Source organism: Artibeus jamaicensis, unplaced genomic scaffold, assembly GCF_021234435.1.
Source record: "Artibeus jamaicensis isolate MK-2021 breed Jamaican fruit bat unplaced genomic scaffold, CSHL_Jam_final contig_490, whole genome shotgun sequence".
In the NCBI taxonomy this organism is placed as follows: Eukaryota; Metazoa; Chordata; class Mammalia; order Chiroptera; family Phyllostomidae; genus Artibeus; species Artibeus jamaicensis.
In genome coordinates this window covers 1,246,208-1,497,441 of record NW_026521861.1, presented here as the reverse complement: position 1 = coordinate 1,497,441, position 251,234 = coordinate 1,246,208, and the positions used below count along the sequence as shown (strand labels likewise).

Below are 251,234 nucleotides of genomic sequence, written 5' to 3'. Positions count from 1 at the left end.
GCCCTGGCCCCCCACACTGGTGGCCAGCACAGGCCAGAAAAGACCTAGAGGGAACACTCCTGAAAAAGGCGGGAAGATGAGGCGAGGACCCGGGGGTTAGGGACTGCGGGGAGGCCTCTGAAAGTGCCACGGGAGGACAGTACAGCTGGCCCTCTACATCCGCCCACTTTGCATCTGCAGATTTAACCAACTGCAGATGGAAAAAAAAATTAAGTTACATTGTTGCCCTGGCTTGTGTGGCTCAGTGGACTGAGCGCCAGCCTTGACACTGAAAGGTCGCCTGTTTGATTCCCATTTAGGGCACGTGCCTGGGTTGTGGGCCAGGTCACTAGGTGGCAACTGTATCTCTCGCACATTGATGTTTCTCTGCCTTTCTCCCTCCCTTCCCCTCTCTCTAAAAGTAAATAAATAAAATCTTTAAAAAAAAAAGAAAATTGAAAAAGTTCCATCGTAGCCAGTGTGTACTGGGGCATCAGGCCTGTAATGGTTGGGTCTGTACTGAACAAGTACAGACTTTTCCTGGTCATTATTCCCTAAACAACACAGACTAGCAAGTATTCACAAAATATTCCACTGTGCTGGGTACTCAGTATAAGCAATGTAGAGGTGGTTTGAAGTGCCCCATTGGATATGTGCGGGTCATGTGCAAACGCCACACCATTTCACAGGGACTTGAGCATCTGCAGCTTTTGATGTCCACTGCGGGAGTCCTAGAACCATCCCCCATGGACGCTGCGGGACCACCCGGGCACCGGGTGAGGGACCACTGCTCACTGCCTGAGTGGCAGAGGAACCTCTGCCCGGCCGTTTGCTCCCCTGGACAACGCGGGCCTGGCCCTGATGGAGCGGGCCCAAGGCCCAGACGTGTGTTCCTCCCATGGCAACCCACTGTCTTAACGCAAATGGGCTCCGGTCCCCTCAGCTGGGCTGTCACTGTGCTTGAGTCTGTCCATTTGCTTGCGTGCTAATGTGCTTTCCCAGGCCCTGTGTGTGCTGCATGCTCAGGACTTTGTGTCTGCCTATGTGTGTGGGCGACTGGCCATGTGTTAGTATGTCTGTCTAAAGCTCTGCGTGTGTGCCCTGTGTCGTTGAGGGCTGGAGAAGCCTGGGCACTGAAAGAGGCCCCCTGGGGTGCCAGGCAGGGACTGGGGAAGGTGGCGGAGCCCCGGCTGGGCTCTGGGCTCTGGGTCCTCATGTCCATGGAGGCGGCCGCAGGGCGGGCCGCCTGCGTCAGCCTTGAGCGGCCATCAATAGCATGCGGTTAATTAATTTGATGGGAACAGCAGGGACCGCCGTTTGCATTTAGTGAAGTTCCAGGAACTTCCAACCTCATCTTCATAATTGGCCTCATAAATTGTAAGAAAGAGAGAGATCAGCAAAGCGGGAGGGAGGAGGGGCTGCCCGTCCGTCCTTATTTAATTTTATTGCTGAAATTCATCTTTTTAGCCTCCTCCGGAATCGGCTCTCCCTGCCGGATTTGCCTAATCATGATAAATTAATATTCATTTCCCCACCTCTTACCCAGCTTCTGCGCTCCAATGGAGCTGGGGAGGGTCTCCTTTCAGACCCTCTGCCAGGCCTTGGTGAGAGCTCAGGCGGCAGGACCCTGAGAGGGAGCTTACAAGCAGGACAGGAAGTGGAGCCCGAGGAGGGCAGAGGGGAGCCTGGGAGAAGGGGTGTCATCCTGGGGGGTGAAAGTGAGGGTGATGGACTCGGGCTCCCAGATGACAGGCTTCTGAGGCCCTTGTCTCTTCTCGGACACGGTCAGCCCAGCAGGTCCAGGGTGCTGCCCAGCTAGGGCTGGGGGAAGGGTCAGGAAGAGCCTGAGAGGGCTCTTCTGGAGACCCAGAGGCTGAGACTGGGGGGAGGGGACCCATCCTCATCCGTGGGGCCTCATTGGCATCCATGGTCTTGGACCAACAGAAGGGGCCTCTCTGCTTCCCCACAGCCCAGTCCACCTGGGAGATGGGGCCCCTCAAGCCCGGAACCTGCGCTGTGCTCTGCCATCTGCTTGTCCTCAGTGAGGCTCCTCCGGAGGCCTGCCCCGAGGGTAACGAGCCCTCCCCTCCCCTGGGCAGTGTGCCCACGAAGCCCCAAAGATCAAAATTCTCTGTTTTCTGGCATCATGATTAGTGTGTGAGACCTGGAAGGAATTTTAGCTTTCATCCAGCTTCCTGTCCCATTTTACAGATGAGGAAACTGAGGACCAGGGATGGGAGGTGACTGGCCCAAGTCTCACAGAAGTCAGGGGTGCTGAGGCTAGGAGTGAGGGTTGCTTCCACCCCACCTTGGAGGCTGGGGAGGATTCTAAGATCCCAAGTGACCCTTGCTCTTGTAGAACCACCCCTCCTTTCCTTTTGAGTGTGAGTAAGAGCCTTTCAACTATGTTGAGGCGCTACTCCCGTGGTTATGTCACCTGGTTTATGTCACCGTATATGGCAAAAGGGAGGTTATCTGAGTAGGCCTACTCTAATCACAGAAGCCCTTTAAAAGCAGAGCTTTCGCTGGCCGGCCAGTAGCAGAAGGAGCAATCAGGGAGATTCAAAGCATGAGGAGGACTCGCCCTGCCTTTGCTGGCTTTGTGGATGGAGGGCTGTGTGCCAGGACCAGGGAGAGTCCTCAAGGAACTGAGAGCATCACCCAGCTGACAGCCAGCAAGGGGAACGGGGGCCTTAGTTCTACCACCACACTGAACTGTATTCTGCCACCATGGAGAACGAGCTTGGAAGCTGGTCTTCCCAGGAGCTTCCAGATAGGAGCTCAGCCCAGCCAACAGCTCGGCTTCAGCCTCCGGAGACCCTCAGTAGAGAATTCAGCTGAGCCCACTGGGACTCCTGGCCTACAGAACCGTGAGGTAGTAAATGGGTCTTGTTCTAAGGGGCTAACTTTATGATAATTTGTTATGCAACAATAGAAAACTGACACATAAGGGAAGGATGTCTTAGGATGCTCCTGAAAAGGGGAGGAGGTGGAGCAGGGAGAGATCTGGGGTTTTATCCCAATACCACGTTCCGGCCTGCGTATTCCTACCTGGCGCAATTGATGGGAGCTGCTCCCCAGATGCCGAAGTCCTTGCTACTCCCTATTGTTTTTCCTGGGACCAAACCCTTGCAAACCATTTCTATTTCTGACTCCTGCCAGGCAGAGTCTGAACCCCTGGGTTACAAGGAGCAGTGAGTTCACCTCTCACAGGAAACGGTCCTTGACAGGAGGAGTTTCCATGAAATTAGGTTGGGCAGAGCCTTCTAGGGTGTGGGCGCTATGGGCCAGCTGATGATTTGGTGCCCTTTCAAAGCAGAGTTCAGAACAGTTATTCATGAGGGTACTGGTAGAAGATGTTTTGATTACCACTGGAGAGCACCGACTTCTTTGGAGGATGGAGAACCCCAACTGACATTTTGCAAGTTATGGGAAGAGTCTCCTGTGAGAAGACCTGGGTTGGCTGCACCAGATTTCTGGTTTATTTCAGGGAGGTTTTAGCCACATTCTTTGATCGACTCCTGGGCCTGGCTGGTCACCCTTAACCCAGGCCTGAGCTATAGCTTGTCACCTTCCCAAAAGCCCTATGGGCAGTCGTGATATCCCCATTTTGCAAATGAGGAAAGCGAGGCCCAGGGAGGTTCATTCGCTTGTGCTAAATCACACAGTGCATGAGGAAGAGCTGGGTTTCACCTTAGATCGCTGTGACCCGGGAAGCCCCGCTGTTTTCCTTGGCTCACCTCCGGGGGAGTGTCTCTAGCACAGATCTAACCAGGTTTTCTCTCCTAACCTCACTCCCTCCTCTCACGCATCCAAAGCAAGGGTCCCTGAGCTTTTCAGTCTGTGGTGGGTTCCTTATGTGGACATTGAAGGACACAGTCCCTGGCCCTGAAACCTGAGGATTTAAGTCAGCAAATACCCACTTGCCCCAACCTCCCGCCTCTATTAGGGAACTAGTGGTGTGTGTGGGGGGGACACAGATTCCTAAGCTCCAGCCCTAACGGAGGCAGAGGTCCTGGTTCTATAGCTTACATACGTCCCCCTACATGCCTCGCTGTGACTCCCACGGCCCCCACAAGTGTCCCTGTGTGTGCTTGGCCCCTCCCTCCCTTGTTGCCACATGGACCCCACACAGAGTCCGAGTGGTCCTGACCTGGCCTAGGGCATCCCCTCCCCCAGGCTCCCCCCCCCGCCCCCCCCAGCAATCATCTCTGATCTCCATGGACCGGCGCTGTATGGGAGCAGTCGGGGACCAGTTTGACAAGGGCCAGTCAGGCAACCCTACCTGCCTGTCAGACCAGATGCCTTTTGGGAAAGGAATCATTCCCTGCCAGCTCCCCTTTCTCTCAAGCTTCCGAATGCGGAAAACACCCAGGCTCCTCAGGGTCTGGCCCCAGGAGTGAGGACCCAGAGGCCATGCCTTTCCCCTCCCTGCCAGAGAACAGTCCTGGAGCTCTGGGCAGCCCCAACCTCCCCACTCAGGGGCCAAGGACGGCAGTCCCCACCTCAGAGCTTCTGAGAACCAACGTCCCTCACCTTCAGGGCCTCCTTGAGCCTCTCCCAACCTAGTCCCTGTGGAAGCCATAGGCCCACGTGGTGGAGGAGGGCCCCAGGAAGATGGCTTAGGGAAACCCACCTGCCGCCCTGAGAAGTCAATTCTCGGACCGCAGATTCCCCTCCGGAACCGGCTTCATGGCAAGAAAAACGCTCCCTCCACTCCACGCTTCAAGTTCTGTGTTTCTGAACATCCCTCCCTCCACCCCACAGGGAAGAACAAATGGGCCTCTCTGGTACCTGGAGTGGGGGTGGCTGCTCTCTAGCAGGGTGATGGCAAGTCAGGGCAGAACTCCAGGGTGTGACCTCGGGTGCAGGGGCGTGGCCGCTAAAGGGTATGGGGAGGGCGGGTGGAGACTCGGGGTGGGCAGTGGCCGCCCCGTGTGTCGCACAGGCGGTGGGGAGGGTGTTGAGCCCGACAAGCGCACTTTCCGGGAGTCGCCAGCAGAGGGCGCGCGAGGACCGGCGAAGAGGAGCCGGGCCGGGATGGGGGTGTGGCAGGTAAGGCGGAGGAACCTTTCCCGGGAGCGTCCGCTCAGAGCTCTGTGTTTGTGGGGAGGGCGCCTGGAAGAGACCGGACTACTCTGCCGCCCGGCGGCCTCTCGCCCTGGAGGAGGCGGCGGCGGATGGGGATGCAGCCCAGCGCGCCCCGCCAAGGGTGGGTTGACTCTCCCATCACCCGGCAGGGAACAGGGTCTGGCGATGCGGATGCTGAGTTGCGTGGGACCCCTTTTCCTGACTCGCCTCTGGTCGGGACTCTGTGCTTCGGTTTCCCCCTGAGTGACTTCTGTTCTTGCTCCTGGAAGCTCTAAACTGAGAGACCAGGTGGGGTGAAACGCCCAATGAGAGAAAACCAGCACCTCCGCGGCGCCCCTCCCCCCTCCCCGTCCACCTCGTACGCGAGCTCGGCGGTGGGGAGTAGAGAGAGAATGGGCGGGGAGGAAAAAGTGAGCGATGGAGCGAGAGGGGGCCTGGAGGAGCAAATGGAAGGGGAGCGAGGAGGGGCAGGGAGGGGAGCAGGTGGGGCGAGCGGGCGAAAAGAGGGGCCCAGCCCCTTCAGGGACGCCCTCCTGAGGCTGGGGCCACCACAGCCCCCTCCAGGCTGTGCTGGGGGCCAGCTTTCCGCTGCATCCTGGGAAGTACCGCTTTGCCCAGAGCCCCCTCCAGCGCCGTGATTTATGGCTGGGCCAGGCCTGGCGACCTTGGACGGATAACTAATGACGGGTCAATAACGCTACAGAAAAAGTGAACTGGTGAGGGAGGAGGGACGAGGCCCATTAGCTGGCTGTCCCTTTCCTCCCGGCGTCTTCTTTGCAGTCTGGCTGCCTCTCGTTGCAGTCCCCTTGCTGGCCCGGGGTGGGGGTGGGGGTGGACGGGCGGTTCCCTAGGGCTCGTAGCAGGTTTGGGAGGTGATAGTCAACACAGCTACAATAGTACGGGGAGGAGGCAGGGACCAGAACATACTGGAGGGACCCAAAGTGGGTCACATGGGGGTGAGGGAGACAGGTGGAGGGGTCCTGGGCCTTCTCCCTCCCCTTCTCCCTCCCTTTCACAGGGGCAGGAGAAGGTCACGTGTTGGGGAGTCAAAGTTAGCAGGTGGAGTCCGTCTCAGGCAGAAGGAGAGAAATAGGGGGGACCATGGTGTCCTCTACCCGCCTCCCTGCCCCTTCAACCGGGCTTCCTCCCCTAGTCCACATCTCTGGAGGTTCCTCTGTCTATCCCTGCCTCAGACTATGCAGCCAGAGTGTTTACTTCAGTCGTGGGCACTTTCATATTTGTCCTGTATCCCTCCTGGCAGGTGGGTTGTGGGTGGTGAGGGGCCTGAGTCTCAACTCGTAGAACATCTGGCCCTCCTGAGAGCAGACCACAGCCTCCTCGTCCCAGGTCCACCAATTCCTCTTCCTCTGTTTGAGTTCGCCTGGGCAGTCCCCAAGGTCCCCGGTCTATTTTCAAGGCCCCAGGAACCCAGAGTTGAGAGCAAGGAAGCAGCTGTCTCAATACCTGCTTTGATGAATATCTCTCAGATGAGTATCTCTGCCTGTTGTGTGGGTGAAGTTGAAGTTCAATGAACAGTCAGCAGAAGGATGAGCAGAGACTTGAACTCAGATCCTCTGGCTCCAAACTACAGGCTGTCTGGCCCCATCACACTGGGCTGGTGGGCTGCTTCCTCTGCAGACTCCTTAACTCACGCCCAGCTTGGTCTGCAAAGGAGACACCTGATGAGGGAGCCACCCAGGCAAGGGCCTTCTGACCTCAACGTGGACACTGGGTGGCAGGGCGACCCCGGAGGCAGGATCGGGCGTGGGTGTGGGCTAGAGCAGCGACGTTCAACCTTTTTCATCCTGTTACACATAAACTAATTGGTGAAATTCGGCAGCACACCAAAGAATATATTTTTTCCCAACCTGACAAAAACTAGGTATAATTTTGATCTATTCACACCAGACAGCTATTGTTGTGTTGGCTGATGTCATTTTTTATTTGACAATCTAAAGAAAAAGAGGTGAGTGTGTCTGACTAAATAGTCAGGGATTGCATGTTTTAAAATTTCTAGCAGCACACCAGGTGAAAATTGTTGGGCCAGAGGAGCATAGTCGGGCCTTCACGTACCCACCGTGGTGGGGGACTGGATGCCTGGTGTGCACAGGTGTCAACACATGCTCGTTCATTCAGGAGTCACTCATCCCTTCAGCAAACCCGTATTGAGTGGCAAGCGTGTGCCATGCCCTGAGGACAAAGGGGCAGCACTGGGGAGCTTCTGTTCTAGTGAGGGGAGTGCATCCAGTAGGTGTGTTTTAGAAGGCACCCCTGTGCCCTGTGGCTGGGTGCAGACTCACCGCAAAGTAGAAACAAGCACGGCAGAGGTAGGTACGAGGCCCAGCTCGCCCTCTGGGGATGGGGACGCTGAATCCTCATCCATCTTCTCAACCCCTCACTCCACATCCGGACTCTCTCACACACCCCTGACCCCACCAAACTCACTATCTCCCCTCCACCCGCTCCTTCTGCTGTCTTATGCAATCGACCTGGACATCTGAGGGATTCCTGGCTCCAGGACTGGCTACATAATTTTCAGGGCTCAATGCCAAATGAAAATACAGCCTCCTTACAAACTTATTAAAAAATTCCAAGACAGCTTTACACCCAGCACTGGGCCCTTTTAAATGTGGGGCCTGTGGGACTGCACAGGTCATGCGCCTGGGAAGCTGGCTGTGCCTGGCACCTCCCACACATTTGTGTTCACATTCGTTCACCACGAGTGGACCACAGAGCTCCAGCCCCACCCTGGCACCAAGGTCCTGGGCTGAGAGGGGGGTGCCAGGGCCCACTTCACCCCCAACACGATCAGGACCTGACCTTCCAGTGTCCCCCGACACTGCTCAGCCAGGGCAGACAGCCTGGACCCTCTTGGTCCCCCTGACTCTCCAAGTCCAAGGCCACTCTCGGGCCTGTGGGATTGTGCCCACCCTGCCCCAGGCCTGGGCCAAGCCGGGATAACTGGGCAGGTGGGCAGGGGAGCGCCGCACGGGCAGGATTTACAGCCTGGCCGGCCAGGCTCCTGGTGCTCCCGCGGGCGTCTTGTCGAGACAAGGAGTGAGTACACATTTGTTGTCCTCATGGTCCTCTCCTTTTCTGTGTCAGTGCCAACTCCTGCCTCGTTCGTCCCTCTCGGGGACCTGCCCCCTTGCTGGCCCCCAGCCCCCAGCCTTTTCCCTGCTCCAGCCTCCAGGCCCCAGTCTGAGTCGGGTTCCCACACACTCACCCCACACCCTTCTCCTGGACGCCTGGCTTCTTAGACTCGCCCCAACACCCCCTGCACTTTGCCATTTTCATACCCACCCCCCCAATTCAATTCCTTTAGAAAATGTACTCTTCCTTTAACCACCAACTATTTTCTTTTCTTTTTTATAATTTTTACTTTTTGATTTTAGGAATCACAGAACTTTTATTAAATAGTCTTACCTACACTTTAATTTTTTTTTTTATTTATTGACTTTAGAGGGAGAGGAAAGAGGGGAAGAGAGAGACGCGGTATGCTGTTCCATGTAGCTGTGCACGCATTGGTGGGTTCTGGTGTGTGTCCTGACTGGGGATCGAACCCGCAGCCTTGATGTATTAGGACGATGCTCTAACCAGCTGGTTCGCCCCCAGCTTTTCTGATTTTCCCATTGGACATCTCACACCACAAACTGTGTTCTCAGGTCAAAGCACAAACCATCCTCTGCCTTCACTCATGGCCCTTTGTCTGGTCCCTCTAGTAAACTTGAAATTCCAGACTCGGAGGTGGTGTCGTATTCATCACCGTGACTCCGCAGCACCTAGTTGACATGTGCGTCGCAGGGGCTCAGTTAATATTTGTCGAGGCAGCTGTTGGTGTCTTTTGTGTGGGAAGGCCCTGAATTGTGGGCACAGCTGTGTGTAAGAGGCTGTGTCCACACACACACATTTCTGCTTACGTTTGTACTTACTACCCACACATGTGCAGGCATGTTGGGAGCACACATGTGCCCAGACGTACGTGGTTTGTAGGCATGTGCATGAATCGCGGGTGTAGAGGTACGTATGGCTCTATGCGCCGATTTCTGTCGGTGGGTGTGTACCCGGATCCGGTGGCAGGTGTTTGCCCATGCGTGGCACAAAAGCGCGCGTCCGTGGTCCTGGGAGGTGGGGGCTGTGCCTGGACAGGAGCTGCAGGTGCGCGGTGCAAGGACACAGGCGGCTGGCGCGTGTGCAGGCCATGTGTGTGCACAGCTGCGTGTCCTGGCCTTGGGCGAGCCGGACGCCCGGTGCGCCCCCTGCTCCCGCTGAGTTCGCGGCGGCTTTGTTCCTCCGCCGCAGGCAGCCGCGTGGGTTCCCGGCTCAGGGCCTGGCCCACCATGATTGGCGGCCGGGAGGCCGCTTGGCTCCCTCCCGGGAGGGTGGAGCCCGATGATGGGCTCCCGTTACCGGCGCAGAGGGGTAGGGGTGGGCGGGGGGTGGGGGGGGCGCCAGGCCATCCATCTTCTGTTATTACAGCGTAATGGGGCTGCTCCGGCGCCCGCCCATTTGTCATCGGCCTCGTTCGCTGATAACGGGCATTTGTCATCACTTTCCTCTGCGCCAATGTCATCAGCTCCGCTGACAGACGGAGGTGGGGGGTGGGGGATGTCGCGTGCATGAGCACAGGCGCGCACACATGCACATGGGCCTGCTGGACAGACGCTCATGCACGGGCACACAGAACCAGAGGGGGCACACATGTCCCTGTGTGTGGATCAAGGCTCCCTGGAGACAGACGCACGTGCAGACACACACTTGGAAGAGCCTCATCTGTCAAGCAGATATTCCCAGCTGGAGATCCTCTCCCCAGTGGAGGAGATGTGTTCTGGGGGGAAGGGCTGGTCTTCATGGTTAATGGCAGTTTGAGCGTAGGTGGCCCTTTGCCAGCTCCCTGTGTGCACACGTGTGACATCAGCCACCGACGTTTATTGAGCCCTCCACAGGCTCTACAGGCTCGTGTGCGCCCGTATGTTCCAATGGCCGCGTGTGGCAGCACAGGGCCGGCTGAACGGCCACACTCAGGCCTCTCTGACCTCTCACACAAGGACTTTCAGCAAGACGGCAGGTGGGGAGCGGGGTCGGCGGTGGTGGATGGGTGGTGGTCCCCACAATGCCTTCCTCCCAACCCTCCAGAGGCAGTTTAGCCGGGAGTGACCCTTCTACTCCTGGCCCCAAGCAGGGCTGAGCCTAGGCTGATTTGCAGCATGAGGGACTCGGGGAAAAACTTCAGAAAGAACTTCCTGCCTGGAAAGGGTGCAAGGCAGTTTGGGGTAGAGATGCTGCTACAGTAGCCAAGAGGAGAGCTTGGAGGGCACAGGTCTCCTGTCCACGTCCTGTGCCCTCCAGGTGGGGTCAGGAACCCACCCACCTGGGGCATGGATGGCGTGTCTTGCTGATGCTGCAGCCTAACACGCTCTCTCAGGGTGGCAGAGGGGGCTCCTTTAGCCCTTACTAGGGCAGGAGTGTCCCCATCTCCCTGGTTCCTGGCTGTCTGGCGTGTATCAGGTTCTCAGTAGATAACTGTTGAATGGCTAAGTGATTGAAGATGGGGTGTGGGAAGGAGGAGGGGAGGTATCTTTATACCCCTCCCTGAGTGGCCGTCAGCCACTGGTGACACAGATGTCACCTCCCACCCTCTCCCCAACTCCCTTCCTCACTCCTTTGTAGCTCTCCCAAATTCCCCTTCTCCCCCAGCCTCTCCCTCCTGGGCTGAGGGGGAGGGGTGGGGGGAAGGTCCCCTGGCAAAGCAGGGCTTGCTTGTTCCTTGTAAATGAAGACCATAATTAACATTAAATTAAGGTAATACAAATGAAGGCAACATAGAGGCTGACAAGATGAGCGTTTGGGGAGGCAGTGGGGAGAAGTGATTCATATTTTTAATTTACTGTACGGATGGGCCGTGTGGCTGGGGAGCGGGCGGCTCGCGTGGAGGGGGTGTCGCCCCGCGATGTTTGCTGGGCTCTGAGCAAGCACACAATGACTATTAAACCCAACTGTCCATATAATGGGACAGATTCGACAAGACGCTCACTGGAGCACCAGGAGCCTGGCCGGCCAGGCTGTAAATCCTGCCCGTGCGGCGCTCCCCTGCCCACCTGCCCAGTTATCCCGGCTTGGCCCAGGCCTGGGGCAGGGTGGGCACAATCCCACAGGCCCGAGAGTGGCCTTGGACTTGGAGAGTCAGGGGGACCAAGAGGGTCCAGGCTGTCTGCCCTGGCTGAGCAGTGTTGGGGGACACTGGAAGGTCAGGTCCTGATCGTGTTGGGGGTGAGGTGGGCCCTGGCACCCCCTCTCAGCCCAGGACCTTGGTGCCAGGGTGGGGCTGGAGCTCTGTGGTCCACTCGTGGTCTGTCCCGGGAGTCGCAAAGAAGACGGTGGTGCCCCATCCCAGGGAGGGGCGCTAACACCACCTGTGTCTTCGCCATCAGGACTCTCACTTAGCAACCCTCACGGGGCGCCAAGCCCCACTTCTCACCCACGGGGTTCTCACGGCCGTCCTGGGGGAAGGTGTTTATCCAAGTTTTACACTCGGGGAAATGGAAACTGGGAGGACACAACTTGGTCACGGAGCTTGTAAATGCCCACTGCCCCATTCCACACATCCAAACCCCAGAGCCCGGGGCGACCTTGATCCTGAAAGTGTCGTACATGAAATGAGAGCCAGTATCCCAGGCTCCCCTCACCCACTGGGCTCTGAGGCCTCAGACTCTGGGGACTCCGGTGGGAATGGGACGCAGGCCTGCGTGTGCATCCTCCCGCCCCTGCCCCCCAAGTCAGAAGAAAGGTGTCAACAAGTTCCGTGCAGGCAAGGAGGGACCACTGCTTACTCACTCTGCAAACAGAGCTGCCGAAAGATGCTCATCCCTGGGATGAGAGACGCAAGTGTAATTTAGGTTTTGATATTATGAAAGTCTCGCTGCTCTAAAACAGCGGGGCACTCGGTGCCTCATTAATAAAGGATAAACTCGGAGTCTATTTACAAGGCGCTTTTTGGGGTTATTTACTCTCCAATATACATATGTAATGTTGCGCATACTTACCGCTAGGTACAGCTCATCCTTCCAGCCTTGGCCTTGGAGTCGCCCTGGGACGTGGAGGCCCCAGGGTGAAGAGGGTCACTGGGGAAGAGGGAAGGCAGAGGGGGCCCCCTCTGAGAGAGGGGAGGCTTTGTGGGAGACGACAGGTCCCCACGGAGAGAGGGGAGCCAGAATTTTAGAGCCGGACAGTAGAAAGGTCAGAGGATGCACCCTTTCTGTCTCCCCTACCCCTTCCATCCTCCCTGAAGCCCAGACCCCTTAAAGAGAGGCAGGGTACAGGCTAAGCTCCCAGCCCCTGGCTCTGGATCAGGCCTGGGTGCAGTGGCTCCCTTACAGGGTCCTGCTCTGACCAGATCCCGATCACACTGGGGAAGAGCCCCCCCCCCAGCTCTGAAAGGTCAGCCAGTCCCTATCAGCAAGCTTGTCTCTGGAGCTACTACGCACCAGCAGCTTCATCACAGCCTCACTGCCCCACCAGAGTACCCAGTGGTGCCCAGAGCGAGTGGTTTCTCGCTCAAACCAGGATGGAGGCTGCCTCCCAGCTCCTGGCGCCAGCGGCCAGCCATGGTGAGATGGTTCCCCACAGCTGCTCACCTGCCACTCTTCCTGCAGCTGTCACTGCCTTAGCGTGGCCTCCTCCCATTCCCCGTTGTGTCCCAGTGACTCTGCATTCATCTGTGAGGTAGGGAGGGCACTGTCTTCATCTCCATTTTATAAATGAGGGAGCTGAGTCTTGGGCTAGGGAACTCACCCAAGGCCATACAGCCAGCAGGTGCCAGGCTGGGATTTTAATCTGGATTAAGGTTCTTACCCCCAAAAGGCCTCCCTCGAGGGTCCTGGGCCTTGGCTGCCCACTGCGGCCCCTCTGTGAAGCATGGCCTCTAACCAGCCCATAGCCTCCATCCTCCTGCAGCGAACTGCCCTTCAAGGACTGACCTCAGTTGGTTCGGTCACTGAACACCCAGCACATACAAACTTAGACTTGGACCCTGGCTGGGTGGGCCTCAGTGTATGGAAGTGGACCCTGGTTAACACGCCCGGGAGTTTGGACATAGAGCCACCCACCCATGCACCCCACAGCTTAGAGCTGTAGGCTGTCTGAGCGTGTCAGCTCCTCATCGAGGAGTGCACAGTCCAGGGCCCAGCCTGGGGGCTGTGAATGGGGCAACATCAATGCTAACCCCGCCCCCCGAACCTGGTCAGTTTGTAGCAAGGAGATATCCAGTGGCTGCTGGGAGACCTGCAGCCTTATTGCAGAGAGCCCTGGGAGGTGGTATCAGGTTCCCGCCAGTCCCTCGGGAACACCCAGGGGTCTGAAAGAACAGAGTCACCATTGGGATGCAGCTCACGGCTGCTCCAGGCCTCAGGGGGAAGAGACCACGTTCTCTGTATTCTTCCCGACCTGAGAGCCCAGGGTTGGGGGAGAGCCGACCTGGACGGTGCTGGGCAGAGGGAGGACGGCAAGCAGGAGGACCTGATCCATCATTGTTGGAGAACAATGAGCCGTCACCAGCCTAATTAAAGATGTAATTACAGCAAATGCATTCTGGGCTGAGAATGAATGATGGATGGTAGGAAGGCACCTTGTAGCCAGCAACCGGGGGATGCTGCTGCCTAAGCCCCTCACTCCTGGTTGGGGAACCTTCCCCCTAGCTGGTTACAGGGTGTCCCAATGCCCCCCAACAGGGTGGTGACAGACAGGTGGGAACTAAAGCAGGAGCTGAGGGACCAGGCAAGGGCCAGGGCTGGTGTGACCACTTGCCAGGCAGTGGGGCAGGGCCAGGGAGGAGTGGGTGTCTCTATGAGAGCATCACTACAGCACAAGGGAACTTTTCAAAGCACCCCTGCTTGGGGGGGCAGGTGGGTAAAAGGGCCCCTGCAAAAGCCAGAGGGGCGGATGGCCATTGAGCTGTGGCCCCAAAGAGTGAACACAGGGGCCAGGCCGAGGGAACTCAGCCTACAGGGGTAACCATAGCAGGGATCTGGTGGGCTACATTGGCTTTTAGGTCTGGCCCAGGTTTCAGGAACTAGGTAGTGAGGGACTCTCCTAAGGTCCCATTTGTGTGGAGGGGGAGTGTTGGGGGGGGTCAGGATACAGGGCAGGGGATTGGCCATATGAAAAGAAGAGAGGTGGGCTCCTCCCACTGCCCTAGCTGCTGCTGCCCCCTCTTTCAGCAGGACAGGCCCCCGGCCACCTCCCACCCCTCTCTAGGACACAAAGTTGTGGGCACTGGTTGCGCCAGGGCTGCCTGGGTTTGGGACATCGTCCTCTACCTGGGATCTCGCACCTGGACCCCAAGGCCTGTTTGCCCTGGGCCCCCACCCCCACCCCCACCGAACACTCAGGGAGTCGGAAACCCTGCTGGAAGGGTTGGGTCACTCTGAGGCCAGCCTGAGCTGGGACCACCCCAGGGCCAAGGCGTGCAGGCCTGCTCGGACGGGGAGCTTGGTGGCCTCAGCTCCCATCTGCCATAGTGGCCCCTGGCCAGGGTCCTTCAGGGTGTGTGGGCTGATCCCGAGGGAGGAAGGCCTGGGAGAGGGTGGGGGGGAGCCCAGGCAGCAGGCAGAGGGGAGGGAGGGAAGGCCACTGACAGCAGAACAAATGCTTGTAATTTTATAACCAATCTCAGTGTGTCCATGGGGGGCCGTTTGTGCCTCCACTCAGGACCAATCAGCCTGACAGAGCTATGAGTCTGCCTGAGTGAATGTGAGCAGCTTCCCCCCCCAATGCCACTTACTGCAATCTCATTACCCGCCCAGCCCGAGCCCGACCAGAGCTGAGGGGCTGCAGGGAAGGGCACCCAGCCCACCCTGGAGCAGAGCCAGGTCAGGGCCGGGACTGGGCCTGGTGCCAGGAGGGCAGGCCTTGGAGACGCAGGCGCAGAGGGAGGGGGGAGGGAGGGAGGAAGGCTTGGGACACTTACTTTGCACCCATTGGTTGCTGAGCCTGTAGGACTGGCGAGGGCACAAGCCCCTGCCCTCAGGGGGCTTGCCGTTGGGAGGGGCAGACAGGAGGGTTACAGAGGGATGGGCCCCAGGGAAGGTAGAGATGGAGACGTGACAAGAGGAGAAAGGGAGGCAAGGACGGCAGAGCCCCAGGGGCAGGGCTGGCCTTGGGCCAGGGTGGAAAAGAGAGGGTAAGAAATCAAGGGAGAGGGAACCAGAGAAAACCTAGGTGGCGAGGTGCAAGGCAGGCCCCGGGAGAGAAATGCCTGCCGAGGTGAGGGCGGCCAGCCAGTGGTGGATATTAAAGGACGGCCTTGCTGGATATCTGGCTCTGGGGATGGCCGTGTGCCCATTAGTCTCTCTAATTGTCAAAAATCTAATTTAGTGTCTGGAGCCCGGGCCGGCCTCAGGTTAAATGGAGAACGGCAGGCCTGGCCATAAATCTGCCCTCCCAGCCTGGGCTGGTGCTAACTCTGCAGTTAAGTGAGGGGGTGAGGAGGACAGCAAGATGGGACCGGGAGGGTTCTGGAGAGGGGCTCTCTCTGACCCTGACGCCTGTCCCCGTCTTGCCAAGTCATGGCCAGGCCCCTCTCTTACTTGAGGCTCATTTGGGCCCTTCAGGGAAAGGGCCTCCAGTGTGTGATGAGCTCAGAGGAGGCGTCTCGGGGTGTCTGAGACTGGGACTGTAACCCCGTAAGTCCCTCCTCCTCCTGGGCCCGCTCGAGTCGAGGGGTCAGCAAGGGCACAGTTCCTGCACAGGGGTCAACAGGAAGGCCACATTTCCTAACATTCTGAACCTTTGGTGAGGAAGGGGATCATACCATGCGACCAAATGACTGGTCATCTGGTTCACTAGGTGACTGCTGGTGATGGCCCAGGAGACCCAGGGGCCACTCATGGTGGAAACAAACATGACCCTTGGGCAGTTCAGACTCCATATGATGAGTGTGGGGACAGGATGGCCCCCTCCCCCCAGGGCCTGTGTGGCCTGAGGCAGGGGAGGACTTTCCACCTGGGCTTGGTAATGACCTCACTCCCCTCAGAGCTGCTAATTGAAAGCAAGGGGTGTGGTGGGCGCAGCAGGAAGGGCTGGGGGACTGAGAGGGCTCCTGAGAGGCGCTGCTTCCATGGGGGGAAGAAAACGACTTATCCCGGCTTCAGCTCCATCTCACCAGGCACCCACACGGCCTCTCCCGCTGCTACCGAAGTGCCTTTAATTAGCAGCCTAATAAAATGCTCTTAATTGGCAAGAGCCAATCAGGAAGGAGAGGTCTCCTCCCCTTCGTCATTGCCGGTGGTGGCACAGCTATAGGTTTCAAGAGGGGGATCCAGCCCAGCCTGGCTTTGGGGAAGTGCTTCGGGGTGTGTCGGGGGCGTGTCCTAGACCCCTGCCTTCTGAGGGAAGCTTACTCTGGGTTTGAAGGTGAGACCCTAACCCCCAGGCCTAGCTTCTGCTCAGTATGGGGCTCAGGAGCCCGGCTGGTGACAACTGACTAGATGCCAAGGCCTGAGCTGTCATCGCTGCCTCTTCCCTCCCCACCCTTAACTGATAGGAGAGCTGGTGTGGTCTCGGGCAGTGTGGGGAGCTCCTCTTCCTGTGCAGGTTCCCCATCTGCAAAGTGCTCGGTCCACCCAATGCTCCGCTATTACATCTCCAGCTCGGGCACGGACCACTATGCACCGGGGCCCTGCCTCTCAAAGTCTGAGAATGCTCCCGTGACCAGTCGGTCCGGTATGACAGGCACTGAGGCCACACAGCTGACAGCACTGACGGGGGTGTGTGGCCAGGAAAGGACACTCCCACTAGAAGTCCACAGATGTAAGACAGGGATGGGTTTGTTCTGACAGGGTCCTGCTGGTGATTCCAGGAGGGGTGGGGCGGAGGGCGCTGGCGTGCCCTTGCTTCTGCCCAGGTCTGGTCTGTGGAGGGAAGTGGGTGTGTCCCCCCCCACAGTGATCAATGCCTCCTTCATTTTCACGGTTTGCTGGAGTCTCCAGAAAGTGCTCCTGAATGTGCGTTCACCCGTCAGCAGTCTTCTGACCCTCTCAGGAGGAAGTTAGGGCTCAGCCATGGTCATGGAGGGCCACGGCTGCGGGGCCCAGTTCCCCAGTCAGACACCACGCCGGCTTCAGTTTAACAGGGGACATCCATGGTACGCCGGGCCCACATTTATTCACAGCATTTGGCCCTGACTTCTCTCATCGTTTTCTCATGTCGGATTATCATAAAATGTACTTGTGCACTCTCTCAACTTGTATATTGAAAAACTCACTGTCCTACTGGTATTGGGGCAAAGAGACAAGACACTTGGAAAATTCACTTTAATCTTATATTTGTAATTTAAGTTACTTTTTTCTGAACAGTTAAAAAAACCAAACACACTACATTACCATGATTCTAGGTTGTGGACGCATCGGCACATCGACTACACATCACCGAGACACGGTCGCACGAGGCAAAGCAGTCGGCGCTCGTCAAGAGTCAAGAGAACAAAGGGCTGAACCCACGGAAAGCTCTCAGGGAAGCTCACATTTGTGGCTGGGCCTGCTCCATGGCTGGAGTCCTGTCAAAATCTCTCAGAACAGCCTGGGTTGCGCTTGAGTGACCACTGACTTGGGAAGGTATTCGTTTCCTTGGTACTCAGAGGTCTGACCCTCCTTTTCCTTCAGTGTCCAAGAAGGAAAGAGACAAAGGGGAGGTGATGCTTATAATGCCATTTATCCTTAACCACACTTATCCTTAAATGCACACAGAGCCAATCAGGAGCTGAGAAAGCCAGACGGGCGGGCTGTGGAGTTCGAAGTTTTAGAGGTCATCTGCCTCCCGCAAATTTCAGTGTCTAATCACAGGCACACAACTTCCAATAGAAGAGGTTTTAGGATATCAATGTACTAAGTGTCACATGAAACCAGGTTGCCATGATCATGCTTTTGGTTTCTCTCCTTAGGTCCAAGAATATCAAAGTCACAAATGAACGAACTATGGGTAAAAGCAACAAGAAGCAAAACCCAGCCCTATTCACCTCGGAGATGGGGAGACAGACTCAGCCTACTGGCTCTGGGTGCCCAGGTCAGACAAGAGATCCCTCCAGGAGGGGGGAGAGGAAGGTGAGGAGGAGCAAGGGTGCCTTTTCATGTTCTCCGCCTCCTGGAACATCTGTTGAAGGTGTTGCCAAATGGGGAAGGAGATCGAGATGAGGGTTAAAGTCAAACAGTAAACCTGATCATCAAGGAATGTGAGCGTCACAGGTGGGGGATATCTTCGCGCCCCCTTTTCTACCTAGATGTGCGGTGGATTCCTCCATAACTAAGCTTTTGCAGCCTAGACCCTTGGGCTGGTACTTCAGGCAGGAAGGTGTCACCATCTAAGGTAAACGGAGGACACCACGCCAGCAGTTCCAGAAAAGAAAACACTCTCCTCATTATTTCCAACAGCCCCCACCCCTGCCACCTGAGCCCTTTGCTTCCACACACAACCAAGTACTGGGTAAGGAGGCCAGCCCCAGTGCTCAGACCAATGAGTACCAAGAGACGGCCAAAGAGTGCACATTTTCTTCTCTTTAGCTTCTGATTTTACAAAAGAAAAATAAAAAAGGATTTTTCTTACTGAAGCAGAACAAGAATGGATGATTTAGGAGTCCCAGTGTCTTTTCCAGTTCAGAAACAAATTATGAGGGCCAGACTTTACAATCTGTCAGCAGAGTTCCAGAGAGTACCTGTCTCTAAAGTTTCTGGTGAAGAGTCACCAGGAAGAATTTGCCAAGGGACAAATGTGAAAGGCTTCCCATTTGCAACACACGTCTGCTTTCAAACTGCATGTAAGAAAGAAGGAAACACACGCGTGTGGCAAGGCATGCCGGTGCCGTCCCGGCAGCCCCAGGGGGACGGAGTGCCCACGTGGGCGCACAGGGCCCCAGGCGCAGGTGCGCCCGCACTCCCCGGGCCCACCTCTGAAGGGGCTCCCTCCTACTTCTAAGGAACACTCCTTGGGCCCACATGCGCGTTTCAGTGAGAACAGAGTGATCTACAAGGCAGACATTTCATGTCAGAACCCAGAGACGCCCTCAGCTCTTCTACCACTCCTTTGAATGGGCTGAGACTGTCTTTATTTCTCTTTTTTAAAAGGTCAAACTTTACATTTGTTCTAGCCCAGTTGGGGATCAGTGATAATCAATTCCCACTGAAATCATGCAGAGATGGTAAGTGGGGTTTACCTTCTCTGGAAATGAACTTCTACTCACCTGATTATTTCTTCTACAATGAACTGGTAAATGACCCCCAGAGCTGAGAAATGCGACTGACTCGAGTTTTTCAGACCACTTCACTCCACTCCCATTTCCATGAGCAGCAGAGGACAGCGTGGGGAATATCCTCCACGGAGCCAAGGGCTGCGGACTGCAGGGCCCACCCCCATCTCACTTAAGATGTACTGGACAAGCTTCAGAAGAGCCTTAGAAACAATCCACCTTCAAACCTAGATGGGAGGGCAAGCCCCCGGGCACCAATGAATATTCAACAGCTCTCACTTTAGAACAGCAGCATGTAACAGAAGGGCTAGTAAGTTATGGCTATTGGACAATATTTTAAAACTCACGCCTCTCTAATGTCTGACCTGTGTGTTCTTCAGGGCTGATGGTCCTCTGCCTCATCTGTAGCAACATCCTCAACCAATCAAAAAGGCATTAATAGTCAACACAATGAACAAGGAACCACAGTAAGTGACTAAATAGAAAACATTTCTTTGTGGCATTTGGGTAGTTGGGAAGGGAATTATACTCAGAAAATATTTCCTAGGCAATGACATATTACACTGGGAAGTACTTTCTGAATATAACCTGGGAATAAAAGCTTGAAAGCACTCACAAAGCAGAAAAGGAAAACTGTGTATGCATGCCTGCCTCCTAACACGTAGTAACAACACTCGTCCTGGGCACACCTTGGGAAGAGAACGCCTTTTTGCAAATCGGAGGGAAGAGGAAAGATGGCCGTGCTCGCCTTCGCCATCGCTGCAGTAAAGGTGGCCCGGCTGTGAGGTTACTTGCAGCTGGCTCCCACTTGGAAGTTTTCCAGCAGTTGGTTAAAAAGGGGCTTTCTTTTACTCAACTGCTTTGATCAGGGATGGAAATGAAGGGCCTGAGAGCTCAGCTTCCCAGGGAAACCTGAGACTGTGCTGTGGCCTTGGGGCTTTTGATGGGCACGCCCATGCCGCCTGAGGTGGCCGGTGCAGGTCCCATTCCTGACCCGAGAAACAGGCTGGGCACACACTGATGGCACTCTCTGTGCTCCCGGGACGGTGGCACCTGTGCCCCACACCTGAAGCCCATACAGCTGCCTTTCAAGTGGCCGGGTCAGCCCGCCCCTGGCTGAAGTCCATTTGTTTATGTTATTTACCAACTCCCAGAGAAATCTTCCTGGTCGGGGGAGAGTGGAGAGTAAAGAAGACTGGAGGGAGGGAGGAAAGGAGAAGAGAAGGCAGTCTCTGCCTCCGTACGAAACCCTGTGTGCCAAGCTTCACTCCGATCTGCTCTCTCTGGCAGCTTTGCCCTTTGTAAATACTGGATTTGGGAAAAGCAGAAGGAAGGTTCTGCAGTGCAAAGTTGAGATGATTTAGCTTGATTTTTGAGAAATGCTATTTACTGGCCTAAATGAAAAAGAAACAAACTTTTACTCCTGACCACCTCTAAAGCTACTCCGACCATGGCCTTGGCAAAGACACAGGCTCCTTGGTGCTCACAGGCCCTGGCGAAGAAACCAGAGATCTGAACCACTGTGCAGAACCTGGCAAGCGCCTGGCTCTGGCCATTCAAGCCTTTCTGTAGGCTGAGCCTTACCAGGGATTTAAGATGAAGTACAATGCTTTTTATTACACATCTAATTGTTAATGAGAGGAAATGCAATCAGCAACTCCTTTGCACACTCTACATGGAATCAAGGAGACCGCTGAGTCTAGAAAAGATGTGACCATTGATGGAGCCCAGGGAATTTTGGCTCCACCCCTCCCTCTTTGGGGAAGGGTGTCAGAAGGAGAACAGAGTTGCAAATACGATGGAAACACCGTGTCTGAGAACTCATCATTGTCATAGAAGGTCACCTGCAGCAAAAGCCTGTTTGAAATTTTGACTGAATAGCATTTAACTTTTCCAAAAAGTGTTGCATTTTCTAGCTGATTTGTCTCATGCTAGCTGAAGATACTCTGTTCATACTTCACAGGTGGAGCAGAGAAGCAGGTTGGAGGGGAGTGAGGGAGGGGAAGAGGTGCAGAAACAGAGAAAAGAGATGGAAGAAAGAGGCCCCGATCTCCTGGTGTGCTTATTCTCGTCTCTCTCGCCCCAGAGACCGTGCGGACAGCTGTCTCCTAAGTACAGTGGGGCTGTGCTGAGCTTGCTAGGCGCTGGGCCTTCTTGCGGTTCACAGGGAGACGCTGGGTGCTGTCCGGCTCCAAGCTGTACCCCGCTGTCCCCTGGAAGTGGGTCTCTCCCAGCAGGCTCTACAGGGAAACTAGTTCTTCTGCTTAACAGCAAAGCAAGAGAGATTCTGGCAAAACACTAAATATATTTATAAGTCATCTTTGTCTGGAACCAAACGAGGAAAAAAAGGTGCAGAGGGGAAAGGAGGAGGGGAAGTGAGGTGAGCTTTAAAAGTTCCAATCAGTCACGAAAGAAAAGATCTTCTGATAGCAGCAGGGAAGCAGTCAGCTGTGCTGAGCAGCCCCTCCGGAGCGACTGCAGACCAACTGGGTCCCAACAGGAGTCTCAAAGCCCCACTCCTCGGCTAGTCCGGGGGAAGTGGGTAGTATTTTGATTGTTACTGTTGTTGCTCATCCTGGTATTGGCAGATACGTTAAATACCGCAACTTTAATGAGTCCTGTGTGAAAACAGAGCACATAGTCATTAGTCCCTTTCCCTGTATTTCTCACTTGCTCTAAGAGAAAAAGAATATTAACTTAGCTGTCAATTGGGAGAAAGGCTCAGAAATCCTTCCCAATGCCTGCTCTTGGCCCCTGCCAAGTAGGAGCTTCTTTTAGAGGCTGCACGGCCTGTTGGGGGACTGGCAGGGGCTCACTGACATGTTCAGAGTCATGCAGGATGATCTGATGTCTTGAGATTAAGAGGGACCGTGTGGGTGCAGCAGCATCAAGCTTTCATCCGCTCCCTGCACAGGTGCAGCGGGTGAGGGCAGCTCTAAGGCTCTGGCCCCACGTGGCCTCCCAAGACTGGTGTGCAGGTGGTGGCTGGGTACGTGGTCTGGAGATTAAGGCAGAAGCCTTGGGAAAAGACACAGCAGCCAAAGAAAGGGGGCTTCGATAAGGACACAAAGCCTGAGACACTCTCAGGGGATGTGTATGCTGTAGGGGTGAGAGGGGAAGGGGACGTAAGCCATAAGGACACCAGGAAAAATACTACATGTGGCAGAATGCCACAGAAATCTCACGAGCAGCAAATTTTGGCAAAAGGAGGGGATAGGTAACATGATTACAATATTAATACCAATAAACCACTTTTTACTAAGGGCTTGTTAGGTGCTAGGCATTATGCCAAGCAATGAAAATTTTATATACAACGTTTCAGCTTCGATCCTCACAACAGCTCTGTGTAGTAGGTGTACCTGCAACCTTCACTGCACTAATCAGGAGACCGAGGCCCTGGGAGGTCACCTGCCCACGGGCACACAGCCAGGACTCGCGCCCAGGCCTGCCGGCTGGACTTGGCCGAGGAGGCCGAGGGACGAGGAAGCAGCATGTCCTCTGTGAGAAGTGGGCCCCGAAATGAGCCCAGCAGGGCACGAACCACCCCACTTAGAAAAGCCACTGTAAAGAGATGTGCAGAAAAGTGTGCTCAACGTGTTCTTCTGCCACAAGCACTGAGGCGAGTGTGGGAAATGATCCCCAGGGATAGTGTAGTTTTCCTAAACCAGCAGGAACTTAACGTATGTCAACTGGGTAGGACACCAGGTATGACTGGAATACACCACAACATAGTTAAAGATGAGTTTTAGGATTTCTTCCTGACTCAGAGGCCGGATGAGGACTTGAATGGTGAATACATGGAGTCCTCGGCAACTCCAGAGCTACTTCCAAGGTCAAAAGATGGTGCTTTTCACTTTTAGAGGGAGTGGGGAGTGGACATAAGGATAAAAAAGCTACCTCTTACATCCAATGACACTGACCAGGCAGAGCTGTGAGAAGTCGGCATTTTCACCATGAGATGTTCCCATTCATACATTAGATTAACTACCTGATTTAAAGGGTTTTTTTTTTTTTTTTTTTTTTTTTAAATCACAGGTACTGGTTTAATTTGGGAACTACAAAGCCACAGGCTTTTGGGTCAATTACTCTTGGTTTTGAAACAGATTCAAATTTCTTACTTTCTCAAGAATGCTATTAAATAATCGGGACAGGAATTATTAGTTCTACTGCACACAGGTCAGCTAGATCTAGTTTGAGAATCACCCAAAACTAAGGCTGGCTACCTCGATGAAGGCAGCATCCAACAGACAGCCCCGGCTCTGTCATGATGTCGGCTTCCCTTGCTTTTCACAACTTGGAAAGACAAAGGGCAAGAGAAGACTCCGTGAGCTGGCAACACCGACAGCTAATATTCCATCTCCTACTCACAGTGCTATGTACACAATTCTTTTTCATACCTGGGCAAGTATATGAGGTCAGTGTATGATTATTTATCTGGAGATATACGTGTACGTTCGAGAAGGTGAGCGGGGGGGCTCGGCTTGGGCGGCTGGGTCGTTGAGGAAGTCCCAGATGAGGATGGTGTCATCGTGTGAGCTACTGACAATCTGGAACTCATCGAACTGGAGTCGGAAAACTCTTCCCGAATGCTCCTAAAGAATCAGAAATGGGAGCTTTTGAACTACTCAAAGTCAAAAGGACAAATATTCAGCAACATGTCAAAAGGAGTCGATGATGGTAAGGCTATATAGTGCTGATCATATTCTCTACCACTTAGCTGTTTTAATGGAGAAAAAAACCTAATTTTGGATTAAAGGCAAGATGGAAAAGTCCAATACTGGGCAGTTGATTTCACGCACAACCAAAGTAATATTCACTAGAGCTGAGACGTGTCACAGAGCATGCTGGTTTCTCACTGCTAACTCTCCTAGCCCTGGGCTAAACAAGACCATTACTCATGGCCTCATCCTCTCTCTGCAGCCCCAGGATTCTTCTACAACCAGCAGCCAAGGATTGATGCGCAGTACCAAGCGGTGTGCTGGTAAATGTTTATCAATGGATTCTCCCAACTTGTAAAAGCATCTGCACATTTTCATGGTGTAAAAGTTCCTGCCCTGGCCAATTTCGAGCTATCTGTATGAGCTCAACAAGCTTGCAAAATTCTGGACAATTTACTACCTGACTCTCCTAAGCAGTTGTAGGGCATACACAGCACACCACTGCAGCACCTCAGAAGGCTTCTTGTGCCCGTTGCTAGTCAATACTACCTTCACCCCAATGGTATCAATTCACTTTTCCTGTTTTTCGATTTCATATAAATATGCTCAAAACAGTGTTCTTTTTCCTGGTTCCTTTCACTTAGCATGATAAGATTCCTCTCTGTTACTGCACGAAACGGCAGTTCATTTTTTTTTTTATTACTAGTCTACTCCATTGCCTGAACACACTACAGTGTACTGTGTCCTGTAATGGACCAACAGGCTGATTCCAGTCTTGTACTGTAAGTAAAGTCTCTATGCACATGTATGTTGATGGGCACGTGCTCCCATCTCCCCAAGGAGGGGCACCGCTGGCCCACGGAGTAGGTGTGCACTCAGTGTTAGTGGGTGTGACTAAAGTTTTTTAAAGTTCTGCCAATTTATACTCCTCTTGGCCCTGTATCAGAATTCCAGTTGCTTCACATCTTCAACAAACTGATACTGCCAAGCTTTTAAATTTTGGCTATTTTAATAGATTTGTAGTGGTATTATATTGGAGTTTTAGTTTACATTTTTCTTTATGAAGTTGAAATAGTTCCCTTTTATTCCTAGTTTGCTGAGAGTTTATCGTGAATGGATGTTACAGTTTGCCACATGCCTTTTCTGCATCTATTTATACAATCATGTGATTTTTCTTCTTATCCTTCTGATGTGATGGATTATATGAACTAATTTTTTAGTATTATACTTGCTTTTGCATAAGTAGAATAAGTCCCGCTTAGTCATGGTGTGTAACCCTTTTTATACATTGTTGGATTCAGTTTGCTAATATTTTGTGGAATTTTATCTTAATATAAGTTACATCATTTTATTAGCATATTATCACCTTTTAAATAATTTCAGAAATTTTCCTTATTGTGAAATCACTAAACCTAAGGAGAGTAACATCACACTTAAAGCTGAATCAAATGGTTTAAAATATTACCAAAAAGGCCCCGGCTGGTGTAGCTTAGTGGATTGGGCACAGGCCTGTGGACCAAAGGGTCACGGTTCGATTCCCAGTTAGGGCACATGCCTGGGTTGCAGGCCAGTTCCCAGCAGGGGACACATGAGAAGCAACCATACATTGATACTTCTCTCCCTCTCTCCTTCCCTTCCGCTCTAAAGATAAATAAAATCTTTAGAAAAAAAAAATATTACCAACAAACCCTACCTAATAAACCCATATTAGTTATGAAATTGCACATTCACCTATTATATTAGTATTTTTTGAATATTTTATTTTGAATTATGGAAATAATCATGTAACACCTGCCATCTCGGACCCTTCCGGTCACGGTAAGCAGAGCTGAGTGCACACGCTCTGCTGCGCAGTGGGTCTGCAGAGCCCTTTCACACGGCAAAACGAAAACTCCCCAGGCACCGCTCTTCTGCTTTCTGTTTGTATATGTTCAGCCACTTTAGACACCTCGTCGTGTTTGTCTTTTTGTGACTGACTTGTTTCACTTAGAATAGTATCCTCATGTTTTATCCATGGTGTAGCATTCTTTTCAAGGCTGAATAATATTTGTGTGTGCGTGTATCACATTTTGTTTATCCATTCATCTGTCGATGGACACTTGTGCTGCCTCTGCCTCTTGGCTACTGTAATACTGCTATGAACATGAATGTGCAAGTATCTTTTTGAGATCCTGGTTTTGATCTTTTGGATATAACGTATACCCAGAGTGAGAGTGCTGGATCATAATTCTATCTCTGATATTTTGAGGAACTGCCATACTGGTTTCCATAGAGGATGTACCACTTTACATTCTTTACACGGTACAAATACACTCATAGACAAGCATCTGTGTGCATGGGATGTATTGGTCTGTGGTTTTCTTTTCTTGTAATATTTTTGTCTGCTTTTGCTCTCAGGGTAATTCTGCTTCATAGAATAATTCAGGAAGTATTCACTTTGGTGATATATTCTGGAAGAGATTGTTGAGAAATGGTATAATGCCTTCCTCAAACATTTGGAAGAATTCACCAGTGAACCCATCTGGGTCTGGTGCTTTCTGTCTTAGGAGGTTTTTAATTATTGCTTCAATTTCTTTAATAGGTACAGGCCTATTCAGATTGTCTATTTCTTTTGATGTGAAAGAATAGGATATCAAGTTTGGGGCATAGAGTTGTGTTCACAGTATGTCCTTATTATTATCCTTTTAATGACCACAAAATCTGTAGTGATGCAAAGTTGTATTTAACATTCAAAAATCAATGTAATACTCCAATGAACAGAATAAAGGTGAGAATATAAGATCATTTCAATAGGTATAGATAAGTGCATTTAATGAAATCCAACATCTACTTCTAATAAAAACTCTCAGCTATCAAGGGACAGAAAGGAACCTCCCAATCCCCTGATAATGTTTACCCATGAAAACCTATAGCTACCACACATCTGTGTATATGCAAGGTACCTTTTCCCCATGATAAGAACATTCACTGTTACTAATTCTTTTGATCATTGTACTGAAGGTCTTAGTACAATAAAACAAGAAAGAGAAATAAAAGGTATACAGGTTGAAAAAAAAGTAAAAGTGTATTTCTATGTATCTGCAATGAACAATCCAGAAACTAAAATTTAAAAATACCATTTACAATAGCATTAAAAGTATGAAATACTTAGGGATAAATATGATAAAAGATGTATAAGATCTTTGCACTGAAAGGTATAAGAACATTGCTGAGAAAGTTTAAAGAGACCTAAACAGAGATACACTGTGCTCATGGATCAGAAGACTCAATACTGTTAAGAAGTCAATTCTTTCCAATACAAATTGATCTAGATTTAACATGATCCCAATGAAAATCTCAGCACATTTATTTTGGGGGGGGGTGGGACTTAATGCTATTAGATTTCATGAGTTATTAAAAAGCTGCAGTAACCAAGATAATATGACACTGACATCAAGACAAAGACAGACGGCCCTGGCTGGTGTAGCACAGTGGACTGAGTGCAGGCCTGCGAACCAAACACCTGGGGTTCGGTTCCCAGTCAGGGCACATGCCTGGGTTGCAGGCTAGGTCCCAGTCAGGGGACGCATGAGAGGCAACCATACATTGGTATTTCTCTCCCTTTTTCCTTCTCTTCCCCTCTAAAGATAAATAAATAAAATCTAAAAAAAAAAAAAAAAAAAAAAAGACAAAGACAGACAAATAAACAAAAAGATCAATGGAACTGAGTAAGTTTGAAAGTAGACCCAGATATACATGGTCAACTGGTTTTTGGAAAGGTGGCAAAGGCAAGTCAGAGGACAAATGACAGTTCTGAATAAATGGTGCTGTAATAACTGGATATCTATGCGAACTCCGAACCACCTTGTACCATCTACAAAAGTTAATTAAAAATGAATCATCATGGACCAAAATGTAAAAACTAATAAAACTATACAACTTCTAAAGAAAACACAAGGGAAATCCTTGGGACTTTGGATTAGGCAGTTTTTTTAGAGATATAATATCAAATAGGAAACCATAACAGACAAAGTTGATATATAGGGCTTAATCAAAATTAAGAATTTCTACCCTGGTTGGTGTAGCTCAATGGATTGAGTGCAGGCCTGTGAACCAAAGGGTCACCAGTTCGATACCTAGTTAGAGCACATGCCTGGGTTGCAGGCCAAGTCCCCAATAGGGGGTGCTCAAGAGCCAACCATACATTGATGTTCCCCTCTCTCCTTCCCTCCCCCCTCTCTAAAAATAAATAAATAAAACCCTTAAAATAATTAAGAATTTTTGTTTTAAAAGATTCTTTTAAGGGAATGAAAAAGCAAAATGGGTATCCCAAATATGTAAAGAAATCACAAAACTCAATAATAAGAAAACCACTTAATAAAAAAAATGGGCAAAAGATTCAAACAGATACTTCACCAAAATAGATATATGGATGGCAAATAAACACATGGAACAACGTTCAACATTATTAACATTAAGAATATGCAAATCACGAGGTACTATGAAACACTTACTAGAATAACTCAAATTAAAAAAAGACTGTACACTGAGTATTGGCAAGGATGTGGAACTCTCATGCGCTGTTGTACTGTAGTGTTAAATGGTACAACTACTTTGGAAAACAGTTTGGCTGTTTCTAAAAATATTAAACATATATTTATCATATAATTTAGCGATTCTGCTCCTAGGATTTACCCAGGAGAAATGAAGGCATACGATCACATAAAGACTTGCACATATGTTTATAGAAACTTTATTTGTAATAGTCATAAACTGGAAACAGTACAAATTTTTATCAACTGGCGGATGGATAAACTGTTGTATAAATCAGACAATGGAACACCACTCAGCAGTGAACTACTGATACATCAACAACATGGGCAAACATCAAAATAATTAGGCTTAAAGAAAAGAAGCAAAAAAGAGTACACACTCTTTTTTGATTCTATTAATTAAACCCTAGAAAATGCAAACTAATCATAATTGACAGAAAGCAGATCAGTGGTTGCCCGGTAACTGCAGCAGGGGGAAGTGGGTGGAATGGGAAGGAGGGATTACACAGGGGGCATGAGGATAAGGTCATTATCTTGGTTGAAGTGATAGTTTCATTCGTATGTACATATGTTAAAATTAATTATTAAGTTGTATACTTTAAATATGTCCACTTCATTGTATGTCAATTATATTTCAATAAATCTGTTTTCAAAAACTTAAGACAACTCAATAAATGAGGACAAGATTTGAACAGATACTTTACAAAAAAGGAACACGAAAAGATGTTCTACACCATTAATTATCACAAAATGCAAATTAAAACTATAAGCACTACAATTTACTGAAATGGCTATAACTAAAAAAAAAAACCCTGACAATAACAAGTGCTATCAAAGATGTGGAAAAATGAGCCTCTCATACATTCAGTGGAAATCTAAAATGGCATGCATTTGTAAACTCCCAAAATGTCACTTTGAAAATAGCTAAGTAGTTCTTTTAAATTTAAACATACACTTATCATAGGAGCCATAAATTGTAGTTCTAGGTGTTTACCCAAGAGAAATGAAAATAATATGTACATACAAAAACCTGTATGGGAATGTTTTCAGTATCACCAAAAACTGGAAACATTCCAAATGTCCTTAAACTGGTGAATGAATAAACAAACTGGTTTATCCACACAATGGAATACTACAAAAAGAACAAAGTTCTAACACAGGCAACATTATGGATGAATCTTAAATAAAGTGAAACAAGCCAAAGGCAAAACACTAATACTGTATGATTTAATTTATATGACATTCATAAAATAGCAAAAGTACAGAAACAGAAATCAGATGAATGGTTGCTAGGGGTGATTCTAAGGGATATAATTTTAGGGAGACATTGGAAATTTTGTATAAATTAATTATGGTATATGCACATCTGAACAATTCACAGAAGTGCAATAAGGACTTCATGTCAAGGTGGTGGCAAAGGCAGACATGGCCCGCCTCTTCGCACAACCACAAAAAAAACTGCAACTAAAATATAGAACAATCATCACTCAGAACCGACAGAAATCGAGTTGAATGGAAGTCGACAACTACCTGGCTAACACTGTTTGGCCTGCCTTAGAGATCCCCAGAGACTCTGCCCCACCCAAATTATGGGCGCACCTAGCTGGTCTTGGCTCCTGCTTAGTAACTTCCTAAAATCCCCTCAAATAAGCAATAGCTGGCCTCACTGAGCTCCAGATCTGGAACTAGCAGCCTAGATTCACAGTTGACTCAGCCTGAGAATCTCCAAGCCCAGTACAAATAGCAGCTATCTCAGACTGCTTTATAAGTCAGGCAGGGTGGTCCCAGGGAAAACACAGGTGGGAGTTGACTTTGGCCTGCACCATCCGGTAAACCCACAGGGCCAGCACACCCAGTGGACAGCTACAGACACGCTGGAGCACCACCACCCTGCTCCTGCACCACTGATCCTCCACAGAGGGTGGAGGTTGGTGGTCAGTGGTCACAGCCAATCACTGCAGCTGATTAATCTGGGTAAATACCTCCCAATGATCTGCCAACAGCAACCAAGGCTCAACTACAACAGGAGAGCATACTCAGCCCACACAAGGGGTGCACCTTGAGTTCACACTTAAGTGATGGAGGAGGTTGTGCTACTGGACCCTACAAGACACCTACTATATTAGGCTATACTACCAAGACACCAAGTCAAAGCAGCTCTACCTGATACATAGAAACAAACACAGGGAGGTTGCCAAAACAAGGAAGCAAAGAAACATGGCACAAATGAACAAACAGATCAAAACTCCAGAAAAAAAGCTAAACGAAATGGAGATAAGCAATCTATCAGATGCAGAGTTCAAAACACTGCTTATAAGAACGCTCAAGGAATTTAGTGAGGATATTAACAGAATAAAAAAGATCCAGTCAGAAATGAAGGACACACTAATTGAAATAGAGAACAATTTACAGGGAAACAACAGTAGAGTGGATGAAGCTGAGAATCAAATCAATGGTTTGGAATGTAAGGAACCAAAAAAACAACCAATCAGAACAACAAGAAAAAAAATCCAAAAAAACCCAAGGGTAGTGTAAACAGCCTATGGGACAACTTTAAGCATTCCAATATTCGCAAAGGGGTACCAGAAGGAGAAGAGAAAGAACAAGAAATTGAAAATCTATTTGAAAAAATAATGAAGGAAAACCTCCCTAATTTGGTGAAGGAAATATACAAGTCCAAGAAGCACAGAGAGTTCCAAATGAGATGGGTGCAAAGAGGCCCACCCCAAGACACATCATAAGTAAAATGCCAAAGGTTAAAGACAAAGAGATGGGAGGGTGTTGTGGGAGAATGGGTGAGAGGTGAGGGGAGTAAGTACAAATAGGTAGTTGCAGAACAGCCGTGGGGATGTAAAGCACAGTATAGGAAAGGGAGTAGCTGAAGAACTTAACATGCGTGACCTGTGGACATGAACAAGAACAGGGGATTGCCTGAGGTAGTGGGGCGTGCTGGTGGAGGGGAGCAAAGGGGAAAAAATCAGTACAACTGTAATAGCATAATCAATAAGTTTTTTTTAAAGTATACTAAAATGGACAAATTTTGCTATATGTAAATCATACTTTATTTTTTAAACCTATTTTTCCTCATTTAGTTTTTTTTCAGAGGAACATTCATTCATTCATTCACTCATTTATTTGAGAGAGGGAAGGGAGGGAGAAAGAGAGGGACAGAAACATCGATGTGCAAGAGAAATGTGAACAGGTTGCCTCTTGCATGCCCCTAACCAGGGACAGGCAACTGGGAATGGAACCAGTGATCTTTTGGTTTGCAGACCAGTGCTCAACCCACTGAGCCACAATAGCCAGAGCTGTAAATTATACTTTAAAAACCAGACTGAGGTTAACTGTAAATGAGTAACAGTACACATTTAAAAAAAAATGTGGAAATACGAAGGTAAAGCATGCCTGGTACTAAAAGAACAAGCTTTAATTCCAACATGGAAGAAAAAGACATGTATCTCTTTTCCAGAGCAGAGACTGCTTAAATGTTGAGCCAGGACCCAGAATACTGGGGCTTCAAATGCTTTCTCTCACCTCTTCACTGTGCAAAAGACTGTCTTACCTAGTGCCCCACCTAATCTTTTTCTAATGGAAGCAGCATTTAACTTTAGGACATTTTCTAATCCAGGCCTTTGGCAAACACCATGATAAAGAATTTAGTGCTTTTGAAAGTGACCTTAGTCCTTTTGAGGCACTTCTCCCCAAAATGTCAAGACGTGTAGGCAAGGGGGCATACAAGGAGTAAAGAAGGTGGGATTCGAGTTGCTGGCAGCGAGTGCCTTGAGTAGGATGCAGATATAAGGGCCTGACCAGGGCCCAGGCAGACTCCCGTGGCACTTCTGTAGGCACAGGTGTGCGGGTCCTCAGATTCTGGACAGGCTCCAGTTTGAGTAATCACGCTCCTTCTCCCCGAGTGCCCCTACTGCTTCTGGTGGATACAGACTTCTTACTCACTTCCTGTGCTGAACTGGTGTGTAGAGTTGCTGTGCAGCTGTTAAACAGCTGTCACATTTCTCTCCATATATGACCTCTAAAGTGCTTTTATAAGAAAGATACTATATAAACATATTTTATTATCATGTACTGGTCTCCTTTCCACTTAACAGTAGGTTTTGTGAGGTCCTAACGATCGAATCCAGATCTGTATTCCACAGCACATCAATGTTTAACTCCTTCCTACTCCCCAGCTCCCTTTACACAGCAAGACTTACCACGAGGGTCCGCAGACAGAGAGTCCCTGCAGGAGCACGGGGGTCTAAAGCAGCTACAAGATCCCACACTTTAATTTTTCTGAAGATAAAAAAGGGGAAAAAAGCCTTTGTTAAAAGCAAAATTAAGGCAGCACAGGAAGAATGGCAAAAAGTCATGGTGATAAATACGTATGGTGAATATAGTTTATACAATAAACGCAGCTCACAGGAATATATAGAAACTTTTTTGTTTTGAAGACTTGGTTCTGATATTCATTCTTGAACAGAGGTTATTGGTCTTAACAGGGGGAAATGGATGTGATTAACCTAAAAATGAGAAACGGGTCAGCCTTACCAAAACTGATGAAGATGGGGAATGGTCAAGTTACACCATGCTTAGGGGCTATAAGCAGATCTTACACATTAGACTTTTTAATAATATAAAAGATCACTTAGTCATAGAAACCTATAATTCTGAGGCATCTTCTTTTTGGCCAATTCTAAGAATGGTACAGGTCACACATACCAGAGGACTGGGTCCATTTAAAGAATTTTGGACTTTATATAAACAAATCCTCATATTTCAATTTAAATAAGAGAAGTTTAACCCTTCTAAAAGTTAATTAACGTCCCTAATTTGGTGGGGAAATGGTCATGTCTCCTTGTAATAAATAAGAGACCAAACCCAAGAAAGGTGGGTACAGATGAAAACCACGAGAATGAGGAGACATAAACTTGGCCCTGGCTGGACACCTGTAGAACACCCTGAGCGTGGGCCGAGGGCACGGGCATGATGACTGACTCAAAGCAGAGGAGGCAGGCCTGCTACACGTCCCCCTGCTTGAACTGCCATAATGTGGTGGCAGTATAATCAGTTCATATGCTAAGATAAAGCTGTTAAGTTAGTTTCTGATGTTCGAAAAGCTGCCAGTATGTGACTGTAGCTTTCTATCCCCCCCAAAATTGGGTACCTTGACAAGATGACAGAGGCCTTCATAAGCAAATATACTTTTGTAGGAATTTACTATGTGCTTGGCATTGCTAGACATGGGATCCATTCATAACATGAATGGATTCTATACTCACTGAAAATTAGACAGAATAAAATAAAGATATCAAAATTTAAGGTCCTACCACACTAAGCCCTATAGATATCGCCCTCCTATGTTTTAATTTATTAGTAAGTCACCATTTTATATGCATATTCTGTTATACTAGATTTGCCCAGTTCTTTGTAATATAGGGAAAACCAGACAAATATATAACCTAAACCCCAAATATCAATAAAAATCCTGAGCAAACAAGTGCAATTAAATAACTGGGAAGAATATTTTAGAAAAGAGTGAACAAAGGAGAGGTGAATACGGAGATCTGACACCAGAGCCATTGTGGTGGGCCCATCTACAATCTTTCAGAGACAAGGAGCAGCTATGTTTAACATCCTGAGACAGGAGGGGTGCAGATGCAGATGCAAACTCACCCATCATAGGCTCCACTAACTATCCTCTTGTTATCAAATCGAATACAGCGCACCAATTCCTCATGGCCTTCTAACACTCGTAAACATGCACCACATTCGATGTCCCATAATCTGGAAAAGAAAATTGAGTCAAGTGAATTTTCATTATTCTTTCCAAAGCTTGGAAGGTTAAAATAACGTTCTTCAATGTTTTTTAAAGAAACCCACAAAAATAAAATAAATCAGACCCCCCACAAAAATGTATTGCTTCCAATGTAATTTATTTCCTTTCTGTCATATAAGTCAGGTAGAAATACGTATGATTTAAGTTCAAACACAGTATATATTTTCAAAGCACAATGTTTTATGTAGTTCTGTAACCAGGGTCTCCAAAACATAAAAAAGATGAATCCAATGCACATAGCTTCCTGTGAAGAAAACAACCAGCTAAGGAAAGTAACGCTTGCTGAAATCACCATAAGAACGAGGTGAAGAATGTCAGTACAGCCTGCTCTCACAAAGCACATCCGTCTCTTTCACTGAGGACACTCTCTGCTTTCACTTGCTGACCAGGAAAGTCTTTCTCACACAGTGGTAGTTCAAAGTAAGTTCTCAGTGGCTTTTATAAACTAATATACAAAAACTATATGCTTTCAGACCGATCCAAATGATTTCTAGGAATGATAATCTCCTTAGATACAATAATAGCTCTATCTGTTTTTTTTTTTTAAATGGGCTTTTCATCCTCTTAATACTTCTTTGAAGGAACAGAGAGGATTGATAAATCACCCAAATACAATTCATATCTGTGTCATCCATCTTTGTGAAGAGAAGAAAACACCAAAAATACTTCAATTTGTAGATTCTTTATAATTTCAAAGACTGGTAACTCCCTGGCCAATTATGCGATGCTAAGAAAACAAAATGCACAATTTCTAGTAGGGAAACAAATCCTGTTCCTCTAAAGAAAAGAAAAAAACAAAACAAAACAAAAAAACAGCGTCAGAGAGAAATGGCCTTTAGCTATTTGTTAGCATCTTCCAATGGTAGACAGGTGAAATGTAAAGAGAAGGGCTTTCAACCTCAATCTACTTAACTCTCTTGCTCACTTCCTCATTCAAGCAGTACCTTTTAAATAGGTCTATCATGTGATAAAACTATTGCAGGGAGTTATTACATCAACAAAAATCTTTGCTGTGCTGCCTGCATGCTTAGGGCAAACTTTTGACCTGCAAGAAGCTACACAAAAGAAAAACATTTTATTATAAACATAACACAGTTGAAGATTCATTTGAATTGTGCACACACAATGAATGACAGGATGATATTGGTCCTCTTGTGCAAGGGCACCTGCTGCTCACCTGATAGTGTTGTCGGATGAGCCACTAACGACCAGCCTGTCTCTGTACTGCAAACAGGCGATGCCGCGTTTGTGTCCATTTAAGGTCCTTACAAATTCACAAGTACTTGTGTTCCACACCTGAGACAGAAAATGGCATTTGGCAATTGATTTGATGCTTTCACTAGTTAAGCATATGGCTAGTGGAGTCTTGGAGAAGCAAAAAATAGGACCAAATAAAGTCAACTTCTCAAATCAAAGCAAACAAATGACAAGTTCAATTCATGGAAATATTGGGCTAATTTGGAACTCGCTGCTATCACATGAGGATTCCTCAAACTGATTACTCTCACCGTTTTTTCTGGTCTTACAGACACATTGTTTTGAACCTAAATTTACCCCTACCCTTTTCACACTCACCATTCACCAGGTGTCAGCTTTTCTCATCTCACGGCACACAAACTAATTACTAAAATTCTGCAGCACACCCCAAAAAATATTTTTGATGATCTGACAAAAAATAGGTGTAATTTTGATTCATTCATACCAGATGGCTATTGTTGTGCTGGCTGTGGTTATTTTTTAATTTGATAATCTAAGGGAAAAGAGGTTAGTGCCCCTGATTAGCCAGGTATGGCATGTTTTAAAAATTCTTGTGGCACACGGGTTGAAAATTGAAAATTTATAGTAATAAAATACATAACCAAAATTGTCACACAACTTGCCCTGACTGGTGTAGCTCAAGCATTATCCTGCAAACCAAACGGTTGCTGGTTCAATTCCTGGTCAGGGCACATGCCTGCACTGCGTGCCAGGTCCCCAGTTGGGGGCACGTGACAGGCAACTGATCAATGTTTCTCTTGTACACTGATGTTTCTCTCTCTCTTTCTACCTCCCTTCCCTTCTCACTAAAAATAAATAAATAAAATATTTAGAAAAACTGTCATACAACTTGTCTCATTAATTGCCTTTTTACACATAGACTAGTATATGAACTAAATATTAACTAGCCCTCGATCGGGTTTTCACGATTCCCCTATTCTTAAGTTGGGGGCTTATTGCAAATGTCTTTTACCTTTATAGTCCTATCTCCAGATGCAGAAACGATGTACTTGTCATCAAAGTCTACAACGTTGACCGCCGCTCGGTGTCCGACCAGCACCCTCCGGAGGGTGATGTCAGTTGGGGAGGCCATATCCCATACAGCAATGGAACGGTCTTTGGAGCAGGTCACCATCATGCCATTATTGAAACGCAAGTGTAGAACTGCTTCACAATGATGAATCAATGTGTTTAGCATTTCACCTGTATTTACATCCCACACCCTGGAACAAACAATAAATAAGAAGGTTATCTGAGATTTTGATGGTACTGATGCTACAATCTATGACCAGGATTTGACCATCGCCACTTCCCATACCTTCTGTTCCATGTTCATAGTACTACACCCTACCCTTCTTCTGCAGCTTGTAAGTTGAACTGAGGTACAGAGTATGGGTGGGCCATGAGGTGGTGGTAGGTAGAGGGATAGACTGGGAAAGTGGGGAAAGGAAGGAGATGGGCTGCTGCTGATGTGGAATGCTTAAGACACACTACTTGAAATGTGGGCATGTGTGGGGGTAGGAATGAGGTAGCAGCCACCTTCACCTACTAATTGGACACAGATCTCAAGATTATTATAAAGCTTCTGATGTTCAATCTGATGCCATTAATAATACACATTTCAGACTGGGAATCTGATTAATAATAGGAGCATTAGCCCTCAGGAACTAGTACTGATATAGGCCAAGAAGCTTCTGTAACAGACTGATTTAGTTAGTACTATGAATTTCAGTTTGATGATCTTGGATCTTAGATTTCACCACAGAGGTCCAGGTCCAAGATTACTTAGACCCTACTTCTGTGCTTCGAATGGGGGTTGGGATCAAGAATAGCTATCCACTGTAAATATGGGCATCGCAGCAGAGTGTGGGACCCTTGGACAGCTTGAAAATTTTGTGTGATAAAATACAGTATTTGACTTTGATTACTCTATTTTTGTATATTTACTTTGGTTTCTATAACACGTTTTTATTTCCTTTTCCAGTTTAACCCCCCCTTTTTCAGAAAATCATTTTTTCCTTTATCCTATATATATGATAGCCTTTACACTGTTTCGGCTTCCTTGAGGCACTCCACATGTACCAATAAATGTTAAATGTCGATAACTATAAGAACTGAGTTTGCAATGCCTTTAAGTCAAGACGAGAAACAAGAACAGCTTTTTCTATTCACAGAGGATAACGGGGAATGGTAAACATTTAACTTCAGAGAATCTAACAATGCAGTTAACTGCTTTTTCCTCCCTATTTAAAAAAAAGTTACTTTTGATGCATTATGTTTGCTAAATCCTTTAGCTTAAGGCAAAATTCCTAACAGAGGTTTCCAGCGGTGATTCTGGTACCCAGAACTCGAGCTGCACTGGACTCCAGCAGCATAATGGCTGTGTCATCAAATCACTAATGCCTCTGGAAATTGAAGGCCCCTCCCTGAGTGAAGCTCACAATTAAAAACTGCAGGGACAGCAGGGGAGGGGTTGGCGAAGAGAGAGCACTGCTCACCTATACGCATTTTAAAAGAGATAATGCATGCCTGCACTGCAGTTATAACTACCTGAAAGGAAGGCTTCATTCCTGTCATGTCATTCCCTTGTGAAGTGGTTTTTGTAAGGAATGCAGGGTTTACCAAGTTTTTATAATGCATGATTCCTGCAAATTAAAATAGGCTGTGTCGTTTCTTAAATGTACAAAAATGTAAACTTACCTTAAGCATTCCTAATTCAAGTTTTCTAGTTCTAGACTGACATGATGGGGGGAACTGATGGCTTATTCTTCTTTAGTTATGAAGTTTCAGAACAGTGTTCATGCAGCTATACACAGAGTTACTATCTATGACAAAGAACAGAGTGGATCTGGCATTTCAGAGTTCAAAAAACCATTTGAAATTTTCTACCTGACCGTGGAATCCGATGATCCAGTTATGATCACCCTCTCGTCATACTGGAGACACAGGACAGAACCCGTGTGGCCTGTGAGAATTCGCTTGCATTCCAATGTGCTTTTATCCCAGATCTAGGAGGGCAAACAAGATCCTTTTGATCACCATGATAATGGGGTGCTGCAGAGACTTGCTAGCTCTATTATGTGTTTGATTCCCCAAAAGAATCAAAGCCCAGAGTAGTGTGGAATGCATTCTTTTCTCTCAGTATAGCTAAGCACTATATATATGTGGCTTCAGTACTAATGCAGACTTTATCCTTTTCATTAAGGAACGGGGGTAGCCTATAATTATGTGAGGGCCAAGAGTAATAGCCCATTCAGTGGAATTCAAGAAGAGAATTTAGCAATCTATTTGGATGCTCTCCTTGGGGGGAAGCAGGTATCTGTTCTTTAGGGAAATGATTTTGGCTTTGGGACTAGAAACAATCTAAACTACTAACTTACTTCCTGGAAATCACACTTAGAATTTATGCTTTGGATAGTTTTATGAATGTGATCGCCCTCGTTTCTTCAGCTACCTTCCCACAACTGAAGAAAACTCACCTTGATAGTGTTGTCTCGAAGGCCGCTGACTATCTTCTGATCGTCATACTGTAAACAGTAAACTCCTTTGCTTGTCTCACTTCGGCAGTGGATTCTCTGTAAACTGTGCCTTCCACATCTCCAATTAGATTCTATTGTCTGAAAAGAAGGAATGGGAAAGAGGTAGTAACTAGGAAAGGGCCAGAACTAAACTCGTATCTGTCGAGCAACCAATGATAAGCGTTCAAGGCTTCACTCTACTGGCTACGTAGAACTTAAGGCAAACTAAGAAATTGTTATAAAAAAGCCACTATTGAAAATCAGAAAACATTTTTTCCATTTGTAATTAAACATTTATTTCCTAGAACTCTCCTGCATATAATTAATACAATTAAATAATAAACCTGGTAGAAAGAGACTGCTCACCAATGGAGGGCAAGCTATGAACCACCTGAGGTTATGTGCTCAGGGCTCTTGCTACCTGCGTGGCAGCCATTGCTACCAGTGAACTTCCATGGAGGAAGGTATTCTCAATTCAGAAGGTATCTGAGTACCAGGTTAAGAGTGCAACTTTAGCAGTCTTACTGCTGTTATGTGAAGACATCATAGTCTTTCTCTCTCACCTATTTATTAGGTAAACAACTTTTAAACACAAATTTTTGCCTAGTAATTTACTGTATCTTACTTACTCTATTCTCTTATCAAGAAACTGTTTGTTGACCCACATCCATAAACCTTAAACCAAGTTTGCTGTAACAATGCCGTTACTGAAGATTGTTGTTGATTCTCTAGTATTTGGTAAATACACAAATATACATAGATTCTTACCTCGATGTCTTGTATAATTTTAGGATAAAGTGCTCTGTAAAAAGAGTTGGGAGGAGCGTTCCCGTCAGGAGGTTTGTTTTTGAACAAATACTGTCCCCTAAAAAACAACAAATATTTCCCAATAAAAATCGTAATATTATGCATTCACGATGAGTTTCGTATTTCTTCAAAGTATTTTCACAGTTACCATTCCATATGTCTCCTTAACTAGCATAAAGAGATGTGACGTTAAGTCCGATTTCAGGAGTCCCACGTCAAGGAGTAACTTTCTGGGTTCTAAGGAACTGGGCCCACCTCAATTTGTTTTTGTGTGAAACATGGTGATTTCCAGTGTAGAAGATGTGCAGATCAGGTCTTCAGATGTCAGCAGATAAATGAAATACGTATACTCAGAATTCACCTGCTGGTCTATCAGACCTCTGGACTAACATACTCACTGGCCTTATCTTCTGAGAATTTTGTTTGTGATGGTGACCCCCTCCCTTTGGACTAGGTGCCTGCCCCCCAGTCTTACTTCACTGAGAAAAGTGGTGCTAGTCAGTGGAGCCCAGCATCACGGGCAGCTGGAATGCCTCTGTCACGGAGAATACTTTTTTTGTTTTCATTTATGTGGGTTAAGGTGTGTTGGCAACTCAGGCACCCAGGCTGCTGGCTGGTAACCAGTGTAGCTATGATTTAAAAAGAGCAATTCAGTTCATTTGCACAGAAAACAAAGGGATCACAGGAGTGTTCAGAAGCAGGTATGGAAGAAGATGAAAAGAAATGCCTAAAAGCACTGTGCCGTCAAGTCTAAGGCACGAAATTGACTTTCACAGGTGTGTTCCTGGCTATGCACATACATACATGCATTTTACTGCCTTTCCTTGATTCCAGTGAGCAACATTTGTTAGCATCTCCTTCCTTATGACAGCACATCTCTGGAATACTCATATCCCAAGCTAGATCTTTGCTACAAAAAAAATCAGTAAATGGCAATCACTTCCTGCTGGGTAAAAAATTTAATTCCTTATCCTGAAGTTAAGAACCCACCAAACACGGTGTGGAAGCTAGTAAACCCCACTATGGGTGTACTAACTGCTGTTCTCACTGGCACTGTGCCTTGCAAAGTGGAGATAGGCGGAAATGCCTCTGAGTGTAATCCTGGCACCGGAGAAACCATGTTTTCTCTGGGCCAGTCATCCACTCCTCCCTCTATAGCTCCATTACAATATAATTAATTGTTTCGTATCTCCAGGAGCGTTTCTCCCCTGCCCTCTTCTATTATACACCTTGAAAATTAGCTGAGGAAATTTCCTATCAGGAAGGTAGCTGCTGGCTCTGACTTGTGTGTTAATACAGAGAGGGAAATCTGCAATGGAGCCCTGGCTGGTGTGGCTCAGTGGATTGCATGCCAGCCTACTAACCAAAAGGTCGCTGGTTCAATTCCCAGTCAGGGCACATGCCCGAGATGCCAGCCAGGTCCCTTCCCCTCTCTCTAAACAAATAAACAAAATCTCTTAAAAAAATCTGCAAAGGAGCTAAAATAATAGTTTTTAAAAAGGAATAAAGGATCAAGCTACAGGATACACCAACAAAAAGAAAAGGGCTAAACAAGATACACTGAAATAATTCTGGATTAAAGGTACTCTTTTCTAAATAATCTTATTCTAGAAACACACTGCAGACAAACAATAGATTTTGAATGAAGAGATTCTAAATCTGGTTAATAATGATAATAATTCAACTCCAACATCATATAATGAGGTAGGAGTCACTGTATTAATTGTACAGATAAAGAAATCAAATGTCAGGGGTTTGAGTGACCTGCCAAGGCCACACAGCCAGTGGGCAGAGCCGAGGTCTGAATCAAAGTCTGACTTCGGGTCCCACGCCTTAACCACTCTGTGGTCTCCCAGTGCCCACTATTCCTCAGCGATTCCTGTCCTCCTCTTAATCTCTGGTTACACACACTCTCTAGGTTTTCTTCATAAACAATGAAACTCTACACCTAAGGAAAGAGAAATCACGTCAACCTTGACTGAGCTTGATGAGATCATTTCCTACTGCACTGTAGTTACCCTGACTTGCTAAAATATCTGAATTTCTTCAAATCAAAGGGATTACAAAAAGGGGTGGCTAGGTATTCAAAACTGGCTCCTCAGTCTATCTATGTTGTAAGTCAAAACCTTTCACAATGGAAGCTCTTTGACCACAGGGACCGCTGCTATATGAAATGCCTAGAGTCTCTGAGAGTGTGAGTGCCTGATAAACGCTAAATATTAAGCTCAGAATGTTATCACCAATGTGATCTGCTTATTTAAAAAATGGACTTTTCCCAGGTTGTCTTTTGTTATATTTTTAAGAGTTACCAGTACTGAGCAGAGAGAGCATATTCAGTATTACTCAAGAGAGAAACTGACAGAATTCATGGCATACAGTCAGACTGTCAAATTCACCTAGATATAAATTACAACAGCAAAGTAGAAGTTAAATCAAAAGCTTTATTAGAAAACTGTATTTACTTATTTTTTGGTTGGAAGAAATGGACGGAACTATCAAAGACAGCATTTGGGAAAAGGTGTAACAGACTTTACTGATGTAGTAGGCTCAGTAAGATAACTTGAGGAATAAAATGAAAGACTGATCATAGACTAAATTTTTTTAAAAAGTGGGAGGAGGATACCAACACAGGAAGAAAGGCAACATGTAAAAAATAGAAACAGCCACAGAAAGTCAAGGGCATACTGGAAGGGGTCTTCATGGGGAACCAAAGACAAATATTTGTAATTTCATGGGGCTGTATCACGCTAACTTGATAAATATGGCCAAAAACAAAGGAATGTAGTCAGAACCCTGATGGACACTCAAAAAGCAGGAGTCAGTTCCTATGGCTGAAGAGATTGGGAAAGAGTGAAAAGGCTGGGTCCTGGATTATTTCTCTGCTATACCTTTATATACCCCTTTCAAAAGGCCAAAAGGCCACCTCTCCAATAATCTCCCCTCTGCCCGCCCCCTACAGCTTACAGAACAGACCTTGCTGTTCAGTGTCAACTGTAAGCAAAATTGTGAAGCCTGTGTTTATCTCCAGCATTTTCACATCCATCTGCCAAAATCTGTCTGTGTATTTCTGGTTCTCCCTATCTTCAAAAAAGACTTTGTAAACTCTCAGTGTCTGATAAAGGCTCACTGTCCTTTACAGTCCAAATGGGAACTAGATGTAGTTTAACAGGGAACAAAACCTTCATAGCTATGGGAATGAATCTCTACAACAGAAATTTCAGGTCAAGAGTTATTTGGAGGAGAGTTTCTTTTCTTTTCTCCCCCCCCCCACCCCCGCCCCAGGGGTAGAGGACATTCCGAGCTGCCCTAACATTTTCCCATGCAAGTGACTGCCTGCTCTACCTGCAAGGCTGGTCTTGGTGAGCTTAACGAAATGATGGACTCTGAATACCATATAACTATATACTATTTTGCTTTTTCCTACTATAAGAGTTTATTTCCAAAATATGAAATAAGCTATGAAAGATAAGGTTTCTATTTTCCTATATAGTGAAATAAGTGATAAAAAACACATTTGGGAAGGAGACATAACAAAATACTTTCACTGATGCAATTTTTAAATAGCCAAAGAACTGCCTGACATTTGCTTCAATTAGATTTGAGAGAAATTTTAAAGTCTTCCTAATAGCCAGAATGACAGAAATCTCTTGCAGCATTTAGTATAATATTTACAGGCTATTTTGTTTATTACATATTAATTAATTTCTAAGATGAAAGAAAAGGAAGGGAGCCAAATATATTTTTATGAAAATCGCTCAGAAGAGCTGGCCCTCCACTCTGGGCTGTTTTGTCATCTGTGTGGTCCGAGGAAAACAGCTGACGGGACTATGGGCTTGGGTGACACTGAGCATGCCCCTCCTGCTGGTGTGGCTCAGTCGGCCACAGCACGAATGCCACCTTTATTTTACGGAAATATTTACACCTGACTTTCTTAGAGTGACATTCTAGGGGCATCCTCTGAGTGAAAATTATATATAGAAGGCATCTTCTGGAAGTTCGAATAAAACGATACCACTCTGGTAAGAAAACAACAAAATGCTGAAGTCTCAGGCTGCTGACTACATAATGCCTTAAGGAATTTAGGATTAAGCAGTAAAATCTTGAGAAAATATAAGAGTCTTATGAAGAAACAATTATTTATGCCAAAGTCCATCTTTCACTCTTCTGATGGCTATAGTTCTTATTCTAGTTGGGCATAAAAATAATTTTGATTGCAAAGGTGATAAAACAGCACAGGCAGGGGCTAAAGGCAAGGAATCTTCTGAAGGAGAAAATTATTTGTTCTGGACAGGCTTAGGGGAAAGCTGAATCTGGTGGCTTCTTTGTGATTCAAAGGCATCTACCTGCCTTATAAATTGCCCCTCAGCCCTTTTTCAGGGTACTGTTTTTACCCAGAGAACAGAATATGCTTTAAATAGGAGGGCTGATCAGTTTTTCATTATTTTTTGCAAAGCAGTATGAACACATTATTATGTCATTTATGTGTGATTGGTCAGAAGAAAAACTGCCAAGTACATGAACAACTCTGACATTTTTTTGCTATAAACCAGCAAAATCACTGTAGTAAATCAGAAGTGGTCTCACTGGTTTTCAGCGATATTCCAATGACTGTGTAGCCAGGTCCTGAAGCTCTGTAACAGTAAGAAAGTTAAAAGGCTCACCACCCTCTCCGTTCTGCCAGGCCTCTCCACAGAGAATCTGTCCTGACCATTCTCTCAATGAGCTTTTTCCATAACATGCCGTCAGATGTCACTCGGTACCACTCCTTGCACACCAGTTCAGCAGCACATAGAGATTTGGCATCCAGGTATGACAGAATATTCTCAGCAATGTGGTCCAAACCCCGAGCTTTTGGTGGCAAGAGGAGGCAAAGGAGAAGAACAGAGGTAGTGAATGATTTTTTAAGAATGGTTCTTTAAAACAGGACAGCTTTTATTCTATGAAGGCACATTACTGTTTTTAGTGCAGTCCAGTTTCTTTTTCAAACAGAGACTTAGGTCAAATGAGTGTCAATAATTTTTCCATAAGGTTACAGAAATGAACAGTATTTTCTATCTTCCTCTAGATAAGGAAGTTAAAGCTAACATCCAGCAAACCCCCCAAGACATTAAAAATAAAAAGGATTTCAGAAAACAATTCACATCTATCTATGGATTTCGGCACTAGGGGATGTTCTATGGATGGCATCTCCAACTCTGTGATTCAGACCCCCCCAAATCTCTATATTAGGTCCATTTCTCATTCTGTTTCTATTACTGCTGCAGTTCCAAAGCTGTTCAGTAAAAGAAATATCCTTTAAATGTACTGGGGGAGAGGCACTAAGTCAGAATGTGCTGGGTTATAGAATTTTGGGCATGCAGAAAGGAGAGAAGGAAATACAGATTGGTATAGGAACATCCCGAGAGGGAACACAGAGAGGTATGTTTAAGTTCAAGGATGAGTTTAATTTCAGATGTTAAAAAAAAAAGACTATATTTGAGAATAGTTGCCGCTATAAAACCTAAATGACAGTTGACCAAAAATGGGAAAAAAAAAAAATCCCAGACCCACAGATAACTTGGTTAGAATTTCAGTCTATTTTGTCCAGTGTACAGAAAAAAACAAAACGGTGGACAAGTAGATCTTGGGCTGTGTAAACAAGATGGGCTTCCCAATTAAAATTCTCTACCAGTCAAATCTGCACCGAAGCCTCAAAGGAATAGACCCTATAAAATAGGATGATCACGCTAATAAACCTTTTGGCTGCTGTTCTAATTCACAAGTGAGACAAAAACATCCGGGGTTATTTCTCTTTATGGGTTACATATTGAAGGTTTGCTAAAGACTTAAATAGTGCAGGAGGACTCCTTCAAACTCTGACTCCCTCAGGCACAAACTTAATAAACAGAAAAGAAGGCCACACTTCATTTTTGCCTTTCCCCTGAATTGTACAGACACACTTGGACGCCATTAACAACAATCCAAATGTGTTTAAACATTATTCTAATTATAAAGATTGTATGGATATCAGTCACATTTTTCAGCAGATTTAGAAAAGGAAGCATTAAACGAATTTTGTTTGGCTGGCATCACATGTTCATATTTAAGCATAAGCAGATGGAGGCATCTATCACCTCAATCTTATTAAAGGAACATTATTATAAGCCAATTAAAGATATAATAATCAGTTCTTCATGCAAAATACAGTGATGATACAATTTCTACATCTTTATACTGAAACTTTCTACACCATGAGAAGTTTCCAAAATCTATTCCTGTGCTTTTAATGGCTGCCATTGAACTGCTCCTGATCTTTCACAATGTCCCTACTATAAGTCTTTGGAAGTAATTTCACCTAACACTCCCAACAAACCCATTACATTAATGGATTACAGGCATTTTTTGAAACAGTTTGGCTTACTAAATGTAGCCAGATGATGTAGGTTTTTAAGTTAAAATGGACATAAAGAATTAGACTGATGAGTTAATCTTGTAAAGTGGTCAGCAGATACACACCAGGGATCAGTATTAGGCAAAGGGCTACACTGGCCTAATCAACTCCTGTTCAGTTCTTAGTGGCACATGCTTGGGAGAGCAACGGGTCTCAGTGAGTGGGCAGAGCACAGCAGTGAGGCACGCACAGGTTGTTTGGACAAAGAAAACTGATGGCCTGAGGCTGGAACAAAGTCCAACGAGTGAAGAGGGGGCAGAATCCTATTCTATTCAACAAAAGATGCAGGTACAAAATCGGTTTTAAAATGGTTATTACTAAGTTATACCCAGGCATTTCTTTTGTTTTAAAGAGCAATGTAAATTACAATTTGGAAAAACAAATGTAAAAAAAAAAGCTATAATTGGCAAAGATTAAGCAAAGTTGTAATAAACAGTTTTGGGGAAGGTGTCGGTTGGTATATTTTTCTTAGACGATAGTTTGGCACATGTTATAAAAGCCTTAAAATTCTCATCGTTTTTTAATATAGGAATCCCACTTCTGGTATTTTTCCCTAGGATGTCCAAAAGATTACTGAAAATAAGAATGTCCACCACGAATTGTTTATAATAGGGAAAAATTTTAAACTACTTTAATGTTCAATAAAGAGATTAACCATGTGTTTTAACCATCATAAAGAATTAATCCGGACTTCTGCCAAGATGGAGATGTAGGTGGAACCACCTTGCCTCTGTGCACAACCAAATCTAAGAACAACTATTTTTAACAATAATAAACACAACCAAGCCACACAGAAAATCGACAATACAAAGTCCAAAGACAACTAAATGCTCAGCTAAACCGGTAAGAGGAGCCAGCAGCGGAGCAGGTTGGCAAGAAAAAATCCCCGAACGGGTGGTGCGCGAGCAGCCGAAGGCGCTGATCGCGGGCTGGCTACGGGAGCGCACAGGGAAGAGGCTCGGCGGGCTGTCTGCGGTCGGTCGAGCATCTGCATGTAGGTAAACCAGTGAGGAGGGGAGCCTGCTGGGGGCAGCAGGCTCGCACAATTCTGATCGGATAAACAGGCCGGGGTGAGTGGTGTGACTGGACGGACTGGGCTAGCGGAGAGGACCGCCATTGCTCCCTCTCTGACCACGCCCCCACACACAGCGTCACAAACCAGCAACCTGGGTCGCCCTGTCCTGGTAAACAATTAAGGCTTTGCTCCACTTACTTAATGGGGCGAATTGACCAAAAATGGCTCTAGAACAACTCAGAGCCCCAGAACCAATCGATCTAAGCGATGAGGAAATAGCCAATCTTTCAGATGCACAGTTCAAAACACTGGTTATCAGGATCCTTACAGAACTGGTTGATTTTAGTCACAAATTAGAGAAACATATGGAAGCTAAACTAATTGAAATGAAGGGAAATGCACAGGAAACCAATAGTAATGGAAAGGAGATTGGGACTCAAATCAATGGAGTGGACCAGAAGGAAGAAAAAAATGATCAAACAGAAAAGAATGAAGAAACAAGAATTCAAAAAAAATGAGGAGAAGCTTAGGAACCTCCAGGACATCTTTAAATGTTCCAACATCCGAATTATAGGAGTACCAGAAGGGGAAGAGCCACGAGTGGAAACCTTATTTGAACAAATAATAAAAGAGAACTTCCCCATTCTGGCAGAGGAAATAGACTTCCAGGAAATCCAGGAAGCTCAGAGAGTCCCAAAGAAGTCGGATCCAAGAAGAAACACACCAAGGCACATCATCATTACATTAGCCAAGATTAAAATGAAGGAGAGAATCCTAGAAGCAGCAAGAGCTAAGGGGACAGTCACCTACAAAGGAGTTCCCATCAGACTGTCAGCTGATTTCTCAAAAGACACCTTACAGGCAAGAAGGGGCTGGAAAGAGGTATTCCAAGTCATGAAAACCAAAGACCTACAACCAAGATTGCTCTACCCAGCAAAGTTTTCATTTAAAATGGAAGGACAGATAAAGTGCTTCTCAGATAAGACCAAATTCAAGGAGTTCATCATCACCAAGCCCTTATTATATGAAATGTTAAAGGGACTTACCTAAGAAAAAGAAGATAAAAAAGATGAACAGTGAAAGGACAGCAAACTCACAGTTATTAACAACCACACCTAAAACAAAAGCAAACTAAGAGGACAGCTAGATCAGGAGCGGAATCATAGAAATGAAGATCACATGGAGGGTTAGCAACAGGGGAGTGGGAGGAGGAGAAGGGGGGGAGAAGGTACAGAAAATAAGTAGCATAGACAGTAGATAGAAAATAGATAGGGGGGAGGGTAAGAATAGTAGGGGAAATACAGAATCTAAAGAATTTGAGACACGTGTTCATGAACTAAAGGGGGAAATGGTGGGGGAGGGGTATGCAGGGTGGAGGGGAATGGAGGGGGGGAATAGAACAAATGTAATGGCATAATCAATAAAAAAGTTAAAAAAATATAATATCCTTAAAAAAAAAGAATTAATTCTATAGGGGAAAGGGGAGGAGACAGTGGGGAGAAGGGTTTTCAGGAACTACTATAAAGGACACATGGACAAAACCAAGGGGGAGGGTGGGGGGAGGGAGGTAGTTTGGAGGGGGTGGGGTGGGGAGAAAATACAGAAAACTGTAATTGAACAACAATAAAATAATTTAAATTAAAAAGTTTAAAATAAAATAAAAACAGAAATTAAGCCTATAAAAATGTTTTAAAAGAATACTTAGAAAATACATTGAGAGAAATATTAAGAAAAAATGTTACAAACACGTTAAGAGCTCAGCTTTAGAAGGAAACACACATACACACACACCCCTAGAAATAACAAGAAGGCTACGTGCCAAAATATTAATAGCACATCAGTAGTTCTCTTTGAATGGTGGGGCTCTGGAAAATTTTATTTTTATATTTTAAACTTCGCTTATGGCATGTCCTAGATCACCATCATTCAGTAACACAACCATAAAACCTTCCATAACAAAGTATTTTTTAAGTTTGTGTATGTGTGCATATATGGATACTTCAGTGTGTTTGTACACAAATACACACACACACAGTTTACAACAGCTATCTGGTTACTGTGCACAGTGAGATTGCAAAGCCTGGAATTTATATCCTGAGATACTCTTTCTAAATATTCAAAAATGTTTGTTATTCATTCCTATGGTTTAAATATTCTGTTGATAAACTCCCTTAGAAATCCAAAGCCAAGTATAGCAAATTAACATATCTTGAAACCAACACACTTCTCAAACCAGAAAAGATGTTACTTGACTGGTGTGTGGGTAAAAAGGGAGAAAATAGAGAAAAGAAGAGTTTCTGTTTCCAGAGTTTTTTTTTTTTTTTAATTTATACTCCAAGAAGGTACAATTAAAGGACTCAGTTTGTAAAAATCAAGCCAGTAAAGACTTTTAAAAACAGAGATGTATAGCTGAACATCCAGTACCATTACCATTGTCATATCTTCCAAGCAAATTAATGGCTCACAAACACCCGTAGACGTACCTGGCAAAGCAGTTATGAAATCTCTCTGCAGCATAGGTTTAAGATACGAGTTTATGTGCCCATGTTGGTAATGGCACATTTGGGATATAAGATGTTCCACAAATTCCACTTGATCGGACTCTGACCACTGCTCAAAATATTTGACACACAGTTCCTTTTCCTTCTCATAGCTTGCCGAGAGCTTCCGCTGCTTGGGCACAATCATACTGGAAGTGCCATTGGCAAGTTTTGTCTGTAGAAGGGGTGGATTAAACAAACATAATCATAAGTGCTGAAAATGAGGGAAATGCATAATTTGCTGGTCTTGCATGCTATGTTATGTCTATATGACAGAGCTCATTCTGTTACTCTATTAGTAATTAAATGTTTGTGAATAGCAATCACAAGGCAAACTATAATACCACAGTAAGTTGGTAAGTTGGAATACTGTTGAATGACTAGGCACTCATTTCCAAAAGTTCACAGGAAGACATTATTTGGAGATATATAGATGAAAATCCAAAGTTGAAAGCATATTAAGTTGTTACTCACAAGCAAAAAAAGCTAATTTGCTTTTTCTTGTATACACCAGTTATTAGACATTTATACAATTACCGACAACTTATTTTTTAATAGTGAAATAAATTCTCCATACAAAGAAAGGCCAATGAATAATTTGAGATGCTAAATTTGGAACTAAAGCTTAAATAACAGTTACATGTTTCATCTACACTTACCTTCCAAAAAATCCCATCTCCACTCTCATCAAAATTATATGCTATAGCCTTGGCCAGTGTGGCTTGGTTGGTTGGAGCATTGTTCTGTGCACCAAAAGGTTACAGATTTGATTCCTGGTCAGCACACATACCTCGGCTGAGGGTTTGGTCACCAGTCAGGGCATGTCTAGTAGGCAACCAATCAATGTTTCTCTCTCACATCTATGTTTGTTTCTCTCAACCCTGACCCCTCTCTCTCAAATCAATAAATGTATCCTTGGGCAAGGATTAAAAAGATTATATGCTATAAAGTAATTTTATTAATTGGTTTAGTTAATAAATATTAATTGAGCATTTACAATGTGTCAAACACTATCCTGGGTGCTGGGAATATAACACTGGACAAAAACAGCTGATATTCTAGTGTGTACAGCAAGTTAAAAACATAACCAAATAAACAGGAAATACAATGTCTATAATGCTAGGAAGAAAAATAAAGCAGGATAAGGGGGCACACAAAATTATAAGATGGTCCCAAGACTCTTGGCTCCTGGTGTATACACATCTTCTCTCAGTTTTTCAAACAAACATGTAGGTACTGCTGTGATTTAATTAAGGTCTCAAATTAGTTGACCTTAAGGTTAGGAGATTACTCTGGTGGATCTGACCTAATCAAATAAGCACTTTGAAAGCAGAGTTTTTGCCAGTTGGTTGCAGAAGAGGAAGAAGTCTATGTGGCAAGGAATGCAGTCAGCCCCTAGGAGCTGATAGCCAGTAAGTAAAAGGGGAGGGACTTCAATTCTACAAAGGAGAGGAACTGAATTCTGCTCACAACAATGGGCTGAGAAGAAAAATTTCCCCGAGTCTCCAGAAGAGAAGTCAGCCTGGCCAACCCTTGATTTCAGCCTTGTGAGATACACTGAGCCAAGGACCCAAACATGCTGTCCCAGACTTCTGACCTGGAGAACTGTGAGCTAATGGATGGGTGTTGTTTTAACTTCCTAAGTTTGTGGTAACTTGTTATGCAGCAAGAAAAAAAAAACCAACAACAAAACTGATATAGTTATTTAAGTCTAAGGAGTCAGGAAAAGCTTTCTTAAAGTGATGATATTTGAACTGAAACATGTAGGAAATAAGGGAACTAGACATTTTATTACACAGGGGAAGAATGGTCTAGGAAATGGAAATTTTGAGAGCAAAGGTCTTGGGTGATCATCTGTCTGGCATGTTAAAAAACAAGAGGGCCCAGGGAGCAAGGAGAACTGAAGCTGGATGAGTAGCCCAAGCCAGATGACGCAGGCCGTTTCGGTGGTGGTAGCTAATCTCCACAGAGGGCCACAAACAATTCCATTCCTCCCTGAACACAAATGCTGTTTCTTCCATCAAGAGGCTGAGTTTGTCCTAACCTTTGAATCTGGGCTCTAACAAAATGTATAGAGAAAGTGACATTCTGGGACTTCAGAGCCCAAACAGCGTCTGCTCACTCCTTCTTAAAGCTTTGAGCCACCATGTAAGAAATTCAGGCTCCCTGCTGGAGAGGAAAAACTAGAAGATGAGAAACTAAGAAGAGGTCACATGAAGAAGCACCTGGAGTGAAAGCCTAAGAGTGACATGATCTGACATCTTTGAAAAGGATCACCGCTGTGTGGAGAATGGACTGTAGAGAACATGAATGGAAATAAGGAAACTAATTAAGAAACCACTTTACAACAGTCCACAGAAGAGACAACAATCTTTACACCAGAGTGGTAGCTGTAGAGGTGGTGAGAGATAATTGAGATTCAACGTATATTTTGAAGGCAAAGCCAACTGACTTTGCCAATAAACTGGATGTGGAGTATGAGAGGAAAAAAAGGAGAGGAGAATCCAAGATGGCAGCAGACTGGTGGACCAACTGGACATACAACTAAATTATAGATCGTCCTGAACAACCAACCGAAGACTAGCTAGTCATTTTTTAATATACTGCCTTTTTCAGAGTGAAACACTGATTCGTTGTTCTACTTATTTATGCATTCATTGGTTGATTCTTGTATATGCCCTGACCGAGGATCGAATGCACCACCTTCCCATATCTGGATGATGCTCTAACCAACTGAGCTATCTAGCCAGGACCAAGACTAGCTGAAGAGAAGGCATATAACCAAGGATTTACAGAAGAAGCCAAACTGAGACTGGAGAAGAGGGCAGAGATGTGAAAAATGCTGGCTCTGCTCCCATGGCACTGAGGTTCCAGAGGGATATCTTAAGCTGTGGATTATGAGATGTGTGGGGTCTCAACCCCACTCTGGACTCTCCAGCTCAGAGCACTAGAGCTTGGCAGAGGCACCCACATAACACCTAGCTGTGAAAATCAGTGACCGTTCTGTCTGCTAGAAACACAGGCACCCTCTTAAAGGGCCAACCTACAAGATTTCATCCACAGCCATTCACCCTGGGCTCCAGCACAGGGAGGGAGGACTGGACTAGAGTTGTGTGAGGAGAGTCATTCTCACATAACACAGATGGCATCTTTCTTGGGTAGAGCACTCCCCTCCATGTGGCATCAGGCTGGGCAAAGCAACAGCTCCACCCTCGGGGATCCCTCTTGCCCACAGTACAGAGCTTACATCTATTGGAGGAGTTAGCTGCCTTGGCCGGGGTGTAGAACTCTAGGCAGACTCAGGGGCTGTCTGTGACTGAGTTATGTGACTTTGGGGTTGGGGCCATTCCTCTCACTTCCCCGTGAACATCACTGGCATTTCCTCCCTGGGGGAGATCCACTGGCTCTATTCTCCTGGCTTCTGGTAGACCCACTTACCAGACTCCTAGTGGCTTTGCCCTGTAGAGGTTGTGGCAAAATCTGGGATCAACTGAATTGTGTGGGTCTAGGGCAGGGGCTACACCTCTCACCTTCCCCGGGACCTGAGCAGCACCTCCCCTTCCTTCATGGGAGATCCACTGGCCCCATCCTCACAACTCCATTCCTTCTGAGCTCCATCTCCTCCAGGCAGAATCTGGGATAGACTGAGTTGTGTGGCTCCAGGACAGGGGCCATTTTGCCTTTGCATGCCCGACCACAGCAGAGCTGTCCCTTCATAGAGCCAAATCTTAGTCTAATTTGGGCCTGATGAGCTCTGCTGGCCTCACCCTGACGACTCCCTGAGAATATGTAAAGCAAATCTTGATGGACATAAAAGAGACAGACAATAATAGAGTCATAGTTGGGGATTTCAACACCTGTTGACATCAATAGATAGATCTTCCAGACAACAAATCAACAAGGAAACAGCAGCCTTAAATGACACACTAGATCAGAAAGACTTACTTGATATCTTCAGAGCATTTTACCCTAAAGCAGTAGACTATACATTCTTTACAAGTACACATGGAACTTTGCTAGGAAGACCACATGTTAGGACACAAAACAAATCTCAATAATTTTAAAAGAATGAAATCATATTGAGCATCTTCTCTAACCATAATAGTATGAAACTAGGAATCAATCACAGGAAAAAACCTAAAAAAGACACAAAGACGTGCAGGCTAAATTAATAAGTTACTAAACAATGAGTAGGTTAACAATGAGACCAAGGAAGAAATCAAAAGGTACCTTGAAACAAATGAAAATGAGAACACAACCCAAAATCTATAGGACACAGCAAAAGTAGTTCAAATAGGGAAATTCATAGCATTATAGGCCTACCTCAACATACAAGAAAAATCTCTAAACAATCTAACTTTACACTTAAAAAAAACTATGTATAAGAAATAACAAACAAAGCCCAAAGTGAGGAGAAAAAAAGAAAATAATGAAGATCAGAGCAGAAATAAGTGAAATCCAGTCAAAAAAACAAAATAAAAACAAACAAACAAAAAAAACCCCACAGAAGATCAACGAAACCAAGGTCTGGTTCTCTGAAAGGAGAAACAAGACTGATAAACCTTTAACTAGACCCATCGAGAAAAAAAGAGAGAGGAACAAATAAATACAATCAGAAATTAAGGAGGAGAAGTAACAACTGACACCAAAGAAAAACAAAGGATTGTAAGAAAATATTACAAATAACTATATGCCAACAAATTAGATAATTTGGAAAAATAGATAAATTCCTAGAAACATACAATTTTACAAAATTTAATCAGGAAGAATCAGAGAATCTAGACAAAGAGATTACAACCAGTAAAATTGAATCAGTAATCAAAAAACTCCCAACAAACAAAAGTACCAGATTTTTAAAATACACCTGTAATAGTTTTAGGTAAAATAGTTTTTGGTAATATACAGGTGTATTTTACCAAACATGTGAAAAACAACTAACGCTCATTCTTCTTAAACTATTCCAAAAAATTCATGAGGAGGCAAGATTCCCAAGCTCATTTTATGAGGCCAGTATTATCCTAGTTCCAAACCACATAAAGACACTACAAAGAAAGAAAATTATAGGCCAATATCCCCGATGAACGTAGATGCTAAGATCCTCAATAAAATATTAGCAAACTGGATCCAGTGATACATTAAAAAGATTACACACCATAATCAAGTGGGTTTTATTTTTTTGAGTCTGTTTCCATCTTCTGTAAAATAAGAATAATTATACAAACTACTCCATTGGGTTTTTGTGAAGATCAAACAAAACAATCTAAAAAAAATGTGCTTAACTTACCTGTGTCACAAATAATATGATTAATATTATTAACACTTATAATACTGTTGGAGTTGGATTTTCCTGCTTTAAAAAAATATCTTTCTTTCTATGTAATACACATTTTTTCTATTTTAATTTTCACAGAAGTATAATATACATAGAAATGCATAATTTTAAGTGTACAGCTTGATGAATTTTCACAAGGTGAACATACTACGCATGTAGGCAGCACCCAGATCGAGAAAAGAATTAATCACAAGCTTAACAATCTCTGCCTTGTGCTCCTTTCTCAGGTCACTGACCGGCCCCTGCCCCGCTCTACTGCCCAAGGATAACCACTACATAGACCATAGTTTTCGGACTATAAGACGTACCTCAACTCCCAAATTTGGGAGAAATAGTAATTGTTAATGCTGCTGTTAAGTTCTGTTTACATTTATATTGGTGAAATATTATGTTTTTTATGTTATTAAATATTTTACCACATTTTTTGCTTCAAAAAATTTTCCTCCTCTAAGACCTTGGGGCATCTTATCATCCAAAAAATATGGTGTGTGTGTATATAATTTTCCCCCCTTTTATTGAATTTATTGGGGTGCCACTGGTTAACAAAATTATACAGGTTTCACAATTTCACAACACAATCACCTGTACACTGTATTATGTGTTCATCACCCCAAGTCAAGTCTCCCCATCACCATTTATCCCCCCCAGACCCACCCCCACTCCCCCCACCCCCAGCAATCACCACACTGTTGTCTGTGTAAACACTATGTTTTTTTAAAACTGTCTGCCTGCACAATTGACAGTAGCATTAAAAAACCCATATGATACTTGGAATGAATTTAACAGCATATGTGGAATACCTGTAAACTGAAACTGTAACTATAGCTAAAGGAATTTTAAAGAGACTTAAATAAATGTAGAGCTAAATTATATTCACGAATTGGACTCAATATTATTAAGATGTTCACTTTCTAACTGATCTATAGAATCAACCCACTATCAACCAAAATCCCAGCAGGTATGGAAATGCAAAGGACCTAAACTTTAGACAAAACAATCTTAAAAAATAAAAATAAAGATGAAGGACAAATACTTCTAAATTTCAAGACTTACAGTAAAGCCAATAGTAAAATCAAGACAGTGCATGGACAAACATGTAGATCAACAGGGCGGAATAGTGAGCCCACAAATAGACTCGCATATGGTCAGTAGATTTTTGAGAACGATAGCAAGATGATTCAATAGGGAAAGAATAGCCTTCTCAACAAATGATGCTGAAACAACTGGATATCCATTTAGAAAAAACGAACTTGCTCTTTACTTTAGACCATATACAAAAATTAGGTAGATTCTAGCTTTATGTATAGAATTCTGGAAGAACATACAGGAGAAAATCTTGCTGCTATTGAGACACACAAACATTTCATGGGTGAGTTCGTATGTGGCAAAATTTTAACCTGGTTTCCAAAAGAAACCGGTAAGAAAATAAAAACCACAACCAGAGAGAAAATATGTGCAATATATGTATTTGACAAAGGACTGGTATCAAGAATATATAAGGAACACTTAGAACTCAGTAAGAAAACAAATAATGTTTTTTGTTTAAATAGGCAAAATATTTGAAGAGACATTTCACACAAAAAAAGACCCATGGATAGCCAATAAAAACATGAACATCATTAGTGACTAGGAAAATACATATTAAAATCATGAGACACCACTACATACTTACTACAGCGGCTACACCTACAGAGACTGACCATACCAAGTACTGTCAAGAATGAGGAATAACTGGGTCTCTCATTCACTGCTGGAAGTAATGTTTAATGGTGCAACCACTTTAGAAAGCCGGCGACAGTTTCTTATGAAGTGAGACACATACTTACCACATGACCCAGCAACTCCACTCCTAGGTATTTACCAACCCCCAAGGAAACATATTTCCATGCAAAAACTTGTACATGAATAGTCATAGCTGCTGCTTTACTCATAATAGTGCCAAACTGAAAAAATCCCAATGTCCATCACGAGTTGAACTGATAAACAAATTGTGATATAGCTGTACAATGGAAGAGTACTCATTAGTAAAAAGAATGAGCCACAGAGGCACAAAATGATAAGGAAAAATCTCAAAAACATACGAACAAAAAAAGCCAGGTACAAAAAGAGTACATACTTTATGACTCTATTTATATGAAACTCTAGGAACAACAAATCTAATTTGCAATGATAAAAACAGATCAGTGGTAGCCTGGGGCTGAGTGTGGGGGTGGGGCTGACTGAATAAGGGAAGGAGGGCAGTTTTTGGGGCAATGAAAATATTCTATAGTTTGACTGTTACATAGGTGCACACATTTGCCAAAATTCATCAAATTGCACACTTAAAATGGGTGCATTTTATTATATGTAAGTTACCTTAATAAAATGGATTTTTAAGACTTCTAAGGATAGGTATTCCTAAGGAGAAATTCCAGTGTAATAGTAATTTCATTTGCAACTAAGATCCTACATTTACAGAGAACTCTGGAGAAAAAGGCTTTTTGTTGTCAACCCTTTTCCCTCTATTATTCTCCCATACAGATTTTTCTACTCATTTCTATAGTAAATGTAACAAAATTTCAATTTGAGAACCTTTAAAAATCCACAAGAGTACAGTGAAAAAGTTAAATTATTAAAAAACCAAAGGTTGTATATTACAGTGGGAGAGAGGGAATGGTTACTGGTGGCAATGGAATTGATTTGGCTTTCCCAACAAAAGCCCAATGACTCAACCACTACTGTTCACATGTCTGGGAAAGCTGACAAACAGCCTCCGTTTAATGGTAACACTAACTTTCTGCCGCCCCTGCACATCTCCCTTTCTGCTTTTCTGTTTACAATGAACAGTTACCTCCAAAAGAAAGAAGAGAGACGCTGTCAGGTGACAAGCACACAAAATGAAAGAACTTAAGTATTTATACGACTGTCCACAGCTTAGTAATAAAAGGCTAAGGGCTAACACCCCCCCCCCACAGCCCTGAAAATGTTACATGCATCACTTTCAAAACTACCATGAATTTCTCTGAAGCTGCCGCCAGGGCCAGGAGAGAAAAATACACATGTGCAGACACCAACTAGTGTAACCAACACACCACTGTAATATGAAGTGTGCTGACTTTGTTAACTGTATAGGTTGGAAGATACACCATGGACTGGCTGGACCGGATGGTGAAATGACAGATGTTTCTAGTCTGCATGCAAACCTTGCTTTATTTAACCACTAAGAAAGGGTGTGGTAGGTAGAGAAAGAAAATGTTTCAGACATAGGACACCACTTGGAATTAGGGGACCAAGGCCTAGGTGAACAATAGTATTTATGACGAGAGAGATGCAAATGATATTTAAGGATTGTTTGGTTTTAAGGAGGACTTTGAAGGAAGACAGGCATTGAAACCCATGGTAGGGAAAAAAGGATATAATGATTGAGATGATGAATAAATGTAAGAATAAAATGGGCAAGGACTATGCTGGGGATAATAAGGCTAAAGCCTAGGAGGCATACGACACGGATTTTGATTAAGGCTGGATCTTTAGAGTTATCAAGCAACCAACAACCATTTAGTGAGTAGCTATTCTGTGCTGGGAACTTTTCTAGGTGCTAGGGAAACTGTGGCAAACAGGTACACAAAGTTTCTTTACCTTTTCTGGGGAAGAGTAGAGGGAGAGTGTATAATAAATACATCAATTCCAGAAACCAATAAGTATTGTGAGGAAAACTAAGGTAACATAAAATAAGAGTGAGTAGTGGTAACAAAAAGACGCTGAAGGAAGTAACTAATGATTTGAGATCTAAATGATGAGAGTCAGTCTTCTGAAGATTTGGGGGAAGGCCTTCCACACAGAGGAAAGAGCAAGTCAAAAGTGTTCGAATGAAGGAAAGAAAGAAGGCTCGTATAGCTGGGGCACAGTGAATGAGGTGGACAGTGGTGGGTAGTGAGGTAGCCTGGGGTCAGGTCACATAAGGCCTTCTGGGCTTCACTAAGGGGCATGGATTTCATCCTAAGTGTAAAGAAGAGCACATTTGGCATAGTCAAATGTGATGTAATTTAATTTATGCTTTAGAAATATTTACACTAGCTGCGGCACAGAGAATGGTGGTGGTGGTGGGTATGCTGGGGAAGTGGGAAGAGGATAACAAGAGCAAAGTTGTGAGAGTAGAGGAAGGAAGACCAACTAGAACGCTAATAAAATAATCCAACAAGTGGTGAGCGTGGCTAAAACTGGAAAGGTAGATAAGGAAATGCTTAGAAGAAAGGTATTTTACCTTCACAAAAGAGGAAGACAGAGAGGGCCTGTTGAGAATTATAAGTCTGGGTTATAATACACATTTATTTCAGTATAACGATTTACTTCTTACTGCAGCTGATTATTCAAATATCAATCCGGTATATTAACCTGAATAGGGATGGAAGCAGGGTTCTTGCTCCTGTGGCCAGGAGAAACGAGGCAAACCATTCGAGAGTTTCGAGGGGGAAGGGAGGATTTTTTAAAAGGCCTGTACTATACTTTCTATTGGCTGTTGCCAGGCTTCAGTTTAATAAGAATATAAAAACACTGATCTTAAAGCTCTTTTCTATTTTTCCTTGATTTCTTTGTAATAACATCTCTTTAAAGAAGTCAACACCATCTTAGTTGAATTAATAGGAAATGGTATTGTCTACATTTTCATTAGGACTGAAAGAAAGAAGCATGTGAAGCACCCATCACAAGCACACTAGTGATGCAGGTGGTGATAGCAGACAAGTCCAGGACAGCTCTTAAATTTCCAAAAAGCCAGGGGAGAAAAGAAAAGGAACCCAGAAGGGATAGAGCCCACTGGCACTTGGGGATCTTTTAACAAGAAGATTTCAAGAGAAACAAAAGACTGTGGCCATAAATCGAACACGCACAATACAATGTAATGAACACTCAGAAGTGGGACATAACCTGCAAGGTTCCAGTTTGCAGTTCCTAAAAACCTTCAGCGACCAAGGAAGTGACCAACTTGAAAACTTTCAGCAACCAAGGAAGTCCATTATCTTTTGGGGGGAGAGTGCATATGAAAAAAAAATGATGGCTGTATATACAGAATGGGACACACATTTCAACGGGAGTAAACATCACATTTCACAGTGGGATTTATTGCATTAATATTTTAACAGCTTCTACTACATATGATTACATATTAGGTGAACTCATAAATATGTCAGATCTGATTAGTGAACAAGGAAGACAGGAAGGGGCAGATTTGTCAGCAGAAGGAAAGTTCACATTATGAATTTGACTGGTTTCTAATAACCAACAAGAAAAGTGAAGCTTGCAATCACTTCAATTCTTTTAAATAAAATTCACTAAGAAATGAACTCACAAATGTACCAGTATAAATGCTTATTTGAAGACTGAATATTTGCTAATCTTTTTTTCTATTTACTAATTATAGGAAAAGCCATATAAAAAATTCACCAAAATCCAAGCCAAGCCATTTTGATTATCTCTGGATTTTTAAGGTAGTTAAAGGGATAGGATTGTCACAACATTTTTAGGTTTCAAACTAGGACTCTTGTTTCTGTAGCGGGTTGCCTCATGCAACTTGATAGCTTCCAGGGTGATAAGTTCTTTTGTTCTAAACCAAGAAATTCACAGCAGTTTAATTTACTGCTGCATTATTGTAGCTACTAACTACATACACCTTCAAGGCTGGTAAACCCACTGAGGTAGACAGTGCCACCTTAAAAGGATTTTTGGATGGGTCTTAGTAATGGGGGGTGGGGGAGGACATAATGTTTAATTATAAGAAATGATTGAAATAGGCACAGACATACCCCGGGTGCCTCTGCACTGCAGCAAGCCCTAAACTTGTTATCGTTAATGGTTTAAATTTCACTGTGCTAATCATTTCAGGACACAAGCCTTTCTTGATAATCTAATGAATTATTCCAACATCCTTCAGCAAAAAAAAAATCCTCCATGACAGCACTAATTACAAGACGTTTTCCCAGTGCTTATGTAAAATATGACAGAGCAGCAGCTTAGGGAATTGCAGAAAACTGCTTCTAATTTCCACTGAGAAACTGACAAACACCTCTCTTTCATCTCTCCCAGCTCTCAAGTAAGATTTAACTTTCTCATTTAGTTAATTACCGAGTGAGGATCATCATTTCCCCGGATCGGAGCGGCACAGAGCCTTTATCGTGTTAACTTGTGAACTTGATCGATGGCTGCTGCTAAAACTTAATAACTTCACCCCCTGGCAAATTGTAAGATAAATATAATAGGAGAAACTCTGACAGTAAAAACCTGCCAGAAATGAGCACTGTGTTTATGTTTCTTTGCAGGCAGCAAAAAAACAACCAACAGCTTATTACTGGTTGCGTGTTACTTATATTTAAAAGACTCCAGGCAGTTAACTTTCTATGTACTGTTAAAACTTTGCTCACAAGATGGGGAAAAACGGGAAAATGCTCAATGATGCAGATTGGGGAAGTGAGGAAAGGAGGAAAAAAAAAACACCGGGAGAAAAGTAAGGGAACAAATATATTATGATGTGAAATCTTTTAAGTTGTCATGTTTATCATATAAAATGTCCAAGCAGCATAAATAGGCATAAAATCTTTGAAAAAGAATCTGGACTTCTGGGATACTATATGAACTATATCTAGTAGCAAAGCAAGAAAAATTCACTCACTTAAATTTTTCAATGACCATAATAAGTTCATGCCTGAAGAATTCAATTAACTGCAGAATTCCTAGATCTCTTTTCAGAAACCCCTGCAGCTAGAAAGCCATTCACTAACTACATCATTTAACCCCTTCTGAACTAAGTAGCCTACAGCTAGGAAACCCGTAACTTTCTCTAGAACATGTCATCTTCCACACCTAAGCTACCCAAATGAGAAGAGAAGAGCCCAGAAGTTCTTCTTTTGGTCAAACTTCAACCTGAACTTGGAATTTTAACATTTAACTGTGGAAGAGTTTGTACCATGGGATGGGGTAGCATGAATTGAATGCCCTTTTATGACTAACAGTATCAAGGACGACAAAGTACAACAATGAGGTACAGCAGTAATAGAATGGCTGCTCACCAAGGCCAGTCCCTCTACTCCCCGAAGCTGACTAACAGGGCTGAAAACAAATCTATATATAAATTGCCAAGTCTGTCACACTGACCACCCTCAGACTATAGAAAGATTACAAAAAACAAAACATGAACTAAATTTTGGTGAGGATAGAGAAAGGCAGAAAAAGTCTTGTAGGTTGTAGAGTTTAAGCCTGACATGTGAGACCATTTAACATCCATCATGCGCCGTGGGAGCACCAAGAGCTGAAGTCCAAGGGGCTGCCATTTTGAAAGCTGAAAGAATTTGGAAAACTGAATATCAAAATGGCAAACTGAATTCATATTCACTGGAGGGTCAAATCTTATTCCTCATTTTGTTCTGTTTTTACTTTCATTAAATAAGGATCCATTGGGGTCAGGCTCAGAAGATCAAATGATTTTTTAAAAACAGCATTTTATAAGAGACACGCTTTAGAAAATATGAAAAACAGAGAATCACAAAGAACATAAAAATTGCCCATAATTTCCACCATCAACAAACAAACAATGTTCACATGTTGCTAGGTATATATCTTTCTGGTCTTTAAAAAAAGCAGTGAAGAATTTGATGTATGGTGGGAAGGGTGTTTCTGTGTCATCTACAGGCTTCTTTGTCTATAGCATCAAAATAATCACAGCAGGGAAAAGTCATCTTCTTTACTGAACACCTTAGAAAAGTCAGGATCTGATCCTGGAGGATAATAGGGTTACAGGTGATTGTGACTATGGAAAGGAGGAGACAGGAGGGGACAGAAGAGGAAGAAGAGGAGAAAGAAGAGAGGAGAAATGGGAGAAGGGGAGGCTGAAAAGAAAGAGGGGGAAGAAAGGGAAGGAAAGCGGAGAGAAGAAGGAGAAGAGGAGAGTAGAGAAGGGAAAGAAATGAGGAAAGTGGCTGGGGGGGGGGTGAAGGAGAGAGTGGGGACCGGGATGGGGGTGGGTAGGAGAGAGATGGGAAAGAGATGGGAATGGTAAGTGGGAGTAAGGTGAGATGGCAAAGGGGAGAGAGATGAGGGGCTAGGCAAAAGATGGGGGTAGTAGGGGTGAGGTGAAAAGAGATGAGAGGGAAAAGAATAAATATAACAAATGCAAAACAGACCTAGCATTACCAAGCTCACCTGCTCAGAGAAAAACAATATGCTTGTTGAATAAACAGGTCCTCTCCTACACAATAAACGATAAACATCAAAAAGGAGAGGAGATGAAGAACTATTTTCCTAAACTACTACTTAATGTTTCAGGCAAAGTAATAAAGTTTAATTGTCTGGAATCTGGTTGCTCTTTCTGTAAGCTTCCTCAGATAGAGGTTGCTCATACAAATATTAATTAATGTTAATATTACAAAAAAAATTTTCTGTGACAGAGAAAATTTAAACTAAGTCTTCTCCCTGACTTTCCCCTCACGGCCTCCCTTTATTCTAGCATCAGAAAGTTCTCCCATAAATAACATGAAATGATGGAGGCATTAGCTGCCAGAGGAAAACACACGAGACACTCTTAAAGCACAATTAAGAAGTACATGGGGGAAATATCGTCAGTTTTAAATAGAGAGGAAAGACTACCCTCCTCCTCTTTACGCTCTAATCCTTACATTTTTGTGTCCAATAAAAAAGGTCTCAGTAACTTGGTAAAACTTGTTCCTGAAGAAAGCCTTTGAGGAGCTATATCTAAAACCTGGATTAGGAAAATACAAGGTTTTGGTGACAGAATCTCAAGAAGCCAACTCAGCTTCCTAGAAGAAATTCAACTCTTTCCAAGTGCTTGTTAATGCATGTTAAATGCAGCAAGAAATAATCCTATGAGGCAGCAGCACAGGCCTCTCTTAGCTGCAGTGAGTGAAGTAAATGACTTGTAACTTTTGGAAGTCTTGGTTATCTGCAGGTAAAACTTTAATAACCCTTGGAGCATCAAGGGACTAAAGACATTTCTCTCTGGAATAGCTGGGTAATTGTTTTCTTAATTTATCCAGGAAAAAGCTTCGTTTGGATGCAATGTCTGTTTTTTCAGCAGAGGTGATCAAAATAACTTGCTAAAATTCATGTCAGTTAGTTGTGTTCAGACAAAATTTTAAAATGCAGTTGTTACATAAAATATACATTTTTTCTAAAATAAAATTCTGGCCCTTCTTTTCAATGACAATAAAGAGCCATGTCAATGACTTAAGACTGACTGAATGCAGAAGACCTATGGGAGTGCTTTGTGCAGATGAATAAACACATCTTTTATAGTCAAAAGAGGTTTACATGAGCACCAAGACCACAATCGCCAAACTGAAGACAGTTCAAATGCCCTTCTGAAGGCATTATGTTTGTGTAATAAAATAACACCGTAATTTGGAAGTGACTCTATCCCAGCTCTATCATTTACTTGATGTATAATCTTGGCTGAGTTACCCTCTCTGTGCCTCAATTGCCTTATCTGTAAAATGGTGATTTTTATAATACTTACCTAGAAGGGTAAATGTTAGGATAAAAATAAGATAATAAATGTTAGGGCATTACGCAGAGTACCTGGCACACAGTAAGGGCATTAGCTGTCGTCATGCTTTTAACTAGAAAGAACTGTAATATATATAGCTGCTGATCTTAATTAGCTTAACCCTTTACTAAATACAATCTCCTTTGCTTTTACAATAATTTTATACCCAGAACATTTTACTTTTAAACTCTGAAGGCAGAGATTACGACACAAGCCTTTTGTGTGTAGGTAATAGCTTAAAAATTGGTAAAGCGAATTTTTATTCCAAACTAACATCAGGAGTGGATATTGCCTTTTGGAAGTGCGGTGGTAAACTGCCTCATAGTGCAAACATAACTGGAGTGGTTTTCTCTCATCAGAGGTATCATCAGTACATTGACGTTTTGTCTAAGTACTTTGATTTGGTAACCTTTAATTCACTGTTTGCAGTAGTATGTATGCAGTAGTAAAACATGTAAATATTACCATGCAAAATTTAAGAATCAAAGTAAAATTGACTATATATTTTTAAACTGTACGGTTTTGTGAACCAATATCACCCCAATAAATTCAATTAAAAAATCAAATTAAAACTGAGTTTCCAAAAGGAATGATGATTGACATTTAACAACTGGAAAAGGCAGAAAAGAGCAAAAGAAAGACCACAAAATACTCTACAATATGGAATAAAAAAAACATTTGTCAATTTTTTTCAATTTCACTTTTTTTCCTAATTTTTTTCTATCAGAGCAATTGCCAAAACATATTCCCTTAAAATGTAAGTTTATTGAGGGAAGGACAGTAAGGAAATTAATTAGAATGGCAATAGGACTCTTAATGAATTACTGGTTTCTACCAAAGAGCTAACATCCTGTAAGACACAGAGTACGTTTTGCTTCCTTCAGACTCTAGTTGGTTTCAGTAATTAGCAAAGACAGAGCTAGGGCTGAAACTGGACTAAGCTCCAGCTGTCATAAGCATCTGCCCTCCTTTCCCTCAAAAACTAGCAGAAAAACTATTAACTTGTGATTTTGTTTGAAGGCTATTTACATTTCCCTCACATAGGCACTATTTCATGGGGTTCCCTGGGCCAGAGACTACAGATTTTTGGTGTTTTCTGAGAAAAGACTGAATCTTGAGGGCCACAAAATAATTTTCTTTTTCAGAATTGGACCAAATCTCACCAGGGATTTACGTGTGTGTATTTATTGGAAATGAATGTGGGATAAAAAAAATCAGGCCCTGGCTGGGTAGCTCAGTTGGTTGGAGCACTGGCCCGTACACCAAAAAGGTTGTGGGTTCAAAACCCAGTCAGGGCACATACCTAGGTTGTGGGTTTGATTCCGAGTCTGAGCATGTACGGGAGGCAAACAGTTGATGTTCCTCTCTCACACTGATATTTCTTTCTCGCTTTCTTTCTCCCCTTTCCTCTTTCTCTAGACTTAATTAAAAAAAAAAAAAAAAGACAAAAAATCAGGGAGACACTTACTTCGATAAAGCACTTGATTTAGAACTAGAAATTCTATTCTTTCTTTGCAGAACCAGGCTTTCTTAAAGCATGAAGTGGTTTCTAGAAAGACATTTTCTGGTTTATTAACTAACCTTTTTACTTTATCTGGGTGTGGATTAACCTCACATGAAGCACTGTAAATATGAAACTCAAGGGTAGCAATTGTTCCCCCATGAAATTTTTCTGTCAAATGTTTCTAAAGTTACTCTGTCTCTATTTTCTGCTTAAGGAACACATACTGAAATTTGATGCTTTGGAAACAAACCACTATACAAAGTTTTCTTATAACTGACACACTTGCATTGGGTTGGCAAAAAACTTCATTTAGATTTTTCTGTAAAATAAAAGACACATTTTTCATTTTCACCAATAACATGATTGACCTGGATATTTTGAGTATGTTGGCTATTTCTTGTGAGGTATAATATTGATTATTCTCAATTAATGTCTCCATTTGATCGCTATCAACTTCGACTGGTCTACCTGACCATGGAGCATCATTCAGTGACAAATCTCTAGCATGAAACTTCACCAACTACTTTTGACATGTTCAGTCAAAGCATCTTCCCCATATATACTGCACAGTTTGGGGGTTTTTTTGCATTTCAGTTGCATTTTTACCCTTCTTGAAATAATGAAACATAATATGCCAAAAATATTGCTTATTTTCGTCTATCTTCAATAGTAAAATGGCTACACAAAAATTCACCAATTTTGATGTTTTTTTTAAAATGCACACTGATATGACAGCTACCACAATATAATCTAACAAAATTGTTTCAAATGAAGTTAAAGACAGCTAAGTGCTACTGGAGCCATCTTACAGAAAAAAGCAAACAAACTTTTTGGCTCAATAAATAGCCCCACAACAAAAATGAGGGAGCGTGATAGCCTAGTCCTATCACTTATCAGCTATGTGATCCTGGGCGAGTCTCTACTGCCACAAGATGTCATCTGTAAAATGACTGGTTGGTGGGATAATCTGTGGCTCGGTCTGGCTTTATATTTTGAGTGTATGATTCAGATCCATGTTATATTAAAAGAGCTGAGCAAAATATTAAAAAACAGACTCATTCTTTGTATTTTCTTACTAAAAAGCTACATTAGAGCTTAAGGATACAGATCAAGTGAAGAGAGAAATATTTTTCATAATATTACTTGGGCAAACAATACACTATAAAATTCCAAGAATAAGTCAGGCTTTTCTGTAACAATTGAGGTTTTTATGCAAAAAAAAATACTATCACTTTGAGTGACAGCTACACAGGTAACATTACTATTTCTGACTTTTCTACATGCTAAAATATTCCATAATTAATAACTTAAAACTTTGTAAGTGTTAACCTTTCTCAGGGCTCACACTAGGATCTGAGGACCTGTTAATGTCATCTTGAAGTTTTGTGTCTCAATTTGCCTCATTTCTTTCATATTTGCTCTTATTTTCCCAACTATCTCTCTTCATAGTTCCCAGTATTTAAGAGATTTTCTAGACAACTGTCAATAAATGAATGTACCCCTTTATTAAAAAATCCCTTTACTTCACACAATGGCAAGAAATTATATAAATTTAATATACCAACTTGTCTTATTTAGGGCTAAATCAAAGCAGTGGGGCTACATAAGAGTTTGCAAACAGATATGAAAAGCCTACTGGGATCCTCTTAATGCTTTATCAGGGTTATAGTGGTCAAGATCAGATGGCTGCTGTTCTCTGCCAGTTTAATTTCAGTATTAGAGCCCATAGCTTGCTCTATCTTAGAGACCTTCTTCTTTCAGATTCCAAAGGCCAAAAGTGTCCCCAAGGTTAAGGTGACACACTAGCTACTGTAATAGATAAATGAATATGGAAAGAACTGGAGTTCAATTTTCATTTGGAAAATTATGTTACAAAGAGAATTTGTGGCATCAACTTCCATGGTGATAGTGTTTTCCAAAAATGAGCGATCTAATGGGCCTATATTATAAGTAAGTAAAGCCAGAAGAGTGGGCTGATGATATCGGAATGGACTTGGACTAACAGTAGCAGTGACAATGTGGGGTGGAGTTCGGTGGAAAACAGAACCAAGACATTTGGAGGACACAGTCTTAGGGATAACAGCCAGGAGGCGGGACACTACTTTTAAAGTCAGCACACTGCATAGCGTCAGACAAGCCTAGGTTGAAGCCCTGTGTCTGCAATGTACAAACTACGTAGGCTTGAGTAAGCTAGTTCTCTGTAAGCCGCAGTATTTTCTTCATGTGCGAGGGGGTAAGACCACGTATTTTCCAGGGTTTTAAATGAAATAACAGGAGATTATGTATAAAATGCTAAACACATGAAGTCTGACACATAAATGTAGATAAATGTTACTGTTTGCTATAAGTAGAAACCACTGCAGCAATTCAGGCTGTATCAGGACCTGCCCGCCAAACTCTGAAGCTTAAGTTTTAACTGAAACTCCATACTAAATGATGCAGGAAGGGGAATTACAAATTGGAATCTTGTAAAATACATTAACTTGTTTGGGCACCATGAGCAGATGTGACTGGGCATAGAATGGTGAAGAAAGAAAAAATAATTTAAGATATGATTAGATTGTAAGAACAGCCCAGTAAGCCAGGCTCAAAGGCTCTGGGTATTTCAGAGGAAACTATATTTCAGGAATGTTTGTATGTACTGATTTATTCTTGACTCTAACATTTATACGGAAATGCAAATGGCCAAGAATAACCAAGGTTAACATTAGAGAATAACAAAAAACAGGAGGTTAAGATTTGATGGAAAAAACATATATATATGGTCATGTAATTTATGACAAAGAAAACAATCCAGTACAGAGGGAAATACATATTTTAGTAAGTGGAGCTGGGCCAACTGAGCATCACACTAAAAAAACACCAAACTTCTTACCTATACCCAGTACCACGTACAAAAACCAAATGGATTATAGATCTAAATGTGAAATGTAAAAATAAAAATTTAAGAAGAAAACATAAGAGATATCTTCAGGACACTGGGGTGGACACAAGTTTCTTAAGTAGAATGTCAAAAGACTAATTATATAATATAAAGATTGATATATTGGAGTATATTAAAATTAAGAACCTCTATTCATCAACAGATATCATCTAAAAAGTGCAAAGGTAAAAGCACAGAGCAGGACAAAATATGTGCAACACACATGAGACAAAGGACTTCTACCCGAATACATTTAAGAACTACAAGTCATTAAGAAAAATACATAAACCCAGTAGAAAAATGGACAAAACACTTGAACAGACACTTTACATTTAAATGGTCAACCGACTTATAAGACTATGCTCAATTTTAAATGTTACTGGAAATTTAAATGAAAAGGCAAGTGATAACAATATGAATATATATTAATACAACCGAATTGTACCACTTAAACATGGTTAAATTTTGTTATATGTTTAAAAAAAAAACCCATAGTGATACTGCTGTTACACAACACCAGAATACTACAGTGGAAAAGCCACACGAAGTGCTGGTTAGAAAAGAAAAGGAACAATGGAACTCTCACTCACTACTGACGAGAGTACAGATTGGGATCACCAGTTTGAAAATCCCAATTCCCTTCCTAGTCACATACCTAATAGAATACAGGTATTCATTCTACATATTCACCAAAAGATATTTACATTTTTTGTAGTTATCAAAATCTGAAAGCAATCCAATTGTCCATCTATAATAAAACATATAATTAAACTTGGTATATTCATATAATGAAATACTGCATGCCAATGAAAATTAAATGAAAAATCACAACTATCTACAATGATATGACTCTCAAAAACATTACGCTGAGTGAAGTCAAAGAGTAAATAATGTGCTGTATGATTCTACTTGTATGAGGCTAAAAACAGACTAAACTAATGTATGATGTTAGAAGTAAGGATAATGGTTACCACCTTTGGGAGGGGAGTGACAAAGGCAGAAGTAGGCTTCTGGAATGTTCTTTTACTTTCCTTCCTTCTTTCTTTTAAAAAGAATCTTTGTGATGGTTACACAGGTGTGTGCACTTCATGAAAATTTGCTGATTCAAATTCAGGGTCTCCTGAATACTGTATTAAAGGAGATGATTATATTCACAGAAAGAGAGAGAAGGGTGAATAAAGTCCTGTTTGGTAACAGACAGACAGTTCTAACCCCCTTTTTCTGATATAAAAGAAACAGGAAGTTGTAATAAAAAAGATTTAAATTTCTGCCACCGAACAGCGTTAGCCTCTGTCTTCAGTTGTGACCCTACGGCCACATACAGACAATTGTTCCCATATGCCACTACTCTGAACAAGGTTAGAGCTCCCTCTAGCACTTTTAACTCAGGAAACACCACAGGCCCTTACAGAGCTGACACATTTTGGTGCTGCCCACGGTTAAACGCAATATGGAGATTTTTATTTTTAATTTGCTTTAATTGTTGCTATGATATGAATAATTAATAGGCTGCCTAAGCCAGTTTTGTAAAGTTCACAATACAGAAAGCCAGGAGAGAAATATCTACTTAGAAAAGAGGCTTAAAAATGGTTGTAACTGTTAGGATGTTACAGAATCTGAAACATTTATTCATGATTTGTGGCAACATTATGTCTCACCAACAAAGAAACTTGCTATCAGGCACTTCCTACAAAAAAATTCTTCTGGTTTTCATCTATTTCTCTCTTCACAGCTGCATAACCATTGTACTTACAGTACTGGATAAGTACAAAGTAGGTCACTGTTAGGAGAACCTTGTTCTTTGGTGGAGAAGAGAAGGGTTTGTCTGTAAACACTTAACCCAGTTCCATCCATTCTAAACAAGTATTTATTAGCATTAAATAACCCCCTGGACAATTGAGACCCATTCAAATGGAAGCCTGTATTCTTCCCTCATGCTTGTAAACTTCCTTCTCCACTGACACCTTAACCATTTGAAATTATGATATCAATGCTTCCACTCAGCAATGTCTGTTTCATGTATGGATATAGCCATAAAGTATAATTTAGATATGATGTTGTAATCACGTGCACTCCAGGCAGAATGTGAGCAGACGCTAAAAGTTCAATGATGGTAATACAACCATCTGGGAATGCAGCCAGAAATAAAAGGAGTTTCATTTCTCATTCTCCCCCATCCTGGAAAAAAACACTGCTTTTTGACACTTGTTAAAATTAATACAAATATAAAAGTAGCTATAATTAATAAGTTCCTTGAATCAAGAAGAGGGAATGAGAGAATGAAAAAGAGACTAGAGTCACCTTAAAAGTATATTCATTTTAGCAAAGACTATATTATATATTATTCACTATTCTGCATTCTAAAATTAAGAACTATTTTTCAAAGATTTTATTTATTTATTTTTAAAGAGAGGGGAAGGAAAGAAGACAGAGAGGGAGAGAAACATCAATGCGTGGTTGTCTCTCACATGCCCCCTACTGGGGGCCTGGCCTGCAACCCAGGTATGTGCCCTGACTGGAAATCGAACCTGCGATCCTTTGGTTCACAGGTCAGCACCCAATCCACTGAGTCAGGACAATTTAAGAAAGAATTTTTGAGTTATAATATGAAACAAATATTTCCTATTGACCAGTTTTTAGCATATAGCTCCCTCAAAAAGTGTGTCCATAATTAAAGGAAACTTTAAAAAAATATTTATTTTTACAGAGAGGGAAAGCGAAGGAGAAAGAGAAATATCAATGTGTGGTTGCCTCTCACATGCACCCCACTGGGGAACTGGTCTGCAACGCAGGCATGTGCCCTGACTGGGAATCGAACTGGCGACCCTTTGGTTAGCAGCCTGTGCTCAATCCACTGAGCTACACCAGCCAGGGCTAAAAGAAACTTTAGCAGTTTCCAAGGGAAATTTTTACTTTTTTTTTAAAGCATTCTAAATGAAGTTAATATTGAGTTGGCCAAAAAGTTTGTTGACTTTTTCCCATAAAAGACCACTTTTCATTTTCATCAATAACTTCATTGATGTTGGCTACCTCCCCACCATGTAACATTGGTTGTTCTCAATTAATGTCTTCATTTGATCGCTATCAACTTTAACCCAACTATGGAGCATAGTCTCTAGCACAGCAGAGCAGAGCACTTCTCTCACATTAGCAAGAAATCTCTAGCACAAAACTTCACAAGCACTTTTGATATATTTGATCAGTCACAGCACCTTCTCCACACACTGCACAAATATTTTTTGTTTTAGTGGTGTTTTTACCATTTTGAAAAAATAAAGCATAATATGCCAAAAATTTTGTTTTTCTTCCATGTTCAATATTAAAATGGCTACACAAAAATTCACCAATTTTGATATGTTTTTTTAAAGATTTTATTTATTTACTTTTAGAGAGAGGGGAAGGAAGGAGAAAGAGAGAGAAATATCAATGTGCGGTTGCCTTTTGCACGCCCCTCACTGGGGACCTGGCCTGCAACCCAGGCATGTGCCCTGACTGAGAATTGAACTGGTGACCCTTTGGTTCTCAGGCCTACACTCAATCCACTCAGCCACACCAGCCAGGGTTGATAAGTTGTTGTTTTGTAATGCATGCTGATATAATAGCTGTCACAATATAGTCTAACAAAATTATTTTGAATGAAGTTAAAGACAACTAAAAGCTACTAGAGTCATCTTATGGAAAAAACAAACTTTTTTGGCCAACTGAAGGCAAACCCGTACAACTTCCTCACTCATGCTCTGCTTACATGCAAACACCCCTCTGCCAAAGACAGAAGTACACCGGGAACGTCAGTCCTGGACCTGTCCTGCACATACAACAAAGCCATGATGCCAACTCACCATGTAGTTTGCGTTTGCATCATGTCTACTGGTCACGTTAACACGGCCACATTCATTCCAAGGGCAGCTCAAACTAGGAGTGAAATATTGCCTCAAAACAGTTATTTATTAACCTACTGAGAGCCTCAATCATGAGTTGCTTTTCCTAAGATGGGATTCACTACTGAATCCTTTTTCAATTCACCTAAGTATCTGTTGGGAGCCATATATCATGAACTAGAACAAGAAGGACAGATCTAAATTAACATGACAGAGAAGCTATCTGATGTTGCCTCTTGGTTTCTCCACTTCACTCTCTTTTGTGGCATCCAAAGGCTTTAGAAACCTGGCATTAATTAAGCAACAGTTTTATTACACACAATCAAAGCCTGAAAAGAAAAGCCTAACAGACAGCAGAGGAGATTACAAGGTTCAATTAACTATTTTACTTTTCTGTGGTTGCTAATTGAGGTATTTTTAATTTTTATCACCTCACATGGAATACTGAAAAGGAAAACACTTTAAGTGCAAGAGAACACAAACCTAAAATGTATTACTGTATCATTTTATATAACCAATTTGCATACTTCTGTATTTTCAAAACCCTGGCCACGTGTTAACAAATTGTTAACATATAATAGGCACCATAGTGAACTTTTTAGATAATCCTCCCATTTGCTACAACGACACTAATCTCTATGTACTAAAATTTACAAACCATAATGCTTTTTGAAAGCACAGGCCATGGGGACAGACAGTCTGGGTTCAAATTCCAGTTCTGTAACATATCCTGGGCAAGTTGCTTGATCTGAGTTCTAGTTTATTTGTGTGTAAAATGGGGTTGTAGCTTAATGAGATTGTGAGACTTTAAGTGCGAGTGTACCCCTTAGCCCAGTGTCTAGTGCACTGTAAATGTATAGTAATAGTGCAAAAAGGCTGTAAAATTTGATGACATATTCTCTGAATTTTAATACTTTAAACATATATCTCACATTTTTTGGTTTATAAGTCAATCAGGATCAATATATATAATGAGCATCTACCTTTTAATTTACTTTTGCATACAATTTGTCTTTTATAATAATACAATTTTTAAAAAGTTATGTTTAGTCACAGGGAGGATGCCAAAATGAGGAGACAAAGACACATGGTCCAAATGAAAGAATAGACCAAAACTCCAGAAAAAGAGCTAAATGAAATGGAGATAAGCAATCTATGAGATGCAGAGTTTAAAACACTGCTTATAAGGATGTTCAAGGAAATTAGTGAGGACCTCAAAAGCATAAAAAAGATCCAGTCAGAAATGAAGGATCTGACTGAAATTTCACTAATTAAAATAAAGAAATTTTACAGGGAAACAACAGTAGAGTGGATGAACCTGAGAATCAAATCAATGATTTGGAACATAAGGAAGCAAAAAACAACCAATCAGATCAACAAGAAGAAAAAAGAATCCAAAAAATGAGGGCATTATAAGTAGCCTCTGGGACAACTTCAATAGGTCCAATATTCACATCATAAGGGTCCCAGAAGGAGAAGAAAAATTTCCAATTTCCAAGAAATTGGAAACTTGTCTGAAAAAATAATGAAAGAAAACTTCTCTAATTTGACAAAGGAAATAGACATGCAAGTCCAGGAAGACAAGAGAGTCCCAATCAAATTGGACCCAAAGAGAACCACACAAAGACACAACATAATTAAAATGTCAGGGGTTAAAAATAAAGAGAGAATCTCAAGAGAAGGAAGAGAAAAGCACTTAGTTACTTATATGAAAGCCCCCATAAGACTGTCAGCTTATTTCTCCAAAGTAACTTTGCAGGCAAGAAGGGGCTGGAGAGAAGTATTCAAAGTGATGAAAAGCAAAGACCTACAACCAAGATGACTCTACCCAGCAAAGCTATCATTTAGAATGGAAGGGCAGATAAAGTGTTTCCCAGACAAGGTCAAGTGAAGAGTTCACTGTCACCAAGTCATTATTACATGAAATGTTAGAGGGACTTATTTAAGAAAAGATAAAAACTATGAACATTAAAATGACAACAGACTCACAACTATCAGTAACCAAATCTAAAAAATTAAAAAAACAAAACGAAACAAAAACAAACTAAGCGAACAACTAGAACAGGAACAGAATCATAGGTATGGGGATCATTTGGAGGGTTATCAGCTGGGAGGGGGAAATGGAAGAAAAGGGGGAATTGGTAGAGGGGTCAAAAAGCATAATTGGTAGGAACAAAATGGGGGGAAGTTAAGAATAGTATAGGAAATGGGGAAGTCAAAGAACTTACACGCACAACCCATGGACATGAACTATGGAGGAGGGGCTGCAGTAAGGGAGGAGGGTATTGGGCAGGGGGTGCAAAGGAAAAAAATTGGGACAACTGTAACAACATAATCAATAAAATATAAAAAAAGAAGAACAACAAAAAAGTATGTCTATTGCTTTTAGAAAGAGAGAAAAGGAACGGGAAACAATGATGTGATTGAGAAACATCTGTTGGTTGCCTCCCATAAGCATCCCGACCAGGGACTGAACCCACAACCTAGATAATGTTCCCTGACCAGTAACCAAAACCCCAGTCTTTTGGTGTAAGGGATGATGCTCCAACCATCTGAGCCACCGTGGCCAGGGCTTTTATAAGTAACCTTTATCATACATTTTCAATTGAGGGAAAACAGAGAGTAAGTAATAATCTAAATTTTTAACTTTTGAAGTTCCGAGAGCACTCAACAGTTGTATTAACTGACAACCAACAGCAGGCTAAACAGCTGACTAAAAATAATAGTTAGATAAAGCTCTCACTTACTGAATGTTCCTGTGGTATAATGTTGAGATAGTGACTCCAATAGTGTCCCAGGCCAGATATATTCAAATTTACATTAGTCAATAACCAAAACTTTGAAAAGCATCCCAGATCCAAAAACTATGTCATTGCAAATAGAACCTACTGTAATCTGGATACCTGTAATATATATATATACTCCTTATCATTTATAAAAAAATATTTAAAAAGTTGTATTTCTTGGATTTTGTTCCAGAACCCTTAAGTATTTATTATTCAGAGAAGAAAATAAAGCAAACTTTTAACTTAATCAGTTTTAAAGTCTAAAATGATACTGTATTAATTCTATAAAATTTTTCTATATATACGTGTGTGTGTGTGTGTGTGTGTGTGTATTAAGGTTCAAGAAAACTCATTTTTTAAAAAAGTTCCCCGATGAAACTGTCAGGTTTGTAAGTACTCCGATCACAAGAAGAAGAGAAAACACACAAACTGAAAACGAACCTCACACAGATGTAAATAAAGCCACTCTTTAGGTTGCCCATTAATCCACAAGTGGCATATTCATCTTATTTACAGTATTATACCCCCTGCCATGATACTCCATTACAGAGTCACGCTACACACTCCATAGTTAACACTGTAGGAACCATCTCTTTTTAAACAGGGTTTTCTCTCTGTATTTCCCTTTTGGCTTGCTCCCAGGTTTCAAAACAACAACTTTATAATTAAATTTCTAATGCTATTAGATACTCTACGAAAATGCAGATAAGGTTAAAGAAGTGCTGTCTGAAGTATAAAACATAACTGAATTTATGTTCATTCTTCTAGAAATATTTCAATATTCTTGTTTGTCATGGTCTTGGAGCTCTGTGTGAGCAAGTGCTCCTTACATATTTTTACAAGCCTGGGCATAAAATTTATGTTAACCTTAACTCTCAAAAACTTAATTCTTTCCATTACAGAATATCCAAGAGAGGTTCTTATACACACATACACACACAGACACTGATATTCATGTTTGTTTTCTTTTTGTTTTAATTTGCTTCTGGTGAACCTATCTCTTCTTAACCACGCACTCCTCTCCTGGGCCTCCTTGCCCCTGTCTAAAACAGAGGGTTTCAAGGTCCAACTGCTAACTCTCATCATGTCTTCACAATCACTGAACTATCTAGAAGCATGCATAAAACTATAAAAATATTCACCAAAGTTCAACCAGAGCCTGGGTTTTGAAGCCTTAAGGGACATTTCTTAAACTGACAAAATTTATTACTAAACTTAACCAGGAAAAATAAATTTATGGAATAAAAGGACCACCAATGTACGTCCACATTGTAAATTATAACACGCAGTAGGATGAGATCTGTAGTCCATAACTACCTCAAGAACAATTTCTAACGTATAAATCACCACCTTGAACAGTATTGGACTCACGATGTTCCACTCATTTTATACGTAGAACAATGGAACATGAAGCCATGAAATCACCTTGGATCCTTTAAGGCCTATGTTTATAAGGTGGGTGATTATTACTGAGCTAAGCATTTATTTATTTTTAATTTATTTATCTTTAGAAGGGAAGGGAAGGAGAGAGGGAGGGAAATATCAATGTATGGTTACTTCTTGTGCATCCCCTGCTGGGAACTGGCCTGCAACCCAGGCATGTGCCCTGACTGGGAATCGAACCTCGATCTTTTGGTTCACAGGCCCATGCTCAATCCACTGAGCTACACCAGCCAGGGCCTGAGCTAAGCATTTAAGGTTACACAGCAGAACTACTGAGTAGGTGGCCCAGAACGGAGATAGTTTAGCTTTCTGAATATAGCACTTGGCTCAATTAAGTCAGAAAAAGATATTTTATAAGCAGTAGAGGGGGTGAAGGAAAGGGCTGGAGATAACATTTGCTAGATGTAAAAAAAAATGCTATAGAAATCAAATGGGAAAAAGCTATAGGAGCTTCTTAGAGTGAGACCAAGTATAATGGTCAGAGAGATACACAGGGCCTCCAAATGCTACTGGAAAGGCAATAAGGTATAATAGAGTAAGGACTCTGAAGTCAGAGAGGTCTGAATCAAAAAAAACCTCTAACTTGGAGATGTGAAAACTTGGGGAAAGGTTTAACTTCTCTATGCTTCAGGTGCCTTATCTATAAATAAGGGCAATATGCATCTCATCAGGTTCATGTAAGGACTGAAATATACAGTAATTTTCAGACTATAAGATGCGTCCCTGCCCCCCACATCTGGGAGGAGATGGGGGTTCATTTTATAATCTGAAAGTAGCTTACCTGGCTCGCTGTGGCAGGTGGGGGCAGCCTATATAATTTATGTTATTAAATATTTTACATTTTTTGCTTCAAAAATTTTTTTTCTATTTTCCTCCTCTAAAACCTAGGTGCATCTTATGGTCTGGTGTGTCTTACAGTCCAAAAAATTTGGTATAACATAGCCAGCACTATAGTGCCTAAAGACAGGTGCAATAAATATTAATGTATTTTCTCTACACCTCAAACTTCGAGTAGTACAGAACTGGGGGAGGAGGGGAAAGGTAAACGTCTTCTATCCGGAAGATTCACAAAAAAGAAAATGGACATTTTTTAATTCCTTATACAGGAACATATCCCCAAACTAAAAAGTGTGAGGGTGTGAGGACTTACAAAGGGTTATAACAGCCTCAGAGATTCAACTGGTTCCATACATTAAGAACTTTACTTAAAAAAAATTAATTCTAGAAAGAGGGGAAGGGAAGGAGAAGGAGAGAAGCACTGATGTGAGAGAGAAACATCTATCAGCTGCCTCTCACATGAGCTCTGACCAGGGACCTAATCCACAACCCAGGCATGTGCCTTGACTGGGGATCAAACCCATGACCTATTGGTTTGTGGACAACATCCAACCAAGCCACACTGGCCATGGCTACACTAAGAACTTTAAATAAGGGTGTATGAGTGAAGTATAAAGGACTAAACTAATAAAAAATTTTCTAAAGTGAACCCTATTGGTAAGATTCAGATCAGTAGAATTTGAGGTGACTTGGTAACTCTAGCTCAGTTAGGAAATCAAAAAAGGAGTTTCTTGGTCATTCGGCCAGTTAGACACGTAATTACTAGCAAAACATGAAAAGAGGTAAAAAAAAGTGACATCTGTTTTAACACTGATCTTACAAAGCAAATCTTACTGGAAAAGAACTCTAACAACAAAAACAAATATTGCCAAGATCACTAAGTAAAACAGAATCCCAGAATCATAGGAAAAAGAGAAAAATACAATTTTATCATTTTTTGTAGAAACTTGGTAGAAAGAATAGTCTTTTGAATTCATAGCTCATTTGCCTTATAAGCTGAAGTCATGACACAATAATAAAATTTAACATGTATAGATCCTGAGCTCATGGGTACTAAAAGGTTCAAAAGGAGAGCTCGAGTTTCACAAGCTTTGTAAGTGATCTATTTATACCATATAACTAAGAACATATTTATTCATGGAGAGCTTATGAGTCCAAGCTTCTGAAACCGTCAAACTAGAGGAGAGGAGAATGAAAAGCCACAAAAATCCATAAAAGCCTTAAGAATAAAAAAAATCTCTCTTCCAGATTCAGGAGTGTAGAAAAGTATCATGCAAAATTCTAACAAGTGGCCTTTAAAATATTAATATGCACAGTAGCACCATTCTCTTAAATAATGGAGGGGGGAAGTCCTACAGACTATTTAGTATTAAGTCACTGATCCTAAAATACTGATACATCTCAGTCTAAATATGAATTTTCAATAAAAGCTCACTCTCAGTCCAAAAAAATCACATTTCTGACAAAATTCCAAAAGCTATACTAAAGATATTGTGAGGAAGAGGGGAAGGGGGGTAGTGAGATGGGCTAGGGAGAAGTAAAGTGCCTTTGTTCTATGGGTTTTGCATAGAGGTATAATATCAGGGACTTAACATTCTGTAAATACGATATCTTAAGGCTGCAAGGCTAAAATCGCCATTAGTTGTGTATATTATGAAAAGGTCTTATTAACTATGATGAGAAAAGGTCATCTTATATTTAACCTGAATATTTTGTACTATACTTTAGGCTCTTTCCTGCTAATTCTGTACTCCAGATGGGTACCAATAACTAATTTTTATGTATTAATAATTTAAGTAAATGCTTGAGTCAATTAGCTTATAATATCAAGAAAATAAATTTATATGTCTTTGGAAGATATCTTTGGATTCCTTTACATAGCCTAAAATATATCATTTGCTTTTATAGTAAGCCATTAAGATTAAGGTATAAAGACTAAAATAACATAAATTAGTATAGCCTCATATACTTTCCCAAAGTTACAGCTTAAAGAAAGGCCCAGAAAACTGATTTGGTAGAAAAAATGTGGCTCATTAATGTCTTCCATAGCCTGATACCATATTTTCCAAGATTACAAGGATGATTAACAGGGCAACAATTTTAGTATAACTGAATGTCAAATAGATAAACCAGCCTTTAGTCACAGTTACTGCATAGATTCCACCCTTCCTCCTACAAACACTATTTATTGATATTCCATTCTCAATTATATAAATTGAAATGAACATACAGCCCCCAATACTGAAAAGTCAATGGCATAGGGGAAAAAGAAAACAGCAGATTTCCTAATAAACAGAATCAGGAAAACAAATACACTGCCCTGGCTAGTGTGGCTCAGTGGATTGAGTGGAACTCAATCCTGCAAACCAAAAGGTCACCCGTTTGATTCCCAGTCAGGGAACATGCCTGGGTTGTGGGCCAGGTCCCCGGTAGGGGGCACACAAGAGGCAACCATACACTGATATTTCTCTCCCTTTTTTTCTCCCTCCCTTACCCTTTCTCTAAAAAGAAATAAATAAGATCTTTTAAAAAAAATACACCATAACTTACTTGCCTGGATTTTGCTTCTATTTTAAGTAACTCAAAAGGTGACAGAAGTGCTCCAAACTAGAAAACTCTCATGCTACTTGCAACTAAGTTGGAGAGATGAGGCTGACAAGACAGACCTCTTTAAAATTTAATTTCTCTGGTTACCTGATTTTTTAAAATCCAAAGGTCAAAACCCAGAGTACGACGCCAGAGAAAGTGTGCTGGTAACCAAAATCCTTAATGACCCACGACAGAATTACAGTCTATAGGTCATTAACACATCAACCATATTTGTGACACCACCTTGGAAGTAGGCAGTATTTCTTAGTCTGTGAACCAACTCTAGAGCGGAAACACAATACTTGTATACTGCAAGAAAAGTGTGGTGTTACAACCTACAGATTTCCCCCCTTCTCAGGAATTGTGCCTGGCATTATTCAGCTGTGGAGCTGCCTTCATCACTCCCTCCATTTCCAGTCTTGCTAATTAAAAGGTTGATCACAGAACAATGCTCTTCTCATTAATTTCAGTGTTCCGATTGGGCAGGATCCCTGCTTACCCCACCTGATCTTTTCACACTGCTGAAGTTAATGTGACAGGAGCCCGAAGATGGATTACCTGCTGCCATATTGCCCATCGCCTCCAATCAGGAGCTATCTGTGTAAACTGATTGTTCTAATTTGCTCTCATTATTTTTACAATATCAGGAGAAAATAACGCACACAGCTCACTGTCAAAGCCATGAAAATCAGCCATTAGTTAAACGCAGACACTGAGTGGCTTTATTGGAGGTGCTGCAGTTTATTGATGCAGTTCCAGTCAAACAAGGCAGCATTTGCTTCAGAAAGAAATGTTTATACTGAAAGTAAATATTTATTGTAATAATACCCACAGCAATATGTTATTTTGAAGAATCTTGTTCTTAGTTCAAAAGCTTGGCTTTGACATAAATAAACAACAATGAAGAGTTAGGTTGGCTAAGAAAGGTAACATTTAATACACATTCAGTTGTATGCAAACCTGTTTATTAGCCAAAATCTATGAGTACTCTCCATATCCTATACCTCGTATAAATGAGAAACTCTATTTTGTGACTACAAGTGCTAATCAGTCAATAAATAATGGAGGTTTTATTTTCTCCACACGACAAACATTTCTCCAAAACAAAAATTTTATGACTTAGGGATCAAAATTATTTTTGTAATAATCATACAGGTATGGTTTTAAATTTTAATAGACTATATTCTTATACAATAAGTATTCATAAGAAAGATTACTAATCCTAGTATCATATATATTCACAATATATTTCAGAATTGGAAAATAAGCAGTGTAGTAAAGCCAGACAAGCAAACAACAAGCTCAGTGTTAAAACCCTTCATTAAGAGTTGGTTTCTTAAAGCAGAAGACAGAAGTCTCCAGAAAGATTTGATATTCAATGAAATAATATCCTTAAAAGATGTGTCTTGGGCACAAAGAAACTGTATTTTTCTGTTATAAAGAAAAATCTAAACTCTAGAAGAAAATAGATTTTAACTTCATATTTCTAGGCTCACTTGGCTATGAACATTTTGTAAAAATGTTAGCTAAATGCTGCCTGAACAGCATTTTTTTGGGGGGGGGCTAAAGAAGGAGGGTATAAATAATAGAAACCAGTGCATTTTAAATATAGAAATTTAATCCACACACGCTCCCCCCTTGCTCCTCGTTCAGTGTTGGAAGGAAACATGGCTTCCTCCTGTTTTCCTTCTACACTAAGATTTGTAGGTAATGTGAAGGCAGGAGTATGCCCTTCTTGCTGCTCCCCTTTTAATGGCCACTTTTCTTTTTTCTAAGAAACGTGTGCCATGCTTTTCTCCTTAAAATTCCTGCACTAAAAGACTGCACCATACTGCACTCTGCAAAACGTGCTGATGGCGCCAATTACAAGCCCCCAGCCGAATGCTCCAGCCCCCACCATTCGGGCAGATTTATGCGGACTCTTGCCGACGTTATTACAAGTCAGAGTTTATTGGGAAATTGTTACATTATGCGGAGTGTCTAACAAATTGCTTATGCTGCTATAATTGGATTACAACAGCCGCTTGCTCCCACCGGTAAGATTAGGCAAGTAGGACTCCTGCCGATCTCTGAGCGTTAGCAGTAATTTTATTTGCCTTGCCTCTCTCTTTCCTAACAACATGCCTCTCTCCCTGCCAGCTGTCTGCTGAAAAGGCACAGGCTTGTTCCTTGGCCCTAACAATGCAATTACAGCCCCGCAGATCGCACTGTTTGTGCATTAAGTACAGAGCCAAAACGAGGCGAATTGATCGTTTGACTTTTGGAGAAGCCATGTGATCTCTCCGTGCGGGTGATCCGACATGCATCAGCAGGCAATACTGCAGTCGGTTCTTGATAAAGAACTTTCTTCCGTCACCCCTCTCTCTCCCAACCTTCCCTTTTTCACTGAGGAAGACACTGACTGGGCTCATCTCATGCTAATCTAGATCAATCCACAAAGACAAACTCAATCTTATTAGCTTCCTAGCTAGAAAGAAATGTGAATAGATTTTTAGCATCTTGAAGCATCTCAGTCAGATGTATCAGTGGTTCCTAACAGTTGAACCACACTGCTATCTAAAAAAAGGTTCATAAAGAGTTCACAGAGGAAAAAAGTTTGCAGAAACACTATGGTTGTAGTTCAAAAGAACTACAGAAAGTTTTAGGTTTTGACAAATAAAACTGCCTTGGAAAAGCTTTGTTATAAGCTCTTATATTCAAGGGGCCATCAGGAAATCAGCACTGAAAACCGTGTCCTGACTTTCTCCGTAGATCTGCTCCGCTGGAAGATACTGGCAGCCAACGTGCAGAATCAAAGCAGCTGACCTCAGGCTTAAAAACAGCCAATCTGACCTCCTCCACTCAGCGCAAAGCTTTAAACATATTTTGTCAACAGCTTTCAGTTTCTTGTTTCTTTTTCTTGTATGTTTAATAATGAATGCAGGTAGCAAGGAGGCTGTGCAAGCAGTTACTCTGACTCTCAGGATGATTCATGAAGATTCACACTGGGGTCTGAACTTTTAAAAAAAATTTCAACTCTCTTGAAGTGGTTGAAACTTCACCAATTTTAATACAGACCCCAGGATTCCTGTTTACGTTTTTCTCTCCAATGGCACATGCTACTTAGGGTCCCTAAAGCTGATTACACAACAAATGCACAGTCAATCTGCTGATTCATTTGGTGTCCTTTGTTTTCCTAAATATCACGCACATCTAGAAGGTTATGTATTCTGGTCATGTGTTCTTATACCTTAATCTGATAAACACATAAATTCTTGTCTATAACAACAGTCCTTGATTCTATTATTACTTCAAAGTGACCTCCGAAAAGTCACTCTACTAGTATTTCTCAGAACCTGTCTGTAACACCCCACCTTTAACCCTCATTAAATTCATATGAACATTTGAGGATGAAAGAAAACTTGAAGAATCAGAAAGAAAAAATATTTCTGAACTTTAGCAATAAGCCTAATGTCTAACACATTACACTCTCAGAGTTTTCCCAACCACATAGGCCTTAGTGATATGGTTAAATCTAAGTATATTCTCCACAAAGTTAATTGTTAGACTCAAAAGAGGAGCTGTGTGCAGAATGGACCATCTGACATGCTACTTGTAGAACATATATTAAAGAAGCCTGTTAACATGTAGTTTAAAACTCAAAAGAAACTCTGAACAGCTGAAATGCCTTATAAATAGCGCAGACCCAGAGGAAGTGCAAACGTCTGCACTGTGAATTGTAGATCTTAATTACCGACAATGGCTGGTACAGCAAGTAGCACAGAAAAAAAGTGAAACAGTTGCACTGTTCATGGCTGGCAATAATTCTTCAGGAAAATATTTACTATCAATCAGTTATGAGAAAAGGGACTCTGTGCTCGTAAAACAGCACGTTGCTTCTCATACCAGGACCATTTTGCTTCAGCATAATCTGAATTTAAACAGCTTGTTTCCTGCGGATATAATTTTGGAAATAAATAAAACAAGTCTTCTATCAAAATCTGGAGTGAGTGGAAAGGAACATCACATTTTTCTGTCTCAGTCAGTTGCAAACAGATTATTAGTCTCAAGTAAAAAACAGTAACAACAAACAACTGCTACTATAATACAGAACATCTACGAAGGATTACTTAAGTTGTTTATTTCCCAAATATATAGGCAATACTTATTCCTACCTGAACAGGAATCTAAGTAGATATGTTCAAACAACTTAATTTTAACTGTGTGTGTATGAGTAAATTAGGGGAAAACCTGAAACCAAACTTTTCAGTAATACTTAAATAAAGTCAATTAAAAAATAAAGAATCAATGCCCTTCGTTTTCCATTAGTTTTCTTTACCAATAAAAAACATCATGAAGGTTGACAATTAGGTACAATGTAATTATTGATTTTAAAGATTAAGTTGGCAGTCAATAATGACTGTCCATTTAAAGCAACAATAAATACAAAGCTCATCATGTTTAAACACAAATTTCATGAAATACAGGGCTATAATTACTAAGAAGGAAGGCTTTAGGAGAAAATAAGACATTTCAGTGCCTCCAAATATTACTTGAATTAAGTTAACACTGACAAAATGATCCTTCCTCGGTTTTAACTTTTTTAAGTGCTTGTTTCTGTAAACTCTTTTTTTCCCCCAAAGATTTTATTTATTTATCTTTAGAGAAGAAGGGAAGGAGGAGAGAAATATTAATGTATGGTTGCCTCTCATGAGTCCCCTGCTGGGAACTGGCCTGCAACCCAGGCATGTGCCCTGACTGGGAATCGAACCACGAATGTGTGGGTTCACAGGCCCATGCTCAATCCACTGAGCTACACCAGCCAGGTTGTTTTAATTTTTAAATCTTGTTTTAGTCCTCACTCTTCAAGTTAGAGGCTCAGAAGATTATTATTAACCTAGGGTGACTGTAGTTTGTCTAACAATTTTGTTTTCTTGTATTTGAAATAAGAGTAATGGGGTCCCTTTGCATAGGCTTATTGTAAAGCACTTACTGTAAGATATTTCTGGCAACAAAGAGTCACATACAATGTAGCTGTAGGGGTCCAAACACAACGACATCACTATGTTTAAGGGAATAACTGGCATTAAAACTTTTCTCTAAAGCACATATAAACAGTACTTAATAGTAAGGTTTTAGACTTCATTATCGCCACCCAAACCAAAGTCACTCCAACCAGAACTGACTGCTTTGAACTAGAGCCAAAAACAGTTGATATCACTATACTATAGTTGCTCCCACATGGAGATGGCTGGACATTCAAGGCCACTGTAGAGTACAGTCTGAATCATTAATAGACACTTGTACCAAGTTAAAAACCAATGCAGCCATATCAAGTGTAGCAAGATGAAACTGTTCAGTTAAGGGCTAAAGGTGAAGAGCAGGAAACAGGGACAAGCTTGCACACCTACAAAAATAGTAGCAAGTCATTATCTTTCAAAGGTCAGGCAATAAATAAGGCCAAGAGAAACAGCACAGAATCATGAGATATACTAACACATGTAAATGAAAAAGGCAAAATTATTTTCCTAACCCCATGTTATGGGTACCCTACGGAAGGCTGTTGCAAGAAAGAAAAACTTAGCTACGTGTTTTTTATTTGCCATTGATCAACTGTTTATTTGGCTCAGCTCTGAAGAAATTAACCAGAAGACAGGCTGTAGGCCAATAAAAGGAACCAGAAAGTTAGGTGGGTTCCAACAGAAAATGATAGAAATCATTATTAAATTAGGGTATTTAAGAAATCAAGGAAAGGGTAGAGATGTCAGAATAATGTTAAAATAAGCAAGAAAGGGACGAGAGGGTCACCATCTGGGAGCAAGGGAAACAGACTGATTAGCAGCAATGAGCAAACTTCCTCACCCAAGAGCACAGAAGAAATTATGCCACAATGGAAATTATACCATTGTGCCAGATGCCAGGAGATTTCTAACGCACCACAGAAGTAGAGGGTGAGAGAGGAAAAAAAAACCCAAAACTACCACATCATACACCAGACATACACCAACATAACTATGTAGCTTAGAGATCCTGGCTTACAAAGTATTAAAAAGACAAAAGGAACAGCTGCTCACTTGGCCAGCTCTCAATGAAATTCATTAAAATCGTCATCCTGTCCTTGGGTATGTGCTCATGTTAAGATTTTACTTTGTTTAGCCAGAAGTCACCCATTTGTGATGACACTAAGAGCGGCATGGCCAAAAAGAAGACAGATTAGTTTTAAATGCCCAAATAATTGGTCCCCCATCTCAATGTACAAATGCTGGATATAAAATACGGCCAATCAGTACTTGCTGGTTGTAACTTAATAACTGAAAAATGTAATATATAATTTATAATATTCATATTTTACAGCAAATCATTAAGACATTCTAATTTAAGAGACATGTAAATGATTATCTTTTTAAACTATAATTCTTAATAAATCCTGATATTTCTTATATGGATCATTTCCATTGAGTGAATATATGAAAATATATCATACATCATGTTCCCTATGATATATTTTCAGTTGATAAAGTAGATCTAGAAACCACTGCATGTCTTAAGAAATAAAATAAAAATAATAAAAAATACCACTGTCCTTTGATTTTTGTAGCAAAGAATGAAGACTACATGATACCAGCCCTAGTTCTAATAATAACAGTAAGTAATTGAAGGCTAAGTATATAATACAATAGATTAAACTTAAACTAGTTACTAAGCAGAAAACATTGTGACAGTGACAAAATAGTTACTGAAGGTAGTCATTTTGCAGATATGCAAAGTCAAAGTCTAAAAACAGAGCCCACAGTAGAATTTTTCTTACTCTTGGAATAATCAAAATGGTTGATACCTGAATGTAGTTCAAAGCTGCTGATTACTTTGAGATACTTACAAAATTTGAGTCATAGTTGATAAAATTATTAGATTGTAAGATTCTCTAACATATAAGATTTTTTAAATCTAGGCTACAGATATGGCACACATTTATACATAAGAAAGAGGTACCTCACTTCTGCCAAGATGAAGGCATAGGTGGAAGCACTGTGCCTTCTCACACAACCAAGTTAAAAAACAACAAAGTTTTAGCAACAAAAACGCAGCCAAACCACAGAAAATTGAACTATACAGAAGTCTGACAACAATGAACCCTTCAGCCAAACCAGTAAGAGGGGCAGAGCCAGCAGCAGAGCGGGGTTGGGCAGGAAAGATCCACTGGACTGACCTGGGCATGCAACCCAGGCACGCCGGCAGCTGTGGGAGGATCCCAGGTGTGCAGTAGCGGGCAGACCCACTGAGGGTGAAAGGTGGTGGACTCACTGAGGGCTGACCATGGTCACACATTCGCGCACAGATAAACTGGTGAAGGAGTGAGCAGTGAGACAGACCGTGCAGGACCCGGTGGTGGGAAGTGGCAGAGGGGACCGCCATTGTCCCTCTCTGACCCCGCCCCCACACATAGTGTCACAAACCAGAGACCTGGGTAGCCCCGCCCAGGTGGACACTTAAGGCTCTGCTCCTCCTATGTAATAGGCACGAACAGATCAAAACATGACTCAAGAACAACTTAGAGCCCCAGAGCCGATAAATCTAAGCCAAGCTTTCAGATGCACAGTTCAAAACACTGGTGATCAGGATGCACACAAAACTGGTTGATTTTAGTCACAAATTAGAGGAACATATGAAGACTAAACTAATTGAAATGAAGGGAAACGCACAGGAAACCAATAGTAATGGAAAGGAAACTGGGACTCAAATCAAAGGAATAGACCAGAAAGAGGAAAAAAAAAGACCAAACAGAAAAGGATGAAGAAACAAGAATTCCAAAAAATGAGGAGAGGCTTAGGAACCTTGAGGACATCTTTAAACGTTCCAACATCCGAATTATAGGGGTACCAGAACGGGAAGAGGAACAGCCATGAGTGGGAAACTTATTTGAACAAATAATAAAGGAGAATTTCCCCAATCTGGCTAAGGAAATAGACTTCCAGGAAATCCAGGAAGCTCAGAGAGTCCCAAAGAAGTTGGACCCAAGAAGAAACACACCAAGGCACATCATCATTACATTAGCCAAGATTAAAATGAAGGAGAGAATCCTAGAAGCAACAAGAGATAAGGGGACAGTCACCTACAAAAGAGTTCCCATCAGACTGTCAGCGGATTTCTCAAAAGAGACCTTCCAGGCAAGAAGGGGCTGGAAAGAAGTATTCCAAGTCATGAAATTCAAAGACCTACATCCAGGATTGATCTATCCAGCAAAGCTTTCATTTAGAATGGAAGGGCAGATAAAGTGCTTCAGATAAGATCAAATTCAATGAATTCATCATCACCAAGCCCTTATTATATGAAATGTTAAAGGGACTTATCAAAGAAAAAGAAGATAAAAAAGATGAACAGTGAAAGGACAGTAAACTCACAGTTATTAAGAACCACACCTAAAACAAAAGCAAACTAAGAGGACAGCTAGATCAGGAGCAGAACCATAGAAATGAAGATAACGTGAAGGGTTAGCAACAGGGGAGTAGGAGAAGGAGAAGGGGGGAGAAGGTACAGAAAATAAGTAGCACAGGCGGTAGGCAGAAAATAGATAGGGGGAGGGCAAGAATAGTAGGGGAAATATAGAATCTAAAGAACTTGAGACACTTGGTCATACACTAAAGGGGGGAATGGTGGGGGAGGGGGTGTGCAGGGTAGAGGGGAATGAAGGGGGGAAACAGAACAACTGTAATGGCATAATCAATAAAATATATTAAAAAAAGAGGTACCTCATATACATGATTTCAATATACTTGTCCACGCAAATCAAGATCACCAAAAGGAATATTCCTATCATTAAGCCACTTAATAAATCATAATAGTGATTTAATAATTGGATTTTCTGTAGCATGTTTCATAACCTTTGCAATGGTGTACACTATACTTAATTACATTTAAAAATCATGAACTTAGAAAAATAATTGTACATTTTTTTACATAAACCTTGTTTGTAATAATCCGTAACTAGTATCAAGAAACAAATGTGATTTAGAACAAAGTGTGACCAGAATACGTAATCAGAAAATTCTGTTGTAATTGAAGAGATGGAGAGCCCAACTTGCGGTCTAATTTTTGGATAAAATGATGCCTGCTATAATCTTTTTTAAATATAAAGTCCTGAAGAGTCTGTAATAGCAATAGTGAATGAAGATGTCTATAGATAAAGCATCATTACGATGTGGTATAATATACAATGAGTAATAATACTTACTTTGGCCACACAATTTTCAGTCTTCATAGCAGTGCTTGCTAGACATACTGTTTCTTGGTTTAAGCAGATTCTGGCACAGCTGTTATAAGTCTGTAAAGACAATTTTTTGGAAACAGGTTTAATTATTAAAGTACTATCTATCATACATAGTTTTTAAATTCTGCCTTATTCCTCAAAATCAACACATAAGTAGATTCTATATGTAAATTCCAGATTTATGAGCCCTGAGGGACAAGTTAGACAGCAGAAAGCAAAGAAAGTGAAAGTCCACAAAAGCCACTGATGTGCCTATGAACAAATATATGAACAGCAGTGGTACACTGAATGAATCAAAGGTGGGGGTACTAATTATTCAAAAACAGGAAAAGGACCATACAAATGGCCAACAAGCAGATGGTCAACATCACTAATAATTAGAGCAATACAAATCAAAACTATAATAAGATACCACTTCACACCCATTAGGGTATTAGTAAAAACAATAACAACAAAAACGAGAAAACAAATGTTGGTGAGAATATGAAGAAATCGGAACCCCTGTGCACCATCAGTGGAAATGCAAAATGGTACAGCCACTCTGGAAAACAATGGTGGTAAACAATTAAAAATAGAATCACCATATGATCCAACAATTCCACTTCTGGGTATATACCCTAAAGAACTGAAAACGGTACTGAAGTTATATACTTGTATATTGTGTATGACGAAAGCTGACTGTGGAAGCAACCCAAGTGTTCATTGATGGGTTACAGGATAAGCAAAATGTGGCATGTACAAACAATGGAACAGTATTCAGGCTTAAAAAGGATGAGAAATTATGACATGTATTACACCATCAATGAGACTTGAGGACATTATGCTAAGTGGAATAAGCCCAACACAAAAGATAAATACTGTATGGTTCAACTTATATATTTAGAGTGGTTAAAATCAGAGAGACTGAAGTAGAAAAGTGGTTGCCAGGAACTGGGAGAGGAGGAGAATGGGGAGTTACTTGCTTCACAGGTCCAGGGCTCCCATTTCATAAGGTGGAAAGAGTTATGGGGATAGATTGTGGTGACGGTTACACAACAATGTGAATATATCATATTTAATACCAATGAATTATACATTTTTAGATGACTAATATGTTACATGTATTTTACCACAATTAAAAACAAAACTGGCTATACTTTATGGAAAACAAATATTATTAACTGGCCAATATATTAATAAAAGTGTTTCCCTTTAGTATTAAGTTTTTACCGATGGTACAAATCATGGTCCTCAAACTTCAGCATGCATTGAAATCACCTGGAGGGCTTGTAAAGATGAAGATTGCTGGGCCCCATCCCAGAGATGTGGAGAATGTGCACTTTTAACAAGCCGTCAGTTGATGTTGATGCTGCTAGTCTGGAAACACTCAGAATTACTGGTATAAATGTGTATGTTGAAACTGAAGAGAAAAGTCTGAAGACACAGGGGGTTTTCTAAAACTAACAATAGGAAAAAATGCATTCATAAAAAAATTCTAGACGTACAGAACAGGTGCAAAAATAGGTATGAGTTCCTGGATATCCTTCATCCAACTTTCCCTTACATGAACGAATGTCTTACACAACTACAGAATATTTATCAAAACTAAGGAATCAATGCGGCACAATATAAAGAACTTGAGTGTCCCCGCTTCCCCCCCAATGAATGCCCCTTTCCTCTTTAAGATCTAGTCCCAGATCCCATACTGCATGCAGTGATCCTGTCTCCTGGTCTCCTCTAATCTGTTAGAATTTCTCATCTTTCATGACTGCCGCATTTAAAGAGTGCTGATTAATCTTGGGTCTGTCTCAGGTTTTCTCATGATCAGATTGAGGTTATTCATTACTAGGAAGGATAACACAGTGGTGATGCTCATCTCAATGTATCAAGTCAGGACGTTTTTGAGGAATGCTTCTGGTGATGTTAACCTTGATGGCTTGCCTAAGATTGCATCTGCCCAGACTCTCAATTATAGGCTTACTATTTCTTCCTTTAGGAATTACTAAATATTGGGGGAAATACTTTGAGACTATGCAAACATTCTTTTTCTGCTTCAGCTTTGCCCACTAATTTTAGCATGTATTGCTGAATCTTGCCTATGGTAATATGTACTATGGAGTTCTGTTGGTCATTTTTAAATATATCCCTTTCCTTTTATATTTATTAACTTTAATTTTTCTGTCAGGAAGAGCTATGACTTTTTCACCAATTTACTTATTTATTCATTTACTTTTTATCAGCAATGGTTGCATATATTTTAAATAATTCATATTTGGCCAATTACCATTCTTTGGAAAGAGGTAGACAAAAATAAAATTTAAAAAACAGAAAAAGATATTATAAAATTGTTTTTTTTCATTTAAACAAGTTAAACTTTCAAAAATAAACCCACGTAACTGTTTTATTCTTACATCATTTAACTTGAAATTATTTCAAAACACATTTTTAAAATATTTATTTATTTATTTATCTGAGAGAGGGGAAGGGAAGGAGAAAGAGAGGGAGAAAAACTTCAATATGTGGTCCCCACCTGGGGACCTAGTCTGCAACCCAGGCATGTGTCCTGACTGGGAATCAAATTGGCGACCCTTTGGTTCGCAGGCCCGCATTCAATCCACTGAGCTACACCAGCCAGGGCTTATTCACGTATTTTAAAAGAGTAAGTTGGTTCATTTGACATAATGTATAGAGTTGCTGACACATTTATATTCTGGGCTCAGGGTTTAGTACTTCTTTTGCAACTACTAATACCACGTTTACTATTCATGTACAGACAACTCACAATTTTTTTAAACTAAACTTACCCTGTTTTGAAAAAAACATTATGCAATAATTGGTATATTGAACAAAATAAAACTTTAAGCCAAAGAATTCTAGTTCCAATAATGGTAGAAATGTCTGCATGAAATTAACCTCTTTGAGATAAAATTGTAAACCATAGAAAAAATATTTTTTTAAGAAAAGTTTCCTCACCTGAGGATATCTTTATTGATTTTAGAAAGAGAAAGGGGTGGGGAGGGAGAGAGAGGGAGAGAGAGGGAGAGAGAGGGAGGGAGGGAGAGGGTGGGAGAGGGCGGGAGAGGGAGGGAGGGAGAGGGAGAGAGAGGGAGGGAGAGGGAGGGAGGGAGAGGGCGGGAGAGGGCGGGAGAGGGCGGGAGAGGGAGGGAGGGAGAGGGAGGGAGAGGGAGGGAGAGGGAGGGAGAGGGAGGGAGAGGGAGGGAGAGGGCGGGAGAGGGAGGGAGGGAGAGGGCGGGAGAGGGGCGGGAGAGGGCGGGAGGGAGAGGGAGGGAGGGGGAGGGAGAGGGAGGGAGAGGGAGGGAGGGAGAGGGAGGGAGAGGGAGGGAGAGGGCGGGAGAGGGCGGGAGAGGGCGGGAGAGGGCGGGAGGGAGAGGGAGGGAGAGGGAGGGAGAGGGAGGGAGAGGGCGGGAGAGGGAGGGAGAGGGAGGGAGGGAGAGGGAGGGAGGGAGAGGGAGGGAGAGGGAGGGAGGGAGAGGGAGGGAGAGGGAGGGAGAGGGAGGGAGAGGGAGGGAGAGGGAGGGAGAGGGAGGGAGAGGGAGGGAGAGGGAGGGAGAGGGCGGGAGAGGGCGGGAGAGGGAGGGAGAGGGAGGGAGAGGGAGGGAGAGGGAGGGAGAGAAACATTTATGTAAGAGAGAAACAGCGATCAGTTGCTTCCTCCTATACATGCCCCAGCTGGGAATTGAACCTGCAACCTAGGTATGTGTCCTGACAAGGAATTGAACCCACAACCTTTTTGCATACAGGACGATGCTCCAGCCCTCAGCCAGGGCCATAGAAAAAGATTTAAACATAACTACTTAAAGGCAGGAGGTAGAAACTAGTGGGAAAAACTGACTGACTTTGAAAGGATAACCATGCTGGGTAAGGTCCATGTTTATGTGCTTGTTCCCTAAGGGTACGACTCACCAGTCCACTTGGTACAGGGTGACTAAAATTCAATTAGAAAGCCACAGTCTATTGGCCTGCGATGTCAGAGGATAGAGCTCAGGGCTACCACACTGGCTGGAAATTGAGAAGAGAAATCATAGAAAATAGAAAAAGCCATGGGGGAGGGAAAAAGCATCAAAACATGCATATAAACTCCCCTCAAATCCATGGCTAATCCCCTAAGCTACATACACGAGTGGGAGACTCCAAGGATTCCAATGGAAAGTAACAGTTGTAAGGCTGAAAGATCTGGGCAGAGATCTAACTGCTGCCTATGAGGGAAGACACAGTTTATAATTTGATTCCTACTAAATTAGAGGGGCTTAATAAGCACCTCAAACTTTCCAATGAAAACTTGAAAGACCCTGCATAAAGAATAAGTCTTAGGACTCAGTGCAAAATCAAAACATACTTGCCCTAATGGATGCAAAACCAGACTCTATGAAGTCACAATTACCAGCCAGAAAGTTAATCGGTGGAAGATAAAAAAAACCATAGTCTTTCCTATGTGTCATTTATATTGCCTGCTATATACTAATATAAAAAAAAGTCCTGGCTGCTGTGGCTCAGTGGATTGAGTGCTGGCCTGTAAACCAAAGGGTCACCAGTTTGATTCCCAGTCAATGCACATGCCTGGGTTGCAGGCCAGATCCCTGGTGGGGGGCACACAAGAGGTACCACACAGTGAAGTTTCTCCCTCCCTTCCCCTCTGCCCATAAATAAATAAATAAATAAATCTTAAAAACAACAAAAACTTGTATACCTGAGAAGTAGATAAATGGGACCCATAGTCAAGAAAAAAAAAAGGAGCAAACAGAATACAACCATGAGAGGATACGGCTGTGGGAATTAGCACATAAAGACTCTAAAGAGGCTATAGTAAGTATGTTCAACAACTTGAAAACTGAAAATGAACCAAACGAATTCTAGAATTAAAGAGTGCAGGCCCTGGCTGGTGTAGCTCAGTAGATTGAGTGCGGGCCTGCGAACCAGATGACCGCAGTTCGATTCCCAGTCAGGGCACATTCGTGGGTTGCAGGCCAGTTCCCAGCAGGGGCCAGTTCCCAGCAGGGGGTGCACCAGAAGCAACCACACATTGATATTTCTCTCCCTTCTTCCCTTCCCCTCTAAAGATAGATAGATAAATAAATAAGTAAGTAAGTAAGTAAATAAATAAATAAATAAATAAATAAATAAATAAATAAATAAATCTTTAAAAAGAAAAAAAGTGCAGTATCTGGCCCTGGCTGGCATAGCTCAGTGGATTGAGTGTGGGCCTGCGAACCACACAATTGAGGCTTGATTCCCAGTCAGGGCACACACCTGGGTTGCAGGCCAGTTCCCAGCAGGGGACTCACAAGAGGCAACCACACGCTGATGTTTCTCTCCTTCTCTCCTTCCCTTCCTCTCTAAAGATAAGTAAATTTTTTTAAAAAGTGCAGTATCTGAATTTAAAAATTACTGGATGGGCTTAAAAGCAAATTAGAGATGACAGAAGAAGAGGTCTATGAAATTGAAGACGGATCAACTGACATGACTGAAATTGAAGAACAGAGAAAGAGAAAGAAAAAACAATAGAATCTAGTTATCTGTGGGACAATTTTCAATGATCTAACACATGTTTATTTGGAGGCACAAAAAATATAGAAATAGTGACTAAATATTTCTCTAATTTGGTGAAAACCATTGGCTTACTGATCCACGATCAGCAAACTCCAGGGAAATTAAAACAAAGAAAACAAAATTTAGGTCCAACACAGTAAAAACTGCTGAAAACCAGAAAGACAAAACCTTAAAGCGGCCAGAAGAAAAAGTGATTCTGCAACAATGTAAATAGCTGCAGACTTTTTACCAAAACAAGGTGGGATAGAAGATAAGGGAACAACATTTTTAAAGCACTGAAAGAAAAAAAGTCTCAAACCAGGTTTCTTACTATTAGAAAAAAGAATCATAAATTTAAAAAGGAAGAAATCTAGAACAGACTATGGTGTTGGATTAGAATTAGGGGTATTAATGTGAACTCATGGCTTTAAAAATATAAATATAGGTATAAAGTACAAGTTAATATTTATATCTTGCATTCTGAATACCGTTCTGCACTAAAAGGAACCATAGCTCCCTGGAGAAATAGCTGATATCAGGACTGAACAACAAAAATACAAAATGAACCTGGAAATACCCAAGGAATGAGGAGATGTCAAAGGGGCACTCATTTTCCCAATATGGAATAATCTGAACATTAAAATAAAAGATGTTAATAGACTGCAATGTGTTACACATTTCTTAAAAGATACAAGTTACTCAAACAGATACAATAAGAATCAAAATCGAAATAACTCTATACCTATTAAAGAAGTTGTTATTAAAAATCATTCCAAATTAAAAAATATTTAAATTCTTTCCACCACACACAACCCCAAAAAACAAAAACAAAATAACCTCTTCTGGCCCAGATGGTTTAACTGGTGAATTACATTAAGCTTTAAAAATGAAAAAACACCAAGATCATACACCCAACACTTTTGGAAAATAGAGGAGGTGGTGAAGACTTATCTTAGGAGATCAGCATAACCCTGACACCGAAACCTGACACAAAAAACAGAAAGAAAACTACATATTCCTCATGAAGACAGACATAAAAATTCTTACTAAAGTCAATTAATGTTATTCACTATATTAACAACATAAAAGGGAAAAAGCATTTGACAAAATTAAACACCCATTCATAATTTTTTAAAAACCTCAGCAACGTAGGAATAGAAGGGAACTTTTACTCAAAAGAGAATCCAATCCCATTAAAGAAATCTAAAAAAAAAATGTCAACTCACATCATACTCAGTGATGAAAGAGTTATTAACACTGTCCCTCTAAGACAGGAAACACAGTAAAGATGTTTTCTTACCATATCTATTCAATATTCCAATAGAGCAAGAAAAAGAAAAAAAAAGGCATATAAATTGGAGAAGAAATGAAATTGTCTTTATTTACAAATGACAGGACACAAGGTAAAAATCCTTTGTATCTACAATAAACAACAAACAGAGTGAAAATATTTACAATAGCATTGCAAAACTTTTGCTAAATTGATTCTAAAATTTAAATATAAATGCAAAGTATCTAAAATAGACAAAATATTAAAAATAAAAATATGGAGGACTCGCACTACCTGATTTCAAAACATATTAAAGCTACAACAGTCAAGACTGTAATATAATCATCCTGGGCACTCTCAGGGAATTTGTTTTAAGACAACTCACCTCTCTCCCACAAGGACACCAAAATCCTTGAATGTTCAAGTTTCTTATACAGAATAGCATGGTATTTGCATATAACCTATGCATATCCCCCCACATACTTTAAATCATCTCTAGATTAGTTGTAATAACCAATACAATGTAAATGTTATATGAATAACTGTTATAACTATATTGTTTAGTGAATAAATGACAAGGTAAAAAGTCTGTACATGTTCAGTATAGATGCAACCATTGCAGGCCTCACTACATAGTAGCCATCATAAACAACGTAATTTTTCCTCCCCAAATATCTCTGATTTGCAGTTGGTTGAACAGATGGATGTGGAACCTGGGAATACGGAGGGCTGACTGTATTTGGTGTAAGGACAAATACCTCTAAAAACACAGGATCCTGAGCTCATCCTCTGTCATGTTAGGGACTTAAAGTAGGAGTGGGTCAGAGCCTCAGCCTCTGTCACCCCTTGCTCTTATTGAACAGCAGCCTTTCTTCTCTAGGAGGTTCAGAAATAGATGTATAAAGCCAACTAAACAGCTACTTGTATGGCCAACTGATTTTTGACAAAGGCGCCATGTAATTCGATGGGGAATGGAAAGTCTTTCCAACAATGGTGACAAAACAACTGAATAAAAAAGCATGGGGGTGTTTCTATCTTTGTTATTACAAGGAAAATAAAGTGCAAAAAAAAAAAGCACTGGGAAAATAATGAATCCCAAATTTACATCACAACACACATCAGAATTAGAGATGGACCATAGTCTTAAAGATAAAAGCTAAAACTTATAAAGCTTCTAGAAGAATATAATCACAGTTACAGGGTAAGAATTGATAGATGGACTTCATTAAAAAATTAGAAACTTATCAAAATGCACCATGAATAGGCAAGATAGACCGTAAGAAAATATTCAGAATACATATATCCGACAAAGGACCAGTAGCTAGAACTCAGTACAGTACCACAACTCAGTAAGAGAAACAAAGCAATCTGTTCAAATGGCAAAAACTTAGAGACATCACAAAATAGCTGAACAGCTAATAAGCACATAAAAACATACTCAACATATGCTTATGAAAAAAGCTTTATATAAGAACATCCATGGCAACTTCACTTATAAAAATGGAAATAGCTCAGGTGTCCATCAACAGAAGAATTGAAAATAAACTATAGTACACTGGGTTGGCCAAAAAGTTCATTTGTTTTTTTCCATACTGTGGCTCCAGTAGTGCTTAGTTGTCTTTAATTTCATTTGAAACAATTCCGTTAGATTGTATTACATCAGCATGCATTAAAAAAAAAAAACTTACTAAATCTGGTGAATTTTTGTGCAGCCATTTTAATATTGAAGATGGAAGAAGATACACAACTTTATCAGTGTATTATGCTGTATTATTTTAAGAAAGGTAAAAATGCAACTGAAACACAAAAAAGATTTGTGCAGTGTATGGAGAAGGTGCTGTGACTGAGCGAACACGTCAAAAGTGGTTTGTGAAGTTTCTTGGCACTACTGACATTTTGGCCAAATGATTCTTTGCTGTGGATTTAGTTGCCTTATGCATCGGAAGATGTTTAGCAGCAGCCCAGCCTCTAGCCATTAGAAGCCAATAGCGGGAGACAGCTGATATACTAAAAATATCCAAATCAATGAAGCTATTGGTAAAAATAAAAAATGTGTCCTTTATTTTACAGAAAAAATTAAAGGGACCTTTTGACCAACCCAATATTTATTCAATAAAATATACAGTAAGAGAATAAACTACTGATATTTACAGTGGCACAGATGAATTATATACATATTTGTAATCTTAGACTCCTAAAATGTATGATTTTATTACATGAAATTCTAGGAAAGGTAAAACTAATCCATAGCAGTGAGCTGATCATGTTTGATTCACTGGAGGTACGGAGGCTGTCTGGGCAGGAGACCAAGGAAACTTCCCTGGGCAATGAAAGTGTTCCGTATCTTAATTTGAGCAGAGGTTACACAGTGGACAGACTTTTCCTTTTGTCCTCATAAATAGGACAAAGTGAGTATAACACACTTAGGAGAACACTAGATAGATTCAGGAAACCTGTTCTAGGCTTATAGAAGTTTCCAAAATAAAGCTATATAGGCCTTTATTTCCTAGACATTCCATCCATAAAATGGGTATATGATCTTGTTTATCTCCCAAGGAAGTTACGTAGATTAGTAAACTAAAACTTATCACAATTCTTAAATGTAAGAAGACTAAAAAATTCAATATTTTACTATTATAAGACTCCTTCCAGGCTATAATTAAACTAGTGAGTATAACAGCCACAAGCAAGATAGGTTCTGTCCCCACGCGTCATTTGAAAAGGTAGCTTCGCTGCTGAACCAGAGGCAGAGTTTTGCGTTGAAGTACTTTAATATGTTTTTATGCTACATATAAAGCACCTGAGCGTAAACCAGTAAGATGCCTTGCTGAAAACTACCTTTGTGAAAGCAGGCTGTAATTCTGAACAAGTTTTCAATTTTCACACTGCTGCTAGGGTAAAACATTTTAAAGAGTTTAATTTTTTACAATGGATTCAATGACATAGGATTATCTAACAAAGTAATGGCTAATCAATAGAAGGTTTAGTTGTCAGGTGAAACATATAACACACTAAAAGGGATTGATTGCCAGACTTCTCCTTATTTACTAGAAGGTATATATTTAAAATGACACAAACTTGTTACCAGGCTGCATTCTTTTAACCTTGCAAAAAGCTGCTTAAGAAATCTGTTCAGCAGCCCTATAGCAAAACAAGATATAGTATAATGAAAATGGCTGGTGATTGCAGGGTGGGGAGTGGGGAAGACGGGGACCTTGAGATATATGGTAACATTAAATCAAGTCCCCAGCACGAATACGGGACAGAAAAAGCAAACTGGAAAGCGACATCTAGGAAAGCTGGAACTGGGGTTTAAAAATGTCACACAGATCTACTGAATCTCACTCAATAGATGCAAAGCTGTATTTGATTTCATTCCATGTTGCTCTTAGGGCAGATTTTTTTAAGGACCCATACAACTGGGCATAATAGGCTATTCCCCTCGCCCCATTTTCTTTTCCTTCTTCTTCTTTTTTTAATGGTACATCCAGATTTAGCACTGAGCACAAAATGAATTGGGCCCATATGGACTTCAACCAGCATATAAGCTGTTTCCTTTATAATTTATTCACAATATCTCAAGTCTCAATATGAAAATATACTTTTTATGGTCATTGCAACCCAGGAGTTCAATAGTATTTTTTCTACTAAGTTAGTGATTACACAATTTATCAAAGCATGATTACACTGAAATAAAAATAAAACAAAACACCAACCCCCTATATAGTCTTCCTTCCTCAAAGTAATTTTAAGAAAGCTGGTTATTAAATTGCTGCTTTTTGAAGAAGGGTTTTTGTAGCTAGACACAAATTGCCAAAGCATGTTAAAAAAAAAGTTATTAGACTCTGAAGGATTCAGCCAAAGTGGGAAGTTAAATAAACAAATCACTTCATCAGACTTGGAAAGATCACTTTTGTCTTACTTAAGAGACCTACATTAATTACCTTTAAGGTCTTTTACATGAACTGTTTAAAATAAATACAATTTATTTATTTATTTCAAATGAGGTACGTCTTCCAAAGTATTAAATAATGTCTACAAATTCAAAAGCATCTTTATAAATAGGTAATTAAAACAAATGAATAAAATTAAGTCAAGCTGCAAAACATTACCCAGGATGCACTGTGATTTTTTTTTTTTTTTAATAAACATCTCAGGCTATTTTTTTCCATCCAAAGCCCAAAGCGATTCAGGAAAAAAAGGGGGGGTAGGAAGTTTTGTAGGGGAAAAAAGCACACATATATAATGAAATAATGCCAAACCCCCAAACTAAAGTATTTACAAGATAGTCCCTTAAGTATAGTTTGTCACATTGCAATTACACCTTGCCTACTGCCAAGTCAAAGTGCTTACTATTGCCACTAGGGGGAGAAATGTCTTAACAAAAAGCAACGGCAGATAGAGAATGGGTTTTCTTGAGCAATTATCAGAACAAAGCTCCCTTGGCTATGTGTACCTTCTAATTACTCAATACAATTAAAATGACTAACCTAAAACAAATAGGAAAAAACCCTGCCTGCCTGATATCAGAGACTTCATTAAACCTTTTCCCCCATCAATCAAATCAAAAAGAAGGGAATGCAATCATATACAAACATTGCAGAGCTATTAAAGGAAGTAAATCAGTGAGTTTGTTTTTAAAGAAAGAAATGAAGTGGCTCTCTTGAAAAAAGAAATGTCATGGTATTTACCCATCTGGATGCTGCCTGAAAACAAATTGTCCTCCAAAGAGCAGAAATACAGTATGCTTTCTCTCAGCTCACTGGCTTATGAATGACTTTTTGTTGTTGCTATTGTTTTGTTAATATACACTATAATGTCATTTTCTGTGTCAGTGATGTACTTTTTTCCTCCCAGTCATCCAACTGTATAAGGGAGCTATGCCAATCACTTTCATGCTTATCCTGGGATGGTTTCACTTTCACTTCTTCACTGCTGTTTTTTTGTTCTTGTTTTTGTTTTGTTTTGGTTTTTGGTGGATCTCCTCCAAGGTAATGTTTAGAAAAACATAGGAATTTGGGGAGGATGGGTACAGTGGGCAAAGAAAACAGCTACTTACTCCTTTTAAAGACTTACGTAGTTCCTTTTATAAGGGCCAGTCATTAACAGAACATGACAACAGAGTCATTTTTCTTTCAGCTGACAATTGTGACGTTTTTTCCAACAGCGTGCAAGGTGTTGAAAACCTGGCAGCTGTTACCTCCTGGGATGAAGATACTTTTTTATCGTCCCCTGACAGTTTAACTCAGTGGGCCAGCACCTTTAAAAGACTGCAAAGTATCCTTGAAGAGGATGGAAGCTTGAATTACTGCTCCCTCCCTAATCAATGTAAACCCTCACTGCAGGTGAAGTCTCCATCTATAGAGGTGCATGAGGGAGGAAAATGTAATGCCCTGAGCCAGATGGTTTTTATCTTGTTTTTAAAGAATAAAGGAACAAGCTAACAAGGGAGACAGCTACTTTGTTAGCTCCTTGGCCTCTCTCATGGCTTTGCATCCCCAGGGTTCCAGCTACACAAGAGAAAGAATACAGAAAAACGTAAACACTTAAAGAAATATAACTAGAGGGCTGGCATCACGCTGCTTTCAAAGCGTTGAGAGAGTTCTACTCAATGCTTTATTTATCACTGCCCACGTTCTCAGGATGGTAAGTGGACACATACACAAAGGGAATGGGGGGTGGGGAAAGGATTAGACAGAGGTCACAATTTACTCAATTACAGAGAAAGGCAGGGCTGACAGATCCTATTAGCGCCAATATGAAGGAAAGAAGGAGTTGCATGTTGTAAGGCTACATTTTCAGAAAGCAATGAGTACTTTCACGTATCCTCCCAGGCCTTTGCCCTTGTTTGCAGATATGAATAAAGGCTGTAAAAACAATTGCTATGGTTTCCCTGACTTCACACTTTAGGAATAAAAGTAGAAAGAAAATTGTAGCCACTTTGTGCATCCTTTAAATAAAAGTTCATACTTAATGCCAAGATGTAAGATTATTCTGAAAGACTAATCTGTAAGATTATTAGAAAATTAAAAGGATACATTGCTCCCCCCACCCCAACTCTCCTGCCTTCTGATGATGGAAAAGCAGGGATACAAAATGAGTGGGTGATGTAGGAAGTAGCGTCTCCTGACTTTCTCCTTCCATATTTTCTTTTTGTGCTAATGTCTTTATCAGGTTTTGAAATTGTGGTTATGGTGGCCTCATAATACAAGTCAGGAACTGTTCTTTTCTTCTCTATTTTCTGAAAGAATTTGTGTAAGATTGGTGTTATTTATTCCTTAAATGTTTGATAGAATCACCAGTGAAGCCATATGGGCCTTTTGATAGTTAATTGAGTTTCTTTCATAGACATGGGGCTATTAAAATTTTGTTTCACCTTGTGCTGTATATTTTTCAAGGAATTTATCCATTTCATCTAAGTTGCCAAATTTTTGGTTTAAAGTGGTTTATAATACCCACTATCCTTTTAATGTCTGTAAGAATTGTAATGATACTCTCCGATAATTAAATAACTGTCCAAGTTAACACACAGTAGTCATATTGTATCAACAATGGTAAAAGCACACTTTAGAATAAAATAAACTATAAAATTAGTTTAAAACATCATTAAACTTGTCAGAATGTAACTAAGCATTTTCAAATCAATGGCAAAAGAGTTCCTGAAATCCCATTATAAATATGTACAAGAGAATCTCAAGTTAAGTATTGGCCTCCAAGTGGCAAATCCCACTTACATCAATCCAGGTTTCTAAAAGGGCAGCCTTGGCTTTTTTTTTTTACCTACAATAACTTTCTAAAGTGGGGGGCGAGGGAAGAAGACAACACAAGCAAATGGCACTTCATTATTGTCATATGCAATAGAGAAAAGAAGGATTTTAAACAGCTTATATATTATGTCCAACATTTAAAAAACCGGCAGTGGGGTAATCAAGTTCAGGGCAGTCCTGGACAGCTGCCCTGTGACCCGCTTCTATTGACCCCTGTTATTCATCACTCTTCCCTACGATTGAGAGGGCGAGCTCCTAGGGAGTGACCACCACAATAGACAGACACAAGCCAACAGTAATCTGGTTCAACCAAAAAACCAGATGGCACTGCAATAAATTTACAAATCTGCATTCATGGGGCTGTTAAAACACCCAGAAGCTAAAAGACTCCGAAGGCCCCAGGAGGATCTCCTACTTCCCTATTTCTAAAGGCCATTTCTCTTTCCAAGAACATTGAGTTCATGCTCTTCACAAAGAGAATGGAGATAAAACCCTTTACAAAGAAAGGGGGTGGGGAGAGCCTCCTGACCTAATTAATCTCCAGAGCTTGGATCTCAACACTGACAGAATCAGAAAAATCATTTTGGAGTACCAGAAGGGAAAAAAGGACAAAAATGGCTAAATTAAAGTGGAGAGGGTGAAGTGAACCTGCTAAAAAGTGATGGGGAAAAAAAAACACATTAAATTTCTTTCAAATACTGCACACAGCAGATCTTGCAAGTAGAAAATGATTCAATAATGTACGCATTTATTTTTAAAATGAATCAGATTAGTCCCATGTGTGACCTGCTGGTCCATCTGTATGTGCTGGACTTAATAGGCACGATTCTCTCTCTTGCTTCAGTTTGAAGTATGAGAGAGATAAATTTAGTTTAATTTTCAACAGATCAGCCTATCCATTTTCCAAATGGACCATCTGGATAAGCCTATTAAAATTAATTTATAACTTTGTAGAGTTAAAATTCGTTTGTTAGCTTAAATAAAGTTGCCAAAACTTTTTGTTGTGTCATTGGTTTCTGACAGTTGTCTCCATCTCCAAATCTCAATATTCAATGTTGTCCTATTTATTTACATTTACAGATCAGTTATTTATTCCCAAATAATGGTGTAACATACAGTAAATAAAAAAATGAGTGTCACAGTTTCAAGTAAACACTATATGTAAACTGGAGTCAGAAGCAGAAGCAACACGCTGGCGACACTGGGATCTGGGTTTCAGAGCCCGGCCTAGCTAAGCAAACCATCTACTCTCTCTAAGCCTCCATTTTCTTCATCAGAGAACTGGACATCGTACCTAGAACTTTACAGGGCTAATGTGAGGACTGAACGGAATACGTATAAGGTTCATGGTGGGTACTCAACAAATATTAGATTCCCTCCTTTTCTAGAATAATGCCATCAATACAATAAGAACTATTCTTTACTGCTGGTGCTTATCTTATCCAATTTTATATTAAAAATAAAAAGCTGGAATAACTGAAAAAAAATACAAAAAGTAAAACATCACTTGTCAAAAAAAATGAAGAGGTGCTATCCCTATTCTCTCAGAGCGCTGTAAGAACTTGTTTTTGGTGACAGTGGGAGAGGGCAGACGTTAGAGGCTGCTGCTACAGGTAGTAAGAGCAAATTTTCTTGACCAAATATTTTTTGAGCATTTTAATTTTTAAAAAGAAAGCACTATGGAATTGAGCTTTTAACTAAAATGTGTTATCTTTGGAGAGTTTGGAGACAGTGGTGAGTTAAAATACTTTAAGTTGTCATCAATAATGGTCTTTACTTCTAATAAAGGCAAAGAAATACAACTCAGAAGGAGCTAACTCACTATAGGCAGATACTTTCTGATTATTATTCTTTTTAATGTATGGAGAATCTTAAAAGAAATATAAGGTTTCAAGTCAACTACTCTAACACCTGTACTTTTAAGAAGCATTTCAAGTTATCTTTCCTAAACAAGAAGCTTATTCTCCGACTTAGTTTTCACTACTCATAGCAATTGACTACCCTTTGCTGGTGTACCTAGGATACTTCTGAAGACTGAGAAAACAATGTTACCTGACTGAAACTGATGGCTATAGCCATATCAATTTCAGAGTACTCATTTTTTAAATATTTTATTTATTTTTAGAGAGAGGGGAAGGGAGTGAGAAAAGGAGGGAGAGAAAAGAGCAATGTGCAGGAGAAACATAGATCAGTTGCCTCTCGCACGGCCCCAACTGGGGGCCTAGCCTGCAACTCAGGCATGTGCCCTGACAGGGAATCGAACCTGCGACCTTTCAGTTTGTGGCACATGCCCAACCCACTGGGCCACACCAGTCAGGGCCAGAGAGAGTATTATTAATTTAAGCTCCAGTGCTTAAAGAATGGCAAATTAAGGGTTTCCTGTCTTTTGTTTTGTTGTTGGTAGCCTTTTAAGTAAGACTGAATTTCATACCTGTCTAAGTGAATTCTTCTCTGGTATTATCTTCCTAGGGGGTTCGCCATTATTACAGTCTTCTCTCTCTGAGGAATTCTGTGAAAGAAAGTAAGCTTTAATTCACTTCTCATTATCTTCCGTCTTATTCTGTGGGAGTAAACTGAATTACATTTCTAATTCAGTGAGCCAGAATACCATGTATATTTATGCATTTATTCATTTGAAGATTTATATACATACACTTATATGAAGGAAAACATATGCCCATGTATATAAACAAATGTATGTAGGGATCCAGGTGGCAAGTGTTTTATCCATATTTAAGTGCTGCCCGGCAAATCACATTCATTAGAAGTCTAGTTTACTGCTTTTTGAAAATGTAGGATCTGACACTGGACATAAGAAAGCTCTAGTCTATAATTAGCTGATAAAAACTTAAACCATCATTTTTACGCTTGATCTTAGCCAAAAGGCTGAGAAGCGATTAAACCATCATTTTAAAATCGTCACCCAAGAATATGTTTTTTGCTTCTAGAGAGAGAGGAAGGGGGAGAGAGAGACACATCAGTTGGCTGACTCTCACCTACACCTCACATGGGGATCAAACCCACAACCTAGGCATGAGCCCTGGCCTGAAATCGAACCTGCAACCTTTTGGTTAGGGGAGGACACTCCAACCAACTGAGCCACAGTGACCACGACTGCTTTTTTTTTAAATCCTCACCAGGGGACATACTTACTGATTTTAGAGAGAAGAGACGGGAGGGAGAGGGACATGGATGTAAGAGTTAAAGACTGATTGGCTGCCCCTCATATGTGTCCTGACTGGGGGACCAAAACTGCAACCTAAGCATGTGCCGGGACAGGAATCGAAATGCAGCCTCTCGGAATGTCCAACCTGGGGCCGGTGGGCCACGTGAGGCCCAGGATGGCTGTGAATGCGGCCCACCACAAAATCATAAATGTACTTAGAACTTTTTTTTTTGCTCATCAGTTTTCATTAGTGTTTGTGTATTTAATGTGTGGTCCAAGACAGCTCTTCTTCTTCAGTGTGGCCCAGAGACACCCAAAGGTTGGACAGGATGATACTCCAACAGAGTTACATGGGCCAGGGCTCAGTTTTAAACTACACAGTAAATGTTTGGTTGGTACAGGTTTTCAAAATCTGGTTCCTAAAAGGTAGTTCTTTCTCTTCCTCCTCTTCTCATATTTGATTTTCTTTTCTTATTAAAAATAGCATAGCACTTAGCTCAAAACAACATTTAAACAGTAGTTTAAGATTAGAGCCCGTTCTTGCCACTATTACCTTAAACAGCAGTTAGAAAACCCTAAAATGTCAATAGGAATTTTTTTTAAGATTTTATTTATTTTTAGAGAGGAAGGGAAGGAGAGAAAGAGAGAAATATCAATGTATGGTTGCCTCTCCTGAGTCCCCCGCTGGGAACTAACCTGCAACCCAGGCATGTGCCCTGACTGGGAATTGAACTGCGATCAATCCACTGAGCTATACCAGCCAAGGCAGGATTTTTAAATACTTAAGAAGCAGGGGAGTCCACTTGAAAGCAAGTTTAGAATTCCAAATATCAACAGAGTAAAAAGTCAACCCACAGAATGACAGAAAATATTTGTACATCATATATCTGATAAAGAATATATTAATACACAATATACAGAGAAATTGTGAAACTCAACAATAAACAAACAACCCAATTAAGAAATGAGTAAAGGCCTTGAACAGACATTTCCTTAAAGAAGAAATATAAGTGGTCAAAAAGTGGATGAAAGATGTTCAACATCTCTGAACATTCTGGAAATGCAAATCAAGACTACAAAGAAATATCACCTCACACGCATTAAGAAGGCTACTATCAAAAAAAGAAAAACAGAGTGGTGAGGATGTTCAAAAATTGGGATTCTTGTGCACTTCTGGTGGGAATACGAGATGGTACTTTTCTTGTAATGTGAGTGCTATGGGAAACAGTGTGGTGGTGCCTCCAAAAATTCAAAGTAGAATTACCACATGACCTGACAATTCCACTTCTGGGTGCATACCCCAAAGAACTGAAAGCAAAGTCTCCAAGAGATGATTGTATATCTGTGTTCATATCAGCATGATTCACAATAACTAAAACATGGAAGTGATCCAACTATCCACTGATGGATGAAGGAATAAGCAAAATGTGGTCTATACGCACAACAGAATAGTATTCAGCCTTAAAAAGGAAAGGGATTCTGACACATACTACAGCACGGATGTAACTTGAGGACATTATGCTGAGTGAAATAAGTCAATCTCAAAGAGATAAACATTGTATGATTAGAATTATATGAGATACTTAGAACAGTCAAAATCAGGGACTAGGAGGAGGGGTGAAGGGGAAGTTATTTAATGAGTAGAGAACTTCAATTTTACAAGACAAAAAGAGTAATGGAGATGAATGGGGGTGAATGAGTGTATTTAACACCACTGAACTGAACACTTAAAAAATAGATGGTATATTGTATGTTATGTGTATTTTAACACTAAAAAATAATTTAAAAACCTGGTAATCAACACATGTAAATCATTTTATGCAAGGTAAAAATAGGAAATCCAAACAAATGCATGCTATTTGGGTTCTATTTTCTACAACTACATGTGTAATATTAATATTTTAAAATTTACAGTGGATATATTTGTTGTATTACACATATTCATCACATACTAAGTGGGGAGTTACTTTATTTTCAGATCAAGAAATTCTTTCCTACATATGAGTTTACCTGAAAATTTTCATACAAGTATGAAATCATTAGTACAGTATAGGATCACAACTGTATCTTAAACTTAGATATTAGGTATACTTCTTGGTTTGTATTAAATATTAGATTTTAAAAGATATTAAGGGATAAATGGCATCCATACATAATGTCACTTAAAGGCTCCTGCACCTCTGTGGCTAACGTCTGTGTGTGCTTCGTGCATTACCTTCGGTTAGCCTGACAGGCCAGCACTGTTCCTTGCACACTGTTGGAACTAAGGTGTTCCTTTTGGACAAAAATCTCTTATGAAGTTTAACTTGGTATTTTACATTGGTGATGATCTCAAAGGTAAAGGTCCCTAAAATTAAGACAAAGAAGAAAAAACATGCTATGGTACAAGCAAGGGACAGAGACTCAATGACTTAGGAGCTCTAACTGCTTTTCTCCCCATGTTTAAAAAAAGGGAATGTAGACTATCTATAAAGAAACATAGTTAACAACCATAAAACATTCCAAATAAGGAAACTAGCAATATATGCCATTAAGAGAATCAAAGGAGGGCAAGGGTCAATTTGTATAAAGGCATACCTACCTAGTCTTATTACAAACTGAAGGCAAGACCCTCCACCAGCAGAAAAGATCACAGTCACTTTCCCATGATACTCACTACTCTGGTGTTCTGGAACCAAGCATGCAATGTGTTTGAGGTGTGCCTGTGCTTGCTCTATTGTGGTGGCTTGGAACTGAACCTGCAGTATCTCCAAGGGATGCCGGTATTTAACTTTCTTGGTTTGTTTTTTTTTTTTTTTTAAGTATAGATCATTGTTTTAAATACTAAAATTAAATGTCTTATGTAATAAAAACTTAAGCCAGTATTCAATTATAACTCTATTCAACTAAGCCAGTATTTGATTATAACTGCACTCAATTAAGCCAGTATTCAATTATAAACTTTGGAAGTAACTATTCCCCAAACCATGATGTTCCACCTTTCTTTAAATAAAATACCTTTTCAGATAATCAAAACCTGTTTAATTCCATGTAAGGTCCTATATTTCAAAATTAAGTATGTTTTGTTAAAATGTCATTATAATAAACTTGAAAGCCTAATTACTTTTTGGTGGAAGTCTGTTATACTAAAGATACTATAAATCCCATTTATTCCTTACAGGTGCTTGGGATAAAACAAAATTGATGGTAAACTCTCTACACTAAGTTACAAAGTGCAAAGTGGTTATATGAACCCTAACAGGATGAACAGTAACTATCTGGCTCATATCCACAATTTTCTTCCTCCTGACCCTCTATTTTATCTGATTTCGATGGGGAACTACTGAGCGGGTATTATGAGAACATCTAAGGTACAAGAAGGTGAAGGGAGCTTAAAGGATAATTACTGTTTGAGAGCAGGACACAGAGCTGTAGAGGAGCCTTTCCTGCCAGGGCAAAAGTGTGTGTGTATATCTGTATATCTATATATCTATATATAGACATACCTCTATATATATGTATAAAACATTACATATATTGTGTTGTTAAAAAGTGTAACTCAAACAGGAAAAAGAGGAAAATAAACATTGTTACAGCTAGTTCTTTTTTGGATGGATTAACCCACTATTTTAACCCTGGACCATCCACCATGAGAAAGCAAATCAAGACAAAAAAATTCAACTCTGCTGTTATGTAAAATGAAGGTAGTGACATTAAACAGTCATGAAGTAAGGAGCAAGGAGCAAGGTGCCCTCCCAATAGTGAAGAGGAGAGTGAGAAAGCCAGCGAGTAAGAGATGAATAGCTCTACAGTCTTGAGGGTGGAGGTATACGTGAAATGGCCACGCAGACCAGAGCAGTCGTCTCTGGTCCCCAAAGCCTGTCACTCTCCAACATCGCCCCAGGAGAACTCAGCAGCATGGTTATTCCTTGTATATTTAACTATGATGCATCCTAACAAGCAATGTTCACAACTGCCCTGGGTCATCAAGCTAAATTATGCCCAATAAGTTCTATTTAAGGGTAACTAATTAATGCAAGGAAGACTCATCACACAAATTAGCATGAGAAAGACAAACACTACAGTTACATAATACCAAAATATTTCTCCATAAGATACTTAATAATTAGAAAAGGAAAAAAGTAATCTCACATTAGAGAAATTTGACAGACACCATCTTAACATTATGTACTTCTTGATATGATACACTAAGGAGAACACATTATTACTCATGAGATAACCTTGCCAGAAACATATAACCTCGATCTGATCATGAGAAAACATCAGGCTAAACAAATTGTGGGACATCTTATAAAGTCTGTACTTAACAAAAATGTCAATGTCATGAAATACAAAGGAAGATTAAGGAACTATTTCAAGTTAAAGGAAACTAAAGAGACATGGCAACTGAATTCAACTTGTGATCAGAGATTATTTAGGGGAGCTGAAACAAAGTTGATGGTACACTCCTCTGTACTGAAGTAGACAGTGAAAATAGTGATCTGACCTAACAGAATGGGTAGTAACTATATCTAGCCTATATCCACAATTTTCTTCCTCCTGACCCTCTATTTTATTTTATTTTGATGGGTATTGAGCAGGTATTGGGACACCATGGTACTATGAAGGACATCACTGGACTGCAAAATTTTAAAGATTAGATGAGCAAGTAACACTGTATCAATGTTAATTTCCTGATTGTTTCCCCACTTTAAAAATTTACATACAGAAAAATTCACTGTTTTTTCAGTGTACTGTGTTTTGACAAAAGCATAGTGTGACTAACTTTTGCCACAATGAATATGTGAAGCAGTTCTTTCACTCCTCAGATTCTCTAGCACTGTCCCTTTATAGTCAATCCTTTTCCCCAAAAATCACTAATTTTTTTTGTCTCATAATTTTTTTACAAAATGTCATAAAATGGAACCATATAGTATGTAATTTTTTGAGGCTGTCTTTTTTCACTTAGTATAACATAGTTGAGATTCATTTGTGTTGTTGCATATATCAGTAGTTCTTTTCATTGCCAACTAGTGACTGTATGAATGTACCACAGTTTACACATTCAATTTCCTAACTTTGATCATTTGCACTGTGATTATTTAAAATGTCCTTGTTTTTAGGAAACATACAATGAAACATTTAGGGGTAAAGGGATATTATGTCTGTAACTTTCAGACGGTTCAGAAAAATAGTAAGTGGATGTGAGTGTACACATGTGTATGTATAAGAGATAAAACCAATGTGGTAACATGTTAACATGTGGAGAATCCGTGGGAAAAGTATAAGGGGATTCTTTGTACTATTCTTTTAACTTTTCTGTAAATTTGAAATTATATCAAAATAAAAATTAACAAAGTAGATGAAACCTAGAAGAAAATATGTTAAGGAACAGAAAAATAGCCCTAGCTGGCATGGCTGAGTGGCTTGAGCACCAGCCTGCAAATCAAAAGGTCCCAGGTTCGAGTCCCAGTCAGGGCACATGCCTGGGTTGCAGGCCAGGTCTCCAGCTGGGGGGCGTGTGAGAGGCAACTAATCGAAGTATCTCTTGCATGTTTCTCTCCCTCTTTTTCTCACCCCTTCTTCCCTCTCTGAAAGTAAATCAATAAAATCTTTTAAAAATAAATAGAAAACTTAAAGGTCAGATAAATGAAAAATAAATTTTGGAGGGAAAATTCCATCAAATATAAGTAAAAGTTATACTCTACCACTTAACCCTGAGCCAGCTAGAAAAACCTAACTTCTCACTACTCATTTACAACATTCAGATGGAAAGTTTCATTATACTGAATTACTTGTAGAATGTATAGTCCTGGAGAAGCAATATTGTATAAACAGTAGCATTATATTAAATACTTCTAAAAAAGATACTATAGAACTTATCTTTAATATTAACTTAAATATATCTCTTAGCCCAGTATTTACTAGCTTAGATTTAAAAGGGGCAGAATAAAAGCCTCCCTGACAACTTCGAATTTAACTTCAAACTAAAAGCATTTAGGTTGTAATTCCTGCAGTCACTGTAATAGAGCTTTGGGTAGGAAAAAGTCAATAAAATGAAATATTGCTAAAGCTCATACATTAGATCTCAGGGGTGTATTTTGGATAAAACACTTCTAGAAGTAACCTGGGGGTAAATAAAAAGGAAACACATCAAAAAAGTATTTAGATGATAAACTTAAAACTGTCTCCAAATCAACATACACAATTTTAAAACACCCTTTTATCATTCTCACCTATTCTAGGCCAGCTCTTACCCTTCAAACTTTGCTTTCCATCCCACAATTAAATCCTCAGTCAACTTCGACTTCACTCCCCCCACCTTTTTTCTTTGAATGTATCTAGCTAATTCAAGTCTTCAGTTTTTCCTGTGAATCGTCTATTTTAACACTTTTGCACTACGATGCTCCTACTCTAGCCTAGACTACCAAACCCCCTTACCAAGTGCTCTTACACTTAGACAGCCTTCTGATATCCTCGCCTACACCTATATCTGATCCATTCTACACAATATTGTCCAAATCACTGTTCTGAAAAGACACTACAGCCCTGCCCAAAAAACTTTTATAGCTGTTACCTACAAGGTAAGAACAAACTTAGGATAGCATCCACAATCTGGCCAACTGAAATTTCCATGTCTCTTGCACTATTTATATAATGTTATTTATCCTTCTCCAAAATAAAACATCTGTGCTTTTGCTAATTCTATTCCCTCTTTACTAATCTCTTTATCTACTAACATCCTGATTCAAAAGTCTACAGACTCTGAGAAGCCCATGCTTATCTCCTGCCCACCCGTCCATTCTACCCAGGCCCCGGTGAAATTAATTACTCTGAATTAGCATTTTATTTCTATTTTGGCACTTATTCTTTCTATATTATATCTCTTTATGAACAAACTTCTCACCCCCTACCCTATACTGTAAGGTCCTTCAGGGCAGGATCAGCTTCTCTTTCATCTTCATTTCCCAGTATCTCAGCATAAAAAGCTTGAGAATATAATGTGAGTTTTAAAATGTTTGTTAGATTAAATACTATTACCAGATTAATCCTTCTTAAACACCACTATTGTCATGGTGGTCTTTTTTTCCTCAAAAACTTTGAGTGGTTTTCGGGCTCTACGAAATTAAATACAAGGTTCTGGGCCTGGTTTTCAAGACCTTCAGAAAGTTCTGCTACATTGCTTTATTACTTCCCACATACATTTTCTGCCCTAGTGAAGCAAGTTTCTTCATTGTCTCGGTGATGTGATATGATCTTGAAACTTTCAGGCTGGAAAAACCCTTAATTCTAGTCTAGTTCACTGTACAATTATAAATACAAGAAAGTTATTCTATTTAAGTCCTACTTCTTTTATTTTACGTTTTATTTATTTATTTTCAGAAAGGGAGAGAGACAGGGAGACAAACACCAACTGGTTGCCTCTCACAGATCCCCAAATGGGGACCTGGCCTGCAACCCAGGCCATGTGCTCCAACCCTTTGGTTCGCAGGCCAGGGCTCACCCAACTGAATCATACCAGCTAGACCTGTTCTACTCATTCTTAAGACGAATTTCAACTGTCATCTCCAAGGAACCATATGACTCCATTTTACTCTACTGGAAATTGCTTAACAATTTTGTTTTGGTCTACACTTAGATAAATATTTGTATGTTATGCTCAACTACCCAGTAAAATTGGAAGCTTACTGGGCAAAGTCTTTGTGGCTCCCTCTATCTCCCAACGCATTAGATAATATATAGATAATAAGGGCTTGATTTTAAAAAACTGAAACCCTATACCCAACACTGTCCAGTTAGCTTTAAAAATGATGTTCATAGCAGAGAAACTTCAAAGGCCCAACTGCAGTCCTCCCTTCCCACCATTTACAATGCCAGTATTGTCATTTAGCACGGATTATCAAGCTCCTGCTTTAAATACAGGTTTGGGGGTTTTTTTTGCAAATAAAGTTTTATTGAAACTTAGCTGCTCCATTCACCCATTCATTTGCCTTTTGACTATGGCTGCTTTCACATTCCAATGGCACAAGAGAGTAGCCATGACAGAGCTCCTACAGCCCACAAAGCCTCCAGTGTTTATTACCAGGTCTTTTACAGAATAAGTCTGCATAAATTAAAGAGGAAAAGTTCTTCTGTGGATAAGCAATGCATTCCTAACTTTTTCAGAGGTTTCTAGAGTCAAAAACAAGAAGTTAGAGAGACTTTGAAAGTAGTAAACAGAAGTTTCATGGCTGGGGAAATATTCTTCACGACCTAGTAAGTGGCTTATTTACTGTGTTCAGTTATCTATTTGAACACACACTCCTGATGACAGGGATAATTAAGAGTTGATTATATAATCAAATGAAAATCTAAACTAATTTACACAGTGATGAAAAGTCAAGTCACTCATAATGACTTATAATAATCTTCGAGTAAGCAGCTTGCTCAAGGTTGGATGGCGCAACAGCGCATGAGCCTCTTTGAAGGAACGAACAGAATAACCAACTCCCAAAGCAGAAGTAACGTTTTCCAGCTATGCCACATTCTTCATTGGGAGAATTCAAAGGACTCTGTAACTAGGAAAATTATATCACTTTAGCAAAGTTGGCAAAGTGCGGTGAATCATAACTCTGATTTTAAACACATTTTAAAAATGAAATAAATCATTTGTTCATTATCATGTAGAATGACGACCCACATGAAGAATAAAATTTTGAGACCAGTTTCTAACAGCTACTTGTAAACATCATATAGCAGGCTTGACTGGTAAATTAGTAATTGGATTAATATTTTCCCATTAACTTATTATATGATTTGGAGTTAATTACAGTCTCTAAATATATATAACTTACGCTTTTCAAAAGTAGAAACTATTCTTCTTCTACAAGGTTAAAAGGTAATTTAGCTACATAAAAATCATTCGAACTCTTCAATGAAAGGTGACAAACAAACACTGTGTGTATATATATATGTGTTCAAACAAATTTTAATTAATCCTTCTAGGATACAATAGGGAAAATTTAGGTTACTTAAGTTCAGAAGCTGACTGAAGAATCCTACTTAAGAATGAGTTTTAGAAAAGACCAGGAAAGATAATGTTTTGGGGCACATTTTCATAAACACTGTTCTCTGGCAGGTTTATCATTTGACGTACTCACTAAACCACAATAATTTCAGAGCTTCTCCATACTGCTAAACTTCAACAAGATCCACCAATTAAAGCTTTCAGGAAGTGATATTTTCTAGTAATACACCAACTGAAACAGATATAATAGACAGCACTCTCAGGGACAACCAAACACACAAGACTTCATTAATACTGCCTTACTCCCTATAACAGAAGTAAAAAAAAAAAAAAAAAAGCCAAGTGGGTTCCCCCCACCCCGTTCCACTATATACGCTGTCCGACACTAATTATAAAATACTACAGACGCAGCCTTTCTCAAATGCAAAGAGACTGTGTACATTTGCAAAGAACAACTATTTTTTATGCTTCCAAATTCTTAATCCTGTTTGGAGCTGTCAGTGGGGGTTAATGGAAGCCTTGGATAGGAGAATTCCAATCTGGTTGGCAGATGGATAGGTTGGTTATAGCTGCATAACTATGTCTTGCCTGCAGGCACAATTCAGAACACTGTTAAAGCAATATAAAGTCTCTGTCAAGCTGAACCATTTGGATCAGTAGCAAGGAGAAATAATAATAAAAAAGAAGTTCATTTCTGGGCCTTGTGCATTTATGCTAGTATGCAGAAACTGATTAATTGTCATAGTGTGCTGGTCTCCTATACCTCAGATTTCTACTTCTGGAGTAGGTTCTGCATGCTAATATAATCATTCTCCCTCTTGAGACATTAGCAAATAATCAAATGAAAAACAGGATCATAATTTACTGAGATTCAAGCAATTCTCTATGCAAATTTGACTTGTTATTGCTGCTGCCTCGTTAATCTGAATGCCTTTGACAAACTCCTTTGATTTATGAACTCCTGACAACTCCAATGTGTATATATTTTGCTAGATTGACATTATCATTAAGAGTGGGTGGACTGAGCTCACATGAATGGCTGGTTTTATTCGCTGGTGTCTGCTGCTCAACAGCTGAGCATCTCCTCCTCACAAAGCCCCTGAGCGTCAGGCTCTTCCCATCTTCCCATCCATTCATCATCTCGATGTTAATTGGCCCAGGCTTTAAGCAAATTTTCAACACGATTTAAAGGCACGATGACACTGATTACTGACCCTCTGCCATACGGTGCCTATTGATTAACCTGACAGAGATGATGAGCTTGAGGGAAACTAGGTGTGTGGGGACCTCAGGGGGGGAAATATATTGTCTATTCAGGCAAACACTTGTCATTACCTCACAAGCCAGAATTTGCACAGCATACATTCTTAAAACACACTACTGCTTTAACACCTACAGCTAATGCAGAAAGTGCTCTGTATTCAGAGATATTGCAGATATGTCATGTCAGAGCACATGGCACATTCAGTGTTTAGAAGAACTCCCCAGATAGATGGCTGCCTTTCAACCAATTATGTTTGTGCTGGCTGATGTATTTTAGGTTAAATTCAAAGAAAGTGCTAGGTGGCCTCGTAGTGTTGTCTCACATCAGAAAAGAATTAGAACAGAAAAACAAACTAGGTTCTTGAAAAAAAACAGAGGAAGTAGGAAGGAAGGAGTAAAATTGTCTGCTGCTATTCTGCCACTACTATAATAAACTGCCATTCTATCATTATTAAAATAAGAAGTACTCTTAAAAAGGAAGAAAAGAACAACCTGATTTTACAAATTGTATTTTATGGTCTCTAAATACTGCTACCTGATTCCAACTGTCAAACTATTCCTGGCACAGAAATTACCAATAATTGAATATTTAAAAATAAAGCTAAGTAATACTTAAGTCTAACAAACATACCCCTTAAATTCTTGCTTGCCCTTTTCAACAGCTGTACAAACTGCTATACTTATGGAAAACGTGCAGGACATTTGAAGGTAAGCTTCTTGAAAAAACTAGATGCTTTCTTATTCAAGAAAAAATATGAAAGTTCATAACTAATAGTTACTGACCATATACATTCATAACAAACAAAAATCCACTTTACAATATTGCTGTATCTGCAAATTTACACAAGCAAATTCATGCAGCACTCTCTCAAGGATCTAACAAAAACCATCTTTACATAGGCAAGGTAGTTATTTAAAACAAAGCTAACAAAATATGCTCCCTCTGGCCACACATATCACCTTGTTTACTTACGAGTCCTGGGGGGACAGCCAGTATACAATTTTAAACACGAAGATTTTGGAGCAGCACTAACAGTTATTTCAAAGCTAAAATAATAGAAAACCGAACAACAGCCCAGCTGTAGTCCCTATTACAGTGACATGGGCTGTTAATGTAAGAGATCAAATGTTTTTCAAGTCAAACAGCATTGGTGCCTGTTATACTGGAACATGTAGCTGACTCCCTAAAAGCCTGCCTCCTGCTCTTTTAAGATAAACAAGCTCAACTAAGCACTGAGATGCTCTGATAAGGATGGAAGAGAAGAGCTGCACCAGAGTGACAAGGCAAGGGCATGAAGGAATAGCATTGCTTTTGTTAACTTTCAAGTTATAGACTATATCATAATATGGCATTTAACATTTCCCCATTAAAAGCATAGCTATAGGAGGACAAATTTCTACCAATAAATATGCGGACAAAAAAGGTAAAAATGGTTATCTCTGTTTTGTGAATAGGAGAGAGATTATATAGCAGTATGAACACATTCAGCTTTGTGACTTCTTAATCAAAGGTTTGAACATCAACTTAGCAATAACTGTAAGTATACAAAAGAGTTTGTAATTATGTTAATATGCTCCATATCAAAAGTAATAGTCCATTTAAACTCTAAAGGTTTTTTTTTTACTCTAAAGGCTTAATTTAAAAATAAACAAAAATACTTCATACCCTGCCCTTTCAAGTAGTTTTTTTTTTAACATTTTATTTTATTCTGTTTAACATCCCAATGCAGTCACCACACCTATTTACAAAAAATAGCTTAATATTTTTAAAACCCCAACTGGCTAGCAAAGGGAGCTTTTATACACTACTGTAGGTCGTTTTTCTTGACAGAACTAAGATGACTATCGTTCGTTCAGAAGAAAATAAGTTTCATGTGTATGTTTTAACTGTTTAAAATACCGTGACAGCACACAAAGTAGTTAAACAAGCTCAGTAAAATGAATAAAAATTCATCAGGGGGAACTGAAATAGAAAGACATACATAATAATAAGGGTTTTTCCCCCCTTTTTTAATTTATTTTTCAACTATATTATTCTGTCTTTTACTCCCATCATAATAAGTTTTTTAAAAAGCTCACCTATCACATGAACCTTTATATATACATATTTTTCTTACTTTTAAATCTATATAAATCACAAAGATTTTTTTTCCTTTTCAAGATAAAACCTTTATGATTAGGTATTTAGGACAAATCCTTTCACACCACAATTTTCTCTGCTGCCATATTTACACAATATTTCATCCAGAGATCCTCTGCATATAGTTGTGTGTAAATCAAGAGGCAAACATTTGCTTCTACTAATAAGGACATCTGGTTATTTTTGTAACTCAAAGACATCTGCATTCTGTAGATCTTCTTGATTTTTCAAAATCAAGAACTACAGAACCCTTAGGACATAATGCCCAAATCCTTTCTCTCTGCAGAATAGTTATTTCTGTTATCCTTGTTCCTGATTATTTTTCTGCTAAAGGACTTTAATCACCTTGAACATCTTCCCTGCTCTGGTGTTCCCATTTTATTACATTCAACAATATTGTGAAAGAAACCTAAGGTTCCTGTAAACTGATAAACTATAGCATCCCCAAATGCCTACCCTTTTAAACTGTAATATCCCCACATGTCAACCCATTTTAGAATGAAAATAAAGTAATACCACATAAATAAGTAAATTTCTGAAAACTAGATTGTACTAAGTTAAGATTTATGTTTAGGTATATATTTCTATTGTAAATGGTCCCTTATTTAATCACTCCCTTCTTCTTCTTATTTATTTATGCTCTATACCTGAAACTAACGTAATATTGTATGTCAATTGTAATTGAAAAATTAAAAATATATTTTTTAAAATCATTTCAACAAAGTAAAAAAATAATCTGTGGAATTATCCTATGGATTTTCCCACTAATTATACAACATTAATTAATTTTCAGGTCTTTATAAGTACTGTCTCATAAATTTATAAATATGAGTCTCATTGACTCATATAGACTTCTGGTTCCTATTGTAAAAAACATGGTCTAACATAGGTATTAAAGGGTATGCCTTAAAGAATAACAACTTATTAGTAAAAAATCAAATGACACATTTTGTGTCATGCTCTTAAAATTCCAAGAACACTAACCATATCCCTTATTCAAGATATTTGAATTTAAGCTATAACTTTTGCTTTTACTATAAATTCTGCTTTCTCATTTTCTGTTCATTGCCACTACAAAATGTTTTTAAAAGTACAATGAAGGAAAATATGTTTTTAAACAGAAAACAGCTAACATAATTCACACAGACGGCATTATCATAGGTCTCTAAGTAGCCAAACAACAAGGTAGAACTGGCCTAAAGGATTTAAAATTTAAGTGAGAAGGCTTCTATTTCTGAAGGGTCAGAGGCTAACCACACCAATTAATGTCTTCAGTTTTTCATTTGTTAGTATTACCAAACAACAAAATGAAAATAAAACCAAAACTGATTAACTTTGATTTCTACCAGGTAGTAGTTGAACAAATTTGTTTGGAAAGATGGTTAATTTTACTGCCCCAGGAGAGACAACCTTATAGGTTTATTTTTTCTGTAACAGTGAAAATGGTTTCTATTTAAAGAATATGTTTCTGTTATTCCAACAAAATTTGTTCTCTTAACTATGGTCTTACACTATTAGAATGGTTATATACCTTAAATCTGCCATTTTGCTAAGTATACAGAATTTTGTGCATTTCTGAGAAATTCTACAGATAGTTTGATTACGTTGTGTTCACCTTCCCCCACCATAAGTGTTCTTTTTTTTTAAATCCTCACCCAAGGATATGTTTACTGATTTTATTTTTTTAGGGAGAAAGGAAGTGTGGGGGCAGGGGAAGAGAGAGAAACACTGATCCAACTGCCTCCCATATGCGCCCCAACAGAGGATCGAACCCATAACCTAGGCATGTGCCCTGACCAGGAACTGAAACTGCAGCCTTTTGGTGTGTGGGACGACAACCCAACCAACTGACCAATGCGGCCAGGTCACTCACCATAACTGCTTTTAATCTAAAGAATCAAAAGAAATCAACATTCTTTTCTCAGAATTACTTCGTAAGTCGCCACAACTACAAAAAGCAAGTTTACTCTCACTTAGTAGGAAAATAGTGTTTTATTTAGAAATAGTAATGACTTTTTTGTTAAGGAAAAAAGAAACAATCCAAATGTTCTAGAATTATTCTGTCTTGGGACCAGCATCCCAATTTTAAAATAGCCTTTTTGTTTAATTACTTACCACAGCCCTGGCTGGTGTGGCTCAGTGGACTGAGCACAGGCCTGTGAACCAAAGATGTGCTGGTTTGATTCCCAGTCAGGGCACATACATACCTGGGTTGCGGGCCAGGTCCCCAGTAGGGGGGCACTCGAGAGGCAACCACACAGTGATGTCTCTCTTCCTCTCCTTCTCCTTTCCTCCCCTACTCTCTAAAGATAAATAAGATCTTTTTTAAAAATACCATAATTACTTAATTAAATGATCAGCCAATTTAAACAATACTAATTTTAATCAATGATCTTTTAAAATCTGCTCCTAGTATCATCAATAGCACTTTGTTGTATTATGGGAAAAATCACTACCTTCAGAGTTAGGTAATGGTGATTGGTTTAACAGATATCAAACATTAGTTTTAACACCATAATACTTGTTCTTATAGCACACCACCTTTGAATATCCTAATAGCCAACTTTGGTATTAAAGTTTGTTTGCCACAAAGTCTCTCTTGTGGAAACCACTGTACTTCTTCCTCCTGCAGACAATGAAGGAACAGTTGACTTCAAAACCAGTTGCCTATCACTGACTGCTGTACAAAGGACATTCTGGGTAGTGGGTCAGAAAAGAAAGCAAAGCCAATTCTAAGTGCCAGTAGTTTCCAGCATCTCCTTTCCTTCTGGGTGGAATGAAGTCTGCAAGCACTGACTGGTGGGTCATTCGACCCACGAGAGCCTGGAAAGGTTTCAAGAATAACAGAGGTCATGTAATTGCCAAAAGAGCATTAGCCACTCAATCATAATGGATAATTAAATGACCTACATGATTCCTGAAATAGCTGCTCTATATTTGGTCTATTACTTATGTCCCTCAAGATAAGCTACTCGTCTGGTCTGCCTTGACCTGCAAAAGTCCAACCTGCGCCTGAAAACCAGCGGCATGCTTCCGTTGCTTTGTAACAGCCACCCCCCTCACACAAGTAGTCATGCCCCAGACTATGCTTTCAAGAGGATACACATAAAAAAATCAATCTTGTATCCTTCTCCCTGCTGTGCTCTCTGGAATACAAATGACTAAGGAAAAGAAAAAAATTAGTAAATTCCTGGTTTAGATCTTTGGAGGATAGAAGGAACAAACATAAGAACTACGAAGAAGGAAAGTCATGATACATTTTTGAAATTTTGCTCAATACGCCTCCAAAGAATTTTACATTTGATTATAAAGCTAGTCAGGGATCTTTTTGTGGGCAGCAAGTCATTAAAACTCCAATTGCCTGGACTGCATTTTTGATGGTGTGGGCTATTAGATCTTTCCTGGCCTAGTTTTTTAGTCCATACAGAAAGCAAACTACCTCTCAACAAAATGAAATATACATAAAACCAATCGTTTATATAGTAGCAATAGCAAACGTAACAAGAATCTATATGCTTCACATTTTCATCTAACAAGTTCAACAATCTCAATATAATATTTGATCAGAAATACCACCAAATAGAAGCCAGCTGCATGAAAGAGCAAAAATGTAATGAAGAACATGCTCCTTCAAGAGAAAAAGGTCTGCCTGTGGCCATGGAGGTGACTGTACAACAAACACACACTACCAGGAGAAGCAAGACACAAGTAACCAAAAACAACTCCACAATAATGGCCAGGGACAAGGGATATGAGGGACAAAAGAGCTCACATTCAGAATACCTTGGAGGCTAGTAGGATTTTTCCGTTTCTACAGGAGATTATGTAGCTTGAAGCTACTGACTACCCTGATCTCTTCTTACTAGTACTCGAATGGCTTATTAAACCTAGAACATATCTGTTTTAGTTAACTTCTGGGCAGGGAGGGGGTTAGAGGAAGAGAAGGGAACAAAATGTACTTAAATGCTGAATTTTTTTCTCCAGGCTGAATGCCTTTCATCCAATAAGACATTCAAAGCAGTGACCCAGCAAATGGACTGAAAAAGCAATCTTCCATCCCAGTGCCACATTATCATTCCTATTCAGTATTCTCCATGAGATATCTCAATCAGCTGTGTGTAAGTGACAACGCAGCCCATTGCTGGGTTAATTAAACATTTGACTTTAACACCCTCCCCGTCATTAAGCAAATAAAAGCAGATAATTCAAACTGCACTTCATCCTCAGGGTACACAACACACATGTCAAAATTAAGAGAGTCCAAGGCCTCTAGGGAATTCTGTTGGGGCTATAATCAGTTTAAATCTTATCTGGTTTATCAATTATTCTATTGATTAAACCAAAGCAGTTATACACAACTCCTCTGCCACATGGGATTGATGTCAGCAGAGCAAGAAAATAACTCCAGGAGGTTCCAAACTGATTTAAAAACAGATCAACAGACAGACCAATAATTGTCGATTATTACATACCAGTGATCCATATACTGAAGACTTGATTCTTAGTTTCAGGCGGGTGAAGTGAACTGTTTCCAATCACTATGTCCCCTTGCTATACCTTATAGTCGGCTTGAGTAAATTTATGTCTGGGAAGATCAACATATTTTGTACCAATTTAAACATGCTCAGCAGTTAAAATACTTCATAGATACCAACCGTAAACTGTAATAGAGAAAAATCTCAAACAAGGAAAAACAATTCTTTTCTAATCTGCTTACCTGTCTGCAAGTAACCAGGAACATGTAGAGACGAAAAGGGGACATACTTGAGAGTGGATTCTCTTAAAAATATGTAATCACTCAGCTATTCCAGTGTCCTAAAATACTATATTCTTAAATAAAGATAATCTAAAAATTAGACGTACCTTACCATTGACACAGAATCATGACTCCTTTCATTAATTCCAAGGGCAAACATCCTCAAAGCATTATGAACAGTGAAAATATAGAGCTATAAGCTATATCTTCAAATAAAATGTTTATATCCAAACCTTAATGCCTAGTTTCTACAGCAGTTTTTAAAACAATTTAGATACTCTCCTGCCCACCTCATTGTGTAATATCATTTAAATATCCAGAATCCTCAATACATCAAGACCATGCCCTGCTGTATATGAGAAAAACACTAATAAAACCTAACAAAAAAAAGTGGTGGGAGGAGGGGCAGATAACTTGTGTACTCATAGATGCTCTTCAGAAACAAATTTGTTCAATTGTTATGTTGGCAGCACATGTACAATCAACTATAATTTAACTTCCCTCCTTCAGATTTTTTTTGTTTGCAGGCAGACTAAGAACGAACCTGCATTAGCATGCTGTTTCTATGTTCACCACTAGAAACACTGAGGGTGCTATTTGTAATTGTATTCTTTTTAAGAGGTTTGTTCTCTGCAGCTGTTTTCTGCTTGCAGTGTATTTTGTGTAATCAGCACATCATCATAAATACATTGGCTGTTCCCCTGAGGGTAGCTGTCAGTGTTTAATTTACAGAACAACCTGGCCAATGTGAATTTTAACACTATAGCACTATGGCAAGAAGTTACCACACTCTGTGAAAAACAGGTTTCTATGAATTTTATATCAAGAGCTGGTCTCAGGACGATTTAGGTTCCAGAAATACTGTTTAAAGAAGTACTTTATACCCACCATGCAATGGACTCTTTCCCATTTATAGCTTTAGAAGAATTAACCACCAAACCACAAGTGGACACTACCAATTCTGGAGACAAGGGTCGAAAAATCTATGATCACCAGCAGGAGGCACTATAATAAATGTTATCTGTCTCTTTTCAAGTTACATGTAAAGCTATTTTAAAAAACAACAACAACAACAAACTACTGCTCCCTTAGAAGGTGTGTAAAGGCAAAAGGAAAAATCATTTAAGAGACGAATGAGTCTGAAATGTGTGCATCACTCTTCTTGCTGAGGTGAACTATATCTGATACGAACATAAGTATACATACTGCTTCCTTAGAGCTGTTAGTAAGCCAGAACTCCAGTTCAAAAATAGGAAAAATACATGAAATTAATGGTTATTCACAGTACTAGTCCCCCACCCTGAAGTTATACAGGGTGGGGCAAAAATAGGTTTACAGTTGTTCATGCAGAAAATAATACGATAATTAATATAATTACAAGAATAAACTGTTTTGTATGCTCACAAACATAAACCTACTTTTGCCCACCCCTGTATATGCATACTGCCTACTACATAGGCTCTGTGTACTAATTATTGGATATGTACTAATATCTAACAAATAAGTATAAGCCCCTTGAGGACCAGGTCTGAATCTTAATTTATGTCCAATAGTATGTGCAGTACCCGGAACACGAAAGTACTCTACATATGACTTAAATATGTAGTTGTGAATGGCAATGTTATTTGTAAACCTTTAGATCTACAAGGTGCCAAAATGCATTTTCTAAATCAGTAAAATGCCCTTAAAGCCTATTTAAAGAGTGCATATCATACACTGCAGCCATTTTAATTAAAGTTATTTGCACAAGAAACCTAAGTAGTTCAATCTTGCAATAAAAAACTAGCCTACAAGATACTGAAATAGTTAAATGTATTTTATTTTGATAATGATAATAAAGAGATTAAAACTTTTCTATACTTTATATTTCTTTCATATGACAAGATTGAAAGAGATCATTTTAGATGCTCAAAAAGGTAACTATTAACAATTTTCTATTATTGAAGTGGTATTACATGCACAGATAAATGTTTTATGAAGCAAGTGATTATATATAAGTATTTTTCTGTTAAGGGGTATTTTTACAAGTTAGAATGTCTAGTAAACTGCATCAAAATATAGTTTGTGCTGAGTTCTCCCCAGTGTATTTGCTTTTAAAGTTGTAAAGAATTATATTTTTATGTTTTACAAAAATCATTAAATTGTGATTAACAGACTGGTTTTGTTTGTTGGTTTGTTTTCCAGAAAAAGGAGAAAATTACATACTTTACTTCAGAGGATTTCGAATTTACCCAAATTTGTGGTAAAGTTAAATTTTAGATTAATTAGATTTGTAGAACTTGATCTGATACTTTTCCACTTAAAGAATTGTTTTCTGTAACAATTTTTTTAAAGTTTAGGTAAGCATAATTATATATAGCAAAACTTGATAATTTTGATTGACTTCAGTATTTTGACACCAGGAATAAGTTTTGCTTAAGAACACAAACCCTGTATCAGTCTCTATCATTCTTTCTTTCTGTGCCTTATATATGCTAAGGCACTTCATCAAGATAATTCTTTTTCATATTTATGCCATATGAAATGCAGAATGAGAAAAAAACATGATCTACTGACTCAGTACATTTAGATTTGTTTTCACCAATTAAATTAGAAGTTAGAAGTTTTTAATTCAGTTGAATATTTGCAACTTAATACTTCATAAAAACAGTATGCCCAATAAAAAAATATCTTCATTTTTAATGGAGAAATTAATCACAGTCTTTCTTCTTATATTTAGAATTATAAAATACATCCTGGGACCTTTTGAACTAAACTGGATGGGGTTAGACTGAGGTCACACTGGATCAGATGACTGCACTCTCTCTTCCCCGGAGACTGTCCGGTAGTTCCGCAGGCTGCCATTAGATAGCAGCACAGTACACACCATCAGTCATATCTCCCACACTAAGGTTGAGGATGGAATTGTCTCAGTTACACACACACACACACACACACACACACACACACACACTCTCTCTCTCTCTCTCTCTCTAATTCAATTAGTGCAGTCGGCAACTCCAGAAAAGAGTAATTCAATTAGTGCATTGTGGAGCTCTACAATATCTCTCAGCAGATGTTCACCATCTACAAGAACTGGAGCTAGGTTTAAAATACCTGTACCACTCAGATATGCCACTACATTATGTCATTTGTCAAGGTGCTTACATATGCTTTCCTGGCTTCAAAGAAAAGGTGAAGAAACAAGCCCATGCTAAGTTCCTAGAGATTTTTCCATCATCTATACCAAAGAAGAATATGCAATTTTAGGCTGCAGTAATTAAATTACATAATCCAAATTATGTTCAATACAAAATGTGTCTATCACTGTATTCTAAACTAGTACACACTTTTGCAGCACTGTCTCTAGTTATGCATGCCATATTCTAATGAGGACACTGTCAAGGTGGAATGCATTCAAAAGGGAGGACAACCAGAATGATAACAGCCCCCACCAAAATAGGAGATTATGAAAATGGCAGGAATGATTATTGATGTTTTCCAATGAAACACTAACCAGAACCAGGAATATTCACCCTGGGAACAGAAAATATGCTTATAAGCAACATGACAGCTGTCCTCAAACAAATATACAAAAAAAAGAAGATAATTACTTTATATTTCTACAAAAGGCAGAATTAAAATCAGTAGGTGAACAAAAAGTTTGAGTCCTCGAGGGAAAACCTAATAGAACCAACAGTGAAAAAAGAAACAAGCCTCAAGAAGTTCAGTTTGCCAACAATGGTGGGATCAAGCAGAGATTAGATGTCGTGCCCTCCCCACCCCGTCCCCCGGGGCAAAGAGCACTTTATCGAGAGCTCCTGTATGTGACTAGATGACCTTCATGTCCCTTCCAATGCTGAGATTCTATGGTTCTATGAATACACTGATTTCTGCTCACAAGGCAAGCCTGGACTGTAATAAAGCTAATCATTATTATGGAGGTATGGCTATATAAAACCATGGCTGTAAAGGCATTTTCATAGTAATTGATGTATTAATAATACACCAGGGGAAGAAGAAATTTTGTAATTTCTGTGTGTTAAGATTTAGGAGATTCCATAAATGTACATATTTCTAATCTTATTTTTTAGATAAGCACTTGCACTTTTATTCTTCCAAGACTGAAAAGAATGGTTTGTTTTTACTCATTCTCAGAAAATCAGCCAATGAGAAATCAATTTCTAGAATAATTTTTGAAAACTCCCCCACTGAGTCAAGACAGTGGGTTCTCATAGCTTAAATGCAAATCTGTATCAATATTTATGCTTTAAAAATACACAGCAATACTTAAGGCAACAGTAACTAATTCTCTATATCTCTACCTTTGGTCTTGCTTTCTGTGCACTGTATTTTGTAAATGAGGACATAATTCTGGGCACGAAGGAGCAGGATATTATTTTACAAATACTATCTCCTCTCTATCCAGCATGACCTCAAAGCAGGGAACTAAGAAATGTCAGGAATGATTACCAAGATTTTTCCAGTGCATTTCACTATATATTCATGACAGAGAATAGCTCCTGCCTTTCACATTTGCAAAGGGAGAGGGTTAAGCTAAATAGCTGTCCTTTAAAACCATCAATAAAAGTTAATTCAAGTACTTTTAACACAAACTCCTACTTTTTCATACTCCAGAAGAATTGCAAAAGGTCATCCTCACTTAAAACTTTACTTGTAAGGTCTATGCCCCAAACGGATTAAGCACATATCTAACAGTGCTGCTTTCCTAGGAAAAAAACAAATTATTTATTTTTTAAAAGATTTTATTTATTTTTTTAGAGAGGGGAAGGGAGGGAGAAAGAGAGGGAAACATCGTGTGTGGTTGCCTCTCACGTGACCCTTTGGTTCTCAGACCACGCTCAGTCCACTGAGCCACACCAGCCAGGGGCAAACAAAAAATTTTTAATATAAAATATTTGTTGTTTTAAGATGTGTGCAAGTTAAAACAAATAGCACTAGAAAGCTCATTCTATGACTAGAAAATATTTCCCAAGAAATGTATGGCTTGGCTTTTTCAACAAAGATTTTCTATTCATGTGCCATTAAGCTGTAGTAATACAACACAATGGTCCTTCCATATTACCTACTCATCCACCTTCTTACCTAAAAACACAATTTTTGCACATTTTTGAAAAGTTATTTTCTTGCCAAAATTATTAGTCTTTCATAATGAACCACTTGCCAAAGACATTTGGTACCTAGAGCAGTAAATAACATAGCTGGGTTAAGGCTGATTTGACTGGCAACGCTGCCATATAACAGGTTGTCATTTAACTACGTCTCTATGCCTCCCTAACTTCCTGCCTCCACAGAAACAGAACCAGAACCTAAGCTGATTCTTCCTTACAATATGGTGTTCCATAAACTCCAATAACAATGTACTAACCCAATTTGGCCTCCTTTCGCCCACACCTTACAGCCTGCGTTTTATGTTCCAGTGTTAAGTTTATTTGGCTCCATCAGCACCACTTCTCTTTAACATTGTCCCTTTTCATGAATTTAAGGCAACTACTTCCAACCCTATCAATGAAAGGAGACAAATGGGGGAGAAAGGAATGAACTGCAAACACCTCAAACAAGAAAGGTTGCTTAAAAAACCAAGTGTCACATTCTGACAGTTCAATATTTCATAGCCAATACAAGGAATGTGCAACGACACTGCAACTTTAAATCTTTTCCTTCTATGTCAGTCTCTCTTTCTCTCATTGTAATGCCAAAGGGAACAGCAATCAGAGTAGAGATGTTCAACGTGATAGAGGTCAGGACACCATCGGATCAACGTACCAGAAACACGACCTTGTTTATTTTTTTTCCACAGTATTATTGTTTACAGGGTGCTTTGCTCATGTACCTTGTGGTTCTTAGCTAAAAGATGAAATTACAGCCCAGGATGAAGCGCTCAGGCACACATCCAATTTGTGTTTCCATCTCAGAAAACAAAAAGCTTCTAAGGCCCTCAGGCTGCCATTCAAACTTGGAGGCTGACATTTTTAACAGCATGAACCAGAGACTGGCAGAGAGAATGATCTAATGCATTTCTGACTTGTCAATCAAAGATCTCACCTCTGCTGTCTTGTAAACAGTTGGGGGCCATCTAACTACATTCATAAACCTAGGGAGAGCTCACTGCCAGCTGGGGTGCTGGAGCCACATGCTCTGGCTTCTATTCACCAAAATCATGATTTAGTTTTATAATCTCACTGTAAATAGTCCATAGGCACATTTCCAGGACCACTGGGATAGAACTATAGTAGGGAATACAAAAGAGATTTTGGTCAAATATGGCATTATTTTCAAGCTGCTGGAATCCTGTAAACCAGTTTATCCTCATTTTACCAATTCCCCCCAAAGGACTGCACTATGCTGCAACCAGAATGCTAAAAAAATTAATGACCTGCCAATTTAAAAATCTGGGGGAAATACACTAATGGTTTACTAAAAATTTCACTTGTGTTTTATTACCAGGCACTACCCAAAATATGGCTCATGCAAAGGGTAGAAACCACAATAAACAATAGAAACTATGTTTTAGTAGAACTAATGATGCACTTTCTTTCAAATATAAAAGCTTCCATGTTCATATACAAAAGGTCTGTATTTACGAGTTTGAAATAGTGCAACATATATTTGTGTGTATAAAACATGAAAACCAGAAGAGTACCTATCCCTCTACACTTTCTGTTTACGACCTTTAAAACACACACACACACACACACACACACACAAATAGACCAAATCAGGCTATGACTTGAACTTGTTGCTAAAGGATCACACATGAAAATGAATATACTCTTCTTTTATGGCAATTTTACAGGGCACAGAACCCAATTTAATGCATACCAAGCCACGGATACTAGGACACTAGATCTGCAACAAAGGTCTCAAGGATTTGAATGATACTCCTGAGAACTTTAAAAAGTAGATGACAGATAGCCCAGCAGGGGGAAGATATACCGCAAAATCCTGTTTCATGATGATGTACTACATCCTAGGCCCAAATAAGCATTTCAAAATATACTAGACTAGGTCTCCAGGGGATGAGGCCAGAGAATATAGAAAAGCTTAAAGCTAATCAACCTCACTCTCAGGAAGAACAAAACTCATGAGTACAACCTCCCAACAGTACAGTATTATATTCTTAGAGGCCGATGCAGCTAAACAAGGGATTGGTCTTTTTTTCCCCAGTGAGGTTCTAGTAAATAACCTGGGTTCTCTCTTCATGAAAAATGGACCCCAAGAAGAGCTTCCTAAATGCTACCTGTCCACCAAGATTCCAAATCTTGACAGTCCATATAAAATACCAAGTCTCAAAACTAACACAAGGAAGGACGGCAAGACAATAAAACACTACCACATAGAGCAGAGCAGTAGCAAAAGAAGGTACAAATGGCTGTGGCAGTCCCAAAACAACCAACAGTGACTCCTAAATAGCACAGAAAGAACTCCTGTGGCACTATGGTATCCACTCAACACAACGACGGCCATAATAAGAAGCTAATCTCTGAATATGAGGAAAAGTGGTATGTACCTATCCAGAAGATACAGGCTCTCTTAAATGCCCATAGCAAGAACTTATCTGGTAAGGACAGTGCATCCACTGAGGCTCCCATCGCCCGTAGAGTTTTCATCAATTCCATTTTTCCAGTCTGTGCTGCTTATACTGGGGCAACCCCAGGTCCCTGAGGTGCCTGTACTCTCTCCCCTCTACCGTTAGGGATCATGTTGAAGTTAGGGCAAATCGAAAAATCCAGTGTTATTCAACAGGAACAAGAGCAATAAACCTTTTTGTAGCATGAAGAGTTTAATGTTTCAGATTCACCAGAAAAAATACAAAAATTTTAAGAAAATCCGACCATCTCACAATGAGATAATTTAGTTTACTCAAAACATTAGATAATGTTGCGTATTAAGCCTATAAATAAACTCTACCTGCATCACAGACATGCCAAAATACTCAGTGACAGAGGAACCTATTATTACAAAACTCAAGAAATAAACAGTATTTAAGTAATTTAGCGTCTCAAAACACAAATAAGTGCAAATGATGTCATTTCTCCAAGACAGACTACTGTATTTCCAGGTTAATGCAGCAAATTCAGGTCATCTCTACTTTTCTTGGTGAAATATATATAAAAGGCTAGAAGGCTAGCTGAAAGGCTAGAAGCTGAACAATAAATTTCAATGTTAGCTGAAACATTTTAAAACCCATAATTATATTTTCTTTTTAAGAAGCAAGCTTCAATAATGTATTTCCAACATTTTGCACATGCACATTAATTTTGTACCTAAAGGGTCATCACTTTCAGTGTGTCTAATGATTTCCATCTTTTCTCTAGATTGTTGTTTATCACTAGTATCATCATTTTAATTTTCCCAGTATCTGTTCTTTTTTAGAATAAGGGTAAAATGCAATAAAATAGTCAAATAATTGCATAAACATACACTGCTGTGAAGATAAAGATGTTGACATCATTGAAACTGAACTGCTGGCTTGCAGTGCCATTATTTAATAGCCTGAAATGTGTATCTGCTCATTAACAAGAGTCCAAATTCAGCATACAAAATCCAGTTCACAGGGCTCGTTATGGTGTGAGGTGCATGTAAGCCAAATGTATAAAATTTGAGGACTCAGCGTGTTTTCCTTTTTTCCATGTAAATGTGTGGATTATGGAATAACTGTTCCTGAACACAGAACACATGTGTGTATGGATGTACAGGTAATACCAACAATCCAATGTTTTCTCTCCTCCCACCACATATATGTTATTTAATGGTTTCCTTCAAATTATCTAAGCTCATTCATTCATTCATTTATTCAGCAAAAAATCATTAAGCATATACTCTGTAACAAGCACTGTACGTGACACTGGAAGTAAAAAATGGCCAAAATGCAGTCCTACTCTCAAGAAATGCACAGTCTGGTGAGGGAATGATCACAAGATGTATCAGTGCTATTACAAAGATATCTACAGCATGCCCTGGAGAGAGGGAAAAGATCAGTGAGAGCTTTTCTTCTACAGGTAAAACAACTTAAGCTGCACTGTGGAGATTGAAAATTAGCCAGGTAGATAAAGGTGGGAGGTAGGGTGTAGGGGAGGATAGGTGTTTTTGTAGGGCTCTCAGGAAGGGAGAACAGAATATGCAAAGACAAGATGCATGAGAGAACACAGCACCTCAAGAGAACAGTAAATTTGAAATGGCTAAGAATGACATGAGAGCGGACTGGTAGTAAGCCGCTCACTTACATGAGCAGTAAACCAAGTTTAAACTTTGTTCAGTTTACAAACACCAGCAACTAACTGGCCATGAGATACAGTGACCAAAATCAATGTCACCAGCCAACAAATAAATCTAGGCAAGGATATATATTAGTCCTCCCTTATGCAAGGGGGATTTGTTCCAAGACTCCAGTGGACATATGAAACTGCAGGTATTGGCAAACCCTATGTGTGTCCTATTCATACATAACTACGATAAAGCTGAATTTATGTTAGGCACCATAAGAGATGAGCAATAACTAATAATAAAACAATTTTAACAATATACTGTAGTAAAAGTTATGTGGTCTCTCTCTCTCTCAAAATACATGGAATTTCCCACTTAATATTTTCAGACTGCAGTTGACCATGGGCAACTGAAACCACAGAAAGCAAAACCAAAGATGAGGGGGCACTACCACAGCTGAAATTTACAAAGTATTAGTACCAAAAAATAGTAATGTCTAGAAGAGTAATTTAAAAGATTTCCTTTCTTCTATTTCTCTGTATTTTCTACAATATTAAATGTTTAATTTTATATTTTATTAAAAATGGTAAAAAATATTTAAAACAAAACTGTATCTGGTTATGTCTTGTGTGTACATGCATAAACAGGTGCATAAGTCATTTCAGATCGAAGGAAACTAACGCATTGATAATTACCTTAAAGTGAAAAGATTATGTGACATACTTTCTTGTTTATATATTTATCAAGTAATTTACATATTTTGTAATAAACAATTAGTTTTACAAGCAGGAGAAAATGTGGATTTTTCCCCCCCACAAAACAAAAACATTTTGATTTGTCACTATATTCAAATGCCTAGTGTAAGGGGTGTAGGTGGGATAAACCAAGGTCAAATGTCAGTACATTTAACAAAAAAGAACTAAATTACATGAAAATTGTGCTATAGTGTGATTATTCATATACAATAAGGGGACTCATCAGCTAGATCTTGAAATGTATTTCTGTCATTGGATAATTTCCCTTATGGTATTGTTTTGTAATAAGATTTGAATGTTAATTTGCATTCAATGTGATAAACCGTATTTTCCTAAAACCTCAAATATAAAGTGAAGTTTTATATACATACATATATTTTGAATAATGCTTAAGTGTCGTAGTATTGCTCTGTTTTAATATTTTACTTAGTAGATGGCAAGATTTAGATTTGTAAATATTCTTGAACAATAAAACACATTATGTCTCCTGACATCTACCTTCAACAACTTTAACCTTTGACAAGGGACCCTGGCTAATGTTAAAATACTGTATGCTTCATTTAACTCAAGATTTCCTAAAAGTACTAGCTGTATCTGACACATAAAATATGTTAAGGTCATATAAATCTACTTATACTCTTACTGTTAAAATTTCTCTTCCCTTTCAATGTCTAAAGAAAATAAAAAAATCTTAATTATTTAGCTATTTTAAGCACTTTTTCTCTACTAATCATTGTCATTTAATTATTATAGAAGATCACTATTTGCTAAGGATGAGCAAATGATTCCAAAAAATACATCTACTGTTAATAAAGAGAAATTCTCTTAACCACTCATACACTTTCCAGGACAAACCAATGAAATGATGCAAGTAAAAATATGCATAGATTAAAACATACCCTACTAGAATCTATTTAAACAGTATTTTCAGCATCTTCTATGTCACTAGTTTAAAATGTGTGGTTTGAAATGTCAATAACCAGTTAAAGTGTTCCGATTTGCCATTTCTATCTGAGTTACTGAGAAAATCCAACAAATTCAACAACCCCGTGGCTCTTCCTGTTCTATTGTCACAAAACTGTGACTTCATAAAATGTTTCAAACTTACTAAAGGAATGCAATCATTTCAAGGGGGGGAAATGCCATGAAGCTAGTACTAAGTCACTTCCTTAAACTATTTGGCAATATTAGTAAAAATAAGTATTCCTACTGGGCTACCTACCTTGAAGAATTCCTTAACTTTTAAAAGTTAAAAGTTAAAAATAGACTTACTCTATGATCCACAATTCCACTCTTAGGTATTTATCCAAGACAAACAAAAACATGTGTCCAAAAGACTCATACAAACTGTATAAAGTAGCTTTTTCCATAGTAGACAAAAATGGAAACAATCCAAGTATCTATCCATACATGAACATTTGAACAGAAATTTATGTTCAAATAGATGAACAGATAAATTGTGATATGTAAATACAATGGAAGATAGCAATAAAAAGGAATTACTGATAAACACTACAAAATGGATAAATCTTAAAAACATTATGTTGAGCAAAAGAATGCAGACACAAAAAAATGTGTACTATAAGTGCATTTACCCGAAGTTCAAGAACAGGCAAAACTAATCTTTGGTGACAAATCAGAACAGTGATTGCATACGAGGAACAGGCACTCAGTGGATGGGGGTACAAACTAATCTTCTCAGATTATGAAAATGTTCTGTACTGTGAAAATGAGGTTACACAAATGTGTACATTTGTCAAACTCATCCACAGTACACTCAGAATCTGTGCATTTCACTGTATGTAAATTCTATTGTACACAAACAAAACTCTACATAATAAAATAAGACCCATGCTAGAGAGATAAAAATGTACTAAGATCGTTATAATTGCAGTTGTGGGAACAGGAAAGATTAGATTTAAATCCTGTATCTGCCAATTGGTCAACCAGCAGTACTGAGAGCCTAAGCATACGGAACCTGACAGAACAAATTTTGGACCATATAGAATAAAAATAGCATATAAGCCCGTTTCTTCCATCTTTTGCTACACAGACAAATGGCTTATCTCTCTGAAGAAAAAAAATAAACATTCATACTTATAGCAATGTTGGGAAAAGCAAAATTTCTCATCAACACCTGAACCAAGAGTAGGCTTCCCTATGCTGTAAGGTATGAAAAACATTAAGACTGTATTTAATAGGATACTGTTTTATACCAAGGTGAAAAAACAGTATTTTCTGAAAGCTAGTCTTCTGTACATTTTTCTAATAATATAAAAATCCAATAACCTTCCAGGCACTGTACTATGGACTTAACATATAAATCAACTGATTTAATCCTAACAACTCTGTCAGAGATCCTATTATCATCCCATTTTACTGAAAAGAAAACTGAGGCATTGAGAAGTCAAGTACTTGCCCAAGGTCATATCTAGATAGAACCAGGCCCAAATGTCAAGCACTCTGGTGCCAAAGCCCATGCTCTTACCTACGGCACCATACATTGGCCTCTGGGCTTCTTTTCAAAGATGTTTCTTAAGCATCTCTTTTCTGCCTATACCACACAATCTCACTCCTGCAATATAATTCAAGGACCACACACTCAAATTTATTCCTGAATTTTCCAGTAAAATCTCCAAATCAATCTTTCTTCAAATATACTCTAGAAGTAGCAACTTATAAGAGGACTCAACAAATGTTTAAAGATAAACATTTGTTGATTTGTGATTAAGACAAAATAGAGACCACCCTGACAGTGATGGTGAATTTGTTCAGAATTCTTTCCTACTGACCTTATATTCAAAATTGCTATAAACCAAATGAAAATTTGAATTTTTCTTGGTATCTTGGTTCCAAGTCAGATGATTTTAACTTGTACAATTAAAAAAAAAAACCCTCACCTGAGGATATGTTTATTAATTTTAGAAATGATGGGAGAAATGTCAAATAGTTGCCCCCAGTACACACCCCGACTAGGGACTGAAAGGCAACCTAGGTATGTGCCCTTACTGGGGATCAAACTCATTACCTTTTGGTGCACAGGATGATGCTCCAACCGAGTCACCCAGCCAGGGCTAACTTGTACAATTTTTAATTGCATATGATAATCTTTACCACTTATCTGATACAGTTCAAATCATCAGCATTTATTGAGCCCCAACTATGAAAAAGCACTCTACAGATAACCGTGGAAGTCAATGGATAAGTGTAAGAATTCTGCTTTCAAGGCATTTTCTAGCATATTTCTCATTATTACACTAGCATGTATTAAGGATCTGTAAGATTTCCCACCCCAACATTCCAGGGTGGGAAGAGGCTTTGGGTGGCAGTGTAATAGTATCTCCCTGTGGTTTAATTTGCATTTCCCTGATAACTAAAAATATAGAGCATCTTTTCATATGCTTATTTGCCACTTGTATATTTTTTGGTAATGTATCCATTCAATATTTTTGCCTACTAATTTCTCATTGTTTTACTGGATAGTTTATCTTATTATTATGTTGTAAGAGTTATTTATATATTCTGAATACAAGTCTCTTATCAGAAATATATTTTACAAATGTTTTCTCCCAGTCGGTGCCTTACCTGTTCATTTTCTAAAGTGTCTTTTGAAAAGCAGAAATTTGAAACTGTGATAAATCCAACTTTTCCTTGATTTAAGGTTCATATTTTTGTGTTTTATCAAAGAAATCTTTTGCCTAACCCAAAGTCACAATGATTTTTTTCCTTCCTCATTTTCTTGTTAGTTTTAAAATTTTAGCTCATATTTACAACTCTGACCTAGTTTGAGTTAGTTTTTATACGTGATGTAGTGTTAACAGTCAAGGGTCATTATTTTGCATTGAGATGACCAACTGTTCCAGAATGATTTGTTGAGAAGACCGAGAATGCATTTTAATATAACAGAGCACAATAATAAGCTCAGTGAGATGATTTCAGATTTTATGCAGCAACTCATCTTTTAGCAATTAGAACTACCTGAAAAGGGTATTAAAATACCTCTCCCTTTTCAAACTATCTGTGTGAAGCTGGATATTCTGCATATATTTCAACCAAACCACCACATCACAACAGACTGAATGCAGAAACAGAAATGAGAATCCAGCTGTCTTTTAGTAATCCAGACATTAAAGAGATTTATAAAAATGTAATTCAATTCCAGTCTTAATTTGTTTTAAAAAAGTTATTTTTCATAAAAGTATTTCATTTGCATGACCACATAATGGGTTTATCATAGCTATTTAAAATAAACTAGTGTTTAATTTTTTCTCAATTGTAATTTTTAATATAGTAAAATATCAACAGATTTAATCAACATAAACACAAGCACTCTGAGGTCCTCAATAATTTTTTTAAATCATCACCTGAGGACATGCTCATTGATTTTTTAAGAGAGAGGGGAAACAAGGGGGAGAGAGGGAGAGAAACATTGATGTAAAAAACACCATTTGGCCGCCTCCCACATGTGCCCAGACCTGGGACCACACCCACAACCTGGGCATGTGCCCCAACTGGGAATCAACCCATGATTTCTAGTTTATAAGAGGACACTCCAACCAACTGAGCCATACCAGTCAGGGGCAGGGTCCTCAATAATTTTAAGAATGCAAATCCTGAGACCAAATAAAACTGACACCATCTCTCTCTTCAATTACTGAAATTAGCCTTATTATAGCTAGAGTAATACATCTAAATGCATATACATCAAACTTGTGTTCAAATCCTTTCTACAGCTCACTGCTCTTCTTAGCATTAAGACCAGTCCTGCATGATCAAGAATCTCCATTCTCTTCATTCTCTGATACAAGTCTTTTTTAGTAGAGTCCTTAAATGCACCAACCTCCACCTGTCCACAGGGCCTTTGCACTGACTCTTCCTGAGGTCTCATTAATTCCTATTCGAACACTGATTAACTGATCTTCCTTACCCCCACACCCTCAGGTAAGATCAGGTTCCTCTTTAATATATTCTTATGGCTCCCTGCACATTTTCTTCATAGATTTATCAGTTTGGGAGATTAGACTTTTGGGATTATGTAATTTATTAGCTCTCCCAAGTAAAACATAAGTATAATATTCCCGTATACAAAACTATTAAATAAAATTCTGCTATGTGTTACAGTATTTTTACAAGATCAACACTTTTCATCAGATCCTCAAAGGAGTCCATAACCCATGTGTACTGAAAAATTCACCTTATCCAAAATGAGTTCTGGCCTTCGCTCTTGGCTACTGGGAGGTGATATCTAGGCCTGGAAGTTCTTACCTAACAGGAGTGCCTCTGTGTGCCTGGGGCCTTTAGCCACCAGACAAGTGTGATTCAAGATGGGGGCTTTAGCAGTTCCAATCCTGAGAGGAAATGGAGACTAAAAGCGTTAGTGTGACTGACAGGAAGGGCTAGAGATAAAGGTCACTACTCGGGGACAGTTTGTAATTCAGTCCCAATAGAAACTCTAGACACCAGAGGCTTGGGTGAGTTTCCCTGGTTGGCAATACCCAACGTATTTTTTCACACACTGTGGCCCAAAAGCAGAAATGCCATCCATGACTCTATGGGGAGAGGATGACAGAAAGTTCTACACTTGGACCCTTCCGGGTTCTGCTCTGTGTGTCTCTTCCTTCGGCTAATTTTAACCTGCACCCTCTTCCTACAATAAAATATGAATATAATAGCTTTCACTGAATTCGGTGAGTCTTTTCTGGTGAATTATCAAACCTGAAAGTGGTGTGGGGGCTCTTAAACTTGCAACTGGTTTCTCAACTTATCAGTTGAGACTTACCAGTTTTAGTTAAACTCATTGCAAGCAAAAAATGAAAAGGTTAAAAACCAATAAGCTAGACTGTGAGTTCGTTGAGAGCAGAAATTTTATCAATACAATACATAGTAAAAAAATATTTTACACAAATTGATATTCTCAGGATATCAATATTCTCTAACAATAGCAATGATGCTAATGATGATGAAGATGATAAAAACACCAACCATTTACTGCATGTCCTCACTATAGTCTCCATTTACAGATGAGGAACATGAGGATTAAATGACTTGCTCAAGATAATACCACTAGCCACAGCGTGTAAGCCCTAATTTAATTAATTTTAAAGCCTACACACTTTACTATAATGTACCTCATAACGTGAGCAAAGGAAGCTTAACAGTATATTTTGCAAAGGACAACAGAAATATCAGCATTATCATGATTAAAGACTAGCAACTGTTAGCACTGATCAGGAATGTGGAATACTTAAGTTCCTTTCTTTTAACTAAGAGTCACAAGCATTCTAATGCTTGCTTACCTACTCATCTTTGAAATTCTTCTAAATGAAAAAAGTTACATAGGTTAAAAATAAGTTTAAAAAATGAACTTTTTGTGTATTACTATGAAATGCTAAACACAAATTCCAAAAACTGGAGGTGGACAGATAATACTTCTGCCAAAAAAAAAAAAATCCCCACCAGGGAGAGGCAACCACACATTGATGTTTCTCTCCTTCTTCCTTCTCCCTCCTTTCCCCTCCCCCTTGCTAAAAATAAATAAATAAAACTTTAAATTTGACCTGTGATCAGTGGGACAAATGACCTCGAGGAAAGGCTGAAAAGAAGTAAAACCTGTCGGTCCATGCAAGAGTAGCCTGACTGTCTCAAGCTGAACACTGAATTCAAAGGTCTCAAAGGCCTTTCTACCTTGAAACTAGACCTGGTTTAGTTAAGCAACATATAATTAAGCAGTTATTACTTCCCAAAAAAGATTTTATATATATAAACCAGCAGATACTCTGCCAGAGCACTTTATACTTTTAGTGATCATAAGAAAAACATAAAAAGGTATTGAAGTAACTGGCTGTGATTAATTACATTAATTGGCTTTATGTAGGTCCAGAGCAAACATTACATATTGAATGCTATTTGTTGTGATTACTTTAAAATTCACTATTGTACTTCTACTAGATATGAAAACAAACTGTCCAGTTGTGCTATCTCAATTTTGGCAAACCAATCATGAAAGAGAAATGTCTTAAGAGTGGATCAGTCTGGATCTACATTAGAAATTAATCATTAAAGGAGTACTGAGTGATGTGATATACAGACAATATGGAGGAAAAAAGGTGAACATAAGTAAAGCATGAAAAAGGAGGGAAACACTCATAAATTAGACACACACACACACACACACACTAAAGCCCGCAAATAACGCACAGAGACAGAGAAAGTACCTGGAAAGCTGTGAGTGCGCCAGTCCCTGGGTTATACAGGCATCGCAGCGAAGGCATGCTGTCCGCCAGGCTGGAGCAGCCCAGCCACAGAGACCTGGGCATAGAGCACTGCAGAGAGAGGACAACTATGAGATGGGACAGTATGAGACAGGATGGTACAGATTACAGGAATTTTCAAGGCTTGGCTGAATGCAATATTCCAGTTGTAGCTGCCCTTTATGATAGAAGTATATTCAAGAAACACACTACTCATTAGTTCTAACCCCAGAGAGAGACTCAAATGAGGCACTAATGCCCAAAAAACAAGGGGGAAAACGTTAAGTACAATGCTAAATATATTTAGTAAAAAGTTTTGTCCCTTTTCTATGTATGTATCTAAAAGAAATCCACTTCTTAATCCAATTAATCAATTTTCCCCCTCTATGCACCTCGACTCATCTCCTATAAACTCACCACAGGGTGATATAGGTGCAGACCAAACAGAAAAAGAAATAGTTCACGTTAGCATTTCAATGGTAAATTAGAAAACAAAATACCACAGGAAAGTTAAAAGTATTTTTTTAGAAGGTAGGAAGAAGGAAAAGTATTATACCCCTACAGCTTTGACAGCAACTAACTCTGCACAGTTTGCATATGTTTTATGTATCTTGTTAGTCTGCCATTCATTAACCAAAATGCATAGTTACCATAGCAGCTGCTTCTTCATCTTTCCAGATGGATTAAAGGGGAGGGGGGAGGGCAAGAAACAACCCAAACAGAAGGGAAAACAGCAACAAAGGAGAAACGGAGAAAAAAAGAGGAAAAGAGAACCCCAAATGCTGCTAGTTAAACTTTCTCAGCAAACAAGTATGTGTGAATGTGTGTGTGTGTGTGTGTGTGTGTGTATATATATATATATATATATATATACACGTTATCTATATATAGTGTATTCAGTAGCAAAATACGGTAGAATTTTTGATTTCTAGTAATATTGACTAAACAATGTTAGTGTTATTGCTCCTATAGCTTTATAAAATACTTTATCTTTTACAAGCAGTTTTATATTCTTTGAGTTTCCTTAAAAATATCCCAGGTTGAAGTTTTGTTCATCCACTTGGGTACTATTACAGCCTAATAATACTTAAAAAATTAAATACCTGATAATAGCACATATAAAAACAGGAATACATATTTTAAACTATAGCAGTCAATGCACATAACACTAAACTTTATAAGCTAGGAAATATTAAACATCATTATGGAACTTTTTTCTTTTTAAAATACTCTAGTTATAAGAATTAATATTAGGAAACAAGATATGATATTCACTGATCACACTATCTATAACTGATACAAGAATAATAAGGACACCAAAAAGTGATCTGATCTAGACCCCTGCTTTCGGATCATTATTTCCTCATTTTATAGTTAAGGTGATTGATGCCCAGGAAAAATTAAGTATTTATCTATGATCATGAATTTAGAAAGCAGAGAGGTAGGAAAGTAGAATCCTGGCCTATTACTTCTTAGTGAAGAACTCTTCCTCCTGACTCCATCCACCCCTAGGTCATAAAGAGTGGAGACATCAGACTTCAAAGAAGGGCACCTGCTAAAGATATCACTGGATAACACTCCAAACAAAACAGCTAAACCGCTCTGAACTCCCACAACAAGCTCCTAACTCTGTTCATTGTTTCCAATTATTTCTTCACCGCAAGCTATAATCCATTTTACAAACAGCAACTAAATAGAATAATTGTGTTCACTCTGTTATCATGTCACTCTCATCAATAATTCATAATGGCTCCCTCCCTGTACCTATTGTATGAAATCCAAGCACTCGATTAATCTGACCTTTCCCCACTGCCTATATTAACTCACCTCTGTGCTTCCTATTGGCCTACCACTCTAGCTAACTGACCACCTTGAAAATTTTTTCAAAAACCCACCTTACCCCCATATCTTTGACTGGGAAGCACCAAGTTCTTCGCTAAAATAAATTCTATAAGTAAATGAGATTAAATATTTCTAAGTAATGTTTTAGTCATTTATTTAACAAGTATTTATTAAGCATCTTCCTTGTGCTAGACAGTGTTCTGGGCACTGGGGATAGAACAATGAACAAAAAAGACAAAAGTCCTTTACACTCAAGTGATACTCTCGCAACCTTAAATTCTTTCATATTTAAAATATTTAATGTAAAAAAAACTCATTGTTAGTGAATTTCTCTCACTGTTCATAAGAGACAATGTGCACATTATTAAGCAATTGGTTCTGTGTGCCAGACAGAAGAAAGTCTCATTGTGAAGCAGAGAATGAATCTGAGAAAAGTGGAAGAGGAAGAAGAGTATACAAAAAGGGAGAACAAAAATACAGAAGAGTAAAACGGAAATAATGGGGAACAAAAGGAATAAGCACTGGAAGGTAGCTAGCTTGTCACTTCTCCCCACTCCCTTCTCAAAAGGATGATGGCTCAAACACTTTCAGCTACACTAAAGCCACTTGCTTGTTCTCATCTTTATTAAAATATGCATATTTACTTGTATTTATGAATGGTCCTTTAAGTTTTTAAGTCATTCCTCTTTTGAATGTTTGTTGCCTTCATTTTATATTAGATCCTGTATTATTTTTACAGTATGTATAATACTTGCTTAATTATCATCTGACTTTCCTTTTGTAACTCACTCTAATCTTCCTCCATCACACATCCTATCTTCCATCAAAACTCCTAACAACTAAGAATTTGAAAGGGCTTTACCCTATCCCCTTAAACTAAAATTTCAAATTAAAATTATAATCGTTAATGAGCCACATACACCCAGGAAAGCCACTAGATATACTGGTGTGATTTCTAAAATGGCATTAACTTGTAAATACCACACAGAGGATGCATTCACGATTATTACAAGACAATTGGTGTGGGTATGAAAACTGCACTTGAATATAGTCAGATCTGCACATTATCGTAAGATTTTACATATTATAGCTCAATTTAATAACCAATTTTCAAATTGGTTTGTATTGTTAACAATTAATCTCACCCATACTAGTAAATGCCACTTAAAAACACTGAGGAAAAAATATAATTACAAAATTAATGGAATAAGCTATAACTTCTACTTCTTTTTCCCTTCTAAATTCACATTTAGAAGCATTTTCTACAGAAGAGGAAAAATCAAAGGAAATTTGGACAATAAGTTAACAGTAGAAAGGATTGCCATTTTGGCTACTATTCTTATGTATTCCAAATACAGGGTGGGGTGAAAGTTAGGTTTACAGTTGTTCTATGGGAAAATGATATAATAATTAATAATGAAATATACGAGAATAAACTCTGTGTTTCAAGTACTACTAACTGTAAGCCTACTTTGCCCTACTCTGTATTTCAGAAATTGGCCATACTGAATGGTCAATTTCTAAAAAAAAAAAAAAATATATATATATATAAAATTTTCTGTCCTTCAAATCTTAATAAATAATCCCCTTTAAAGTACCCAAAAGCACATGCAATTTTCTACTTAAACTTCTGGGCTGCAAGTTTGTTTCTCCCTGCAAGTTATATTTAAATTTCTAAGATTTTCTTTATGAACTTAAAAAAATATTTTTCATTAAAAAAGTAGGTTCTAAACTAAGCTGCAATCCAGCAGCTACATCCTCACATTTAAATATTTAACTTTTACTAACTGTTAAAGAACTTGTGAGTTCTTTACATGTTTCTTCTATGCAACTCAAAAGCTCCCACAAAGTATGGATCATACATGTACCTCCATGCCAGCTACCCTCAGCACATACTGGCTTCTTCAGCTTACTTCCTGCTTAACTTCATCCCAATTAACTCTCCTTTGCAATATCAAAGAAAGTTGAAAACTATAATAATGTATTATATCTGAAATTTGTTATCCAATTGAATGAATTTACCAGCTTTTGAAAAAGCATACGCAGCATTTTTTTTTAATCTGGAGTTTGTTTTCCACTACTTGAAAGAATGAGAAAGAGAAATTGAAATGCTGCAACAAGGTCCTCCAGTGCTTCAAGAATATACTGTGGTCTGTCCAGAAAGTGTCCAGCCATGCAGTATGAAAAATAGAGACATTTATTGAAGAAGATACAAAATACAAAAAACACTGTGCATAGGACAATGATGCCTCAGTCCCCTTCAAAGTAGGCACCTTGGGACCTCACACAGTTCTCCCAATTGCCATCAGCTGCCCTGTCCTATTTTCCTGAATCTCATCAACTATATGAAACCTCTTCCCTTTCAAAGGAGATTTCAGTTTTGGGAAAAGCCAGAAATCACAGCGCACCAAATCTTGGCTGTAGTGGGATTGAGTCACAAGAGTGATTTGATGTTTCCTCAAAAAATTCTGCAGGAGACCTGATACCTGAGCAAGTATGTTGTGATGAAGCTGCCAATCACCTGTTGCCCACAGCTGTGGCCTTCTGAATCATCCGAATAGTGTCCATGGAGGACTGTTCAAGCCTAATACAAAATGTGATGCAAATTCATTGCTCTACTCACTGTCATTTTGAATGCAAATGCTATGGCCACACAATGCACATGCTCACTCAAGGGTATCCGCCACCGCCACTCACTGGTACAGTGAGGTCGCCATTGTTCACACATGCACATTCTGGTCCACTCTCAGTTGGCTGCCGGGTTACACCAATGTCACCCAAACTGCTTCTCATTATATTAAAAATGGTTGGACTTTTTCCAGACAGACCTCATATAGTATCTAGTGCCCATCAGGTTCAAGCACACAAACTCATTTACACAGAGAACATTAAAATCCTAGACTCCTCCCCACTCCTTGGCTGCCAGGAAAGAAGTCACAGATTCTCTTCACTGACAGAGGCCCCTACAAACAAAGGGCTGGTCTCAGCGTTTACTAGATGAAAGCTGAATGACAAAATCTCTTAAAATCAGGTCCCTGTTGGTCAACTTCTAAGAGTAACAGAAGCTGTAATAATCAATTATAAAAAGATTGCTACACTGAGAATTTATGTATTTAAGTCATAGAAAAGAAGAATTCCCCTTTCTCTACTATATCAACTAAAAAATTCAGGCCAAGAGAACTACAGTATTCCATAAGCCATGTGTTACATTCCAGCTTTACCTATACAAATTGGGACTGTATACAATGACTGCCTCTTACGAATGCCAATTTAGTTCACTCACGTCAAAAATGAAACTCCCACATGTCATATAGGATAATCATATCTGCCTAGCCTTGTTGTACAGGTTGTGGCACAATTAAAATCAGAGATCTAAAAATTTCAAATACAAAAGAAAAAATATCAAGTGTCATCATTACCAAGAGCAGGCTTTCCATGAATGCCACTTACATTTCAAAATGTTCTGGGAAGCCATTATGAATTACAGACCATTTATGGAATCAATAAACCATTCATCAATCAAATTTATTTTTTCTTTAAAAAATGTTACTGAATTAATTGGGGTGACACTGGTTAGTAACATTATATAGGTTTCAGGTGTACAATTCTATAATACATCATCTGTATATTGTATTGTGTGTTCAAGACCCAAAGTCAAGCCCCCTTCCATCACCATTTTATTGCCCCTTTACCCTCTTCTACCTCCTCCCACCACCCTTCACCAATCAAACTTACTGTTCTTTACCAGAATGGACACAGGGAGAGTACAAAGACAGAACCAAAACTGATCAGGCGAAAACTGTTTGCCATATATCATGCTAGATTCTTTCAATACATTATTTCACTTAATCATAACAACCCTGTCAAAGGGTCACCAGTATTTTCACTTTAATAGGAAAGTAAACTTAAGGTCAGAAAAGTTACAGTGACCAAAAGGCGATGGCAGAAATAAGACCCTGGCGTGATCTCTCAAAATCCATAGACTCATCATTACCAAGACCTGTTCTCAAGCAGTTTTCACTCTACTTTAGGGCAATAAATTAACTAAAACAAATAGTAACTACAAGGAAAAGCACTAAACTGTGTTAGACAATAGCTGCTACAAAAATTTAGTTAAAATTTTAAAATTTTTGAAAAGTTCAGACATTGGCTTTAATTTATTGTAGAATTTATTGCTGTATATAACTAAATATGTATTTACCTCCTCTACCAGACTGTATTCCTCAGAGATAAGAGTCATAGCTCGGCTTTTTGAAAATCTCCAGTATCTGGTCATAGTAGATGCTCAATAAATGTGTGCTTAAAAGTAAGAGATCAGCAAGAACTACATATCAAAGAGAAGAAAGAATTTCTTGATTCATGGAATAGTGAGAAACCTGGCAAAACAACATTAGTTACTTTATTGATATTACTAGATCGGAAGGTATCTGCAATAGACAAAGCTTTCATAATTCAATATCTTACTCACTTGTAAAGCAATGTAGAGTATGGTAGGTAAGATCCAAAGATGTTAAATAAATTACTAAAAGTTGATGGGTACCTAGCAAGTGGTAAAGATGAGATTCAAAAATAGATATTCTAAAGACCTTGGATAATGTGATGTAAAAGTGGCAATTAAAAAGTCAGATATTGGAGTGACCTCATTTATTAAGAAATGTGGAGCCAAGCCCTGGCTGGTGTAGCTCAGTAGATTGAGCACAGGCCTGCGAACCAGAGGATCGAGGTTTGATTCCCAGTCAGGGCATATTCCTGGATTGCAAACCGGTTCCCTGCAGGCCAGTTCCCAGCAGGGGATGCACGAAAGGCAACCATACATTGATGTTTCTCTCCCTCTCTCCTTCCCTTCCCCTCTAAAGATAAATAAATAAAAATCTTTAAAAAAAATAAATAAAAGAAATGTGGAGCCAAAGGTTGTTTAGAGACACTAGACTGACTACAGAAACTAAAGAAAAGGGCTGTTGTAATCATCAAAGTAATGAATGGCATGGAGAAGACAAGTGAACATCCAAACAAGGACCAACATAATTTAACGTGTGACTGTAAGGAAAGAAGGCGGATGAGTCAGAAAGAACTCCCAAGGTTTCAAACTTGAATGGCTAGAGGAATGGTGGAAGCACTAACTTATCTCCCTTCCTACTTGAACAGCTCAGCTCAACAACCATTAAATGAATATAGACTAAGTAGGCATCAAGCTGAATGGCAGAAGTAGCCATTCTGGTGGTGTGAGAAAAGTGTCCTTGAAAGGGAAAAGGCCTTACATACAGTTTTGAAGTCCAGGTAGGATAAAGGGGAAAAATCTGCATGTGAGGGGAAGCCTGGAATGGGGTGCTACAGCTCTAGCGGAAGACTTCCACCTAGGGGACTAGAGTGGTAGTGAGAGGGACGATGGAGGGTGTCTGTGGGATGGGGCAGAGCAGTGCAGGAAGTCAGAGTAGTGAGGGTTCCCAAAGTAGGCAGAAGACATTCGTTCAGAATGGAGGGAGACTGGCCCAGCACCGAGTTGTACACCCATTTGGGAGAGGAGGGGAGAAGGGGTAGCCCAGCACAAGTAGTCAAATCAAAAGGAAAGAAAGCATCCATGCAGAGTATGAGGTGGGAAATGAAAACTGTCAGCAACAGGAGATGAGTTATACAGGAGGATTAAATAAAGGAGTAGATCAAACATTGAGGATACTGAGAGCAAGTTTTCTCATAATCAGAGAAAGAGTTACAGATACAGAAAGGAAGAAAACTAGAATGAATACTATGCTGTTTAAAATTAAAGATATTGTGAAATCAAAGCTTACTGCATATATATGTGCATATATATGTATATATGTATGTGTATACATGTATATATATGTGTGTATGTATATATAGAGAGAGAGGGAGAGAGAGAAATCTGTAGGTAAATGACATACACACATACATTACAAACACCTCTATCAATAAGATGACCTGGTAATAGTAACACCGTGGTAGCAGTGAGTACATTTAATGATTCAAAATCACTCTCCAGGCACTGGCTAGTATGGCTCAGTTGGTTAAAGCATCGTCCCATGAACTGAAAAGGTGCCAGTTCAATTCCTGGTCAGGGCACAATGACTTGGTTGCAGGTTTGGTCCCCAGTTGGGGCATATGAGAGGCAACCAACTGATGTCCGTTACCCTCTCTCTAAAATCAGTAAGCACTTCCTTGGGTAAATATATATATTTTTTAATCATTCTTGACTAACAGAGTACCAGAGTAATGGCTGGTTCCAGGGCTCACACAGGGAAAACTTAAGATAAGCTTAGAATACCTCCTTGGGGTACTCAAAGAATAATGGAGAGCCATGGCAAGATAACACATGGGCCAATGTGACAAGCTCTCACAGGCTAAATCAAAACAAATAATGATAATAACAGACTGTAATAGTGGCAGGCAAACTCTAACATGCCCCTCCAATGAACACCATCTCCTGGTACTCATAACCTGTGTGTACTCGCGCCCCCTTGCATCTAGGTTACATTAAATCATAACTTTCACCTTGCTAATAGGCTCCATTACCTTCTTGTCTTGCATGTTTTTATAAAGCAAGCAGTCATATGGAAGGTCCATGTGGCAAGGAACTGAGGGTAGCCTCTAGCCAATACCTATCTAGGAACTTAGGTTCTCAGTCCAACAGCCCTTGAGGAAAAGGTATTCTGCCAAAAACAATGTACACTTGGAAGTGGATCTTCCCCAATCAAGCCTTCAAATGAGACCTCAGCCCTGTGAGAGATCTTAAAAAAGGGGTACCTGGGTTAGCCATGGCCAGACTCCAGACCCAAAGAAACTGTGAGATAATGAATGAGTATTGTATATTATTATAAGCCACTAAATTTGTGGTATATTGGTATGCAGCAAAAGATAATAAAATAAACCACTAAATAAAATTAAAAATCCATCACTCTGTCAATGATATAAACTGGAAGTTTGATAAGAAATATGATATTGAAGAGTCCCAAAAATATATCTCCACACTTATTACAAAGAAGAAAACAGTTAACTTTACAATGTAAAAACTTGGGTGACATCTTAATCAAGTGATCAACATCAATATTGCCAATGACAAACACATTAAAGTCATGTGACGTGACAGAATGCAGTAAGAATACAGCATCACCTCTGTGATACTTCTGCCAAAAATACATAACCTGTACCTAATCATAAGAAAACATCAGAAAACCCCACACTGAAAGCAATCTACAAAATAACTGGCCTACAATCCTAAAAAAAATGGTCAATGTCATGAAAGTTAAGGAAAGACTGAATAACTATCCCAGACTGAAGGAGACTAAAGGGAGATGTAATAACTAATAGCAACGTGTGGCTCTGGGCCAGGGCCTTTTGTTACAGAGGACATTTACTGGGACAGCTAGAAAAACTTGAATGAGGTCTATGGGTTACTTGGCAGTCATGTATCAATATTTTCTCATTCTGATGGTTGTTACTGATTTGTGTAGGAGAATGTTCTTGTTTGAAGGAATACACACCAAAGACTTCAAGAATGACGACACATCATGAAGTGCGTTACTCTCAAAAGATTTTTGGAAACAATGTTATCTGTATTTCATTTGCACCTTTTCTATAAGCTTGAGAATATTTAAAGTAATGTAAAAATTAATGAAAATATATACTGGGATTTTGCTTTTCACTATGATGTAATTGTTATCTGATTAAATTTCATGCAGATGGGAGGGAGGTGGGGAGCAGGGAGGTGGGGAGTGGGGCGGTGGGCTGGGATGGGAGTAAAAAAAGAAAACTGTACTTGAACAATAATTAAATAAATTTTTTAAAAATTTTCATGCAGAAAAAGAAAACTATAGAAAATTAGTAAAATACAGAAAACTATTTGAAAGCATCAGAGGACTCCTAATACAGCCAAAACTTTAGGGGCCAAAATTCTGGGCAGGGGCTAAATGTATTGAGGTAAATCTGAAAGTCTACACCCAATTCCCCCATGAAGGATTTGCTCGCTCTTTAATTTTGCATGCACAGAGTCAGATGTTGAACAATCAAGTGTAAAGCGTATTTCAGCAATTTCCTGCTGCTTAAGAGTCAAAAATTGGGAGTAGAGAGCCCATCAAGAACAAGGTACCATGATTTTTTTTAAAGAGTTTATTTATTTATTTCCAGAGAGATAGGAGTGAAAAAGAGAGACAAACATCAATGTGTGGTTGCCTCTTGTGTGCCTCCTACCGGGGGCCCAGCCCACAACCCAGGCATGTGCCCTAACTGGGAATTGAACCAGTGACCCTTTCATTTGCAGGTCGGCACTCGATCCATTGAGCCACACCGGCCAGGGCAGGTACCTGATTTATTAAAAAGGGGAGGCAGCTTTCAGTTGATACCATGGAAGAACACCAGAAATAGAGTAACCTCAATCAAACAAAAGGGATGTGCACATGAAAAGAATATTGTCTTCTCTGAAGGGGGTTATCTTCCAGAGTCTCTACCACTTGCATTAAAAACAGTGTAGCATACAATAAAAAATTATCAACAGTTCAAGGAAAAGGGATCAAATGCCCCTAAAACAGAAAAGAAAAACAATAAAAACAGACCACCAAATAGCCAGTAGGTAGAAATAATCCAAGAGTCTATCAATGGATAAATAAAATGTGAGAGATGTGTACGTGTACATAATGGAATATTACTCAGCCTTAAAAAGGGAAGAAACTCTGAGATATATTACAATATGTATGAACCTTGAGGACATTAGGCTAAATTAAATATCAGTAACAAAAAGACAAATACTCTATGATTCCACTTATATTAGGTACTGACAGTAATCAAATTCAGAAAGAACAGTGGTTACCAGTGGTGTGGAGGTGGGGGTAGTGGGGACAATAAGAATGGGGAGTATAATGGGTAGAAAGTTTCAGTTTTGCAAGATGAAAAGTTCTGGAGATGGGTTACACTACAACGTGAATGTAAAACTACTAAAATGTACACATAAAAATGATTAAGATGGTTGTAGTTGGTATGGCTCATTTGGTTAGAGTGTCATCATGTGCAGACTGAAGGGTTGTGGGTTCAATTACTAGTCAGGGAACATATCCAGGTTACAGTTCAATCCTCAGTCGGGCCTCATGTGAAAAGGAAGCCAACTGATTTTCTATCTCACATCGGTATTTCTCTTTCTTGCTCTCTCTTCCCCCATCCCCCTTTCCTCTCTCTGTAAAAGCAATGAAAAATTGTCCTTGGTTGAGGATAAATATGTATATATATGAGGATACATATAAAAAAGAATGGTTATACATAAAAGAATAGATATATAAACTATTGGCTGAAAGACAATAAAATACAAATACTGAGTAATGTAACATTCACAATGTGTAAATTTAAAATTACTAGATAAAAAACAATAAAATGTGACCCATAATCAGGAGGAATATCAGTTAGCAGAAACAATCAGGAAATGACAGAGATGATGAAATTAACAGACCAAAACATTAAAATAGCTATTAGGACAGGAAGATAGTATAGAGAACTGTAGGATACGAAAAATAATAAATGAAATAAAACTTCCAGAAAAAAAGAAACAGTCTGAAATAATAATTTTCTGAGGTGAGATTAATAGTTGAGTAAACACTTAAAAAAAAAAAGATCAGTGAACTTAAAGAAATAACAATACATGAAATAAATAACTAAAAGAAAAAACTGGAAATAAACTGAGCAATGCCTCAGTGACCTAATAATCAAGTGGTCCAACCTATGTATAACTGGTATGCCATTAAAAAATCAGGGGGTGAGGGTTGGGAGGAAGCATAAAATATATTTGGAAAATATGTTTTCAAATACATTTGGAAAATGATAATACAATCTATACAAAAATATGATAAGTGTCATGAATATAAATATGCAGGTAAATATTTTTAAATCATTCTCACTTTAAAATTTATTTTGAAAGAAATAAACAACTTAAGCAAAAATAACAAAGATTTATGATATTCATAATATATTTGAAAACAAAACATATCAAAATAACAACACAGAGATACAAGGAGAAAATGGAAATACATTTTATGTGAAGTAAAATATTATTTCAAGGATTACAGTAAGTTAAAGATATATATTGTTCTGCAAATCATATATCTGATAAGGATCTCATATCCAGAATATACATATATATATATATATATATATATATATATATATATATATATATATATATAAAGAACTTTACAACTCAACAACAAAATGATCCAATTAATAAATAGGAAAAGAACTTGAATAGACATGTCTCTAAAGAAGACATAGAAATGGACTGTAGGCACATTAAAAGGGTGCTCAACCTCATTAGTTATTAGGGAAATGAAAATCAAAACCACAAAGAGGTGCCCTTCACACCCATTAGGATAGCAATTAAGAAAAAACCAAAACCAAAAAAGAGTCATACAGATATTTTAGGAGAGAAACATGTCAGGAGATGTAGACAGACTACAAGGAGCTTTACCATCAAAGTCCTATCCAATCTCAAAAGCATTTGAAGCTACTAAAAAGTGTAACAAAAAGGGCTGTAGTGAGGATGTAGAGAAAATAAATTGTAGTGAGGATATGGAGGTAAGGTTCAGCAACTTCAGGTAATAACTTGATTGTCCTTCAAAAGCACAGAATTACCTACCATGTGACCACTTCTAGCAATTCCACTCCTGGAGATAGTCCCAAAAGAACTGAAAATAGGTGACCCAACAAATATATGTACATATGTTCACAACAGCCTTATTCACAATAACTAAAAAGTAGAAACAACCTAAATGTTCACCAACAAATGAATTGTGGTATATATATACTATAGAATATTTTCAGCCATAAATATTAATGAAGTACTGATACAAGCAACATGGATGAACCCCCAAAACATGCTGTGTGAAAAAAAAGACATAAAAGGTCACTTACTGTATTGTTCTATTTATATATAAAATACCAAGAATAGTGAATGAAAATTGGTGACTTTCAGGGCCTGGAAGGGGAGCGGAATGGAGAGAAATTATTTAATAAATAAGAACTTTTATTTGGAGTAATAGAAACGTTTTAGAATTAGATTAAAGGTGATGATTATACAACATTGTGACTATACTAAATCATTCACTTTATTTTTTTTAATTTTATTTATTTATTTATTTTTAGAGAGACACGAAGGAAGGGAGAATGAAAGGGAGAGAAACATCAGTGTGTGGTTGCCTCTCACACGCCCCAACTGGAAAGCTGACCCGTAACCCAGGCACGTGCCCTGACTGGGAATTGAACCAGCAACCCTTTGGTTCACAGGCCAGCACTGAATCCATGAAGCTACACCAGCCAGGGCTAAATCATTCACTTTAAAATGGTTAATTTTATGTCAAGTGAATTTCACCCAATAAATATTTTTAAAGGCATATTGTACTCTCTAGAACAACCATTTAAACAAAACAAAACAAAACAAAGGTACCTAATAAGCCAACAGAGCAGATAAAATGGAATACTAAAAAATAACCCAAAAGAGGGCAGGAAAATTTAAAACAAAAGAAGAAAAGAGAAGATGGGGCCAACAGAAACAAAATGGTAAGTTTAAACTTAACCATACTAAATATAAATTATCTAAAACTACATTTTCTAATAAAGTGATCACTAATCACATGCAGATACTGAGCATGCTAGTCCAGATTGAGATGTGCTTAACTGTGAAATCACATTGGATTCTGAAGACTCAATAAAAATAAAATAAAATATCTCAATAACTTTATATAGATTACATGTTTAAATGATACTTAAAATATACTGGATTAAATAAAAAGCACTGTAATTTTTCAGGTTTCTTTTTACTTATATAATGTGGCTATAAAATAATTTTAAATATATGTACAGTGCTTGGTTAGAATCTGTAGCTAACATTTCTGTTGGACAGCACAAGTCCAAACACTGGAAGATAGATTGTTAGGCTGAATTGAAAAGCAAGACACATCTATATATTAATGTATACAGATAAATTAAAAGTAAAAACTTGAGGACTTTTGGCCAAGATGGAAATGTAGATAGACATGCTTCACTTCCTTGCACAACAATAAGAAGGACAGCAAAGTATCTAAAAAGAAAAAACAACCAGAACTGCCTGAAAATCAATCTGTATGGAGGTCTGACAACCAAGGAGTTAAAGAAGAAATATTCATCCAGATGGGTAGGAGGAGCAGAGACAAGCAGCCTGGCAGAGAGGACCACAGTGAGGCAGCGGCTGCTGTGAAATGGACGGTCCCATGTTCACTTGTGGGAGGGACAACTGGGGAGCAAGCAATCCCAGCCCCAGGCCAGACGGTGTAGCCCAGGCTTCCTATGCCAGGAAAATAAAGCCCACAACATCTGGATGTAACAACCAGTGGGTGATGCCATGGAAGAAACCTGGTGTCTCAGGAGTCTGTTTAAAGGGTCCACAGGGTCCTAGAATGTACACAAACCCACCAACTTGTGAAATCAGCACCAGGGTAGCAGCTAATAGGGCATTAGTCACTTACAGGAAGTAGGAGAAGTAACTGAAAATGGGGCGAAAGCCAAGCAAACAGCATTGTTCCCTCTCTGACCACTCCCTCATATACAATGCCACAAACTAGTGAAGCAGGTTGCCCTGACCTGGCAAATACCTAAGGCTGAGCCCCTTACAATGTAACAGGTACACTGACAATGGAAGTCAAAGCAGCTCTACCTAACACACAGAAACGCAAAGAGGCTGCCAAATTGAGGAGACAAAAAAATATGGGCCACAAAAAACAACAGAACAAAACTCCAGAAAAAGAACTAAGCAACAAGGAGATAGCCAACCTATGAAATGCAGAGTTCAAAACTCTGGTGATAAAAATGCTCAGAGAAATTATTGAGTACAGCCACAAAATAAAGAAGTGAAAGCTATACAAAGTGAAATGAAGAAAAATACACAGGGAACCAACAATGAAGGGAAGGAAGCAGGATTTAAATCAACGATTTTGAACAAAAGGAAGAAATAAACATTTACGCAGAACAGACGGAAAAAACAAGAATTAAAAAAAATGAGGAGAGGCTTAGGAACCTCTGGGACTTTAAATGCATCAACATCTGAATCACAGGGGTGCCAGAGGAGAGGAAGAAAAGCATGAAATTGAAAACTTATTTGAAAAAATAATGAAAGAAAACTTCACCAATTTGGCAAAGGAAACAGATATACAAGTCCAGAAAGCCAGAGAGTCCTAAACAAGTTGGACCCAAAGAGGACCACACCAAGATACATCATAATTTGCCCTGGCTGGTGTAGCTCAGTGGATTGAGCACAGGCCTGCAAACCAGAGGATGATCGTGGTTCAATTCCCAGTCAGGGCACACGCCTGGGTTGCAGGCCAGTTCCCTGCAGGCAAATTCCCAGCAGGGGATACACTAAAGGCAACCATACATTGATGTTTCTCTCCCCTTCTCCTTCCCCTCTAAAGATAAATAAATAAAAATCTAAAAAAAAAAAAAAAAAGATACATCATAATTAAAATGCCAAAGGTTAAAAATAAAGAAAGAATCTTAAAAGCTATAAGAAAAAAGAAAAGAGTTACTTACAAAGGAGTTCCCATAAAACTGTCAGCTGATTTCTCAAAGGAAACCTTGCAGGCAAGAAGGAACTGGCAAGAAGTGTTCAAAGTGATGAAAAGGACCTACATCCAAGATTACTTTATCCAGCACGGCTATCATTTAGAATGGAAGGGCAGATAAAGTGCTTCCCAGATAAGGTAAAGCTAAAGCAGTTCATCATCACCAAGTCCTCTTTAAAAAAAATATATTTTTTTCTCATATATTTCTTATATATTAGAAATAGATATATATCTATATATTTCTTATATATAGATAATCAAACCAGTGACCCTTTGGTACACAGCCCTTGCTCAATCCACTGAGCTACACCAGCCAGAGCTCACCAAGCCCTTATTATATGAAATGTTAAAGGCACCTATCTAAGAAAAAGAAGATCATAATTACAAACAGTAAAGTGACAACAAACTCACAACTATCAACAACTGAAACTAAAAAAAAAAAAAAAAACCCTAAGCAAATAACTAGAATAGGAACAGAATCACAGAAATAGAGATCACATGGAGTTTTATCAGTGGGGAGGAAGAGGGAGAATAATGGAAAAGGTATAAGGAATAAGAAGCATAAATAGTAGGTACAAAATAAATAGGGTAAGGTTAAGAACAGTATAGGAAATGGAGAAGCCAAGGAACTTATATGAACGACCCATGGACATGAACTAAAGGGAGGATTGCTGGACGGAATGGGGGTACCAGATGGAAGGAGGCAAAGGGGGACAAAATGGGACAACTTAATAGCATAATCAATAAAATATACTTAATTTTTTAAAAAGTAAAAACTTGAAAAAGATACCATAAAAGGTTATCGTAAGAAAACTGAAATGGCTATATTAACATTAAAGTACACCGCTGAACAAGGAATATTAATGGGGATAAACAGGGCCTTTTCATAGTGATAAAGAGATCAATTACTCAAGAACTAACAACCTTAGAAGTATATGTATTAATAAAATTTCAAATATAACAAGCAAAATACACAGAACTAAAGGGGGAAGAAATCTGCAATCCCAGTTTGAGGTTTAACATCCCTCCCTCAGTTACTTGAAAGAATAAACCAAAAATAACTGTAGAGCACAATTAACAACTTGACTTAATGACATATCTAGAACACTGTATCCAACAACTGCGGTTGTTTTCATGCACACTTGCAACATTTACCAAAACAGAGCTTAAGATGGGCCAGGAAGGAAGTAACCTACAAATTTCAAAGGACTGAACTTGCAGAGCATGTTATTAATGAGCTGTCAATCAGTATCAAAACGTGGTAACCAGAAGGGCTTCTGGTTCCAGTTAAGAAGAAATAAGCTCTATCTCTCAATGGATACAACTACAAAAAATGGATGGAATGCGAAGTGTAGCTATTCGAGTACTGTGAAGAGTTAACAGCAGTGGGTAGACTGGGGACAAAGACCATGCTACTCTAAACCAACAATGAATTTAAATTTTTTTCAGTGTCCCACCAGCCTGGACTGCAGCATGAAACTCAAATGTAGGTATCAGTGTAAGGAAAGCGATCCAGGAGAAGCCCTCTAGTTCTGGCCCAAGGAATGTAGGAGTATCATAATACTCACAGAATGGTGAAAATCCTCCCCTTTTTTTCTTTAAAGTTCTCTTTATTCTCTCAAAGAATCCCACAATTAAAGCACAGTAGAAGTAGGGGGGGCCACAGGAGACAAAAAACTCTGAAGCAAGGAAACTCTTTGATCAGAGGAATTGTGATCCTAAAAGGCTGAGGCAAAACTTCACTGCTTTTATTCCTTCTGTTTTGTTATTCTTTTTTTTTTAAATTTATCACTGTTTTTTCCCCTTTCCATCTTCCTATCACTTAACCCCCAGATGCAGTAAGTTTTCATGTAGAGCAGTTTAAATAAAGCTCCAGCTGTCTGGCTGCAGTGATAAAAAAAAAGGGAGCACCGGGGAACGAGATAGCAGTGGGAGATTGTGGAGAGGGAGGAGCTCAGGCCCATAAAACGGTTTATGAATCACAGTCTATGCTCACCTGCAAGCTTCACATGTGTGGATATAACCCAAAAGAGCAAGCCACAGACTCTGAGAAATGAACTACAAGGTAGACCACCATCTAGATCCCAGACTGGCCACTCAGTGGCACACACATGGAACGGACTTCCATAGCACTACAAAGGCTTTAAAAATAGAGTAAGTCAGTGGCCCCAGACCTTTTCAGCAGGACAGGTTTGCAGGGAGGGGGTGGGCAGGTGCAGTTGCTCACTTGCTGCCTGTGGGTAGGTGTGGAGGAGATAAAAGGCTATCTGAACTTGTAAGTTAAACTCAACTGGGTTGAGAGCCTGACAAAACAAAAAATCAACATTTTCAATATGATTTAAACAAAATTCAGTCCTATAATACTAAAAATGCCCAAGATATAACCCAATATTAACTAGCATACAAATAAGAGTGGGGCAGATCTCAACTCACATCAATTGACACAGATGTTGGAATTACCTTTAGAGGCAAAGACTTTAAACTAGTACAAAAATGTTCCAATAACTAAGGACAAACACTCTTAAAAAAGATGGAAATTTAGAAAACCTCAGCAAAGAAACAACAGATACAAAGAAAAAAATGGAAATATAAGAACTGAAAGTTAGTGAAATTTAAAAACTCATTGGATAGACTCAAAAGCAGAATGGAAATGACAGAGCAATATTCCTTCCTTAAGAATATAAAGTTGCCTTGGCTGTTGTGGCTTAGTGGACTGAGTACTAGCCTGGGAACCAAAAGATTGCAGGTTGACTCCTGGTCAAGGCACATGCCTGGGTTGTGGGCCAGGTCCCCAGGTTGGGGGCAAGCAAGAGGCAATTGATCGATATTTCCCTCCCTCCCTTCCCCTCTCTCTAAATAATAAATATTTTTTTAAAAAAGACAAAGAATACACAGGCAAAAACCCTAAACAAAATATGAGCAAATAAAATCCAGTAAAATAAAAAGGATTACACACCATGACCAAGGAGAACTGATCCCGGAAATGGAAGGTGGATGCCTTGAGCTCTCAAGGTGTTCCAGTGCCTAGGCCCCGTTTCTGTGGAGCCTGAGTGCACATCATCCCTTTAGGCTATCTCTGAACCCTTAAAAGAGGTGCTCCCTCTTGCTTAAAGGGAGAACGAGGCAATCTATTACTTGAAATCAACAGTACTTGATGAAGACTGAGATATAATCCTAAAATGAGTATTATCCCCAGAGTAGACACCACGGAGAGCTATACTTATTCCAACAATGTCATCAATACTCTTAAAAAAAATATATATATATATATATATATATATTTTTTTTTTAAGATTTTATTTATCTATAGAGGGGAAGGAGAGAGGGAGACAAACATCAATGTACGGTTGCCTCTAGTGCATCCCCTGCGGGGAACTGGCCTGCAGAGAACCTGCCTGCAACCCAGGCATGTGCCCTGACTGGGAATCGAACCGCGATCCTCTGGTTCACAGGCCCGTGCTCAATCCACTGAGCTACGCCAGCCAGGCTAAAAAATATATTTTTAATTCAAGCCTTAAAAAAAAAAGAAACGGAATTAACTTTATGAGAACTAAATGAGCCCCTACCTTTAAGGAGATTATAATCTAGTAGAAAATTAGATTTAAAGGTTTAGCCGTCACATGTTAACATATTTATAATCATTGGAAAACACCAGATAAGTCAGAGTTAAAGTGTGAAATATCACTAGTTGGATAACATTATTGTTAAACTACATAAACACTATTCTTGCAGTCTCTGCGTGCAGAAGAATACGAGAAATCCCTGGTGAAATGAACTACTGAGTTCCAACACCACTGAGAGGAGCTGTGACGCTAACCAGGAGGTAGGCACCAGGCTCTCCTGCAGACTTGTCCTCAAACCCACTGTAAGATCTTCAGCAGTAACTATTCTGTACAACTCTGCCTCTCCACTAGTAAAATGCAGTAGATTACAATATTTCTAACAGTCCCTTGCAGCAAGAGAATTCCATAATTCTGTGATTTACATCCATCTATAATACTTATAGCATGGATTTTTCTAGAGAATTATTAGGTTCACCACAAAACATGGACTAAAGCAATGGAAATCCCTTTAAACAATAAGGTGAAGGGGGAGAGGAAGAAGCAGCTTCTGATGCTTATTTAAAACAATTAAAATTCAAATTCGGTGGCTTTCTAAAATAAATTTATTCGTTATTATTTATTAAGCATGCAATTAGTCAAATATAACACTCTGATAAACTAGAATTTTGAACAAACAAATGCTTTAAAATTCTAATAACTATGCATAAGCAGTAAATTATTCTTACTTGAATTTCTACTGCTGTGTAGCACAGGGTTACTAAGTACATAATTACATAAGAGAGCCACCCAACTTCCAAAGGAGCCATTCCAGTGAATTGTGTAAATAATATGCTTTAAAAAAACATAACCTCCTAACATATGAATTTAGATTTACCAGATATGCAGTAGCTACGTACCTGTGAGACTAGAACAGTCTTTAAAAGGCCTTCCTAATTATGAATTTACCAGAGAGACTAGAATGACCCAAAGCAAATTAATACATAGACTTTTTTCATAACTTTCTATAAAAACATTTTCACTATTCTGCTTTAGTACAGAAAACAAAAGATCTTAGAAGTCACTGGCTTAAGATAAGAACTCCTGAGTACAAGACAATGAACAATTTTTCTAAAACTGCTGTTCTGGTTTTCTAATTACCAAATATTTGTGGGGGTTTTTTCTCATTGGTGTCAATATAATAAGTTCTAAATATTTGGTCTATGGCTGATTTTACTGTAACGTTGTTGAGTTTGAAAATATAAGAACAATTTTTTTAAATATAAAATATTCAACATTAGAAGGCAGCCAGGCATAATAATAACACATAGATGCCACATGCTTTCTGTACCAAAAAAGTCATTTTTAATACCCATCTACAGGAAATGAACCAACTTAGTAAACAAATTTATGCATACAGCCAGGTGTATCTTTATTCTCCTCATAACAGAACATAAAGTAAGGATGTTCACTTACATTTTCTTTGCTCCATTATTAAAAATCACCTTATGCTAAGAAAAGAGAATTTCTGTATTTCTGAAGTTCTCATTTACTTGGTAAACAGTAAAACTGCAATTATCTTAGATTAGGTTTTACAAGTTCAATTTCCTATACCTGTAGTTAAAGACCTTTTAAATCATACCACAAAGAAATTATTTGGCAATACTGAAATTTCACTTTATTAAAACCAAGTCAAATCCCACTGCAATAAGCTCTAAGGAACTAAATTCTTTTATTGCAAAAAAATAAATAAATTATTTTATTGCCTTAGAATTTATTGTATTGAATATTATTTGAAATAACTAGGTCACCAGCTGAAGCCTGGGAATCATGGGTTCTACACAACAATTTTTGATGATGTGGGCCTACACACAACTTTGAAATAATCACAGTGCTCACTGGCAGGAATGGACATTATGTTTTTTTTTAAATTTAATCTTTATTGTATTTTTCCCCATTACCATTTAGTCCCCTAAATTGCCCCTGCCCCCAGCAGTCACCCACTGTTGTCCATATCCATGAGTCCATCACCCACCCCCTTACCTCCCCTCCCCCTCTGCCCCTGCCCTGCCCCCACAGCTGTCGACCTGCTCTCCATCTAGGAGTCTCTCCCCATTTTCCTTCGGTTTGCTTGTTAGATTCTACATATGAGTGAAATCATATGGTATTTGTCTTTCTCTGACTGGTTTATTTCACTTAGCATAACGTTCTCCAGGTCCATCCACATTGTTGCAAAGGATAAAAATTTTCTTCTTCTTTTATGGCCAAGTAGTATTCCATTGTATAAATGTCCCATAATTGTTTTATCCACTCATCTACTGATGGACACTTAGGCGGCTTCCATATCTTGGTGATTGTAATTTACACTGCAATAAACACAGGGGTGCTTATGTTCTTTCAAATTAGTGTTTGGGGTTCCTTCAAATATATTCCCAGAAGTGGAATAGCTAGGTTGAAAGGCAGATCCATTTTCAATTTTTTCAGATATCTCCATACTGCTTTCCACAGTGGCTGCACCAGTCTGCATTCCCACCAACAGGGCCAAAGTGTTCCCCTTTCTCCACATCCTCGCTAGCACTTGTTTGTTGGTTTATTGATGATAGCCATTCTGACAGGTGTGAGATGATATTACTGGTGGTTTTAATTTGCATTTCTCTGATGACTAGTGACATTGAGCATCTTTTCATATGTCTACTGGCCATCTGTATCTCCTCTTTGGAGAAGTGTCTATTCAGGTCTTATGCCTATTTTTTAATTGGGCTACTTGGGTGTTTTGGTGTTAAGTTTTTATAAGTTCCTTATAAATTTTGGGTATTAACCCCTTATCAGATGTATCAGTGAATATGTTCTCCTATTCTGTGGCTCATCCTTTTATTTTGTTGATGATCTCCTTTGCTATACAAAAACTTTTTAGTTTGATATAGTCCTATTCATTTTCTTCCTTTGTTTCCCTTGCCTGGGGAGATATATACGATAAAGTGTTACTACGAGCAATGTCCGCGAGACTTTGCTGCCTATGTTTTCTTCTACGATTTTTATGGTTTAGGATCTAACATTTAAGTCTTTGATCCATTTTGAATTTATTCTTGTATGTGATGTAACAAGGTTGTCTAGTTTCATTTTTCTGCACATATCTGTCCAATTTTCCCAACACCATTTATTGAATAAACTATCTTTAGCCCACTGTATGTGCTTGCCCACTTTGATGAAAGACATTTGCAACACTTTTTTTTTCCCCAGTATGAATTTACACATTTGTTCATAGCAGTTAGTATGACTCAGCAGAAGCCAGTGTCATGTTAACAATCCACATACTAAGCACTGCAGGCTGGCTGGCATTTGAGCGATCAGAGTACTTGTCCCTCACTTCACAGGCAAAAAGAGCAAAAGAAGCCACAGAGTAAAATCCTTTGAGTAGGGAAGCAGGGGTAAAGGAGACAAATCCCCACCTTAGGCTTCTCGGTCATCCCCCTCTCTACAGACGAGTTTGCTCTAACAATGAGTTCAAAAGGGAGAGCTATCTGGAGCTTTCTTCTTAGCTGAGAGAGAGAGAGAGTCTGTTCATGAAAGGATCCCCTGATAATCAAACAGTATTTCAAGGAGTGCAAACCAAGTATCCCAGCCCTCTTGGGTACTCCTTAATTTAATTTTTGTGAGGAGTAGAGAAAATTACTTGCTCATTAGAAAGAGAAATCAATGCCTACATAAATAAATGGAACCATATTACATCTGAGTTCCTGGGTACCACAGACCAGCAGAGAAGAAACTCATCTTCAGCAGTGTGTTTACTTCACTATTTCCAAATGGCTGGCTGATTGGCAGCTACAATATATGAAATAAATAACCATTTCAAAGATCAAGTGTCATGTTGCCTGGTAAGTAACAAAATGAACATTATCTACCCTCCCCATCCAGTTTATGGAATGTAGCAGGAGAATAGGTTTACTGGCTATTTGACTGCTTGATATATTGTGGGGTTATTTTCTGAGATGATATGGTTATTATATAGGTTAGATAAGAAATTCTCCTTTCTCTCAGGACATCAGTATTAAGAGTTACATATTCACAAGAACGATCTAAAATGAATATTTCTGAAGCAAGTGAAATGTGACAAGAAACTGTGAAATGGGGAGTGATGAGTATACCTAATATTTTTTTCTTCCAGGAAAATAAAGTGCCTGATCTTACAATCCAATTTATAACAAACCAAGATGCAAACTAGGAAATGCACACACCCTGATACTGCCCACTTGTAGACACCAGTCTAAAAACCAGAGCATCAGGTTTTAGTATTAAACATTTTTAAAGACTCATAGACTAGCATTAAAAACTGTTCCAAGAAAAGTTAGGAGAAAAGGAGATTTAAATCCATGCATTGCTATATCCCATTGGTGCACAACAGGATATTGGCACTTGTGATCAGCTTTCATTTTCAAGCTCCTTTACAAAAAGTTAGCTAACTTGCTGATGAAATTTTTAAAGTGTTTGCTGGCTATTTGAACCATTTAAGAACTCAGGTATGTCTGATCTAAGTCACGAGTCTGAACAACCTACTACAACTAAATAACATCAGAAAGAGATGAATATTTTACAACTTTTTCAAAATAACACTAAAAACTTTAGTTCTCCCTTCTCTTCCCTCATATTTTTCTCCTTTTTTAAAAAGAGCTTTCCTCCCTATGCCTATTTGAAAGGACAGTTTTTGGTTAGTCAGGCAAAATTGGGCAATGTTTAAAGTGAGAGGCCTATTTATGAAAATCAACTTATATTTAAATCAATATTAATATTTGGATTTTGACTTAAAATATTCAATGACTACTTCAAAACACTGTTTGTATGGTTGGTCAGTATTATCTCTCAACCCTGACTTATATCTGCACCACAGTTTTCAACTACAACATGAGAACATTAACTATAAAAACCTCTATCTACTAAAGGACAAAAGGGCAATGGCATTAGTGTACTCATGCTCTGGTAGTGATCAACTATTTGCAATAAATGTGGAAGAAAATATGGGAATTTTAGCACCACAGTTTTTAGAAAAACTCTTCAGTTTTATGGATATTTATAGCATGTGTCCAGTCTTGCAGAACTCCATCTTCCTCCACCTCATTTGTAACATAAACTGCTCTTAAACCACTTTAATACAATGTTGGAGATACTTCTTTTACACAGTATCTACCAAGCAGCAGATCAATACTCTCTAATACAGAGATGCTGATTCCATTACCGCAAAAACCTGTGCGAGCAGCCAGATGCTGAACAAAGAGCACGGTTTTCATCAGGTTTATTTCTAACATGTCTCCACTCCACTGGGATGACATATTTTGCTATGGTGGGCAAGTAGAAGTTGGGGGGGAAATAATGACATTTAAAATAACTAAGAAGCTTTGATTACACAGAAAGTTTGAAAGATATGGTCAAAATAAATTTCTTCACACCTACTGGATACTTATAATTTATCATCAACCCCATCTGTTCATCTGCAATCATAATGCTGCACTTGATGGCTTCACAAACTGCCATTATATTAGGTGCCTATGTTGCAATTCAAAATTTAAGGGTAAAATGATACAGAAAGAGATTATGGAAAAGAATGAAAATAAAGCACTGAGAAATAGGGAGAAAGGAAAGAGGAGAAAAAGAAAACATTCTACTGTTCTTTTAAAGACATTTTCAGTAACAAAATTTTGTAACTTCAATTTCTTTCTAAATTTGTTGCCAAAAATCTTTCTTCACAAGATTTTCGTGTAGTTATTATTCATTTTTCTTTCCTTCATACCATCATTATAATCTGAGGGAATAAGACAGAGTTCAAATATAATTAGAAAGGACAGAAATCATCTGTGTATATGCAGTGGTACTAGCAACGTGTGATGCCAGAGGGATTTAACTTTTGTTTAAAACCAATTCTTTCTGTCTTTTCTTACACTATTTACTTTCAATGGACTAACGCTGCAATACATCCTTTCTAGACCAGCTTTAATCATTTTCACAACTATGGTTGCTATAACAACAGGATGCAGTTTATCTGTGCTGTTTTCATTTTCCCCATTTGAGTTGCCATAACAACACAATCATTCTGCCTTTCTCCAATATGTAACAACTTTATTTTAGGGTTGTATTCTTGAGGACACTGGGTTTCCCCAGGAGTAAATAATAGAATTTATGTAAGAATTTATTTAAGTGTAGATATCCAATTTTAAAATATTTTGAGGGAAGAGTTACTTTGATAGGGACTTTCATCATACAAAAACAAACAACACTACAAAAAAACTGGTATCGCTAAAATCTAAAGACTGTCTACCATTCGACTAATTTTTACACAGATTTCCCCAAGCAAAAGAGGCAATAACCATCATGATTACGAGCTATGAGAAAAGTGTCCACTTATACCCATCCAAAGTAGAACAATCAAGAATGAAGACAGTTCTATACTACATTGTTAGAAATTCCACACCTCAGAATAGTGGGCTTTATACTAGTAAAATTCATTTAAATATATTTACCCTTTATTCAAGGTTTTCCATGGTAGCAGAGTCCTATAGAAGTTTATACAGTTCAAAATTTTTTATGTGTAAAAATTGACATTCATAGGAAAGATGAAAGAAAAGCATTTATTGTTCTAAATTAGCAACATAAAATCTAAAAAAAATATTTTGGCTGCTGGATTACCATATCTAGTAGTAGGACCATTCATGTGGAAACACAAAAGTGTTAAAAAAACAAAAAACAAACAAAAAAACCCCCTCTGTTTTTACAACCCTTTATTTTACCAGTATTTATTTGCTCTAACAGGACTTCGTATATGCAAAATGTTATCTAAATTTAATAGCTTAAATCACTAAGTCAGATCCTTCGGCCATTTGTTCAGCTGACAAAGATACGTTAAAAATCTCTCCCACAGTATAAATACCCATGAATATATATATATCTATTTATTGCTTACAAATAAAACATGGAAATATTACTATCTGAGGAGAAAATATGCAAATATTACTAAACTCCCTTAGTTCCCTACAGGCATCAAAAAAGACCATTTATAATACTGTAGTATTTTTACAGGATAGAACTAATTTTCACATATTAATGTAACATGACATATTTTAATTGTAATCACAGCTGAGATTATTTAGTAAATACCGTAGTTACAATGAACTGAAAAATAGACTTATTTAACCAAACCTGAAGATCAAAAGAAAAACCTAAGGTCTTTTTTTTTTTTTAAGGTCTTTTAAAACATGATTTTCTTAAGTACATTTTTTAGAGAAAAAATTCACTAATATTCCAAACTCTGAAATAACACTTTAAACATCGGTATTTTAGGCACCTTTTTAAAGGACTGTAAAAAGAAAGGGTCTGCAAATGCTAAGGGCAAATATAATGATTAGATTGAGATCTTTTCTTTAGAATCCTTCCCATTCAGGAAAATGAGGAACTCCAAGACAATGATAATGAAAATAAAGCAGGTGGAGCAAAAGGATGGTTACACTACTTAGATGAAGGGTTGAGAGAGGCTGAACAGCAGCACAGAGGGTGTTGAAAGAAGACAGACTAGGACAAAATATATTCAGAATCTAGGCAACCTAGCTAGACCCTTACATCAAGATCGAACAAACAAACTGGGCTAAAATCCTCTACAAACGCCTAACCCTCTCCAACCCTGCTTTCTCCTTTCCTTAGTTTGTTGTACTGGTAGGAAAACTCAGGAAAAACCCCCTTTGTAAGGCCTAAACTCCTCAGGCAAACGCCACCTCACAGTGACTTCTAAATTAGCTCAAACCCATAGGTCCTACCTGGCAAGAGGATGCAATTTTATTACAGTGCAATCATGTGAATTTAGGTAGTAATGCTGTTGGCATCATGTAAGTCTCAAGGCTGGATTTCTGTGATGCATTCTGACAGGACTGGTGAATCATCTGTGCATGCATAGCATAGCATTCTTGGTACCAGTTATGACTCATCCAGAACACCCCTTAAAAGAAAGCCTCTGACCTCATCTACCCAGCAGTTGGCTGTGAGTCAACATGCATTCAGATCTGTGCTACTGCTTTGCACCTGCTGAAATTCACTGATGGAATTGCTATTCCTGCCCTGATCTAACAAGTCTAGCCATATACTCCACAGGGACTTGCAAGCTACGGGGAAAAGCCCCTACCACTCTTATCAAGAGTGTTACAACCTGGCCAGAGTGGTAACAATATTAACCCTTACTCTCTTTGGGCTAGGGCCTTACTGCTCCTCTCTGTTCCTAAGGTAAGAAGTAGTTTGCTCTGGTTTCATTCCTAACTAGGGAATCTGTGTATTTTGTGATGATGAGGAGAGTGGGGGAAGAACCTGCTTTACCTTTGTTACTATAATAGATAATTGAGTCTTTAAACAGACAGAAATCTAACAATAAACTAGTGTCCCTAATGGAAACAAAGTGAAAACCACAAGCCAAGATAGCTGCATAATGCAAAAAGTACTTGTTCCATGATTCTAAGGGATAAGCATTTCATATATACATGAGAGACTTACATGCACTCTCATGCTTCAAGATGCAATATAACAACCTTAAAAGATTCATTATATCAGTCATTGGTAATTAGATCTGAAAAGATTCAATTTTAAATTTTAAAAATAATTTTACTGCTATTTAAACCAATCTAAAAAACTTTTCCAAACTGAAAGAATACATTACGTTCTTCAAAAAAAATCATTAGCCCTGGCTGGCGTGGCTCAGTGAATTGAGCACCGGACTGTGAAGCAAAGGTCACCAGTTCGATTCCTATTCAGGGTACATGCCTGGGCTGCAGGCCAGGTCCCCATTAAAGGGAGCATGAGAGGCAATCACACATTGCGTTTCTCTCTCTCTTTCCCCCTCCCTTCCCCTCTCTCTAAAAATAAATAAATAAAAATCTTTAAAAATATATAAAAATAAAAATTATTAGTCTTATTTACTAAGAAATATTAATATACCTTTAGTCATAGATCTCTATCTCTAGCCATTCAAAATATTAAATTCTTTCAAACAGAATTAAAATGGAAATCTCTCCTCTTGTCCAGCTAAACACTGAGCATATTCTATAGTCTTTAGTTACTAAACCCTTGAAATGAAGGAAGACCTACATACAGATTTCTGAGCATATACTTACTTAGTTTTAGAAGTGAGTGGTACATGGTATAAGAAGTTTACATTACACTAGCTATAGCTGTTCTAAGTATTTGTTCTCTCATTCGAGAGTCTTTCAATAATATATAAAATTTGAAGAGAATGTGAGAAAAGAAAAAGACCTCAATTCTGCCACAACACATCTTCCTAAGTGGGGTCTGCACATGCCAAGAGGTAGGCGAGATGATCCTTTGAAGTACAGGAGAAAAAAGTAAACCTTTATTTAAATTAGTTATAAAAAGAACTTGTCTTCTAATTTTTCATGATATAAATTGACACTGGTTCCCTTATCTGATTTGAGATTATATGGTCAAATGTCAAATATAAACCAAGTGATCCAATGGAAGACTGGGAGTTCTACAACACAAAATAGTTGGCAGTAGTACCCCTCCTGCTCATTACATTCTCTCTTACCATACTACAAAAAATTACAGCGTGCCCAGAGTTGAAGGACATAATCTAGTTTCAAATAAACTGTCAGCTGACACTTCTCTAATTGCTTGCAGAAGACTTTCATTAGTCACTTTACAAGGTAAAAACAATATTAAATGAACCATACATGAAAAAAGTGAGTCAAAGCCAGTATCAAAACAACTATTTGAAACATGAATTTATATATACCACTTATATACATATATATGCACTAGCCACAATTTATATTCACAAAGTGTACACAATATACATGCCTTCTCTAAGTGGATATACTGTGCCTTGATACAGTAGCTAATGACAGCAATGCATGGATACACTTTGCAATTTGTAAATTAACAAATAAAAATACTCAAGATAGGTCTCAAAATTATTTCTGATGGCCATTGTTTTGGATAGCAAGTTACTTCGATTATTTATTTATTATTGAGATATTACTGACATATAACACTATAAATTTAAGGTCTACAACATTGATTTAATACATTTATATTGCAATATGATTGCCACTGTAGTTAGCTGACACCTCTATAACCAAGTCACATAATTATCATGTCTTCTACTGGTAGGAACAAAACTGGATTTTAAAAATAACTTAGCAAATTACAGCATATGCCAACTTTGCCATTTTTGTAATGACTCTATAAACCAGCTTCAACTTACCCCTGATGCACAAGAAGAAGCACTTGGTAATACCTGAACTACGAAAACTGTAATCATACTAAGAAACAAAGGTAATTTTTCATTACCTAGCAACAGAGCCAGCCAGCTGGTGCCATACTGAGACTCCATCAACACGGGTAACACTGTTTGACCCACCTTGGAGACCCCCAGAGATTCTGCCCCACCCAACTTACAGGCCCACCCAAGCTGTTTTTCCATATAAATGACTGGTCTTGGCTCAAGCTTCACAACTTCCTAAATTCTCTCAAACAAGCAACAGCTGGACTCAGTGAGCCCCAGGCCCAGCACTAGCAGCAGCCAGCCTGGATTCACAGCTTGGCTTCACCTGGGAATCTCCAAGCCCAACACAAGCAGTAGCTATCTCAGGCTGCTTTACAGCTAGCTCATGCAGAGTGGCCCCAGGAAAAACACAGGTGGAATTGACCTTGGCCTGCACCACCTAAGAAGCCCCAGGGCCAGTGCACCCAGTAGACAGCTACAGACCATGTCAGAGCACCACCACTCTACCACTGCACAACAGATCCTCCACGGAAGACACAGGTTGTGGTCAGTGGTCACAGCCAATCCTTGCAGCTGACTGGCCTGGGTAAATCCCTCCCATTGATCTGCCAACAGGAACCAAGGCTCAACTACAAAAGAAGCATGTACTCAACCCACGCAAAGGGCACACCTTGAGTACAGACCTTGGGTGTAAGGGAGGCTGTACCACTGAACCCTACAGGACACCTACTACATTAAGCCACACTACCAATACACAAAGTCAAAGCTGCTCTACCTAATACACAGAAACAAAGGGAGGCTGCCAAAATTAGGAGACAAAGAAATATGGTCTAAATGAAAGAACAAATGCAAACTCCATAAAAAGAGCTAAAGGAAATTGAGGTAAGTAATCTATCAGATGCAGAGTTCAAAACACTGGTTATAAGGATGCTCAAGGAACTTAGTGAGAACCGCAGCAGCTTAAAAAAGATCCAGTCAGAAACAAAGGGTACACTCATTGAAATAAAGAACAATTTACAGGGAAACAACAGTAGAACAGATGAAGCAGAGATTCAAATCGATGATTTGGAACATAAAGAAGCAAAAACAGCCGAGAACAAAAAAGAATCCAATAAAATTAGGACAGTATAAGCAGCCTCTGGGACAACTTGAAGAGGTCCAACATTCACATGATAAGGGTGCCAGAAGGAGAAGAGAAAGTGCAAGAAATTGAAAATCTATCTGAAAAAATAGTGGGAAAAAAAACTCCCTAATTTGGTGAAGGAAATAGACATGCAAGCCTAGGAAGCACAGAGTCTCAAAGAAGATGGATGCAAAGAGGCCCACTCCAAGACACGTCATAATTAAAATGCCAAAGGTTAAAGAAAAAAAGAGAATCTTAAAAGCAGCAAGAGAAAAAAGGTTAGTTACCTACAGGTGAATACCCATAAGACTGTCAGCTAATTTCTCCAAAGAAACATTTCAAGCTAGAAGGGACAGGCAAGAAATATTCAAAGTCATGACAAGCAGGGACCTACAGCCAAGACTGGTCTACCCAGCAAAGCTATCACTTAGAATGAAAGGGCAGAAAAAGATTTTCCTAGAAGAAACTAAAGGAGTTCATCATCACCAAACCATTATTACAGGAAATGTTAAAGAGACTAAAGTTTAAAGATCAAAACTATAAACAGTGAAATGGCAAAAAATACTATCAACAATTGAATCTTAAAAAAACTAAGCAAACAAGATGAACAGAGACAGAATCATGGATATAGAAAGCATTTTGATAGATGCCAGATAGAAGGGGGTTGTGGGGGAGAATGGGTGAAGAGGTGAGTGACTAAGAAGTACAAATAGGCAATTACAGAATAGTCATGGGTATATAAAGTACAGTGTAGGAAATGGAGTAGCCAAAGAACTTATATGCATGACCCATGGACATGAACAATGGTGGGGGGATGCCTGAGGGAGTGGGCGGTACTGGGTGGAGGGGGCAAAAAAGGAAAAATCAGTACAACTGTAATAGCATAATCAATAAAATATAATTAAAATAAATAAAAATATATAAAATTAATGGGACTATAATAAATGTGACCACTTCAAAAATTTTTGGTAGGTGCTCCGGACTAAAAAATTAGAAGAGCATTAGGCTGTAAATTAATCTTTAAAAGTTTTTTAAAAAACAAAATAGTTAAAAGCTATTGTGTCAGGTAGCAAAGTCATTTTTTAAAACTGTTTTTTCATTCTCAAATGTTCTAATGTCTTAAAAAAACAAAAGCTCATTTATCAAAATTATCATATGAAAAGTCTTTTTTGCAAAAATTACACAGGACATCCAAACTAACAAAAAAATACTGTTAGATTTACTCCCTACAATAACTTTATGAGGTAAAACGGACAATTTATTATTATCCCTAATTTACATGATGAGAAATAGAGAAGGTAAACATTTCATACATATACATTTGTTGCCTACTGTATGCCATGCAGTAAGATATCCTAGAGGAAAAAACAGACAAAATTTATCCTCATGGGGTTTATTTTATTTTCTAGTAGAAATAACAGATAATAAAGGGAGAAGCATTTACTCTAGGTAGCTTAGTCCTTAAAGAAGTAACTTGAACTGAGAAACAAAAGATGTAAGAAGGATTCAAGTAAAAAGCCAGGGTCAGAGAAAATAGCAAATGAAAAGGCTTTACAGTCATCTTGCAAGAGGCCAAGTTAATTAGGCTGAAAGTGAAGAGGGGCTGTATTAGCATGATTAGATAGTGAAAGAGGTAGGTAGGAAAGGAGCAGATCTGCCTGGAAGAACAAAAGTCAAAGTCTTATAACGCATAGCATAAGTATAAATAAAAGATATTAAAAAGTTTTAAATTTAGATTTTTTTGAAGATCATTCCGATTCCTTTATGGAAACTGGATTTCCATAATGAGGACAATGGTTGGAAAAGTATTCTTAATATAAAAGAAATTACAATAACCTATAGTAAACTGAAGACAATGGAAGCAGAGAGAAATGGATGAATTTCAAATATATTTTGGAAGTAAAAGACAGAATCTGATGCTAGGCTGGATATCAGGGTAAAGAAAAATGAGGAGTCAAGGGTGATCCTGAGGTCTGAGGCTTCAGTAACTAGGTAAATGGAGTTATGACTTACTGGGATGGGAACATTAGCCAAAAACAACAACAACAAAAAAAGATTTCTGTTTTTGATATATTAAATTAAAGATCACTTTTCCAGCCCTGGCTGGTATAGCTCAGTGGATTGAGCGTGGGCTATGAACCAAAGGGTCACCAGTTTGATTCCAAGTTAGGCCGCCACATGCCTGGGTTGCAGGCCAGGTCCCCAGTGGGGGCCTCGTGAGAGGCAACCACACACTGATGTTTCTGTCTCTTTCTCCCTCCCTTCTCCTCTGTCTAGGAATAAAAATAGGCCCTGGCTGGTGTAGGTCAGTGGATTGAGCATGGGCCTGGGAACCAAGCAACCACGGTTTGATTCCCAGTCAGGGCACATGCCTGGGTTGCAGGCCAGTTCCCAGCAGGGGACACACGAGAGGCAACCATACATTGATATTTCTCTCCCTCTCTCCTTCCCTTCCCCTCTAAAGATAAATAATTTAAAAAATAAAAATCAGAGATCAGAGTAGAAGCATGAGTAAGAGATCATTGGCATATTAGAGGTCATCAGCACACAGATGGTCATTCAAAACCAAAGGAATAGATGAAATCACCTAAGAAGAAAGTAGATAGGAAACAGAAGGCCTAGGACCAAGGGGTAAGAAAGTCCAGCAGAAGATCTGTCTAAGAATCAAATGCCTATTAAATGATCTGACTCAAGAGTGCTCTTTCATTATATACACCCCACTGCCTCTTTAGACTTTAATATTTAATCCATGGTAGGTGTCTTCTAGGAAGATTCTAGGAAAACCTCCTTATTGAATCAAACTTAAAATAACTGACAAGCATGAAGTGCTGGCTTCTGGAGAGGGAAACTAAATATTTAAGAAGATGGGTGAGAGAGACTTCTGGTCAAGATGGAGGCATAGGTAAACTCGGCTCACCTCCTCAAACAACCACAGCAAAATTACAGATAAACAACAGAACAAATACTCAGAACCACCAGAAAATCAAGCTGTGTGGAAGTCTGAGAGCTAAGGAATGAAATAAACCATAATCATCCAGACGTTTAAAAGGGATGGGGGGGGTGGGAGATGCAGAGATGAAAAACAGGCTGGTCCCAAACCTGCATGTGGGGGGATATAAAATAGAGGGATATCTCAGGAGTGAAGGATCCCAGCCCCACACCAGACCACCCAGGCCAGGATTCCAGTGCCAGGAAGTCAGTCCCTATAACTTCTGATTGTAAAAACCAGTGGGAGTTGGGTTGGCAGAAGAAACTGTGGGATCCACAGGCATCTCCTCTTGGAGGCCCCCATACAAACTTACTCAGACTTACTCCCTCAGAGCTTCTGCACTATGGTAGCAGCTTGAAGGGCACCTTGGCATACAGGGAGGAACCGAAGTGTCTGGCATCAGGGCAAAAGCTAGGTGATAGCTTCCTCCCAGACAGAATTGCAGACTGCAGCCACTGTACCTTCTATGAGCCCTCCCTCACACAAAGCCACAATGCAGCAGCACATACCTGAATCTCCATCAACCTGGCTCACACTGAAAGCTCTGTCCTGATGATTAGTTAAGGGTCCACCCCATCCAACTTATAGGGCTACTCAAGCTGGTAACAACAGCTTTTCCATATGAAAGACTGGGCTAGGCACAGACTTCAAATCTTCCTAAATCTGCTCAAATAAGGAACAGGTGAGCCAGCCCACCAACTCCTTTACCCACCCTGGGGGCCCCAGGCCCAGCACTAGCAGCAGCCATGTGCAGATCACTCTACAGCTTATACCAAGGAACCCCAGACAGAACACTGGTGGAGGCTGACTTTGGCCTGCACACCCAGCAGATAGTTACAGGCCATGTTGGAGCACCACCCAACCACCCCCTCAAGCCGTGGAGGATGGAGGTTGGTGGTCAGTAGTCACAGCCAGTCCCTGCAGCTGACTGGCCTGGATAATTCCCTCCCATTGACCTGCCAACAGCAAACAAGGCTCAACTACAAGAAGAGGGTGCACTCAGCACACAAAGAGGGTGCATTTCAAGTACTCAGCTTGTAGAATAGGGGAGGCTGTGCCACTAGACTCTACAGGACACCTACTACATTAGGCCAAACAGATAATTACCTGCAAAGGAGTTCCCATAAGACTGTCAGATGATTTCTGAAAAGAAACTTTGCAGGCTAGAATGGGCTGGCAAGAAGTATTCAAAGTGATGAAATCAAAGAAAGGACCTAGAACCTAGACTACTCTATCCAGCAAAGCTATTATTTAGAATGAAAGGGCAGATAAAGTGCTTCCCACACAAGGTAAAGCTAAAGGAGTTCACCATCACCAAACCATTATTATAGGAAACGTTAAATGAGCTTATTTAAGAAAAAGATCGAAACTATGAACATTAAAATGGCAATAAATGAGCCCTGGCTGGTGTAGCTCAGTGGATTGAGCGTGGGCCTGCAAACTAAGGGATTGCGGCTCGAGGTTCAATTCCCAGCCAGGGCACATGCCTGGGTTGCCGGCCAGTTCCCAGTGGGGGACACGTGAGAGGCAGCCATACATTGATGTTTCTGTCCCTCTCTCCTTCCCCTCTCCCCTCTAAAGATAAATGAATTTAAAATTTTTTTAAATAAATAAAATGGCAATAAATATATAACTATCAACAATTGAATCTAAAAAACAAACTAAGCAAACAAGCAGAACAGAAACAGAACCATAGATATGGAGGACTCTGGGATGGTGGCCAGTGGGGAGGGGGTCTGGGAGAATGAGGGAAAAGGTGAAGGGATAAAGTATAAATTGGTGGTACAGAAGAGGCAGGGGGTATGCTAATATCAAGTACAGGATATGGAGTTGCCAAAGAATTTATATGCATGACCCATGGACATGAACAAAGCGGGTGGAGAAAACAACTCTAACAGTATAATCAATAAAATAAATAAATACATGAAAATGGGTGGAAGAGATATTTTTTCACTACATATCCTTTTGTACTTTTTGAATTTTGTACTGTTGAGTTTTTTACATACTCAAAAATACTTTTGCGGTCCCAGACGCAGGCGGGCACAGGGCAGGCAGACAGCATGCTGAGCCTCCTCATCTGGATCCTCACTCTCTCCGATACTTTCTCCCAAGAGACTCTTTGTTTAATTAAGAATAGACTGTGTGAGGGAATTCTGGCCAAGATGGAGGCGAAGGTAGACACACTGTGCCTCCTCACACAACCAAAAGAAGGACAACAACAAATTTAAAAACAAAAAACAACCAGAACTGACAGAAAATCGAACTGTATGGACGTCTAACAATCAAGGAGTTAAACAGAAGAAACATTCATCTGCTAGGAGAGGCAGAGATGGGCAGCTGGGTGGAGAGGGACTTGTGGTAAAGTGGCGGTGGAGGACCGGGGCAGGCAGAGCAGCAGCTGGAGGACTGGGCAGTCCCACATTCGCATGCAGATAAACCAGGAGGAACAACTGGGAAGCAAGACAGACCGCACAACCCAGGGTCCCAGCTCAGGGAAATAAAGCCTCAAAGCCTCTGACTGAAAACACCTGTGGGGCTTGAGGCGCCAGGGGGAGAGACTCCCAGTTTCACAGGAGATTTCATATGAAAGACCCACAGGTTCCTAGAATATACACAAGCCCACCCACCCAGGAATCACAGCACCAGAAGGGCCCAATTTGCTTGTGGGAAGTGGGAGAAATGACAGAAAACCAGCAGAAAGGGAGGCAAGTAGCACTGTCCCCTCTCGGACCCCTGCCCCACATACAGCATCACAACGCAATGAGGTGGGTTGCCCTGCCCTGGGGAACACCTAAGGCTCTGCCCCTTACTACATAACAGTCGCCCCAAGACAACAACAACAAAAAAAATGGCCCAAATGAAAGAACAGATCAAAGCTCCAGAAAAAATATAACTAAGCAAGGAAGAGATAGCCAACCTATCAGATGTACAATTCAAAACACTGGTGATCAGGATGCTCACAGAACTGGTTGAGTATGGTCTCAAATCAGATGAAAAAATGAAGGCTACACTAAGTGAAATACAGGAAAATGTACAGGAAACCAACAGTGATGGGAAGGAAACCAGTGGAAACTCAAATCAACAATGTGGACCAGAAGGAAGAAAGAAACATCCACCCAGAAAAGAATGAAGAAACAAGAACTCAAAAACATGAGGAGAGGCTCAGGAACCTCCAGGACATCTTTAAACGTTCCAACATCCAAATTATAGGGGTGCCAGAAAGAGAAGAGGAAGAGCAAGAAATTGAAAACTTATTTGAACAAATAATAAAGGAGAATTTCTCCAATCTGGCAAAGTAAAGAGACTTCCAGGAAGTCCAAGAAGCTCAGAGAGTCCCAAACAAGTTCAACCCAAGGAAGCACATACCAAGGCACATCATAATTACATCAGCCAAGATTAAAGATAAGGAGAGAATCTTAAAAGCAGCAAGAGAAAAGGAGACAGTTACCTACAGAGGACTGCCCATAAGACTGTCAGATGATTTCTCAAAAGAAACCTTGCAGGCAAGAAGAGGCTAAAAGAAGTATTCCAAGTCATGAAAGGCAAGAACCTCCATCCAAGATTACTCTATCCAGCAAAGCTATCATTTAGAATAGAAGGGCAGATAAAGTACTTCCCAGATAAGATCAAGTTAAAGAAGTTCATCATCAACAAGCCCTTATTATATGTTAAAAGGACTTATCTAAGAAGAAGAAAAAAAAACATGAACAGTAAAATGACAATAAACTCACAGTTATTAACAACCACACCTAAAACAAAAACAAAAACTAAGCCAACAACTAGAACAGGAACAGAATCACAGAAATGGAGATTGCATGGAGGGTTATCAGTGGGGGAGTGGGTGGGAAGAGAGCCAGAAAAGGTACAGAAAATAAGTAGCATGAATGGTAGGTATAAGACAGACAGGGGGTTGGTTAAAAATAGTATAGGAAATGTAGAAGCCAAAGAATTCATATATATGACCCATGGACATAAACTAAAGGAGGGGAACAAGGGTGGGAAGGATGCACAGGGAAGAGAAGAATAAAAGGGGGGAAATGGGATAACTGTAATGACATAATCAAGAAAATATATTTAAAAAATTAAAATTTAAAATTAAAAAATACTTTTGAAATAACTCTATATTTTGTTTTCTATCAATAATTAACTTGAACCCCAGTAAGTTTATTATTTTTTGCCTTTAGATTGTTTTGTTAAGCTTGACCAGTTATCTGTAAAGTTTTTTATGAAAGTACAAAAAGCCATGAATAACCAACACACTCTTGAAGAAACACAAGGTATGAGAACTTACTATCATATATCAAGCCTTATTATAGAGCTACATAAGACTTGTATGGTTCTGATACAAGGATAGCTAAACAGATAAACAGAACTAAATAATGAGTAGTAGTAAGGACATGATTTAAGGTGGAGGTAGCACAGCATATCAATGGACAATACATATTCTTCCAACAGATGATGCTGGAGGTGGGGTGGGTACTGGAAAACCATATTAAAAAAAAAAAGAAACAATCCCTACCTATAAGTAGGTAGGAATTTCCTACCTATATTTCCCTAAAGGTAGGGAATATAAATCCCTACCTTTACATTTATAACTAAAGTTATAAATGTAAAGACAAAACTATTAATTTCTAGTAGAAAATATATTTTCATGACTGAATAAAAAGTCTTCCTTTAAACAAGTCACAGAAGCACTAATTAAGTACATGTACACGAACCCTTCAATTCACCTACCCATTACATCCAGTGGAAGAAACACAAACTCAGCCACAAACAAAACAGAAAGTAGAAAAGGCACCAAGTAGGCCTGAATTTGTAAATGTGGTCTCTAATATAGGCTGTCATCAACTGTAACCTTGGATAACTCACATGATCTCTTTGGGCGTCAGTTTGCTCATTTTTCAAAGGAAGGAGTCATATTCTGTGATCTAAACAAGGTGTTTTACCCAAAGTGTACTAAATGATCTAAAATGATCATGAACCACTATTTCTTGAATGAGCTTAGTAGGTGGACAGCATTCCCAGTGTTGATACTTTAAGAAGATGAAGAGATGATAAATGTTTCCCAGTCTTCCCAGAACTGTAGGTATAAGTAACTGAACATGCTGACAGTGTTTAAGGCTCACCTGGATAGAAAAAGAGTATATTCCCGCCCTGGCTGGTGTGGCTCAGTGGACTGAGTGCTGGCCTGTGAACCAGTGTCATCAGTTCAATTCTCAGTCAGGGCACATGCCTGTGTTGCTGGCCAGGTCCCCATTAGGGGGTGCATGAGAGGCAAACACACATTGATGTTTCTCTCCCTCACTTTCTCCCTCCCTTCCCCTTTGTCTAAAAATAAATAAAATCTTTTTTGTTTAAAACAGTATATTCTCAATGCTCTTAGATGTAAACTGCACTCACTGGGGTAAACTGACCTTGATGGGCACTTGCTTGGTCATATTAGTTCTTTAATAAAACTGATGAAAGTATCACGATCCTGGAAATATCAGTAGAATAGCAATAAAAAGATTTAAGTGTGTCCATCCATATATTTCTAACAAATAAAATTCCATTATCAAAGACAGAGATAAACTGTGGCTGCTTGCCTAGGTAGATAGGAATGAGAAAATTAAGAAAAGGACATTCCAGCAGGACTTTTGATCACTACCAGCTGAGTAATTTCTGTACCATTTTTTCAAACACTACCGAATAACATACTCAAAATTTCCTAACTCCTCAAAGTGACATTTTATGGTCAGACCTGATAGTCATAGTTTTATTAAAGCAGTCAGAACTATTTCTGACCAGTATGGCTCACCTGGTCAGGCGTCCTTCCACAAAGTGAAAGGCTGGCGGTTTGATTCCTGGTCAGGGTCCGTGCCTGGGTTGCAGGTTCCATCCCTCATCGGGGTGCATACAAGAGGCAACCAATGTTTCTCCCATCTGTGCTTCCCTCCCTTTCCCCCTCCCTTCCCCTCTTTATTAAAAATAAAGAAATAAATTTTTTCTTAAAAAGTCAGAACTAGTTATGGTGGAATGATAATTATCAAAAACAAAAGCTTTTTAACTAAAATTCATTATGTAACACTATTAAAATAAGGCTAGACAAGGGTCTTAACCTAGGATCCATGGAAAGGATAAAAGTACCGCTGAATCTTTTGAAGTTGTGCATAAAATAAAAGTACATGTCTGGGGGAAGTATCTCATGACATACAAAACATTTTCAGTGAGGTCACAGAAAAGTTTATGAAGCCTTGAATTAGACAATCCCTCCTAACTCTTAAAGCCTGTGACCCAACACAAATTCGGTGACATTTTAGTTAAGGCAAATTAACTGACCCACCTATTAAGGAAATAGAACTCTGCCTCCTTCTGACTCATTGCATTTTCTCTTAATCCAAGTCTAATAAAAGTCAGTTTGCTTTAAAATAAAAATTTTTAAATTTCATAGCTTCAATTAAGCAACTAAAAATTCAGTCCAATAGTACTCTTCAATTTCAAAATGTTCCGTATCTGATTGCCCTAGGTTTATCTTCTTACTTGTTAAGCCTCTCCAAACACTCTAAATGTATTTTATTTACCAATAAAAAGAAAATCTCTTCTTTGGTCTTTTCCATCACACCTCTCTTTCTTGATTCTGAGTACAAGATCTCACTCTTTCCTATCGCTTTATGCAATTAACTGGGGCTGTTAGTCCAAATTCATCAATACCCAAGCATTTGAAAAAAACTATTAGTCAACTCCTAGTCTGGCCAGAATTTGATGACAAATTCCTACTTCCACCTCATAAATATATACTTTAAAAATACATACACACAGAAATTACTAATGAGAACTATAATTTACTACCAACTACTCATAAGAAATAATAGCGCTACTGACTGGCAAGTAATTTGCAAAAACAGATCAGTTTAACTGCATAAAATAAATATTCACCTGCCCGTACTAGCACTAATCAAGGCGTGAAATTAAACTTTTTATTCAGAAGGACATAACTGCTTCAAGGCTGTGATTTAGTCTGAGAAGCAAATATTAAGGCCATCCTTTTTTTCTCTGATGTTTATAGCTATTTCTAATGGTGGAAGCAAGGAAGAAGAGCCAACTGGCCAAATTCTGTAGAAGCAAAAATATCTCCATGTCATAACAAATGTCCCACTTGCTTAACTAATTGCACAGACTTAACAGGACCAAGTTGCTAGGATGTTTGCAAAGATTACTTAAGTAGTGAAAGCCCAAACTGACCACTGGGGACATCTAATTTGGTCAAAACTAAGGGATCAGTGTTTCATTAAGTAAAGAATATTCAACAAATATAAGTGCCACATTAAGTTTTAAAATAGCCTATAGCCATTTTCATTACAACACAGTCAATTTTAGATTAGCCAGTTTAATGAGATTCTGTAACTTAGTCAATTCCCAAATATTTTCCAACATTTATCAAACTCAACTAATGCAAACATCAACTGATGCCACTATGCTATACCCACAGTACTCTCATGTCTACCAGACACAGCAAACAAGGAGATAAAAGGCCCAAATAACTGTGAGCAAGATATTGACTTAAAAGGCCTGTAGAGCGCTGAATCCTAACCACCAGACCACCAGGGAGTGGTGAAAGGGTGAAAGGCCTAGTGAAGCCACAGAGGATCCCAAGGTAGTTACACCTGAAAACTTGTCAGAAACGCACACTTTCAGGCCTCACCCCATGCCTATTGAACAGAAAAACACAGCCCCCCTCCAGGAACTTCTGATGCAGTGTTTACTACTACAAGCCCTTAAAATCTAAACTCAATTCTTCAAGCAGCTCTAGCAGTGTTTTCCACTAAAAACAAGATTATAAAGCATATAACCTGAAAATTAGAACATAAAAGACATTTCAATTAGTCTAAGCTCAAAAACAAAAATAAAAGAAATAAAAATAATAAAGTCTATACCATATCTTCCCTGAATCTTCCCCAAATCAGAAATAGTCACCACTTCAAAGTTAAGAAGAAAGAAAGAAATGATTCGAAACTGCCTCAAAGTAAGCAGGATGATTTTACAACTATCGCAGAAGAATCATCAACAAAGCATGCTAACACTATTGGGGCAAGCAATGCTGGAAACAATATTTACAATTTCCAAGTCTCGCTCTAGTAAGCACTTATTAATTATAAATATACCTTTACAACAGAGACATCTGGAGAACACATCCTTAATAAAATGATAAAACAGTATCAACAATAAAAGAACAAAATTGACATGATGTACTTTCTGATATAATGCCCTGAGTGAGAAAACATAACATATATTCCTGCCAATTTTTTAAACCTGAATTTAATCATGGAGAAACAATCCAATCCAATGAGAAATGTTCTGTAAAACTAGCCTAGACTCTTTAAAAATGTCAATTTCATCAATAAAAAGACTTAGGGAACTGGTGTAATTAAAGAAGACTAAAGAGATGTAAATATATATAATGTGATTGGGCTGTGCTTTTTTAAAAAAAGCTATAAAGGATATTACTGGGACAATCAGGAAAATCTGAATATGGACTACATATTAAATTTTATTTATTTATTTATCTTTAGAGGGGAAGGGAAGGAGAGAGGGAGAGAAATATCAATGTATGGTTGCCATGATCTCATGTGTCCCCTGCTGGGAACTGGCCCACAACCCAGGCATGTGCCCTGACTGGGAATCAAACCTCGATCCTTTGGTTCTCAGGCCTGCGCTCAATCCACTGAGCTACACCAGTCAGGGATTAAATTTTAAAATGTTATCACTGCTAAATTTCCTAAGTGGGACTTTGCTTTGTGGGTATGAAAGACTATGCTCTTGTTCTCAGACAACCCATGTGGAAGCAGAGGTGAAATATCATGATGTCTGCAACTCAGATGATTTAGAAAGAAAAGTATAACTATATATGGAGAGAAAAAATCAAATGTAGCAAAATGTTAAAAATTGGCCAATCCAGGTGAGAGGTATATGACTAACCATTATGCATTTCTCATAATTTTTCTATAGACTAGAAAAAAGATGATCTTGAAACCAATAATGATCTTGAGAAAATAATCTGAGCTTTACTTTCCACATTTGGAAATCAGGGATAATAATATGGACCTAATAAGGTGAGAGGACCAAATGAGTTAATACATGTAAAGTGCCTAGACTCCTGAATGGTATAACATATTGAAATATAAGTGTTTGCTGCCATTATTATTGTTGTTGTTTTATCATGACTGCTACTTCTACCCAAGGTCACAGAGATTTTAAGAAACAGTTTGGATGCTCACAGTCCTATATAATTTCCAAAATATTTTCACGACCTATAATTTCATTTGATCCTCACAACAGTGCTTTGAAGTAGAAAGAGGATTATCTTCACTTTCCAGATGAGGAAAATGAGACTCCGAGCAGGTAAGCAACTTGCCCAATGCTTTATGACTTTAAGAAAGTAGTAAAAGTGGGAAGAGAACCGGGTCTTGTTTTTGCACTATGACACAATGTAAAACTTACATTCCAATATAAAATAATTACAGGACATTTCAAGAAAAATACACTAAGAAGACAGGTAGAACTCTAGACTAAAGTTCTCACTAGTCTATTCAGCAAAACAGATGTCACTTTACAGAGCTTTGATATTTTTCTTAAATACCCTTGAAAACAAGGATCAGAAAATATGAACTCTTATAAAAAGGGATTTATTGTATTTTTATAGCTTATTACATACCTTGTAACAATCATTTTGTTAAATGTGAATGTCAGTTTTATTTTCTGTCCCTTTTTTCTTGGCTATTTACAAGCTTTGTAAGAACCGTTCCTTAATTAAGTCTAAACATAGTTTTATATAAATGAATTCCTGGAAATAAAACGTTCAGACTTAAGAAATGATTGTTACAGAGACTGTAACAGGCCATAAAAAAAGAATGCCACTTTAAACAAAGATTTCTCATTTTAATTAAAAAGATAATCATCAGACCATTCTTACACTTAACAGAACCACTTAAAGAAGCATCTTTGGGGGAAAAAAATATGTAGTATCTTATGCAGGCTTCCATGAATAACTTATAATATATTTAAATCAAAGTCTCAGTCCTATAGTATGAATTCTTACATTGCATACCTACACTTTAATGCTACATTAAAAGAGAAACAGGCCCAAATGAGATAAACATCACTTGTAATTCTTATTAACATTAATTCTTTCAAAAGGTTATATTTTCCCAGCAGATATAGTAAAACACATTAAAGAATACTTACAAAATACTTTTTAAAAAATATTTTATTTACTTATTTTTAGAGAGCGGGAATGGGAAGGAGAGAGTGGGAGAGAAACATCAATGTGTGGTTGCCTCTCATGTGTCCCCTACTAGGGACCTGGCCCGCAACCCAGGCACGTGCCCTGACTGGGAATTGAACTGGCGACCCTTTGTTTCACAGGCCCGTGCTCAATCCACTGAGCTACACCACCCTGGGCAAGAAATATTTTCTAATGCAGTTGGAATGCACTGGGTAAAGAAAGGGACTATATCCATAAGACTACGATAATAAAAAATGACACATACCTAAATAAAAAGAGTTTCTCAACTCTACTAAAAGTTCAAGCGATCATTGATTTTCAAAATGCCATAATGGAAATGACTGGAGGGTGTGAAAACATTTAAATCATGATTTCATACAGAGGATTCTTTTTCATTAATTCATTAACTTTTAAATTGTCCATTTTTAACTCATATCATGTAAAATTTGTAAAGTTCAACAAAATTCCAAGGGAGAATGATGTAGATCTTATAAGCTGTCACTACAATTAACTGCAATTTGAAAAGCAGATACACCAATGTTCTTCTAGTTAAGTCACCTTTTCTAAATTATACTGAACACTAAACCTGAGTCATTACTTGACAATCTATTTCTACAGAAATATATTATTGGAAACTGCCTCAAAGCAGACTATATTTTCTTAGGGAAACAAGTTATAATTGGGAGGCTATTTCCTAACTGAGAACTTGGTATCCAAAAAAGTAATGACATGCCTAACAACATCAAAACAAAGATTCAATAACTATAAACCTCTACAGTCATTAAAGCTAAGAAAATTACATTTCAGATACATAAAATGGGAGTTACATACCAATAATCAGCAAGTAGGTGTTCAAAGTATGAAAATAATAACTCTTCCATATTTATTTATTAAACAAATTTGACCTCAAGTTAAAAACCAACTAAAATAAAGACTAAACATTTATTTAGCAATTAGTTGGTTTGCTTCTTATAATACAGACTACTGCTTGGAATGATTTATGAAGGGAGAAACAGACAGAGGCCAAACAAATATATTACTCAAGGGAATACCCTCCTTTCCTTATCTAGATTATTTCCCCAAATAAGCAAGTTTTCAGAACCACACCACTGACCTACGCTACCAGAAACAAGTGATCAGTAAATGCTGATCACGATCATGACGACCAGAAGTGTTTCTTACTCAGTTTACTTCATTTTAAAAATTATATGATGGCCGGATATTTTTCTTTTCCTATCTTCTCAACTTATTAAAAGCCACAAGCGACCCTGGCTGGTGTGGCTCAGTGGATTGAGTGTGGGCCTACAAACCAAATGGTAACTGGTTCGGTTCCCAGTCAGGGCACATGCCTGGGTTGCAGGCCAGGTCCCCAGTGGGGGTGTATATGAAAGGCAATCACATACTGATATTTCTCTCTTTCTCCTTCCCTTCTCCTATGTCTGGAAATAAAGTCTTTTAAAAAATAAAATAAAATAGGGCCCTGGCTGGTGTAGCTTAGTGGATTGAGTGCTGGTCTGTGAACTGAAAGGTCATGAGTTCGATTCCCAATCAGAGCACATGGCTGGGTTACAGGCCAGGTGCCCAATTGGGGGGCGTGTGAGAGACAACCAATGCGTGTATCTCTCACACATTGATGTTCTCTCCCTCTCTTTTTCACTTTTCCCCCTTCTTTCTAAAAATAAGTAAATAAAATCTTAAAAAAAAAAAAAAAAAACTTACCATATGACCCAGCAATTCCCCTCCTGGGTATTTACCCTAGAGAAGTGAAAACTTATGTTCATACAAAACCTATACACAGTATTTATAGCAGCTCTATTTATAATCACCAAAAACTGGAAACAACCCAGATGGGTACACAATATGTGATACAATCCATACAACAGAATGCAACTAAGCAGTAAAAAAGTAGGGACTGCTGATACATGTAACAACTTGGACAAAGCTATATCTTAAAGGTATTATGCTGAGTCAAAAAGTCAGTAGCAAATGACTGCATATTGTATGATTTCATTTATATGACATTCTCAAAAAGATAAAATTAAAGGGAGAGAGAAGATCATAGTTCCTAGGAATTAGGGAGGGGGAGACAGTACAAGGAAGTTCGGGAGAGTGATGAAACTGTTTTCTATATGCTGACCGTGGTGGGGGTTACATGGATTCATTCATACAGCGGTGGACAAAAGTAGGTTTACAGTTGCATTGCAGTTAATAAAGCTACTGCAATAATCATAACTTGCATGGCTTTTTTTCATATGAACTGGACATATGAACTGTAAAGCTAATCTGCCCACCCCTGAACATATGTTAAAATTCTCAGACCTAACTAAATACACTAAAAATAGTTAATTTTACTGGATAGTAATTAAAGAAGAACTAAGACCAAAACCTTGCATATAGTAGGCATGAATCAATATATGTTTAAACAGTAAAATGAAATAGGGGTGGAATGCCTATTCCATGAGCCTCAGGAGTCTGTGGGAAATTATTCTGTGTTAGAGTTTTGTTGGACAAAACTCACTACCACCATACGCCTGTGGCCTGGAGAGCACCTCCACATTTACCTCTTTTAAATTGTGTGAAATTACATCTTCCCCTATTTTAAAGATGCTGTGGCTTATGCTGATTACAATCAAAGGGATAGAGATAAAAAAAGAACTTTTCACATGGAATCTCCCACTTGAGGTCAGAGAGCCTAGGGCTATGTGTCTCTCACTCAAGGTCAGCATGAAGACCCTGCTCAAAAGAACAACCCCATCACGTAACTGTAGGAGAGACTAATTTTTCATCATAACTTTACCATTCAGTTATGCCTTGTGGCTTTAGGCAACATTTCAGTGATTCCTCAAACTTCTTCCTTTATTCCTTGACATTACTTCTACTTAAAGCTCTATAAAACAACTGTTGAGGTAATCTGTTGTCATTTATTTTCACACATGTAAGAGGGTCATAGAATATAAACAATAAAAAGTTAGAGCTATCCACGTTTTCATAGGACCAGGAAGGACTACCAGTTGCAATGTGGTATGATTATAAAAAGCAAGAGTAAACACATTTGGGGATGTTGCTATGTTTCTTCTACTCGATATATCTCTTGTAAATGACATACCTTGCTTATTTTTCTGCCCCTCATAGTTCACCAATTTCTCTAACTGCAAACAGCCCCCAGAAGAAAATTCTTTTTAGAAACCAACTTATTACAAATCAGTTGGAATATGAAGAGATTCCAAGCCTCTGACATCAGGTTTGCCTCACTCTGACTTTACTCTTTTTTTCCCAGCATTACTGGGATATAATTGACTTTGTGCAAGTTTAAGGTGTATCGAATGCTGGTTTAACACACTTACATATTGCAAAATGATTACCACCTGCCTTCATTTCTGATTCCAGTTAATTCAGCTCCCTTTTGCTATGTTCCTCACGTACAAGATTCTAGCCACAATGTTCCCCCCACTCCCTCTGTGTTGGTACACTGTGCAGGACACAGTGGACTAGTCATTTTGTCAAAGCGTGACCAGCAAAATATCTGCATCAGGAATAGTGAGACGCTTGTTAAACATGTAGATTCTTGACGCCTACAAAATTAAGTGAGGGAAGAAGAGTCGAGAATCTACACTATGTTTTAAGATGCTCTCCAATGATTCTTAGGTACAGTATAGGACTAACTGAGTACAGGTTAGATGAACGAATGCTTTAGTTCCCTGCTGAGTATTCTAGTTATTGTTTTGAGCCCAAACTTGGAAACATGGGCCTTGCCACCTGTTCTTAGAACTCACTGGTGCTATCTGCCTGTCTGCACAGACAAAATATCTGCACAGAGTCCTTATCACTATCTCTCCCTAGTAGTTTCCTGCCCTTCCTCTCTAGGGAATTATGGAACTTCCCTAATTCCGCAGATCTGATTGTGTTGCCAGTAGATACGATGTTCCATCAACCTGGCTAATTTTCCTCTCAATTCTTAGACATACTCAAGCACTTCGCCTACCTCGGTTAGCATGCAAAGCCTCTGTAGGTTTGTGCCCCCGATCTTGATAAAAACAGTGTCCCTAATACCATAGACAGTGATTATGAAATCACTCAAAAACCAAATGTGCCCTGGCTGGTGTGGATTGAGTGTGGGCCCATGAATCAGAGGATCGCGGTTCAATTCCCAGTCTGGGCACATGCCTGGGTTTCAGGTCAGTTCCCAGCAGGGGACACACGAGAGGCAACCATACATTGATATTTCTTCTCCCTCTCTCCTTCACTTCCTCTCTAAAGATAAATAATTTTTTTAACCTTTTAAAAAATAAATAAATGTAATGTTTAAATAAATCCTGATCTATTACATAGAAATTTGAGTAGACCTAGTCCAGAGAACGTCAGTTTAGCTCACTCTCTATGTGAATCTTTTTTTAACATCTTTATGGATACTTTTATATGTATAAGAAAAATGTGGGATGGTATATGATGAACCCCTATCACTCAGCTTTCCACCTACCAAATTAAGTAGAGGAAGAGAAGCTAAGAATCTGCCCTATGTTTTAACACGTACTCCATTTTGCCCAATTTTACCTATGTAAATATATCTTAAATTTAGTCTTCATATTAAAGTTAGGGACTATCTTTATTCATCAAATTCTCATTTTCCCATACATACTGCTATGGCAGTCTTCCCCTTAACTAAATGTCCGGAACATGCCTGACACCAGCCACATCTTACTTACTCTTCTCCTTTCTTTTTTCCTTCATTCTCCTATCCTACTCCAGACAAACCTTATTCATTCTATATTTATATGAGGTAGCTGGAGTGCTCAGATTCAAAAAAACAAAGTAGAATGAATGGCAGTTGCCAGGGTCTGGAGGGAGAGGAAACTGGAGAGTTGTCGTTTAATAAGTACAGAGTTTTAGTTTTGCAAGATGACAAATCTGCAGTCAGTTTAGTTAAGGCCAAGCAAAACAGGTGTCTGCATGAGATGGATGGAGGAGGAGCAGCAGTGATCTGCTGCAGGATGCCTGAGCCCTAGCGGAATAAAGAGGACATCCATACATGAATGTGGCAGCCTCGGTTCCCCTGCACAGGGTGCTGGAGTCCAAATGGAGTGAGGAGAGCAAACCCAGTGCAGGGTATCAGAGCGTGAAGTGAGAAGGGTGTTCAAACGGGGCTGAGGCTGGGGGAGGTAGCAGCCTGATGTGGGATTTTGGAGGCTGAGTAAGGTGACAATGGCACCCCCATGGTGGGTATCAAAAAGAGCAACAACAGAAGAGATTAGTCACATGCAGAGGGATTGATTAAGAAAATATGTTGAGGATAACGAGAGCCAACTTACTGTCAAAAAAAGGAGTTACAGTTATGAAAGGAACCTACTGAATGAACCCTGCAGTGTTAGAATTAGAGATATTGTGAATCCATGGTTTTAAATAATACTGAGATAATATTCAAACGGTGACAAAAATGTATGTGTGTGTGTGTGTGTGTGTGTTCATATACAGGCAATACATGCACTTCCCACCCTTGTCCAGTGAGATGGCCTAGGAGCGATGACATCCCAATAGCAATGAGCACACCTGACACCTGGATCTTGACTTCTAAATGTCATATTCTACTGTAAGAAACCAGGGCTCCTTGAAAAAATCATGGATTTCAGAGCTGGGGCAAAAAAGTACAAGATGAACATCTTTTTTCACCAAAAAATAAGAAAAATGCTCAAAGACTAATAGGAATACATCAAAAAGACAAAGCAGCTTGAAAGTACTCTCATTAGCCAAAGAGGGAGCCATTTATGCATCAAAATAAATAATGACAGTATCCCATTATTACCCATCAAATAAACAGGAATTCATAAATTCACTGTTATAAATAAATACAATGAACATCTGATTAACAGAAAGTTACATGGTTTCAAAGTACCTTCCCATAAAATACCTATTACAAAGGGGGAAAAAAAAAAGGTTTTAAAGGAAGAACCTGGCAGGTGCTACCTTAAGTAAACAAGATTATAAGACATAAAAATCAGGTGCCCCCTGACCGGAGGCGGTAAGCAAACCACAGCATCGTTTCTGTGGAATTTCTGCCAAAAATACGTAACTTCAATCTAATCATGAGGAAACATCGTCAGATGGATCAAAAGTGAGGGACAACTCTACAAAGTAACTAGTCTATAATCTTCAAAAGTCCCAGAGTTGTGGAAGTCACGGAAAGACTCAGGGGCTGGGCTAGACTGGAGGAGACTAGAGGCATGACAGCCCACCTCAGAGCATGACTCTGGAGTGGGTCCCTTTGTGAGAGAGAACATCATTGTAACAACTGGTAAATTTTAATGGGGCCTGCGGTTAGATCTGTAATTGTACTGTATGTTCATTTCTAAATGTTGATAGTTATAAAACAGTTACGTACAATACCCTCATTTGTAGAAAATACACACTAAAGCATTCGGTGATGATGCAACAACTCACCCTGAAAGCATTCAGGAAGAATGCCATTTGCGTTGTACGTTGAACTTTACTGTAATTCTGAGATTGATTCAAAATTAAATGTTAGGAGAAAATGCTAATAGTGGTGAGCCTTTTTTTAAATATTGGTATGTAGAAAATAAACTTGCTAACCCTGTAAATCCTGTGAAGGTAGTATAAAACCTGCAACTTTTTTTTTTACTTATCTTTCAAGTGAAAAAGTGAAATAAAACATCGGTTTCCTACAAAAATACCATATACTTGATGAAAGATTTTTATTTTTCAAAATACAGTAGTCCTTCCTTATCCATGGTTTCATTTTCTGCAATTTCAATTACCTGTGGTCAACCGCGATCTAAAAATATTAAGTGGAAAATTCCAGAAAAAAAACTATTCATGAGTTTTCAACTGTGTGCTGTTCTGAGCACCTTACTTCACCTCATTACCTAGGCAGTGCATCATCTCACATCATCACACGAAGAGTATAGTAAAATAAAACAGTTTGAAAGACAACATTCACATAACCTTCATTATAGTATATATAATATAGTATATATATTTTAGTATAGTATTACAGTATATGTATTTATAGTATATTATTTTAGTGTGTATATTTTATACAATATATAAATACTTATATAAGTATAAAATATATAGTATATATAGTATAAATATATATTTTAGTATATAGTATATATGGCATATGTGTATTATAGTATATGTATATACTTTTTATTCTTTTTTAAATGTTTTTTCTTCTCATTCAAGAGAGAGGGGAAGGGAGCGAGTGAGTGAGTGAAGCACTGATGCGAGAGAGAACATTGATGGACTGCCTCCTGCACACATCCTGACTGGGGACTGAACATACAACCCAGGCATGTGCCCGGACAGGGAACCGAACCAGCGACATTTTCATTATGGGATAACACTCCAACCAACTGAGTCACACTGGCCAGAGGTATTACAGTATATTGTTTTATTAATTTTATTATAAGTTGTTATTGTTAATTTCTTACTGTGCCTAATTTCTAAATTAAACTTTATTGCAGGTGTGAATACGCAGAAAGAGACAGTAGGGTTCATTTCTATTCATACTTTCAGGCATCCACTTAGGGTCTTAGAACATGATCCCTATAGATAAAGAGGGACTACTATAAAGGAATGTGTCAATAAAAAAAAAAAAAAAAGCCAGATAATCCAATAGAAAAAATGACCAAGGGCTAAATAAAACTTCACCAAAAAAGAATATCTAAATTACCAATAAACCTAAAAAGATGGGTTAAAGTCACAGGACATGTGAATTAAAACAGCAAGAACATAGCATTTACCCACTAACATAGCTAAAATGAAAAAAGACGATATCAAGTGATAAGAATGCCCAGCAACTAGAACTCTCAGAGGCTGCTGTAGGAAGTGTAAAATGAAAAATAGTTTCACCCTGGCTGACATGGCTCAGTGCATTGGGTGCCGGCCTGAAAACCAAAGGGTCGCCAGTTCAATTCCCAGTCAGGGCACATGCCTGGGATGTGGGCCAGGTCCTGGTTGGAGGCACACAAGAGACAACTACACACTGATGTTTCTCTCCCCTTCTTTCTCACTCCACCCCCTCTGTCTGAAAATGAATAAAATCTCTAAAATATGAAATATTTCCCATAATCCAACAATTCACAAATAACCATATTAACTATTTAGTTTCATGTAGTGATTCCTCAGTGCAAGGATTTATGTATCTGTGCAACAAAAACATTATCTATAGGCTACAATTCCTGGATGCCTACCTCCACAACTTCAGGGAAAGCCTGGAAGTCCCCAAGACATCTGAAAATATCAGCACCAAACCTTTGCAGCCTTAAATTTAAGTGCAGAGAAGGGACTGAAGACCTCTCAACCTGCTACCAAGGGAGTTGTTTGGGAACTATGTATAACCTTGACTTAAATTCTGTTACATTTCAAATTGTTACAAATGCCATTGGAGTAACATCAAGCAAGGAGAGAAGAGCACTGTGATATTGATGATCTTTTCAGGCATCACTCTGAATTAAAGTCAAGGTTCAGATTATTTCTGTGTGCCTTTTTTCCCCTACATAACATGATGCAAAGATACCTGCTGCATTAAATTTTGCTTCTTGAAGTATCCAACTAACAGGTGTTGTTCAGAAACCAAAATGAGAAAGTGCTAGTCGGGATAGTGTCAACAATGGAAACCAGAAGAAAAAAAAAAAAAAAACACAAATTATCACAGTAAGCATTCTATGATTCTTCTAAAAATCAAGTGTACTAGATTACAGATTATTATTACTGAGGTGGATTATTGTGCAAGTTATTCCCTCCTGTACTCCTTCTATGGGCAAAGTATACTTTCCTTTCCCTTGACATTGGGCTTGACCATGTAACTCATTTTGGTTAATAGAACATTAGAAGGCATGATACAACCAGTGATGAACAACTGGGCTTGCTTTTCTGTGCCTTTGTTGTAGTTGAGAAGAGTTTTGCCAGGGAAGTCACTGCCTCATTGAGTCCTGAGTAAGCAACCAAGCCCAGAGTCACCCAACTAATCCCAGTTTATATCATTCAGTACCCAGCAAATCCACATATTTATGCAAATAAATATCTACTGTTGTAGGACATTGTTTTGTGGTACTTTATTACATACCTGATGCAATGACACTGTGACAACTGTAAAGTGTTACTTCATTTCCTCAGTAATTTGAATGATCAGAAAATCTATATGTAAGTCTAGATAGTAACCCTTCCACTCTAGCCATGGTTGGACTAGCAAAGAAATAACGCCGTGACATTCCACTGCTTCTCTGCTTTTCAAGGATGAAATACTAGTGCAAGTCACGGTCTCGAGTCAGACTGCCTGGGTTTGACTGCAAGCTTCTTGCTAAGAGGGTGGCTTTGTGTAATTTACTTAACCTGTCTGGAATCAGCTTTCTCAGCCGAAAAGCAGGGATAAGAAGAATGTTGACTATATCTTACAGAATTATTAGAAGAATTAAATAATATATGTAAAAAAATTAGAACAGCACATTTAGAACAGCTTGCAATAAATGATAGATGAGTGCTGTTAGCTATTTAAAGTTGACTATATTTTTAAAAAACAATGAAAAACACAACTCTTCCACTTCAGCTATGGTTATTCTGTTATGACAGAGTCAGGTCAGAAGCCTGATAACAGGAAGGCAAGTACACCCAAACTGCCAAATCTCAGAAAGGAACAAGACCTCAAATGGAAATTTCAGCTCCAAAGTTTATTTATTTTTTGTTTTCATTTATTGATTTTAGAGAGAGAGAAACATCTATTTTTTTGTTCCACTGAGTTTTGCATTCAGTGACAGAGTCTTCTATGTGCCGCTGACTGGGGATGGATCTGGCAACCTTGGCATATAGGGACACGCTGTAACCCACTTAGCTACCTGGCCAGAGCCTCACCAGTTTATTTTTCAGTAGATGGAAATTCTCTCCCAGCTCTGTGACTTTTGCCTCCTTGCTCTCCACACCCTACCTTGTCCACTTATAAAGACAATCCAGAAAGTAGGATGTTAGTGTCCCAGAGAACGAATCATATTCTTAGTTCAACATTACCCTTAGTATCTGTCTAATCCACCACAATCTCTGAGTTTTTGATAAAATAGTCTAGCTCTATCTTGACTAGGCTTTGGAAAATTAAAGGGAATTATTCAGAGATTCCCCAAGTACAAGGTGAATCTTGTGGAATACCAGCTAAAATTGTAAGATCTGATAAACCTTTCCCATAGAGATTCTTTTCCCCTCCACTGACAATTTTAAGATGCTGGGATTGATTTATTAAGAAAAGTTTTTGCTCTGGCTGGGGTGGCTCAGTGGATTTGAGCCCTGTGCAGCAAACCTAAAGGTTACTGGTTCAATTCCGGGTCAGGGCACATGCCTGGGTTGTGGGTTCTGTCCTCAGTCTAGGCAAATACACAGGTAATTGATGTTTCTCTCCCTCTTTCCTCCCTACCTTCCCCTCTCTCTAAAAATAAATAAATAAAATCTTTTTTTTTAAGTTTTCTTAATAGTGACAAGTTGTTAAACTTTGGTAAAAATTTAACAAGAAGATGAAATTTTCTATTTCATCTTCAATGAACTCTTATTGTACAATTTAAAGGTACCTCCGTGCTATATTAAAATATTGCTAGAAAGTATGAGGTTTTAAAATACTTCAGTACCACAAAAATTCTTTCCTCATTCTCATTCTTTTTTTTTTTTATGCCATTTGCCATAAGATCATTTTATCTATTCATAATCAAGATCCAAGTCCAAGGACCTCTGAAAGGTAAAAATGGCTTCTATTGTCCTTCCTGCTCAGTGACTCCTTCACATCCGGCTGGATCCACTGCACTGACTCCCCACTGGGAGACACTTCCTATGAAGGGTTTCAGAGAATCTTTGAGAATATGTTTTGGTTAGGGTCAATATATATCAGGAGTGCCTAGTTCTATTCTAAATAGCTACCTAAAAGCCAAAAAGTGAAGATGAAATGAAGAACTGCTGCCAGATGAGGTGGCAGGGTGCCCAAGACTATGACAATTGCTCTGGAGCATGAGTAATTAAGGTCAGCAAGTATTTACTGGGTGCCTGCTACATGCCAGGAGTCATCTGGATGTCTGGAGATACAAAAGTGAATAAATTCTGTACCTGTCCTGCCATTAGGGCATGTGGTGGGGCCAAAGAAAAGCAATCGAGGTGAAAGTTGTGATGCAAAAGGAAGCCTTGAGTTGGAGGAGGACACTGCAGGCACAGGGTGGTCTGAGCCGAGCCGAGCACTGGGCAGGGGAAGGCTGGTGATCAGGCTGTGAGTGGCCTGACCTAGTATGGGGCTGGGGGACTGTGACCTAGGGAGACTCTCGGCAGGCCATGAGTTTGGGTTAGTGTTGGAGTAAGTGGTTGAGAGCTGTCACCAGATGTTGGTGAGTGGATGAGCACCAGCCTAAGGCACGACAGAGGAACGATGTTGCTGAGAGTCAGAGTGACTATGAAAACGATAAATAAATAATCTTACACACTGTCCCATCTCCCTTTCACAATGAAAAAAAATTCTTATCTGCTTCCCCCAAGGATTTAAACAGCATACAAACACAGTAATACCTTGGTACCGTCAGCTTCATAACTGGTCAAACCCTGTACTTGTCACATTTTGACATGCAAAAAATGTTTCAGTGCTGAGCGCTTGCTCAAGACCCTTCACACTTGCTAGAACTTGTATGAGTCACACACTTGCCCACCAAGAGAAAGTGCTTTATCGCTTGTTGCTTGCTTGGTACTCAGCGCTCATCAGGAGTTCTAATTAATGAGAAGAGCCAAGGCACCACTGTAATACAGAATAGCAAGTAGTCTCGTGAAAGTTCGAATTCTAATTTACGGGCAAAAATTTCTAATAGCCATTTAAAGTAAAAAAGTTTTCTCTCACATCTATAATTCACTTCCAATAATTTATTATATGCATCTATTCCAAACACATATCAAGAAAATTAACACAAAAAAATCAGTAATTTGTAATTTCATACTACAATGACTTATACAACGTAAGAGTATCCAAAAAGAAACAGAAGGCTACTGGGGACAGGCACAGGATACACAGAAACTCTGACAACTTAAACTCTGAACCAGTTTCAGATGTTTATCCAAACAGGTGGTAATCAAGCTCACTGATTTAAAGAAAAGCCCATCAGCGAAAATCTGAGTTTGCCTGCCTGCCTGCCTGCCTTCCCTCCCTCCCTGAGGACATTTTTTCATTGCTTTCAGAGAAGGAGGAAGGGGGAGGGCAGGGAAGAGAGAGAGAAATATCCACCTGCAACAGAAACATCAACTTGTTGCCTTCTCAAAAGCTCCCAGACCTGGGATCCAACCCACAATCCTTCAGTCCAACCGAGTCACAACAGCCAGGGCTAATCTGTGTATTCATTCATTTATTTCAGGGGAGAGTATGAACGCAGGCCCCCACTACCACAAATTCTGCAGTTGAGTTTCCCACAATTGGGGAAATCACAGGGGTCAGCACATCCCGAGTGCAATAAATAAGCCTCGCCCTGGGAAAACCACCTTCGGGATCTCCCCTTGGTGTCTCCCCTGCCAGGTAAGTATGAATATGAGAGTATTTATTTTTAAATGCAATTTCTTGCTTTTAGATACATATGCTTTTCAAGCAAGCAAGAAGTTACTGAATCACATTAATTCACCCAGTAGTATCTCTGGGTAATATTAAAACACCTCATATAAGAAATCACATTTGTTCCTTAAGAAATTAACCTCCAGCCCTGGCTGTTGCGGCTCAGTGGATGGAATGCCAGCCTACAAACTGATGGGTCAGTTCAAATCCCAGTCAGGGCACATGCCTGGGTTGCAGGCCAGGTCCCCAGTAGGGGATATGCAAGAGGCAACCACACATTAATGATTCTCTCCCTCTTTCTCCTTCCCTTCTCCTCTCTCTCAATACAAATAAATTCTTTAAAAAAGAAGTTAACCTCCAAAATGAGATACTTCCAAAGCAGTCCTAGTGTTATAACCCACAAATCTGGCTGATCCCATTCATACTGGGTTGGCCAAAAAGTCTGTTTAGTTTTTTTCCTTGAAATAAAAGGCAAATTTTTCATTTTCACCAATAACTTTATTGATTTGGATATTCTGAGTATGTTGGCTATATCCTGCTATTGGCTTCTAGTGCATAAAGGCCAGGGCTGCTGCTAAACATCTTCCAATGCATAAGACATCCCACAGCAAAGAATTATTTGGCCAAAACATCAATAGTACCAAGAAACTTCATAAACCACTTCTGACACATTTGATCAGTCACTGTACCTTCTTCATACACTACACGGTATTTTTTGTGTGTTTTAGCTGTGTTTTTACCTTTTTTAAATAATAAAGCATAATACACCAAAAATATGGGATATTTTTTCCATCTTCAATATTAAAATGACTGCACAAAAATTGACCAACTTTGATATATTTTTTAAATGCTCACTGAAATGACAGCTGTCATGATACAATCTAACTAAATTGTTTCGATGAGGCCAAAGACAACTAAGCACCACTAGAGCAATCTGAGGGAAAAACCAAAACAAATTTTTTGGCCAACCCAATATTTTTAGCCTGAACAACCAACTAGAATAGCATCTATGATACTCGGTCTCAAAAGAGCATCCTCCGACTCCCAGGAAGCTGATTATGCATGTCACTCTTCATGTCTATATGCTGAGATTATTTCCCTTTACTCTGACCAACACTGCCATTCTTGGACTTCCAAACCTAGGACTTAAGAGAAGTGGCTCATTGGTTTCTACCTCCTGTTTCCTGGAGTGCTCCAGCTTAGAACCCATGCATCATGCTTTAAGGAAATCCAAAGGCAATGTGCAGAGAGGAGACCCACATAAAGAAGGTCTTTAGAGCCAGCTGACTCTCACCCAGGGGCCAGTCATGTTAGTGTGAGCATTGTGAACATTCCAGCCATGCTGGCACCCTGGACGACACCAAATGAAGCAGAAAACCCATCAGTCAATCATAGATATGAAGCTATTAAGTTTTGGAGTGGTGCATTACAAAGCAAGTTACCTTTAACACTGTCTCCTTATCAAGTGCATTAAAAATTCTTTCATATACCCCCAAATTATATTCAAGTTTCAAATGTTTCCCCAGTTCTAAGATTCTGAAATTTGCTTATCCTGTTCACTTTTCTTAAGCTTAAAAATTCATTCCCTCAAGAACACAAACTAATTTTTTTTTAAATCATCCTTCAGCTCTGGCCGGTGTAGCTCAGTGGATTGAGTACAGGCCTGCGAACCAGAGGATCGAGGTTCAATTCCCAGTCAGGGCACATGCCTGGGTTGCAGGCCAGTTCCCTGCAGGCAAATTCCCAGCAGGGGATGCACTAAAGGCAACCATACATTGATGTTTCTCTCCCCTTCTCCTTCCCCTCTAAAGATAAATAAATAAAAATCTTTAAAAAAAAAAAAGATGTTTATTATTTAAAAAATAATAATAAAATAAAAATAAAAAATCATCCTTCAACTTGTCTTCTTATCCCTCATATATATTGTTTTAAAATATATACACCCTTATAAAACGGTGCCTACATTCCCTCAATCATTTTCATTTCTCTTCTCCGGGCCTCTTCCAGTTCCCGTTTATGTTCTTGAGGAATTATAATTTTGTTGACCAAGGAAGTGTTATGAAAGGTCCTTAAGGACCTGTTAAAGCTGAATGAGAGATATTAGCATATAAGTTCTTTAATGTAAACTACTGCTTTAATATCATTTGTTTCTAGAAGTTAAACTATGTTTCACAAGTATCCAAGGGTAAACTTTAAGTCTAGACCATGTGTGAATTATGATCGATTCTGAATTAGTAGTATCATTAAGAAGATTTTATTGTAAAATTCCTAATTGAAGCACTACATTAATGTAGTAATGAGCAAAAGTCATAAAAGAGAATATCCATTTCATGTTGGCATTTTAAACAAATTACATTTTCTTAAACAATGGAAATCAGAACTTCCATACAAAAAGTATCATTCATAAGTTACAACTGAAGAAAAGGTAAGAAAAAAACAAAGGCAAATACTATATAAAATTTTCAATTTGACTAAAAGGATAGCCCTTCCACGTGTACTGTGCACTAATCACTTGGTGCAAAGATGAATAAATTATCTTCCTATTCAAACCTGACTCTGAGTAAGCAGACATGTTATGACAGGGTAAATGAAGCCATAGGCAAGTTGTGACTTACTCAGATTCATAATAAGACTGGCTGAGCTGAAAACGAATACCAAATCTCTAACTCTCCATTCTCTGCTTCAGTTATTAAAGTGTCATACTTAGTGACCTTCCTCCAGTTGGTCTTTTCTCAAACAGTAGCCACAACTGCAGGCAAAGTCAAAAATAAAAGTAACAAATTAAAGATAAAACTGGCTTCTCCCTATAGTAACTGACTCAACATCTAATAATATGTGATGTTCTAAAAGCTGCAAACTACTACATGGCCATCTCCAAGTCCACTTTAACTCAATCAGGAGACCGTTATCGACACATAACTCACTGGTACAAAGCAGAAATCAAGTAGTTGAGGATGTTCCCGGGCTGAGGTCTGATGGGAAGCAAAGAAGATGATCTCATAATGTTTCTTTATGACCTGTAAATCACACTACTCCATAAATCTGACAGAAGTGTCAAGGTTAGGGTTAAGTCAACCTCTAAGTAAGAAAATAAAATAAGCAGCTGTCACTTCTCTTGACTTCCTCTTACTTCATTTTTTTAAGGTTTATTTTTTATTCTCATTTGAGAGAGAGGGGAGTTGGGAAGAGAGAGGGGAGTTGGGAAGAGAGAGAGACATCAATTATTTGCCTCCTGCACATGACCTGACTAGGAATCAAACCTGCAACCTAGGCATGTGCCCTGAATGGGAATCAAACCAGTTGTCCTTTCAGGACAATGCTCCACACAACTGAGCCACAGTGGCCAGGGCTCCTCTTACTTCTAAAGTCCAATAAAATTTCAAAGTCTTATCTCATGGAAGTCAACATTGGGAAGAAATTTAAGAACGTTCTTCAAAATGGAATTACATTAATGATATACTCAAACTTCAGTTAGGTGTTTTTGAAAGCACTAATACAAAATAAATAAAGTTTTAGTAAATTTGACCAGTCTCTGAAAAATGTATTCTTGTAAATAGGGCCATTTATAGCCTAAATTCAGTTAGGGTTCATGTTTATTTAGATTTGTTCTGGTATTTCAGGCAAAGACACAAAATAACACATAAAGAAATAAAATTTGGAGTGACAGGTTACAAATACTTCTCAGAAAGCAAGACCTGACTACAAATATCAATGTCACTAACGCCACCTGTTAAGATGTAAGTGTATGCATCCCATTATTCTTTAGCTGTGACCACAAAGTCTGGTTTTACACCTAGGATATACAAGAAGCATCAGATTAAAAGCATCAAATATCAGACTATACAAAATTGCCAAACAGAAGCATAGAAGAAAAGCATGATATAAAGTTAACAAACTAGGCTCAAAAAGATTTAAACCCACCCTCAAAATTCCATGTGAACCCATACTGTGCTTCAACCTAAAACTGATAAGCAACGACCAATCCTGACATCTCCCATTACCTACATTCCCCCTTTTATCTCCTGAATTTCTCCTCTGATCTTATCACTTCTCTTGAGTCTAGCGATTCTTATCTCCACCGCCTTTTCTTTCCCAGAAAGTGATACAGGACCTGGCCCCTACATTTTACTATCTCTACAATTTAGCACAAACTTTTGTTTTGTTTTACCTTGTTAGATGGGAATTTTGTCCCCAATCTCGTGCGCCAAGGTTTTCCTGCCCAGTTCAACCTCGTCTTTACTACAATACCCAGCCTCTCCTTTCAAAGAACAGTATGTATCCCCTTTTCTGACATTTGAAATGCTGGCTCATAGTCAACACCCTCTTCCTTCCCCAAAGACTGCTGTCACCAGAGCCCTAGGTCTCCATCCCCAGTCCTTATCTTCCTAAGTAAGGCCTCTTTCTTCCCAGAGTTTGTCAACATTAGTTTGGCCAAGTGGGACCTGAAAGCAACGGCTATCTCAACCCCCCTCATTCTACAAAACTCTTTAGCCTCCCACCAGCCCTGGCTGTCCCCAACACTTCGATCCATCTGCATCCAGCCCTACATGTCCCCCCCCCCTAACATCTTTCCTCCTACTACCCGCTGATCCCTTTCCCCACTCCTCAATGCACCTCTTCTCCCGGGCCTTACCCGTAAGCCTGACACTGAGAAGGCCCTGCCAGCAGCCTCACCGGGTCTGCCCTCCGGGCTCCCTCCGCTCTTCAGTAACTGTCCCCACGCCCCTTTCCCTCCAGGGCCCCGCGCCACCCAGAGCCCCCTCCCAGATTAAGCTCCCGCTGTCACTTGGTCTCTCATCCACAAGATGGCGGAGCTGCTGCCCCCACCCCCAGGTCTCTCCGCAACCACCTCCCGCCTCCCTAGAGCTCCCATCCCGTCCCTTCAGCAGCCCCCGCCGCCGGCCTCGGCCCAGAGTCCCTCTGTGCCCTCCTCTGGTGGACCGGCGGCCCAGGCCGGAGCCTCAGGGACGCCGCCAACGCCACAGCCTCCACCGTTTCCCGTCCTGCACCTTCTCCTCACCATAAACTTCAGCGCTTTTTCCTGCAGCACCGCCTCGGCCGGGTCCATAATCGCCAAGGGACACTAGGTCTGCACTCCGCCGGGGCCGCCCCCTTGGTGCCAGACCGCAGCCAACGCAGCGCTCAGATCCCGCCTCCTCTTCCTTCCCTCCGCCCTCTCTTACCTCTCACGCACCCGCAGGGGGGCCGGGAGAACCGGCTGCTCGGCGCGCATGCGTGAGCCCTCCGGCTCACTGGATTTGTAGTTCCAGAGCTTCGCGCAGCAAACCGTGAGGCCAGCTCGTGAACTGCAATTCCCGCGGTTCACTGCTACTGGGGCTGGGGTGCCGGCAAGCCAAATCCAGACACCTCGCCTTTAAGCAGAGAAAAATCTGCTGATGGGAGTCGTAGTTTACAGCCTCCACGGGCTGGAAAAGGGGGGCGGGGCACGTGTGTCTCCGTGGTTACCAAGCGACGCCAGTGGCGCCTTGCTGGGTATTTGATATCAAGATGGCGATCATTGCCTCACCTGTAGCCCATACACTGGAAAAAAATGTGAGAGGACTGAGAGTTCCTATGTGGTTTTAGAGAACTGGATACCTACAAATTCCATATGTCTCTGATGTCTGTGGGATGAGTTTGACCCAGAGGCGCTAGGCCTGCGAGCGCCTGGCAGCGCTGTATAGACCAATGCAGAATTTCAAGGCCCTAAGCCATCGCCCCACACTTTTCCCAAAGACCTCATTTTCCCTGTAAGGGGTGTCCCACCTTTGGTTCAGGATGGCTATGAATACCGTCCAACACAAAATCATAAAGTTACTTAAAACATGAGATTTTTTTTGTGATCACATGTTACAATGTATTTAATGTGTGGCTCAAGACAACTCTTCTTCCAGTGTGGCCCAGACATGCAAAAAGGTTGGAGATGCCTGCCCCCAAGTCAGGGCCCAATAAAACTGGGTTCTAAAAACTTTTGGGTGTTTAGCATTCACAAAGTTGGCGCTGCTAACCCTGAGATGTATGGTAAGCTGCACATTAAGGGTCATATAAGTACTTACCAATCATGGAATATAATGGCCATCCAGCAAATAAAGCATGTATTTAGTTTGGCCTTGAAAAAGACAATATAAACTTATTTTGGAAATTGGGTCTACCCTAGGTGGAAGAAAACACTATAGTTGAGCCGAAAGTGATGGGCTTAATGGCAATGGGGTAAAAATTATTTGGAATAAAAATGTGAGGCTTGTACAAAAATATCTGAACTTTTAAAATAAGTCAGTTGGGGAAATGCCTTTTTACTTATAAGAAGAAATTCCAGTGTAAATTATTTGTTAATTCACCAACAATAAGCACATAACCGTGCATAGACATCCTCCCAGGAAGTGGGGATTTGTTAGTGAAGGCAATAGACCCAGTTTCGTGGAACCTACATTTCTAGTATAGTGCTACTTTGTCCTAGTCTTCATCCCTATGTCCACAGAATCAGCACAAAACCTAATACATAACAGACTTTCAAGTAATAAAAAGTTTTCTCTTGAACAGAAAAATAGTTCTATCAAATGTAAAACAGGGAAGAATTAAAACTCATTCATATGAAATCTACCTGGAGGTTTTCATAGGACTAAATCAGTATGGGACACAGTTGCCTAAAAAGCTAAAGGAGGCTTAGGAAGCTTGAAGAGTGTTGTCTGGGGAATGGAGACTTTAAGGTCTTACTGTTACAAAACACTCAGGCCACACCTGGAGTACTTTGTTAATTTATGGACACTGTATTCTACAAACATCATATCCAGGAACATGGTCAAGGGTAGGATAAGCAAGAGAGAAAATATTGGTGGATGCTTGCTCTGAAAAAAAAGAAAACTTAGAAATAACTAAATTCAAGCATTTGAAAGTATTGAAAGGCGTATGTACATAACACCACAGGGCAAACTAGGACCAATGAATAGGATAATAATTATGATGACGATGAGCATGACAGCTATTGCTTTATTAACTCTTTGTGCCAGGCACTGTACTAGGCATTTTACATTCATAATCTCCAGTACTCATGGTAACTCTATAAAACAGGCATTACCCCAATGTACAGGCGAAGTGAATGACAGACACTGATAGAGGACAAATAAGTTGCTTGAGTCGTGAAGCAAATTACACTGTTACGAATCAAACTCAGGTCTGCTTGAGTCCCCTGTGCTATTTTTCACTGAATCACACTGCAGTGACATGGGACTCAGACTCAGAGTTTTCTAGTAATCAGATCTGGCAAAGGAATGGCCTGCTCCATTCCCAAAAACATTTAGAGACAGGATGACCGTCTGTCAGGGGTATTGTTTAGGGGGGTTCCTCTTGGGTGGGAAGTTAAGATCTTTTAAACTCTAAGATTCTATTATTTTTTAGAAGTCATTTGTTTTACTTTTTTATCCAGGGAGAACTATAAAAATATTGCCTGAAAGCCTGGCACTCAGTGACAGTCCTCACTGTGCCCAGCCATGTAGAGGTAAGGATTAGTAAAGCAAACACCAGGAGTTTTGTTTAGAAGCCCAACCAGATAGACAGTTCATGTGCATATGGGTTGAAACTGAGCTGGCAGAGGCTAGGTACAGAAAGGGTAGATCCTAATTCTTGAAAATTGACCTCTCATGGTCAGGCAAATGCAGAAGTCCAAACGTGAGTTGCCTTGATTCTCAAGCTCCTCACATCCAATATACCAGTAATTAGGAAAGTTCATTGGACTAGAAGTTAAGAGGCCTGGCTCTAGCCCATCGTTTTCTCCAGTTAATTGGTTGACTTTGGGAAATTAACCAAACATCTTTGGTCCTCTTGTCATCTGTAAAACAAAACTCTCTGCCAATTCTAAAATGAGTACACCCATGAGCCCGTTCAGGGTGCTTGCTCAAAGAGATTACTGAATTATTAGAACCTTTAAAGCTCCACTTCACTGGAAAACTGCATTTCCACTGTAAGAAATCGCAGCTACTACTGGACTTAATTTCTTCCCCTAACTTCCTGGTTAAGACCTCCAAGTACTCTGACTTAGCCTTGCCTATTAGTGTCCGTATTCAGCTAGTAATCAATCAAAATGTGTCTTTCACCCTCCAGCTCCAATGCTTGCTTGTTCCAGGCTACTTACCTTCATCTGTTTTGTTTAGTTCACTCACGTATTCACCTCCAGTCCAGTTCTCTGACTTCAGGCTCTCTCCACCCACCTCTTCTGACTTCACTTTCATCACCTTCTTCCCCTCTCAATCCTTTTACAGTTCTCTTATCTACTTTATCGTTGTTTAAATTCCTTTGCCTGGCTTTCCAGGCCTTCAGAATCTTAGCCAATCCCCCCTCTCTCTCTCTCTCTCTCCAGCCTTAATCCCTGCTTTGCTTTAACATACCTCTCTGCTCCAATCAGACCTTTCTCCTAACCCACCTGCTCCACACACGTTTGCCTCCTGGTCTTAGCCTGTGGGAGGATTTTGCCGTTCTAGAAGCCTTCCATTTCCCCCTCTTTCCTACTCATCTTTCAAGGTCTGATTTAAATCTTACTTTTAAAGAAATGCTCATCTACCTGGCTCAGTGTGGCTCAGTGGATTGAGTGCTGGCCTGTGAACCAAAAGGTTGGAGGTTCAATTTTCCGGTCAGGGCAAATGCCTGGGTTGCGGGCCAGGTCCCCAGATGAGGGCAGGCAAGAGGGAGCAGATCAATGTATCTCTCACACATTGATATTTCTCCCCCTCTCTATCTCCTTCCCTTCCCCTCTCTCTAAAAGTAAATAAAATGTAAAATATAATAAAAATTTAAAAATATATAATTAAAAATAAAAAATAGTTATCTAGTTATATATTTTCTTTTAGCACCATGCTTGCTCCCTTTTCCCTCCCCATAGGCAACATTTATCTTTTTATTTGTATGGTTCTTGCAAAATAAACACTGTTTTGTGTGCTACGTTTTTTGTGTGGGCTACATTTTTATTCACAGATTTAATGTTTTATATGTCTCATTATGTTTCATACTTTTCGCATTCAGTAACTATGGTTTTAAGATCCACTCATGTTGCTATGTGTATATCTAACCTGTTGCTTCTAACTGCTGAATAATGGTCTGATGGTGCGTCTCCCCCACATTCCGCCCAGCTACTCTCCCAGCAAAGCCTTCTGTTCCCAGTCACCCCCAATAAGACTGCAGTGATCAATCTCCTACATGTCCCAAGTGACACTGTCAAGAATACATATCTAAAATCATACTTACTGGTTCATAGGCTGTTAAGGACACTTATCTGGACTGCGTAGTGTCAAAGTGCAGTACAGAAAGACCACGATGATCTGCACTTCCACCACAGTTGGCATCGATGGGCTTTCCACTTTTTGCCAGTTTATGCATTTAACCTTCCCTAGGCAACACGCAACCCACGAGAGCCATGCCCTTCTTGAAGCATGCAACCCTGCTCTTCTACCCCCGCTGTCTGCAGTGTGTGCTTGTAACACACAGCAAACTGGGGTCAGAAATATTCCACATTTGCCTGCACTGTTTTCTCATTCCATGGCATTCCTTCTCCCATACCTGGTGAGGTGCTCAACTGTGATCGCACATTAGAGTCATTTCGGGAGCTTTATGAACAGTATTTATGCCCAAGCTGTACCCCTCAGGTATTCTGATTAAAAGATGTGTAGTAGACCCTTGGCAATGGTAACTTTAAAAGAGCCCCAGGTGCCATAGTTCTAATCTGCAGCCAGATTTGAGACAACTGCCTTGGAGTCTAAATGCCCAGTGCCTTCTTGCTGACCTCTGGCTACCCAGAGTCCCCCCATATGCCAAACTTACCTTCCAAAAAAATACTCTTCCCTGCCACTTGTCCCCACACTCCTGAAAAAAAAAAGCTAATCAAAGCTCAGAGTGGAATGGAAGCAAAGGGATTAACTGATTTAAAAAGCCATGAACTATTTGAATATCTGATAGGCTCAATCCCAGGGTCAAGAGGCCCAGTTGAGGTAAGAGAAGTTCTTTGTATTTCAGTTGGCAACAGTTGGGAACTGTTTTAGTTGGGGGCTAAATAAAGAATTTTCCCTCTTCTTCTCACTTCTGTGCCCTCATAAAAGGTCAAGAGTCACCCTGGACAGGTAGCTCAGTTGGTTAGAATGTTATCCCAAAATGCCAAGGTTGTGGGTTTGATCCTGGCTCAGGGTACATACAACAATTAATCAGTGAATGCATAAGTAAGTGGAACAACAAATCGATGGTCTCTCTCTCCCTCCCTTCCTCCTTTCCTTCCCTCCCACTCTCTTTCTATCTAAAAATCTATTTTTTTAAAGGCCAAAATTCAGTTCCCTACTTCTAAGAGTTTGCTGACCTCATTGGGGCTCTGTGTTCTCGTGCCTAAGTGGAAGAAGTCATTATTAACAGTGAACTGTGATCCAGATTAGGTTCCCTCCACAGATGATCACACTGACTCAGGCCAAGGCCATCCTTATCTGGACAGAGCAGCCAGTCCCCTTCAGGACAGACCTGTAGAGTGGGGATGGGAAGGGGTGACAGTAGGGCTGCCAGAAAGGTCGTTCCAGGCAAAGGTAACTGCCTTTTTGATGATGCATTCTGGGAATTAAAACAAGGCTAGTGTGACTTTAGGGGAATAGAGGCACTTGATGAGACCACAGAGAACAATAGTATGGGGCTCTAATGGTAAGCCATTATTTAGCCAGTATCCACTGGTCAGGTGAGCGAGCTGACACCCTTTCTACCTGGGGTCAGTGCCTGTGCCTTACCAGCTGTTAAATATTTTTTCTAAAATTATTCTTTCTCTCTTTTTTAAAATGATATTAAGTTTTACCTTAGCCTTTTTAAAAAAGATTTAAATTTATTTATTTTTAGACAGAGGGGAAGAGAGGGAGAAAGAGAGGGAGAGAAACATCACTGTGTGGTTGCCTCTTGCATACCGCCAGGCATGTGCCTTGACTGGAAATCAAACTGGTGACCCTTTGGTTCACAGGCTGGCACTCAATCCATTGAGCCACACCAGCCAGGGTTCCAGCTATTAAATATTTTGACTTTCACATCAGTTTATAGGCTACATTATGGAATTTGGACTTCATCCTGAGGGCTATAAGAAACTACTGAAAATTTTTAAGCAGGGCTACACCATGGTCAGACTTCTATTTTTAGAAAATTACTTATGGCAGGAAACTGAGAAAAACAATTATGAATTTTCTGATCTTCCTGGGAGAGAAGTTGGAGGTCTGATGAAGGAGATGATAGGAATAGGAAGTAGATTCCAAAGACACTGAGGAGATAGAATCCGTAGGACTTGGTGATTGATTAGATGTGTCGTGGATGAAGTCAAAGGGACGTGTCAGAGATGACTTCTAGGCATCTGGCTCAGGAAACAGGATGAATGAGAAGTGCCATTTTTTGAGACAGGGAGTGCAATAGAAGGAACAGGTTATGGGAGGATAATCAGTTCTTTCTTGGACATATTGCTTCAAGGTGTCTGGAAGACTTCCACATGGGTTTAGACATTGAGGCAGTTGGACATTTAGAACTGAAGCTGGAGAAAAAGGCCTGGCTGCAGATATAAATCTTGAGCATATAGGTTGTAGGTAACTGAAGCCCCCAGAAAAGGATGAAATCACCCAGGTAAAGTACAAGCAGTGTAAAGAGCAGCAGATCTAAGACAGAATCCTGAAGAACTTTGATATATACAGAATGAGCAGAAGAAGAGGGGTCAGCAAAGGAGCCCAAGAAGTGACCAGAGAGACAGGAGGAAAATCTGGCAAGCGTGGCTCATGATGGGCGTCAGAGGCCATATAGCAGTCGGCAGTGAGTTACAAGTGGAAGGTGGGGGAATGGAGACTGTTGAGCGTCTTCTTACAAAACATGCATCTCTCAAGGGAAACTCTCAAATGGTTTAGGGTGGAAAAAAAGTGTGTTTGTGGAAAAAACAGAGAGGGAAAGGGAAAAAGAGAAAACTGAAGCAAATATGGCAAAGCGTTAATAATTGGTGGATCTAGATGAAGTGTTATGGGTATTCATTGTACTCTTCTTACAACTCTTCTAAGGGCTTGAAATTTTCCAAAGCAAAATCTTGGGGAGTGAAAAGAAGTCAGAGACTCGAGCATATTTAAATGCTGATGGAAAGGTTCCACTAGACAGAGAAAGGTTGAAGATAAAAGAAAGAGACAAGGGATAATTATGAAGCCAGGTCCTGGGAAGATGAGACAGAATGAGTCCAGCTGGAGGGATTGGCAACCAGTGAGAGAGGAAGGAAGAGAGTGCGGAGGCAAAAAAGTAGGTCAGGTGTAGAGCTGCAGAAGAAAGGTCGAGGAAATCCCCTCCTGATGGGTGCTGGAATAGACAACTAGCAATCTCTGCCACACAAATGGGATTTTTGCATTTTGGGCTCTTCTGGATTATGTTTATCCCTTTTCTTTCATTCATTAGCAACACAATCAAAAAGTAGTTTTCCTTAAATTAAATTAATGTTGTTGTAGACCAGTGGTTCTCAGTAGAGTCAATTTGTCCCCAGAGGACATTTAGCAATATCTGTGCTCCAGGCCTGCAGCAGAAGGACACAGGATACCTAAGGATATTCGAGAAGTTCAGTAAGACAATTCTGCTCTATCTCATTAGCAACATTGTGACCTTGGGCAAGTTACTTAACCTCCTTATACCTCACCAGCAAAACGGGGATTGTAATAGTTCCTATCTCATTAGGCGGCTCTGAGAATTCATAGAAAATTCTTAGAACATTACCTGGCACATAGTAAGTACTCAATAAATGTTAGCAACTAATAGGTCTAAATGTTACATAGTTTGCATGTATCATCAAGATGAGCTCAGTTTGCACCTTCTCTTTCCTGGACAACTTAGTCTTAAAACCATTATATAGGGCAGAACTAGGCTGGCGTCCATGCAAAGAGGAGGCCTGACATGGGCTGCTAAAGCCCAAGTGGTGGGGTAAGGACACACATGTGCAGGAAGAAGCTCTCATGGGGGACTTGTACATATACGCCTACAAACACATGTACAGACATCCCTCACTCTGCCCACTGAGGGGACCTTGGAGCAGCACTACCCAGTAACAATGAGCACAGTTCGCATCCAGATCTTAACCTCTAAATACCATTCTCCACTGAAAAGAATCAGTGTTCTTGGGGCAATGGATGCTTCCAGGGCTGGGACAAGAAAAGTACAAGATGAGCCTATGACACTTTTTGCCCAAACACAGAAAGAAGTGGCCAAAAAGTAATGGAGATGTGTCAAAAAGACTCATTGTTTCACCTCCCAAAATATTTAATGATTTGAAAAACAAAGAGTAACTCCACAGAGGAGAAGGCTGGTAGATATCACTTTAACCAAGTGATCAAAGTGAACATCATCAGCTGAGAAGCAAATTGAAACTGTGTCCTCAATAGAAGGCAATGCGAAGAACAAAGAGGTTGTGGTGGCTTCCTCAGTGATGACACCCCCAAATTCTTGCCTCCTGGTGTTCACACCCCTTCTTTACTGATTAGGGCTGATGTACATAAGTAATAAGATATTACAGAAATGCTAGAGGGTAACTCCCAAGGTGAGGATATAGAAGATATTGTGGCTTCTGCCTTACTCACTCGTTTCACTTGCTCTGGAGAAAACAAACTGCCGTGTTGTGAGGAATCTCAAGCAGCCCTTCAGAGGGGTCATTGTATAGTAAGGAACTAAAGTCCTCTGCCAACAGCCAGCACCAAATAGCCAGTGACGTGAGGGAGTTATCTTGAAGCAGATCCAACGATCGCAGTTAAGCCTGCAGGTGACAAAAACCCCAGCCAACACCTTGAGTATAATCTCATGAGACACTGAGTAGAACGCTAAACTGTTCCTGAATTTCTGACCCATGTGACATGATAAATGTTTATAGTTGTCCTAAGCTGTTAAGTTTAGGGGCTGTTTGTTATGCAGCAATCATAGATAACCAATACAGTTTCTCTTACAGGTAGTCTAACCCCAGAGTCTAAATGCAATGACAGTGTCTCATTTATCAATAGTAGTATCCAAATCAGAAACCTTTATCCAAACAGACAAAAGCAGTATTCCCTTTGGTTATAAGAAGATACTTTATATAGCTGCTGCATGTTTTTCCAAGTTCAGAAGATGAATCAGCCTTTTGTGCTGACGATGCTATCTTTCCCATGATTTCTTTGCTTAGCAACTATTTCATCAATAGCATTCACCACACTTAATTTTACAGACTTTATGCAGGTTCTTTTCCCTTTAACTCACCTTTGTCCAGATCCCATCAGGACCATTCCTTCGAGTCTATGATTTCCTTTATCTGGCTGCTCTCATTTCCCAGACATTTACATTATCTGAAGCTATTTTTCTTTTGATTCCCCTTGCTTCCCCAAAATGCCATTTGTGGAAGAGGTGATCAGGGCCAGGTAAGAGAGGGGCCCTGCCATCAAGAAGCTTTGTGCTTTGTAAGACAAACAAAACACAAAAATGTATGTATACTAACCAAAGCTCTCTTGGCCACAGTATCAGGCAGGGTCCTGGCCCATGTAAACTGGATCACTTTGAGGAGGGTTTAATTAAAGGCCTGTTCACAAAGGTGTGGGCAGGATTTAAAAAGACTGCAGGGAGAACGCATACTATGGGCCAGCAGTGGCGGGGAATCAACCACTCCTGGGTCTGCAGGCCTGAGGGAAGGGAATGGCTACCAGAGATCGCAGGGGCTGTGTTGGAGAGCCATTGACAAACCAGTGGCCTTCAAAAGGGGATGCAGCGCTTTCCCAGTAACTCAACAGGCAGAGACCTAGAAGGATTTATACCCCAAGTCACTCTCCTTCTGTCCTCTAATCTTTTTATATCTCCTGTTGGCCAAACAAACAGAAGTCAGAGGGTAAGATGCAGTCAGTATGGGTTGTTTCCCAAGGTCCAGACAGGACAGAAAAGGACAGTGTCTCTGGAAGGGCAAACAAAAGATTTCCGCATGGGACCAGCTTAGGGAGGGAGGGAGGAGGTCTAGAATCTGGATCGCTCTCCAGGGCAGGGCAGGTGGCTCAGGAGGCCCCAGGGGAAAATCCAAGGGGGACTTCCAGCTGGAAGGAGCTTCCACGTGGGCCCTGTTAGTCTGTAAGTGGGCAGAGAGGATCCAGACAGCTACACTGTCAACCTGAGACAGGTCTGGAAGCAGACTAAGGCAGGAGATGTGGGAAAGGCAGGACTTTATCGTTGGAGAATTACCCCTCAAATCAAATGCAATCTCCTCTGTGTATCAAGGGACAATTTTTTAGGGGGACAACTTTAAGGAGGGACAGCAGTATGGTGAAGGGAGTCAGGACAGCTATACAAAGAGGTCTGGATCCCCTATCTCAGCAAATTTGCCTTCTTGGGGTTCTCCCACGATTACCCCTTCTACCACCACTGCCCCTGGATCCGGGGGGCCCTTTCCTCACGGCCCCAAATGCACATGAAACCCATTTGACTTGGTTTGTCCTTACCACAGCTAAAATAGGCTGACATTTACAAAGTAAATAAATAAAGGCATCTTACTTCAGAAGCAATAACCAAAGAAGAAAAAGAAAGCACAAGAAAACGGGAAAGAATGTATAGTGTATATATTTAAGTTTCAATTATGTAAATTTTCAAACACGTAGAAAGGTAAAGAGAAGAATATAATGAACCTCCGTTTGTTCATTACTCAGCTTCAAAAATATTGACTCACAGCCACTTTTGTTTCAGGTGTACCCCCACCCACCTCTTTCCCCTGTCCTCTAGATTATACTGATGCAAATCTCAGATATATTATTTCAGCCATGAATATGTCAGGAGCTCACAATATATAAGGTCATAAAGCTCAGTCCTGATTTCTGATCTCAGAGCTTTCCTGAGCACAGAATTCCCCTCTCCTAACCTAGTATCCCCCTCCATTGTTATTAAATGAGCACAGAGAACTGTCCCAATCGTGTGCCAACTGTCAGAGAGCAACCTATCTAAACTTTATCCCCAGTCCCCGGGTTCTCCCTGTTGGTGCCAGTGCTGGCCTCATACACAACAGAGCCCTAGAGACTGACCCGCTGAACTATTGTCCTGCTTCAGGCTTAGCAGTCCCGCTTTAGCCGCACCAGGAGGAAAAGACGCATGTAAAGCACTTTGTCTGGGCCCCAACGCATGGTAGGGACTCAGTAAATGTTAGGTGGCAGTGGTGATGCTGCTGCTGATGACAACAAGGATCTGACAGAATTTCGTCAAGGCTGGGGGCCCAGAGAAGACATAACAAAGATTTGTTTACCAAGATTCAACTTCAAAGCCTTAACTTGAATGCAAGTATAGCAGCATAGTTTTTTGTTTATTGGTTTTAATTTACATTCTTCAGAATATGTACAATTTAACAGAATAAGACGCTCTGTCACATAATACTGGAGATGTGTGAAGGCTGGTAAAGCTGGGCTCTTGAAAGATCCGATTATTTTGTTATAAGGCCTAGCCTGCCAACATTCTCCCCAGTTCAGGCACCCATCAGGGAATCTGACTGGAGCCTCGCAGAGAGGAGGTCAGTCATATTAGCAAAGAATTGAAAGAGGATCTGAGTTTGGGCTGGCAGGTGGGTGGGTGGGTGGAGGTGGAAAAGGGAAAGAAGAGGCAAGTTGAAGAATAGGCACGGAGACCCCACACTGACATGGGCAGGAGGAGCGCCAAAGGACAGCCCACAGCCACTCTTGAATCCTCAGGTCTCTTTGCCATCGCAATATTTTTATTCAAGTCATCAGGACTAGGTGAGAATTTGAATGGCTCACACAAACCCTTTGGGGCACAGACTGTGCTGCCCCCTCCCTTCGATGCTGGGGTATCAATGACAGTGTTACCTTGGGAACAAAGCAGCATAGCTGGTAACACCATCGATGAGACTCCTTGATTCTAAACCTCTAAGCTCCTGAACAGAGCTCCTCTGTGATCCTCCCCGTGGTAACTGTGAGAAACCAGAGAAAGGAGACAACTCAGAGGCTTCCTGCAGACCTAGTTCGGAGACACCTCCAATTGAAGACGAACTGAGGGTTGATTGCAAAGTGAAAGTGGATAAATCCTACTCAAACACTTCTGGGACAGAAAAAAAAAATTGAAGTGCAAGTTCACATTCTTTCACCTACCTCACTATGCTTTGTGTTAGTGAACCTTTCTTAGGCCCCAAGAGAGAAAGTTGTAGACCGGTCTATTATAAGTGGAGGCAGACAGTGTAGAAAGTTTCTGGTGGCAAAGAAAAGATCCTAAAGGTGGGAGGAGGAGGCTGAAGAGAGGCCACCAGAGAAAGGAAAGCTCCCTCCCTGAGCCAAGGGCCTTTATTTTTGTTATTTACACCTTTGACTAAGCTGCTTTTGCCTCCTCTCCTGGCTGGTCGGTCCTCCTCGGGCTCCAGGCAGCAGAGCTCCCAGCTAGTCCTCTCAGAGTATCCATCACAATTGGTATTTCCGCTTTGCTGACCTTGTTTCATTTGTTTCCCACGCATGACTGTAAGTACCATGAAAGCCAAACCCAGTATACCTGGTTGATCTTTCTCCACTCAGTGCCTAATATGGTAGGTGCTCAATAAATACACTATTTGTGAAAGGAATAAAAGAAATGGAAGAAAGGAGAGAGGTTTGGGTTGGAGAAGCTTCTCTAAGGAAAGGTCTTTAAGGAGTGAGTACTGTGCAATTTCCCTTTTGATGCTCCTTTAAGAGACTAAAGACAGCCCTGGCTGGTGTGACTCAGTGGATTGAGTGCTGGCCTGTGAACCAAGGGATCACTGATTCTATTCCCAGTCAGGGCACATGCCTGGGTTGTGGGCCAGGTCCCCAGTGGGAGACACGCAAGAGGCAACCACATACTGATGTTTCTCTCCCTCTGCTTCTCCCTTTCTTCCCCTCTCTCTCTCTAAAAAAAAAAAAAAAAGGATGTATAAAATATTTTTTTAGAAAGAGAGACTAAAGACAAATTACTCTTCAGTGCTATTTAGAACCAAATTTGTGGCTCAGTTGGTCAAGAGTGTCCCCTTGACAGCCCAAGGTTGTGGGTTCCATCCCGGTCAGGGCACATACAAGAAACAGCCAATGAATGCATAAATAAGTGGAACAACAAATTGATGTTGTTATTTCTCTCTCTCCCTTCCTCTATCTCTGTAAAATCAATTAAAAAATTATGTTAAAAAGAACAGAGGAGACTTCATGCTGACTATACTGGTATATGCACTTTGAAAAAATCCACTGAGCTATAGACTCCTGCGTGACCCACAGGTAACTGCCGCACGACTCCCCCGTGAGCTAAGACTGTTCCGTGATTCCCACGTGACTCCTATGTGAATGCTAATGACCCCCAGGTCACCTTTTATTTGAAAGTCTTTCTGTTTATTTATTTATTTGTTTGTTTGTTTGTTTATTAATTTATTTCTAGGGGCCAAAATTCTCTTCTGAGAATCTCAGGAGAACTATTTCTCTTCTTTTTTTTTTTTTTAAGATTTTTATTTATTTATTTGTAGAGAGAGAGGAAGGGAAGGAGAAAGAGAGGAAGAGAAACATCACTGAGAGAGAAACATCAATTTGGTTGCCTCTTGGAACGTGCCCCAACTAGGACTGAACCTGCAACCCAGGCACGTGCCCTGAGCGGGAATCAAACTGGCAACCTTTCCCTTAGTGGAACAATGCCCAACTGAGCCACAGTGGTCAGGACAGAAGAGCTACTTCTGAGGAAGGTGTAGCCAGTGCTACTGCTCTTTACGTGTATAGTTCCCTTCTAAGCACTCCCCAAGTTGCTGAAGCAGAATCTCCTAACTGCATATGCAAAATTATTATTCTGTGCACTTTTCTGTATGTATACCGTACTTAAATAAAAATTACATCCAAAAAAAAAAAAAAAAGAAGAAGGAAGGGGACCATACAGGCCCAGGTGCGTAAAACACAAATGCAGCTGAAGAGTGGGAGGGAAGGTATAAGTGAGTGTGGGGACCAGGGTGAGTTACAAAGCCATGAGGAAGCAATGAGGTCGCTACGTCTGAAAGATCGAAGAGATTGGGAGAGTGGAGGAGAGGGCTGCTGAGGGTCAGATTAGTGGCCTGGATGCCATGGCGGGGAATTTGGGTTCACAGAGAAACTGTTTGAGGGCAGTGTCCATAGTTTATCACAATGGTTTTCCAACTCCAGATGCATGGTAATCATCGTCTGGAGAGCTTGTCAAGCAGCACTCTCACGAGCCGCATGTTCATAGATTTTTTTCTTTTTCAATTTAAGATTTTATTTATTTATTTTTAAAGAGGGGAAGGGAGGGACAAAGAAAGAAAAACATCAATGTGTGCTTGCCTCTCCAGCGACCCCCACTGTGAACCTGGCCTGTAACCCAGGCATGTGCCCTCACTAGAAGTCAAACCAGCGACCCTTTGGTTCATAGGTTGGTGCTCAATCCACTGAGCCACACCAGCCAGGGCCATATTTGGAGATTTTGATCAAGAAGATCGGATGGGGCCCTGAAGCTGCATTTTAACGAGATGCCCAGATGATTTAGTTTAAAAGATTGTCCTCTGGCTGTAATTGGATTCTTTATAAAGATTTTATTTATCTTGTTTTTAGAGAAAGAGGAAGGAAGGGAGAAAGGGAGAGACACATCACTGTGCAGTTACCTCTCACACGCCTCCCACTGGGGACCTGGCCCACAACCCAGGCATGTGCCCTGACTGGGAATCAAATTGGCAACCCCTTGGTTCACAGGCCAGAACCCAATCCACTGAGCTGGCCATCATCTGAGAAACATGGAATAGTGCCTCCTATTTGACCCAGGATCCTGGGTCCCTGTCAGAGATTTGTTGATTTTGGTGAAGATCAAACATAGTATCAAAGTGAGCATGACTATGAGGCTAGATCATAATTTACATCCTGCCAAAGAAAGACGCTTTTTGAACCGAGAATTATATGGCAGTTTTCATTGACATTATAGTTAAGAGCAAAGGCTCTAGAACAAAAACCTAGGTTCAGTTATTTAACTTTTCTGCATCTCAGTTTTTTCAGCTGTAAAGGAAAAATGGGAATAGATAATAGTACCTAGTTTATAGGGTTATTATAAGGATTAAATAAATTACTAAGTAAAAAGCACTTACCACAGTGCATGTTACAGGGTAAACTTGCAGTAAATTGAAACAATGATCCTTTCTCCCTTTGTAGGCAACTTCTTCTTGTCATTGGATTGGGACAGGGCCTGGGGTGGGTCTGCCTCAGGCCAGCCTGTAGTGCTCGGGTTCTTGACTTTGTGCAGGAAATATTTTACAACATGAGTCTAGGTGATTTTTGAGAGTATGTTTATTAAAGCTGGAGACGAAGGGGGGAGGCGGGGAGGAAGGACTTAAGATAGAAGAAGAAAGAAGAGAGCCCTAGCTGGTATGACTCAGTGGATTGAGTGCTGGCCTGTGAGCCAAAAGGTTCCAGGTTCGATTCCCAGTCACAGCACATGCCTGGGTTGCACACCAAGCAAGCTGATCAATGTTTCTCACACATCAATGTTTCTGTCCTTCTCTTTCTCCCTCCTTTCTCCTCTCTCTAAAAATACATAAATAAAAATCTTTAAAAAAAGAAAAGAAACAGGGGAGACCCCAAGTAGTACTGTACTTTGACTCCTTAGAATCCTTATGGGAAAGTTAGCTCACGGGAAAGTCTGAGAAAAGGGGGGCTTTGGAGACAGGATCAGGGGTTCAGTTTGGATGAGCTGTCACTCACTGCCTGCTGCTCCCCTGGTTGCAAATCTCATGGGGACCCTTAGAGTTTAGGAAGAAGTAAAAATTTCATGCCTGAGAAGGGGTATGGATGGGCATGCTTGAGGAGTGTCCAACCTTTTGGTGTCTCTGGGCCACACTGGAAGAAGAGTTGTCTTGAGCCACACATTAAGTGCACAAACACTAATGAAAACTGATGAGCAAAATAAAGATTTTAAGTAAGTTAATGATTTCCTGTTGGGCCGTGCTCACAGACACCCTGGGCTGTGCGCAGTCTGCAGGCTGCAGGCTGGACACCCCTGCAGGGTATCTAGAGCCAACCTACACTGGTATCCTTTGTCTGGAGGGTTTTATCTCTCCCCTGCAGGCAAGAGTCTTAGGGAGGTTTCAACAGGATATTCATATTCATCAGCTTTCTAGGTGCATTTTTAATATGCTAATGTATCAAAATGAGCAAATAGAGGAGCTCAGGATTATTCTTTGGTCTGCTTTATTGTTTTACTTTTATCTTGGGTGTGTCTGGCTCTAACTGGGTTTTTGTTATTTGTTTCCCTGACTTCCTCTGGGTTTGGACCGTGACACAAAAAGGTCTCTGTCCTTTGTGTCACCCACCCAGGTGATTTAAGCTATGCATTCTCTGATTAGGGTAGAGAAGTATAAACCATTTGTTCTCCAGTGTCCTCAGCAAGGGAAGATAAGGTCTTACAATTTACTAGCTGGTTGTAAATTGTTCAAATTCCTCGGCCTTGTTTAATTATCTTGTGTCCATTTCCCCATTCCACTTGCCCAGGAATTTTCCTAGCTTCTTCCTATTCTTCCTTCTTCCTGTTGTCTGCTTCTCCAACACTGAGTAGTAGAAATAACTGGAGAAGGAATCGGGCCTTAGCTTTGTAGACAGGGTCCAAACCGTCCTACGGCCTCTTGCTCCCCACCCCCCAGTACCAGGGCAGACAGGCAGGAAGAAGTCCGGCCTCCACACACTGTCAGCATCTGTGTGTGAGACTCTTGGTCTAACCTGCCCCCAAGTTTCACTGCCACTAGGACTAATTAATTTTAGGTCCTGGATTGGTGACTCCAAATTAGTTAATGAGTTGATATAGCAGTGCCTCATGAGGATATAGGTCCCCTTCCCCTGGATTTTCTCTAAAAGGAGGTTGAGAAATCAGTGGAAACCAGGAAAATTCCTCAGAGGTGGCAAGAAGGCAGGAATCAGGATTATTATTATCTTTTAAATGTTTTTAGGAACAAAGCCAGCAACCATTCCTCGTCGCCCCTCCACCCACGAGGTTTGGGCGCCAATGTCCCAGCGTGTTAGCACTCACAGGTGATGGCTGGACAATCACTCAACTGTGAGGCAACCCTCCCTTCCCACGGCAGGGCTGCAGCTAGTGGATCTGGCAGTTTATTTGTCAATATTATTTGTTGTTAGCTTAATTGTAGGAAAATTGAAAAGTGTAATGCTTAGCCACGAAACCCTTAAGGCTGGTTAATCTTCTTGGATTGTAACCAATGCAATTTTATTAGCTGATCCCATCTTGACTGTAATATGCAGAGCCCTGGAAAAGTTGCTGATGGTTCCAAGTCATGGCGTACATAGGGAAACACAGGCTTCATCACCTGCATTTTCTGCCAAAGAGAGGAAAAGGGAAGGGGTGGGGGCTGGACTGAAAGAACTGGGTTTGAGATGCCAGTGGGGAGAAGAGTACAGTCTCCAGTATACACACAGAGCTGATCCCGGCAATCTCATTTGGAGAGGGGGCGAGGCCAAACCAGGTGGTTCTGTGCCCTATATGCTGGAGGTACCCAGGCCCAGCAGTGTGGTGCAATGAGAACATCTGAGTAAGGGCAGAGCTCAGAATTGGGCTTCACTAGAAACAAATCCAAAAGGCAAAAGAAAACACATGTTCTTACCATCAGCATTGATTTTTTTGTGATTATTTGAAGAGTCCCCCTTCTCCGGTTTTACAGTTAAAGCATGACGGCGTCAGAAATCAGCACTGTATCTATAACTGAGACATTAAAATGTGTAAAGGACGACTCCTATACAGCCTCCGGTCCTCTCTGGACTTTGATTTTCTGCACCAAAGAATGGGGAACGGACATTCTCATCCTTCCGACTGCCCCTTTTCTTGGCTTTGATTAAGAGACCTCCTTTCTTGCATTGGCATCTCCAGAGAAGAAAGGGGTTTTACTACTTCTGATACTCAATCCAGCAATGAGCCCTTTTTGAAAGATGAAGTTGGGAGCCAGAAACACTGGGATTCTACTGACATTTGACTGATGCCCTTGACCCCAAACCATACACCCTGGCAAATGAGCCAGCAGCCTATTCTAGACAAATGAGGAGCCTACAGGCAGCATGTGAGCATTTTTTCCCCTTAGCCCCTTTATGAATATAAATATTTAGTGCATGGTGTTTTGTGGAATTAAATCTCTGAGCCTAGATTAGCCTGGTAATATCATTATGTAGATGCCAGGGATGAGCTACCTGTGACTGCTGTGTGTCTTCTCATTCAAAGATGCCTGTGATGACTTGATGCACTTCCATTTGCCAGGGCAATCATTAATTGCACATGAAACAGTTGGTGTTTGACTTTAAGGGAAGCTGATTGGGTCAGTCACCAAGCGTTTGGCTCAATGATCTACAGCTGGCTCTTTGCTCCTGCATTCCTGCCTTCTTTTCAAAGCATCCTCACTCTGTTTTGGGGACCCCCTAAGGAAGAGGCTGTGAAACATAGGGGGTTTTAATCTGTGTTTTCCTTTGGGCATTATAGCTTTAATTTTAATATTTTGGATAATAAAGAATGATTTTAAATTAAATTTGCAAGTCTGCCATCTGTGATTGTTTGGACTTTTTCCTCCTCTCTGGCGGGGGCTTTTTACTTAATTCTTTCTGAACAGTTACCGGAGTGGGTTGACAGCAGGAGGAGCGAGGGGCAGCACAGAGGGTCAGCCTTCGAGCTTAGAGAAACAAGGAAAGGCTTCGACCCCTGGCCTTTGGCCCTGGGGGTTGGTGGAAAAAACTTGATGCGCTGAGTCAAAATTCAAAAGTTAACTCAGATGTAATTGCAGCCTCCTGTCATCTCTCGATCTGACTTCAAGTGATTTGCCAGGGTTATGCCTCAGTCTGCCCATCTGTTAAAGAGGGAAGTGATGTCCCCCACAGAAGTGCTACTGCAGTGTGGGTACAGTTCTTCACCTGAGGACAGCGACCAGAGCCCAAGGCATGATCATATGCACCAAAGCCTAAAAGGATCTGAGGGTTTATGTGTGTTGCCAGATCTAAAGCTAACTCCAAGAAATCTCCACCTAGAAATATGTCCTTAATCTTGTCAGTGAAATTCAGGAAGAAGAATTTTCTACCCTTCCAGGGAAGTGAAGGCACATCATCACCATCACCACTGCCGACCATGGCATTAATGAGTCAGACAGATAACACCACTGAACACACAGACAAATGCTGAGCGAATGCCGGAATAAAATGAAAAAGCACCTGCCAGCAGAGGGGTTGGTAGGATGAGTGCTTAGCTAGGAAAGGAAGAGGCAAGGGCTTATACAGCAAAGCAAGTGACTGGCTCTCCACTATTTAGCAAAAAGAGCCTCCTTGGAGGGGTTAAATTTTGCATTTGGGGGAGGGAGTTTGAGGAGCAGTGCAGACAGTGTTCCTGGCAGAGCATGTGGACTACCTGAGAAGAAGCCCTAGCTGGGGAACAGAGCAGGGCCTGAGAAGCTAAGAGGTGAGGGAAGGAGATGGCCAGGGGACAGAGACAAGGTAGAGGGTGAAAAAAGCCACCTTAAATGCTCTCTGGAATCAGAATGGGGTACAAACAAAATTCCAGGAAGCTGCTGGGCTCTGATGTTGTGTGTAGGCCAAAGGCTTTCTTAGCATCAGAGTAGATTTATGTAAGTTTGCTCATTTCCCACTGTCTCTGCTCCCTCACCCCAAGTTCTGATTTTATCAAACCAGGGTGGGGCTGCCAGGCATCTCCCTGCACAGAGAAGGGCCAAAATCATTGCCACACCGATCAGAGAGCAAAGGTTCATGAAATGACCTTGAAAGTCAGGGAGGCAATATCCATAGCTCTGAGAGAATGGACGCTCAGGTAAACAAGTACTTATCACATTTTTTAAGACCTCACAGGAGCATCCTTTGTGCCATATAACTGCTAGACTGAGAAATAAGCTTGGAATCTCTCTCTCTCTCTCTCTCTCTCTCTCTCTGTCTCTGTCTGTCTCTTTCTCTGCCTCTCTCTCTCTTTCTCTCGCCCTTTAATACATACGCTTTCCTTCTCTTCCTCTGTCCTTCCTAAAATCCCTAGTTCTCCTAAATACCACCTTAGTATCCCCCCAATAGTAGAAGACAACCCCAACAAGTGCCTGTGAAAAAAGCCTTTAAGACTCATGAATATTTAGCTCGTCCTCATGTAAAATATATGACTTTGTGTAAGGATCAGGCGAACGAGGTGCATGATTTTTTTCTGATTTATGGGCCTGGAGACGGATTATTCATAGCAGAGCAGCTGTGTGGAAAGATTCATCCGCTGCAAAATGTGATTGTACATCAGGCAGTGTGTGGGAACGGAGCTATGACTAATGGCTGCTTTACATATAAATGAGAAGGTTTGTGCTAGGAACTGTAAAAAAATACAATCACTCAGCTGACGGGCAGGCTCCTTATCATGGGTGCAGGAGAGGGACCACAAGGAAAGGCGGGCAAATGAATGTCTCACCCCATAAGCTGAGCCAGGTGGGGGTGAGAGTCCGGGAGCACAGGCGAACGGATGGAGGGAATTTGGTGAAGCAGCCAACTCTCCGGATGTGGCTGCAGTCAGTGTCTGCATCTGTAACTCCATCTTCCAGGCCCCACCGTGACCTCTGAGAGCCTGCAAGGGCAGGGATGTGGCCAACAGAAGTGGCTGCATTGCCAACACATCCAGGGTGATGATCATGCCCTGAACTCTTCAGACCTTGGAGATGCGCTGCTGAAATTCAGTTGCATTTCAGAAGTTAGCACAGGATTTATTTAAGGCAAACCTCTGAAGAAAAAAATTGTGCGAATCTGAGATTTCCCTCTACCACTCCTCACGTCTCCCTCATTTTCCCTCGTTCATCTCTCTCCTCTCTTGTAGCTGAGACAGGCTGTCTAGACGTTGCAGATGTGGACAGATGTTGGGTCTGTAATTTATAACAACGGCCTCCAGAAGGCAATTCCAATTTGTTTCGGTAAGGCTTTGAGTTACAGGCAGAAAAAATATCCTGTAAATACTGTTGACTTACATGGTAACTACACCAAGGGTTTACTTAGTGAACAATCACTAACTACAGCATAATTACATATCCCTGCAGATTACCAGGGAATTTAATGACACGAGCAGGTAACGACCACCAAACCAAGTTTCTGGCTTTGGAAGGGCCTGGAGAGCAAGGGAGTGGAACCATATTTAACAAGAATTGATGCCCATTTCTTCAAGTCATCAGTTAGTGTCTGTTTTCAGGGCCTTCCATTTTTATCTACATGCTGGACATTCCCTCACCATCATACTGAACTTCCAGCAGGTTGGAGGCTGGTTGGTGCTTGCTGCTGCTGCTGTTTTAAACCATGTAATATCTCTAGGTCCTCACAAAGCCCTCGGACAAGCCAGGAGGCTAGAAAAGGATTTTTGCTGTTACCATAACAGGTCACACACTCAGCAGCAGGGCTGAGCTACACCACTCAACTCTCATTCTGTCCTACTGGCCAATGACTAAACAGCTGTCCAGGCCAGCAATGAAGAGGACTGGCCCACCCAAGGCCAAACTAATCCTTCTGGAAACTATATTCTGATCTGGTAATTACGATGGGAAATGGAAAGGTGAATTTCTGAAATGGTTTTTCAAGAAATGCAGGATGGTTCTTACCACCATCTGGGCGGTGCATGGGAGGGGGATGGGAGGCTAATGAAAAGGTCACTACATGGAGAAGTGATCTGGCCAACATCAGAGTCTGTCGGTAGCAGAAGCCAAATTTGTACTTGGGATCTGCCATCCCTGAGAACTCTGACCAGTTAGTCCCTCTGGGTTTAGGGGATCAGAGCTGGCCAGCAGCTGGGGAGCTCAGGCTTCCCTGGATGTATAAGGTTGCAGCTGAAATAGCCATCAGGGTATTATGTCTGTCAGTCTGGGGGATGGGGGAAGAGGAGTGGGAATAAAGGGGATAGGAAAATGTGGAAATCAAATAAACACATTGACAGGATTAGATTCCAAATTTTCATCCATCGCCACTCTCTTCAAGTTTATCTGTTTCTTAGAATCTTCCATCCCCTTCTTGCCAGTCCAAAGACAATCAAAGAAAACTTAATCTTAATACACCTCTAGGCACAGAGTCTTGGGTTTCCACAGACCCTGAAAAGAATGCTTGATGCCAATTTAAGAACAGATACTGTCTGGAGAATCCTGACTCTGAACACAACTTGTTTTGTTGTGTGTTGCTTCTCTCATTGCTCCCCTCCCTTGCTCCTGCTTGCTGAATGCTCTGTATCCATCCGATTTCAATGATATCTTACTTCACCTGAAGAAGTGGGTCTGGTTTAGGATGTCAGCTCCTGGCAGAGCCACAAAACAATCACTAGCTAGGAGGGTAGGTCACCTGGGCCAAAGGAAGTGCGTTAGGACTATCAGGTGTCCTGGACGAAACTGGTCTTCTCTGGTGGACATTGGCCAGTAGGTCTGGCCGCAGGTCTGACCTCAGAGAAAAGGTGTCAGCTGCAGAAAAATGGGTTTAGCCTTGCCTGGCGTGGCCCAGCTGGTTGGGCATCATCCCACAAAGTGAAAGGGTGCCAGTTAGATTCCCAGGCAGGGCACGTGCCTGGGTCGTAGGCCTGGTCCTCGGTTGGTTGGAGCACATGTGAGAGGCAACTGATCAATGTTTCTCTCTCACATTGACATTTCTCCCCCTTTCTTTTTCCTCCTTACCCTCCCCTCTCTCTAAAATAAAAACATAAAACATTTTTTTGAAAAAAGGATGGGTTTAGGAAGCAATCTGTATCTTAGAAGTTTAAGGTTTCAGATGCAAAGTCTAAAGAGACTCCTGAGACTTATGTCAAGAGACTTTAAAAATATGAGCTAGTCCTGCCTGCCAGGGATGTGTGAGATTTTTGTCCTACTGAGAGCTATAGATGACAGTGGCCTGGAGCCCTGTAATTTCAGGAGATCCTTGTAAGGGCACCGAGCCTCACACAGCTCCCTGGCAGGAGTGGATATGGGTACTTGTACTTCCAGCCCTAGAAGAGCTGTGGGGAGAAGGAGGAACGCCCTCTGGTCAGAGAGGATGAATGAGCTGTGATAATCTTAATAGCTAACATGAATCGAGAGACGATTGTATGCCAGGCATATATTAACTCTTTGATGATATATCTATGCATTAGCTCTTTGATAAAGAGAAAGTTACCCACTGCCAGGGAGTAGAACTTTTCCCAAAATAAGAAGTGCACAGCACACAGTCCAACTCTGCGGCCTGCCAGCATTAGCTATTAGCTGGAAGGTCGCGTGTAGTTTCTAGGAGGGAGGATAAAAGCAATAAGAAAAGGCAACTACCAGGATGTGTATCCATAGATGTCTGTGGGGAAGAAACTCCACGGTGTAGACTCAGGTGTCTGCATATGCAGAATATAAACCAGTGGGATATAAGAATGCTAATGAAAGGATGGGTTTATTGACACGTGTGTATACATAATTGAACACATCTCAACACAACATGCACACATAGATATATACCATGTGGAGAGTCAATATGCCTGAATTCATGAGAAAGGACCACATAGCTTAGGCACAAGAGACATATTACAAGACACAGAGGAGTGATGTTTCATCTCCCACAAAAAAAGACTCCTTCCTAGACTTTCTGATAAGCTAACCTAAGCCTGGGGTCTTGGAGGAAGGACAGAGCAAGATGGGGAAGAGTTTGCCTTTCAGGCATCTCCCCAAAGACAGTAAGGTCTGGTCTTCTCTAACCCTAATGTTCCTGCCCTGGCCAGGTCTGGTATCTGAGGTATCATGTGTCTCTGTGGGAAGGTTATAGGTGGAAAGACTAGGGTCTGGGTCAGGGGAAGCATGGATCCTGAGTCCAACTTCCAGTTACGTCTCTAATTCTGACCAGACCCTGAGACTCCAAAACTAGTTGCCTGAAATAGAAAATAGAAGGATCAGGTGGTCTTTGAAGCCAGAAGCTAGGTTTGACTCCTGTCTTTTCTACTTATTAGCTTCTCATTCATTCATTCACTCAATAAGGATTTACTGAGCATCCATTGTGGGTCAGGCGTGTGACCTTTTTCTGAGCAAGTTATTTAAATTCAGTTGGCTTCGGTGTCCTCATCTATAAAACAGGGATAATATACCGAGATGTCACAGTTGTAAGGATTACATGAGATTAGATGTTTGGCACATAGTTGATTCTCAAATAATGCTGCATATTGTTATCATCACTAGTAAGAAAATTCCAATGATGGCTCTTTAACAAAATCTCCTTTTGGGGCTAATTTCTCCCCTAAAGGTGGCTGAGCTGTGTCTGGAGAAGTTTAGGGAGAATTTTGTATGGCCCCAGAAGGTCAACCACATCTCATAGATGACCCTAATGATGGACTTGGGTTGTGGCTCTTCTCTGGAGTGAAGCAGCACAGGACAGGTTCAGCACCGCGGTGGCCTGCCTTGCTTGCCTCTCTCCCTGGCCCATGAGTGCCTCAGGGGCATGGACTGTGTCTTCAATTGTTTAGCACTGTGGCTGCAGTGCTCCTGACAGCGCCAGGGACACAGGAGGCATTCAGTCAGTGTTTGTTGAAGGAGTGAAAGAAGGAAGGAGCAGGGCTTCTAGTGGTTGTGCAGTCCCCTCATTTCTTCATTCGATGAATGTTTACCAAGCATTTACTTTGTCCTTGGCTACTGTTCCAGGTGCTGGAGATACAATGGTGAGTGAAGTGGAATTGTCCCTTCCCTCATGGAGTTCAGACTCCAGTGGGAGAATACAGGCTGTAATGAAACAGTCACAGAAGAAAACATATTCTACAATGTATGGTCTGTCTTGTAAAAGGAAGTAAATTATGCTAAGACAGCAAATCAAAGGAGAGTTAACTAAGTCTGGGTAGTGACAGAAGGCTTCCCAGAGGATGCAACGCTTCAGCGGACACTGAGGTGGGAGTAGGCGTTGAGGCCCTGCTGGGGTGGGGTCTTCTCCACAGTCCCAGGGGCTATGAGAAAACGGCACGTTCAGACAACAGGAAAAGCCCAACATGGCTGGAGCACAATTTCCAATTGGGAGAGTGAAGCAAAGAAGTTGGAGGTGTGGATTCTGGTCTCTTTTGTAGGAGCAAGGGGACACTGTAGCAGGGTTTCAAGTGAAGGGGTGGTAGTAGAGACATGGCCACTACCTGGCTGAGCTGAGGTGGCAAGAGGGGACGTGGAGAGCCCAGTCAGGAGAGGGTTGAGTTAGCTAGGCCATGGATAGCGTGGCCTTGAACTGGGATGGTGGAGACAGACTGAAAAAGATGGATGAGAAAAATGCTTTACAGTGGAGTGAAGGGCTCTCTGATGGTCTGGTCTGGCAGTTTTGGATGAGGGAGCAGGAGGACCCATGGATAACTCCTAGGTTTGTGGAACTTGCTCCTAGCATCTGTCACCTTTATAAAAGGTCTTCCTTCTCATCCACAGGAGAGTTTGGTTCAGATAGCCTTCAGACGTGGTTGGATTTCTATCCAATTCCAGAGAATGAGAGACTACCAGGGATACCACGGCATCTGACAGGCAGCTAGAGGGTCGTTTTCCCATCCAAGCTCTTTGCCACTTCTGCAATCATTTATCCTCCCAAACTCACCCAAACACAAACATGCATACGCTCAGACTCTCTGGCTCCCCAGACTTACACAGACTTCCAAACACTCCCTCCAGACCACTTCCACTTACCCTTATTTATCCTTGCATCCTCAAAGCCCTCCATGCCCCCCCATTCCCTCTCCTCTCCCTACCCCACCCCAGCCCCTGCCTCCCTCTGCCTCCACTTCACCCTATTAAGAGACAACAGCCCCCCAGTACTCCTGCCCCTGGCTGCTGCTCCCTGAGCCCCGCCCGCCCTCCCTCCTCCTGCTCCTCTCCCTGACAGATGCCTCAGAGCCCCGGGCCGCAGTTAAGGTGACGAGATGCAGCAATTCTTTATGAACATTTCATTCCTGCTCGCTACACGACGTAAATTAGATGGTGTGTTACATTCGGGCAATAAGAGAGATATGTCACCACGACGCTGGCCCATTGGATGGAGAGGGTAATCCTGCCGTGAATTTCATTACTGCTTTTATATAGACAGAATTAGCTCGGTGACAGCGAGCCTGATTGTCTTTCACTAGGGGTTTGGCGAAGAGCTGAAAGGATTTCACCCTGATGTGCACACTACTGAGTGACCCCGCTCACCAGCGGCTCCGCTGATTGCTTTGCACCTTGCAGACCCGTGATTGGCTCAGCCTCTGGCTGCCTCGCCTCCCTCCCTGGTCCCCAACCCTCCCCGCCTGTTTTTTTTTTTTCTCGAAGCAAGAAGAAAGGAGACCTAATGGAGGAGTCACAAGGTCACGAAGGGAAATGCACGTGTGGGGATGGACAAGGTTGCAGAGTTTAAAAGAAAAAAAAGTCCTTTCTGATCAGAGTCTCCTGGATAGAAAGAAGCTGTGGCCACTCACTCTTGCCCCCCCCAGAAAAGGCCAAGAAGGACGGGGTTTCCAGAGCATGTGCCCGTTGCCCTCGGGGGGGAAAAGGAAAGACAGGGTAGGGCTGGTAGACCCTCTCGTCTCCCTGGCAGCGACTCTGGAGCCGAGTTAGTTTCCTATCCTGCTGCCTCCTGCATCTCTGGGTCCTTCCCCTGTGGCAGCTCAGCTCTTTCCCCCCTCCTACCCAGGGAGAGTCGAAAGGAAGAGACCAAAGTAAGAACCATTGTCACTCCCAGCCTGTCAACCTAGCAATTTCCTTGTGAAGGTGAGTGAGGGGCATGGGTTCCCTTTACTCCATTTCTCAACCCATCTGCTCTTGTTTTCTCCCACCCCAAGCTCACCCCATATGTGCATAACAGTCTTCAGTAACTTCCACAATCCCTCATTGGACACCTAGATGGCCCAGACCAGCAGCCTACAAACAAGCCCAGACACCAGTTTGTTTCTGTGGGAGTGCTGGTTCTGAGAAAGCAGCCCTGTCCCTGTTCTCTTGGCCTCCACCTTGATATTTCTCACCTTCTGTCACTTTGTCCATGCCTTCTCTGCCCTCTGTCAATCCCTCAGCAAGTGTCTTCAGAGGCTGGCCAGGGAGGTGACCATTGTAGGACCTCTGCTGATTGCTCTGCCTCCTCCCAGAAGCCCTAAAGGATTCTGTTCCCTTGGGGTGGGTGGGGGGGAACAGGCATGAAACAGACAGAATAATCTCTCAAAGCCCCTCATCTTTCGGTCAGTCTGACACATCTGTCAGGAAAATTTCTCTCGCGACCCAGATCAACCAGCCCTGAGGCCCCTGGGCTCAAAGGGATTAAGGCCATGGTCTCCACTTTCCAGAAGGGGAGGAGGCTCCCTGGACCTTGGCAGGGCTGGGCAGGCCCTCCAGAAACCTGGCGCAGAGTCTCTGCAGCCTGACTCTTAGGTGATTATGCACCAAGCTCCCTGTCTGACTCCCCAGCCAGGGCAACCTTAGGCTGAACTGCCTGTCCTCCATGAAGCCCAGGGTGAGGGTTCCATTAATGATTTATTCATGCAGCCACACTGAGTTTTACATGGAGATCCCTTCTCTGCAAAGCCAAGGCTAAGTCTACCATGCTGAAATTTTACTCTAACCCTGCTTGTATGAGAGCTGTATGATGAGGCAGGTCATCACTTCTCTCTGAACTTCAACTTCCTCCTCTTCAAAAGGAAAGAGCTAATTGCTGTGGTGAAGACTGTAGCGTGCAAGGCGGTAGCACCATGCTGTGCTTCCCTCAGTACTGAAGGACGTTCCCTAGCTGCTGCCTTGACCTGTCTGTGCTGGAGAGTGCTGCTTCACCTAAGGTCATGCCCCTTTCCCTGGACAGCCAGTGTCCAGTGCCTGGGCATAATGGGCATGTGAAGGCCCAGCCACCTCCCCCCAATTCCAGACAGTTCTAAAGGGCCATCCTGGGCTCACAGCCACACTTCTGGTTGGCCAAGGTCTTTGTTGAGATTACAGCACAGTGTAACTTCTCCCTTGGCCCAGTCCTTTCTAGTTCCTTCCCTTGCACTGGTGGTAATGCCAGGGGCATGCTCCCATATAGCTCTTGCACAATTCTCTTTATCTCAGAGTCAGCTTCCAGACACAACCTGCGGACAATTCCTGCCCCACCTACCAAGTGGACTACTGCAAGGATGTTTTGTACAGTAACGTGCTGTGAAAAATATAGCTGCTGCTGTTTATCATCATAATCATCATCGTTGTCCTCTTCATCGTCTTCACAGCAGGCCTGCCCAGCTGGTGTGATGGTTAGCACACTTTGGCCAGGAAGTCCAGTAAATGCATGCCCAGCCTTCTTTTTCTCCTAAGGACAAAGTCATTTGCTTCTGCCTTTTATCTTCTGATTAAAATGACCTTCCCAAATTGGCCAGGCTTGCCCCTCAGGAAGTCCAGCCACGGTCCCACAGATCTAGGGGTTCAAACTGCTGGCGCTCTGTTATCTACATCTCATTCTTTGCTCCAAGAATCAGTGAGCTAGGTACCCACTGGATTATCCCTCCTGCATTCTCAGGATGCATTCCTAGCTGGACTCCCTGCTCCTTTACTTAAAGCGTGTACTTTCCTCCCAAAGACTAAAGCACCCAGCCTTAGGGGAAGGAGGAGCAACAGGTCCCAAGTAAGGCCTGAGAACAGTGTCTCTTCCCCTTTAAGCCAAGATTTCCTTCTGGGCTTTGTTTATCGGCCTCCCAAATAAAGCCAAGGATCCCTCTCTCCTGAGGACAGGGAGGGACATCTGCAATGATCTCCAACTATTGTTACCCTTCTATGTGTGCTCACACTGTGCATGATTGGACCCACAACCTTGTCAGCATTTCCGAGTGGGCTGGTTGATAGAAATACTGTCAGGTGAATCGGATCTACAAACCAACTCCTACTCTTGGGCCCTACCCCAGAATCTGTGCCCCTCAGGAGTGCAGTCTCTGCATCTCTTCTGAAGCTTTTCCTGCAGGGCTGTAGACCCTGAACAGGGAGCCAAGAATGTGGGGGACAGAAGTTTCTCACCCCACCCCCATCCTGACATCACAGCCCTCACTTGCTGACATTAGTTGGTTGCCACAGAAACAAGTTTCTTAAAGTGCATGGTGACTTGAAGTCATGGGAGGGAGAGCCAGAGGAGCTAGCCCCACCATGGAGAATCCAGAGAGCCCCTCAGAACCAAGCAGGGCTGCCCGGGTCCCTATCTCCTGCTGGTACAAGTGCCTTGCACATAAGAAGAAAAATTTATCAGCTTAGGAAAAATGCCCCAGTACTGCACCGAGGTCATCCTAGTTTACTGTCACTGTTATTTTCCACTTTATCTGGGAGTCCGTCTTGTCTTTGAGTGGGGAGGTCTTGCTGCAAAACCAGAGACAGTCCAAAGTAAGAAAAGTTCAGCCATTTACTCTGGAACAAATGGATATCAGATGTGATGTGGGACCTTCTCTTCCAGTCCCAGATTGGGTCCTATCTTCTAAGAAACTGCCCTTAACTAGCCAATCTCGTTCTTCTCCATCACATGCACATGTGCGCACACATACACTCCCCTTACCACTACTCTGGAGCTTACATATTCTTTCAGCCACTTATTCAACAAGATTTAGGAGTCTCTGGCCTATTGTATACCCTGAGCCAGGCCCTAGGGATAAAGCCAGGGGCTGATAAGTCCCTGCCCTCATGGAGCTCACTGTCAACACCTTATACCATATCTTTCTACACTCGCATGCTCATCCCTTTAATAAATATCTCTAGGTTTTCTTTTCTTCAGCTACTCAAATGCAGTGAGCTATCCCGCTGCTGGTAGGGTAGAGTGCAATTTGCTTGTTATCCGCTTCTATCCACGGGCATTCTAAGAGCTTGTTAATGTACGCCCTTCCCTGACACGAAACTCCAAGATGTCGGGCCCCTCAGCCTCCCCACATTACCCTATTGCTTCCAGCACCAGTCCTCCAAGGACCCAGGATTCTTCCATTCTCTTTCAAGGCCAGTGAACAGAGGAATTGAATGGGACTTGAGGATGGGAGCAGAAAGGTGTGTCCGCCTGTGTCCCCTAGAGTGCATGCACGGGCACCAGACACAGGGCTGTGCCTCCGTGCATCTGTCCTGCTGCCACACATGTGCACTTATGTTGGCCCGTATCTATGATTTTTTCCAAAACAGCTAGTACAGGAGTATGAACATGTGTGTGGTTCCACTTCTGAGTGTGAGTGAACATGTGTTCGGGGGAAGGGAAATTTTAAGGGTATGTCTCTATGTATGTTTTTTCCAAATGCTTGGCTTTTTTCAAAATGGCTTAGAGCACTACTGTCATTTATGGGGTTTAAAATGTCAGAACAGGGCCCGCGGGGAGGCAGGGGAGATTAAACTGCAAACAGTGAAGGTTATAGATGACGTTTCTGATAGGCTGACGGGCAGACTCAAATGATGCCACACTTTAGCAAGCATTCAAACACACACACGCACACCCCCAGATAATCTCTCCATATTTTAATGGCATATTCTGAAGGCTAAAACCATAAAAGGCCATCTCTAGGAAACCACAACTCTGCTTTCAGAACTCACCAGCAGCCGTCTGAGGGTGGGGGTGTGCACATGCTCAGTCAAGTGCACCTACCTCTGCCAAGTGAACACACGTGCTTATTTGTACTATAGAGTCTGTATCAGTTAATTCCACCTCACTTTTATATAATTGCCATATATAATCAGCAAAATACATCACATCCGGCGATCTACCTGAGCATCATAACAACTTGTATAAAGTAGGCAGGGTCAAGATTAGTACCCCCATTTTACAGATTAAGAAAACCAAGGCTCAAAGAGCTCCCATGGGTTGCCCACGACCACTCAGCTAGGAAATGACAAAGCTAAGGTTAGCAGTGGCGTCCCTTATGTTCACCCAGAGTTCTTTTCTTGAGGTTATGGTTCTCAACTCTGGTTACACATTAGAATCACCTGGGGAGCTTTCGGCACCCACCAATGCCTGAGTCCCACCTCTAGAGATTCTAATCCAGTTGTTTAGGAGGTTTTTTAAGTCCCCCCCACCCAGTAATTCTTACATGCAGACTGGTTAAGAACCACTGCTTTCTCTGGAGCCTGGCGATGTCAGGCAGGAGCTGTGCCTGGGGCTGCCCCAGGTGTCTGATTATGCTTACATCCCCTCCACGTGAATGTGAAGTCCAGTATTTTTCCTCCTCCAGGTCTATCTCTGCATCTACTCTCTTCTGCACCCGATCAACTCCCCACCCTTTCCCAGACTATGGAGACTTAAAAGGATGCTCAGCTCAACCTGGTAAATGAAAAAGCAACTGACCAGGTGCCCTGCAGCTGTGACCCCCTTTCAAGGGCCACAGTGTATTGCCTCCCCAAGAGAGGGAGGAAAACCAGCTCCACCTAGCCTGTTAGCCAGGAGAAGGCCAGGAGATAAGGTACAGCTAGCTGCCTTAGTGACCTAGAGTAAAGGAAAAAGGGAAGAGACAGCAAGAAGGGAAAGCAGAAGAGGAGAGCTGCCCCCTTTGATGGCTGTACTGACCAGCTAACTACTAAAGCCACGGACAGTGCTCATCTGACTCAGCCCTCTGCAGGACAGGCAGCCTAGCACAGCGTTCAGGAGCACAGACTCGGCAATGGCCTGCTAGGGCTACGACTTACTAGTTGTGGGACTTTGGGCAAGTACTTAACATCTCCGTGCCTGGGCAGTCCCCTTGTATTTTAAATGGCGACGATGATAATAATAATACCTGCCTCACAAGGTCTCTGGGAGTTCATGTAAAGTCCCTGACACAGCACAAGAGCTGAGTAGGGGTTAACCATTTTTTTAGGGGTTAACCATTATTATTCTTCATCATTTGATGCTTTGGAACTCTCCCTTGTGGAGACTCTTCCTATCTTCCTGAACATTCCTTTGCAGTCTCCTTTCCTAGCCCCATTCCTCTGCCCTCTGTCTAAGTCATGGTTCTCAGCCCCAATTTCATTATCAGAATCACCCAAGGAATTTTTGCAGCTCACTACCGGAGGTTCAGATTTAGTTGGCTTGGGACGGAGCCCAGACACCAGGGCTTTTCAAGTTTCCTGGCTGATCCAAATGTGTGGCCAAGGTTGAAAACCACCCCTCTAATTGCCGACACTCCGAATACTCTTGGCCTTCCTCTCTCCTTACCTGTCTTTCCCATGTAATTGACCTCCTTCCCGTGGCCTTAATTATCATCCATATGCTGATGATTGTCAAATCCACATACCATGACAGGACCTCTCTTATGCCAAACACATCTTATCAACTCCCTACCAGACATCTTAATTCCCAAAGTTAGGGAGATTAAGTTGTTCTTAATCGTCCTTGACTTCCTGGATATCTTCACAGAGATGCAGTCCAGACCACCTCCTCCCCTCCATGGAGTACCTGTCCTAATCAGAACTCAGTATCTTACACTCTTGCCAAACTTACTCCACCTCTTCTATTCCCCATCTCTGTCGCTCCCAACCATTCACCTAAGGCGTGAAGCCGGTGGTCACTCTCCCCCTCGTCACCTCCCCTATCCAGTCAGGTACAAAATCCTGTGAATTCCCTCATAAGGCCCTCTCTGATCTCACTCCTTGGCATCCCTGCCACCACTGCCATAGCTCAGTCCCCTTCATCTCTTGTCTATGCAGTTGTGTGAGCCTCCTCACCAGTGCCTAGCCCTGAGCTTTTTTGGCTGCATCCTTCCCCCATCCTCTTCATCAGCCTCTGAGCTATTTTTCTGAAATGCAAGTCATTCCACTGCTAAAGCCCTTCAGGATGAAAGCATAACTTCCCATGGCCTTTTACTATCTGTCCCCTTCCACTGGCCTCTCCCAAAGTGACCGCTCTACCCCAACCTGTGTACTTCAGGTCTCCAAATGGGCCAGGCTATTTGACCCCTCAAGGCTCTTGCATATGCTATTCCCTCTGTCTTAAATGGCCTTCCTTCTTCCTCCAACCCCCCAGCTCATTTTGTCCACATATGCAGATGAGCTGAAGCACTAGCTCCTCTAGGAAATGTCATCTGACTACTCGGGTTGGCCTGACCCCTCTCTCTGTGTTTCTACTGCCCCTGTAGTTTACCTCGGTTAATGTTGTCTCTCACTCTGTATTTCACTTATTTTCATGCCTGTCTCCCCCATTGGACTGCGATCACCTGGTAGGCACTGGCCATGTCTTATTTGTCTCTGAGAAATGGAGTGGGTAGAGAAGAGATCAGACTCCAAGTTCTGTAGCGAATTTACAGACTGTTGGTTCCCTTGGCTAAAGTACTTGGTTAAGAATGCTTTGGCTTAGGCTCTTGCCCTGGCCAGTGTGGCTCAGTTGGTTGGAGCGTAGTCCAGTACACTGAAAGGTTGCAGGTTTGATTCCCAATCAGGGCACATATAGGAAGCAGCAGATCAATGCTTTTCTCTCACACAATGTTTCACTCTCTCTCCTTTCCTCTCTCTCTAACAGCAATAAAAAAAAAAATGTCCTCAGGTGAAGATTAAAAAAAGAATGCTTTGGCTTAGTCTTCTTTCCTCCTGGAGACCAGAGGAGAGGCTAAGCAGGAGCCAGTAGGCCCAACAAGCCGCAGCCATGGTGCCCCTAGGCCCCGCCCGTGGGTCTGCTTCTCCAGGCCCTAGTACTGGGAGCTCCGACCACCACAACGCCTGGCGCCCCATCATGGCCTGACCAAGGTGAGAATAGGCTCTTCTCTCCCCTCTTTCATCTGAGATCAGGCTGGAATCGCTCCCACAGAACTTTCAGAGAGAAACCAAGTGAAACTAAAGACAGGCAAGCAAGCAAGCAAGCAAACAATATCCATAAACACTTAGAGATACAGAAAGGGACACAAATGCAGAGGTCTGATTCTAATTTATCACCCCTGCCTAAGGGAAGGAGCTCCCCCAGCCTTTTCTCCCCACCTTTGCCCAGGGAAGGAGCTAGGCAGGAATCCTAGTCCCACCCACTCCAGGAAGGGGGAACAGCTAAAAAGATACAACTCTTTTTTTTTTTTAATTGATTTGAAAGAGAGAGAGAGAAACACTCATTTGTTGTTCCACTTATTTATGCATTCATTTGTTGATTCTTTTTTTAAAATACTTTTAAGATTTTTTATTATTTATCTTTAGAGGTGAAGGGAAGGAGAGAGGGAGAGAAATATCAATGTATGGTTGCCTCTCGTGGGTCCCCTGCTGGGAACTGGCCTGCAACCCAGGTATGTGCCCTAACCGGGAATCAAACTGCTATCCTCTGGTTCTCAGGCCCACACTCAATCCACTGAGCTATACCAGCCAGGGCCATTTGTTGATTCTTGTATGTGCCCTGACTGGGTATTGAACCCACAACCTTGGTGTATTGGGATGATGCTCTAACCAACTGAGCTACCTGGTCAGGGCCTAAAAAGGTGCAATTCTTACAACCAGGGAAATTAAACCACGCCTTCATCCTCCACTAAAGTGAAAGGTCAAGACCATCAATGGTCCTGAGCAATAGAAAAAGTCAGGGGCCCAGAGAATCACCCACAGACAAACTATGGCCAGCATTGGCCCCATTCGTGGCTAGATCTGCTATGCCAAACCATTACTTGCTACTATATCTAGAGCTCTTGCATATGTCAGCACTGTGCCAAGCACTATAATGGCTGGAGTAACCATTACGACAAACTTATGAAGTAGGGGCTATTAGAATTCCTATGACAGATGAGGAAACTCAGCCAGGCAAAGTGCCTTTTCCAAGGTGACAAAGCTGACAAGTGGCAGAGCCAGGATTCAGACAGTGTGACTCCAAAACCCCAGGCTCCTAACCGCCGAGGTGTACCGCCTCACACACAGAGCAGGAGATTGTTCAGTGTTTGCTAACAGTAATAGTAAGAGCCAACATTTAACAATGTGCCAAGTACTCGTAAGCCCATCATATATACATTGTTTTATTCATTAGATAGGTACTAGTTAGTGTTCTTCCCCTTTTATAGATGAAGACACTGAGGCTTAGAGAAGCTAAGTGCATTGTTCACAGCCCAAAGCTTGCAGGTGAAAGAACTAGGACGCAAACCCAGGAGGGCGGATCCATGAATGACCAGAGGCACAGACAATCCCCCCCATGAGCACCACTACCATCCTGGAGAATGACCTCGAAGTCAAGAGAAGGCCTTTCCAGGAGTTCTTATAAGGTGGCTGACACCTTGATTAACGCTGTCTGTGGGCTATCACCCCACGTCCTGGCAAAGTCAATTCCAGCCTGGATTGCTCTGCCAAGTTCAGGGCCCAGAATACTCAAAAGTGAGCCTAGAAGGCTGGGCATTAGTTCCTCTTTACTCCAGGCCTCTTCAGAGCACCCTCTCACCAGCTAGATCTACTTATAACAGTCTGGCACTTGGAATCTGGTTGGGTTTGGGGGTCCCAATATCCAGAAAAGCAGAGCCTCCAGGACCCTCCCCCAAGCAGGCAGTTTCAGCCCTCCCCGCTGGTGCCTTTGGTCTCCACCTTTGGCATTCCTGGTGGGAATCCTTGCAGAGAGCCAGGCTGGCACCCAAGGAAAGAAGAGACAGGAGGGAGGGAGCCACTTGGTAGCCTCTCCTCCCTATCTCCTCACCCTCCCCAAAACCTTGTCGGCTGACCCCACCAGCTCCAACCCGCTGTTTCTCACCTTTAGGCAAAGGCAGATGATCGCAGAGCTGGGGAGCAGAATTTAACTGAGCCCTCAGGGCACTGCAAATCCCTGTCATTAGTATTTAGGGAATGTGAGTCCCGGAGCATGAGGAAGGGAGAGACTGGAAGAGGAAGGGCGAGATGCTCAGAGATGCAGAGATGGAGATGGACACAGAAACCGAGAGAGGGTGCAGAGAGAGAAGAGGAGGGAGTGAGGGAGGAAAAGAAAGGAGACTGAGGAGGGTGGCAGAGAGTCAGAGAAAGTGGGGAGGGGGAGAGAGACAGAAAGAGCCAGTTGCTTTATTCATGGCTGGTGATATTATAGACTGAGTGAAAATCACATTATCGTAATGGGAAAGTTAGAGTTGCTGAGATGATGCCCTGAAGCCTCGGTGCTGATTGGGGTGTGATTGCTATCTGTATTTATATGTAGAAAGCAAAGTTCACTGCCAGTTCAAGATGGTGGCGGCTGCTTTATGCAACATAATTCTTCAGTAGGGAGACGCCCCAAGCAAGCCGAGCTAGCCAAGCAGGAGCGGGAACAGAGCCTGAGCAGAGCTGGACGCCTGAGCGGGGCTGGAGCGGGCGATGGAGCCAGAGGCAGAGCTCAGCGTGTGGGGGAGGGGAACGCCAACCAGAGGAAGAGCTCGAGAAGGAACCGCTCCTGCAGGACCTGGGTCTGGACCCAGCTGAGGCCTGGGGGAGGGGGGAGCCCAGGTGGAGAGCCTCGGGACTGGGGCAGGGAGGGGGAGAGGAGCTATTTCCACCATGCCCCCCTCCCAGGCCAGGACAAGCCAGAGTTGCGCCCAACCTGGGCAGAGGGCTGGACTAGACCTCCAGAGGCCAGAAACCTTGACCACATTATGTAGTCGACCCACCCCATCCCCATGGTATAGTTCAGTGTTAAGCTGTACAGTAAGTGTCAGGAAGTTTTCATTTTCCCGTGATTTTTTTTTTTTTACATCTGCGATTTCTTGGTATCTGTGCTTTAATTTCTTTTTCAGGGACCCCTGCTGTGCTCCTCTGCCCCACCCCCAACTTGTGGTCTTCCCAGCCTGCTGTCTGTTGAGCAGCCCAGGGCTGGGATGAAACAGGGCCCATCCCTGCTGCTTGGTGAAATGGGTGTGATCTCTGACCCCCTGGGATCCAAGCCCTGCCCCACTCCCGGAGGTGTCAGCCACCATCAGGGAGAGAGGAAAGGGCTGTTTGGGCAGCCAGAGCAGTCCAGTGAGTTTGGAGCACCTTTACTAGAGGCCTGTTTCCCTCCTGGCTTTCTGGGGGGATGGGGCAAGGCTGGGCCCCATGGTAAAGGTGCTGGATAAAATGTAGGATGCCCAGTTAAATTTGAATTTCAGATCAACATCAAACTATTTTAGCATAACTATATCCCATGCAATATTTGGGATACACTTATGTTAAAAAACAAACAACAACAACAAAACCCCAAACTACCAGTTGAACTACAAGTCCCACTGAAAATTTCGGATAGCTGATCGCAGGGGTGAAACAAGGACTGAGAGCAAGCCCTACCCCCAGCCCCAAATCATGTCACATACATTCCCAGCTACCTCTCCTAAACTTGCAGAACAAAAGGCCGTCTTCCTTCCTTCCAGCCCCCAGTTCCCCTTTCTCTCAGGAAGAGGGAGGGTGGTTGATATGGTGCTGTACGGGAAGGGGGCCCTGCCTGTCCGTGAGGCCACAGAATGGGTTGTTTGAGCAACCAGTCTACCTAACAGCTATCCCATCAGTGTTTCAGGCCAAATCCCTGTCCATCCTCCGGCAAAGGCAGCTGAAAGTCAGTGAATCCTTCAGGGTCTCTGTGTTTGTTCTCCATCACTTGTAACTGAGCCTCAGCTCAGAACTGACATGGTAAAGGGAGGAGGCAGCATGCAGAGAGTTCTGAGTTCCGCAGAGGCCGCTGGCGTTCCAGTCTCACCTGTATGATCTGCAGCCTCTCTCTCATAGAAAGATGGGATTTGCTTCCTTCCCCCACTACAGGTAATCCTGACTGTCTGAAAAAAAAAGTGGCTCCGGTAGCCCTCAGTCCCAGAGAACCTGGTGGATGGACCCCAGCCCTTGTCTATGAAAGAGGCTAATTATTCAGGAACGAATTCATGGGCCAAGAGGAGCATATCTTCTTAACTTCAGAAGTCACAGAATCGACTTCGATGCCAGACCGATTATATAAATGTGAAGCAACCAGTGAGATGCAAAGGTGGAAGGGTAGAGTCTGTGGCCATACCTCAAAGGCACATGCCTCTCCAAAGGCATTCAGTGTCATGTTTGCTTGCTTGGTGCAAGCACTGTGCTCAGCAAACCAAAGACCCAGGCGGGCCTGGTTTTGGTGTATCGAGTAACTCCTTAGTTTACTGATCCTTCTGGTGACACATCTATCTTCAGCCATAGGGTCACAAAGTATTGACACATAGTAGAGGTACAACATGTGTGGAGACACGCTGACCCATAAGGATGCACATGGCACCCATATTAGACCCCAAATAATCAGAGTGTCTGTAAAAAAGCAGAAAGACACTCACGGGGAGCTGCCCATACACAGCTTGCCTTCCTTTCCACCTCTTAGTCAACCACCTGTCTGCCTCCGCCTCCTTGTTCACCCAGTGAGACCCCAGTCTGCTGCTCCTTCCCCTGCTAGTGGCATTCAGTAAAGCCCAAAGGGTGGAAATGGAAATGGGGTGGGGAGAGAGTGCTCTGTACAGCTGGCCCTTAGAGCAGGGCCATCACATTCGCACCTGGGGCTCCTGGATGCCCCTCCTACTTTGTATCCCCACCACAAGCCTATATTGGGGCAGAGGACTGACAAGGAGTATTCACACACCGTTGGCCTTGATACCAGAAAGTTGAACTCCAATTTCAGTGTTTTAAGTTCATGTTTGTTATGAACTCCAACAGGATGTGTGATGACCCTCTCCCAAGGGTCACCCAGCAGGCCTTCTTGGGTCCCTTCCCTAGGGACCAAACCATAAAGCAGAGTTGGTTCCTAGGCACTCAGGCCACGGATCCTAGAAAAATTCTAAGAGGGGATGTGGGTTTTCCATGCTCCTTCTGGTTCATTCCATTCTGGCCACCAATGCTAAGGCCTAGGCAGCCTCTTCCTGAGCTCAGTCATTTCAGCAAAACAAAAGTAAATGAATCAGTTACAATAAATAAAATAAATTAAAGTCCAGTACCTTTTCAAGCATTCCTGAGAACTGATTTTCAGATGATTTACGTTCTGGAATTGTCTAATGCTCCTATCCCCTTCCTTTTCATGATTATATATAATATCATCATCACCATCTTATCAAAGCTGCAATGTCCACGGTTTAGGGAACGACTCCCCAAATCACACAGGAGACAGAGGAGGGTCCATTGAATAAGGGTTTGTCATCTTAGAGGTACAGGGGACAGTCCAAGGAGATGACTTCTGTCCTGTCTTGGAGACAGGAGTCTTTGAGGATAAAAGTCAGACATCTCCAAGGGCAGGAAGCCGGTGGCTCATTTATTCAGATTCCTCTGAAGTTCCTCTTTTATGTCCCTTTGGGCTTGGTTCTGTGCAGCCCTGTTGGGGGACTGTGCTATGTCCCCAGTCCCTAAATTGACCTGCAAGGGGAACTGAGGTTTGGCAGCCAACATTCTGCCTGCAGTAGAGGAAAAAGAGATGAGGTGCCTGCCCCAGGAACGCCCCCTTATCAGGGATGAGAGCAGAAAATCACCCAGTGCCCCTGGGACAGAGGAAGGAGCTAATCTACTCAAAAGCTGGAGGCTAGATAAAATGACCCTGGCCTGGGATGGCTGTGGAAGGGAATGTCTCTGAGGAAATGTCACTCCGCTGCCCTGGAGGGCCCGGGAAGTGGCCGGCAATCCACCTACCTCCCCCCACTGCTGAACCCCCTTCCCCAACACACTCACGCACACACATGCACATAAATCTTAATTGTGTCTGGGGCTTTTTACAGTGTTAATTAATCATATTTAGGGCTGTTTCCAGCTGTTGCTGAGGGAAAGAAGGTCCCACACGCCTGTGACTTAGGGTAAATCCAATCAGGGAGAGGAATTCTTTGATTCTAGAGAAGCTGAGCATGGGAAAGACACCTCTAATCCCAGTGCCTCTCAGTCCCCTGCCTGCTACCTCCCCCGTCACTGCCCTTGGAAACTGATCTGGGCTGGGGAAAGGGAGGGGCTGGGGGGCCGGGGAGAAGAAGAGTGAAGCAGTAGGGAGGGCTACAGGGCCCAGTTTGAGATGGCCAGGGGCCGACAGGAATTGAGGCCTAGGCCCACCCTGCTGACTAGGAGTTTCTGTCCTGCACTTGGGCTGTTTAGTGGGCTCCAGAGAGCCTGTGATTCCCGAATAGCCACTGGGCCCCAAGTTATGTCAGGAGGCTGGGCCTGGATGAGTCAGATGAGCGGGTGGGCAGCACCGACCTGATTACAGTTCCACGCAGCCATTGTGGTCTGAGAAAGGGCCGTGCCCAAGCCCCTCTGCTTTCCTGTGACTTCTCCCTCAGCCTCTCACGCATCTCTCCGTTTCTGGGTCTGGTTTTCTCTCTCTCCCTAGGGCTCGGTAGCTTGAATCTCTTTCACTGATGTCTGTCTCTCTCTGATACTATCTCTGAAATCCTAGCCCACCTTCTCAAATCTTCACACGGTGGGGGGGGGGGCACTTTAAAACATACATCTTGAGGGGAGAGGCATGCCTGGCTGGTGCTGTTTGCACATGGGTGGGGGGTGGTAATGAAGAGCAGGGTGGGGTAGGGGCTGCTGCTGAGAGTAGAGGCAGGAAAGGGACCATCCACCCCTTAGAGACCCAGAGGGGAAAGGGAACTTTGCTCAGGGCGGAAAGTGACCTGCCGGGCTGTGAGAAGGCCAAAGAGAGACCAAGTACTGGTGACCCTAGCCCCCCACCCCACCCCCCGCACCATGACCTCCCCTCAGCCTACCCCCTTGTTGAGGCCTTCTGGGTCCTGGCCTAACTGGGCCTAAATAATTGAGGAGCCCATTACAGCCTTGCTGTTTCCTCACTGTCAAGTGTAAACGCTGCACTGGTCGGGTGGGGAAATGGGGCTAATTTGAATTGATAATAGGAAACGCGGGGAAAAGTCATCTATAGTGAGTGAGGAGCGAGCGATCCCCGAGCAGATGCTAAATCTTGTATAATGAAAGAATCTGCCGATGTCAATTATGTACGAGCGTCTTTGCAGTGGTTGGAGGCGGTGGGCGGGCGAGGGAGCGGAGGGCTGGGTGCATCCCATAAACCCAAACACCCATCAAAGGCTCATACATATGGAGCGGCGGAGATTACGGCATAAATTTGAATGTTATGAATGTGCATGAGGGACAGGCAGGAAGCCCACCTCATAAGGGGGTAGGAGAGAGACTGTTTTTCAGGGCGTGTATACAAGGGAGCTTTTGTCCTCTTGGTCCCTCAGCTGTGTCTCTTCTGTCTCAGCTGTGCCCCTCTGCACCCATGACGAAAAAAAAATGTCAGGGTCTGGAACCTGAATGTGAGTCCCTTAAGGGCTTTGGACCCAAACTGCCCTTGACCCATTCAGAGTGCTCCCAGGATGAGATGTAGAGATTGATGTGCCCAGAGATCCAGAGGGATGTCTTAAAACATCTGTGATGTGAATACAGCTTTCCCTCCTGCCCAGTGGAAAAGACAAGTGAGATTCATGTAGACAGTGATGACCACCATGGAATGGGCAGGGTGATCCTGGAAGACAGCCTGGAGGAAGAGGTCACAAACTATGCTGTAAAGAGAGCTCAAAGCTCAGAATCACAACATGAAGGGCACATCTTCCTGTTCCTGGGTGTAAGCCCATACCACAGATAGGAGTGTGTGTTTGGGAGTGTCTGCACACACATGCACAACCCATAACAGGGCCCAGACCCCTCCGTAGGTCCCCAACCTGCATCCGCTCCCTGAGCAGACTCTGTGATTTGTGGTGCAGGCCACCCAGGGACTTTAATCTTCACCGTGACAAATGCAATAAAAGGAACAATTTGGAGATCAGAGCTAAGGAAGACACATTTACAAACCCTTCCCCAAAGGTTGGATGGGGCTGTCACCATGTGATTTGTGCCGGAGATGAAGCCGGGAGGGGGAGAGGGGGAGACAGAGAGCTAGAGAAGGCAGGCTGGGGAAGAGGAAGCATCCCCACCCCTTTCCTCCTCACCCTCTCTGCTGGATCACAGTGGGGTGGGAGGGTAACCCAGAGGGAGGAAGACCACAACAGGCGGCCGATGCCCTCCTCCCCCATCACAACCAGGGAGCACAACTCAATTACCAGAAACACAGGCCAGAACCACGAGCCTTAGAGATTCATCTCAGCAGTTCAGAGGCTCTATCTAGAGGAGGGATTGGTGGGGGGTGGGGGAAGATTGGAGAAGAAAGAAAGAGGCAGAGGCAGAGCAGGAAAGACATTTTAATAGAAAGACAGTGACATCTCAAGTTGCAAAGGGAGCCCCTAGGAAGCCCCAGTCTGGAGTAGGAAAGGGAGGGGAGGTTTTCCAATCAGGCATCCTCAATCAGGCAGATCAAGAGGGGTCTAAACATAGAGCAGCAACGGGGGCAGGGAGGGAGGCACTTAGTCTGGGAACAAACCTGAGGGGTGGGCAGCTCTGCCTGGAGTTCATAGGATGAAGCCAATTCGGGGTCTGAGAGCTCAGCTGGGGGATAGCCAAGCAGGACTGGAAATGTATTACAGTCTGGGACCTAGGCTTCCTTTCCTCCCCTGAGTCTCCTTTTCCTTACCTGTAAAATGGGTGCTGGGCTACATGATGTGTGAGTGCCTGTTGCCTTACTATTTAGAGGCTCTGAGCCCCAGGTTTCTTGGAACCAGCAACAGGAGACCAGTTAAGAGAGACAAGTGCCACCCCGCTGCTCCCTCATCCTGCCTCTCTAGAGTGATGAACCAGTGACACCGGTAAGTTACAAACACGTGGGAGCCCTTCCTCCGGGATCTCAGCTCTGCTCCCCAGGGGGTTCAGGCCTTCAGTCCTCAGCCACTCACACTCTGGTAAAGCTTCTGAAGAAACTCCTTGGTTTTCTTTCTTGAAAACTTATTCTTTCCTTCCTTTTAGATAAGATCATCCTTCAACTGAATCCATTCTGTCCCTAGCTCCCTCCACCCCATACCCAGGTGGCCTTTTAGGATATATTCTCTCTGCCCCAGGGTCTAACTTTGAAGCCTCTCTGTTCCTTCTAGTTTCCCAACTTAAGGCAGCCAGAAGCTGAGATCTTACTTTCCTTGACCAGCGCCCTCCTCGCCCCTCTACTCCCCACTCTCTCCACCTGTCTCTGCTCCTCCCACCCTCACCCACACATTTCCAACCAGGCCGAGAGACAACAGGACACCTTGCTGGCAGAGAGGCGGATGTTTCCAGGCTAGGAGCCATTGACTTTTTACCTCACTCAAAGCCACACCTCAGCTCTCCTCCACCTAGCTGCAGGCCCTCAGCCAGCCTGCCCCACAGCATGGGAGACTGTCTTTCTGTCCATCTCCAGGTCCACACTTATGTGGTCGGGTCGGTGCCTAGATGGGGGTCAGGGAAAGGACACTTCAGGTGTGTGTGGTTCTGACCCTCATTCAAAACACCCTAGCGAGGACTGGGGCTCGGATGCAGACAAAGTCTAGTTGTCATGGGCAGGGCCCAGCAGGCACAGAGCAGCTCCCCAGATGGGCTGGGCCTCTTCGGGGTGCTGACTCAGCTGGATCATGGGCCCCAGGAGGATGTGGGAGGTAGGGAGGTGGGGATGTAGACAGTGAGAAATGTAAGGAGGTAGGAGGAGTGGACGAAAGTATGTTTTCTAAGCTCTAGATAGGAAGGAGAGGAGCCCCTACTTAGCAATGAATAGAGGGACTTGTGGGGGCCAAATCAAGAACTGGCTGACTTCCCCAAGGGCTCTTCCCAGCAGAGGGGCGGGGGCTGGAACAGTAAGCACTTCAGCTGAGGCGAATCCCTCCTGTGGGCTCCATGGTGGACAGTGGACTCAAAGAGAATGAAACCACTGATTGCCTGATGGGGCAATTCCCATGGTCCTCTGCTGCCTCCCTCTGGGGGAGGGCAAGAGGGTGAGATCTGTCCTCCAAGACCCGCGCAGTCCCTCCTGGCTTCTCTCTACTGTACCCCAGCCCTGCCCAGGTTCCTGATTTCTTCCCAGTCCGCACACACCTGAACTACATTTCCCACATCCCCCACTCTCCACCCCTTAAAAGGCACTAGATCAAAATTAGACCGGTAGGTGAGTGAAAGGACTCTCTGGAATTTTCTTTACTCCCTGCTTCTCCTCTGAGAAGGAAAGGACTTTCATTTGCACTCCCGACCCCAAGGATGAGCTGGGCTGGGAAAGGCAGTGGGAGGAGTGAGCCTGAGAATCGGGCTACCTGCCAGGGACCTCCTCTTTTCCCTGGAGGATGACTTACCCGGAGCCTAATGCCTCTCTGAGGCCAAGATCAGAGTTGCACCCAAGTGGAGCCTATTTTGACTAATAATAGTTCAGTGTCCTCCAGTGCCCCTCCCTGCACTAGAAGATTGATCCCGCTGGCCAACCCCTGAACCCCAGCTCTGCCAGTTTCCTACCAGGTTTAGTCCAGTCCTGAGGGCCGGAGAGCAAAGATGGTATTGGGGAGGAGAGGACAAAAAAAAAGCCAGAAATGGCCAGTCACTTCCCCTTTGCAAGCCCTCAGATGAGGTCCAGTAGAGGTTGATGAGAAGACAAGAAAAGTCAAGGAGAAGGTCATTCTGATTCCTCTTCTCCTTCACATTCACCCTCATTCGGCCTGTGACTTACGACTCTGATCTACCTACCCAGCACATTCCTACACACACACACACACACACACAGAGCTACGTCCTGCCTTAATTCTCATGTGATAAATCACGGGGTAGGGACCAGTGCAGAGAGCCAGGGGCAGAGTGTGCCCAGCAGGGGGCTGCGATAGTCAGCAAAGGAAGCAGAGACAGCAGGCACAGTGTGGGGCACCTTGTGGGGAACAGTGGGGCCAGAACATATTGGGGGCTGGAAGGCAAGAGACAATGGAGAGGGACAGAAAATAGAGGTTAGCCAGAGGCTGAGGAGGGGTTGGTTCTACAGGGAAGGGTTTGGGCAGTGAGCTGCTCTAGCAGAGTCCCATGTTGGCTGGGGGCCCAGGTCCTAGGTAACCAGCATACTCTGTCCAGAGTGAGAGATGGGCCAGTTCACCAAAGGCACCCCCAGAAGGCAGCCAGGGCCAGGAGCGCTCCAGGCACGATTCCTTCTTTCCTTGTGCTGGTTAAGTGAATGAGCAGGTGGGAGCTGGATGGCAGATCTCCACTCTCCACTCTCCCCTCCCCCCTCAAAAGGCTGGATTTACCTACTCTTTCCAAATCCAATCATCCCCTGAGGAGATGCACCCTCCCACACTGAGCTTCCCTCTCCCCTCCCCAGCAAAGTAAGACAAAACAATAAAACAGATCCTCTCTAACTTGCTCCAAATCCTGAATTGGTCAAGGTCAGGGTAAGAAAGTTCAAGTGGTTGTGGTTTCCCGTGGATCTCTTTTTCGCCTGAGTCTGGCCTTATGACCTCTTGTCCTGTAGTAGGGTGTAAGGTTAGCAGCGATGGGAGGGTGGCCATATTGACCTTGGGAGGCCTGCCTGGGTCTTTATTCATTCCCTGCCAGCTCTCAGTGCCCTTTGGAGGTTTATAGTCATATAAATCGCAGAGTCCCATGCCAGGTTTGGAGCCTGCAGCTATAAATAGGCACGAGGTAAACAAGGTGGCAGATGTAGGGGCTTGGGACAGGGCAGAAAACCTGCCCCTCTTTGCCTGGGCAGGGGCCAAGGCACATCCGTGGAAAGGGATATCCCCCTCTCCTCCCCTCCCCTGCCCTCTCGCTTCTAGCTGCCTGTACTCTAGGCTTCTAGTCTTTGCCCTCTGGCAATTACCTCTAAGGCAGCTCTCTGCAGAAAGGCTTCCCTAGTCACCTGCCCAGCGTCTTTTGTCTCAAGATGGGAGGGGTGGTGGCATCTCCATTACCCACAGTGTTCCCTCACTGTCTCCTTCCAGCTGCTCCACACTCTGTCCCCAGCAACTCCTGCATACCTTGAGGAGGTACAGCTGTCACCAATCACCAGGCTCTGCCACTAGGGTTGTTCTGGTGCCTTCTCCATGCTAATAGCCTAGGGAATACTAACCTTTCTCAACTAGGAAACTTCTCTAAGAAACTGGAGAAACAAAGCAAAGGACCCTACCTCACACCCATTACCCTCCAAAGCACATCAGAGTGCATAGATTTTCAAGCACAGATTTCTTGTACTTTGGATTGATCAGCAGCTTCCTGGGCACTTAAAGTTTCTTCTACCCAGGACCTCTGGGCCACGAGAGCTGGATTGTGAACAGAGACCCTGAGCTTGAGGCAATTTGGGTGGCACTGCTCTCTGGACCTATCCCTGCCTTCCCTCTGCCCCAGGGTCCTGCCGCTTTCCTCCTCTGGCCTTGTCCTGGCCCCCCTCCTAGAGTCATTTCAGCAATTTCAAGTCCCATTGGCCCCACAATTACACTTCTTTGCTTTTCTTAAAAGACTCTGGATCTTCAGCCCCGAAGTTCCTCCTTTCATCCCAAGTTGGGCTCTCCAGATGTATTCACTTGCCAGTTTAGAAGACCTTAACGTTTTCATTTTACAGATGAGGAACCCAAAGCCCAGAGAAGTTAGGTGACTCTCCGCATAGCCGCACAACTAACTCTGGCTTTGTTGCTAACGCTGGACATGCTCCTCTATGAAGCTTGGCTTCTATAGCCACACCTCCCACTTCCAGCTCCTAATGGCTTCTTTTGCCCCCACCTCCAAAACAAGCTTTGCGTCTTTTAAAGGTCCATTATTCTACAAACCCCATGTCCTGCTGTCCTCTTACACAGGGAGAGGGAATGGACAGGCTGTGAATCGCAATGAATGCTTGAGCCTTACATGGCTCTGTTTGTAATTCCTTCAACTCCCCACTTCCTGTGGTCCACTCTGAAGCCTTACTCACTGAACAGATAGATGATCCCGGAGGGACGGCTTTGCAGAATCCCATCTTGGTAAAGCCTAGAGGAGTAAGAGGCATCCAACCCACTGTGGGAAGATGTCACTTCTCTGGCCATTCCTTCATTTTACTTCTAAATGAAGTAAATGTCAATTTCCTAATTTGGAAGGCAGGGTGGGATCAAGTCTGGTTCCATGAATGGTGACCCCTGTGCCCTGGGTGTGCAATGTACATACACACACCCATACACTCATATTCTCATCACCAACTTCTTCAAGTGTCCTAGACTAGGAGTGAGGCCAGAATCTGAGGATAAATATGTCAAATGAGACACAAGAAACAAGACAAATTCAGGAGCAGATTTGGGGGGTGGAGTCCCTGTGGTTCTCTGAAGGTAGAGGTGAGCAGGAGGCATAGGTAACTAAGGTGAGCCAGTATCCTGGCTCCCAAAGAGCCAGGGAGGGTTTCTCTGCCCACAGGGCTGTTGGGATGAATGTGATCTTTAAGGAAGATGCTGACAGAGGTCAGAAGGGAGTCTAGTTACCCAGAATAGTCCCATCTTACAGCTGGATTGGAGCTCCCAGGTGCCGCTGGGAGTGCCTGGGATGCGGGAGATAGCTATGATCTACCCAGCACCTGTCCTGCACCCACAGGCCAGTGATGTAACTGTATAACAATGTAACAGAGCACAAAGGGGCTTTAGAATTCGAGGGAGGACTGGTCCAGTTTTCAGTGCTATGGCTGGGGTAAGGCCGCTGTTGTCTCTGCGCTGAACTCAGAAGGAGCCCCTGCCCTTCGGTGAGCCTGGTTGCACGCACCTTAATTCCAGTCCTTTGGTCATGGGGTGGTGTGCGAGGAGCTCTGCTTCCAAGACATAAAAATGATTTGAGCCACCACTGTCAGCCACACAAATTCTAAATAGAGATTAGACATGGCAGATAAAAGACACGGCTCGTGACCGAAGTGGAGGTCTTCCTTCCGACAAGCCTGGGGGCATTTGGACACTGGAGGATTCTTTATCCTAGGCCCTAAGTATTTACTCCCTCCTTCCCACATCTTTGTCTGTCTCACTTCTCTGGTCTTCTGGTGCCCCTCACTTGCCCTTGTGCCTGCAGTCTAGGCCTCCAAAGGATTCCCAACCCAGGTCCTTTTCAACCTTGTACCTGGTCTCTCTGAAAGGCCTCATCTTTGTCCTTGATGATCCATCATCCTAGACCTCCAGAGACTCTCACCAGGATTCCTTGCAAACACTTTGTAGGTAAACTTGCCTGTAGGTTCAGTGGCCACAATTGTCTATATGTTCGTTAGAGGCTCTGGTAACCAGGCCCACCCAGGTGGGCGGCACTGATGGGGTGATGGTCCTTCATTCACCCAATTTAACCAATTTCCCTTCTGCTTTTTTATCCCAGCTCCCAAGCCAGTCGAGTCCTATGGAAGTAATCTCAGTACCCATTTCCTTAGCTTTCCCTTTCCTTGTTCCTGCAAACTCCAAGCTTCTCCAAACTGTCATTGAAAGCAGCAGCTATGACTGACTTACCCTCTGCCCCAAACACAAGCCCACACAAGGATTCAACAAATATTCATTGAAAGAATTACTCCTCAAACTTCTCTGGTATGTTTCCTTTTCCTAGTATACAGCCCTGCCAGCAATTCCCAACAATCACGCACTTCGTTAAATTCCCAAGGCAGCTTTTGAGGTGTTGTTTGGAGGCATTAACCTCCTTTGGTCCCAGATGACAAGGGGCAAATGCATGGATGTCCAGGTCTGGGACCTAGAGCTGAGCACATGGCCTGCCTGCCTCCCCTGAGCCTCCAGGCCCCAGGCAGGATTGTCTCGCCTGGCTCATTCTTGCCGCCAAGGCCTCCGCACTTGTATTTATATACACTAAAGCCTCTGCTGGAATAAAACATCCATGTAAAATCCAATTTCCTTGGAATCTCTTTTGGAGTCTGGGCCTGAGATGGAGTAGGTAACCCCAGCAGTAACTGCCTGAACCACTCCTGCTGGCTGCAAAGGTGAGGCCCATTTTTCAATTATCTATCTGCTGTGACAGCAGCGGTCCAGCCATCGAGCCAAGATATGGGGGAGGGGGCAGGCAGAGCTGGGGAGAAGGGAGAAAGAAGGCAAGGGCACGGTGGGGAGAGGGAGAAACCTAGAGAAAGCGGCATGAGGGAGAGACGCCTGCACGTGGCACCCAGTAGGTGCTCAAGAATCACTTGGAAAATGAGTGGAAGAGTGAATCGGGAGGGTGGGGGTGAGGCACGGAGAGGGGGAGAGCTGGAGAGACAGAGTGGGTGGAGAGAGGGCGGGAGGGGGAGAGGGGGAGGGGAGGCGAGCGTGGATGGAGCCAACAAGAGGCTCCTGTGTCAATCCGTGGAAACGGGAGGCAGAGTGATGCGGTCACAGCTCCTGCCATCAATATCCTCTAATATAAATGTCAGTGATGCTATTTTCCGCGCAGTCATTTCGCACACTGCTGATTACATTAACGTA

At 41.2% G+C, this 251,234-nt stretch overlaps 1 protein-coding gene and 1 non-coding gene across 12 annotated transcripts; both read right to left on the bottom strand.

Annotated features, from left to right (window-relative positions):
* Nucleotides 1-19,771: 19,771 nt before the first annotated feature.
* Nucleotides 19,772-210,874, bottom strand: BTRC (beta-transducin repeat containing E3 ubiquitin protein ligase). Of its 11 annotated transcripts, XM_037159411.2 has the most exons (16): nt 202,231-202,367; nt 186,368-186,403; nt 141,009-141,116; nt 105,953-106,030; nt 89,923-90,012; nt 49,837-50,068; nt 44,570-44,756; nt 39,870-39,966; nt 39,063-39,200; nt 38,473-38,591; nt 36,557-36,806; nt 35,504-35,622; nt 34,164-34,274; nt 32,705-32,783; nt 23,701-23,895; nt 19,772-21,921 (listed from the first exon to the last, which is right to left on the bottom strand). In XM_037159411.2, exons 1-15 carry the CDS (start codon nt 202,276-202,278, stop codon nt 23,734-23,736), a joined length of 1,854 nt encoding a protein of 617 aa, XP_037015306.1. In that variant the 5' UTR covers nt 202,279-202,367; the 3' UTR covers nt 19,772-21,921; nt 23,701-23,733. The 11 variants fall into 11 exon arrangements, with proteins under 11 accessions (XP_037015306.1, XP_053524476.1, XP_053524475.1 ...); XM_053668501.1 differs by lacking the exons at nt 186,368-186,403; nt 202,231-202,367 and adding an exon at nt 210,797-210,874; XM_053668500.1 differs by lacking the exon at nt 105,953-106,030.
* LOC119059713 (U1 spliceosomal RNA) lies at nt 197,017-197,185 on the bottom strand. Its single transcript, XR_005084448.2, has one exon. It is a non-coding gene; the product is annotated as a U1 spliceosomal RNA (small nuclear RNA).
* Nucleotides 210,875-251,234: the final 40,360 nt, after the last annotated feature.

What these genes read in the sequence shown, in the direction of transcription:
- BTRC (XM_037159411.2), bottom strand. Translation starts at nt 202,278, where the DNA reads ATGGACCCGGCCGAGGCGGTGCTGCAGGAAAAAGCGCTGAAGTTTATG. An exon ending in GCGCACTCACAGCTTTCCAG is followed by an intron (nt 106,031 to 141,008) that starts GTACTTTCTCTG and finishes TTTCTTTCACAG; the next exon opens with AATTCCTCAGAGAGAGAAGA. An exon ending in CTGGAGATAGGACTATAAAG is followed by an intron (nt 35,623 to 36,556) that starts GTAAAAGACATT and finishes TTTCTGTCTCAG; the next exon opens with GTGTGGAACACAAGTACTTG.